We start from the raw sequence: 268,494 nt of genomic DNA, 5'->3' as shown, positions 1-268,494 counted from the left end.
GAATCTGTGCAACAGCAATGCTCACAAGACAATATGTTGGAAATGGGGAAGTTCCAGGAAGATGGTGGAGGAGAAGCTGGAGGCTAAACAAGCTCTCACATAGAAAGCAGTTTTAGTGTTCCAGTGATCAGTCCTAGGCCAGAGAATTACACCAAGGGTGCCATCAAAGTACAGAGAGTTTGGCCAGAGAGGGAAAATCCAGGCAAGGAGACAGATCTGAGCACTTGCCAGTAGTTGTGGCAGCGGCGGCAGCGGCCATAGGCGCCATAGCTACAACACAGAAAGTCCGGAACAAAGGCAACAGACACAGCAGGTGATAGGATTCTACTCAACACCAGCAAGAACTGACAAGGAACAGATATCTTCATACTGCAGATCACAGACCAGAGACGACTCAGGAACCAAGACTCTGGCTTGAGTAGAACCCTGACATCCTCACTCCTTCTCAGGGAACAGAGGAAGGAAGTCTATCCCTCCCCCCCACCCCACTACCAGAGATCTCCATCTTTCATACTGACAAAGGCCAAGCTGACCAGCTAGCTCCAACTCAGGCCTTGGAAGAAAACAAAAGAGTCATTTAGCAAGTCACAGGAACCTAACTTGACCTTCCAGGCTCAGCTGCACCAAGGGAAAAGGCAACCAGCCCAGGCAGGGAAAGCTCCACCCCCAGAGGAGTGACTTTCTTCACTGGGTAAACAGAGCCAGAGGCTCCCCTCCCTACAGCAACCTAGACAATCAATTGAAATTCAGTAAACATAAACCCTGAGAATGGCTCCAGACTGGGCTCTGTGAGTGTCTCAGAAGCTAGCCCCTCAGGGAAAAGCTACTGATTGCTGAAAGGCCTCAACTCTACCCAGAACCTAGCCTCATCACAGCATCTCCAAACTAGAGGAAACATCCATCTCCCTCTTTTGTGATACTCAAAGCATGTCTCCCTCCCATTCAACTAGCCTGGGAGGAGGATAACAAAATCCTGAGTAAAGCAGAGCATTTTTCTGCCTGCTCAAACAAACTGACTTAAGAAACCAACCAAGCCACAGGAAAACCAAACACCACAAACAGACCAGAGACTCCACCAAGAGACTGGTTAGGGACACAAGGGAGATACAGGATCTTCCCATTCCCCCCCCCCCCCCCCGCAAAAAAATCAAAGAACTCTTTTTTTGTATCTTTTTTCAATTTTTAATTTTTTTAAAAAATTGTTTTCCTGAAATAGAGAAAACAGTCCAAAAATTCATGTGGAACAACAAAAGACCTAGAATAGGCAAAGCAATTCTAGGGAATAAAGACAACATGAGAGGGATATCCATGCCGAACTTCAAACTCTACTATAGAGCTATAATAACAAAGACAGCATGGTACTGACACAAAAACAGACCTGAAGACGAATGGAATAGAATAGAAGATCCAGAAATAAATCCACAGGCCTACAGTCAGCTGATATTCAACAAAGGAGCCAAAGACATACAATGGAAGAAACAGCCTCTTCAACCACTGGTGCTGGGAAAACTGGGTGGCCACATGCAGAAGACTAAAAGTGGACCCCAGCCAATCACTATGCACCAACATCAACTCAAAATGGATTAAAGACCTTAACATTAAACCTGAATCTCTGAAACTACTGCAGGACAGAGTAGGAGAGACACTTGAACTTATAGGCACAGGAAGGAACTTCCTGAACAGAGTCCCAGGGTCACAACAAATTGGAGAGAGACTTGACAAATGGGACTACTTTAATATAAAAAGTTTCTGCACAGCTAAAGCTAATGCAACCAAGCTAGAAAGACAACCAACTAATTGGGAAAAAATATTTACCAGCAATATATCAGACAAGGGGTTAATATTCAGTATATATACGGAACACAAGAAACGAATCCCTCCCAAACCTAACAAACCAATTACTAAATGAGCAAGGGAACTAAAGAGAGAATTCTCAGATGAAGAGATTAAAATGGCAAAGAAATACATGAGGAAATGTTCACCATCCCTGGTTGTGAAGGAAATGCAAATAAAGACAACCCTGAGACACCACCTTACCCCAGTCAAAATGTCCCACATCCACAAGTCAGCCAACGACAAATGCTGGAGGGGATGCGGAGAAAGAGGAACCCTATTACACTGCTAGTGGGAATGTACCACTTGGAAAGCAGTCTGGAGTCTGGAGGGTCAAAATAATGACATTTGCAGGGAAATGGATGGAGCTAGAAGAAATCATGTTGAGCGAGGTAAGCCAAGAGCAAAGAGACAAATGGTACATGGTCTCCCTGATAAGTGGATGTTAAATCCAAAATGTTAGGACTTAAGAAACAAAGAACTTCCACTCATCTGGTCGAACCACTACTAAATAACCCCATGCTGCTGATCACAGAAATAGAGGGAATAGAGCGAAATAGAAATAGAAATAGAGGGAATCAGGGAAAAACATACAACAGCGGGACCCATCAGCTGCACTGGACATTGACCAAAATAAACTAAGCAACTTAATAGCAGTGATGGGAGGGAGGGAACAAATGGGAAAGAGGGAACAGCTGATGCTGTGCAAAACAAAAGAAATGTACATACCACCCAATTTGGAAGAAATAACTGTATCGCAAAGCTCATAGAACTCATAAATGTTATAGACTGTGATAGACAATTTGCTCCAGGAAAGTTAGAATGTATTTGTGACTACTTTAACTGAGCATCATTATCCCACAATACTGTGAAATTTGGGAAATTATGTATCACTTAATCACAATTTAAAATATTAAAAAAATAAAGTCAATGGGATAGAAGAAAAATTACAAGACATCAAATGTTAATGATACAGTATGAATAATGCTACAGTAGTGCCAGATTTAGAGAAATTAAACAAACAAGACACGGGGAAATCATAAAATTAAAATTCAAATAAGCCAGATGTTTACTGTTAAAAAAATGTTTTCTATTAATCTTTTTTTCCTCTTATAATTTTTATTTTAGATGTATATGTGTGTGTGTTTTTTTTATCTCTACTGACCTTTTTTCTCATTCTTTTCATTTTTTCATCTCTTTTGTTCTTTTTTGCATGACTTAATTTCTGTTCTGCTCAGCCTCAGATCTACCCAATGTCGATTATTAGACCTTATCCCCCATTGTGTACACACTTAATACAGAAATTTATTACTCAATTCAAAACCTCTTAGGCTTAAATTCCTTAATAGCAGTATTATCTCTATATACCTATATAATTTTTTAAGAATTTTTATTTTTCAGTTTTTCATGTCTCCTTTCTATCCTTCCCTTCCTCTCATCCTATCCCCACTCTTCTCTCAATTTCACATTTAAAATTAGATAATTTTTAAGTTTCACGTTTTAAATTTAAATTTTTGTTTTTCCATTTTTCCGTTTTTTTTTTATTATCTCTGTCCTATCATTCTGTCCAATCCATTTCCCTCTTTGAGATTAGGACTCTTTACCTTTCCACATCCCTCTAATCCTATTTTTCCACACATTTCTCCTAAAAATTTCTGGTTTTCCAAATTCTTCTTTGCTGTTCTTAGCCCATTAATTTATAGTTGTTTGATATTGAATAGATTGTATCTGTTGACCTAGATTGTATCTGCAGCCTTTTGACTGTGCAACTACAGGACTTTGGTTGAGGCTTGCCTTAAAATAGTGTTCTAGCACAAAACTGGTGTTACTTTCATACCAAATGGGCAGAAGAGCTGTAAAACACAAGAAAAATGGCAAGTCCAGGTACCTCAACTCCCACTCATGATAATCAGGTGACAGAACAGATAATGAATAATCCAGAGCAGAGCTCCCAAAAAGCTCTACAAACACTACTGGTAAACATGGTGAAAGAAAAGACTGAAAACCTGCAAAGGACTCAGTGTGAGCATGATAGGGAGAAAGAGGAGGCAAACCAAAGATCAATACAGGAATCTCATGACCATTAGGAAGCTGCTCAAAGATTGATACAGGAATTGCATGAGCAGGTTGAGAACACTCAAAGAGAAAGTCTGGAATTGCCTGAGCAGGCTGAGAACAGTCAAAGAGAAACACAGGAATTGTGGGAGCATGCTGAGAACAGTCAAAGAGAACTACAGGAATTGGGTGAACATGAGAAAGCTAATCAAAGAATAATACAGGAATTTTGAGAGCAGGATGAGAATAGACAAAGATCAATAGAGGCATTCATGGAATACATAGACAGCTGAAAGAATTCAGGGAGACCACAAAGGGAATGCTGAATGGAACCCAACAGAAGGAATGGGAGTCCAAGGAAACCATAAACAATCAACTAAGTGATTTGAGAATAAACACTGAACACCAAATTAAGGAAGTAAAGAAGTTCATACAATATCTAAAACAAAGCTCCAACAAAGAATTTGAAGCCATCAAAGCCGACCAATTAGAAGGAAAAGAAATAAAAAAAGTAGAAACACTTGACAGTAGGTTAGAGCATGCAGAAGATCAAATCTCAGGGATTGAAGGCAGCCTAGATATCATAGAGAAAGAACGTGGAATTATCCAAGGCAAATCCAAGAAATATGACAGATCTATTCAACATTTGGAAGACACCATCAGAAGGCCTAATCTGAGGATAATGGGTGTAGAGGAGCACCTAGACACAGAATTTAATAGTCTAGGAAATTTGTTTAACAGGATCCTAACAGATAACTTCCTAAACATGCAAAAAGTTAGGCCTATTCAGATACAAGAAACTTTTAGAACCTCAAATAGACCATATCAGAACAGGACATCCCACCGTCACAGGATCAATTCAGAGCAAAGAAAAAAGATCCTTAAAGCTGTCAAGGAGAAGAGATCAATCACCTCTAAAGGGAAACCAATTACAATCACCTCAGATTTCTCAGCAGACACAATTAAAGCAAGAAGAGCCTGGAATGATAAATGTCATGCCCTAAAGACAAACAGCTATAAACCAAGAATACTGTACACAGCTAAACTCCCCTTCATAACCAAAGGTCAAATAAAAACCTTCCATGGCAAAGAAAAATGGAAACAAAATATCTCCACCAAACCAGCCCTACAAAAGATACTTAAAGATGTCCTACACATAGAAAACCAACAAGACCACAATAAAGGCCAAGAAACCACACCCAAACTAAGAATCCAAAAACCATAGGAAGAACCCACTTGCCACATCCCCCAAGAAGGTGGATAAAATGGCAGGAGCTCTTAAATATGTCTCAGTCCTATCTCTCAACATTAACTCTCCAATTAAGCGACATAGACTGTCTAGTTGAATTAAAAAGCAAGATCCTTTTATCTGCTTCCTTGAGGAATCATACCTTGCCCATAAAAACAAACATATTTTGAAAATGAAAGGCTGGAACAAAATCTACCAAGCAAATGGCCCCCATAAACAGGCAGGAGTTGCAATCCTAATATCAGATAAAATAGATTTCAAATTAAAATTAGTGAGAAGAGATAAAGAAGGTTGCTACATACTAATTAAGGGATCTGTCCTTCCGGAGGATATTACAATTCTAAATATCTACTTGCTAAACAAAGGAGCACACAAATTTATCCAAGAAACACTACTTTCCCTCAAATCTCACATAGATCCAAAGACATTAATTGTTGGGGACTTTTAACACACCACTATTCCCACTAGATAGATCAACTCAGCCAAAACTCAAGAGAGAAAGAGTAGATCTAAACAACTACGTAGATCAACTAGATTTAACAGATATCTACCAAATATTTCACCCAGCAGCATCAGAATACACATTTTTCTCAGCAGCACATGGAACATTTTCCAAAATAGACCACATTTCAGGTCACAAAGCAAACTTGTCCAAATTCAGAAACATTGAAGTTATACCTTGCATTCTCTCAGACCACAAGGGAAAAAAAACTAGAACTCAACACCAAAAGCTACCAAAGAAAGTCCTGTAACACATGGAGGCTGAATAACACACTGTTGAATCACCAGTGGGTCATGGAAGAGATTAGAAAGGAAATTCAAATGTTCATGATACTTAACAAATATAAACTAAACCAATTTACCAGATCCTCTGGGACACAGCAAAGGCAGTACTCAGAGGCAAGTTTATAGCTCTGAGTTCCTACATCAACAAATTAGAGAGATCTGAAACCAACAATTTAGTGAGACACCTGAGCCTCCTTGAAAACGAGCAGCAAGACAAACCCCAATCCAGTAGATGGGAAGAAATAATTAAAATTGGATCAGAATTAAAAGAATTAGAATTCAAAAAAAAAAAAACATAGAAAGAATCAACAAAACAGAGTTGGTTCTTTGAAAAAATTAACAAAATTGACATAACCTTAGCAAATCTTATCAGAAAAAGAAGAGAACACACTGAAATAAATAAGCACAGAGATGAGAATGGAAACAATCACCACAGAAACAACCAAGATTCAGGAAATTAGAAGGGAATAGTTATAAGTTGATGTTAGTGGAATGAACCCCAAGATAAGTATTCAAATGTTTTTTTTTGTTTTTTCCTTTCTTGCAATTGTTTCTATCATATTTATAAAATGATTTCTATGTTGTTTTGTATGTCCCTCCCCCACAGTATAACCCATACTCTCACTTTATTTGATGTTGGTATAATCTGTGGAGGGGAAGGGAAAAAAACAAATCTTTTAACTAGGGATACAGGTGGACCTATTGCAACAATGAGATAGATGTACAAGTAGATATGTCGAAAAAGGAACTTAACAACTATGGTGGGGGGTGGGAGGAGGATCGGGTGGGGAGAGGGAAGATGTATGGGAAGGGATGAGAAGGGGAAACAACGAGGAGGCAACAATGCTTGATAAGAAATGTACATGTTATCTTGCCCATGTAATTGTAACTCCTCTGTACAGTATTCTCACAATAAAAAAGGAATAATTCTCAAAACTTTATGCTAATAAGTTTGAGAACTTGGCAGGAATGGGCCTTTTCCCAGCAAATCTCGACATGCTGAAACTAAACCAAGATGAGTTAAACCATCTTAACAGGCCCATATCAAGCATTGAAATAGAAACAGCAATAAGAGAACTCCCATCGAAGAAAAGCCAAGGACCAGATGGTTTTACGGGGGAATTCTACAAGGCCTTCAGAGCAGAGCTCACACCAATACTCCTCCAACTCTTCAAAGAAATTGAAAGAGAAAGTTCACTACCGAACTAAATTGAAAGAGAAAGTTCACTACCGAACTCATTCTATGAAGCCATCATAACTCTCATCCCAAAACAAGTCAGGGACTCATAAAAGAAAGAGAACTATAGACCCATTACTTTGATGAACACTAATGTAAAATTTCTCAACAAAATTTTGGAAAATGGACTTCAACAATTCACCCAAAAAATCATACACCACAATCAAACAGGATTCATTTCAGGGGTGCAAAGCTGGTTCTATATACGCAAATCAATTAATATAATTCATCACTTCAACAAGAGCAAGTATAAGAACCACATGGTTATCTCAATAGATGCAGAAAAAGCATTTGACAAGATCCAACACCCCTTTATGATGAAGTTTCTGGAAAAACTAGGAATCCAGGGAACATTCTTCAATACAATAAAGTCAGCATTATACTCAAGGTGAAAAACTAAAGCCATTTCCTCTTAACTCAGCAATGAGACAAGGATGTCCAATCTCTCCACTTCTCTTCAATCTAGTACTAGAATTCCTAGTTACAGCAATAAGACAAGATGCAGACATAAAGGGGATCAAAATAGGGAAAGATGAAGAAAAACTCTCCCTCTTTGCAGATGACCTGATCTTGTATTTAACGTCTCCCACGGACTTCACTCCCAAATTACGCAAGTGAATTCAAAACTTTGGCAAAGTAGCAGGGTATAAAATTAACCTTCAAAAATAATGGCTTGTCTGAATGCCAACAATGAGAAAAATGTGGCTGAAATGAGGAAAGCAACTCCATTAGTCATAGCCCCACAAAACATAAAATACCTAGGAATTAACATAACCAAAGAAGTGCAGGACCTCTATGATGAAAACTTTAAAAACCTGAAAAAGGAAATCAAAACAGTACTTAGTGTTAGGTTTTTAAAAAGAGGTTAAGAACAGCAGCACTCATGTGGTATTCAGATAAGGGGTAGGTTTATTCAGTAGACCTGCTGGGACCAGGCAAGGTTGGCACTCTATGTCAGTGGGAAAGGCCTAGGAAAGAGAGAGAGCTGGGAAAGAGAGAGAGGAAAGAGAGAGAAAAGAGCTTGAGAAGAGCTAGACAAGAGCAGAGAGAGAGGTAGCCAAGTAAGAACAGCAGCATGCACGTGGTATTCAGGTAAGGGGTAGGTTTATTCAGTAGACCTGCTGGGACCAGGCAAGGTTGGCACTCCATGTGGCTGGGAAAGGCCTAGGAATGAGAGAGAGCTGGGAAAGAGTGGAAAGAGAGAGGAAAGAGCTAGAAAAGAGCAGAGAGAGCAGAGAGAGTTAGAAAAGAGCAGCGAGAGAGTGCCTCTGGGCCTGGGCTAGGCCTTATCTAGGGTATGGGTGGAGAAAGGTGTGGCCACATCCAAGTCAGATGTCACCTCAGCAGATGAAGATGTGACCTCTTCCAAGTGTCCCAGTTGCCTAGGTAATGCAGGTAATGGGTGGAGACTTTGCTGCGAGGAGGGTGGAGTCTGCTGGCCATCCAGGAGCAGACCTTACACTTAGAAAGCGGGAAAACCTCCCATGCTCCTGGATTGGAAGGATTAACATCGCGAAAATGGCAATACTTCTGAAGGCTATCTACAAACTCAATGTGATGCCTATCAATATTCCAACCTCATTCTTCAAGGAAATAGAAGACACAATCCAAAAATTCATATAGAATAATAAAAGACCCCAAATAGCAAAACTATTCTTAACAGAATGAACAGTGCTGGAGAAATATCAATACCAAATTTCAAACTCTACTACAAAGCCATAGTAATCAAAACAGCTTGGTAGTGGCACAAGAACAGACATCAGGACCAATGGAATAGAATTGAAAACCCAGAAATGAACCTACAGACCTATAGCCATCTAATCTTCGATAAGGGAGCTAAAAAAATAGAATGGAAGAAAGACAGCCTCTTCAGTAAACTGTTCTGGCAAAATTGGTTAACTACTTGTAGAAAACTAAAGCTAGGTCCTTATATATCACCCTGCAACAAAATCAACTGCAAATGGATCAAAGACCTTGGAGTCAAAACACTCTGAAAACATTACAGGATGGAATAGGAGAAACCCTAGGTCTTCTTTGCACAGGCCAAAAGTTTCTTAATACAGACCCAGAAACACAACAAATCAAAGAAAGGTTAGACAAATGGGATTGCATGAAATTGCAGAGCTTCTGCATGGCAAAGGACATAGCTAGCAAGATCAATAGAAAGGACACGGACTGGGAGAAGATCTTCACTGGCCATACAACGGACAAGGGTCTCATATCTAAAATATACCCGGAACTCAAAAAATTAAATCCCCCAACAACAAATCCTCAAAGAAACAACTGCCCAATAAATAAGTGGGCAAATGACTTAAAGAGAAACTTCTCTGAAGAAGAAAGAAGGATGGCCGATAGACACATGAAGAAATGCTCAACATCCCTAGCCATAAAAGAAATGCAAATCAAAACAACATTGAGATATCACCTCACCCCAGTTAGAATGGCTATAATCAAGAACTCTAATAACAACAGATGCTGGAGGGGATGTGGACAGAAGGGAACCTTACTGCATTGTTGGTGGGACTGTACACTTTTTCAACCACTTTGGGAAGTAGTATGGAGATTCCTCAAAAGACTCCACATAGAGCTCCCCTATGAACCAGCAATCCCACTTTTGGGCATTTACCTGAATGATCACAAACAGGACCATACTAAAGCTACCAGCACAACTATGTTTTTTTTTTTGTTTTTTTTTTTAATTTAATTTTATTTTATTTGAGAACATACTGTACAGAGGGGTTACAATTACATGGGCAGGATAATGCATACATTTCTTTTTTTTAAATTTTATTTTCTTTTATTTGAGAACATACTGTACAGAGGGGTTACAAGCATTGCAGCCTCCTCCTTTGTTTACCCTTCACCTCCCTTCCCAGCCTTCCCCCTCCCCCCCACCCAATCCTTTCCCCCCTCCCCCCGCCCACACCGACATTGTAAAGCTCGTTTTTGACATGACATTTTGTACTTCTCATTGTTGCAACAGGTCCACCTGAATCCTTAAACGGCTTGTTTGTCCCCATCTCCTCCACAAGTTACACTGACATCAAATATAGTGAAAGTGGGGGTTATACTGTGGGGGAGGGACATACAAAGCAACAAAGAAATAATATTATAAATGCGTTAGAAACACATGCATGAAAGAAAAAACATTAAAACACATATCTAAGGGTTCATTTTCCTAACATCACATTATCTGACCTTTTCTGCTTGACTCAGACATATACTAGATATTGCAAATAAGGGAAACCATGGGACCTATGTTTCTTTGGGCTTGGCTTACTTCACTTAATATAATTTTTTCCAAGCCTTTCCATTTCCTAACAAATGGGGAAATGTCATTCTTTCTGATGGAGGCATAGACTTCCATTGTGTATATATACCACATTTTCTTGATCCATTCATCTACTGAGGGGCATCTGGGTTGGTTCCAGATCTTAGCTATGGTAAATAGTGCTGCAATAAACATAGTTGTGCTGGTTGCTTTAGTGTGGTCTTGTTTGTAAACATTTGGGTAAATGCCCAAAAGTGGGATTGCTGGGTCATAGGGGAGCTCTATGTGAAGTCTTTTTAGGAACCTTCATACTGCTTTCCAAAGTGGTTGAACAAGTTTACACTCCCACCAACAATGAAGTAAGGTTCCCTTCTGTCCACATCCCCTCCAGCATCTGTTGTTGTTAGAGTTCTTGATTATAGCCATTCTAACTGGGGTGAGGTGGTATCTCAATGTTGTTTTGATTTGCATTTCTTTTATGGCTAGGGATGTTGAGCATTTCTTCATGTGTCTATTGACCATCCTTCTTTCTTCTTCAGAGAAGTTTTTCTTCAAGTCTTTAGCCCACTTGTTTATTGGGCAGTTGTTTCTTTGAGGATTTGTTGTTGGGGGATTTAATTTTTTGAGTTCAAGGTATATTTTAGATATGAGACCCTTGTCCATTGTATGGCTAGTGAAGAGGTTCTCCCCATCCCTAGGCTTTCTATTGATCTTGCTAGCTATGTCCTTTGCCATGCAGAAGCTCTGCAACCTTATACAATCCCATTTGTCCAACCTTTCTTTGATTTGTTTTGTTTCTGGGTCTCTATTAAGAAAATTTCGGCCTGAGCCAAGGAGACCTAGGGTTTCTCCTATTTCATCCTGTAATGTTTTCAGAGTGTCTGTTTTGACTCCGAGGTCTTTGATCCATTTGGAGTTGATTCTGGTGCAGGGTGATATATAAGGATCTAGCTTTAGTTTTCTACAAGTAGTTAACCAATTTTGCCAGCACCATTTACTGAAGAGGCTGTCTTGCTTCCATTGTATTTAACTCTGATTTAATTTTAATTATTTCTTTGCATCTGGTTGATTGGGGTTTGGCTTGTTGCTCTTTTTCAAAGAGCATCAGGTTCACCATTAAATAGTAGGTTTGAACTTTCTCCAATTTGTTGATATAGGCACTCAAAGCTATATATTTTCCTCTGAGTACTGCCTTTGCAGTGTCCCAGAGGAAATGGTATTTGTGTGCTACTTTCTGTTAAATATCATAAATTTCCAATCTGATCTCTTCTATGATCCTTTGGTGATCCAATCGTGTGATATTCAGTCTCCATGTGTTGTGGGATTTTCTATTGTGGCTTTTGGTGTTAAGCTTTAATTGTATTCTATTGTGCTCTGAGAGAATGCACGGAATAATTTCAGTATTTCTGAATTTGCATAGACTTGCTTTGTGCCCTAAAAATGTGATCTATTTTAGAGAATAATCCATGTGTGCTGAGACCAATGTAGATTCTGGTGTTGCTGGGTGGAATACTCTGAGGATGTCTGTTAAGTCTAATTTTTCTAGGCAATTTTTTTTAGTTTTGAAGTTTCTCTGTTGAGTTTTTGCTGTGAAGATCTATCCAGAGTTAACAGTGGTGTCTTTAACTCACCAACTTGCAGACTTTCACTTTCAGAATATTTTTCCTTTGGGGGGAGCAAGATGAATTTCTTGAAGACAGCAGAAAGATGGATCTTGCTTTTTGATCCAACTGGTCAGTCTATGTCATTTAATTGGAGAGTTAAGTCCATTGATGTTAAGAATTTGGTTTGAAAGGTGTTTGTCAGTTCCTGCCTTTTTATTCATCTTTTTAGGGGCTGTGCCTTGACAATTCTTGCTGGGGTTACTTAGTTCTCTGTTTGGGGGTAAATTCACTGTCAATGTCATGTTCTTGTTGGTTTGCAATGTGTAGAATGTTTTGTAGGGTTTTTTTGTAACGCTGAGTTGGTGTATATATATTGTTTCAGGTTTCCTTTGCTGTGGGAGGTTTTCATTCACTCCTCAGCTATGAGTGAGAGCTTAGCTGTGTAAATTATTCTTGGTTGGTAGTTATTTGTCTTTAGGGAATGGCATAACTCATTCCAGGCCATCCTTGCTTTCATGATCCCCACTGAGAAATCTGTGATTATTCTAATTGGCTTACCTTTATAAGTGATTGTTCTCTTCTCTCTGGCAGCTTTAAGAATCCTTTCCCTAGTTTCTATTGATTCTGTATGGATTATAATGTGGCAGTGGAATGACCTAGTCTGGTCTGGTCTGTTTGGGGTTCTAAAAGCTTCTTGTATCTGAATGGGCCTATCCTTTTGGATATTTGGGAAGTTCTCTGCTGGGATTCTGCTGAATATATTACCAAATCCATTGGCTTCCCTCTATAGGCCCTCCTCAATACCTGTTAGCCTTAAATTAGGCTTTCTGATTGTATCTTGTACCTCCTGCAAATATCTATCAGGCTTATTGGTTTTGTTTTGTTTGTCTGTGTGCTCTTTCTCTATAAAGACTAAACTATCTTCTGTTCCAGAGATTAGATCTTCTGGATCCTCCAATCTGCTTTCAAGGCTTTCTACTTTGCTTTTTAACTCCCTTCATTCTTGTTGATCATTCTTGATGGTTACCAGCTCTTTATTGAGGTTTTCTTTTAGGTGCTCTGTGGACTTCTTTACATCCTTGAGTTGGTTTTCAGTGTTTTCTTTTAATCCCTTTAACTGGGTGGCCACATTTTTCACTGAACTCTTTCTCCTTCTGTTGGAGTTCCTTCATCTTTTTATTTGTGGAGTCCATGAATTCTTCTATTAATTTATGATTAGCCTCATCACATTCTCATATAGCTTTGTACAGGGTTTCCATGTTTTTTTGTTTTTTGGTGGTTTTTTTTTATCAGTCATGGGGCTTGAACTCTAGGCCTTGGAAGTTGTCCCTGGGCTGCAAGCTTTGCCTTCCAATCTGCTTTAGTATTGCTAACTATGATGGCATCCAGTCTGGTATCCCCTGCAGTGAACGACTGCTACCTGTTGGGGAAGGGAAGCTGCTTCTAGAAGCGGAAGTCCCTTTCATGGACAGGAAACCACACTCCTTCCAGAGGGCTGCATGTTAATGGATAATATGATAGGTATATTTTGAGTCTGTATAAATATTAATCCTCTGACCCTTGGGTAGAATTAAGGCCCTAGTTAGAGCTATAAGTTCTGCCTTTTGTGAGGTAGTACCAAGGGGCAGAGGGCTGCTTTCAATAATGGTGCAGTCATTAACAATGGCATAACCTGCAATTTGGCTGCCTGAGGAGGTAGGTGTGGAGCTGCCATCAATGTACCAGGCATCTTCTGGGTCAGGAAGAGGGGTTTCTAAGATACCTGTAAAACAGGATGTGAATTTTTCCAAGGTCTCTGTACAGGAATGGGAAAGAGGGTTAGAATTGGATGGAAGCAAAGTGGATGGATTGAGAGGGGAACAGCTTTCCAGAGAGAAGTCAGGGTTTTCGATAAAATTAACATGAAACAGCTGCAGGCAGGAAGGGGAGAGGGCTTTATGAGACAGAAAGGTCCTTTAGTCTGTGGGGAGATCAAATGGTAGTGGGTTGGCCAAAAGTGAGTTTTATGCTCTCCTGTGCTAAAGTGGCTGCTGCTGCCAAAGCTCGAAGGCAGGCTGGCCAGCCTTTTACCATTGGGTCTAGTTGTTTTCAGAAGTAGGCAACAGGTCTAAAAGAGGGGCCTGACATTTGTCCAAGAACCCCAAGGTCAATTCCCCACTTCTCAGTGACATAGAATATAAAGGGCTCCTTAAGGCTGGGTAGAGTCAGAGCTGGAGCCTGAATAAGCACTTGCTTCAGTACCTTAAATGGGGTGCCAATGCGCTTCGTGGGGTCTAGAGGCTCTAGTAGGGAGCCCTTGGTTGCCTCATAAAAGAGTTTGGCCAAGGTAGAAAAACTGGGTATCTACATATAAAGGAAGCCAGCAAGTCCCAGGAAAGACAGAATGTCCTTCTTGGTCTGTGGGACAGAGAGAGAGAGACTCAATGTAGGCTTTTCTATCAAGAGTAATTCTCTCTGTAGGAGTTATGGACAAACCCAAGTATGTTACCTCTGGCTTTGTTATCTGGGCCTCGGAAGGGGAGACTTTATATCCTTTGGCCAATAGGAAATTGAGGAGGTTAGCTGTATGTTGGCAAGCCAACTCAAAGGAAGGGCTACAAAGCAAGAGATTATCCACATACTGAAGAATGACACTAGGACACACCTGAAGAGAGAGGAAATCCTTTGCTAAAGCTTGTCAAAAAAATGGGGACTGTCTCGGAAACCTTGAGGGAGGACTGTCCAGGTCAGCTGTTGTGCCCTGGAGGTATCTGGGTCCATCCAGGTAAAAGCAAAGAGGTTCTGACAGTCAGGATGCAAGGGGATTGTAAAAAATGCATCTTTGAAGTCCAGCACCAAGAAGTGGGTGGTACCTGGCGGTATCTGTGAAAGGAGAGTATATAGGTTAGGCACAACAGGATGAATGGGAAAGATTGCAGTGCTAACACATAGATCCTGGATTAGGTGATAGGTCCTGGATTAGGTGATAGGTCCCATCAGTTTAAGTACTGGCACAAAAGGGGTGTTAAAGGGGGAATTAGTAGGTCTGAGAAGTCCTTGTTTAAGAAGGTGAAGGATCACAGGTTTTAAACCATGCCTATGTTAAAGGGAAATGAGGTATTGGGGTGTACTGGGAAATGGGTCAGGTTTTTAAGTTTAATGAGGACAGGAGTATGGTGTCTAGCCATAGTGGGTGTGGAAGTATCCCAGATAAGAGGGTTGACAAGATCTGGAGGGAGGGGGAAAAGATCTAGTTGGGAGGTTACAGGTGGAGGTTCATCTAGGGATAAAAGTAGAATAGGTGTTGGCTATTTGGGGATGTGGAATGAGAGGGAAACTTGAAATTTACAGCAAGTCCCTCCCTAGGAGGGGGTAGGACAGTGGGGTAAGATTAGGAAGGAGTGTGAGAATGGAAAGTCTTCTATTTTACATGGTACTGGTCCTGTAGTTGCAGGAAGGTAGGTCAGCCATCAACACCCCATCACTGAGATCTGGGAGGGAAGTTCTTGCCTACATATTGAGATAGCACTGAAAAACTGGTTCCTGTATCCAAGAGGAAGGATACTAGCTTACTGGCTACATAGAAATACCCTGGGTTCCTCCACTGTGATGGTTTTGTTCTTAGGAGCCAGTAGCCCAGGGCACCATCATTCTTTAGCCAAGCAGAAAATCTCCAATGGGTGGGGATCCTCCTGCCTGGGTAGACAGGGAGGGGGAGGGCCTGGTCTACTTTGTGGAGACAAGGAGGGACAGTTAACTCTCTAGTGTCCCTGTTGTCCACACCTGGGGCAGGGTCCAGGTGGTGGTCACGGTGAAGGGCAGAATTTTGCCATGTCCTTCTTGTCCATACTTGTAGCATGATCCAGGTGGCATACATTGGGAGCTTCTTCTCAGAGTAGACCGGATGGTAGCAGCCAGGATTTGATCATTCTCTCTCTTATGGTCAGTCTTATTGGCAATTCCCTGATCTTCCCGATTATTAAAAACCTCAAATGCCATGCTCACCAGATCTCATTGAGGGGTTTGAGGACCATCCTCAGCCTTTTTTAACTTTTTCCTAATATTGGGGACTGACTGGGTGATGAGTATTAAGAACCTTGGCTTCTGATGACTCTGGGTGTAACTTAGCATAGCCCTGGAATGCTACCTGAGGCATTCAAGAAATTCAGCCAGGTTTTCACTGGGCCTTTGAGTAATGTGGTTTAATTTGTCATAATTAACAGGGAGATAGGCTGCCTTTTGAAGGCCAGCCACTAAGCAAGTTATCATCCTATTTCTGTTTTCCCTCTCAGGAGCATTATGTTGATAATTTCAATTGGGCTCTTCCCTAGGCACAGCTGTTACTCCCACTAGAAAGTCAATATCTAATTGGTGGGCTTCATCTGCATGCGCCTGGGTTGCAATCGACACCCTTTCCTTTTCCTCAGCATTAAGGGTAGAGGATAGTATTAGATATATGTCCTGCCAAGTTCAGTCATAGGTCTGAGCCAGGTTTTTAAACTGCTTGATATTAGAATCTTGGGCATAAGAAACCAGCTACTTCTCAATCTGAGTATCGATCATTGAAAATGGAGTGTGCACTAATGATGCCTTCAGGCCCTGCCACCTCTCACAAAGGGTACATGGAGTTTGGTGGAGATTATGTGCCACCAGTGCAAGACCAGGCACAAGCTGCTGGGGGCAGGGAGGGAGCAAGGAAGAGAGGGCGAAGAGGAGGAAGATGAAGGGGAAGAAGGTGGAAAAGGAGCTGAAGGCCCAGCAGGAAGAGGGGCAGAGTCTAAAAGAGGGTCAGACATATCAGGTTCCAAAGGGGGCTTGGAGTTCTCAGAGATGGGTTGTCCATGTGCAAGGAGGGTATAAAGGCAGGCAAGATTGGCAGAGAGCTGGGTTATCCCAGAAAGCAAAGAAAGCCTGAATATAAATGACCTCTAACCATTTACCATTGCAGTGGCAAAAATCATCTAACTTTCCTAGAATGGCCATTTTTGGGCCATTGAGAGCGATTTATCCAATCAATACTGTGACCAGACTTCAGTGCAATAATAAATTAGGTGCTCTCTGTTGATGCAGTCCTTAAGGGACAAGACATTCAAGTAATGCAGAAGGCATTCCAAAGGAGTTTCCTCCCTCCAGCGTGACTTACAGCACCCCATTAAAAGCACAGGAGGGAGCCAGTCTGGTGAGTGAAGGACAGCTGACCAGGCAAAAGCAACATAGAGACAGAGCAACAGAGAATGCTTAGAGTTTCACTCAGCAGAGTAGAGAAGTGATATGGATGTGGATGTGGAGGCCAGCAATGGTATTGGTGAAAAGTCTCACGTGGCATCTCAAGGCAGTTCAGTTTACAGGAAAAGGGTGGTCAGGAAATCCTAATATTCCCAACGCAAAAAGCCTATCCAAGTTATGGCATCATATATGCTAGGTAAATTAAATTGGCAGCTGAGGAAAGAGAGCAGCATGTGGTATTCAGGCAAGGGAAAGGTTTATTTGCAGGTTGCCTCTGGTCAAGTTGGAAGCCCACACAGCAGGAATAAAAAGGACGGAACCACAGCCAGGCCAGACTTATCAAGGCCAGGGGCGGAAAATGGTATGGCCACAACAGATGTGGATGTGACCTCAGGGAGGGGAAAGTGACTGCCTGTCAGTTACCTAGGTGACACAAGTACTGGATGGAGATTTAACCAAGAAGAGGTATGAGTCTGCTCCACCTTCCCAGGGTGGACCTTACATGAGGCGATTTGTGTTTAGCTATTAGGTAATCTGAACCATAAGGATAACAAGATGGGCCACTTGTGCTCAGTCAAAATGGAACCAAATGCAGATTGACTCAGATATAAATAGTTAGGGATCAATGGACTAAAGAAAATGAAGGAGAAGAGAAGGATCAGGAATAAAGGCAAACAAATTTAAATGAACTTAGAAGAAAAATTGGGTATAACGATAATAGAGTGGTAAGAGCAGCTTATATAGAAGAAAGGGAATAGAGGGAAAGGAGGTAAGACCTTGTTTCAGAGGAAAAGAGGTAAAAAAATTTTTAAAAGATTATGTATTTTGTTTTTTTCCTTCCCCTCTCCAAATTAGAAAAGTGTATATGCAAGATGCAGGGCACCAGAATCAAATACAGTGAAAATAGGGGTTATACCGTGGGGGAAGCACATACAAAATAAACAAAAAAATCACATCGCACATTATAAAGACAAAATGCTTAAATAGGAAACAGGTTGACCCATTGTAACAATAGATGTACAAGACACTATGTTTGAAACAAACTTTAGAACTTGTGGGGGGGAAGGAGGGAGGAGTTAGGGAGGTGGGAAGGGAAGGGATGGAGGTAACAATGTTGAATAGGAAATGTACTCATTACCTTACTCATGTACCTGTAACCCCTCTGTACACTATTTTTACAATAAAAATATATCAAAAAAGATTATGTAAGATAAAAGTAAGAAATACGTGTGTATGAGAGTAATACTAATATTAGAAAGACTAAAATTAAGAGAGTAGTGGAAAATTGATCTAAAATAATTACTGCATTAATTATGCTCACAAATTGAGAAAGCCTAGTAGTCACTTTACTTTGTGTCTAGAAGGAAATAGATTAGTTCTGATGGAGTGATAGTGCAATGAAAGGAGAAATGAAAAGGAAAAATAGTAAAAAAATAAAATAAAGAAAAACCTAAATAAAAGTTAAAAATGGGAAATTTAAAGACAATAGAAAAAACAACGAAGAGACAGTTTTTAGTTGGTTTGGGGAAGCTTTGAGTTTCCATGAAGTCCTCTAAACCATTTCTGGATGAAACCCTGTTTGGCTTGCAATAGTCTGCTTTTTTTGTGCTTGGCTAAGTTCAGACACAGTCTTAACAAGGGAATGTGGCTGCTATGTAGAATCCCACTTTCAGGCCTGATGGCAGGAGATTGGGGGATTTGAATTTGTGGTTTGCTAGTGCCAGGGTGGAGCTGTGTCCCTGGGCTTACTCAAGTAGCTGCAGGAGGTTTAGGAACAGAGTTCAGGTCTGTGTTCCCCTCTGATAGGGTTCCTACCTTTTAGGCAGGGGCTTAGATCAGGGGGCTTTGGGAACCCTACAGAGAGCTGGTTTCCCCCAGGGAGTGGGCCCAAATGGGCTACTCACAAGATCTGTAGGTGGTAGTGTGCTGGACAGCAGAGACCTGCAGGAGGGGTCTTTGTGTTTGGCCTGTGTAGCATAGGCAGGTTCTCAGTGGGGGGTGGAGGGTTCTGGGCATTAGTGGGACCAGGTGGAGCACTGTGTCAGCTGTGGCAGTGTTGGTAGTTTCTCAGTGGGGGATCCAGGCATTGGCAGGACCAGGTGGAGTCAGCAGTGGTGCCACCTAAATAGATGGGATGGTGGCATCTCCAGCAGCAGGAGAGCAGTGCTCAGCGGTGGCAGCAGCGGCAGAGAGGTGGTGAAAGCGAGGGACTGGGCGTGTGCAGGGTCGGCGGAGTCTCCAGAATGATGCTGCGATGGTTGTGGGTGCCAGGGGTTGGCACAGAGTGGTGGCAGGAATGGCACGCGTCCAGGAGGAGCATAATGTTAGCAGGGCAGGTTGGTGCGTGGAACAAGGGGATGGCTGCTGCTGTGGCAGACAGGGGGCCTTGTGTAGTGATAGGGTCCATGGGTCCTTCTGGCACTGCAGTCAAGAGTTCTGAGGATAGTGGGAGCAGTGACTTTGGGGCGCTTTTTCCATGGTGCTAATTCCTGGCAGTTCCAGTAGTGATGTTAGTGGGGACCACGGTGCATGCCTCCTCAGTTGCACACTGGTGGGCAGCTTTGAAGCAGGGGTCCGATGGCTGACTCTAGTGTCTTCACTGATTCCCCTCCTTGGTTTCCATGGGTCTGGTGTTGCGAACTTTCTTCAGTTTTTGAATGGCCAGCCCTCTGTTTAAAAACTGCAGAAAACCTCTTCAGATTGTCCAGGGTGGTGCAGACCATAATGCTGTTTGCCAGCAGTGCTGCTAATAAGCAGGGGTCCCGCTGCTGCCACCGCTTAGCACTGCCCTCCTGCTGCTGGAGATGTCACCATCCCATCTATTTATGTGGCACCACTGCTGCCTCTACTGCCACATTGCTCACCTGGTCCTGCCAATGCCTGGGTCCCCCACTGAGAAACTACCAACACTGCCACAGCTGACACAGTGCTCCACCGGGTCCCACTAATGCCCAGAACCCTCTATCCCCCACTGAGAACCTGCCTATGCTACACAGGCCAAACACAAAGACCCCTCCTGCAGGTCTCTGCTGTCCAGCACACTACCACCTACAGATCTTGTGAGTAGCCCATCTGGGCCCACTCCCTGGGGGAAAACAGCTCTCTGTAGGGTCCCCAAAGACCCCTGATCTAAAAAGTTTCACTTTTTACTTTCTTTTTGCTTTTCCTTTAGGATAATTCTTCTGTAGTAGGGAAATATTTATTGTTCGAATGGAGTGTGTCTCCAGGTAAAGTGTGTCCTGTGTCTCTAAATCTCTGTTTGGTCAGGGACTCATAGTTAATTTACATATGCAAATGTCACCATCTTGAATTTTCTCCCAAAATTCTTATATAATTCATATCTGTACATGAACTGTGGAAATATACTGTAGGCCTGATAGCTGTTCTCTCAGTTCATTATGTTTTCTTTTTTTTTTTTTTTTTTGCCATTTCTGGGGCTTGAACTCAGGCCCTGAGCAATGTCTCTGAGCTTCTTTTTGCTCAAGGCTAGCACTCTACCACTTAAGCCACAGCACCACTTCTGGCATTTTCTGTTTCTATAGTACTGAGGAATTGAACCCAGGGCTTCATGCATGCTAGGAAAGCACTCTACCATTAAGCCACATCCCCAGCCGTCTCAGTTCATTCTTAATCACATATGAGAACCAGTCTCAGAGTACATCTACATTTTCCCTGTTTCAGCCATTACCCCTTATTTAGATTCATATTCAGCTGTACTTCTGGCCTGCTGTTTGTTTCTGGCATAGAGCTGTGCAGATGAACCAGGAAAAATGCTGGTGAAAATGTTTCTTTAACTGGTTATGAAGAATAAAAATTAAGGGGTATGAATCCAGAGAAAAGGAGAGACTATTTCAAGGGACCAAAATGTGTGAGCCTCAGTAAATCAGGAAGATTCAAGGTTTATCTGGGAGAAATCACCTGGATCACAGCCTTGGGAAAAGTGGTATGGGCTCAGTAAGAGGCATCACATCAACTCTCAACCTTTCCTGACCCACCCTTCATGGAGACTGTCAATATCTTCACACAGTTATTGCTCTGCTCTTGCCCAAAACAATCCTTTCATCCCTAAACAGGTATTCTTTGTCCTGCTCTATCTTAGCCATTGTCAGCACCATTTTCTCAATTACTCAGGCTAGAAAACTCAGTATTTCTGGAGTCTCCCATCAATGCCTCTTTCTATATCTAACCAATTATTAAGTACTACAGATTTTGCCTTTGCAATGTTCTTGGAAGCAACTGTCCTCTGTTTTCTGCCTGCTATTTTGTTCTAGTTCAATTCCTCATTCTAACACCATAATTTACCATCTCTTCCATCACCACTGTTAAGGCTCAGTAGACCCTGTAGGGTCTTTCAGTCTTTCCCCAATCTCCATCTGTCCCTTATATATACTACTAGAGCTCTCATCTCATCCTTCCCATGAATCTGGCCTGAAGCCTATCCATGGATGGCCTACCTATCTCATACCATCCTCCCTAACTCCATGATCCAGGTGTTCCTTCCCACACAAAGGTGAATCTTCCTGATTCTCTTTTGAAATATTCTTTCCTCAAAAAGGAAGAAGGAAGGGAGGGAGGAAGGAAGAGATGGAGGAAAGGAGGAAAGAGGAAACTTGTGTGACTCAAGTGACAGAGCACAGGTCTAAGTAAAAAAGCCATTGACAATGGGAGTTCCTGAGTTTAAGCCCCAGTACTAGAACAAACAAACATACATACATGTTCTCTCCCTTCTCTTCACGTTAACACTTATTCATTATTTTTCAAGGCACACTTTCACCAGAATATTGTTTAGCTACGCTGGACAATTCTGGACCAGAAATGAACAGTAAGGTAAGAATAGCACATCTGAGCTTGAATTCAAACTCTCCATTTAGAAGTTGTAATATAAAAGTTAGCTCTAAAATGAGCTTCCAGTGCAATGATAGGTGATTATCAGACATAACGAAAATTGTCCTGAGCCGGAAGTCAGAAAGATGTGTTGGAATCTCATTTCTGCCTATTGCTAACTACATGAAAATAGTCAAATTTTCTGAGTTGTAACTCATTTTCCATAGAGACTAAGGGCTCAAATCTAAGTTCAGGTTCTGCATATTAGCTCCTTGAGCCCAGTCCACTCATCCATTAGGCCAAATAAAAATAATATTCCTAACTCTCTAGAGTGCTTGAGAAGTAACCCTGTATGAATTACCAAACATGATCTTCACCTATGAGTAGGCTAACAAGAGGTCCAGAGGTAGAGACAGGGCCTTCCTAATTATAAAAATACTATTTGAGGCATCACACAAATAGGCACATACACAAACACACACACACACACACACACACACACACACACACACACGAACACCCATTCGCATACTGGAACAATCCTCTAAATAATGTCATAATCACTTTTACTCAAGTCTCTGTGCACTGGTGGGGAAATCCAGAGGACTACTTCTGTACATATTTCTAAAAGCCTAAAGTGAGCCAGGAACTCCCACAACAGCAACATTGTTGTCCAAGTTAATGCTGGAAGGAAGCCTCAAATCAAGGCTTCTCTGATGTCAAACCTCATTTTCTCTACCTCATTTTATTCAGCCATGCTGAATAAAAGACAAAGCTCCTGTGAAGCTTGTAGTCTAATCTCAGTCCTTGGAGAATAAATGAATTAATGGACTGAAGCACTCAGAAGGAATAATTATGCAATGCTCTAAATGAACATAAATGGAAACCAAGGAGCTCCCAAATCTCATTTCTCTACCTCATTTTATTCAGCCCATGCTAAATAAAAGACAAAGTTCTTGGAAGCTTCTAGTCTAATCTCAGTCTAGTCTAATCTCAGTCTTTGGAGAATAAATGAAATAATGGGCTGAAGCACTCAGAAGGAATAATTATCCAATATGCTAAATGGACAAAAATGAAAACCAAGGAGCTCCCAAACCTTTTCTGATAAATGGCTTCCTATAGGATAATGAGCCATTTCATCCACTGACCTTTTATCACTTTCTGAAAACAGAGGAAAGAAAAATTACCTGACAAAAAAATCTCCCCCAAGCCCACTGATGTTTTGGGCATCTGTGCTGTTGACAAAGTCAATAAATGAATATTGAAGGGCCCTTATAACTTGTAACTGAGGTTTGGATTAAGTCACTGAAAGCAAGCCAACTGAAGCCAGGGGAATTGCTGTGAGCTTCTAAATCCCATCAAACCCTGTGAAAGGCTGCCTTTCAGTGGGAAAATCTGATGGATAAAGGTTCTGCCACAGAACTGTATGAGCTGAAGTGAGAATCCAGAGTCTCCTACCTTTGGGAGTGATCATGGTTTCTCCTGGTCTGATAGAGCTGAAATGTTGACCGGCATTGACTTCCAGAATTTAAGAAGCTAATTAAGTTCCTCATTGCAGTTACATTTTTACAGGTTTAAGTAGAAGAAACTGGGGCATCAGCTGCCTGGCAGGGCAGCACACAGTATAATACAAGTACTGGAATCATTTTTGAAAATTTGTCTGGCATAATCTTCCTCAATGTCAGGAAAGTATACAAAGGTCCATAAATGTAGGTTCAGATAGCCAGCTCATGGTTAGATGGGGCTGTCTTTTGGCAGTAGTCCAATACTCTCTTGTTCCATTACATTTTTTTTTGCCGGGGGGGGAGGGGGGGGGGGGGGGGGGGGGGGCCGGTCATGGGGCCTGAACTCTGGGCCTGGGCGCTGTCCCTCAGGTCTTCAGCTCAAGGCTAGCTCTCTACCACTTGAGCCACAGCGCCACTTCCGGCTTTTTTCTTTTTGCTTATGTGGTGCTGAGGAATCGAACCCAGGGCCTCAGGCATGCAAAGCAAGCACTCTACCACTGAGCCACCTTCCCAGCCCTCCATTACATTTTCTACAGAAAAGTACAACCAATATGAAAATAAAGAAGCTCTTACCTGAGTCCGAAAGCAGCCATGCAAATATGATTTTATCTAACAATACAATTCTCTTCCCCATTTATTAGCCTATTCTTTCCTAGATTAAGCAATGAGAGTGGCAGATAATCACCCTTGAGAAGAATTGCCATCTTTTGTATACCGTCCTCTCAGCTCCCACTTCTCTTGCATCAAGCACTTATACCATACCTAGTTCAGAAGTAAGTATGAACACAAGGAGCTAGCTAGTCCTAATGAGCCAGTGCTGACTAGACAAATGTAAAGTGGAAAATAGTGATCTTTATATTTTATACTTTATTCTCCTAAATCTACAAAAGTAGATAAAACTTTCTAATTGACCTATACCTGTACTTATTTGTGGGAAAAACTGTAAAAATATGTATACCACAAAAATTATTTCATACATTTTCTATAATTATATATATATTATGCCTTTAAATTGCATGTAATATTTTCAATTATTTTTTCAAAAGAAAGAAGGGCCAAGCAAGTAAAGTGCTCTACCACTTAGCTACACTTGCCAACCTGCATTTACATTTGTAGGCATTATTTCATACATTTAGTTATATTGTTTCTACATCTTTTGGTAATTTATTCTTCAATACATTATATTTGGGGTGGGCTGGGGGGGTTGGGGTGGGCTGGGGAGGTAGGGGAGGGTGGGAGATGGGAAGGGATGGGAAGGGGAAACAAACAAAGGAGGCAACAATGCTTGATAAGTAATGTACCATTACCTTGCCCATGTAATTGTAACCCCTCTCTATGGTATTTTCACACACAAAAAAAACCAATATATTATATTTTTCAAGCTTTTAAAAATATTTTCAAGAGGGGCCAAGATGGCGATGGAACAGCAGTAGGGAAATACCACAGCTCTCTCCAAAAAATACAGAGTTCGGAATTCAATGCTCCATTTCTTCAAAAGACCAACAACAACAAAAAGGCAATTACTCAGAGAGATACAGGAAGTGAAAAAAAGAAAAAGGAAAAACTCCAGGACCTACACAAAGCAGGAAAACCCTTCCCTTACCCCTTGCTGTTGGCAGGGCTCCATGCCAAGCCGCTCAAGCGGCCTGGCTCAGGACCCACCAGGGACACAGAGCCACAAGAATACCAAGGATCCCGGAAGACTCCCAAGAGCCGGTACCAACTCAGAGAATACCAACAGAAAACTGGGAACACAAAACCCACACAAAGACCCCCCACGGCGCAGTGCCTCTGCCCTGTAGGTGTAAACAGCCCAGCCCAGCCCAGCCCGGAGCAGCAGCTGACAGTAGTGACAGCAGCGGCAGTGGCGGCAGTGATGAACCACCCCAGATGCACAGCACACTGCTTCTCCACACCAGCCTGCAGGAACAACCCAGCCCAGCCTGGAGCGGTGGTGGTGGCTAACGACTCCAAGCCTTCATCGGCCAGTGGGAAAAGCCCAGCCCAATCTCTGCACCAGCCCACGGGAGCTGCCCAGCCCAGGCCAGGTGGTGGCAACAGCAGTGGTGCCAGCAAACACCCCCAGGCTCGCAGCAGCGCAGCTCTGCGCCTTTCTGCCCCGGCCCTATAAGCAGCGGGCCCAACCCGGGACTACCCCAGACTCTGTGGGGCATAGCACCACCCTGCACTGGCCTGCATAAGCTGCCTAGCCTAGCCTGACAGCAGCAGCCACAGCAGGTGCCAGTAGCAGCAGAGAATGACCCTAGACTTCTTAGCCCTGCCCCTCTCGCCGCCCACCCCACCCACCGAAGCAATCCAAACCCAACCCAGATCCAGGCTGCAGTGACTGCAGCAGGGTAGCAAATGATCCCAGACTTGCAGACCCCAGACCTTTCTGCACCGGCCCTCGTAAGCAATGGGGCCCAGCCCGGGCAACCCCATACTTGCTGCGGGGCACAGTGCCTCCCTGCTTCGGCCTGCATAAGCAGCCCAACCCAGCCTGGGGTGGTGGCAACAGCAGTGGCAAATGACCCTAGGCCCTTGGCGCCTCTCCTGTCCCTCCCCCCCTCCCCCAGCCTGAGAAAGCAACCCAACCTAGTTCAGGGCAGACTGTGATGGTGGCAGCAAACTACCCCAGACTCACAGTGCCCTGAGGTATCTCTCTACACAGGCCTGTGTAAGCAACCCAGGCCCGGACAGCAGCAGCTGCCAAGGTAGCAGCAACAGTAGTGAAGGGCCCCAGACTCCCAGCGCAACCCTGTGCCTCCCTGCACTGGCCCATGGAAGCAGTCCAGCCCAGAGCCGGGCAGCAGTGGTGAGGAACCCCAGACCTGTGACACCAAACAGGACAATATAAACAGTAGTAAAGGCTGTGAAACAGACCCAGCCTGCACCACCACCCAGCATAGCCCACAATCATCACTACAAACATTGAACATGGTGTTGATCAGCAACCTACAACATACAAAACCAGCCATCTGCCAGCACTGCTGGACAGCTCCCAACCAGTACCAGGGTAAGAGAGTATCCCACAGGGGACACTCCCCTCAGCTAACCCTCCCCCGCCACAGGAGACCAGCACTGGTGGCAACCCAGAGAACTTGACTTGGCCCCCATCACTATCAGGACTACAGGTCCTAAGGAAGCTGGGAGCTGTGCAAGTGCACCAGTGTGCAAGTGGACACATCCAGCTGGCCAGGCTTGATCAAGAGTACAGCTGGGAGGTAACACAAGCAGTCTAGGCAGCTGTTCCTTGACTAAAGGCAGGAACTACTTAGAATATCTAGTAGGCAGTTGAAGGATCCCTGCCTGTGTCCCAGGCAGGAACCCTAGCTATCTAAACTACCTGCCCTGACTGGTCAGGATCTGAGTGCACACCCCAACAGAGGGAGGAGTGTGTCTGCCCACCACAAACTAACAGGAGTAAGACCTATGTGAGTCAGACCAGCAGCTGGAAAGCAGTCCTCCCACAACAGAACCTCAGACCAGGTAAAATGCTCTCAACCATCCCAGTGCTGAGAGCCAGTTAGATCAATTGATCCAGGCACAAATCCAGAACCAAGCAAAGGTAGCCACCAAGTGACCAAAACAATCAGGGTCTGGAATTGGTCTCCAATAATCCCTGAATCCACACGCAAAACTCACATTAGAAAGTTAGAAAATTCATCAATGGCCAAGTTAGTAAACCAGACTCAAAGGCCAGCAACCACACAGGAGAGAACACCAGTGGAAGCAAAAAAGAAATGGAAGACAAACGCTACATCCAAGAGATGATAGAGGGAATGACTCAACAATTAAAATGGGAAATAGATCAGAAATGATCTATCAAAAAAGATCCAGACATTCAAACTAGAAATACACTCAAAAATAGATGCAGTACACACCTCACTAAAAGATGAGATTAGTACTCTAAGGAATGACATGGAAATTATAAATGGCTCAATCTCCTCCATGCAAAATTCAATTTCTTCCATGCAAACAACAATGGAAGCCACAGTTAGTAGAATAAATGGAAAATAGAATAACAGATACTGAAGACAAAAATGCAGGCACTGGGGGAAAAAAGTTACAGATATGGAATAAACACTCAATACATGCTAAAGGGAAGCCCAAGAATAACCAGACAGTGCCAAGAAATTTAATCTTCGTATAATTGGGGTGGACGAAGGGGTAAAGGAGTGCAACACTTATTCAATAAGATCATCACTGGAAATTTCCCCAGTCTTAAAAGAGAAAATCTTACCTACATAACAGAGGCCTACAGAACACCTAACAAGCAAGATCCCAGGAGGAACACTGCTGGGCACATTGTAGTGAAAATGCTAGATTTTAGCAATCAAGAAGCAATCTTGCATGCAGCAAAAGCAAAGAAGGAGCTATACTACAATGGGAAAAAATTAGAATCACACAGATCTCTCCATACAGACACTGAACACAAGGAAAGCCTGGGAAAGTACCATCTGAGCTCTGAGAACCAACAACTGCCAGCCCAGACTGGTATATCCAGCAAAGCTAGCATCCACATTTGAGGGAGAAACTAAAATTTTTAAATTTTTAATAGTAAAGAAAAACTAAATGAATTCACAGCCAATAAGCCAGCATTACAAAGAATATAAAGAGCAGGAATACAATCCGAAGAAAGCATTCAATAACAGGGATCCAAACCAGATAGAAATCATTAGGAGACCAACTTAGTAAACACAGGAGGAAAGGAAAGAAGGAAAACTTAGCAAAATAGAAAATGGCAGGAAATACAATACCCCTCTCTATAGTAACCATAAATAGAAAATCAAAAGAAAAAGAACTGAACATTGGATCAAAAAACAAGATCCATCAATTTCTGTCTTCAAGAAACCCACCTCACAGCCAAAGATAAAAGCAAACTCCTCAAAAGACTCCACATAGAGCTCCCCTGTGACCCAGCAATCTCACTTTTGGGCATTTACCCAAATGATCACAAACAAGGCCACACTAAAGCTACCAGCATGACTATGTTTATTGCAGCATTATTATTACTTTTTTGGGGGGGTCCGGTCGTGGGGCCTGAACTCTGGGCCTGGGCGCTGTCCCTCAGGTCTTCAGCTCAAGGCTAGCACTCTACCACTTGAGCCACAGCACCACTCCCGGCTTTTTCCTTTTTGCTTATGTGGTACTGAGGAATCGAACCCATGGCCTCAGGCATGCAAGGCAAGCACTCCACCACTGAGCCACCTTCCCAGCCCTATTGCAGCATTATTTATCATAGCTGAGATATGGAACCAATCCAGATTCCTCTCAGTAGATGAATGGATCAAGAAAATGTGGTATAATATAAACAATGGAATTCTATGCCTCCATCAGAAAGAATGACATTGCCCCATTTGTTAGGAAATGGAAAGACTTGGAAAAAATTATATTAAGTGAAGTAAGCCAGGCCCAAAGAAACATAGGTCCCATGGTTTCCCTTATTTGCAATAACTAGTATATGTATGAGTCAAGCAGAAAAGGTCAGATAAGTTGATGTTAGGGAAATGAACCCTAAGATATGTATTCAAATGTTTTTTTTTTCTTTCAGGTGATTGTTTCTAACACATTTATAAGATTATTTCTTTGTTGCTTTGTATGTCCCTCCCCTATGGTATAACCCCTGCTTTCACTGTATTTGAGGTTGGTATAATTTGTGGAGGGGAAGGGAAAAACAAATCATTTAAATAGGGATATGGTGGATCCATTGCAACAATGAGATGTACAAGTCATTATGTGGAAAAACAAACTTTACAACTTTGGTGGAGGGGGAGGGTTGGATGGGGGGCGGGGAGAGGATGGGAAGGCATGGGAAGGGGAAACAAAGGAGGAGGCTACAATGCTTGATAAGAAATGTACTCATTATCTTGCCCATGTAATTGTAACCCCTCTGTACAGTATTTTCAAAAAAAAAAAAAAAGTATGTACAGAAAAAAAACTGATTTTATGGAAGAGTAAACTGAAAAAAATCAAACTCCGAGCGAAAGGATGGAGGAAGATCTACCATGCAAATGCCCCCAGCAAGAGAGCAGGAGTTGCAATTATGATATCTGGCAAAATAAACTTTATACTAAAATCACTACGAAAAGACAAAGAAGGTCAGTACATAATAATACAGGGAACAGTCCAAGAAGAGGATGACACCATTGTCAATCTATACATCCCAAACATAGGTGCACCCAAATATGTTAAGCAAATACTCTCAGATTTATAGGAAATGATGGATCCAAATACAATAATACTAGGAGACTTTAATACTCCACTCTCACCAAAGGACAGGTCTACCAACCAAAGAATTGGCAAAGAAGTCTCTGAATTAAATGATGCCATATCTCAAGCAGACTTAACTGAGATATACCAAGTTTTCCACCCAACAACAACTACACATTCTTCTCAGCAGCCCATAAGAACTTTTTCTAAGATAGATCGTATCTTAGTTCATACAAGGAATTTAAGCAAATACAAGAATATCAATATAAGTCCCTGTATTTTATCTGACCATAGTGGAATCAAACTAGTTCTCAATAGCAATGCATACAGTAAAAAAGAAACTCAAACACATGGAAATTAAACAGCACACTGCTGCACAACACATGGGTCGCAGAAGAAATTAGAGAAGAAATTACAAAGTTTCTATAATTCAATGAAAACGAAGACACATCATAAAGAAACCTGTGGGACACAGTGAAAGCAGTCCTGAGGGGCTACTTTATTGCTCTCAGTGCTCACATAAAGAAAACAGAGACAAACCAAATAAACAATGTCATGATGCAACTAAAACTGATAGAGACACAAGAAAAAGATGAGCCTAAAGTTGCTAGACAGAGTGAGATAACCAAAATAAAAGCCAAAATTTACAAGATAGAGTATAAGAAAGCTATAAATAAAATTAATAAAACAAAAAGCTGGTTTTAAAAAAAAAAACACCAGCAAGATTATCTAAAAAAAGACGAGAGGAGACACAAATCAATAAGATCAAAGATGCCACAGGAAAAATTGCAACAAACATCCAAGACATCCAAATAATTATAAAGAAATATTTCCAGACTCTATACTCACAAAGGAAGGAAAACCTAGCAGAAATGGATGAATTAGTAGAGAAATACAAATTGTCTAAACTGAGCCAAGAATAAATAAATCAACTAAATATGCCAATAACCTACAATGATATAGAGGAAGAAATCAGAAGTCTTCCAACAAGGAAAAGCCCAGGACCAGATGGATTCACTACAGAATTCTATAAGAACTTTAAAGAGGAACTAATAACCATTCTCCTCAATCTCTTCAGAGAAATAGAAGCAGAGGGAGTAATCCCAAACTCAATTCTATGAATCCAATATCACACTCATCCCCAAACCAGGCAAAGACCCAACAAAAAAGAGAACTACAAACCAATCTCGTTGATGAACACAGATGCAAAGATCCTTAACAAAATTCTAGCTAACAGAATCCAAAAACATAAAAAATCATATACTACAACCAAATAGGCTTCATCCCAGAGATGCAGGGATGGTTTAACATATGTAAACCAATAAATGTAATCCATCATATCAACAGATCCAAGGTCAAGAACCACCTGATTATCTCCATTGATGCAGAAAAGGCTTTTGATAAAATACAACACTCATTCGTGTTAAAAGCTCTGGAAAAAATAAGAATAGAAGGAACATTCCTTAAAACAATAAAAGCCTTATATGACAGACCAGCAGCCAATATTACACTTAATGGGGAAAAACTACAACCAATTCCCCTAAAAACAGGAACAAGGCAAGGATGCCCACTCTCTCCACTCCTATTCACTATAGTTCTTGAATCTTTAGCCAGAGCAATAACGCAAGAAAAAGACATTAAAAGGATCTGCATAGGGGAGGAAGAAGTGAAACTATCTCTTTTTGCAGATGACATGATTTTATATCTTAGTGATCCCAAAGGCTCCATCCCCAAAGTCTTAGAGCTTACAAACCACTTCAGCAAAGTAGCAGGATTCAAAATTAACACACAAAAATTAGTCGCCTTTCTGTCCACCAAAAATCTACAAACAGAAAGGGAAATCAAGGAAACAACCCCATTCACAATAAACTCAAATAAATAAATAAAGTACCTAGGAATAAACCTAACCAAAGATATAGGGGTCTACTTCATGAAAACTATAAAAGCCTAAAAAAAGGAATCATAGAGGATACCAGGAAATGGAAAGATCTCCCATGTTCCTGGAAAGGCAGAATTAATATAGTGAAAATGGCTACACTGCCAAAATTGATATATACATTCAATGCAATTCCCATTAAAATCCCAATGGTGTGCTTTACTGAAATAGAGAAAACAGTCCAAAAGTTCGTATGGAACAACAAAAGACCTAGAATAGCCAGAGCAATTCTAGGCAAAAGAAACAACGCTAGGGAGATCACAATACAGAATTTCAAGATCTACTATAGAGCCATAATAACAAAGACAGCTTGGTACTGGCATAAAAAGAGACCCAAAGACCAATGGAACAGACTAGAGGACCCAGAAATAAAGCTGCATACATGCAGTCAGTTGATATTTGACAAAGGAACCAAAAATGTACAGTGGAAGAATCATAGCCTCTTCAACTGTTGGTGCTGGGAAAACTGGGTGGCCACATACAGAAAACTGAAAGTGGACCCTAGCCTGTCACCATGCACTAGCATCAACTCAAAATGGATTAAAGACCTTAACATCAAACCTGACACTCTGAAACTACTGCAGGACAGAGTAGGAGACAAACTTGAAGTTATAGGCCCAGGCAAGAACTTCCTGAACAGAGTCCCAGGGTCACAAGAAATTGGAGAGAGACTGGACAAATGAAACTATCTTAAAATAAAAAGTTTCTGCACAGACAAAGAAATAGCAACCAAACTAGAAAATAAGCCAACTAACTGGGGAAAAGTGTTTACCAGCAAAATATCAGACAAGGGTCTAACATCCATTATATACAGGGAACTCAAGAAACTAACCCCTCACAAATCTAACACACCAATCATGAAGTGAGCACGGGAACTAAAGAGAGACTTCTCAAAGGAAGAGATAAAAATGGCAAAGAAACACATGAGGAAATGTTCATCATCCCTGGCTGTAAGAGAAATGCAAATAAAAACAATACTGTGATACCACCTTATCCCAGTCAGAATGCCCCACATCCTAAATTCAGCCAACGACAAATGCTGGAGGGGATGCAGAGAAAGAGGAACCCTACTGCATTGCTGGTTGGAATGTATACTCATACAACCACTTTGGAAAAGTTTGGAGTTACCTCAGAAAGCTAAATATAGACCTCCCCTATGACCCAGCCATACCACTCCTCAGCATCTACCCTGAGCAACAGGAACCAGCATACAAAACACATGCACCTCCATGTTTATTGCAGCACTGTTCACAATAGCTAAGATATGGAAACAACCCAGATACCCCACTACTGATGAGTAAACCCCAAAATTGTGCTACTTATATACAATGAATTTTATGCAGCCATTAGAAAGGACAAAATAATGGCATTTGCAGGGAAATTGATGGAACTGGAGCAGGTTATTTTGAGTGAAGTAAGCCAAGAGCAAAGAGACAAATGGCACATGGTCTCCCTGATATGTGGATGCTAAAGCCAAAATACAAGAAGATATGGCAAAGTAACAGGACTCAAGAAACAAAGGAGAGCCACCCATTTTGTCATATCATTGCTAAATGACTCCATGTTCATGACCATATATGGTAGATATATGCACACAACAGAGGGAAGCCAGGAGGAGAAACAGAATAAATGGGAACAGCCTACACAACGCAAAAGGAAAGAAAAGTAAACATCACCTGATGTAGAAAAATAACTTGTATTGTCAAAGCTCATAGAATTCACAAACTATATATACCATGATAATGACTATTTGCCTTGTGAAGGTTAAAATGTGTTTGTGACTTTAACTAAGTATCACTATTCCACAATCCTGTGAAATATGTGAAATTTATGTAATCACATAATCTTAATTAAAGAAAAAAATTGAGAGATGAGTTAGGAGAGATGGGTGACAATGTTACCAGACACTTTGTATTCATATACTGTTTTGTAGAATGGAAACTTCTTTGTACAACTACTTCAATATAATAATAAAAAAGACACAATAAAAAAAGCACGATAGGGAATTTTACTAGATTGCTCAGTCCCTGGGGCACATGCTTTCCTAGTTCTAAAATATAATATAGTAGTTAATATTAGAAAAAGTCAACTACAATTCCCTCCAAGGGTAGAGAGAAGGCAAGGACTGAGGGATAAACAGTCAGAAGAAGTGCCTTAGAGGTCTCACAGAGAGAGGGGCAAAAGGGAAAGGGGAAAAAGGAAAGGGGATGTGTTTAGAGAGTCTTCTGGTGTGTTTCCCTTTGCCTAAAGCATTCCTCTACCCACTCTTCCTCAGTTACACCTGCTCTTTCCTGGCACCTCAGGGGGTCTTCACTCCCTGACTGCAGTAGTGCCTTCTCATTCCTGATGCATAGACCCATCTTTGTTAACATATTACTTTTATACAATTGTGATTGGTTGACAAGTGTCCCCACTCCATCCTCAGCTCCTTTTTGTTGTTGTTGTTGTTTGGCTCACTGCTGTAATCTCTGGCATCTTCAGCATCCTATGCATTTTTTTTTGGATAAAGCACAGTACCTGGTTCCTTATTACTCTGGGTTGGCTTGGAGAACTCCAGGGGAAGGAGGAGAGCAAAGAATATAAGATAAAGGGGGCCGTAGGGATGGAGGAAAAACTACAAAGCTTTGGCTTAGTACTTTCTTCAACTCAGAAACTTGTCTGGGACAATACAGGGTGGGACAGATACTTGTATTATGGGCCATTCATTTGATACAGATTTTATTTTTTAAACCCAATACCATCACTATACAGTTTATCTGCCCTTTAGAGATGTTTACAATTGCAAGACTGTATGTGTCACATGCTGACTGACAGTCATCCTCCATTTTAGGAAGGACTTTTAGGTTGGCATGTGGTCATATGATAGACATTCCCAAGTTTTGTGGTCTCTTGGAGAGGTGCATTGGTCCCTGCAACTCTTCCCCCTTTCTGTGGCTCAAGAGAAGAGCTGGTTGCCAGATCCCTTTGGCTACATGGGGCTGGTTTTATGGTAGGGATGGCAGAGTTCCAAGTTGGATGTGGCCTGTGCCTGGTGCCTTATTCACTGAGACTGTTGCAATGGGACTATGTAAGAGGTGCATTTCCATTTGGGATTATTATAGCAGCTGAATTAATGTCCTAATTCTGGCTTTGAATCTTCAGCAATCAAAATGAAGGGAATAGAGGCCACCCTGCGGTAGTGACTTAGTGAAAAAAAGTGACCAAAGTGTCATATGTGCAGGACAAGTTAACAGTAGCTCCACTCTTGTGATGAATTCTGTTTGGCAAACTGGAACACTTAAAGGACTTTTCTCTTAGATTTGCTCTTTCCCTATCATTTTACTTACTCATCACCTTACATTACAGACAGGACTTAATAAAAACTATGGACTTGGAGTCAAAAAAATATTTTCAAGCATACACAAAAATAATATAAGGAATACCTGTTCACCCTTCATCCTGCACTTCTTTCTTACAAATCATTTGAAAGTAAGCTACACACATTATATCACAATCTCCCATAAAAATTATATATGTGCTTCTTAACCATGAAGCCATTCTTCTACATAACAGCAATACTACTATCCAAAAAAAATCATATGTTTAAAATGTCATTTAATTTGGAGTAGAATGTGTTTAGCGAAAGACTGACATTCATAGACAAGTTCCAGTGAGTTGCTAGAGAAATTTATCCTTCTGCTGAATTAAAACCTGATAGATTTGAATCAGTGGAGTACTGGTTTTGTGTTAATGCAAGTCTGCAACTCTATGATCCCATCACCTCTTTTCATTGCTTTGCAAGCAGTTAAATATCTCAGGTCTTACCTCACAGAACCTGAGGAAAAAAGCTAGAGGTAGGCTTCCCACTATCTCATTCCTGGACTCTTCATACAATATATGAAATGTTAATATTAGACTGACAAAAAGTTTTCATGCATCAAGAAGCAAGACAATTGCTTCCATATGAAAAAGTACATGCATAGTTTGTTTCATAGAACCTTTGTATTGAGCTCGAACACAAAACAGAGACTCATGCAGATATAATTTCTTTATAAGGGTCATGCACACGTTCATTCTGCTTTCCACAGTGCCGTTTGTAAAGTGAAGCTGATGGTAATGCCATAGTTTCTTGTCAATGCCCACTATGAGCTCCACTTAGCTCACTGGGTGAAACATCAGCTGACTAAAACAGGCAGCATGACAACAAAAAAGGAGAGAAAGAACCAGCAGTCTTCATTTTGAAAGTGCCCAAAACATGCCACAGAGATCATTCATTAAAAGAAAGTGACTACCAACTTTAAAATAAAAATTTCACCAACATAAAGATCTAACTTGCAATCACCTCTACTAAGCATCTCTGAAACATTCCTACCTTTGAACTTCCTTAAGATGAGTGCCACAGTGAATGTGGAGCAAATAATATCCCGCTTTTAAGGCTTGGGATGCCTCATGGGATGCAAAACCATATGAGACATGTAAACAGACAGCTGTGACAGTGCTTGCTGAATCATAGTACCAGATTTTAGTTATTTAAATTTAAAGAGTGGCATGTGGGGAAAGAATGAACTTTCTGAACAGTATACACACTCTATATTTTTGGGAAACTGATAAGAATATAAAGTGTTTTGTAATTCCCAGAGCTGAAAGAGCTACACTACCAAAGGAAGTGAAGAATTTGTGGGTTTGTATGAGTAAGATGACTAATAAAAACAAGAAAGAATGACCAACTCATGTACATTGAAAACTGTGAAGACTTGTCTTTAACTTCCTTACTAAATATTTTTTTTTTACTTTTTATTAAATACTTTCGTGCATCTTGGTGTTTTCTTCAAAGGAAAAAGTATGTCAGTCAACCTGGGACACAGATAGAAGGATTGAGACTTGAGTCCAGCCAGTCAAAAAGGACATCTAGGCATTGTTTCAATACAACTTGGAGTTATGGTTTGTGCTTGTAATTTTAGAACCCAGGGATGAATATTTCAGAAGACTGGACTCTGAGTCCAGCCCAGGCAAAAAGTCCAAGAGGCTATCTGAAAAAAATAACTAAAACAATCCAGGTGCCAGTGGTTATACCTGTAATCCTAGCTACTCAGGAGGCTGAGATCTGAGGATTATAGTTCAAAACCAGCCCAGGTAGAAAAGTTTCCCCAAGACTCCTATCTCCAGCTAACCACTCAAAAACCCAGAAGTGGTACTGTGGCTCCAAGTGGTAGAGTGCTAGCCTTGAGCAAAAGAGCTCAAGGACACCACCCAGGCCCTGAGTTCAAGTCCCATGACTGATAAAAAATAAAGTTCTATGTGGTTTAGATCAAATAGTGGTGGGACCTAGCAAAGTTAAGACCCTGAAACCACTCTAGTGTCATCACAAATAAATGCAAATGAGCTCTAAAGACAGATAGCATGTATACTACTGTCAAGAACATTCTATGATGGCCAAAAAGAAAATACTCAGTTATTAAGTAGGCAAGCATAGTTTAAGAGCTTTTAAAACTAATCACTCTGTTGAGTTCAAACTTAGATAGTTTTAATATCTCAATAATAAAATAGTCATTAGCCATAGAAGTATGCATTTGTGAAGTTCTTTGTGCACATTTTCTAGTTGGAAAACATCACAATGATACATCCAATTATGTGATTTTAAATCTTATTCTTTAATATATCTGTCTATATACCTCACTCTTTATGTCCTTATGTGATGTAGTAATGAAAATACTGGAAGGCCTTATATGAGGGGTCCCCTCCCATCTTACCCCCTACACAGTCAAACATCTACTGCCTGACACCTTAGCTCTAAAAACAGATTACTTTTTGCTTTATACATTTTCTTATAAATTTTCCGATACAATTTGTTCTTGGTGAAAGAGTTCATGAAAGCACATTAGAATTAAGTTGTGTATGCTATTAGTGCATATAGCTAATTTCCTGATTTGTAACTATCATAATTGATATGACTAGGTTTTGCAGCAATGACAATATTTTATGAGAAATGGGGGTTTCATTCTTCTACTTTGTACAATCTCATGCAGAATTAGACACTCATTGCCATGACAAATTTGTTTTTTCTGCTTCAAACATAGACTCTTTCTTAGGTTTACTTTGGTAGTGAGTATTCACCTATGAGTAATTTTGGGCAAAGTCTTTGAACATACATGACTTACATTGGGCTTTCTTGGCCTTTAACTATTTTCTTGTTTTGTCATCATGTCACCATGTCTTGCCTCCATATCTAATGTGTTTGTTGGGGGTCACAGTGACTGCCCATTTTCCTCAGTCTCTAACATGGTACATGTGGGCATGTAGTTCATGTGATGCTGATTTTACAATAATTGCCACCATACTCTATCACTGCTACCCAGGATGTTTAAACACAGGAGATGAGAACCATCAATGGGAATGAAAAGTTCTTAGCTATTAAAAAGAAAACCCTCTCGTGTTTCAGAAATCTCTAAGCCTCTCTCTATTCTGAGAAGCACAGTTATTTTACTTCTTATAAAAACTGAAGACAAAAGACCTTCAGACCTCAGTCCAAAATGCCCATGATAGTAAGACCTGGGACTGTTCCAGCCCAACCAGACATTCCTAATCTCTCAACAAGACCCTGAAGCCCCTCTTCCCTGAGGGCCAGTAGGCATGGCTATCTGGAAGATGGAACCTGTCATATTAGCTAAATCTTTTGCATACTTCCTTCTTGGAATTACATGAAAGTATTTTTTCCTTGGATACTTGCACTGGACAAACACAATGAAGTCAATTCTAGAATAAGGTAGGCAGAAACAAGGCTAGAGAGGAAAAGTACTTAGTAGAAGAATTGTCAGTCTTTCTGTCATAGAGCCCACTCATCCACTCCAATCTGAGGGTAAAGCTGTAACTTGAGCTTAAAGCTATAACACCTTATGTGATGAGAATATCAACTGTTTTCTCTCCTCTGCATGTGTCTTAGCCATGGTGGAGCCTAACAATCACAAACAGCTTGATTTTCTTTGTGGCTATTGAATGCATATATTGGGCTTATTGATTTTTTTCAATCAGAGTCTTGCTGTGTAACTGAGATTGGTTTCAAACTTACCATCCTCCTGCCTCTACATCCTAAATGCTTGGACTACTGTCATTCACTCTCACTCTTGAATGAGTTAATAAATTCTGGTGTTTACATTCTACGACAGACCAATTGAACCTAAAGCCTTGGAGGTGGATTCCAGACATCCCTCTTTTTTTTAGAAGTTTGAAGTAAGATTCTAGTAGCCTACCAATGTTAGCTGGACCAAACCATTCACGGTCATCCCAACTCTTGACAGTGATGGTTTAGGAACATAAATGTAATTTTATCCTAGTCATTGAGACATGAAGCAGCTTTGGAGGGCTTCTGAAGTAAAGTGTATCATTTCTAAGGAGCTTCTAGATCTCCTCTGTCTTATCTAGATGTGATGCCTATCAGACTTGTTACCTAGAAGACACTAGAGCTTCAAAAGTCAAACATGAGACCAGAACCTACTGTGTGATATCAAGAGTTTGCTAAAACTCTGGGCTTCTTGTGGAATGCATTTGCATATTTTTCAAACCTATTGATGCTTGACTGGGAGTAATTTCTAGAAACAAACATTCTTAACAATTCCTGAGGTATTCTTTTGCCTCTCAGGAAAAAGTCTAGGAGCCAGGTTCCTAGTTCAGACACTCACCTCCTCAAAAACATTTATTTCATCTGTACTTCCACATTTAATATGGGAGAAGGACAGCTTCACTGTAATCACGATTCTAGAGGTTTGAAGAGACCTCTTGATGCAGAATCAGGACACCAAAGAGAAGAAAAAATGGCCAGAGGTCAAGCTCCAAATGGTAAGTCCTCTTTGAGAAAACAAGGTGTTTTCCTACATATGCAGCCAACTATTTGATAACCTAATATTGGAGCCAGAAGACTGCCAGGCCTTGATTAGATGCTATGTCCCCCATCGGCTCATTAAATCTCATAATATATGAGATTATCATTCTATTTTCAGAAAAGGAAGACGATGTCTAGTGAGGATGTGTGGTGAAGCAACGGCTTCTGGATAAGGTACTACTTGTAGATCTCTACAAGTGAGTATTAGCTGAGTACCAGTGAAAAATCAATCTATCTTTGACATCAGGCAAAGATCCAATCGCTGCTTCAGAAGTTTCTTTGAGTGAGCTCAGCACAGTTGTTTAACCTGTGAGTTTTGCAGCAATTAGGGACTAAAACATTTATTGTGCAAAACCAATTGTTGCTCAAGAAATGATGTATGTGCTCCATTCACCCTTCTATATCTCTACTCTCTACAACTCAGCTATTTAGACACAAACCTGTTGAGAATGGTGAAAAAGAGCTGTTGATTTGATCACATGCCAACCCACTTTGCATATTGAGGCTGAAAGATAGCTCCACAGTGTTACACACTTAATGGAGCCAACTGGAAGACACCTTGTACCCAAATACCTACAACCAAAAGTTTTGAGTGATTTTCACTTGGCTGCTCTAAAAATATATGCTACAGCTCACAATACTCTGGGAGATTGTCTGCTCCATAGCATAGCACTGGTTGAAAGTACTTTCTAGGAGCTCAGTAGAGCCTGTCATGAGGGATGCACAGTTGTCCGATCATTTTAGAATCTAATTCTGGCATCTGTAAAACTTTTGACAATTCAGAGGAACAGCAACACAAAATAGGGCTGTTTCCAGAAATCACTCATACCCTTCATCTTGGTCTCACATCTGAACATCTTGCAGGGCATTTTGAACAACTGGCTCAGGGAAGGAGGATTGAGTCATACTGATAGCTTGATTCAGTCCTGCCTGTCAAGGCTAGGGGCCCACTGCCTGCCTCAGGTCCTTGAGAGGTGGCAGAGTGGTCACTGTTACCTGGGACTTATCACCAGCTGCCATGATATGGGCTGGAAATAAACTTGTTGTCTGAGGAATATGATATAGAAATTCCCCAGGGCTGCTATACTAGTAGAACTTGGTAGTAGAACTTGCTGAATGATGCAGATTCCCAGTGACTAGAAAACAGCAAAGCATGATGCCTTAAATTGCAGCAGGTTTAGGAAGGACAACATGCTGTTCTGAAGTTCCCAGTTGGGAAGCCCTTTGGTGACCTCCAAAATACTTGAGCTTATAGCCTGTGAGCTGCTCTTGAACATCCTTTCAAAAGTCTTGAATGATGCTCAGTATCATGATTGTCCTATTTATCTCTACACATCGCCCTTCCTTAATATTGTATAAATGTGTGTTTTTCCAAGTTTGTGCAAGATTCTTAATGGCTCTTACTGACAGGTTCTATATCAAAGCTACATAAATATCCATTTTTAGAGGTTAGGAAAATAAGCAGAAGTATAATTTGAAAGGTACTGGATGTGACAGAGAGAACTTCAAATCCAGGACTCTGAAACCAAATAACATTATCTTCTTTTCTGCTTAGCTTTGCTTTCCAAAGTGTCAGTTACCTAAGGTTAGCCATGGTCAAAAATATTAAATGAAGATTTCCAGAAGCAAAAAATTCATACATTTTAAATAACTTTTACTGCAGTATATCATGATATTTGTTCTATTGTTGGTGTTGTTATCTTACTGTGACTAATTTATCAATTTAAACTGGACTATAGATATGTTTCTATGTTGTGGAAAAAGTAACATATACAGAATGCCACAGCTCATCCTAGCATTTAGGTTTCATTGGGAAATTAGAAAAGAATAATGAGAGGAGGTGGGGGAACACCAAGTTTCATAGTCTCTGTGACTCACATTGCTAAGACTCACAAATGGGGCATCATTTTGTCCTTATAGGGTGATAAACTCAAACCTTGTCTCTGGCTGGCTTCAAGTATCAGGCAGCTGTGTGCTCAGAGCAGCAAATTCAGAAGCACAGGTTTCTTCAGTACCCAGGAGCTTGTAACTGGCATCTGAAAAGAAAGCTATCTTGCCAAAGATAGTGCCCTATAAGATCTGTCCCAACTCAGGGAAGAGTGGCCAGAGCTTAGATTCAAACACAGAGCCATGTTTACAGCTAAATTCCTTCAGCAATACTTGACCTTAGCCCTTCATTTTACTACAGCATCCCTTGTAAAATGAGAATAATATATCCCTGAAAGATGGTTACCAAGAACAATTTTTTAAATCACTATTTTTATTACAGCTTTTCAATAGATGATTATTATAGTTGTATTTGACTGTGTTATGTACTCTGAAAAAAAATGGATTTGGGCCTGACACGGCCAGTTGGGTGTCTTGTCAGGTCTCTGGTGACCAAAAGTAAATATTTTTTGAAAAAAGCCTGCAGTCAGTCTGTGGACTTGTGAAGGGAAGCATTTTCCACTTCCTGGACTGGAAAGCTCACTGAACTGTAGTCCTGAACTAGGCTATGATGCATCTCCTGCAGGAAAGCAATGTGTGACACCATTCTCTTGAGTTGGGACAAAATTCACAGGGCACCATTCCTGGCAAGATAGCTCTGTTTTCAGATGCTATCTACCAGCTCCAGGGTCTCCAAACAACCTGTGCTTCTGGTCATTCTGTGACAATTTAGTGGGGATTCTTAGGGCTCTCTCAAGTTTGATACTTCACCATAGTGACTGAGATGGCTCAGGAAACCAAGCATTTATGATGGAAGTTTTATTTTGAAGGGCAGAAAGGACTGGGAATGAAGGATGAAGGACAGAAGACATAATCTGGGAAGCAGGGCTCTGTGTGCTCATGACATGTTACTGACCACTACATCAATGTGTTCACCCATAAGGTAGTTCTACCAAGAATTTGGTGTCCAGACTTTCATTGAGAGTTCTGAGCATGGCTATCCCCCACCCCAATTTTTAATTATCTTTATGTAGCTGTACAAATGAGCTGCTAACTAGCAAAATGGTTTAGTAATAAAATATGTATTGATCATTGAAACCCCTTCAACGTTCTGACTTATCGCTCCCAATGTCATCCCCCTTAAGGCCATCTAGGAGCTTACTTTGACAGTCATCTAATTAGCATAAACTTTTGGGGCTTACAAGAATAAAACAAGGAGAGTCCCACTATGGGAAAATTTTAAGGGAAACTCTTTTCTACTAACAGCCATTATTCTTGGGCTATACAAAAATATTATTATAGCCAGGCATTGCTGAGATCTGGAGGATTGTGAACATGGTTTGAAGCCAGCCTGTGTCTAAAAGTCTTTGAAATTCCATCTTGAATTAACCAGCAAAATGCTTGACTGGAGGTGTGGCTCAAGTAGTAGAGTGCAGCCATGAACAAAAAAGTGCTGATCAAGAGCTTGAGGTCCAGAGTTCAAGAGCTTGAGGTCCCAGTATTGGCATACCCATACTAACAAAAATGATCAATAGAGGCAGACATCAGTAGGAAGCCAACAGAAACATGTAAAAAGCACACATCTGATTTATGTGACAAATGATTTGAGAGCATATATAGCTCCCCAAGCTGACCAATCCTCAATACTGATAGAGGCTCTCATCCAGTCCTCCCTACAACTGTGGCCCAAAGCCAGTGAATTCTTCATTTTATAGAAGTATGAGCATTGTGAGCAGGAACATCTTATACATACAGGTAAATAGGCCCCTTGTTATTGAGAAGGTAAAATTATAGCTCCTGAGTATTTCACATCAAACCTGCCATCACCTTACTTCATGGTACCGTCCCAGAATTTCCTCTTGTGGTAAAAAGGGCAACAGAACACCAGCCCCTTCCAAGACCTCTTGGGCACACATTATACCCCATTTCTTAATCCAAGTCTTCTTCAAGACCAGCATTTTGAGCTTCCTCAAGGAAACTTTCCCCTGCACCTTGAAACAGGGCTGCTGTTCAGTCATTAGACATCTAATCATAATTTCATTGACTTACTGTGATTTTTCTATTGAAAACAATTGATTTTTTCTATTTACTATTTAAGCTGAATATACATTAAATGACTTTCAGCTAGACAGAATAAAAGAATAACCTAGCTTAAAGTGTGGGAGCATTCTAATATACTTAAGAAATTTAGCAGTAACAAGACCCAGATTGGTTCTTTCTATCTTATAAACCTAAGGAGTAGTGCTATCAATAGCATTCATCCTTCATTGTGGAAGACAATAGCTGCAGTGTTGTTTTTCTCCTCTTCTATCCCTTTCCTTAGCAGAGTGGAAAATACTTCTGAGTGAGCTTTAGCAGAATTTCTCTTATATCTCATTGTCCTACATGAGATCATGAGTTTTTCCCTACAACTTCCCCTGGGAAGTTACTAAATTCCTGTATTGTTTCAGACCACCATTCCATAGAGCTACATATATTTTCCCCTGGATATAATAATGTTGCCCTAGGAAGTAAGATGGTGGGATGGTCCAAATATTTGAAGAAAGTAGAGGTAATTTGTTCTCAGCCAAAAAAGACAGTAAAGGATATAAGAATAAGGAAGGGGAAGAGGGAGAAGAAGAAAAGAATAGTCAAAAGAAGGGAGGAGGAGGAGAAAACAAAAAAGCAAGATACAAGTCAAACAAGAATACCAGACTGTAATTTGTATTTTTAATTGAATGTACTTTACAAATAAACCTTATATAAGATTCATGTTTACTTATCGTCATAACCTTTGCCAGATTAAAGGTTTTTGAACTTTTTGACTCAAATAAATTTTACCACAAACTTTTTGGCTCTAATTTATTACCCTTGTTGGCTTTTGGCAGAAATATTCCTCACCTTTCTAGAAAGAAATAATGTAGACCTGGAAACTTAATTGTTTTCGTAGGAGTAATTTAATTTCCTTCAACCCTCACTGGGAGGGAAGTCCTTATTGAAGGTATCTTAGCCACCATGTTCTGAAAGGCTAGGCTTGCATTGTGTTTTGGAAGGAGGTCAGATGAGAGTTCTGTCACAGACACCAACGGACAACGTTACAGGATTCATCCCTACCCTACTGTGAAATCTAACTGTGAACAGGACTCAGTCTATGGGGTGGGATGTGGATCAAAGCCACTTTAAATGGCTTTGACAATGAAACTCATCTGGCTGTGTGTGGTTGGCTTAATCTTTCATCTTTAGAAGCTCCTCAAAGTCAAATCGAAACTCCTTGGTTGGTGTCAATAAAGAAGTCTGACCCTTTAGCACCATATGCTTCAGATCATGGGAACTGAAACCAGGGGACTTCTCACAGTCCAACAGTACCCACTCCATGGAGTGAAGTGTTATGGGGTCCAGTGTTGACCTAGGATGAAGGGGACCTTGAACCCCAAATTAAAGCTTATTCATCTAGACTGTGTCTCCTTAACCTGTTTCCAATATCTACAGGTAAAAATTTCCTCAGGTTTATTTTCAAATAAAATCATTATAAATAAATATGTGTATTGTTTCATAAACAAATGAGTATTTGTATACATATACTTCTATGTACATTCTGAAATGTGTTTTTTTTACTTAATGACATGACTTACAAAACATTGCCATACAACCCCATTATACTTAACTACTGAAAAATATTGATCTAATCTTTCTCTTGTTTTTGGCCTTGAGTATAATGCTGAAGTTAACATACATTCATATCGAAATTCAGACATTTACAGGGTAAACTGCCTGGAAAGGGAGGTATGTTTTATATTTAGCAGAAATTCCTTTACTGTCTTCCTTGAATAATGTACAGATTCACCTCTCACTGGGAAAACAGGACTGTGGTGGCTTCTTACCAACACCAAACTTTATTTGTGATCACTGTTATGGAAACAGCTAGTTATACTGCATTCATATTTTGACTTACACTACCAATTGTGTATACCAATCCTGGGTCTTGAGTTCAGGACCTCAGAGTTTTCCCTTAGGTTTTTGTTCAATGCTGGCATTATACCACTTGAGCCACAGCTCCACTTGTAGATTTTTGGTAATTAATTGCCAATAAAAGTCCCATGGACTTTCCTGCCTGAGCTGACTTCAAAGGGGGCTTTCATTTTGATGTGCCCATATTTGTTTATAATGTGCTCTGATCAGATGCATCCCTTCCATCAATCTCTCCTCCACCTGCCCCTTTCTTGAAACGATTCACCAGGTTTCACTGTTCTTTCACCCTCTCTATTTACCTCCTTGTCTCTTACTAATCACACATACACACACACACACACACACACACACACACACACACACACCATACCCTCCATACAGTACCTAGTTTAGATTTCCGTTATCTCATTTTTAGTGTATGCTTATTGTTCAAATATGTACCATAGTAGTATTCCATAAATGCATCTATTGTCTTAATCAGATTTACTATCGCAATTACTCTGCCCTTCCCTGGTACCTCCTATTATTCCAATTTACAGTGAGTTTCTTAATCCCATCCTGATATACAGATACAACAATTTCATTTTTTTTAATCTTTTAACAGTTTATTTTCCTCTCCCCACTCCCTTTTCTCCTCAAACAGATATACAATTGCAAGCATATATATATATATGTATATGTATACATATATATGTATATACATATATGTATGTATATATGCACATAATACACATATGTATATATGCACATGTATATATGTATATATACATACATATATAATATATAATATATTACATTATATGTTATATATTATATATATTATATTATATATTACATATATTATATATTACATTATATATATTATTATATAATTTTATAAAATACATATATTATATAAATATACATATATGTATTACATACATATATACATATGATCCTTTATGTATGTATGCATATGTTTATTTTTAGATCTACAATGTTTTGTAGCTTTGAACTGGTTGTTGATAGTCTCTATTTTTTTTTTAATTTAATTTTATCTTTTTGTGAACATACTGTACAGAGGGGTTACAATTACATGGGCAGGATAATGCGTACATTTCTTATCAAGCATTGCAGCCTCCTCCTTTGTTTACCCTTCACATCCCTCCCCCCCCAATCCTCCCTTCCCCCCCCCCCCCCCCCCGCACCAACGTTGTAAAGCTCGTTTTCGACCTGACCTTGTACTTCTCATTGTTGCAACAGGTCCACCTATATCCTTAAACGACTTGTTTTTCCCCATCTCCTCCACAAGTTATACTGACATCAAATATAGTGAAAGCAGGGGTTATACTGTGGGGGAGGGACATACAAAGCAACAAAGAAATAATCTTATAAATGCGTTAGAAACAAATGCATGAAATAAAAAAGCATTAAAATACATATCTAAGGGTTCATTTTCCTAACATCACATTATCTGACCTTTTCTGCTTGACTCATACATATACTAGATATTGCAAATAAGGGAAACCATGGGACCTGTGTTTCTTTGGGCCTGGCTTACTTCACTTAATATAATTTTTTCCAAGTTTTTCCATTTCCTAACAAATGGGGCAGTGTTATTCTTTCTGATGGAGGCATAGAATTCCATTGTGTACATATACTACATTTTCTTGATCCATTCATCTACTGAATAGTCTCTATTTTTGATAGAACTATTCAACTTTACTAATATTAATTTTTGTACAAGAAGAAAAGACACATATGGCTGGACATTTGTGCAAAACTTTCCCCAGTGCACAGATTCTGTTTCATTTGTGTTTTTTTTTCAAAATTTGTCTAAATAAATTTATCAACAATTTTCAAAATAAATACATTTAATTTCTTCTGACATTCCTGCTCTTCTCTTTCAGCAGAAAATTTTTATTTATGTATATTTTCATTCACATACATTGTTAAAGTCACCTGTCTTTTCTTGAAAGACACATCTAGCCCATTTCTCTATAGAAGACTGCTTTTAAAGGTGGCAGGTGCTACATTCAAAGTACATATGTGAAAACTGAGCCAATTAAACTGAGGGGATAAGTTGGGTTGGGAGGGATGAAGACGTAAGAAGAAAATGACATTGATCAAGATGCATTGCACTCACAAACTGGCAAGTACAATTAAAACCCCTTTGTATACTTACTTAAATAATACTTTTTAAAAGATAACATGTGCTAATTCATAAAGGTGAATGCTTCTGGTGATGCTCCAGTAACATATTTCGAAGGCACAGATAAACTTAGGTCTGCAGTGCTCTTTATCAGGGTCACAGTCAAATGCTATAAGTGTTCATTCTTCCCAAGGTCACAATAGAATTTGAAAGGATGACTACATAGGGAAGTGGAAAGCTATTTAGATAGTTATGTAAATATTCACGGTAACAAATGTCAGTTCGCCTCATTTTTTTGTGAAAACTCATGGGTTGTCATAGCCCTTCTTAAATATGCAGTTTTCCTTTTCCCTTATGTAGTTATGCTGCCTTTTTGCTGCACTCTCAAGGAGTCTTCTGAAATTTGTTGAGAACATTTCTGTGACAAAGAATATGAATTGAAGAACCTAGCTATTATAATCCAAAATAAAAATTACTAGTATTTTGTTTCGATCTGAAAGAATTTACAATATATTACCTGGGCCCTAATTCCAATCACATGTTTCTGAAGAACTGAAAAGTATCAAGAGAGCTTTCAGCTGTAAGGAACAAAACTCTTCTTGCTACAACTTAAGCAATAAGGCATTTGTATTCATTTGCACAAATATTCACTAAACTTAATTTTCTCCCATTTGCAGAAGTTAATTCATAAGGTCAAAGCACTAACAGGTTGGTGTCCTCTGAGGTTTCTCCTCATGGCTTACAGATAACACCTCTTCACTATATCCTCCCCATAGTCTTTCTTCTGTGTATGTATCCTAATCTTCTTACCAGTCCACTGTGATGGACTCATTTAATTACCATTTTAAAGACCTTATCTCCAGATACAGTAATATTTTAAGGTTTTGGCATTACAACTTCAGCATATGAATTTTGTGAGCCAAAATTCAGGCATAACACTGTTTACTTGTTGAATATAACATACTGCCATAACACTATTTAATTGTTGAATATAATATACAGTATACAACTAAGAAATCCAATGGTTGGTATAGGGGCCGATCAATGCCAAAGCCAACATTTCTATAATTCTCATTATGTTTTCCTCATGGTGGCAAGACAGATGCCTCCTTAGACACTGTAGCTAGGAGAAGAAGAAATATGGAAAGGCAATGCCAGTGTTTTCTCCTTTACTTACATAAAAAGACTGTTGAGTATATTTGTGTATATTCAGTAATATTTATGTATATAGCAACAGTGTGAGATTCAGGTTAGCCAAAGAATCTGTCTCACAGATTCTTTCTGATGCTCAGATCTAAGCTTCCTTTTCTGCTTTTGGTCTGTCATCTGTGGCCTCTTTGTGTCCTTTGAACATGTTCTAGTCATCAGGATTGAGATTTATCTCCTACCCACTAGAAATCATGCTGTGCTACATGACACTTTACATTGTTGTTTTAATTTTTCTATAGTGCAAATCCTTATGTAATTAGCAGGTATTAATCTTGCATTTTTAAAGAACAGTGGGTGTAAAAGAATCAAATAATACTGTGGAAATTCAACTTCTGTTGCATGAACAGAAAAGATCCCGGGGTTTATTTGTTATGGAGCCAATGAAGGGTAGTGAGAAATTGAAAAATACACAGTTCAGAATCAGGCACCAACACAAACCCTGGGAAGATTATGTGCTCTAGAACTTTTTATCTTTTTGAAGGACAAAATATTGCTCAGCGCCACTCAGTATATCAGTGAACAAACCCAAAAGTTCCAAGTCCCTCATTCTGGGAATAGTATTCCATATTTTACTAACTCTTTCCTTTTCAAATATGTTTAAAAACCTGCATTCCACAGCACAACAAATATCCTAGCTAAATATCCACCTCATTAATTATGATGAATGCCTTGAATTATCTCTGGAAAAACTCCTGGACTTGCTCTTGTTTCCTAGCCTTACTATGCTCAGGATCTAATTTGTGCCAATGAGCACAAGTTAGGAGCCCCACAGCACTAAGAGGGCTGCCACCCATTGCATTGTGTACTGGACACTGATATATATTGCTTTTAATCGTCACAAAATCTCTAAATCTAGTTAGGGAAAGTAGCTCAGCCTTTTCTGATATCTATAAGTTGTTCCTATATTCTTCATTCATAATTCATGATGTTATTCAGAAGTCTCTTTCCATTCTCTTCCCTTCCCTCTCATCCACAGTGAACCCAGATCAGCCTGAAAAAAGTCATCAGAGAAAACCCCAGAGACAGGGGACCAAGATGGCGACGGGGCAGTAGGGAAACGCCACAGCTCTCTCCAACCAAAAAGAGAGTTCGAGTTCCAATGCTTAATCTCCCCAAGAGACCGACAACAACAAAAAGACGAACACTCAGAGAAAAACCAGAGGTGGAAAATAACAAAAAAAAGAAAGAGAGGAAAAGAAGAATTTCAGAACAGAGAAGAGCGAAGACCCCTCCCCCAACCTTTACTGGCCGCGCGGCAGTGTGCCAAGCCGCTGGCCAGCCAGCCCGGCAGGGGCTGCCGGAGCCACAGAGACACAGGGGGCTGCTTGCAGATCACCAGGTACCAGATTGCAGAACAGCGGATCGCCAGGAACAGAGAAACCTACCAGCCGGGAGTCTCCACGAGGATCCCACCCCACCCATCACTCTCCACCAGAGCGGAGAGGCTCCATCCCGCCAAAGCCGCCCGGCACCAGCAGCACCACAAAGGGACCTGTCCGCAGACCACCCGCCCAATCGCTATCGCAACGACCCAGCGGGGGGCCACCCAACCCAGCCCGCAACCACCCCAACTGAACTCGGACTGCAACAACAACTGACAGACTGCAACAACAACTGATGACCTACAGGGTGAGTACCCATCAGGGGACAGGGAATCCATCAAGGGAGACCAGAGCTGGAGGGAATCCCCAGACCCTGACCTCGACTCCCTACCCCAACACCCGGACCACAGGACCCACTAAAACTGGGAACTGTTCAAGAGCTCCACCAGCCGGTGGAGCACACTCTGCTGGCCAGGCCAGAGCAAGAGCGCCCCTGGAAGGGAGCTTAAATGCTCAAGCCAGGAACAGTGCCCCTGGGTCAAGACTACCAACAGTAGAAGAAATTTGAACTGTGTCCTCCAGGCTGCATAACCAAGGTGGTATACACATTAGCACAGGCCTAACGAGCGCGCTCCAGGCTGGGGCCGGAACCAGGCCAGGGGACCGGTGCCTGAACAAAGCAAAAAGGGTCAGAAGTGGGGCTGTGGCTCAAATGGTAGGGTGCCAGCCCTGAGCTGAAGAGCTGAGGGACAGCACCCAAACCTAGAGTTCAAGCCCACAACCAGCCCAAAACAAACAAACAAAAACACATCAGGAGCCCATAGCAGACTCCAGTATTTGGGAGAGTGCATCCAGAGCATCTGATCTTCCCAAGAGCACCCGCAGGAGCAAACACAAGCAGTCTAGGCTGCTCAACCCTTCCAAAGGCGGGAATTGCTACAGCAGAGAGCTGAGAATCCTAAGTGAATAGCAGCTGGAAATAGGCTCCCAACAGAACCCAGATCAGGCACAGACTCTCTCTACCAATACAGAATCAGCAACCAAGCAAAGACAGACACACCAAAACAAGATTGAAGAGCAGTCTCCTGAACCCCCATGCGAAAATCACAGAGAAAAATCACAAGGTTTACCACTACCCAGGACAGCAAGCTCACCTCAAAAGCCAGCAGCCACGCAGGGGAGAGCCCCAGTGAGAGCAAAGCAGGAATGGAAGACAAAAACTACATCCAGGGGTTGCTGGAGGCAATGACTCAAGAAATAAAGCGAGAAATGGATCAGAAATTGAAAGAGCACAAGGATGAACTATCAAAAGATATACAGGATATCAAACAAAAACTGGATGCAAAAATAGAAGCTGCACAAACCTCAGTAAGAAGTGAGATAAACACCAAATTAGAGGTAATGCATACTGATCTCACCTCATTGAGAGGTGAGATCAGTACTCTGAGAACCAACATTGAATCCATAAAGGGATCCATTTCCTCCATGCAAACCACAATAGAAGCCACGGTCAACAGAGTGAATGAAATGGAAGGTAGAGTGTCAGATACAGAAGACAGAATACACCAACTGGACCAAAAAGTGACAGATATGGAAAAATCACTCAAATTAAACCAAAGGGAAATTCAAGAGCAAGCAGATAATGCTAAAAAATTTAACCTTCGCATAATCGGAGTGGACGAAGGTGAGGAATTCCAGAGCAAGGGAATGCAACACCTATTTAACAAGATAGTCAATGAAAATTTTCCCCACCTCAAAAACGACCATCTTAACTACATCACAAAAGCTTATCGAACACCCAACAAGCAAGATCCCAGGAGAAACACTTCTAGGCACATAATAGTAACAATGATGGATCTGAATAATAAGGAAACAATCCTGCATGCAGCAAAAATGAAGAAGGAGCTATACTACAACGGGAAAAAAATTAGGATCACTGCAGATCTCTCCACACAAACAATGAATGCAAGAAAAGCCTGGGAAAGCACCATACAAGCCCTGAGAGCCAATAACTGCCAACCCAGACTGATATACCCGGCAAAGCTAGCATTCACATTCGATGGAGAACTGAAAACTTTTAATAGCAAAGAAAAACTAAATGAATACATAAACATTAAGCCAGCATTACAAAGAATTCTAAGAGGGGGGACACAACCTGAAGAAAGCAACCAGGAACTGGGACCTGCCCCAAACAGGCATTACTCAAAGTCTAACTGAGCAAGCACAGGAGGAAAGGAAAGAAGAAAAACTTAGGAAAACGGAATGGCAGGGACAACAATGCATCTCTCTATACTTTCTCTTAATATAAATGGGCTGAATCCGCCAATTAAAAGAAAACGAACTGAGGACTGGATCAGAAAACAAGACCCATCCATCTGTTGCCTTCAGGAGACCCACCTCTCAGCCAAACATACAAACAAACTCAGAGTGAAGGGGTGGAAAAGGATCTACCAATCAAATTCCCCCAATAAGAAAGCAGGTGTAGCTATCCTGATATCTGACAAAATAAACTTTTCATTAAAATCAGTACAGAAAGACAAGGACGGACACTACATATTACTAAAGGGAACAATCCAAGAGGAGGATATAACCATCATCAACTTATATGCCCCAAATATTGGTGCACCCAGATATGTTAAACAAATGCTCTCAAACTTACAGAATAAAATAGATCCCAATACGATAATACTAGGAGACTTTAACACGCCACTCTCACCAAAGGACAGGTCTACCAACCAGAGGATTGGCAAAGAAGCTACCGAATTAAGTGAGGCCATACTTCAAGCGGAATTAACTGACATCTACCGAGTATTTCACCCTAAAACAACACAGTACACATTCTTCTCAGCAGCTCATGGAACTTTCTCCAAAATAGACCATATCATAGTTCATTCAAGGAACTTAAGCAAATACAAAGGGATCGACATAATCCCCTGTATCCTATCTGACCACAGTGGAATCAAGCTAGCTCTCAATAACAAAGCATACCGCAGAAATTTCTCTAATACATGGAAATTGAACAGCACACTCCTTAACAAACCTGGGTAACAGAAGAGATCAGAGAAGAAATAAAGCATTTCCTAGAACTCAATGAAAATGAAAACACCTCACAAAGAAACTTGTGGGACACAGCAAAAGCAGTCCTGAGGGGCAAATTTATTGCCCTCAGTGCCCACATCAAGAGAATGAAGACAGACCAAGTAAATAATCTCATGTTGCAACTAAAACAGCTAGAAAAACAAGAAAAAATGGGACCTAAAGCTACTAGACGAAGCCAGATAACCAAATTGAGAGCAGAGATTAACCAATTAGAAAATCAGAAAACCATAACCAAAATAAACCAAACAAAAAGCTGGTTCTTTGAAAAAATAAACAAAATTGATGGCCCGTTGGCAAGATTAATTAAAAAAAGAAGAGAGGAAACCCATATTAATAGGATTAGGGATGCCACGGGAAACATCACAACACGTACCCAAGATATCCAAACAATTCTAACAGACTACTTTCAAAAGCTATACTCTCTAAAGGAAGAAAATCTGGCGGAAATGGATGCATTTTTAGAGAAATACAAGTTACCCAAACTGAGCAAAGAAGAAGTTAACCAATTAAATAAGCCAATATCCTATAATGAGATACAGGAAGCTATCAAAAGTCTTCCAACAAAAAAAAGCCCAGGACCAGATGGATTCACAGCAGAATTCTATAAGACCTTTAAAGAAGAACTAATACCCATACTCCTCAAGCTCTTCAGAGAAACAGAGAAGGAGGGAGCTATCCCAAACTCATTCTACGAAGCCAATATCACACTCATCCCCGAACCAGGCAAAGACCCAACCAAAAAGGAGAATTACAGGCCAATCTCCTTGATGAACACAGATGCAAAGATCCTTAACAAGATTCTAGCTAACAGAATCCAGAAACACATAAAAAAAATAATACACTATGATCAGGTAGGCTTCATCCCAGAGACACAGGGATGGTTTAACATACGTAAGTCAATAAATGTAATCCAGCATATCAACAGAGCCAAGGTCAAGAATCACATGATTATCGCCACAGATGCAGAAAAGGCCTTTGATAAAATTCAACATTCATTCATGCTAAAAGCTCTGGAGAAAATAGGAATAGAAGGAACATTTCTAAAAACAATAAAAGCCATTTATGACAGACCAATAGCCAATATTATACTTAATGGGGAAAAGCTACAACCAATCCTCCTAAAAACAGGAACAAGGCAAGGATGTCCACTGTCTCCACTCCTCTTCAACATAGTCCTAGAACCCTTAGCCAGGGCAATAAGGCAAGAAAAAGACATTAAAGGGATCCGCATAGGGAAAGAAGAAGTTAAACTATCCCTTTTTGCAGACGACATGATACTATACCTCCACGATCCCAAAAACTCCATCCCCAAACTTTTAGAAATCATGTCACTTCGGCAAAATAGCAGGATACAAAATAAACCCACAAAAATCAGTTGCCTTCCTATACACTGATAACGCACAGGAAGAGAGGGAAGTAAAGGGAGCAACCCCATTCACAATAACCTCCCAAAAAATAAAATATTTAGGAATTAACTTAACCAAAGATTTAAAAGAACTATTTAATGAGAACTATAAAAAGTTAAAGAAAGAAATTGCAGAGGACACTAGGAAATGGAAAGACCTCCCATGCTCCTGGATAGGCCGACTTAATATAGTAAAGATGGCGATACTTCCAAAACTAATATACAAATTCAATGCAATTCCTATTAAAATCCCAATGACGTACATCACTGAAATACAGAAAACAGTCCAAAAATTTATATGGAACAACAAAAGACCTAGAATAGCCAAAACAATTCTAGGGGATAAAGACAATATGGGAGGGCTATCCATGCCGAACTTCAAACTCTACTACAGAGCTATAATCACAAAGACAGCATGGTACTGGCACAAAAACAGACCCGAAGACCAATGGAACAGAATAGAAGATCCAGATATAAATCCACAGGCCTACAGCCAGCTGATATTCGACAAAGGAGCCAAAGACATACAATGGAAGAAACACAGCCTCTTCAACCGCTGGTGCTGGGAAAACTGGGCAGCCACATGCAGAAAACTAAAAGTGGACCCCAGCCTATCACCATGCACCAACATCAACTCAAAATGGATTAAAGACCTTAACATTAAACCTGAATCTCTGAAACTACTGCAGGACAGAGTAGGAGAGACACTTGAACTAATAGGCACAGGAAGGAACTTCCTGAACAGAGTCCCAGGGTCACAACAAGTTGGAGAGAGACTCGACAAATGGGACTACCTTAAAATAAAAAGCTTCTGCACAGCTAAATCTATCGCAACTAAGCTAGAAAGACAACCAACTAATTGGGAAAAAATATTTACCGGCAATATATCAGACAAGGGGTTAACATCCTGTATATACAGGGAACTCAAGAAACTAATCCCTCCCAAACCTAACAAACCAATTACTAAATGGGCAAGGGAACTAAAGAGGGACTTCTCAAATGAAGAAATAAAAATGGCAAAGAAACACATGAGGAAATGTTCATCATCCCTGGTGGTGAAGGAAATGCAAATAAAGACAACCCTGAGATACCACCTTACCCCAGTCAGAATGTCCCACATCCACAAATCAGCCAACGACAAATGCTGGAGGGGATGTGGAGGAAGAGGAACCCTATTACACTGCTGGTGGGAATGTACACTTATACAACCACTTTGGAAAGCAGTCTGGAGGGTCCTTAGAAAGCTAAAGATTGACCTCCCTTACGACCCAGTCATACCACTTCTAGGCATCTACCCTGAACAACAGGAACCAATATACAAGGACACGTGCACCTCCATGTTTATTGCATCACTGTTCGCAATAGCTAGGATATGGAAACAACCTAGGTGCCCCACCACAGATGAATGGATCCAAAAATTGTGGTATCTATACACAATGGAATATTATGCAGCCATTAGAAATGACAAAATAATGGCATTTGCAGGGAAATGGATGGAGCTAGAAGGAATCATGTTGAGCGAGGTAAGCCAAGAACGAAGAGACAAACGGTACATGGTCTCCCTCATAAGTGGATGCTAAATCCAAAAGGTTAGGTGATACGACAAAACTAACAGGACTTAAGAAACAAAGAACTCCCGCTCATCTGGTTGAACCACTACTGAATATCCTCATGCTGCTGATCACAAATATGGTATATAACATGTGAACACTGTTATATATTACAGACTGTGGTAGACAATTTGCTCCAGGGAAGTTAGAATGAACTTGTGACTTTGAAATTATGTAATCATTTAATCACAATCAAAAAAAAAAAAGAACCTCGGGGAAGGGAGGGAGGGAGGGGATGGTAGGGGGAAAACAATGGAGGGGGTAACAATGTTCAAGAGGAAGTGTACTCATAACCTCACTCATGTAACTGTAACCCTCTGTATAGTAGCTTTACAATAAAAAAAAAAAAAAAAACCAAACCCCAAACCAAAACAAAACAAAAAAAAAAAAAGTCATCAGACCATGAACTTTTGACCATGGAAATATCTTCCCATTCAAAGGAAATAATTTGCGAACTTTGTGGGGTGAGTTAATTTCCACTCAATTGTCCTTCTAATTCTTTTTCTTTCTCTCACACATATACACACACAAGCTTCTCACTGTCTTTAATTCTTGCTTTCTCTCATTCTGTCTCTGTTTCTGTCATGCATACTCTCTCTCTGCCTCAGTCTCCAATTTTTCCAACACCAAAGAGAAGAAAAAAAACTTATCTTACATAAAGATTAACAAGGACAGAGACTGGGAAGGTGGCTCAGTGGTAGAGTGCTTGCCTTGCATGCATGAGGCCCTGGGTTCAATTCCTCAGCACCACATAAGCAGAAAAGCTGGAAGTGGCACTGTGGCTCAAGTGGTAGAGCTCTGTCCTTGAGCTGAAGAGCTGAGAGACAGGGCCCAGACCCAGAGTTCAGGCCCCACAACGGACAAAAACAAAACAAAAAAAAAGATTAACAAGGACAATCTGATATTCATACACTGCCAAGTGTGAAATGGGTAACCATTTCACAGAGAAATTTCTCTTAAGGGAGAGCAGGGAGTAAAGAGCAGCAATTATCTGTGCTTGTCCAGAGAAAATTGGAGTCTATTAATCTGGGTAAGAGACAGAAACACTGAAAGAATACCAGAGGAACCCTGTTTAACTTGTGTCATTCTAACCCCAGTTCCCTCTTTTCATGGTCTGTGGAAGCTTGAGTCCTGGGAGAGATTTATCTTAGATGGTGAGGAGAAAAAGCGGGTTCTAGAAAGAACTGTTATAACCAAGTAGGAGTTTTGCTTATCTACCTCAAACCTATGAAGGAATTCTTTGCTGTTTTGTGGCTTTGAGTATCATTTCTCCTGTAGGCAGAAGCTTGCTTTCAGCTAAGTTCAGTTCAATTCATGCCTCACCCCACTCAAACCTGAAGACCATGCTTGCTTTCCACAACCATCATAACCTGTAGAATTTTTCTAATATACAACAAACCCCTAGACTGCTATGCAAGAGGCTTCTCCACTGCTAGATCCATTTGGGTATTTCAAAACTCCTAAGCACTTAACTTTTTTTTAATTTTTTAATTTTTCATGGGCTTTGGAGATTTGGTTTAGAACAAAGTAAAATGTCAATTCTTTTGGCCCCAATACAACATACATACTCATATGTGTGCACAAGTGTGCATGTACACACATACACATACATACACATACACACACACACACATACACACACACACACATGCTAAGGCATGCCAGGAGACCTGGAGTGTTCTTGCCAATCTCCTTTCTAAAGTGAAGAAGTTGAGGTTGATGGCAGCCAGATATTGATGTCTCACACATGTAATCCTAAATACTCAAGAGGCTGAAATATGAATATCATGATTTGAAACCAGCTCAGGTAGAAAAGTCTACAAGACTTTCAATTAACCATTAAAAAGCCAGAAATGGAAGTGTGGATCAAGTGGCAGAATACCAGCATAGAATGAAAAAGTTAATGGAAAACATAAAGAAAAAATAACTGAAAACCTTCTAGTAATTAAAATCAATGAGTAGTTAAATATATTAAAGCACTTCCCCATAATGAAAGAACTATGCAGCCACTAAAGCTTTTCACAAATAAGATTTCAGCACATGAAAACTATTAATATGTTTATAATACAAAATATATTTATTTTACTATTTTTTGAAAAAAAATGCATATAAATAGGGGAGACTTAAATTGATTTTTTTTGTTTTAAAGAAAGCTTTATTTACTACGTACATCCCTAGAATGTATTGTAAATGGAGCAAGATCTAAAAAGCTTTTCCAATACAAAGCAGCTACAGATAACTAAACTACGAACATGTTTGAAAATAAAACTCTAAGACTTTTTTAAAAAAAATTTATATAGTTTGTTCTTAACCCTAAAACTTGAACCCACGGTTCAAGTTATAGACTCACCTCAGTAGTATGTACATGAAGTGGTTTTTCAAATAGGAACAGGTAAGACCACAGACGGCTTTGGGTAACTTAACTGGCTGTCACCAACATTTGTTTTTAAGGTAGGCTGGTGGTTGCCACATTAAGATAACACCTTTTATTTTATTTTTTGCAAATGGTTTATAGGCACATGTAAAATACAGTAGGAACACTGGATCAACATTTTATCCAGTGAATCTCTGTGAACAATCCTTTGCTGGAAGAACAATGCTTGCTTTCTTTAACACAAGTCAAGGGAAGAGGGTCAGATCTGAATGGCATTTTTTGGTTGGGTTTTGCTCACCCATCCACTTGCATTTGCATGCAGCTTTCTGGCTAGAGCATCAGAATCATTGCACGATTACTTCATGTCATACAAGAAGGATAAAAGGAATATTAGGAATGTTTAAAGGCCTTAGCACTCAATAATTTTAAAGAATAGCTAAAAAAATAAATAATTTATATGTATACATATATATGTATATAGAAACTCATCGAGATGAGCAGGGATGGAAGGCATTTGGGAATCTCCTATTTTTTTTAAATAATAAAGACAACAAGCACATACTCTAAAATATTTGCTAAGGGCATGGTCCTCTTATCAATCCACAAGTAAGAATTCCACCATCCACAAAAATCCAGTGAGTTAGAAATATTTCACAGATCACAGGCTGGGAAGGTGGCTCAGTGGTAGAGTGCTTGCCTTACATGCATGAGGCCCTGGGTTCGATTCCTCAGCACCACATAAGCAAAAAGAACAAAGCCGGAAGTAGCGCTGTAGTTCAAGTGGTAGAGCACTAGCCTTGAGCTGAAGAGCTGAGGGACAGTGCCTAGGGCCAGAGTTCAGGCCCCACGATCGGACTCAAAAAAAATAAAAAAGAAAAGAAATATTTCACAGATCTCTACCATGACACAAAACACAATGGTGTACCTATAAACTACTACACACCTCATTTTCTTGATTAAAGCATTTTTATAATAAAAGGTCAACTTTATGTTAATATTAGTGTCTATGTCATAAGCAATTTAAACAATTGTTATTTTTCTAATGAGTTTATAATAATTTTCTTGTCCTTATTGTTCTAAGTAACTAATTAGGATTTTTAGAAGAAATTCATTACTGGCCAGTGGAATTTAGACTCATTTTCAATATTTTTCACTTTCCACCAAAATATTTTCTTCAATAGAAATTTCAATAGAAGACAAAAAAGAGTTCAGTTTATCTCAATGCACTACATGGAAATGAAAAGCCATCTGTGTTTCACACGGCTTTGTAATCTGGTAGAGGTGGATTTTGTCTTCAAACTGGAAGCTAAACAAAATATCTGTCACTCAGAGACAAAGCATTGCCACAATGTTTCTGTAGCGATGGACTGGGACTTCTAATGCAGGACACTTTGAATGTCAGGCTGAAACACTCCCCTGACACCTTACCCCCTACCCCTGCCATGGAAGCCACCAGGGACAACATCAAAGCAAGCCTGAACTATAGGCTGGCACTCTACAATCCACATGATATTGCCAGTGAGGGTGCCCCAATAATCTAACAGCACCAACCCACCCCCAGATCTGCCAAAGTCAGCACCCAGTCTGACCCCACCAGCCCACCTTTGCCTCTCCATGTAGGGAACTTCCAGGGACAGTACCCAGCCAGGCCCAAGCAGCTGGCTTGCACATCACCACCTGCTATGTACATGCCATGGCCAGAGAGGGAACCCACAGTACCACTGCATACTGAGACACATCCCTCTACAGCAGCCATAAGTGACCACAAAAGCAACGATAAATGTGGAAAGAAATTGTGAGCCAGTACCATGCTCTTTCTCAGGACACAGATGGTGGGGGAAGGAGCTATCCCAGGACAGCAGAAAAAAATATATGTTTATTTTTCTGATTTCCATGCAGCTGTGGACCAACCTTCCTGCAGCCCCAGAATGAACAGAAGGGCTGAGAATGTCTGCACTGACCACTGTGACTGCTAGTCCCTGTCCCCCTCAGCCCTATGCTACCAAAAAGATGGAAGACAAAAATATTCCAACTCACCTAAATTGATTCACAGAACAGCTCTCCCACGTACTAATTAGAAAATATCTTTCTTTTCCTTTTCTTTCTTCTTTCCTATTTTTGTATTTTATTTATGCATCTAATTGGTTTTATTTATTGCTTGTTTGTTTTTTCATGTTTTTGCCATTTCTATTGCATCACTTTATTCAAAAGTGAAGGGGTGCTTATGTGTGGGGATATCAACACCCGGCTTTTGCTGTTTAGAGTTGGCTGCACTCATGTTTAGGGGTCGGGACTCAATATATCTTAATTTTATTTACTTCATTGGAGTAGATCATATGGATTCTCTTTCTTTCCTTTGCTTATTATTCTATTCTTATACACTCGTTCCTTGTCCTCTTTTCCTTCTTCATCTTTCCAATATAATCTAGTATTTCCTTTCCCCATTGATATTGCTTGCAAGCTGTTCCTTCTTCACACTTCCCTTGCACTAGAATCCTTACTTTTTCAACTTCACATCACCAACTCCCATCATGAGTGAACTCAAGCTGAATGGGCTGTACAAAGCCTGAATCCAAGTGTGTAAATCACAGTGAAAAATCACACAATTCATGAGCAATCAATAAAACATGTAACTCAAAATCTAACAACTCAGGGGAGGACTTCAGTGAGTGAACGAGAAGAAAAACAAAAGAACCATTAAGGCAATAATGAAAGAATTAGCTGATAAAATTAAACAGCAGTTCCATGAACAACTAAAAGAATACAAAGAGATAAAGGACAAAAGCAACATAAAATGATGAAGAAAATTAAGGATATTCAAGACAATATCAACAAGAAGATAGAAGCTAAAAATTTCAATGAAAGAAATGAAAAATGATATTAACAAGGCAGTAGATGCCATGAAAAGTTCAATAAAGTATATGTGAGATTATATCAGCAAAGATCTTGGGATCATGAAGAGTTATATCTCCCTATTACAAATCACTGTTGAAAGCATAGGCAATAGAATAAACTACATTTCTAAAGACATACCAACTGCCTGAGCTGAACCAAGAAAATATAAACTACTTACACAGACCTGTAATAAGCAGTGAGATCAAGGAATTTATTGAGTCTTCCAGCAAGGAAAATTCAAGATCCCAGTGGATTCATAGCTGTATTCTAGGAGACTTTTAAAGATGAACACTAATACTCCTCCAAGTTTTCCAATAAATAAAAATGGAATAATCACTACCAAATATATTTTATGAACCCAATATTACATTCATCCCAAACCAGGTATAATAAAAGAGAACTATGATAATGATAATGATATAAAAAGAACTATAGACCAATCAATCTGATGAATAGATTCAAATCTCCTTATTAAAATACTTGCCAACAGAACTTACCAGCTAGTCAAATAAGTATACACTATGATCATGTCAGTTTTATCTCAGAGATACAAGGCTGTTTAGCATATGTAAACAATAAACATAACACAACACATGAGCAGAGTCAAAGACAAGAATTACATATCATCTCAATAGATACAGAAAAAGTCCTTGGCAAAATCCAACATTCATTCATGTTACAAGCTCTGGAGAAGCTAGGAATAAAAAGAACATACCTCAACATAATAAAGGCTACATATGACAGACCAACAGCCAACATCACAGTAAATGATGAAAAACTAAAACCATTTCCTCTAAAATCACTAACAAGGCAAAGATGTCCACTCTCTTTTTCAATATAATAGTGGAACTCCTAGCCAGGGTAGTAAGAGAAGAGAAAGACATAAAAGGGAGTCACATAGGGAAAGAACTGAAACTATCTCTATTTGCAGACAACATAATCTTATAGCTAAAGGACCTAAAACACACTACTCAGAAGTTCCTTGAGCTGATCAATAACTATGGCAAACTAACAAAATCTACCCACAAAAATTAGTAGCTTTTCTGCATATTAACAATATATAATCAGAGAGGAAAATCAGGAAAACAATTTTATTTGCAATAGCTTCAAAAAATAAAATATTTGGTAATAAACCTAACCAAGGAGGCAAAAAATAGCTAACTGAAAACTATAAAAAACCTGAAGAAAGGAATAGGAAATAGAAAAGACTTACTATGTTCATGGATATGTAGCATTAATATCATGAATATGATGATATTTCCAAGGTAGTCTACAAATTCAATGCAGTCCCCATCAAAATTCCAATGATGTTCTTCAATGAGACAAACTAAAAAGACCCAAAAACGAACCATATATCTACAGTTATTTGATATTTAACAAGGGCACCAAAAATATATGTTGGAAAAAAGACAGCCTCTTTAATAATTGCTATTGGGAAAACTAGACATACATATGTAGAAAGCTAAATGTGGATCCATATTTGTCCCCATGCACTAATATCAACTCAAAGTAGATCAAAGCCCTCAACATCAGACCTAAAACTTCAAAACTACTGCAACATACAGTTGGAGAAACATTAGAACTTACAGGCATAGGTAGCAACTTTTTGAGAAAAAAAGTCTCAGGGGCAGAGAAAATAGGAGAGAGTCTGGTATTATTTCACAGTAATATGTTTCTGCATGGAAAAGGACATAGTTACCAAACTAGGAAGACAGACAGACATAGACTAAGGGAAAGACCTTTACCAATAATACATCCAACAAACCCTTAATAGCCCAAATATACAACGAGCTCAAGAAATTAACCCCTCTAAAAGTAACAGACCAATAAATAAATGAGCAAAGAGCTAAACAGAGACTTCTCCAAAAAATAGTTAAGACTGACAAATAAACATATGAGGAACTGCTCAACAGCCATGACAATAAAGAAACAGAAATCTAGAGGCTGGGAAGGTGGCTCAGTGGTAGTGTGCTTGCCTTGTATGCATGAGGCCCTGGGTTCAATTCTTCAGCACCACATAAGCAGAAAAAGCCAGAGGTGGTGCTGTGGCTCAAGTGGTAGATCACTAGACTTGAGCTGAAGAGCTGAGGGATAGTGCCCATGCCCAGAGTTCAGGCCCCATCAGTGACAAAAAAAAATCTAGACAACATTGAGATTCTATTATCACCCCAGTTAGATTGTCCAACATCAAGAACTCAAACAATCACAAATGTTAAAAGGGATGTGGGGATAAAAGAATCCTATTGCACTGTTGGTGGAAATATAAATGAGTACAACCACTCTGGATGACAGTTTGGAGAGTCTTAATAAAAACGAAACATAAAACTTCACAAGCCTGTGGCCAAGCACTCTGCCAGCAGAGATAACCTAGGGTCCAAGCAGAGACAAACTCCTGTGACAGTCCACCTCTTCCAAAGCCTCACACCTATACCAGCAGTCTGAAACTAGCCTTCCCAACCCTCAATGCAGACCAGACAGAGCTCCTTTTAGCTATCCCTGGGCCAAGTGCTCACAAGCGTTTGCTGGCCCAGGGGCCAGTATTGGCTGGTCCACCAGTGTGAGCTAACCTGGGCCAAGCACAGGCCGCCACCTGTTAGGCACAAACAGGCTAAGATTGGACCAGGGCCTTGGCAATCCCTGAATGAAAATGCATAAATCACAACAAAAGATTTCAAATTCAGGAACAATCAAGACAACAAACAAAATACAAAGCCAACAACAATCTAGGGAATGACCACAGTAAGAGTGAAGAAGAGAGGGATAACAAAAGAACCATCCAAGAAATGATGGCAGAATTGGCCAATGAAATAAAAGGGGAGATGCAAAAACAATTTAAAGATTACAAAGAAGAAATGACAAGGAAAATTTAGGAAGCCCCAAAAGATATGGAGATAAAAATAGAAACTATATACCTGATTAAAAGTTGAAGCTAACATTATGGCAACTGATCTCAGAAGATTAAGGTTCACTTTCCACAGTGCAAACCACAGTAGATTGCCTAGGTAACAGAATAAGTGAAATGGAAAATAGAATACCAGGAGTCAAGGACAAAAGAAAGGAGTTAGAACATAAAGTCAAAGTTACGGGAAAAACACTCAAAACTAAGGGAATACCAAGAATTGGTAGACTCAGCTAAGAAGTCAAATTTACTCATAATTGGGATTCAAAGGGGGGAAGAATTAACTACCAAAGGCATTGAAAACTTATTTAGTAAAATAATAACAGAGCTTCTTCAATCTTCAAAGAGAATATCTCTTTCATCTAACAGAAGCATATAGAACCTCTAGTAGACAGGATCCAAGAAAAAAACACTTTTTAAAACATCATAGTAAAAACATTAGACTTGAAAAACAATAACTTGATTTTAAATGTACAAAATTAAACAAGGATCCATATTACAATAGAAAGAAAATCAGAATCACTACAGATCTTTTCATACAAACTCTCAATACAAGGAGATCCAGCCCTGAAGATCAACCACCACCAACCCAAACTAGTGTGCCCAGTGAAGCTATCATTTACATTTGATGGTGAAAATAACTTTCTATGGTAAACAAAAATTAAAGGAATTCAGGAATACTAAACATTACAAAGCATTATTAAGCATTACAAAGGGAGATATATATTCTGAAGAAAACAATCAAAATCAGGAAAACACATCAGACAAAAATCACTAGAAGACCAATTTAGTAAGCACAGGAAAAGGAAAGAAAATACAGGAAATCAAGGAAATGGCAGTAAATATGATACTTCATAATAATAAAAATCAGCAGACTTAACTCCCCAAACAAAATTTTAAAAAAACAGCATATTGGATTAAAAAAACAAGATTCATCCATTTGTTGTCTCTAAAAGACAAAGATAAAAACAATCTCCAAGTGCAGGAATGGAAAAAGATCTTTCATGCAAATGCACCCTGAAGGAAGGCAGGAATAGCCATATTGATATCTGATAAAATGGACTGCTCATTAAAATCAGTATGAAGAAACAAGGAAGGTCAGTGCATAGTATTAGAGGGAATGATCCATGAAGACAAAACCAAAATGGTCAATATCTATGCACCAAATACTGCAGCACCTAAATACATTAAGCACTTTTGGATATGCAGAACAGGAGAATCCCAAACACAATAGTGGGTGATTTTAATGCCTCACTCTCACAAAAAGACAGGTTAACCACACTAACTATAAGCACAAAAGCCTCTGAATGAAATGACACCATACCCCAAATGGACTTAACAGATAACAACAGAGTATTCCAAAGCACTCAAACACACGGAGGCTTAAATGAGTAACATTTTTGTCACAGAAGAAATTAAGGAAGTCATTACAAAGCTCTTACAATTCAATAAAAATTAAAACAAAATACAATGGTACCTCTGGGATATAGCTAAAAGCAGTGCTCAGGGGAAAGTTTATAGCTGCAAGCACACACATAAACAAAACAGAAACAACCTGAACAAATAACCTCATGATGCAATTAAAACTACTAGAAAAATGAGAAAAATCAAATCTAAAACTACTACACAAAGAGAGATAACAAAGATTAGGGCAGAAATCAACAAGATAGAAAATTTTTAACTATACATAAATAAGTGAAACAAAAAGCTGATTTCTTTTGAAAAAAGTAATAAAATTGACACACCACTTGCAAAATTAATGAAAAAAAGAGGTGATTCAAATCAATAACATCAGAGATGGCACAAGAAACATTACAACATCCAAGAAACACAAGTGATTTATAAAGGACTACTTTTAAAACCTATATTGACAAAACAATAACAACCTAGCAGAAATGAATGAATCTTTTGCAACTTACAAATTGCCTAAAATGGTCCAAAAAGATAAAAACAAGCTAAACAAGCCAATAACATATAATGAGCTACAGGAAGTAATCAGAAAACTTACAAGGAGGAAAAGTACAGGCTGGGATGTATTCTGAAAGGCTATTAAAGATGAACTAATACTTGTCAAGCTTTTCTATGAAATTGAAACAGAAGGAGCAATTCACTTAGTGACTAAAACAGTCAGAGTATGGAATTGGTCTCCAATAATCCCTGAATCCACATGCAAAAATGACAGCGAAAAGTTACAAGATTCATCAATGGCCAAGACAATGAACCAGAACAAAAGGCCAGCAATTACCCAGGGGAGAACACCAGTGGAAGCAAAAAAGAAATGGAAGACAAATGCTACATTCAAGAGATGATAGAGGCAATGATTCAAGTATTAAAGTAAACTGCTTCGTTTTTGAAAAAATCAATAAAATTGATGGACCTCTGGCAAAACTAACTAAAAAAAGAAGAAAGGAGACCCAAATCAATAAGATCAGGAAAAATTACAACAAACATCCAAGACATCCAAACAATTATAGCTATTTCCAGACTCTACTCAGTAAGGAAGGAAAACCTAGGATAAATGAATGAATTTCTAGAGAAATATAAATTGCCCAAACTGAACCAAGAATAAATAAATCAATTAAATAAGCCAATAACCTACAATGAGATAGAGAAAGCAATCAGAAGTCTTCCAACAAGGAAAAGCCCAGAACCAGATGGATTCACTACGGAATTCTATAAGAACTTTAAAGAGGAACTAATACCCATACTTCCCAAGCTCTTCAGAGAAATAGAAACAGAGGGAGAAATCCCAGACTAATCACAATATCACACTCATCCTGAAATCTAACAAACCAATCATTAAATGAGCTAGGGAGCTAAAGAGAGACTTCTCAGAAGAAGAGATAAAAATGGCAAAGAAACACATAAGGAAATGTTCGTCCCCCCAGGCTGTAAAGGAAATGCAAATAAAAACAACACTGATATACCACCTTACCCCAGTCAGAATGGCCCACACCTAAATTCAGCCAACAATTGCTAGAGGGGACATGAAAAAAGAGGAATCCTAGAGCATTGCTAGTGGAAATGTGTACTAATACAACCACTTTGGAAAGCAGTCTGGAGGTACCTCAGAAAGCTGAATATAGACCTCCCCAATGTCCCAGCCATATCACTCCTAGGCATCTACCCTGAGCAAAAGGAACCAGGATATAAGGACAGATAGACTTCCATGTTCATTGCAGCACTGTTCACGATAGCCAAGATATGGAAACAATCCAGATGCCCCACTACTGATGAGTGGATCCAAACATTGTGGTACCTATATACAATAGAATATTATGCAGCCGTTAGAAAGGACAAAATAATGGTATTTGCGGGGAAATGGATAGAACTAGAGCAAATCATTTTGAGTGAGGTAAGCAAAGAGCAAAGAGACAAACAGCACATGGTCTCCCTGATATGTGAATGCTAAAGCCAAAATGCAAGGAGATATGACAAAATAAACAGGACTCGAGAAACAAAGGACTTCCACTCATTTTGTCATATCATTGCTAAATGACTCCATGTTCTTGACCACATATATGGTATACATATGCGTGCAACTGAGGGAAGCTAGGAGGAGGAGAATCAGAGGGAAACAGAAAAACATACAAAGAGGGGCCCATCAGCTGCACTAGACTTAGATGAAAATGAACTAAGGAACCCAAAGACAATGATGAGAGGGGAAAAATGAGAGGGAAAGAGGCAACAGCTTACACTAAGCAAAAGGAAAGAAATGTAAATAATACATAATGTGAAAGAAATAATTGTATTGTCAAAGCTCATAGAATTCACAAACCTTATAGACCCTGATAATGACAATTTGCCTTGTGAAGGTTAAAATGTATTTGTGATTTTAACTAAGTATCACTATTCCACAACATGGTAAAATATGTAAAATTTATGTAATCATCTAATCTCAATTTAAAAACAAGAAAAAAAAAAACAGTAAAGACTATAATGACAGACCAGCAGTCAACATCATACTAACTGGGGAAAAATTAAAACCATTTCCCCCAAAATCAGGAACAAGGCAAGGATGCCCAGCCTCTGCACTCCTCTTCAGTATAGCTCTGGAATCTTAGCCAGAGCAATAAGACAAGAAATGAACATAAAAGGAATCCACATAAGGAAAGAAGAAGTTAAGCTATCCTTATTTACATAAGACATGATCTTTTTTTTTTTTTTTTTTTAAATTTTATTTTATTTTATTTGAGAACATACTGTACAGAGGGGTTACAATTACATGGGCAGGATAATGCATACATTTCTTACCAAGCATTGCAGCCTCCTCCTTTGTTTACCCTTCACCTCCCTTCCCAGCCTCCCCCCTCCCTCCCAACCAATCATACCCCCCCCCCCACCAACATTGTAAAGCTGGTTTTGACATGACATTTTGTACTTCTCATTGTTGCAACAGGTCCACCTGAATCCTTAAACGACTTGTTTGTCCCCATCTCCTCCACATGTTATACTGACATCAAATATAGTGAAAGCGGGGGTTACACTGTGGGGGAGGGACATACAAAGCAACAAAGAAATAATCTTATAAATGCGTTAGAAACACATGCATGAAAGAAACAAAAACATTAAAATACATATTTGAGGTTTTGTTTTCCTAACATCACATTATCTGACTTTTTCCGCTTGACTCATACCTATACTAGATATTGCAAATAAGGGAAACCATGGGACCTATGTTTCTTTGGGCCTGGCTTACTTCACTTAATATAATTTTTTCCAACCCTTTCCATTTCCTAACAAATGGGGAAATGTCATTCTTTCTGATGGAGGCATAGAATTCCATTGTGTATATATACCACATCTTCTTGATCCATTCATCTACTGAGGGGCATCTGGGTTGGTTCCATGTCTTAGCTATGGTAAATAATGCTGCAATAAACATAGTTGTGCTGGTAGCTTTAGTGTGGCCTTGTTTGTGATCATTTGGGTAAATGCCCAAAAGTGGGATTGCTGGGTCGTTGGGGAGCTCTATGTGGAGTCTTTTGAGGAACCTCCATACTGCTTTCCAAAGTGGTTGAACAAGTTTACATTCCCACCAACAATGAAGTAAGGTTCCTTTCTGTCCACATTCCCTCCAGCATCTGTTGTTGTTAGAGTTCTTGATTTTTGCTGTTCTAACTGGAGTGAGGTGATATCTCAATGTTGTTTTGATTTGCATTTCTTTTATGGCTAGGGATGTTGAACATTTCTTCATGTGTCTATTGGCCATCCTTCTTTCTTCTTCAGAGAAGCTTCTCTTTAAGTCTTTCACCCACTTACTTATTGGGCAGTTGTTTCTTTGAGGATTTGTTGTTGGGTGGTTTAATTTTTTGAGTTCCAAGTATATTTTAGATATGAGACCCTTGTCCGTTGTATGGCTAGTAAAGATCTTCTCCCAGTCCGTGGGCTTTCTATTGATCTTGCTAGCTATGTCATTTGCCCTGCAGAAGCTCTGCAACCTTATACAATCCCATTTGTCCAGCCTTTCTTTGATTTGTTGTGTTTCCGGGTCTCTATTCAGAAAATTTCGGCCTGAGCCAAGGAGACCCAGGGTTTCTCCTATTCCATCCTGTAATGTTTTCAGAGTGGATAAGACATGATCTTATACCTAATGGACCACAAAAAACTCCACCTCAAAACTCCTAGAGCTGATCAAAGTACTGATCAAAGCGCTACTTTGGCAAAGTAACCCAATACAAAATTACCCCACAAAAATCAGCAGCCTTTCCTTATGCCAACAATGTACAGCAGAATGTGAAATCATGAAAACAATCCCATTTGCAATAGCTTCCAAAAATGGCTAACCAAAGATGTAAAAGATCTTTCTAGTGAACGCTATTAAGAAAATCTGAAGAAAGAAATCCAAAAGGATAGCAGGAAATGGGAAGACCATCCATGTTCATGGATAGGCAGAATCAAGTTTGTGAAAATGGTCACACTGCCAAAAATGATAAACAAATTCCCATCAAAATCCAAAAGACATTCTTTATTGGCATAGAGAAAACAATACAAAAATTCATATGGAACAACAAAAGACCTAGAATAGCCAAAACAATTCTAGGCAAAGAAAAGCAATGCTGACCATATCATAATACCATATTCAGACTGTGCCACAGAGTCATATTAACGAAGACAGCTTGGCATAGACCAGAGGATGAATGGAACAGACTAGAAGACCCAGAAATAAGACCACACACTTATAGTCATCTGATATTTGACAAAGGAGTGGAAAAAACAGAGCCTCTTCAACAACTGATGTGAAAACTGGACATCCATATGCAGAAAACTAAAAATGGATCCCTGTTTGCCACCATGCACTAACATCAGTCTGCCTAGACTTGCTTCAAACCATAACCCTGAAGATCTCAGGCTTCTGATACAGGCATGATCCACCAGTATCTGGATCCTATGTGCTTTCAATAAAAACTGTACATTAATACAATGTTTCCCATGCCTCAGCTTCACTGAATGATCTTACCTCAAGGTCATAGCCAGGCCAGAATCTGAGAATCCTTTTATTTTCTTTTGAGAATATCTCACTGTCACTATACCTTTGGAGTCACACCTCTTCTACCTGAGATCACTGACACTTCACAATATCTCAGCTCTGGGGCTTTTTGACTACCTTTGCCCAGCATGAGAAGTGAAGTGTCTATGAGCCACAGGTACTGTACCTCAGACCTGTAGGCAGCTGAAGAATCTCACCGTCATCCTTCCATACTCCAGTTCAGGCATCACTCTCACCGCGGTAAACAGTATTATCAATGACAGATAACTGATAACTATTTGTTGACAAAGTGTTTGGATAGCCATCACCCACAAAAGCATACTGTATTCTTTAGCGTTTACTCCATACTATTTTCTTTTCTTCCTTGGAAACCACTAATTTATTTTATGTGTCTATGGAATTCACTGTTCTAAACATTTCATATACATTGTTTCATAATAATATGTGGCTTTTGTATCTGGCTTCTTTCAGAGCATAAATATGTGTATGTATGTATGTACATATATATGCATATGCATACAAACATGCATGCATACTTTATGTTGTAGCATACAACAGAACTTCATGTTAATGTTTTGTTTTGATAGTGCTTTTTTATGGTAGTGCCTTACTATTTGAGCCATACTCCCAGCCTTTTTGTTTTGGTAATTTTGGAAATGGTGTCTTAATTTTCCCCAGGCCAGCCATGGAATGATTCTCCTGGTCACACTAGGATGGCAGGAACACACTAATATGCCATACTTTTTCTCTTTAGATTGAGTCTCATGACCTTTTTGCCCAGACTATCCCCAGGCCATGCTTCTCCCTGATAGACCTCAGCTTCTTTAGTAGCTAAGATTGCATGTGTGAGCCACTGCACCTATTTTTTTCATTTCCTCTTCATGGTTGAATAATGTTAAATTTTATGAATATACTCCTTTTTTCAAAAGAAATAATTCTCTTTTTAATTTGTTTCCCCTGGCATTCATCACAGTGATGAAAAACTGGATAAAACACCACCTTGTGTAATTGTGAAGGTTGAATGAGTAGCAATGACAGGTAGGAATGAGCTGTCATCCTCAGATGGTCTCCTGGAGCAAGTTTGCTCCTGATTCTAAGGACTGGAGGTGGGTGTGAGATTCATCAACTAATCCTGTCCCTCTGAATTTTCAGTCCTGCCTCTCTCTAAGGTCCTTTTGCATTTGAATAAATCAACAAATAGATAAGCCAACTTGGCAGTAGAGTATTTGCAAAAGGTGGCTCTCAAAACAGACACGTGCAATAATCCATTTGGCATGGATGTACATTTTTTATTCATTTATGAGTTGATGAAAATTTCAGGCATTCTATACTGACTACTGTATAAAATGCCACTGCTCTCAATATAGCCATATGTTTTTATTTCTCTTGAATATAAATCTAGGAATTCATAGGTCATGTGAGAATTCTGCGTAACATTGTGAGGAACTGATAAGCTATTTTCCTAGTGGCTGATACTACTAAAATAAGCTAAAGAGCTTCAAATATTTCTACTTGCTTCCCAATGCTTGTTATGACTGTCTTCTTTATAGCCCTCCTAATGGTTTGGATGTAGTATCTTATGGTGGTTCTGATGTTCATTTCACTTAATAACTAATGGTCTTAAGTATCTTTATGTTGAATAAATGTATGTTTAGATCTTCTTTTTTAAATTTGGGTTATTTTTCCCTTTAATGTTGTTATAGAAATTTTCTGTTAGTTCTAGATACAAGTCCCTTTCAAGGTCTTTGATTTGCATATATGTCTCCCATTTGATGGGTTGTCTTTTCACTTAGTGAGTGGTGTCTTTTGCACACCAAACATTTTCAGTTTTGGTTACTTGTGCTTTGGTGGCATATTTCAGAGGAGTTTTACCTAACTTAAAGATAGAAATATTTACTCCTCTTTTTCTTCTAAGAGTATATAGTTTTAGCTCTTAAATTAAGATTTATTACTATAGCCAATTCATTTTGTATAAGGAAGGAGTCCAGTTTCATTCTTCTGCCTGTTGATACACAGTAGTTTCAACATTTGTTGAGCAGATTTTTCTTCCCCTTTAAAATGTCAAAAATCAATTGGCCATAAATATTAGTGAGTTTGCAATGCTACTCCATTTATCTATATGTCTAAGCATAGACTAGGACTATACTGTCCTGCTGAAATGTATCTTTTTGATGTGAAACTAGATAGTATAAGTCTTCCAGTTTTCTTGTTATTTTTCAAGACTGTCTGGTTATGCTAACTCTCTAGCATTGCCATATGATTTTCAGGTCAGCTTTTCTGCAAAATCCAAACTAGGATTTTTGTTCATTTATTTATGGATGTTAATGTACAGCCTCACACTTGTACTTGCTACACAGACAGCTTACCACTTGAGCCATGCTCCAACTCTTTTTTCTTTAGTTATTTTTAAGTAAGGTCTCATCCCTCCCTAGGGCTGCCAACTTCAGATGGCAATCCTCTTACCTATGCTTCCTGCATAGCTGAGATTACAGGAACACCTCACCATACCCCAGTGTGCCTAGTTTTCAGCTGAGATTTTGTTGGGCGTTATATTGAATCTGTAAGTCAATTAGGCATATGTAACCATCTAAAAATTATTAAATATTCCAATACATGAAAATGATATGTCTTGCCACTAATTTTTTTCTCTAATTATTTTTTTTCTTAGTCATGGGCCTTGAACTCAAAGCCTGGCCTAGGCACTGTCCCTGAGCTTTTATTCTCAAGGCTAGAGCTCTACCACCTTAAGCCACAGCATGCCACTTCTGATTTTCTAATGATTAATTGGAGATAAGATTCTCACAGACTTTCCTGCCTAGGCTGGGTTCAAACCATGATCCTCAGAACTCAGCCTCCTGAGTAGCTACGATTAAGGTGTGAACCACCAGTGCCCAGCTTCTTCTCTAATTCTTTTAGTGATATTTTATGTTGTACTTTTCTACATAAAAGCTTCACATTTCTTTTGTTACATTTTATTTAATAAAACAAGATATTATTCTTTTGATATTATTATAAATTGAATGTCCTTTTTGGGTTTTTTCATGTTGCTCATTGCTAATGGATATCACCAATTCACTTTTGCATATTTTTTGCATTTTAATATTTTATTGATTTTTCATAAACTTGTATATTCCTTTAAACTCATATATATGAGTCTTTCACCTATAAATAGTGTAGTTTTACTTCTCTCTTTTCCATGTAGTGGCTTTTACTTCCCCTTTTGCTTAGTTGCCCTGGTGTAGTCCCCAGCTCAATGCTGAAGAGAAATGGAAAGAGTCAGCATCTCATCTTGTCTTGATCTCGAGGTGAAAATAACCAGTCTTGCACTGGACAGGAGAATGTGGATTATTTTTAGATACTCTTTTTAAGAGTATTTGAGGAATTTCCTTTCTAATTCTTTGTTTGTTGAATGTTATTATTAGAAAAGATGGTTCGATTTTTGCAAAATGCCTCTTCTCCATCTCTCTCTCTTTTTTTTTTTTGGTCGGTCGTGGGGCTTGAACTTAGGTTTGGGCACTGTCCCTGAACTCTTCAGCTCAAGGAGAGCACACTACCGCTTGAGCCACAGCACCACTTCCAGTTTTCTAGTGGTTTGTATTGGAGATAAGAGTCTCACCGAGTTTCTTGCCTAGCTGGCTTTGAACCGTGATCCTCAGATCTCAGCCTCCTGAGTAGCTAGGATTACAGGTGTGAGCCACCAGCGCCCGGCTCTTCTCCATCTCTTGAACTGACCTTGGAGTTTTATTGTTCATTATGTTCAATGTAAAAACAACTTCATATTTTTTGGAAAATCACACTTAGATTAATACTTTTTATGTTAATAAAAAAGGGTTTTTATGTCAATACCCATAATGAATATTGGATTATATTTTCATTTTCTTGTGATGTCTTTGTCTACTTTTGATATCAATATAACACTGGTCTCATAAAATAAGTTGTCACTTTTGAAAGCTTGTGACCGGTTAGAATTTACCAAGAAGTCATGTGAATCTGAGACTTTCTTTGAATGCAGATTTTTATCAGAATTCTTTCTTCTGGCAATTTTGATAGGTGATGTGTAATTCACAGGTTAAATTTGGAATTACTCCTCCTTCCCGTTACATATTTTCTTATAACTTAGATTTATTTTCTTAACAGTGTCTATAGGGAAATCAAAAATAGCATACATTGCTTTACACATTTATATAATTTATATATTGCCTTTTTCTTTAGAAAAACCTACCTGGTCCCCTATATGTTCCTTCTTTTTATTTTTTATAACTTTTCAATTACTAAAAAAAAAAAGGAGGAAGAGGGAGAATGAAGAGGAGCAGGAGATGGGGGAGGAGGAGACAAAGTAGAAGGTAAGGGAAAGAGGAGTGGAGGGTTGGCAGAAGAGAGAGGAGAGAGGAGAGAAAAGAGGGGAGAGGGAGAGAAGAAGGAGAAGAGGAGAGAAGAGGGGAAAGGGAGAGAAGAAGGAAAAGAGGTGAAGAAGAGAGGGAGAGGAAGAAGGAAAAGGAGGGGGAGAAGGAGGAAAGAAAGGAGGAGGAAAGGGAGGGGAAGAGGAAAGGAGAGGGAGGGAATGAAGGGATAGGAGAGGGAGAGGAAGAGAGGTTATGAAATCTGAATCTGAAATCTGAATCTATTTTTCAGGGTTGCATAGATTTAAAACAAACCAAATATCAAATTTCAGCAGTGGGCTTGGCTCATATAAACATCTCTAAGCCCTTGTTGCATGAAATTTTTAGCAAAGGTGTGATGATTCATAACTTCAACAGAATTGAGAACAAAAACTACATTTCCTTCCTCTTAGAATTATTCAGAGAAAGAGAATTGCTATTTCTTTCCTGAAAATTAATTGAAAGTTTCTTTCTTTTCTTTTTGAATCAAATGTCATATATATTGATGTAGTACTACTTTTACATAGAACTACGTAAATACAATTACAATGCTCTTAGTGCCTCCTTATTTGAATAAAGAAAGTCGATATTTCATTTCATTCTAACATTTCAATTCTGGTATTAAGAGGGGATAAATAATTTACCATAATAGGCTTTTTTATTGTCAAGAGGTGTTATAGTTACATAAGTAAGATAATAAGTACATTTCTTGTCAAACTTGTTACCCCTTCCTTCATTTTTCTCCTGCTTTCCCTCCCCCTCATCCACCCCCAAGTTGTATAGATCATTTCCAACATATTGTCTTGTATATGCTGTTGTTGCATTGGCTCCCTCCTTGTCCTTTGTTTTTCCCCTTCCCTTCCCTAATTCAAATAAATGTATATACAACACCAGGGTACCAAAATCAAATACAGGAGATACACCATAGGTGACAACAGGAGATATGCCATTGGTGGAAGAACATATTAAGGAAAGAAAAAATCACATAGTACATAAAAAACAACAACAACAAGAAAAAACTCTTGTGTCCATGTCTTGGAGTTCATTTTGCTTAGCATCATATTATATGGTCATATATCCATAGCTATTCTCCTCATCTGCTAAGATTATCCTAGACCTATACTAATTATTGAAAATAAGGGAAACCATCACTTAATATGATTTTTCCAAGTCTCTCCATTTCCTTACAAATGGGCAGTGTCATTCTTTCTGATGGAAGCATAAAATTCCATATATATAGAGAGAGAGAATTTTATTTTATATATACATATATATCACATTTTCTTGATTCATTCATCTTCTGAGGGGCATCTGGGTTGGTTCCATATCTTAGCTATGGTGAATAATGCTACAATAAACATAGTTGTGCTGGTAGCTTTAGTGTGGCCTTGTTTGTGGTTATTTGGGTAAATGCCCAGAAGTGGGATTGCTGTATCATAAGAGAGCTCTTTGTGTGTATTCCTTTGAGGAACCTCAATACTTCTTTCCAAAATGGTTGAACAAGCATACAATCCCACCAACAGTGTAGTAGTGTTTCCTTTTGGCCATATCCCCTCCAGCATCTGTTGTTATTAGAATTCTTGATTATAGCCATTCTAACTAGGGTGAGGTGGAATCTCAGTGTTGTTTTGATTTTCATTTCTTTTATGGCCAGAGAAGTTGAGCATTTCTTCATGTGTCTATTGGCCATTCTTATTTCCTCTTCAGAGACGTCTTTAGCCCACTTATTAACAGGGAAGTTGTTTCTTTAAGGAATTGTTTTGGGGGATTTAAGTTTTTGATTTCTAAGTATATTTTAGGAATGAAGCCCTTGTCTGTTGTATGGCTATGGGAGAAGATTTTCACTAGCCTTATAATATACTTTTAAAAACATACAAAAATCAACCACCACACCAATAACAAAAAGACCCTTTCAACTAGTATTTGAACTGAGGTGAGAAAAACTATTTTATATTAGAGTTAGTATTTTCCTAGTATTGACCCCAATCCCCTCTCCTGCTGCCCTTGGCTTTTGGGATTTGTTTTCCAATTACCACAAGCAGTACTTCCTTATTTTGAAGGATTCAACAGCATTCCTTGCAAGCTATTTCCTTGAATGATTCCTCATCAACCCTGTACAATCGTATTTCTCATATTCAGAAGTTTCTGTTTCTGCAAGATGAAGGTGGCTTGACTTTAAGGGCATTTGATTGCACAAAAACAATCTAATCCTTGCCCACAGAAAAAGTTCACTGTCCCTAAGTTCATCCCCATGGCTTTTCACTACTGATAATTACTAAGTTGTTCAAGGAGAACAATTTGCTCTGTATTGTGGTTTCACAATTAACTGTCTTTGCTACTATAGAGTTATAATTTAAACTTAATTCTTTTTCTTAGCTTTTTGGCTAAGATCAAGTATAATAAAAGCTGTTATTCTTGCCAAGTGTCAGTGGCTGAGTGGTTTATGTCTGTAATCCTAGCTACTTAGGCCAAGATCTGAGGATCTTGGCTCAAAGCCTGTCCAGGCAGAAAAGTCTGTGAAACATTTATAGTACTTCTAACTGTGAGCAAAAAAGCTAAGTGCTTAGGCCCTGAGTTCAAGCCCCAGAACCAGCACACAATAAAGCTGTTATTCTTGTTTTTTATAAAAATAATTCTTTGTAACTTGAGGGTAAAGATAGGAAGGAAATATGGGAGAGAATGAAGGAAGTGGTAACACTGACTAAGAAGCATTATACTTTGAACCTGACATGGAATTGTAATCCTTTTCCACAACTATATCATCATTATCATCATCATCATCATCATCATCATCATCATCATCATCATCATTATCACAATAATGATGATGGTGGTGGTGGTGGTGGTGGTGGTGGTGGTGGTGGTGGTGGTGGTGGTGAAAAACTTTAATTCTTTGTTACTGATATAAATGTCTCTGGATGAGCAATTTAACTGTTGGTCAATTTGGCATTAAATTGCTTATAATAATTTTTGTCCCATTTTACCTATAAACCTGTTCATTTGAAATAATTTCATGCTTAAAGAAAAGTTGCGGAAATATACAAAAAGTTCTTGTATTTCCTTCACCCCAATTCCCCAAATGTTAATGTTGTAGCAGATTTTCAGTATATAAATTGATGTTTTAACAAAGCCACAATCTCTAAGATTAGATATGTAGGTCCTCAGTATATTAAGTGGCTGACAGGAAACTCTCAAGTACATGGCTTTAACAAGCAATTTTGTTGATTTTGAAAACTCACCTCCAGGTTTTTTGATCAGTTTGTTCTTTTAATCCTTGTTAGTTTTGCTTGTCACTCAAACCCTAGTTTGGAAAATCTCTCTCTCTCTCTCTCTCTCTCCCTCTCTCTCTCTCTCTCTCTCTCTCACACACACACACACACACACATACACTCCAGTTAAAGATATTGAAGGAATTAAAAAGGCCTATTTTTTATTTCATATCTGAAATTAAAGCAAATTTTAGCCTAAGAGTAGCCATGCATAACAAGCCCAAGATCACATATTTTAGAATGGTAAGACCAGGTACTACAGTTTCTACCAGATTAAGATGAACACTCATTTATCTACCCCTATAGTTTAGCTTACATATTAAGCATATTGAAGAAACTTTCTACCTAATAGTGTAATGTGATTATCTCAACAGACAAAAAATCAAAACCCAAAATATTTAGAATTCCATACAATGCTTATTTTCTAGTTTGAGAGAAATTATAATGAAATCATAATTATGCCATAATTGCTTTTCCTTTTTATTTTTTATCCATGGAGCTCAGTTGCATAGGAATTGATTCTCTATAACCTTTGATTAACAACTTACTAGCACCATTGGTCCATATGTGGACTTCTTTTTACCAATTTAGTTTTAATAATGTAAAAAAAGAGGCCCATGAAACCATCATCACAATATAAAATCCAAGACCAAGAAAACAAGTGAATTCTAATTTTCTGGCCCTTTGCTATTTTATATTCTGCCTCTTTTATCCAGTATTTATTCTTATAAGCATTATTCAGTGTCCTTCACACTGTCTCTCTTTTATTGTTTGTCAGATTGACTTTTGTGATGTATCTAGCTCAGGCTGGTCTTAAGCTCTCCGGCCTCCTACTGCTTCAGCCTCTCAAGTGCTAGAGGCACAATGCTACTTTTATTTTTTTTAATTCAGTGTGGGGAACAAACTGAGAGTACATGCTAGACAAGCATTGTACTACTAATTCCACCCTCAAAATATATACATTTTTAATATAGACTTTTGAAATTAATGTCATTTGATTAGCAAGTCAATTGACTGGCACAACTTGGGAGAGTATTATTACTCATCAATTTTGGGGTAAACAATTTTATCTTTATTCATATGCCTGGAAAAGGCAGAGTCCCATCACACTGGATAATAAAACTAAGAAGTCTTTCTGTGGGTTGCCACATTCATGTTGGGTTCTTTTAGGCCATACTAGTCTGGGCAGCTTCTCCTTCACTTGTTAAATAGTGTCTGCACCATCAGTTGCTTTGGGAATTTTTCTAGATAATGACCTAAGTTTAGGACCTGTACTGAGGACGTGTTAGGAAAAGGAGACTTGTTTGGGGGGCATTTTGTTTTTTGGGGTCAGTGGAGGTTGGTTCAACAGGAGGAGTATATCCAAAAACAATGGAAAGAAAACCACAGTTACAGCTCGGAATAGGGAGTGGACTTTCAGTTCTGCTGTCTACTAGCTGTGTGACCCTAGGAAGATGGGTTTTACCTCTCTGGGCCTCAAGTTCCTCCTCTGCAGAATAAACCCTTAAACCAAATTATTTCTAAGTGTTCTTTTATATGAGGAAGCTGAATGAAAAGTAGTTAACAAACTAATCTGAGTCCCATTGTTACTCCTGAATTCACTTGATTGTGGGGTCAACATCCACTTGGTGGAGCTTGTACACTGTGCCAAAGACATAGACATGCCTAGCACACTGTGGCTTCTGGCCTGAGAACCCAGAGTCCTACCACATCATGAACAAGTAACGTAGCTTCTAGTCTTTCTTACCAAGTTACTTTCTTACCAGTTTGGGGACAAGAATACTATATTAAGATTGCTAACACAGTTTAGTTTAGCATTTAGAAGTATTCTGGAGTTAACTTAAGCAATGGTAGGGACTGATGAGAACACAAGGGCATAGAATATTATGTAATGATTATGACCAGGAATACCACTGGGCTTCAATCAAAAGCCAGAGTATAGAGGAGAATCCAGAATGTTGTCTTGCTCATTTTGCTGTATTAGCAAGTGAACACTCTAAGTAAACCAACAAAAAAAAAGTGAACACATTTTCATTAAAACACTGGAGGTATTCTAAGAAAAGAAAAAGAAAGACTTCCTGAAGTAGTTTCCCTTGTAAAATTAATTTATCATCTTTTGACTCACTGGTTTTGGCTGACTAAACATAAGAAATCATATCATGAGGGGATAATTCTAATTCTAATATTGTCACCTTGATGAAAAGAAAACATCCAATTTCCTTTAAGAAGACATCAATACTGAGGGAAGGGGTGACATTGTCCAAAAAAAATGTATTCATTACCTGACTTATATAACTGTAACCCCTCTGTACATCACCTCTATAATAACACTAAAAAATTTTAAAGAGGACATCAAGATATCAGGGCACCTTTTCCAGAAGAATAACATTTCCCAATGAACATAATTGCTTAAATTTAGTCAATTCATTTTTCAGTTGTTTAAAATTCAGAGATATTTCTAGAATTTATAAAGTGGATACAATTTAAAGACCATATTTGTAAGTTAAATCCTGGTATGGAAAGAAAATTTTATGATAATAATAAGGATTGGTGGTGTAAAATAGAAATTTTCCTTTAAAAAATACATCTCTGAACTGGGTGCTGGTGGCTTTACCCTAGCTTCTTGGGAGATTTGGATCTGAGGATAACGGTTCAAATACAGGCTGTGCAGAAAAGTCTATGAGACTCTATGTCCAATAAACCATCAAAAAGCCAGAAATAGAGAGTTCCGGGAAGATGGCGGAGGAGAAGCTGGAATCTGAACAAGCTCTTGCATAGAAAACAGTTTCAGAGTTCCAGTGAACAGTCCCAAGCCAGAGAATCACACCAAGTGTGCCATCACAGGACAGAGAGTTAGTCAAGAGAGGGGAAGCCAAGCAGACACATCTGAGCAGCTGCCGCTGCGGCGGCAGGGTCGCAGCGGCGACCACCGCCGCGGAGGCATACCTGAGACGCAGTCCGGGACAAAGGAGCCAGACGCAGCGGACAAGCGGATTCTACTCAACACCAGCAAGAACCGACAAGGAGCGGACAACTTCATCCTGCACTTTGCAGACCAGAGACGACCCGGGATCCAAGACTCCGCGTGAGTAGAAGACCCGCTTCCTCACTCCTCCTCTGGGAGCAGAGGAGGGAAGGCCACCCCTCCCCCCCCCCCAGCACCGGTGATCTCCATCTTGGATACCGACAAAGCTCGGAGGAGCGGCTAGCTCCAGCTCAGGCCTTGGAATAGAGCTAGTCATTTGGCAGTTCACGGGAACTTGGCGGCGAGGTGACCTCACAGACTCAGTTCCATCCAGGGAGGGGTCGCCCAGCTCAGGCACCAGCTGTTGGAGTGGCTCTCCTCGCTGGGTGGCCAGAGCCAGAGGCTGCCCCTCCCTCTAGCAGCCACCACAATCAATTGAAAAACAGAAACCCTGAGAATGGCTCCAGGCTGGGGGCTGTGAGTTTTTTTTTCACAAAATAGCCCCAGGGAAAAGCTACTGTTCCTTGAAAGACCTCAACTCTACCCAGAACCTAGCCTCATCACTGCATCCCCCTCTTTTGTGATTCTCAAAGCAGATCACCCTCCCAGTAAACTAACCTGGGAGGGGGATCTCAAAATCTTGGGTAAAGCAGAGCATTTTTCTGCCTGTTCCAACAAACTGACTTAAGAAACCAATCAAGCCACAGGACCTCAAGCTGACCAGAGACTCCAACCAGACTCTGGTTACAGACAAAAGGGAGATACAGGACTCTTCCCACCCCTCCCAAAAAAAAAAAAAAAAAAAAAATCAAAGAACTTTTTTTTTTCTTCTTCTTCTTTTCTTTTTTTCTTTTTCTTGTTTTGTTTTTTTTTCGTTTTTTGTTACCTTATATATATATAAAAAAAATTTTTTTTTTTGCTTTTCTAAAACTTTTATTAATCTTTAATTTTTGCCTCTTCTGAAAAAATAATTGTTTTCCATTAATTTTTTTTTCTCCTCTTATAATTTTTATTTTAGGAATACGTGAATGTGTGTTTTCTTTTCTTTTCTTGTCTTCTTTCTCTTTTTCATTCATTCTTAATTATCTTTTTGTTTTTGTTTTTTTTTCTAGCTCTACTGAACTTCTGATCTTTTCTTCTCACTTTCCTATCCTTTCCAACTTTTCCTCTTTGTTCACCTTTATGTGACTTAACTCTTGTCCTGCACATCCTTAGATAAACCCGTAGTTAACCAGTAGACCCTATCCCCCATTGTGTACACACTTAATCCACAAACTTATTACTCAATTCAAAACCTCTGAGACTTAAATTCATTAATAACAGTACTACCTCTTTATACCTATATAATATTTTAAGCATTTTTTAAAAGTTTTTCTCATCTCCTCTATGTCCCTCCCTTTCTCTCAACATATTCATATCCCTCTATAAATAGATGGTCTTTTAATCTCTAAAATAACATTAATTTTTACGTCTCTATTTTTTTTCTGGTCTCTTTTCATTCCCCTTTCCCTTTCTTCCCTTTTCTCTCTCTCTCTACTTACATCCTACCCAACCTATTTCCTGCATTGTGATTAGGACATAGTTAACTCTCCCTGTGCCCTCCCACACCAATCTATTCCTATTTTTTACCCACATCTCTCCCTAACCCTAATAATTTCTGGTTTTCCAAATTCTTCTCTGCGGTTCAAAGTCCTTTAACATATAGTTGTTTGATGTCGAATAGATGTATCTGTTGAACTAGATTGTATCTGTAGACTATTGACTGTACAAATGCAAACTTTGGTTGATGTTTGCCTTAAGATAGTGTTCTAGCACAAAACTGGTGCTATCTTCATCTCAAATGGGCAGAGTAAGCCGGAAAAACACAAGAAAAATGGCAAATTCGGGTATCTCAATTCCCAATCCTGATAATCAGGGGTTAGAACAGATAATGAATAATCCAGAGGAGAGTTCCCAAACAGCTCTACAAACACTGCTGGCAAACATGATAAATGAAAAGTTTGACAACGTACAAAGGACTCTGTATGAGCGTGATAGGGAGAGAGAGGAGGCATCCCAGAAGTTTATACAGGAATATCATAAGCGTGAGGAAGCTACTCAAAAACTGATACAGGATTTGCGTGAACAACTTGAGAATACTCAAAGAGAAAGGGAGGAATGGCGTGAGCAGGCTGAGAACACTCAAAGAGATCTGCAGGAATCCCGCGAACGGGAGGAAGCTAATCAAAGAGTAATACAGGAATTGAGAGACCAGGTAGAGAACACACAAAGATCACTAAAGGCATTCATGGAATCCATTAACAAAGAGATGAAGGAAGTCAGGGAGACCACAAAGGGAATGCTGAATGGAACCCAACAGAAGGAATGGGAGCCCAAAGAAACCATAACCAATCAACTAAGTGATTTGAGGACAAACACTGAACACCAAATTAAGGAAGTAAAGAAATTCATACAAGACCTAAAACAGAGCTTCAACAAAGAACTTGAAGCCATCAAAGCTGACCAACTAGAAGGAAAAGAGATAAAAAACAAAGTAGAGAGTCTTGACAGCAGGTTAGAACATGCAGAAGATCGAATCTCAGGGATTGAAGACAGCCTAGATATTATAGAGAAAGAACATACAACCATCCAAGACAAGTCCAAGAAATATGATAGATCTATCCAACACCTGGAAGACACCATCAGAAGGCCTAATCTAAGGATAATGGGTGTAGAGGAGCACCTAGAAACAGAAGTTAATGGTCTAGGAAATCTGTTTAACAGGATCCTAGCAGAGAACTTCCCAAACATGCAAAAAGATAGGCCTGTCCAGATACAAGAAGCCTTTAGAACCCCAAATAGACCAGACCAGAATAGGACATCCCACCGTCACATAATAATCCACACAGGATCAACTCAGAACAAGGAAAAGATCCTTAAAGCTGTCAGAGAGAAAAGGGTAATCACTTATAAAGGGAAACCAATTAGAATCACCTCAGATTTCTCAGCAGAGACAATCAAAGCAAGAAGAGCCTGGAATGATGTATGCCATGCCCTAAAAACAAACAACTATCAACCAAGAATACTGTACCCAGCTAAACTCTCCTTCATAACTGAAGGCCAAATAAAAACCTTCCATAGCAAAGAAAAATTGAAACAATACATCTCCACCAAACCAGCCCTACAAAAGATTCTTAAAGATGTCCTACACATAGAAAACCAACAAGACCGCAATAAAGGCCAAGAAACTGCACCCAAACTGAGAATCCAAGAACCATAGGAAGAACCCAGTTTTCGGAGCCCCCAAGAAGGTAGATAACATGGCAGGAACTCCCAAATACCTCTCAGTCCTATCTCTTAATGTTAACGGACTGAACTCTCCAATTAAGCGACATAGACTGTCTAGTTGGATTAAAAAACAAGACCCTTCTATCTGCTGCCTGCAGGAGTCACATCTTGCCCGTAAAAACAAACACATTTTCAATGTTAAAGGCTGGAACAAAATCTACCAAGCAAACGGACCCCATAAACAGGCGGGAGTTGCAATCCTAATATCAGATAAAATAGACTTCAAATTAAAATTCGTGAAAAGAGATAAAGAAGGTCGCTACATACTAATTAAAGGATCTCTCCTTCAGGAGGATATTACAATTCTAAATATCTATTCGCCAAACAATGGAGCACCCAAATTTATCAAAGAAACACTACTTTCCCTCAAATCCCATATAGATCCAAAGACATTAATCGTTGGGGATTTTAACACACCACTCTCCCCACTAGATAGATCAACTCGGCAAAAACTCAACAGAGAAACCGCAGATCTAAACAGCTGCATAGATCAACTAGACTTAACAGACATTTACCGAACATTTCACCCAGCAGCATCAGAATACACGTTTTTCTCAGCAGCACATGGAACGTTTTCTAAAATAGACCACATTTTAGGCCACAAAGCAAACTTGTCTAAATTCAGAAACATTGAAGTTATACCTTGCATTCTCTCTGACCACAAGGGAATAAAGTTAGAACTCAACACCAAAAGCCACCAAAGAAAGTCCGGTATCACATGGAGGCTGAACAACACACTGCTGAATCATGAGTGGGTCATGGAAGAGATTAGAAAGGAAATTCAAATGTTCATGCTATTCAACAAAAATGAACACACAAAATACCAGCTCCTCTGGGACACAGCAAAGGCAGTACTCAGAGGCAAGTTTATAGCTCTGAGCTCCTACATCAACAAATTGGAAAGATCTGAAACTAACAATTTAATGACACATCTAAACCTCCTTGAAAAAGAGCAGCAAGATAAACCCCAATCCAGTAGACAGAAAGAAATAATCAAAATTAAATCAGAATTAAATGAATTAGAATCCAAAAAAACTATAGAAAGAATCAACAAAACAAAGAGTTGGTTCTTCGAAAAACTCAACAAAATTGACAGACCCTTAGCAAATCTTATCAGAAAAAGAAGAGAACACACCCAAATTAATAAACTCAGAGATGAGAAAGGAAACATCACCACGGAAACAAGCAAGATTCAGAACATTATAAGGGAATACTTCTCAAAACTTTATGCTAATAAGTTTGAGAACTTGACAGAAATGGACCTCTTCCTAGCAAATATTGACATGCCAAAACTAAACCAAGATGAGGTAAACTATCTTAACAGGCCCATATCAAGCATTGAAATAGAAACAGCAATAAGAGACCTCCCAGCTAAGAAAAGTCCAGGACCAGATGGTTTTACAGCGGAATTTTACAAGGCCTTCAAAGCAGAGCTCACACCAATTCTCCTCCAACTCTTCAATGAAATTGAAAGAGAAAGCTCACTACCGAACACATTCTATGAAGCCATCATAACCCTCATCCCAAAACCAGGCAGGGACTCATCAAAGAAAGAGAACTATAGACCCATTTCTTTGATGAACATTGATGCAAAACTTCTCAACAAAATTTTGGCCAACCGACTTCAACAATTCATCCAAAAAATCATACACCACGATCAAACAGGATTCATTTCAGGGATGCAAAGCTGGTTCAATATACGCAAATCAATTAATATTATTCATCACATCAACAGGAGCAAGAATAAGAACCACATGGTTATCTCAATAGACGCAGAAAAAGCATTCGACAAGATCCAACACCCCTTTATGATGAAGGTTTTGAAAAAATTAGGAATCCATGGAACATTCCTCAATACAATAAAGGCTGTATATGACAAACCTACAGCCAGCATTATACTCAATGGTGAAAAACTAAAGCCATTTCCTCTTAACTCAGGAACAAGACAAGGATGCCCACTCTCTCCACTTCTCTTCAATCTGGTATTAGAATGCCTAGCTACAGCAATAAGACAAGATGCAGACATAAAGGGGATCCAAATAGGGAAAGAAGAAATAAAACTCTCCCTCTTTGCAGATGACATGATCTTGTATTTAAAGAATCCCATAGACTCCACTCCCAAATTACTCAAGCTGATTCAAAACTTTGGCAAAGTAGCAGGTTATAAAATTAACCCCCAAAAATCCATGGCTTTTCTGTATGCCAACAATGAGAAAAGTGTGGCTGAAATTAGGAAAGCAACTCCATTTGTAATAGCCCCACAAAAAATAAAATACCTAGGAATTAACTTAACTAAAGAAGTGAAGGACCTCTATGATGAAAACTTTAAAATCTTGAAAAAGGAAATCAACACAGAACTTAAAAAATGGCAAAACCTCCCATGCTCCTGGATTGGAAAGATTAACATCGTGAAAATGGCAATACTCCCCAAGGCTATCTACAAATTCAACGCAATACCTATCAAAATTCCACCCTCATTCTTCAAGGAAATAGAAGAGGCAATCCAAAAATTCATATGGAACAATAAAAGACCCCGAATAGCAAAAACGCTCCTCAACGGAAAGAACACTGCTGGAGGAATATCAGTACCAAATTTCAAACTCTACTATAAAGCCATAGTAATCAAAACAGCTTGGTATTGGCATAAGAACAGACCTCAGGACCAATGGAATAGAATTGAAAACCCAGAAATGAACCTACAGACCTATAGCCATCTAATCTTCGATAAGGGAGCTAAAACAATAGAATGGAAGACAGACAGCCTCTTCAGTAAATGGTGCTGGCAAAACTGGTTAACTACATGTAGAAAACTAAAGCTAGATCCTTATATATCACCCTGCACCAGAATCAACTCCAAATGGATCAAAGACCTTGAACTCAAAGCAGACACTCTGAAAACATTACAGGATGGAATAGGAGAAACCCTGGGTCTCCTTGGCACAGGCCGAAATTTTCTGAATAAAGACCCGGAAACACAACAAATCAAAGAAAGGCTGGACAAATGGGATTGTATAAGGTTGCAGAGCTTCTGCAGGGCAAATGACATAGCTAGCAAGATCAATAGAAAGCCCACGGACTGGGAGAAGATCTTTACTAGCCATACAACGGACAAGGGTCTCATATCTAAAATATACTTGGAACTCAAAAAATTAAACCACCCAACAACAAATCCTCAAAGAAACAACTGCCCAATAAGTAAGTGGGCGAAAGACTTAAAGAGAAGCTTCTCTGAAGAAGAAAGAAGGATGGCCAATAGACACATGAAGAAATGTTCAACATCCCTAGCCATAAAAGAAATGCAAATCAAAACAACATTGAGATATCACCTCACTCCAGTTAGAACAGCAAAAATCAAGAACTCTAACAACAACAGATGCTGGAGGGGATGTGGACAGAAAGGAACCTTACTTCATTGTTGGTGGGAATGTAAACTTGTTCAACCACTTTGGAAAGCAGTATGGAGGTTCCTCAAAAGACTCCACATAGAGCTCCCCAATGACCCAGCAATCCCACTTTTGGGCATTTACCCAAATGATCACAAACAAGGCCACACTAAAGCTACCAGCACAACTATGTTTATTGCAGCATTATTTACCATAGCTAAGACATGGAACCAACCCAGATGCCCCTCAGTAGATGAATGGATCAAGAAGATGTGGTATATATACACAATGGAATTCTATGCCTCCATCAGAAAGAATGACATTTCCCCATTTGTTAGGAAATGGAAAGGCTTGGAAAAAATTATATTAAGTGAAGTAAGCCAGGCCCAAAGAAACATAGGTCCCATGGTTTCCCTTATTTGCAATATCTAGTATAGGTATGAGTCAAGCGGAAAAAGTCAAATAATGTGATGTTAGGAAAACGAAACCTCAAATATGTATTTTAATGTTTTTGTTTCTTTCATGCATGTGTTTCTAACGCATTTATAATATTATCTCTTTGTTGCTTTGTATGTCCCTCCCCCACAGTGTAACCCCCGCTTTCACTATATTTGATGTCAGTATAACATGTGGAGGAGATGGGGACAAACAAGTCGTTTAAGGATTCAGTTGGACCTGTTGCAACAATGAGAAGTACAAAATGTCATGTCAAAACCAGCTTTACAATGTAGTGGGGGGGGAGGGGGGGGGTATGATTGGGTGGGAGGGAGGGGGGAGGCTGGGAAGGGAGGTGAAGGGTAAACAAAGGAGGAGGCTGCAATGCTTGGTAAGAAATGTATGCATTATCCTGCCCATGTAATTGTAACCCCTCTGTACAGTAAGTTCTCAAATAAAATAAAATTAAATTAAATAAAAAAAAAAAAAAGCCAGAAATAGGGTATTTCTCAAGGAGCAGAACACCAAAAAAGCCAAGAAAAAGTGCAAAATCTTTTGTGCAAGTCTAAGGCTAACAAAACTATACATCTTGGCTTGACTATTGGGTCTGGGAAGGATATCTAAGATGTTCCTTAAAACTGTAGAAATTGTAGCTCAAGTCCTTTAAAAGTTGTCCTGAAAATGCTCTTGAATATGTCTGTATGATTTTAGTGTACATATAAAAATCTGTACCTGTAATCATGCTTTTCTCTCCCATACCTAAGTTATACCTCAACAGAAAAGGCAGAGTGTCATAGAGTGCATACATTTCCCACTGGCACTTAGCCCAAGTTGCACATGCTTTGTGAGGAGAGTTCGTATACCTCTACTTCTGTTATTGAAGTGCTTATTCCTTACTCTTGACACCTTGCCCTATGGGGAAGTTTTTATGGGACCATCTTTTAGTGTCACACTTCCTCACTTAATTAATTTTGGAGAAGTTAAAGATGCCTAGCTGTGCCTCTTCCAGGTTTCACATACTTGTAATAGTAGCTCTCTCCTGAGGGGGTTACTAAAGTTGGGATATAGTGTTGCCCTACCAAAATTCATGTTGAAATTTCATTGAAATCTGGCTGACAATGTGGTGGTTAGGTGAGGGCAAGGACTGTAAATGGTGAAAAATCAGTAGCGAAGAGGGATTCATATCAGCAGTTCTCACAGGAGTGGATTTGCTCTTTAAGAGTGTTTTATTATGAAATAGGTTGCCTTTCTTTCTGATGCACCCACTAGTCCTTCCACTTTCTTCCATGAACCAATAGAGGCCCTCATCAGAAGATAAGTAGGACTACACTCTCAAACTTCCTTATAAATTTCCCAATCTCATGTACTCCATTGTAGCAACAGAAAATGGAATGACGGGGGAAGGGGAGACTGACATCGCCCATTCCTGGATTGGAAAGCCTGCACTTGTCTGAACATGTTATATCTTTATTACTATTTACCAACACTGGTAAGCATATCGCCCTACTTTCACAGAACAAAGCCTGTCATTCTTAATTTTAGTCTCATCAGAGCCTCCAGTGCTCTAGAGAGTACTATGGGAAAATACTAATTTTTATTTGTTCATTTAAAGATGTCTTCTATAGTTAAGGAAAATTAAACCAATTATTGTGTTTAGGCTTTGGGAATCCTAACTGAACATACCCTTTTCCTGTAAAAAGCTTTCTTAGTTTGCTGAAAAACTGATGAAGAAACAAGCTACAAATCAACATATTGGTATGGCTGGCTTGAAACTCTTGTTTGGACCCAAGGTGAAATTATCTTGAGTTGCTCCTATCCACTGGCCAGTCAGGACAACTGTGGGCCTTCCCAAGCAAGGGAAATTCCTGGTTCCTTGAGCTTAACCCATGGAGCCAGGACAGGCGTATCCTGTGACCTCGATGAGATGAGAGAGAAAGCAAACTGCAGAGAGAGCAGAAGTAGTAGTTCTTCCACAGTGACCCAATACTCCAGTGGCCAACAGAATTAATCACCTACACCTGAGGAATTAGAGAAAGGGGAAAAGGAGATGGAAAAAGTCCTTCCAATACTTCTGAAATCAGAAAAATCTTTACTTAGGCTGAAACAGGACCTAGAGTGGGCAAAGTGAATAGATCACTGAGAATGCTATTCAGGGTAAGAATTGCAATTTGACATTGCCTAATGTGGTTTGTACCAAAATTTGAGATCTGAACAAAAAGTTGTGAACAGTCATTTGCAAACTCTGTGAAGGCCATTAAGTCCCAATTTGATAAATGCTCTCTAGCACTGCCTCCTCTTCAGTGGCAACAGGCCCAGCTCTAGACTCAGGCAAGGCTATGTATCAGCAGGACAATAAGGCTGGAGACCTAGTGACCCTCTATGGGAATGGGGTGTAGATACAGCTTCCTCCTCCTCCTCTCTTCTGTCCATTTCCTGTTGCAGACATGGGTGTCTCTTGATTTGAGGTGTTTTTACATGTTCCTTTTCCCTAACATCCAAACAGCTAGGTAAAAAACTAAACACAAAAGGATTTCATTTAAATGATTACTAATTGAACATTTGCTATGTATTGCTTTTGGCATCGGTAGGCAACATTGAACAAAATAGAGTTCACATTCTGATGTAAGAGAAATACGATGACCAAGTAATTAATTGATCTTTAGAGAGAATTGTTTCCATACCCTTCATGTGCTACCATTTAGATAAGGGTGCTAACCAAGCCCATTGCAGCAAATGTGAGGAAACTGATTGAGACAATCCTTCAAAGACGATTATTGTCAAAAAGTATGAGGAAAAACTCATACACTAGCACAGATTTGAATGATCATTTAAACTGAGCTACAGACTTTTGTTTGTTTCTTTGTTCTTAGAGATAGGATTTCTCTGTATCTTGGGCTGGCCTGAAACTCACTATGTAGTAAAGGTTGGCCTCAAACTTTTGGTCTGTCTGCCTCAGCATCCTGAGAGCTGGAATTACAAGTAAGCACATTTGTGCCTGGCTTCAGACACTTTCATTTTAAAGTTTACCATGCCTCAGGAAGCATAGCATCACCACAAACCAATTCCTTCTTAATGATAAATGATAAGCCTTGAACTCATCACTTCATCACTCTGCTTTTATTTTAAGTAGGTAGCCAAAAAGTAATAACATGAGTTTTAAATTTTTTATTTGAATAAAATAAACATGAATTAAAAGTACTATTTTATCTATTTTAAGTGTACAGTTTAGTAGTTAATCACACATAATTATAAAAATGTCACTGTAATCATTGCCAGAACTTTTCACCTTCCTGAACTGAAATGCTCTACCTAACAATGACCTTGGGCTGGGACCATGGCTCCAGTGGTTTTAAAATTTATTGAAGCCAGGTGTCGGTGGCTCACACCTGTAATCCTAGCTACTCAGGAGGCTGAGATCTGAGGATCACAGTTCAAAGCCAGCCTGGGCAGGAAAGTCCGTGAGACTCTTATCTCCAATAAACCACTAGAAAACTGAAAGTGGCGCTGTGGCTCAAACGGTAGAGTGCTCGCCTTGAGCTGAAGAGCTGAGAGACAGTGCCCAAGTCCAGAGTTCAAGCGCCACAACCGACCAAAAAATAAATAAATAAAATAAAATAAAATTTATTGAGACTTCTTAATTGTTCTTATTAAGAGTCAGTAACCCTGCGCTGGTGGCTCATTCCTGTAATCCTAACTACTCAGGAAGCTGAAATCTGAGGATTATGGTTCAAAGCCAGCCCAGGCAAGAACATCTGTGAGACTCTTATCTCCAATGAACCCCCTGAAACCTGGAAGTGGTAGAGCACTAGCCTTGAGCTGAATAACTGAGGGACAGCACCCAGGCCCAGAGTTAAAGCCCCACAACTGACAAAAAAAATCAGTATTTTAATAATCTGTCCTGAAGAATGTTTCATGTGCATTTTGGGATTTTTATTGATGCAGTGACCTTCTCATTCCATGTCTGTTGGATATATTTGGTTTATTGTATTATGCAAGTCCTCTTCCTACATATCTTCTGTCTGATATAGTCCCATATTTAAATAGAATATTGAAGTCTTCAACTCTTATAAACTATTTCTCTCTCCAATGTTTGCCTCACATATTTTTAGATCCTGTTTTTATGTACAAATACATTTATAATGATTACACTTTGCTTAATAATTAACCCCAGCATCTTGCCCACATAGTCTCACTGTCAAATTTTTCCATCTCTACCAATGTTGCTGTATCATTTTTCTTATTATAAATATAATTTAGGTCATAGAGACTGGCCAAAACAAGTATTGGTAAAGATGTAGAACATCTATAACTCTCTGACACTACTAGTGGGAATGTAAGTTAAGACTAGTCAAACATATCAGCAAAAATACATAGCCATTCAAATCTGCTGTGGTTTAGGTCTGCTCCCAAAAATCTGTATGTTGGAAAAAAACAATCCCCCAAATCAATTGTTGACAATATTCCATCTGGCACTGGTAGGCCATGCCTGTAATCCTAAACTACTCAGGAAGCTGAGATCTGAGGATTATGATTCCAAGCCAGACTGGGTGAGAAAGTCTGTGAAATTCATATCTCCAATTAGCTACCAAAAACAGCTGGAAATGGAGGTGTGACTTAATAGGTAGAGCAATAACCTTGAGCAAAAATAAAAAAAAAAATCAGGGATAGTGCTCAGGCCCTGAGTTCAAGTCCCAGGACCAGAAAAACAAAGCTAAACAAACAAAAGAAATCAGTTTGTGGAGTTGGGTCATATAGGAGGTAATTTTCAGAATGTCTGTAAATAGAGTAATTCATTTGAATTTTTGGATAAATGGGATATTGCTTTATTATAAAGTATGACTTATTATCAAAAAAAGCTCTCTCTAGCATGGTTACTCTTTCTCACCATATGGTGGCTTCTGCATATTATGATTCAGTAAAATGCCAAGCAGATATTGTACCATATTCCACTCTCCAACACTCTATGCTAAGTACACCTCTATATTCTGGTACTCTGTTATAACAATAGAAAATTGTACATAATATATATGGTAGCCTAAGGTAAAATAGCCATATATTATAAAACATGTACATGTCTATCAACAGTAGAATGTATAAACAAATTAAATATATCTATTCTATAAAACAGTAGTCATGTCACAAAAAATTCAATTATGAATTTCTGCACAGCATGGCTGAATTTCAAAATACATTGTGTGAAAGCAGAGAGAACAAAAGTCCACCAACTACATATAAAGCTCTAGAAAATACCAATTAATCTGTAGTGGCACAAGACAAGTCAATTGCTGTATGGCAATGTAAGATTACAAAAAGGTTCATGAGGAAACTTTGGAGGAAATTGATATATTTATTAAGCCAATGTGATAGCTTCATGAGTATTTGTGAGTCTATATATATATATATGTATGTATGTATGTATATGTGCACTTAGAAGTACACATAGTGTAGACATATGGCAAATATTTAATTGTACACTTCAGACATGTATAGGCCATTGAATGTCAGTTACTCCTATATCAGTAAAGTTTTTAAAACATACTAAAGAGCAGTCTTTGAAAGAAAGCTTGAGAAGTTTGGGAGATGGTATTTCAGTCTGTATGAACTAGGGAGCTACTGGAAATGCAATTTTAGGGCTCTCTGGAAATAGATACAAACTCATGAAACTAATTTTCTTGGGGGAATAGCTCAAATTGTCATCTCTCTAAACGGCTACTGTGAACTATATGGATAATTATAGAATTATGGAAATATTTCTAGAAATTATTTAGAAGTGTGTGCATGTAGGTTAGTATAAACACATGCATGTCCCAATTCTAACCACTGAGATGTCCTAGATGTAGTGAGATCCCACACATAATGAGTACACACATTGCCAAGGTCCTGATTTCCAGCCATTCTTCAACAAAAGAAAACAGTGTTTCTTGAGAAAACAGCTGAATCTATGAGTGGGACAGGTAAAAAACAGGTGAACTGGGGTATCTTGTAGTATCAGCAAAAGCATAAAAAAGTACTCAAGAAGCAAAATCAAGCTGGGCATGGTGGTTCATGCCTGTAATCCTAACTACCTAGGAGGTAGTAATCAGATCCACAGTCCAAGGCCAATGCAGAAGGAATTGGGAGAATGAATACAGGAACTCTGTAAGATAAATCTGAGATCTTAGTGTTTTCAACTTGATAAATAAAATTCCACAGAGAGGTTTCTTCCAAGTGGGAGGAGGGACCTGAGAAGGAAAATATCAGAAGGTAGGAGGATTAACTACTCTGTCCGTGATAAAAAGCTTAGGGCATAATACTTAGTGCTCCCAGCTGTCATCTTGGAAGTCTCTGTGAAATGTAATTAATTCCTGTATCCTCTCCCTAGGTTAAATTCACTACTCTATATTCAAAGATCTCTAACAATACCATTCTTAAAGTCCTGACTATTTTGTTAACATTTGTTTTTTTCAACCAGGTTATAACCTCTATGAAGGCCACATCCTTACCCATACACTTCTCCCTACCCCATTTCAGCCTGGCACCTTGCACTCAATAGATATTTTCTCTTTGTTCCAATTATTTTCTATCTTAACAAATTATGATACATTTTGTAAATCAACATAACACACACAAACATACATATAAGCTTATAGTTCTATAGGTCACACATCTGACATGGGTCTAGCTAAGCTAAAATCAAAATGTTAGGAATTGCATTTCTTTCTTATGATAGTACTAGAGAATATTTTCTGTCTTGTTTGATCTGTTGGAAGAATTTGTTTCCTTGTGGTCAAACAAGGTAGTCCTATGTTTTCTGGCAGTATGTAAAATGAAGTCATGGGATTATTTTTGGCCCCTGACTTCTTTGAAATGATAATGGCTTGAATCATTTTTTCATTATCTTTCATTTCTTAAGGTCCATGTGTTTAGACTGGGCAGAGAGGACTTGCCAATGTCAAAATTCTTAACTTTATTGCACATGCAAACTCTCTCTAGCCATGTAAGGTAACATGTTCACAGGTACCAAGGACTAAGATATGGACATCTTTGGGGAAGGACATTAGTCTTTCTATTCTTCATTTGTTGAATGAGTGTTGAATGAAATGTAGCTCAAGTAGTAGAGTGCTAGCCTTGAGTAAAAAACTCAAGGCAGTACCCAGGCCCTAAGTTCAAGCCTGAGGGCTGGTACAAAAACAAAATGAAAGACTTTAATGTTTTCCAAGTTCATAAAGTTATCACTGGTAGAGAAGCTGTATTAAAAAGCGGTTCTGATAAAATCCAGAAAAGTATAGGAAAATGAAGTGACTATCTGGCAGAGAAGAGGTTCTTTAGGAAACCCAAGTATTTAGAACTAGTTATCCCAAGGGAGGAAATGAGTGGCATCTGACTGCCCGCTTTATTCAGTTTTCAGACGCTGTGACAAAATACTTGAGATAAATAACTTACAAGGTAGAAAGGTTTACTTGTCTCAAGTTTTCAGAGTTTTCAGTCCTTTGTTGTTGAATTATGCTGCTTGGTTTGGGGGTGAACCAGCACAATACAGGGAGATCATATGACAGAGTATACTGCTCATCTCATGGCTTTCAGGAGGCAGAGAGAGAGAGAGTGAGCCAGCATCTAAATATTCCCATCAAGGGAATGCTCTCTATGATCCAGTTTCTTCCCACCAAGCCCCACTACCCAAGGGTTCTACCCTTCTCCCTAAGTCCCCTCTCTACCATAGTGACAAATTTTCAACACAGACACATGTAGAGGACATGTCCGATCAAAATTGTAGCAGTACAATGGGAAAGAACAAAGAGAGTCCTTATGGCCTGAGTGAGATGAAAAATAAGAACAATTGGGGTGGGGATCAATCTGGGCAGAAAGGGCTGGCTGATCCTGGAAAGGGTGGGTGGAACTCACCTTCACTCCTCTATTGAAATTTGTAGACAAGTACAAGTCACTTCTGTTGTCTTTCAATCTCAGATTTTCCACAACAGATTTGAGATATTATTTACATCTATAGTATTCACTGCCTTAAAATGTACAACTCTGTGGACTTTGGCATATTCACAGAGCTGAATAACCATCCTCTCAACTCATTTTGTAATGTTTTCACTACTTAAAAGTCCCAGCAGCCATTAGCACTCACTTCCCATCCATACTTCCAATTCTCAGCCAGAGGCAGCCACTAAATTACCTTATATCTCTATGGATTTGCCTATGCTGACCATTTATATGAATGGAATTATACAATATTTTTCTTTTGTAATCTGGCTTATTTTATTTAGCATAACTTTCATGAAAATTCAGGTTGCAGAATTACAGTTCAGAGCCAGGCACAGGTGGCTCACATTTGTAATTCTTGATATTCTGAGGCTGAGATCTGAGAATAGAAGTTTGAAGCCAGTCAGGGCCATAAAATCCATGAAACTCTTATCTCCAATTAACTACCAAAATGCTGAACATGTAGTTGTGGCTCAGGTAGTAAGAGTGCAAGCCTTGAATAAAAATACTAAGGTAGGGAGGGGGGACCAAGATGGCGACGGGGCAGTAGGGAAACGCCACAGCTCTCTCCAACCAAAAAGAGAGTTCGAGTTCCAATGCTTAATCTCCCCAAGAGACCGACAACAACAAAAAGACGAACACTCAGAGAAAAACCAGAGGTGGAAAATAACAAAAAGAGAAAGAGAGGAAAAGAAGAATTTCAGAACAGAGAAGAGTGAAGACCCCTCCCCCAACCTTTACTGGCTGCGCAGCAGTGTACCAAGCCACCAGCCAGCCAGCCCGACGGGGGTTGCCGGAGCCCCAGAGACACAGGGGGCCGCTTGCAGATCACCAGGTACCGGATTGCAGAACAGCAGATCGCCAGGAACAGAGAAACCTACCAGCCGGGAGTCTCCACGAGGATCCCACCCCCACCCCTCACTCTCCACCAGAGCGGAGAGGCTCCATCCCGCCAAAGCCGCCCGGCACCAGCAGCGCGACAAAGGGACCTGTCCGCAGACCACCCGCCCAATCGCAATCGCAACGACCCGGCGGGGGCCGCCCAACCCAGCCCGCAACCACCCCAACTGAACTCGGATTGCAACAAAAACTGATGACCTACACCACACAGAAACAACCAGCTCCAGGGTGAGTACCCCACAGGGGACAGTGTATCCCTCAAGGGAGACCAGAGCTGGAGGGAATCCCCAGACCCTGACCTAGACTCCCTAACCCCAACACCCGGACCACAGGACCCACTAAAACTGGGAACTGTTCAAGAGCTCCACCAGCCTGTGGAGCACACTCTGCTGGCCAGGCCAGAGCAAGAGTGCCCCTGGAAGGGAGCTTAAATGCCCAAGCCAGGAACAGCGCCCCTGGGTCAAGACTACCAACAGTAGAAGAAATTTGTACTGTGTCCCCCAGGCTGCATAACCTAGGTGGTATACACATCAGCACAGGCCTAACGAGCACGCCCCAGGCTGGGGCCGGAACCAGGCCCGGGGATCCGGCGCCTGAACAACACAACCAACTCCTCCCAACTGAAGTAAAAAGCTGAGCATACACCTCAACAGAGGGGAGAAAACCAGGAAACAACACTCCCCGGGAAGCACGCCTGTGACAACAAAAGACCTGGAGGCTCAGGACAAGAGAAGCCCAAACCCCACCAAAACTCCACCCATATACCCTAGGCTGGGAATTGGGCAACACAGGCTGCCAGCACCTGATAGTAAGCAGGAGCTCAGGCTGATAAAGCGGCTCAACAATAGAGTGATATCTTGGATGTATGAGGCCCTGGATCTGATTCCTCAGCATCACAAAAGCAAAAAGGGTCAGAAGTGGTGCTGTGGCTCAAATGATAGGGTGCCAGCCTTGAGCTGAAGAGCTGAGGGACAGCACCCAAACCTAGAGTTCAAGCCCACAACCAGCCCAAAACAAACAAACAAAAACACATCAGGAGCCCATAGCAGACTCCAGTATTTGGGAGAGTGCATCCAGAGCATCTGATCTTCCCAAGAGCACCCGTAGGAGCAAACACAAGCAGTCTAGGTTGCTCAACCCTTCCAAAGGTAGGAATTGCCAGCAATCTACAGCAGAGAGCTGAGAATCCTAAGTAAGTCAGAATAGCAGCTGGAAATAGGCTCCCAACAGAACCCAGATCAGGCACAGACTCTCTCTACCAATACAGAATCAGCAACCAAGCAAAGACAGACACACCAAAACAAAATTGAAGAGCAGTCTCCTGAACCCCCATGCGAAAATCGCAGAGAAAAATCACAAGGTTTACCACCACCCAGGACAGCAAGCTCACCTCAAAAGCCAGCAGCTATGCAGGGGAGAGCCCCAGTGGGAGCAAAGCAGGAATGGAAGACAAAAGCTACATCCAAGGGTTGCTGGAGGCAATGACTCAAGAAACAAAGCGAGAAATGGATCAGAAATTGAAAGAGCACAAGGATGAACTATCAAAAGAGATACAGGATATCAAACAAAAGTTGGATGCAAAAATAGAAGCTGCACAAACCTCAGTAAGAAGTGAGATAAACGCCAAATTAGAGGTAATGCATACTGATCTCACCTCATTGAGAGGTGAGATCAGTACTCTGAGAACCAACATTGAATCCATAAAGGGATCCATTTCCTCCATGCAAACCACAATAGAAGCCACGGTCAACAGAGTGAATGAAATGGAAGGTAGAGTGTCAGATAGAGAAGACAGAATACACCAACTGGACCAAAAAGTGACAGATATGGAAAAATCACTCAAATTAAACCAAAGGGAAATTCAAGAGCAAGCAGATAATGCTAAAAAATTTAACCTTCGCATAATCAGAGTGGACGAAGGTGAGGAATTCCAGAGCAAGGGAATGCAACACCTATTTAACAAGATAGTCAATGAAAATTTTCCCCACCTCAAAAACGACCATCTTAACTACATCACAAAAGCTTATTGAACACCCAACAAGCAAGATCCCAGGAGAAACACTTCTAGACACATTATAGTAAAAATGATGGATCTGAATAATAAGGAAACAATCCTGCATGCAGCAAAAATGAAGAAGGAGCTATACTACAACGGGAAAAAAATCAGAATCACTGCCGATCTCTCCACACAAACAATGAATGCAAGAAAAGCCTGGGAAAGCACCATACAAGCCCTGAGAGCCAATAACTGCCAACCCAGACTGATATACCCGGCAAAGCTAGCATTCACATTCGATGGAGAACTGAAAACTTTTAATAGCAAAGAAAAACTAAATGAATACATAAACACTAAGCCAGCATTACAAAGAATTCTAAGAGGGGGGGACACAACCTGAAGAAAGCAACCAGGAACTGGGACCTGCCCCAAACAGGCATTACTCAAAGTCTAACTGAGCAAGCACAGGAGGAAAGGAAAGAAGAAAAACTTAGGAAAACGGAATGGCAGGGACAACAATGCATCTCTCTATACTTTCTCTTAATATAAATGGGCTGAATTCGCCAATTAAAAGAAAACGAACTGAGGACTGGATCAGAAAACAAGACCCATCCATCTGTTGCCTTCAGGAGACCCACCTCTCAGCCAAACATACAAACAAACTCAGAGTGAAGGGGTGGAAAAGGATCTACCAATCAAATGCCCCCAGTAAGAAAGCAGGTGTAGCTATCCTGATATCTGACAAAATAAAATCAGTACAGAAAGACAAGGACGGACACTACATATTAATAAAGGGAACAATCCAAGAGGAGGATATAACCATCATCACCTTATATGCCCCAAATATTGGTGCACCCAGATATGTCAAACAAATGCTCTCAAACTTACAGAATAAAATAGATATCAATACGATAATACTAGGAGACTTTAACACGCCACTCTCACCAAAGGACAGGTCTACCAACCAGAGGACTGGCAAAGAAGCTACCGAATTAAGTGAGGCCATACTTCAAGCGGAATTAACTGACATCTACCGAGTATTTCACCCTAAAACAACACAGTACACATTCTTCTCAGCAGCTCATGGAACTTTCTCCAAAATACACCATATCATAGTTCATGCAAGGAACTTAAGCAAATACAAAGGAATCGACATAATCCCCTGTATCCTATCTGACCACAGTGGAATCAAGCTAGCTCTCAATAACAAAGCATACCGCAGAAATTTCTCTAATACATGGAAATTGAACAGCACACTCCTTAACAATGCCTGGGTAACAGAAGAGATCAGAGAAGAAATAAAGCATTTCCTAGAACTCAAAGAAACTTGTGGGACACAGCAAAAGCAGTCCTGAGGGGCAAATTTATTGCCCTCAGTGCCCACATCAAGAGAATGAAGACAGACCAAGTAAATAATCTCATGTTGCAACTAAAACAGCTAGAAAAACAAGAAAAAATGGGACCTAAAGCTACTAGACGAAGCCAGATAACCAAATTGAGAGCAGAGATTAACCAATTAGAAAATCAGAAAACCATAACCAAAATAAACCAAACAAAAAGCTGGTTCTTTGAAAAAATAAACAAAATTGATGGGCCGTTGGCAAGATTAATTAAAAAAAGAAGAGAGGAAACCCATATTAATAGGATTAGGGATGCCACCGGAAACATCACAACATGTACCCAAGATATCCAAACAATTCTAACAGACTACTTTCAAAAGCTATACTCTCTAAAGGAAGAAAACGTGGCAGAAATGGATGCATTTTTAGAGAAATACAAGTTACCCAAACTGAGCAAAGAAGAAGTTAACCAATTAAATAAGCCAATATCCTATAATGAGATACAGGAAGCTATCAAAAGTCTTCCAACAAGAAAAAACCCAGGACCAGATGGATTCACAGCAGAATTCTATAAGACCTTTAAGCAAGAACTAATACCCATACTCCTCAAGCTCTTCAGAGAAACAGAGAAGGAGGGAGCTATCCCAAACTCATTCTACGAAGCCAATATCACACTCATCCCCAAACCAGGCAAAGACCCAACCAAAAAGGAGAATTACAGGCCAATTTCCTTGATGAACACAGATGCAAAGATCCTTAACAAGATTCTAGCTAACAGAATCCAGAAACACATAAAAAAAAAATACACTATGATCAGGTAGGCTTCATCCCAGAGACACAGGGATGGTTTAACATACGTAAGTCAATAAATGTAATCCAGCATATCAACAGAGCCAAGGTCAAGAATCACATGATTATCGCCACAGATGCAGAAAAGGCCTTTGATAAAATTCAACATTCATTCATGCTAAAAGCTCTGGAGAAAATAGGAATAGAAGGAACATTTCTAAAAACAATAAAAGCCATTTATGACAGAACAATAGCCAATATTATACTTAATGGGGAAAAGCTACAACCAATCCTCCTAAAAACAGGAACAAGGCAAGGATGCCCACTGTCTCCACTCCTCTTCAACATAGTCCTAGAACCCTTAGCCAGGGCAATAAGGCAAGAAAAAGACATTAAAGGGATCCGCATAGGGAAAGAAGAAGTTAAACTATCCCTTTTTGCAGACGATATGATACTATACCTCCACGATCCCAAAAACTCCATCCCCAAACTTTTAGAAATCATAAGTCACTTCGGCAAAATAGCAGGATACAAAATAAACCCACAAAAATCAGTTGCCTTCCTATACACTGATAACGCACAGGAAGAGAGGGAAATAAAGGGAGCAACCCCATTCACAATAACCTCCCAAAAAATAAAATATTTAGGAATTAACCTAACCAAAGATGTAAAAGAACTATTTAATGAGAACTATAAAAAGTTAAAGAAAGAAATTGCAGAAGACACTAGGAAATGGAAAGACCTCCCATGCTCCTGGATAGGCCGACTTAATATAGTAAAGATGGTAATACTTCCAAAACTAATATACAAATTCAATGCAATTCCTATTAAAATCCCAATGACGTACATCACTGAAATACAGAAAACAGTCCAAAAATTTATATGGAACAACAAAAGACCTAGAATAGCCAAAACAATTCTAGGGGATAAAGACAATATGGGAGGGCTATCCATGCCGAACTTCAAACTCTACTACAGAGCTATAATAACAAAGACAGCATGGTACTGGCACAAAAACAGACTCGAAGACCAATGGAACAGAATAGAAGATCCAGAAATAAATCCACAGGCCTACATCCAGCTGATATTTGACAAAGGAGCCAAAGACATACAATGGAAGAAACACAGCCTCTTCAACCGCTGGTGCTGGGAAAACTGGGTGGCCACATGCAGAAAACTAAAAGTGGACCCCAGCCTATCACCATGCACCAACATCAACTCAAAATTGATTAAAGACCTTAACATTAAACCTGAATCTCTGAAACTACTACAGGACAGAGTAGGAGAGACACTTGAACTAATAGGGACAGGAAGGAACTTCCTGAACAGAGTCCCAGGGTCACAACAAGTTGGAGAGAGACTCGACAAATGGGACTACCTTAAAATAAAAAGCTTCTGCACAGCTAAATCTATCGCAACTAAGCTAGAAAGACAACCAACTAATTGGGAAAAAATATTTACCGGCAATATATCAGACAAGGGGTTAACATCCTGTATATACAGGGAACTCAAGAAACTAATCCCTCCCAAACCTAACAAACCAATTACTAAATGGGCAAGGGAACTAAAGAGGGACTTCTCAAATGAAGAAATAAAAATGGCAAAGAAACACATGAGGAAATGTTCATCATCCCTGGTGGTGAAGGAAATGCAAATAAAGACAACCCTGAGATACCACCTTACCCCAGTCAGAATGTCCCACATCCACAAATCAGCCAACGACAAATGCTGTAGGGGATGTGGAGAAAGAGGAACCCTATTACACTCCTGGTGGGAATGTACACTTATACAACCACTTTGGAAAGCAGTCTGGAGGGTCCTTAGAAAGCTAAAGATTGACCTCCCTTACGACCCAGTCATACCACTTCTAGGCATCTACCCTGAACAACAGGAACCAATATACAAGGACACGTGCACCTCCATGTTTATCGCAGCACTGTTCGCAATAGCTAGGCTATGGAAACAACCTAGATGCCCCACCACAGATGAATGGATCCAAAAATTGTGGTATCTATACACAATGGAATATTATGCAGCCATTAGAAATGACAAAATAATGGCATTTGCAGGGAAATGGATGGAGCTAGAAGGAATCATGTTGAGCGAGGTAAGCCAAGAACGAAGAGACAAATGGTACATGGTCTTCCTGATAAGTGGATGCTAAATCCAAAATGTTAGGTGATACGACAAAACTAACAGGACTTAAGAAACAAAGAACTCCCGCTCATCTGGTTGAACCACTACTAAATATCCCCATGCTGCTGATCACAAATATGGTATATAACATGTGAACACTGTTATATATTACAGACCGTGATAGACAATTTGCTCCAGGAAAGTTAGAATGAACTTGTGACTTTGAAATTATGTAATCACTTAATCACAATCAAAAAAAAAAAAAAGAACCTCGGGGAAGGGAGGGAGGGAGGGGATGGTAGGGGGAAAACAATGGAGGGGGTAACAATGTTCAAGAGGAAGTGTACTCATTACCTCACTCATGTAACTGTAACCCTCTGTATAGTATCTTTACAATAAAAAAAAAAGTAAAAAAAAAAATACTAAGGGAATTCAAGCCCAAGTACTGCCCCCCTCACAAAAAGAATTACATACCTGTCATCCTAGCTACTCAGGAGGCTGAGATCTGAGGATCAAGGTTCAATGCCAGCCAGGGCAGTAACTTCTGTGAGTCTCTTATCTCCAATTAACCACCAGAAAACCATAAGTGGTGCTGTGGCTCAAGTGGTAGAGCATTAGCCTTGAGCTGAAATGTTCAGGGACAGCTCCCAGGCCCAGAGTTCAAGAATTAAAAGAATTACATTTCATTTTAAGGCTCAATATATTCCATTGCATGAGTACACTCTATATTGTTTCTGAATTCATCTGTCAAGGGACAGGATATTTTAATTTTCTTTCTTTCATTTTTGAGGTGTTAATTTTAAACAGTGAGTCTATAAATATGAGTATAAAACAATCTGTTTGAGTCATTGAGTCAATTATTTTGTGCAAATGCTGGACCATAGGGCTGTTTTGTTTTGTTTTGTTTTTTAATGTTTAGTTGGGCTGGGAAGGTGGCTCAGTGGTAGAGTGTTTGCTTCACATGAGGTCTTGGGTTTGATTCCTCAGCACCACATAAAGAGAAAAAGCTGGGAGTGGTGCTGTGGCTCAAGTGGTAGAGCACCAGCCTTGAGCTGAAGAGTGCAGGGAGAGTGCCCAAGGCCAGAGTTCAAGCCCCACGACCGATACACACACACAAAAAAAAATGTTTGGCTCCTTTATTGAGGAACTGCCATATTGCTCTCTGCCAATAAGCAGTATACTAGAACTCTTAATATCTCTACCTCTTTGCCAAGACTTGTTCACTATTGTTTCTGTTCTGTTTTTATGTGTTTGATTTTTGGGTTTTTGGCAGTGGCTGGAATTAGAACTTATTGCCTTGCTTCTGCTTGATGGGAGCACTATTACTTAAGTCACAGCTTTAGCTATGTTTCTGATAGAGTCTTGCATTTTTGCCCAAGGGAGTATGGACTACAATCCTCCTATTTAGAATTAGTGTGTTAAGTAATCCTAGAATTATAGATTTACATCACAATGCCCAACTTACTGTTTGAGAAGGGATCTTAATAACTCTCCCTCTTTTTTTGAGGGGTTTGGTATCTGGGCTAGCTTCAAACCACAATCCTCTCAATCTCTGCTCTCAAATAGATAAGGTTATATGTATATACCTTCATATCCAGCTATTATCGTCTTTTTCTTGTTTATAATAACCGTACCAATGGGTGAGAAGTGGTATTGCATCATAGTTTTAATATTAAAGCCCCTATTGATTAGTGATGTTGAACATCTTTTCGTGTATTTATTGCCCACATATTCATATCTGACATTTCTTTGAAGAAATATCAGTTGAAGTCCCTTTCCCATTTTGAATTTGGTGGCCAATTTTTTTACTATGGTTGAGTTTTAGGAATGTATTCCAGATAATAATCTTGTATCAAGATGATAACTACAAATATTTCCACTTACTATATGAGTTACCTTGTTAATTGTGTGATAAGTATTTTTGATGAAAAACTAAGGGATACCAAAACCATACATGTGAGAGTTTATTTCAGAGCTTTACATTTATCTTTTTGCTTCTACCACATTGTTTTGATTACTGTAACTTTGTGGGAAGTTTTGAATTCCATAAGTATGGTACCTCCAATTTTTTTTGCCAGTCCTGGGGCTTGAACTCAGAGCTGGGTGCTGTCCCTGAGCCCAGATCCACTTCTAGCTTTTTTAAATGATAAATTGGAGATAAGGGTTTCATGGACTTCTCAGCTTCCTGAGTAGCTAGAATTAAAGAGAGATATGAGCAACTGGTGCCCAGTTTTATTTCTTTTTATAGAATTTTGTTGTTGTTGTTCTGGGTCATTTATAACTTTTATGAGAATTTTAGGATGGAGTTTTCTATTTCTGAAATCAGTATGGTTAGACTTTTGATAGTGATGGCATTTCATCTATGGATCACTTTGGTAGTAATGGTATCTGTATTACTCATGACTATGATAAAATATATGAGATAAAGGAAAAAGTATTTATTTTGGTCCATGGTTGCAATACATGGTCATTTGGCCTCATCACTGTGGGCCTGAAACAAGGCAGAACAGAACATCATACTGGGCAAAACTCAGCACAGCAAATCTCCTTACCTCAAGGCATCCTGGAAGAATGAAGAATGAAGAAACTTCCTAATTCATTCCTAATTAAGTGCCATCATGATCCAATCACTTCTCAAAAGCATACTAACAGAGGGCCAAGTCTTCAACAACACATTTGAGTAGGAACGCCATATCTAAAGGCAAACAATGAGAAATATTAAGTTATAATTCCTTAAAATGGATGGCTATTTATTTAGAACTTTTAAATCTTCCTTTAATAGCATTTTATAGTTTTTGTCTATAAGTCTATCACCTAACTGTTTAATGATGATTTTATTTCTTAAAATTTTATTGTAAATGGAATCGTTCACTTAATTTCCATTTGAGATTGTTGATTTTAAGTGTATAGCTAAACAAACCATTTTATGTTGATTGCAGATTCTGAAACTTTGCTCAATTTGTATATCAGTTTTTTAAACATTTTCTACATAGAAGACCATGCCATGAATTAATAGAAATTATTCAATTTCTTCCTTCTCAATGTGAATGTCTTTTAGTTCTTTTTCCTGAATAATTGTTCATATTATATTTATTGTCCTCTCAAAATCCACATGTTGAAACCTTATTTCCAAATGTATGGTATATAGAGGGTTTTATTGTCATTGTTGTTAATATCAGAATGTTGAATTATGTCAAATGCTTTTTCTTCATCAACTGAAATGATCATTTCTTGTCTTCAATATGTTAATGAGTATATTGCACAGTTAATTTTTATATTTTGAAGCAACGTTACATTTCAGGACTAACCTTGATTTGGTCATGGTATATAACCTTTTTGATATACTACTGGATTTGATCAGGTAGTATTTTACTGAAAATAGTTGCATTTAGAAGAAATTTTCAACTTTGTTTCTCTTTTCTTGAAGCATTTCTGTGTGGCTTTCACATCAATGAAACGAGTGAGATATGGCTTCTTAACACAAGTTCAAACTCCTCCATAGTTTTTTTTCTAAAATGAAAGCCAGTCACTGGCAGATCATGCCTGTCATCCTACATATAAGAGGCTGATATCTGAGGATTATGGTTTAAAGCCAGCCAGGCAAGCAAGTCTGTGAGATTTTTATTTTCAAATAACTACTCCATAGCTAGAAACAGAGCTGTGACTCATGAGGTAGAGTGCTATCCTTGAGTAAAAACAGTAAGTGACAGTGCCCAGACCCTGTGTTCAAGCCCTGGTACTGATATAAAACAACAACAGAACCCCAAGGATTGGGAAAAGACATGTGTTATTTCTTCTTTAAATATTTGGTAGAATGTAACACTGAAGCTTTCTGCTCCTGGCTTTTCTTTGATGAGTAGCTTTTGATGACTGAGTCAAGTTATAAAGTGTACTAATTCTTTTCTTTTTTCTTCTGTGTTTATCTTTTTTGGGGCAAGGTCTTACCAAATATAACTCACATTGCCCTTATGTTCATGATCCTCCTAATTCAGCCTCCCTAGTGCTGGGGAAATTATTTTTTTCAGGGCAGGTACTGTCCCAAGCCTCTTTGTGATCTAGTCTAGTGCTCTACCACTTGAGCTGAAGCACCATTTCTGGTTTTTGAGTGGTTAATTGGAGATAAGAGTCTCGCCAGTCCTTTACTGCCTGAGCTAGCTTCAAACTGTGATCTCAGCCTTCTGAGTAGCTGGGATTATAGGTATTAGGCACCTGTGCCTGGTGGGAATTTTTTTTATTCATTAGTAATTCATTCATTGGAGGTTTTATTTCTCTAGTATTATGTCCATTTTATATAGATGATCCAATTTGTTGGTGTCCAGTTATTTGTAGTACTCTTATAATCCTTTGTAGTTCTATATACTTGGCAGTAATGTGTTTCTTTACTTTCATTTCTGATTTTGGTAATCTTGGGATTTTTTATCTTACTCTTAGTCAATGCAGTTGAAGTTTTGCTGCACTAGTTATCCAAAGTTATCCAATTTTCATCCCCACAGATTTTCTCTATTGTTTTAATATTCTCTATTTTATTTATTTCTGCTCTAATCTTTATTATTTCCTTCCTTTGAGGTTCACTTGTTCTTCTTTTTCTATTTCTAGAAAGTATAAATTTAGGTTGTTGATTTTTCTTCTTTTTTAAAATAACGATGTTATAAAATTTTCTCTCAACAGTGTTTTTTCACTGAATCTTGTAAATTTTGGTATGTTGCATTCTGACTTTGATTCACCTCCAAGTATATTCTAATTTGTCTGGTGATTTCTGCTCCAGCACTGGTTACATGTGTGGTTTAATTTCCATATATTTGTAAATTTTTCAGTTTTTTTCTTTTCCTTCTCTTTGTTTCTGTCTGACTCTGTCTCTCCCTGTCTCTGTTACCCTCTCTCTCTCTCTCTCTCTCTCTCTCTCTCTCTCTCTCCGTGTGTGTGTCTTTCTCTCTCTCTCTCTCTCTCTCTCTCTCTCTCTCTCTCTCTCTCTCTCTCTCTTTCTCTTTCTCTCTCATTTCCTTCACAATTGGTTGAACCTGGGATCTCATACATGCTAATTAATTGCTGTATTACTGAGCTATACTCTAACCTCTTGCTATTGATTTCTTCAGCTTTTTACTAAAACTTTTGCTCAGAGAAGATATGTTGTATAGATTCAGAGTTGAAAAAGCTAGTTTTGTAGGCAAACATATAGTCTACCCCAAAGAAGTTTCCATATAGCTTTGGGAAGAAACTGTACTCTAATTTCATTGGGTGGAGTACATTGTATGTCTTTTGGATCAAGATTGAATGTGCTGTTCAAGTCTTGCATGTCTTTACTTATCACCTGTCTGGATTTTTATCCATTACTGAAGTCTTCAATGACTACTGTAAAGCTATCAATTTCTTCATTCACAGAAGTCTATTTTTTTCACATAGTTTGGGATTCCATTATTAAATATGTACATGTTTAAAATTGATATATCATCTTATTGTATCAAAAGTCATTGGTCTATAATGTTCTAAAAGACTATGAGACTAAAAGCCCAATTAGACAAAAAGCTGAAGTGTTTAGCTGTTTAGTTTTGTATGAATATATCATTTCTGGCCATATGCTTACTTTTAATGTTTTTGTATCTTTTAGTCTAAAACATCTTCCATAGATAGCACCTACTTGGATCTTTTTTAAAACAAAAATAATTCAATTGTTGTCTATCTTTTAATGCATGTGTGTGCCAGGCTTGAACTCAAGACCTTGAGCTATTGCTCAATGTTTTCATCTTGACTGTTGTAATTCCACTTGAGCCATGCCTCTGGTATGCCATGATTTTTTTTGAGAGTTTAATCCATTTACTTGTAAAGAACTTACTGGTAAGGAGAATTTAACTTCTGCAATTTTCCTCTTTCATTGCTATGGCTAGAATATCTGTATTTATGTATATGCTAGAGCTATTTTCTTTATGTTTACATTTAATTCTTGTTTTTAAATCTCATTTTAAATTAGACTAGTTTAAACTCAGTAGCATAAAAATCTTTGCTGCCATACAATTTTTCTGCATCTTTTAGTGACATTTCACAAATTACAGACTCAAAAACTAGCCAGTAGCCAGTGGCTCATGCCTATAATCTTAGTTACTCAGGAGGCTGAGATATGAGGATGGCAGTTCAAAGCCAGCTTGGGCAGAAAAGTCTGTGAGACTCATGTCTCCAATTAATTATTCAGAAAAAGTCAGAAGTGGAGCTGTGGCTCCAGTGGTAGAGTGCTAGCCTTGAGCACAAAGAGGCTTAGGGACAGTGTTCGGGTCCTTAGTTCAAGCCCCAGGACTGGCAAACAAACCAAAGCAAAACAAATAAACAAACAAAATCAACCAATGACTAATCATTCATTCTTTATCTGTGTACTTCTTTTAGATTGTACAGAAAATAAAAAAGAAAGTAACAAAGTAAATTAAAATTATATTAGCATTTATGACTATCCACATAAATGATTTCTACTGGAAATTTTTATTTTTCATATGGCCTGAAGTTTCATTCTAATAATCTTTCTTTTTAGTCTGAAGAACTCCATTTCAAATTTCTTACAGGACAGGACAAACTTTCTCCACTTTTGTTTCTGGGAGTATAATAATAACATCCTTCTATTTTAAGAACAATTTTTCCAAATGTAGACTTTGTCATCAACAGTTTCTTTCTTTTTCATGGTTTGAATATCTTCTGGTCATCAAGATTCTTAAAAGAAATGTGCTGACATTCTTAATGATAATAGTTTATATGTAATGAGTCATTTCTTTCAATAACTTTAATAATTTTATTTTCTTTTATATATATTATTGTGAAAATACCGTACAGAGGGGTTACACATGAGCAAGGTAATGAGTACATTTCTTATCAAGCATTGTTGTCTCCTCCTTTGTTTCCCTTACCATTCCTTCCCTCCCACCTCCACCCCCCACCCCCACCCTGCCAAAGTTGTGAAGTTCATTTTTTGACATAACGTCTTGTACATCTCATTGTTGCAATGGGTCCACCTATATCCCTATTTAAACAATTTGTTTTTTCCCTTCCCCTCCACAAATTCCTGGTCCCCTCCACCAGACCCCCCCAAAAATTGTTGTAGAGTCTTTTTTGGGGGAGGGAGTCCAGTCGTGGGGCTTGAACTCTGGGCCTGGGCACTGTCCCTCAGCTCTTCAGCCCAAGACTAGCTCTACCACTTGAGCCACAGCACCACTTCCAGCTTTTTTCTTTTTGCTTATGTGGTGCTGAAGAATTGAACCCAGGGCCTCATGCATGCAAGGCAAGTGCTCTACCACTGAGCCACCTGCCCAGCCTTGTTGTAGAGTCTTTAGAGCCTTCACCTATAAACTTAGTCTTCATTTGTATTTCCTGAGCATGCATAATGAATTTCTAAATTTTCCATATAGTTTCTTTTGGATGTCTTAAACCTTAAATTTCATACAAGCCTTTTCTAAAAGTTCCAAAATTATTAAATCAGTCAGATTCTGGTAGTGGAATTATTTTCCAGGCAGGAAAATGTATTCTTGGAACTCTACAGTGAGACTGAGTCCAGTCTAGTCTACATAGAAACACATTGACTTAGAAATAAATAATGCATATATAATTTACTTGCCTTGCCAAGTAAAAAGACTAATGTTGTAGTCCATATATTACTCTGGGTTAATTAATTTTTTAATTTTGTCGTATTATTGCTAAATGACTCCATATTCTTGACCATACATATGCTATATATATATATGTATATGTATGTGTGTACATATATATGTATACACACACACACACACACACACACACACACCTATACATGCAACAGAGGGAAGCCAGGAGGAGGACACAGATTAAGTGGGAAAGGAAACAACATACAACAAAGGGGCCTATCAGCTGCACTGGACATAGAAGAAAAAGAACTAAGCAATCCAAAGATAGCAATGGCAAGGGAGGAATGAGAGGGAAAGAGGGAACAGCTTACACTAAGCAAAAGGAAAGAAATGTGAACATCCCCTGATGTGGAAGAAATAATTGTATTGTCAAAGTTCATAGAATTCACAAACTTTACAGACCATGATAATGACACACATACAAAAATTAAAAATCAAATGAATAATAAAAATGTAAACACCAAAATTATAATTAACACAATATCCCTTCAACCATGAGGACAAGCTGTGATTGTTTCACAAAGTTAAAATTTAGTGTGCTGATGTTCTGTTGCCAACCTATTAACAAGTCCATACTTTAGACCTTCTATCAGAATCTCCACATAGTTTCAGTGGATTAACATATAATAGTAAAATTTACCACTCTTCAAGTACTTTTAGTGGAAAACTTTAGTAACACACTGCACTTCTTGGCAGAGTCATCAGCGGATATTAATTTAGTGAACGTAGTTCAATATTATTTTTAAAAATTGCTACTACTACATTGTATTTGTCATGATTATCTCACAAAAGAACACACATAATATACATGATATGGAGCCACTTACTTAGATTTTTTCCTTTGTTTTTCTAAGATCTTATAGTTACTTGAGATCTCTGATATTTATTTTAATATACACATTCACAGCTAGAGGTTTTCCTCTTAGTATGAACCTTTGCTATGTCCCATGATTTCTGGTAGGTTATGTTTCCATTTTCTTTTATTTTTTTAATTGTCATTGTAAAGGTGATATATCAGAGAGGTTACAGTCACATAATGAGTACATTTCTTTTTGAACAGTGTCAACCCTTCCTTTGTTTTCTCCAAATTTTATCCTCCTGGCACCTTCCACAGACACACAAGTTGTATAGTTTATTTTCAATGTAGGGTCTATTGAGTATCACTACTGCATTTTTCTCCCTTTGTCCCATTTCTGTGCTTCCCTTAACCTCCCCAAAACAGACAAGCTTCCACAGAAGACAAAAGGTACAGAAAAAAAAAAAACAGTGACTAAGGACTAAAAACCAACCCAAAATCTCGTTTCCATTTCTTGTAGTTCAGTTCAATAAATACCATTTATATGATCATATGCATATAGCTATTGAGCCTTGTGATCCTCTCCTAAGAATATCCTCCTTTGGTCTCACTGTAAATGTCTAGAGTCCTGTATAATTTTTCATGTCCATAGTGTATTTTTTTGTCCTTATCATCCAGTGTGTTTACTTGTATATTTATAGGCATATAAAAGCTACAATAAATGAGAGAATCATGCAACCTATTTCTTTGGATCTAGGCTACTTAAGTTAACCTTTTCCAAGTCTTTTCATTTCCTTATGAATGGTACAATATCATTCCTTCTGATGGAGGAGTAGAATTCCATTGTGTATATATACCATATTTTTTGAACCATTTGTTCATTGAGGGGCATGTGATTTGCTTCCATATCTTGAATTAGTAACAATGCTGCAATGAACACATTTGTGCTGGTAGCTTTAGTATGACCTTGTTTGTGGTTCATAGGGAAGCTCTGTGTTTAGTCTTTTGTGGAATTTTCATACTGTTTTCTATAGTGGCTGAAGAAGTTTACACACCCACCAACAGTGTAATAGTGTTCCCTTTTGGCCAGATTTCCACCAGTATCTGTTATTGTTAGTTTTCTTGATAATGGCCATTCTAACTGGGGTGATGTGGGATCTCGATACTGTTTTGATTTGCATTTCTTTCATGGCCAGAGATATTGAACATTTCTTCATATGTCTATTGGCTGTTCTTACTTCTGAGAAGTCTCTCTTTAGCCCATTTATTAATTGAGTAGTTGTTTATTTGAGGGTTTATTTTTGAGGGGGTTAATTTTTTGAGTTCCAAGTATATATTAGATATGAGGCCCTTATCCAATGTATTGCTGATAAAAGAAAAACTACCCATTCTGCATGCTTTTTTTCATCTTGTTAGCTATGTCCTTTGCTATGAAGAAACCCTTCAGTTTGATGCAATTCCATTTATCCAGTCTTTCCTTGATGTGCTATGATTTTGGATCTCTACTTAGGAAGTTTTGATGAGAACTCACTCCAGTACTCCTTAAATTCTTCAAGGAACTAGAAAGTGTATGGTTACTACCAATCTTATTCTATGAAGCCGGCATAACACTCATCACTAAACCAGATAGGGATTCATCAAAGAAAGAGAACCATAGACTTATCTTTTTGAGTAACATCAATGCAAAACTTCTCAATAAATTTCTGGCCAACTGAATTCAACAACTATCCCAAAACATCATACACTATTATCAAACAGGATTCATTACAGGATCAATATACATAACTATGGAATAACAAAAAGAGTCTAAATATCAAAAACAATCCTGAGCAAGAAAAACAATGTCAGAGGAATATCAATACGAAGCTTCAAACTCTTATACAAAGCCATAATAAGCAGCCTGCTATTGGCACAAGGCCTGAGGACCAATGAAACAGAATGGAAGACCCAGAAATTAACCCACAGACCTATAGCCACCTAATATTTGATAAGGGAGCCCAAAATATAGGTTGGAAGAAAGACAGCCTTTTCAACAAATGGTGCTGGCAAAACTGGCTATCTAGAAAACTGAAGCTAGATCCATCCATTCAAAACAGATCAAAGACCTCAATGTAAGGCCAGATACCATAAGACTATTACGGGAAAGAGCAGGCAAAACACTGGGCATGTTCTTACAGAAAGGCAAACAATTGCTTCTGTTTAAAGAAATAAGTATATGACCACTCAATTGGGCATACAACTTCTAATGCCCTTTGGCATTCAGATGCATAGTTCTGGCCATCACAATCAACATATATACATACACAAAGTCCTAGAATCACTACAAGCCAAGAGGAAGCTAAACATACTTGTATAGCAAGAAGAAGCTGCATACCTTAGTTTGAGAACAATACCATCAAAACAGATGGCTTCTGCATATTGTGCTTAGTAGTTGTAGCTATAACCCAAACAATAAAACTTTAAAAGCAAAAAGTTCAGCTCAAATTGTACAAATCTGTACATGCATTAGTGCAAGAATGAGGAGAGATATGCATATCATATTGTCTTACCTAATCTTGTACCCTTGCACACCTGTTGGGCTGTCTTTCAAATCCCCAATAAGCAGGAAGAAGAACTGACACTTAAAAGTTACCAGTTTTTCTATTTTAGAAACACATCTTATATGATCTGTGAGGTCTGATCTTTGCCTCAGCATTCTCTGTCCTTTTAAGGAAAAGACATGTGAGAGGTGAGAAAGAAATGGATTTTGACCTTCTGTGATGTAAACATGCATCCTGCTACATAGCCTTGAGCCTCCAGGTAGTGCTGGTTCTTGCATGTGTCAGTTTGTAGTCTGAGTTGAGGCTGGGTTGAGGCTTAAAGGACACACAGTTATGATAGAGATTTTAAAAAGCACAAGGCAACTGCACTTGAAGGTGGATTATCCTTCTTGAGGAAATATAAGGTTCTGGAGCTAGCTCTGGGTATGGTTGTCTTGTCCAGATGCTCTCCTGTAAATAAGGCATGCCATGTCCTGATGTGGATAATGAAAAAATATGATTCTAGGTCTTCTTTAACCACAGGAGCATTTGATGTGTAGTGATTCCCCCCCCCCAAATTTACTATTATCTGTTTATTTATTTATTGTGCTAGTTAGTACTAGGGCTTAAACTCAAGGCCAAGGTCCTCCTGCTTTGCTTTTTCAGTCAAGGTGGTGACATATACCTTAAAACATATCACTATTTCTGGTTTTTCAATGGAAATATTGGAGGTAAGAGGCACATAGACATTTCTGCCAAGGCTGGTTTTGAATTGCAGTTCTCAGATCTCAGCCTCCTCAGTAGCTATGGTTATAGATATGAGTCATGGGCATCCAGCACATTTACTGAATCTTAATTTTTTAAGCAACAATTAACAAATGTAAAAAAGAGAATGCTTAATGATGACAGTGTTGTGTTAGGTAAAATGAACTTCTCCTAGCATGGTAAGTGAAATTTTTCAAGGGACAGTCCATTCTCTCAGGAAAACCCCTGCTCTCTTCACCCCATCCTCACCCCTTCCAGACATTTTTTAGTGTCTTCAGTTCCAGTTCAATTTTTGTTTTAGACAATTGAACAAAAGAAATTAACAAAACCAATGGCCAAGTTCTTCTCTAAGGAGGAACTCTGAAGTAACAACCAGCAGACAGGTGTTAGGATGACAAAGGAGGGCTTGCTTTGCCCAACATCACTCTGATCACTCTGAGCTGGGGCTTCCCTTCCTGTCTTCACTTCTGGGCTGCCCCCTGCCTTCTCAGGCATTTAAAGAAGCAGAAGTGAATCTTGGAGAGGCAAACATCTGTGCAGGTGCAACAAGTGCCCACAGACAGGGTCCTCTGACTAGGGACACTTAGAATCTATCCCACATTTTTCTAGATTGCAGCACACATTGTCACTTTGATGTTGTTTTTTGGTACTGGAGGTCAAACCCAGGGTCTTATGAATACTCTATGCTCCATAAGTTTTATGCTATTGAGCTATATCTCCAACCACATAGTGTCTTGAATGGGGTTTTGTGAATGTTTGGAGGCATTGATTAGATAGTATAGAGAAGGACAACTGGTACAGGTATTTAAGGATTCCTTGCTATGCCCAGGTGAGCTGGGTGCATAAAGCAAGGCTCATGCTGGATTGTACACCAATCATGTCAGATACCAAGAAAAACATGATTATTCAACTGAAACTAAAAGACATCAGCGCTCCAGATTTTATTGTTTGGGGGTTGGAGCTACTAAGCAAGAAAAAAAATTTTTCTTGTGTTTATTAAAGCCAGGAAAAGTTTCAAAAGACCTAGTTTATCACCTAGGGAACTTGCTTGGCAGGAAACACGACTACACGAGTCAAGTCTAACCATAGCAGACAAGGAAAATAGCCATAGGCGTCACATAAGGTGGATGTGTCTAACTTAGGCAAGGTTTCTTAACAGAATAACATGATGTCAAAGGGGAGGGTCACAGAAAGTTCTGGGCTTTGTAAACTGCAGCTGTGACTTCAGAAAAAGTTTGGATCAAGCAGTGCCCAAAGCCTCTTGCTCTCTCTATGTCTATCTTCTCTTGTTGAATGTGTATTACACCAGTATTTCTTGCCATTCTGGAAGGAAGATTGGGAAGATAGCAATTCATGGTCAGCTTAAGCAAAATGTTAGCAGTTCTCCTCTCTGTTAACAAGGCTTTTATGATGGCATACATCTGTGCTCCCATTTATGCAGGAAGTCATACAAAAGGAGACTCACAGTCCAAGGACAACACTAGGCAGGAAAAAAACCTTTGAGACTCTACCTGAGAAACAACAAAAGCACAAAAGGGCTATGAGTGTGGCTGAAGTGGTAAAACAGCTGCCTAGCAAGTTCAAAAGCCTAAGCTCAAATTCCAGTAGGAACAGAGACAGAGAGGGAGAGAAAGAGACAGATAGACAGATCCATGATAGGAAATAACTTTGCTCTAGAAAAGACCAGGAACTGCAAAGTTGATAAAGATTTGTGATATGAAACTATGAGTTATTTGTGAACCTCATACCTTGACATATTCAACAATTTCCCTGTTGTGTTTCTTTTTTCAAAACAAACATTTACCATAGAAATCCCCCTTCATGATCAGAGTGTTCTACGTGGCTTGAGAAATCACAGGATCAGCAGAGCACTTTCTTTTCTTTTTTAAAAAATTTGTTTTATTGTAAATGTGATATCAGAGGAGTTACAGTTACATAAGGTAATGAATACATTTCTTTTGAACAATGTTACCCCCTCCCTAATTTTCTCCCACTTCCCCATCAACTCTCCCTACTCCCAAGTTGTAAAGTTCATTTCCAACATAGTGTCTAAAAAGTATCACTGTTAAATTGATTCACCTTTGTCCCACCATTTCTGTGATTCTCTTTCCTTTCCCCAAATCAGATATACCTATATACAAAACAAAGGGTACAGAAATTTAAAAAACAAACACACACAGTGACAACAGGGAATAAAACAAAGGGGGGAAAAGAAAGAAGAAAGAAATAATGGCAAAGAGTACAATAAAAAATCTTGTTTTCATTTCTTGGAGTTCGTTTTGATAAAGCATCGTTTTATAGGGTCATAAGCACATAATTATTGAGACATTGTGATCCTCTCCTAAGAATATCTTCCTACGTTCTGTGTGATGCTTAGAGTTCTGTTTAACTAATGATGTCCACATGCTTTCTTTTACTATCCATTGGATTAGCTTGTAGATTTAGACATATTTTAATTATTACAAATGAGAGAAAACATAGAGCCTATGTTTCTTTGGGTCTGGCTTACTTTGCTTGAGATAACTTTTTTTCCACTTCTTTCCATTTCTTTATGAATGAGGCAATGGTATTCTTTCCGATGGAGGCATAGAATCCCATTATGTATGTACCACATTTTCTTGATCCATTTATCTACTGAGGGGCATCTGGGTTGATTCCATATCTTAACTATGGCAAACAATGCTACAACGAACATGATTGTGCTGGTGGCATTGGTTTTGTGGGCTGGTTTGTGGTCATTTGGGTAAATGCCCAGGAATGGGATTGCTGGGTCAGCAGAACATTTTCAATGTAAGATAACTAGCAAGTGTATGTGCTTTTGTTTATGGAGCTCTATATTCTTTTTGTTTCTTTTTCCCAAGATTCACTGGTCTGGCTTTCTTCTACTTACAGTTGTTATTTGGTCAGTATAGTTCCTTGTTTTAACTTTTTTAATACAAGGAATAAATTTAATATTTTCCCTATCAAAAATTACTTTGAATCCAGGTGTTAGTGGCTCACGCTTATAATCCTAGCTACTCAGGAGGCTGAGATCTGAGGATAACAGATCACAGCCAGTCCCGGCAGGAAAGTCTGTGAGACTCTTAAACCACTCAGAAAACTGGAAGTGGCACTGTGGCTCAAGTGGTAGAGCACTCACCTTGAGCTGAAGAGCTGAGGGATAGCACCCAGGCCCAGAGTTCAAGCCCCACAACCAACAAAAAAAAATACTTTGAGGTCAATTGCATAAAATAATATTGCTCACTGGGCGCTGGTGGTTCATGCCTGTAATCCTAGCTATTCAGGAGGCTGAGATCTGAGGATCGAGGTTCAAAGCCAGCCCGGGCAGAAAAGTCTGTGAGACTCTTATCTCCAATAAACCACCAGAAAACCGGAAGTAGTGCTGTGGCTCAAGTGGTAGAGCACTCGCCTTGAGTTGAAGAGCTGAGGGACAGTGCCCAAGCCCAGAATTCAAGCCCCATGACCGACAAAAAAAAGATAATATTGCTAATATTTTATATTAATATAAATTTTAAATTTTGTTAAGAGTAAATTTTAAATATTATGGTCATATAAAGTTTCAAATATCTGAAGTGATTAAATTATATATATATTAGCTTGATTTAATCATTCATATTATTCTCATACTGTTTTAACTTCTTGCTCTTTTCATAATCTTATAATTCATTTTTATTGCATTAGAGAAAATATTATCCATGAAAATCAAAAGAGAATATGGTGTTGAGGGAACTCAACAGCAAATAGTCAATGTGTAGACTTCATCCCATGTCCTAAGCTCAAGATATTGTGAATTTAACTTTGTCCTTGTATGCTAACTGAATATTTTAAATCACTAAAAACTTCAAAATGAAGGTTGTCAGTCTATTAATAAATTGTTATCCGTAAAATTATGAAAAAAATGATCACTAGCAATTTTTGTGCATATAGTCCTGGGGACTAAACTCAGAGCTTCACATGTTAGGCATTTGAGTCACCTACCATCAACCATTAGATATTATGACTATCTACCATAGTCTTCTACCATTTGAGTCATACTTCATCCCTTTTTATTTTTTTTTGTATTCCTGTTTTTAAAACAGGTCTTACTAATTTTACCAAAGCTAGCCTCAAAAGTTTGATCTTTCTGCCTTTGCCTTCCAAGTAGATTTGACCACCAGCATGTACCATCATGCCTAGCTACTACTTAATATTTGTAAACATGCTAGAATGTGTTAAAATACCTGAAATTAAAAGTTGAAAATGGTATATCTTCTCTACTCACTGATCAACAGGATTAAAATTCAAAAATTTAACGATTTATAAATACATGAACTATCCCAATTAATGTAATGTGTTCCTTGTTCTTGTGCATGATCATAGAAGAAATCATATCTTGTGTATTAAATGACCAATCATTAGCTTCTGGTTCTTAATCTGTTTTGCTTTGACAGTGTGATCTAAGAATTATACAGAAATGTATTAGTATAGATTTCACTGGTTATTGAGATAGAGATGCATATTTAAATCATAAGATATCCTATCCTCGTAGCACTATTGTACAAATGACAGAGGCAGAATTTTGCTCTTTAAGGGTTAGAGATATTGCTGATTGTCATAAGGAATGGATGTTGCTAGAATGTATTAAGTAGAATCCAAGGATGTTTCTAAACATCCTACCATGCATAAGATAGCTATTGACAATAAAAATCCATCCAATAGCCAGGCACCAGTGGCTCACACCTGTAATCCTAGCTACTCAGGAGGCGAGATCTGAGGATCATGGTTCAAAACCAGCCCGTAGGAAAGTCTGTGAGACTCTTATCTCCAATAAACCACCAGAAACCTGGAAGTGGTGCTGTGGCTCAAGTGGTAGAGTCCTTGTGCTGAAGAGCTCATGGACAGTGCCCAGGCCCAGAGTTCAAGCCCCATGACCGACAAAAAAATAAATCCATCCAACCCCAAACATCATTGGTACTGAGGTTAGGAAAACCTGGTTTACAGTAAATTCAAGTATGAAGAGAAGACCTTATAACTAATTTTTGGCAGAGATTTATCTCAACTACCTGAAATTAACACCCTTATAATTTGTCTAATCCTAATGACTGAGTTTCTGCTTGTGAGCTTTCACATATCCCAACCTTGAAGTTCAAAGTGGTTGCTTACTAATTACTAATTATGTAAATATGGACTGTTCCATTTGACATGTAGACCACTCTTAACTATATATTCATGAACACTTTGCTCCTTCGGGAGGGATTATAGTAGTTGTGATGCAGGCAACGATAAGAGTGGGTAAATGACAGAAAGGAAAGTGAGAAGTTCACTTTATATGAGGTGGATATCCATTAGGGTTGTAACTGTTAGGTTTAGTTGAAAGGAAACCACCACATGGTTGAAGCACAAAAGAGTTTATTGGGGGTGAGGGGGTACCATATTGCTGGCCTGCACAAGATGTATGCATACAGAGAGGGGAAGGGAATGAAGAAGGGGTGGAGAAGGGAAAAAAGGAACAACTTCTGGCGGGATTGGGGTTCATATAGGGAGAGGGTGGGAAGGAGGTGTGCCCATGGTGAATGTGGATGTGACCCGAGTCTGAGAACCTCCCATGGTCAAAAGGAAGAGTGACAGGGCAGTCAAGAATGTGATCTCAGAGAAAGAAGAGGTAACTGCCCCCAGGTGTGCCAGTCACAAACAAGTGCTGTATGGAGACTTCTGTGGGAGGACATGTGCAGTCCTGAATGGAAAACAAAGGGGTAAGGGGAAAGCTACATGCGGACTGGCATGTAGAAAAGCAGCCCTTTTCCTGGGCAAACCTAACATTCCAGGCTTTTGGTAGTTATAAAGGGGCACTGAATACCTTTGGCTACATCCTGCTGGCAAGGGGCATCGACATTGGGGCAGAAGGCAGAGTTGTTGTCTGGTCCAGGAGAAGGCAGCAAGCAGCAACTGTTTCTTGGTGGTGAACACATGCATGTGTCCTTGGATAAAATCTGAAAGAAATCTTAAAAGGCAGTGGATGAGCAATAAGAAAAAATATTAGAAAGTATACAGATGGCAGAAGGAAGGGTTTAGGGCAGAAAAACTTAAAAAAAAATCTTAGAAAAAAATCTTGAACTTAATTTTGGGGACCTTGTACTTCTCCTATGTCTGCTATCTCTTGATGGAGATTTTGATTTCCTAGAGATGGTCAGTTTTCCTTGTGGTTTAGTTGGTTTCTCAAGTTAGTTGATTGGGAAGTTCTGTCTTACAGAGTTGGAGTCTTTGTGCCTCCCTTCCCAAACTAATTTAGTGGGAAAGCAATCTGATTTGTATGTAATGCAGGAAGGAGGTGGCTAGTTTCTGTAGCTTGGAGTCCCTGCAAGTGAGCTTGGTTGTGGGTGGAGTTGTGGTGTATCTGGAATCAGTGGCTTTTCCCAGAGGGGCTCTTAGGACTCTCTTTTGGTCCAGCCAGGCTTTTGGTCCACTCATGGCTTTTATGGCCTATTCAGTCTTTTATTTTTTCATTTTTTCCAGTGAGATTTTATAAATTTTTGTCTTTTTAATTCCTGCAGCCAGCTATGCTGCAGTTTTAGCTGCTATCTGAATGGAATGTCTTTGTTTGCTGTAGAGGGGTGGAGCCACCTCTTGCTGTGCCTACCCAGTAAAGAAAGTTGTCCCTCTCTAAGAGGATAACCTTCCCCTAGAAGGAGCTGACTCTCACTGGTCATATATCCTTACCCTGTTGAAAATGATGTGTCACAGTCACTGTTTCTCAGGCCTGAGTTTTCTGCTAGCTGCTCTGACAGAGTCTATGAGAGTATCAAAGATAGTGTTTTTCTCAAGTGTGGGGGAAGGGCTATCTTCCAAAAGCTGTTCTATGAGAGGGAGTGAGGTTGACTTTTGTGAGGTACTCACACTTTCCCTTGTTTTTTTTTGGATCGTTCATGATCTGCATCCATCTGTGGCCAGTAGGATGTGGAGTTCCACTTCTAAATCATCCAGTTTGCCCTGGATGTGAGTGGCTATACACATGTAAAATATTGAAGTTAGATCCTTATATATCACCTTGCACCAGAATCAATTCCAGATGAATCCAAGACCTTGGGGTAAAAGCTGATACCCTGAAAATATTACAGGGAGGAATAACGCAAACACTAGGACTCCTTTGCACAGGTCAAATCTTTCTTCAAAAAAACCCAGAACATAACAAATCAAAGGAAGGCTGGAAAAATGGGATTTCATCAAACTGCAGAGCTTCTGCATGGCAAAGGATATAGCTAGCAAGATAAATAGAAAGTCCACAGATTAGGAGATCTTCACTAGCAATAAAACAGACAAGGGCCTCATATTAGAGCTCAAAAAATTAAATTCCCCCAAAGCAAATACTCAAAGAAACAACTGTAAGGTCCGCTCCTGGATGGCAAGAAGACTCCACCCTCCTCACAGCAGTCTCCACCCATTACCTGTGTTACCTAGGCAGCTGGCACACCTGGAAGAGGTCACATCTGCATCCACTGAGGTCACATCTGGATTTGATATGGCCACACCTTTCTCCGCCCATACCTTAGATAAGGCCTAGCCCAGGCCCTGATGTTCTTTCTCAGCTCTTTCCCAGCTCTCTTAGCTCTTTTTCCCAGCTCTCTCTTTCCCTGCTCTCTTTCCCAGCTCTTTCCTGCCTCTTTTCCCAGCTCTCTCTCTTTCCCAGGTCTTTCCCAGGCCTTTCCCAGCCGCGTGGAGTGCCAACCTGCCTAGTCCCAGTAGGTCTACTGAATAAACCTACCCCTTACCTGAATACCATGTGTGTGGTGCTGTTCTTACTTGGCCACCTCTTTTTAAAAACCTAACATAAATGGTGCCGAAACCCGGGAAGGACTTAAAGTCAGGATAGGTGGGATTCCCCTCCATTTTTTTTCTCTTTTTTTCTTTTTTGTTTGTTTTTCCCTTTTTACTCTGAGGAATACCCACAGTTCTGACGGCCTTTTGCGAACTCGTCTGTCTGCTGTGGACACAGCGCATTGATACCATTGCTGGCCTTCACATCCACGTCCACACCACTTCTCTACTCTGGTGAGTGAAACTACTCTCTACGGTTCTCTGTCACTCAGTCTCTGTCCAGACGTGGCGCCACGCCAGAGAGCTCCTACGGCCTTTAGCTGAAAGACCAGTCACCTCTGAAGCCGAGGATGCTTGGCTTTGGGGGCTTGGCCATTTCTCTGTAGAGGGCTCTGGGGGAGTCGGGACGCCGCTTCTGCCTGGTCAGCTCTCCTTCACTCACCAGACTGACTCTCCTACACATTTAATGGAGTGCTGCGAATCACGCCCAAGCGGTGAAACCCCTTTGAAATGCCTCCTGAGATTTCTGGAAAGCCAGAGAGCCTAATTTTTATGCCATTCTCAGATGTAGACAGTTTTTGCCCCTGCAATGATAAATGGTCAGAAGTCTGTTTACTTTCAGGCTCTCTTTGCTCTCTTTCTGCCATTCATGTCCAACATTCCCTACCTCTTCCTTTCTCTTTTCTACAACATTTTGGCTCGTGCCCTGAAGAGTGCAACGCAGGCTGGGTCCTGTGGACCCCCCTCTATGTTCCCTCTGAAAGGCTAGCCAATGTAGGTTTGATCTATTTGTTCAGGGCTTCTTTGCATTTTTTTCAGAAATTCACCATCTTGAGTTTGCCATCTTGGCCACATGGTGGGTTAAGGGTTTGGCCCCATCTGACCCTTAACCTTCCACCAAGCTTACTACTCCATCCATCTATTCTAAGGTGCCTTGCTAACAAGTTGCTCTTTTCACAGGCCCTGGTAAGTGAGGCCCAAACCATCTGATGTGCTTTGTTAGCAAAGCTGTCTACACATTGTTGTCAAAAATTTTAGGTTTTGAGTTTTGCCTTTTTTGTTTCATGTTGTATATTCTACTACTGACTACATGGTTCTAAAATACTGGGCCTATCTGTGCTAAAATTCTCATCACATCTAACAAGTTTTGTCATTGCATAATATTTGTCGGTCAATTCTTGATAAGGACCAGGTAAGCTCTATTCTATTTGATCTCCTTGTTGCTTTAATTGGAAATAAAAAAGGGCTTTTGTGGTAAAGATTGCAGTTCAAAGCCAGCCTGGGCTGAAAAATCCCTAAGACTCCATCTCCCAACTAACCTGCAAAGAGCCAGGCTGGAAGCATGGCTCAAGACTCTTATCTCTAACCAGCCAAACACTGGAAGTGGTACTGTAACTCAACGTGGTAGAGCACTAGCCTTGAGCAGAAGTGCTCAGGGATAGTGCCCAGGTCTTGAGTTCAATCCTCCTTAAATACCCACTGGGACTAGCCATCCCAGCAACACGCACCTAGACTCAGCCAGTCTGGGGTACAAGGAACTATGGAGAGGAGTAAGAGGAGATGATGTCACATCAGCAACTTTGTGCCTGCCCTTTCAAAATTAACCAGAGCCAGAGGTCAATAGAAGTAAGAAGCCTGCCCATCTAGTGTCCATACCTGCCTACCTATTAACTGGACAGGAATTTATATTCTTGCCTTTGTTGCCTGATTTCTCCTCTACCTAGTCACCAGATGTCAGAAGTAGCTAGGGACATTTCTACCAACATTTTTCAGCCCCAAGTCCTTCCTCTTGCCATTCATTTGCTCTCTAGTATTTTTCAGCCCCTCAATGCCTCATGAGACTTCTCCAGACTTCATCTAAGGACTTATGCCACCAAGGGACAGCTGCTGCTCGCTGCCTTCTCTGGGAGGGGACCAAATTCCAGCCTTTTACCCCTAATGTCCATACCCCTTGTCAGCAGGAAGTAGCCAGAGAGAATCTGCACCCTATTTCATGATTATTAAAAGGCTGGAATGTAAGGTCCACTCCTGGATGGTGAGAAGACTCCACCCTCCTCACAGCAGTCTCCACCCAGTACCTGCGTTACCTAGGCAACTGGCACACCTGGAAAAGGTCACATCTGCATCCACTGAGGTCAAATCTGAATTTGATGTGCCACACCTTTCTCCACCCATGCCCTAGATAAAGCCAAGCCCAGGCCCAGATGCTCTTTCTCAGCTCTTCTCTGCTCTTTCCCAGCTCTTTTAGCTCTTTTTCCCAGCTCTCTCTCTTTCCCTGCTCTCTTTCCCAGCTCTCTCTCTTTCCCACCTCTTTCCCAGCTCTCTCTTTCCCACCTCTCTTTCCCAGCTCTCTCTTCTCTTTTCTAGTTCTTTCTCAGCTCTTTCCCACCTCTTTCCCAGGTCTTTCCCAGCACGTGGAGGGCCAATGTGGCCTGGTGCCAGCCAGAATGATGAATAAACCTACTCCTTACCTGAATACCACATGCGTGGTGCTGTTCTTACTCGGCTACCTCTTTTTAAAAACCTAACAACAACCACCCCATTAATAAGTGGGCTTAAGACTTAAAGACAGACTTCTTTGAAGAGGAAAGGAATGGCTAATAGACACATAAAGAAATCCTCAACATACCTGGCCATAAGAGAAATGCAAATCAAAACATTTAGATTCCATCTTGCCCTAGTTAGAATGGCCATTAGCAAGAATTCTAATAAAAACAGATGCTGGCGGGGATGTGGTCAAAAGGGAAAACTACTACACTGTTGGTGAGAATGCAAACTTGTTCAATCACTCTAAAAAGCAGGATGGAGGCTCCTCAAAAGACAAGGGGGAGGGGGTAGTTGTGGAGGTGGGAGAGAAGGGATGGTGGGGGGGAAACAAAGGAGGAGGCAACAATGCTTAATAGGAAATGTACTCATTACCTTGCTCAGATAACTGTAACCCTTCTGTACAGCATTTTTACAATAAAAAACATACAAAAAATACTAAACATAGAGCTCCCCTATGACCCAGCAATTCTACTCCTGGGCATTTACCCAAGTGACCACTAACAAGGCCATATTAAAACTACCAGCACAATCATATTCCTTGCAGTATTATTTTCCATATCTAAGATATGGCACCAACTCAAATGCCCCCCCATAGATGAATGGAAAAAATTATATTAAGTGAAGCAAGCCAGGCCCAAGAAATATAGGTTTCATGGTTTCCCTCATTTTTAATAACTAGAATATGTTTATGATATTTTTAATGGGAGATCACATTAGCTTAATTGCTAACTACATATGACCATATATAATGAAATGTATCAAAATGAACTCCAAAAATTGGAAACAGAGAATAACAAAAACAGCAGGACAAAGGATGAACTAATGCAACAAAGATACTCACTGGACACGATGTTGGAAATGAACTTTATAACTTGGGGAGAGGGTTGTGGGGAGTGGTAAGCAGGAGAAAATGAGGAGGGGAGTAAAGTAACTGTTTAAAAAGAAATACACTCATTACCTTACTTACATAACTGTAACCTCCCTGTTCATCACCTTTACAGTAAATTTAAAAATAAAAAATAAAAAACGACAAAAAATAATGTACAATTACTTTCATAGACAGACATATAGAATGAGATGCTGATTTTTACATCAATGTATTAATCTTGACCTTATTTAAATCACAGCCAACTTAGTTACGTACCAGCATTTCTCATAAGCTCTATATTATTATTATTATTATTATTATTATTGATGGTCACGAGGCTTGAACTCTGGGCCTGGGTGCTATCCCTGAGCTCTTCAACTCAAGGCAAGTGCTTTACCTCTTGAGCCACAGCACCACTTCCAGTTTTCTGGTGGTTAATTGGAGATAAGAGTCTCATAGACTTTCCTGCCTGGCTGGCTTTGACCCGAGATACTCAGATCTTAGCTTCTTGAGTAGCTAGGATTATAGGGGTGAGCCACCGGCACCCAGAATAAGCTCTGTCTTATAAAACTGTCCTTTTTTTCCTTTGACCTGCAGAACCGGTTACCAGACATTTAAAACAATATCAGTAAAGAGATACATTAGCATACAAGTTGACCTTTGATTGCTCACTAGAAGTGTGTGGGGCGGGGGTGGGGAGTGTAGCACGAAAACCCACCATATGGACAAGATGGCAAAAAAGCAAGTCAGGATGATAAGAAAACTTGGTGGAGCTATATTAAGCAAGCAAGCAAGCAGACAAGCAGCAGACAGATAAGCAGAAAGGCACACTGTGAGGGTGCTTTTGAGGAGAGAGAAAGGTAGACTGACAATTTTAGCTGAGAGAATTTAAGCAAGGATGGCTAGCCTTTAAGAGGGAACCTAGACAGGGGTGGGAGGGGAATCCCTGAGACCTTACCTGCATCTTAATTCTCAAGGGCACAAGCAGAGAGACAGAGACAGAGACAGAGGGAGGAGAGGAGAGAGGAGAGAGGAGAGAGGAGATGGTTGAAAAGCTATGAGAGAGGACTGGTCTGAACATACAGGACTTCTGGCCATTTACCTTGTATTAGCAGAAACTGTAAGGTGTTTTGGTTTTATACAATCCTTTAGTGAAAAGGACCTATAGGAGATACACCAAAGGAGTATCCTGGCTTGGAAGGGAACAAGAAATATGGGGAGAGAGTCTAGTGTTGGAAGCATCCCTATCCAGTCTGTCATGCCTCTTTTAGAGGATCTGATGCCTGAATCAGGTGTCTCCAAAATGGGAAGTGACTGGCCAAGGAAATGTAGAACTCCTCTGGCATGGCACCATGTCTAGAGAGAGTCAGAGAGCTTGTAGACACTTGCAAGTAGACAGTGGTGGGAGATTGGTGTCATGGATACAAGGTCAGGAATGGTAATGGTGAGAAGTCCAAGGTGGGGTTCCTCCAGCTTTTTTGGTTCAAGGAAGGGTGCTCAAGGAGGTGGATACCAGACTGACCCTCAGAATGAGAAGAGGAAGGGATCCAGTGGCTCCTGATTCTGTCCCCTCTTGGGTTTTCAGCACCATTATGTAAGCCTTAGCCAAAAGGAAACCACCATATAGTTCAGGCAGAAAAGATTTTATTGGGGAAGAGTATATTGCTGGCTCACATGAGATGGAAGTATGTGGAGGTAGGAAGGGAAGGAAAGGGAAGGAAGGGAAGAATGGGAAGGAAGAAGAAGGAAAAGCACAACTTCTGGTGGGATTGGGGTTGATGTAAGAGGAGGGGAGGAAGGAAGAGTGGCCATGGTGGATGTGGATGTGACTTCAGAGCCTGGGAACCTCCCATAGTCTGAAGGAGGCGTGATAGGGCAGTTCAGGATGTGACCTCAGAGAAAGGAGAGGTAACTGTTTCTGGGTATGCCAGTCATCTAGGCAATGCAAGTGCAAGGACATGTGAGGTCCTGCATGCAAAACAGTAGACGAGAGGGAAGTCTACATGCAGACTGGCATGGAGAAAAGTGAGCCTTTCTCTAGGCAAACCTAATAGTAATCCAAATAAACAGATATGAAAACACAAACAGATGTGAAACATGCTAGGGTTGTTTAGGGGATTGCCTCCCCTTCCCTTCTTTCCATAATCAGGGATCAGAGAGAACAGAAATCATAGAATTATAATAAAAATTAATGATGGAGGGACATGGTATTATGTTCTAGGAATGAAGAGGAGTGAAGAGAGGTAGTCTCTTATGAATAATTGCCCCAAAAATCAGGCAAGCAAGCAAGCAAGAAAGTATCTCACTCTTTCATTCTGGTTGTCATCGTCTCAGGTTTTCCTATTGAACCAAAAAAGTAAAAAGCTGACTGAGAAACGTTGACCTTGCCCAAGATCACATAGAGATTCTCTTAGTAGACCACTGACCATGCTGTGCTATCCCTAAATCAGAAGAACACACGGATTAATGACATAATGACAGTGTGGTACAGAAGGAAGGGGACAGGCTGTCCATGTGTGCCTGGAGGTCAAGATGTGGAAAAGGAAGTAAAGGTGATGGGGAATAAACAGCACGAGAGTAAGGGGCAGAAGGTCTGGGTCTGTCTATGGGAAACTATGTGGTCCACATTTCCTTGGGACTTCCTACACATAGAGATTCTAGTACCTTTGATTGCCCTGAAGATGTGTACAAAGAGAAAAATAACATTAAGCAGAGTCTGCCACCTCTTAGCAAAATATCTGCATTCCCATTCTAAAATTTTCTTTTATTCTGAATCTCATGATTTGTTTTCTCAGTTCTCAAAATTTACTAGTTTGACAAATGTTTTAATAAATCTTATGTTGTGCTAGGTCACAAGGCCATGTCAAAAGTCACACAAGGTCTTTCTCTGTTGGGAGGTTGATGTCTAGTGGGCAGACCAAAAATAAGGAAATATGATAATCTCTAATTTTGAGTGCTCTGAAAATTTTAAATAGATTAATGTGATAGCAACTGGAGTCTCAACTTTATAAGATACTATGTAAAGAGCTGAGGACTTCAGATGTTTGAGGAAGAGAGAGGACATGGCTCAGCACAGGCCTTGCCCAGTAGCAAACCTGACAAATCTAAGGAACACACAGGATTATGAGGTGTAATTTAGCATGTAGGAGCAAATGGATGGGGACAAGAGACACCAGCCACACCACATCAACTGGCTGTATGTCTTTTTTTGTTTTTTTTTTGCTGGTTGTGGGGCCTGAACTCTGGCTCTGGGCACTGTCCCTCAGCTCTTCAGCTCAAGGCCAGTGCTCTATCACTTGAGCCACAGCACCACTTCTGGCTTTTTCTGCTTATGTGGTGGTGCTGAGGAACAGAACCCAGGGCCTCATGCATTCAAGGCAAGCACTCTTTCACTGAGCTACCTTTCCAGCCCCAGTATATCTTTATTCAAAAAAGTACTGTTTAAACACCCGCTATGTGCAGAGCATTCCCAAAGATGCAAAAAAAGAAACTGAGAAACATCTGACCACAAGATTCTGTGTGGAGAGGAATCTAAAAGTTTAGATAGGATGATAGAATAACCAAACCAATCCTGCTACAACTTAGAAAGTACTTCATTTCTCTCATAATAAGGTAAACACTGCTAAGTTTCTAAGTGAGTATGTGGGCTTTCCAGCAGCAGTGAACTTATCAATATACACTGTTGTAAGGTGAATTATCCTAGAAGCCACATTTTGGAAGATGGAATTGTAATCTTTATTAAACACTAGCAGTCTGCAGGCCACCCATTGTAACAAAGGCCTGCAGCTCCAAAATACACATACCATGGTTAGGAAACAGGCCAAATAGGAAAGAAAGAACAAAAACAATTCAACAAACCAATTCAGCTCTGATAGAGAACTGAACTGGGATGCCATGATGACCAGAGACAGTTGTAAGGTGAATTAAGCTTTCTGTGTCTACCTAGAAAATGCTAGCCTTATTTAAAAGAAATCTGGTTAGTAAAAATCTGTCACCCTGGTAAATTACCCAGGGGCCACTGCCTAAATGGTAGTCTTAAAAACTAGTGAGATAACAGCCTACAAAAGCCAGTGTAAACAACCAGGAAAATATTGGGAGATTTCACTAAAGTCAGGCTCTAGGTAAAAGCTTCTTTAACCAGTTTTGCAGAAATTTGTAGACAACCCAACAGGAGATGTGCCAATCCATTGGAGTCCATAGGAGACACCTTTGCTGCTGCTGCTGTCCACTCCTTTGGGTAAAGTTTAAGGACAGCCTGACATCACCTGGAGGAGACTACAGCATCATCCTGACCACCTCCACCTTGGTAAAAGTGGACTGGACTCTTTCCTGACTCGATCACATGCAGCTGACTCTTGGTGAAAGACTGCTTTAGATCTGCCTAACCTAAGGGTTTGGTTGTAGGATTCTTTCTGTAGGACATATATTTTAAAACCTTACCCTGCCTAACCTGGGAAAGAAAGTTCAAAGTCCCCTGACTGTATTGGTACCAACCATATGGAGCCAACTTTAACTGTTGGAGACTCCTTAAGTTACAGGAGTAAACAGCCCAGGCAAAAATTCAGCCCTCTTACAGAGAAACCAATGATTTGATTTCATGTACATTAAGGAAAAAAAGGGGAATGAAGTAAAGAAGTCAGGTCTGGCCAGCGCCATATTGGCCACATGGTGGATAGCAGGGTCTGGCATCTAGTCTTCATGCTGGGGGAAGGTAAGCTACCCCCCTCCCATCACCTGCCTTCCGGGTGATGGGCATGCCTGATACCTGGTGGCAGGGGCAGGCACTTGGCTGATAGTTTACTGAACCTGTCAGTCCAGTGTCTGGGACTAGTAATTTCCCATGGACCTGCCCCCTGCACTTATCCTAGTTAGGCCCAGACCAGCACAGGTACCAGTATGCCATGCCACATGTGTCTCCATGATTGTGTCCTGTGTCTTGTCATGGAGGGGAGGGGTAATCACCTTCCCCCTACCATGAAGACAAGATGCCAGACCTTAAATGGACATACCAGCAAAACTTTTCCATCTAGGGAAGAGAGGCTTTAGCCTTCCATATAGGGTATGTTTAGAGGCTACTCAAAGGTTGGTGAGTCAAGCCATTTAGGGAGCTAATCAGAGCTTTCCTAAGGCCTTTACATCTGCATTTCTTTTTTTTTTTTCTTTTGGTCCGGTCCTGGGTCCTGAACTCTGGGCCTGGCTGCTGTCCCTCAGCTCTTCAGCTCAGGGCTAGCCCTCTACCACTTGAGCCACAGGGCCATTTCCAGTTTTTTTTCTTTTTGCTATGTGGTGCTGAGGAATCGAACCCAGAGCCTCAGGCATGCAAGGCAAGCGCTCTACCACTGAGCCACCTTCCCAGCCCCCGCATTTTCCTCTGAAGCAGAGCCCTTCTAGTTCACCCCCACTGAGCCAGGCATCTGTAGTTCAAAGGCTGGCTTGTCTCACCTCGAGGCCTTGGAGCTGAGTAAATAGCTCCCCATCTCCTGCCTAGGCACCAGGAAGTCTGCAAAAAATTAGGCTCAGCCACCCCAGCACCTAGGCACCTACCAGGGCCAGTTCCCATTTCCATGAAAGGGACACAATTCAGTGATGTTGGAGGTCAAACTGTCGGCATGTATTATATGCTCCTTGAGTAAGGGGGTCAGGCTTCAATAGTGGTGAGTCACCTAGCTCACCTTTCTGCACCAAGAGCCTTCTCGGTCTTAGTGGGAGGGGTAGGGCCACAGGAATCCCCGGTCTAAATCTGTTGTCCTCAGAAAACCCAGACAGGGGAGCCCCAAAGACCAGGGTTCTGATCATCACCGGATTCACAGAGGTAGTCATGGTAGGGAAGAGATTGCTGGTAACAGGCTCCCAAGTGGCCCCTGGGGAAAAGGCCAGCAGTGACTCCCACACACCACAGCGTGTTTCCCCGCCCCTCCAACCCCCAACTGCCTTGCAGCGCCTGCGCTCTGCCTGCCCCTTCCCCCGGGGTGGGGGGAACTAGAGGTACGGAGAGGAGGAGCCTGTGACGCTTGGCGGTGCTCGGGATGCGCACGCGCGTCCCCTCTCTTTTCCACCCCCAACCTCCACCTCCTCCCCCCCCCCCCCCCCAGCGGCCACCCGGAACCGACTACAAACCCCAGGGTGCGTGTCTCAGGCTGCGGGGGAGGGAAGCTCGCACTCCCCGTGCGCGGGGGCGGGGCCCTCAAATCGAGACCATTTCCCGGTAAAGTCGCCGGGAAGTTCCGGGGCGGCTTAGCGGAAAACACTGTCGTCATGCCAGGTCCTGGTAGCCAGCCCAGTCCCCGGGGCCCGCCCGGACGTTGATTAGTGTCCGGGTTGTTTACTGCGGAGCTCCAGCGCCCCGCGACGCTCCTCCCGCGCCCCACCCTCCCTCCTCCGCCGGCGAGCGCGGCGACCGGCGTGCTCGGAGCGCGGCCGCCACCATGGGGAATGGGATGAACAAGGTAACGCGTCTCCGTCCTTCGTGCCCGTTTCCCCTCACTTTTCAGCCTCTCTTGGGGGCCTTTCCTCGGTCCCCTGACCAGGAGGCGGAGGCTGCCCACCTGTCAGTCCTACCCCATTGGATCCTGGGTGCGCTTTCGCGTTCGGGGAGAAGAGCGGGAGAGGGGCGGTGTACTGCGTACAGCGGTGTGATGTCTGTTTTGGGGGTGTTCCCCCTCCCTCCGCGGGTTTCCGGGTAAGCAGCGCCCCTCTCGCCGCCTGCCCCGCCCTCCGGTGCGTTCTGCGGCCGAAAGAGCTGTGCCCTTTAAAACGTTGACACGTTCCACCTAGAGATCTTTCTAGGCCCAGTTCCTAATGATGTGGTTTCTCTCTCTCCCCTCCCTGGCACTCCCAAACTAAGCTCTCAAGCTTCACCACCCACATCGTTATTAAATTGGTGATCGACATCTTCGGTAATTTCCTCTTTCTTCTCCCCAGATTGATGTGCTTTGTGCACATGGCAAAATGGTTAAAATGATTTAAAAAAAAAACAACTGGTGGTGAAGTTGACAGAAAGTAAGAACTGATCTGTTTTTCATTAACAGAATATAAGAATAGATTCAGAATTGATTTGTCCTAGGTTATATGTAGTTTCAGCTACAAGGGAAACCTGTTGCCTAGCTACTTGTGCCTTCTAGAAAATTATTATTACTTTTCTTGCCCTGTTCTGTCCTCCACCTTCTGTCCTATAGTTTCTTCTCCCCTTCTTCCTAGCCTGTAAGAGAATAACTTTTTTGTCTTTTGGGTCAAGGGAAGGTGCTCAGTTCTAGCTCTGGCAGTGGAGATTTTTGTGATTTGGTTCTTCCTGGTTTAAAGAGAATTCTTAGAAGACTTTTTTAAGGTTCTCAACGAACATGGAGACTACAGAAATAGTTTTGGATCAAATTAGTCTCTAGTTTTGGATTCCCATCCTCCACTGTATATTCTGTTCTCTTAACATCTTCACATGCATTCAGTTTCCATATTGAGTGGGTTTATCACTGTGGCTAGTTCACACTCCCCTTTTCTCCCTCTCCTACCTTCCCCCTTTTTTCCTCTTCTTCCAGTCCCTTCCCCTTTTTTCCCCTTCCCTCCTCTCCCTCTTCTACCCTCCCTTTTCCTTGAGTCCCCTCCTTCCCTCCTTCCCTCTCCCTTCCTTCCTTCCTTCTTTCTTCCCTACCTCCCTCCTTTTATTCCTCCCTTTCCTTCTCACTCTTTCTCCCTCTCCTCTTCACTCTTTCTCTCCCTCCTGCCCTGTCCTCTTATCCTCCTCCTTTTCTCTCTTGGGATTTGTCTCAGTAGTGGGATCAGCAGTTGTTTGGTTTTGTTTTTCCCTCTTCATTTAATTTTTTAATTTTTAAACTTTTTTCGGTTTTTAAATTGTCTTTAAGTAATTGTACAAAGGAATTGCTATTTAACAAAGCACTTTATGAATACATCTTGATCAGTGTCACCCCTTTCAACATTCTCACCCCCACCCCACCCCTTCTCTTATTTTTCTTAATTTTGTAGACTACACATTGATTTGTTGACTGCATTCTCTTCCTTTTCTCATCTTCATGTATCCACCCCTCTCCCCTTGGCCTCACCCCTCCTCTTGTAAGTGCTTATTTTGTTGAGCTTTGACTGACTTTGCTTTTCTAAGGAATTACACTATTTGAGTTCCCCCTAGAATCAACCATATTTTAGATAATACATGTGTAACCACTTGTACACCACCCAACATGTTTATTTATTTATAAAATAATTCTAGCTGCCACATAAGAGGGAAACCATAGAATCTTTGTCTCTTTGAGCCTGACTTGACAATATAATTTCTTCCAAGTTTTTCCATTTCCTGACAAATGGTACCATATCATTCTTTGTAATGAATGAGTAAAAGTCCATTGTGTATATATACCATATTTTCTTGGTCTGTTCATCCATTGAGGGGCATCTGGGCTGATTCTATATCTTGAGTATGGTGAATAGTGCTGGAATGAATATGGGTGTGCTGGTGGCTGTATTGTTTGGCTCTTGCTGAAGGGAAATGGAAATGGGAATCCAAAGTGGGAAAAGAAAAGTGTCCTGGGGGAATCCTACATACCTACTAAACTGCACCTTCCTTTATTAAGTCTACTGTGTCCTGGAGACCTGGCTCATAAGTGAAAGAACTGTTGCATATTTTGAGTTGTGAATCACTCATCCAAGTATTTTGGTGACAAGAATTTGTCTTCCTCTCTCTTTTGTTTGTTGCCAGTGATCATGTTTGGAAACAGATGCCTTCTTTCTTGGATAAATACTGGAGTTATGTCCCATGAGCCTTCTGTTTTTATAAATTCTAACACTAAAAATTTTCATCATGAGTGTGAGGGTACTGCCTTGGTACTGATTATCCTCATAGTTCAACTTACCTTTGATAATTTCTACAGTTTTCCTCTTTGAATTGTTTCATTGTCCTCTTTCTTCATTTAATTTGTAGTATTTTAATATGTAATTCAAAGAACAAATTGAAAAATATAAAGGATTGTCTAGGGAATCACAAATAATTTCATACTTTTCAGCAAAAGCAGTATATTCACCTACTTTTTAACCTTTTAATGAACAGATTTCTTGACTACCTTATTACCATAATTTACAAATAGAGACAATCTCTAGTGTATAAATTGCAAATCACATGCACAGAGAGATTGAGACACTGTTAATTCTGTATGTACTACTTGTACACTTAGTAATTACTAGGAGGGAGAGGGAGGGGTTGAGACAGATGAGCAGGCAAAGTGCCTTCCCAGAACCTTCAGTGTAGACCAGTATAGATTATGTGAGCTGTGTCTACAGTTTAAAATTTCCTAATAGCCACATAAAAAAGTAAAACAGATGTCATTTTTCTGAATATATTTTATTCAACTAAATACATAAAAAATAGTGTCATTTCAAGAGTAGCCAATATAATTGTTTATGGACTATCTTATGCTTTTTTTCCTACTACATCTTTAATATCTGGTATGGTATCTATATGAAATATATATTTATATAGATACAGAATGAATATAGACTTACCTAAATTTATATGGAATTACATCTCTTTGAGGATTTGCCACATTTAAGTACTCAGTAGCTACCAGTACTTGCTGGTTTAAAGGAGATTCTTAGAAGGCTTAAAAAAAAAAACCTTAAAAAAGACACATGAGTGTGGAGGGGCAGGGGGAAAGCAAGAGAGAAAGGAAGGGAGGGAGGGAGATGAAGAAAGAGAGAGGAAGAAGAAAGAAAAAAAGGAAGGAAGGAAGAGAAAAGAAAAGGAAGGAAGGAAAGCAAGCAAGGTAAAAGACTAGAGGGCCAAAGTTGAAGATAGGCAGTTTCAGGAGAATGTGGAAGTAGAGGATATGTTTAAAGCCACCTGAAAGGGTTCTCCAATTCAGGCAAAAGATCCTGTTAGATAAACATATGTAACTTGAGATCAGAAGAAATTTCCCCAAATTACAAAGTTGGATAGTGGTAAATTGTTAGAAGCCAGCAACCAAGAGCCACAACTAATGCTTTTTTTTATGTGTTATGCTGTTGTTATTCCCAGCTGTAAAAAGACAAAAGATGGATTGGCTTTCAGAATGAGGGGAAAGAAATGCATTTCTAAGAACATTTATAAATTAAAAGGTAATGTCCTTAGTCCTTAGAAAGACAAAAAATGTAACGGGGGGGGGGGGGGGGGGGTGGGAAAATATGTCAGAATATGTGAGTGAGCTCTCAGGTTCCTGGAATAAAATTCCTTTCTCATTTCATACAAATTGGTCACCCTTGGCCAAAGAAAACTTATGAACTAAGCAATACAGATTCTACTCCAACTGCTTTGGGGATAGCAGTTTTTGTTTGCATTTCACATCACCATGGTAGATCTTCTCATAGGAGTATCCCAATTTTCTGGTTGTTATACAGAGGGTAGGAGAGGAACAGCCTTGTATATCCTGTCCAATTAAAGATGAGAGGAAATTGTGATACCAACATAGTAGTTTAATCTGCTAGTTTTTGAGCTTTATCTCATATATCTGCACTTTATAAAATCCAAGCCTCACCATAGACTCATGAGGTTAGACTGTCTTGTCCTCTTTGTACAGATTGTGCAATGAAGCTTGGAGAGACTAGGTAGAATGACTAAGGTCCTAATGCAAGAAGTGGCAGAACCAGATTGGAATCCCACACAAATTTCTAAGACAGCAGAAGCTGTCTTATTCATTCCAAGTGAATTATGAAGTCCCTGAAAAATATCTTGAAAACAGCCTTAGAGATTCAGATTAATTATAGAACAGGCAGTGGTCCTCTTCCCTTCTTTTATGTTTGTGATTGATAAGGAAATGGTAAAAGGTAGGCAGCTAAAACTGTCTTTTCTTTTTTGTTCTGAGTTGACCAAAACTCCAATTGCTAATGAGCTTATGGTGTATGGGTCCTTGTTTGGAGTATTTCACCACACTCATTCATTTGCTCCTATCCAAACCCTATGAAGTGGGTGCTGCTCATTCTATGACTGTTTTGGAGATAAGATGCACAGAGTTTGGGAGACCCATCTAGGTCATCCAGTGGTGAGTGGAAAAGCCTGGACATGAATGCCAGGTGGTTGGGCTCCTAGTGCTAAGTGCCTCAGTACACTAAGAGCTCAGTTCAGTTTCTGATAAGATTAGGGACAAATGAAACCAGCTATTACATGGAAATGTCATGTTTCTGTGGAGCCTTTGAAAGTTCCTAAGTTTTCTCAAGAGTCTGAATTCTTCACCTCTTTTAGGAGAGGAACTATATGTAAAACCTTTTGTTTTTACTGTCATCTCATGACTCTAAAGTTCTATAGTACCTTATTAAAAAAAAAAAAAAGGCAACTCAGCCATGAGAAAGGCATAAGAAGGAAGACAACTGTTTTAGAATGGCTATTTCCAGCTAGGCACGGTGGCTCATGTCTGTAATCCTAGCTACTCAGAAGTCTGAGATCTGAAGATAATGGTTTGAAGTCAGCCTAGGCAGGAAAGTCCATAAAACCCTTATCTCTAATAAACAACCCAGAAAAAGCTGGAAGTAGAGCTTTGGATCAGTGGTAGAGTGCCAGCCTTGAGCAAAAAGAAGTTCAGGGACAGAGATCTGGCCTGAGTTTGAGCAGGCGAGGTGGGGGGGGAGGGTGGAAGGGACGCCCCACTGGTGGGTGCACATGCGTGCCTTCCTCATCACCCCTAATGGTGCTTTCCTTTGGGAATATAAGGGAGTACAGTTAAGAAAGTTATGGTTCAAGGGAAATATATACTCCAAGGTAGAGAGCAACTGCCTAGGTAACATTTTGAATTGTGTGATTATTTGCTGTGGGGACTATCATGCACATTCTAGGAAGTTTAACAACATCCCAGACCTGTGCTCTATCATTTGCATCCTTCTCCACTAGGCCAACCAAAAATATCTCAGACATTTACAGATATTACCTGGATGGTGACAAATATGTCACCATTTAGAGGACCACTGATCTATCACAGTATCTCCTCAGGCCTGTGAATCTGAATAGAGATCAAGAAGTGAAATAGAGCTTAACAGTTTGGGAAGTACTGTTTCAGTAGAGGAAGGTATTTCTGTGTCACTATATGCTGCTTCTTATGTCTGGCTCCCGTGACTTAGTTGCCTTCCTCTATCCAGTAACCTGTTTATTAAATTGTATTTTGAACAACCACTGTTATCAAGGCATTGTGCTACATCCAGTAGTAGAAAATACATATGACAAATATGATGAATCTGCTGCCCAAATTGGTCTCAGGAATCTTAATTTCAACAAATGGCCATTGTTCAGTGATGATAATGGTGTTCATTGTCTTAAAATGCATCAGTTTAGAAATATTTTCTCTTTTATATTTTTTTGTAGAGAGTAGGGGTACTGGAGATTGAACTCAAGGCTTTGAATTTGCTAAATAAACACTGCCACTAAGATACATCTTTGTCCCATTTTATTTTCTTTAGAGATAGGGTCTTGCTTAATTGCCCATACTGTCCTTAAACTTGTGATTCTCCTGTCTCAAGCCTTCCACCATACTAGATCTCCTTTCAGTCTTAAATTTTCATATTTGACAGAGTAGATGCTCAAGGTAGTGTTTATAAGGGCACACAGGGTATTCTCAGATTCTTCCCTTTGTAAACACAAACTGGTTAAGACTATGGCCAAATGACATTAAGGAAGACTCTGACATTTAACTCTTCAGGGAATCCACCAAAACTTTCCCTATGATCCCTGAATTTGTAACCCAGAAAGTCTTTTCTGACCTAGGAAGAATTAAGATTTCCACCCCCATCCTCCCGCACCCAGCCACCTGGAACATGTGGCATCAAAATAGCTCCTTGACCAGGAATTTATCATTCACATGTCTTTGGCTGGAGTTCTTAAATTCCATGGCATCCTGAAATACTAAGAGAAATATTTCCTGCCTAGAAGCAGGACACTTATTTGAACACTTATTTATTCTGGACACTTATTTGAAGCTAAGTATTTTGTTTTTTATATTTCTGTACAGACAAAATTAATACAGTATATATGTGGTTGGAAAAAATCTGATTGAGGAGTTGTCACTGTGGTATGTCTTTAGTATAAGCTGAAAGTATTTCTGCATAAATACTCTGGCTTTCTTTAACCTGTGCCTAGACAGTCTGTTAACAGAAAACAGGACTCTCTTTGACAAGCAGAATTCCAGAGAACCTCTTCCTATGTGAGTTTACTCATTGGTTACCTCTAGGCTTTGGTGGATATCATCCAGGAACATGGTATGCTGTGGTTTGTATATGCCTAGTCCCCCCCCCAAAAAGCATACTGAAACTTGATTCTTTAAGTATTGGTGCTAAGAGGTGATAGGACCTGTTACAGGCAAATGGAACATGAAGGGATGGATTAATACTTTTCTCACAGGAATACGTTAGCTATGCACCTTATGTTTCTTCTACATGCACCAGAAGGCCCTCACCAGAAGCTGCCACCCTTCCCTGATCTTGTTTAGTAATTCTGTATGGAAGATAAATGGGAATGAACAATTTGTTTTCTATTTCCAGCCTTTGAAATTCTAGCTCACTCTCCTGGTCTGGAATAGAATGTTAAAGTGGACACTGTGTCCTTGCTTCAGAGAGAGAGAGAGAGAGAGAGAGAGAGAGAGAGAGAGAGAGAGAGAGAGAGAGTGTGTGTGTGTGTGTGTGTGTGTGTGTGTGTGTGCGCGTGTGCCTGCACATGTGAGGTTTGGGTTTGAACTCAGTTGCGAGGAACTGTTGCTGAGCTTTTTTACTAAAGGCCAGTGTTCTTCTACTTGAGCCACAGCTCCACTTCTGGCTTTTTAATGATTAATTGGAGATAAGAGTCTGAAGGACTTTCCAGGCTGGCTTTAAACTGTGATCCTTAGCTCAGCCTCCTATATAGCTAGGATAATAGGCGTGAGCCACCAGTGTCCAGTAAAATTAACAGACAGGTAAAATACCCAACCAGATTTTTGTAGTGACTCATCTCTTTATCCAGAGGGTCTTACTTTCCTAGTACTATGCTCCAACAACCATTTAAGCCCCTGTTTTGCTTCCATACTGGTCCCAGAGTGCTGATATTGCCTGTCACTATTTCCTACATGGAAACCCACTCAAGGAAAAGGGGAAGTGTTTGATCTTTCTGGCTTAGCTTTCATTGGGCATTACCAGCCATGTCCCTTCTTTCCTTGCTTTGCCTTCTTCCACTCTTTATGTTGCGCATCCACAAGTTTAAGGAAGTATATTTCAAAAGAAAAACTTCTAAAAAAATGGAAAAAAAAACCTTGGATATGCTATACTAAGTTGAATCCACGTAAATGCAGTCATATGGTAATTCACATCTTGCTCTTGCCTCTTCCATTTCATAGTGTCTGGTCTTTCTGCAGCATTCACCTTAAGTCTCTTTCCTACGCTGTGTAATTAGGCCTATGTTTGTGTCTGTTCTGAGCATGTGCTGACTACTTTTCTAATTATTCCATGTACAGGGAGTAATTGTTGTTGGATAGTTGCAAGGTGACAACTGTTGATATAGCATTTAAATTGTATAAGGATAAGTCACCTAGAGATGACTTAAAATGTACTAGACTCTGGTGTTGGTGGCTGATGCATATAATCTATTACTCCAGATGCTGAGATACAGAGGATGGTGGTTTAAGGGAAGCATGTGCAAAAAGTTTAGTAGATTCTATCTCCAGTGAAAAGGAGATCTGGGGGGTTAGCTTAAGTGGTAGAGTGCCAGTATAACAAGCACAAGGTCGTGAGTTCAGACACCACTATCATTAAAGCAAAAACCAAAAAAGTATACTGGTGAATGAATGTGTGTAGGTTATGTGCAAAGACCACACTGTTTTACCTAAGGGACCATGGATTTTGTTGTCTTTTGAGGGTGCTAGAACCAAATCTTCAGAAATGTCAAATGAGTGTATTTACATGTAAGATTCAAGAAGCAGCTAGATGTCAAAGATTGACTGTTCACAGGCCATAATCAGCACTCAGATGTATTTTGTTGGTTTATATCAATATATGAGCAATTTGATTTAAAATGTATTTTCAAAAATCAGCCTATTTTCCATAAAACCTGAATGCTGACATTTGGGGGCTCCTTTCTGTGTCTCCATATGGCCATGCTAGCCATTGTATCAGGGTTAACTTCTCAAATGTGGATAAGGTTGGAGAAAGCACTTGGGCAGCGGCTGAGAATAAGAACATGAGAGGCTCAATCTGGGTCACTGCCAAGGCACAGATTTATATTTCATGTTGAAAGCTGTTTACAGCCTTGAAAAGAATGAAGCTCAAGAATCACACAGTTAACTTTATATAGGATAGAGACCATTCAAAGGGTTCTTTGGAAGAACAAGACTAGAATAAAGCAGTTCAGTGGTATAGAAATTCAGAGGGGAGATACTAAGAAGCAGAGCAAAGGTAACACACTAAATCTCAAAAACAGTTATTGAGGCATAGATGCAAATATTAATGAGACAGGAATGACCAGAGACTGAAAGAGCCTTTTTGGTCATGGTGATTTCCAATGTGCTAGAGTGCCATCTGAGGTGCTTATTGCAAGGTGGAGAGGCCTTTGTTGACAGAAGTAGAATGAGAATGGGTGTCATACCTGTTACTCACCTCAAGGTCTGGGTAGCTTTGCCACATCTGTGCCTTTTTGTTTCAAGTAGAAAGTCTATACCAGGGATCTTGGTTATAAGCAGGAGAATCTAGATGCAGCTCTTTTAGGTAAACTGGGCAGATGACTAGGAAGCTGGTGAATAAGATTCAGACTACTCTGCCTAGAGCAGATTTCATAAGCTGTAGGATAAGAGAGAATATTTCTGGGGTTGCCTCAAAATGTGGATATCATAGCCAGTTGATGTTGAATGTGCCACCAACTCATTGCCTCTGCTGTTAAAAAAAAAGGATGCTCTAAATATTTCTGGATTATTGTTTGCAGCAAGTGAAGTGATCTGTTACCCTTGAGTTGCACACTTAGGCCAGAACTGAAAAATCTTATGTAAGTAATTGCTTGGTATCTTGCCACCTCTGTAGTAAGAGCGGGGTATATTTCCCACCAAAATTCCTAAGGGAAAATGGGGAACATGGTTCCCCAAACCTAGGAAAGGGCTTCAGAACCTTGGAAACGAATAAACAGAAATATCTATTATAATAATTTTTAAAATTTTTAGACATGCCTAAGTGCTGATGAATTCCAGACAGTGAGAAACTCTTGGGAGCAAGAAAAAGTGATATGGCAAGATTAGACCAGTAAGAGGTATTAGGAAAGTAGGACTTGGCTAGAGATGACATCGAAGAGGGAAATCCTTTAGACATGATTTGGAAAGCCAGGTGCTGGTGACCCATGACTATAATCTTAGCTACTCAGGAGGCTGAGATTTGAGGATTGTGGTTCAAAGTCAGCCCAGGCAGGAAAGTCTGTGATACTCTTATCTCCAATTAACCACCAAAAAAACTGGAAGTGGCACTATTACTTAATGTGGTAGAGCACTACCCTTAACTGAAAAAGCACAGGGACAGCACCCAGGCCCTGAGTTTAAGCAGCCCCGTGACGGACAAAAATAGAGAGATTTGGAAATATCTTGTGTATGTGGCTTAGAATTCAAATGTCTCTTTAAAGGCTTGATCTCCATGTGCTATTGAGAAATTGAAAACTTTTGGAGAAAGTGGTGTTATTGAAGGCATGCCCTTGAAGGCAACATGAGGTCAACAGACCTCTTCCACTATACTTTGATTCCACCATGACATAATATACTCGACAGACCCAACATGATAGGACAAAGTGACCATGAACCAAAACTTCTGAAAACTCTAATCCTCCTTTCAAGTTGTTTATCTCAGCTATTTTGTCACAGCAACAGAAAGCTGTTACACTGTGGAAGCCATGCTCAATATTTGGTGGAAATATTTGGTCTTTATTTTCTTAAGGAAGGGGTTTCCCATTAACATTTTGATCTGGAAATAATGCAGTGGAATATGACTTCAGAACATTTATTTGATGCAACAGAGAATATGTCCAGTGGCTACTAATTGGGGTTCCGGACTCAGCCTGAAGAGAGAGATATGAAATACTTGCCCAATAGGTAAAGGTAGGGAGTTAGAAGTCAGGGACCACTGTGCTTATAGGTTCCAGGTTTTCTATTTGAGGTGATTGGAAGAAGGTACCATAAAGGCTGGAAGACAGTACCATAAAGGCAAGAGAAATTGAAGATAATCGGATGTTTCAAGCTTCCAGAAGAGAGTTGAAGACAGGACTAAAGATGCATTCCCAAGTGTTTTTGTAAGTCATAAAGTCATAGACTGGAGCACTAGGGCTCATAAGTGTTGTGCTCTCATGCCCTAATTTTATTTTTGTCTAAAAATAATGCAACCTATATTAGCTCATGTTTAATAGCAAAGCAGTAGAAATACAGAGAAGAAAAACAAAAAATGAGCTATGATCTTTTCCTCAAATGATCCCTGTTTATTTTTTAAGGCAAACTGAAGTAGAATCTGCACACAGCATCTAAACAAAAATGTCCAATTACCTTTCAAGTCCTCTCCCTTGGTATCCTTCATAGGGGTGGATATGGTAATGGCTATTATATTGGGCAAATAAATGGTCACATTGCCTTTATAACTATCATCTATATGGAGATAAAGTTATTTGCAGTCATTACCAAAAATATACTATTCTAGTACTTGTTAAAGATGACAAGGAAGACTATTGAAGTCTGTGTAATAGGGGGATTGAATTCAGCTGTCAGTATGTCAGGAGTGAGTAAATGAAACATCATTAAAAGGAAGTTTATATTATCAAGGGTGGAGGAAGAGAAGCCAAAAGGTGTGGGGAGAGGTGTAGATTATAACCCAGTTTAGCAGAATTCTTTCTTTACTTGGAACAATGTGCACTACGGACCAGGCCTAGTGGAATATAGTTCCCAGGTACTTGTCTGTTGTTTGATCAGAGAGTCTTTGTCACTATCAGCCAAAAACAATCTCTAGTGTCTTATGTTCTTTAGTAACTAATGTCATAGAGGAGGCCTTGATAAGTGCTCAGCCACATGTGAAAAAGTTTCAGGTGGCCAAGAACTACTAGAGAACAACTGGATCCATCTCTTAAGATGAACTCGCATTGTTTATCTTTTAAAGCAGGAATGATGAATTATCTACCTTTTCTCCTAGGAGACCTTACAAATTGATTATATTTCAAGAAATACGATTTCAAAAAACACCTGCCAAGTGTTTATTAGCAGTGGCTAGTGCTCTTTCTCCCTGAGATATGGTCTCACCTTTTCTTAGCTACAGAGCTAAGAAAGAGACTTTCCTGCTTCCTGCTGCAACTTCATCAAGGCAATAAATGACCTTAATAGCCCATGAGACACCTTCTAGGTACCCCCACATTTTAAGGCAGCTAGGGTGATTATTGTCCCCTGCTCATATCACTTGGGTTTTGCCAGTTGTCCTGGAGTAATTACTAACAGTGTTTCTTTTCACTCCCAGAACTGTTCTGGTTTGATCTATGCATGCTATGACCTCTATATGTCTGTACAGAGTCTAACCCTGCAATTCTGACAGATGACAACAGAGCCTCTGCAGTGATTCAACACATGCTGGCAGTTTGTAGCAAAGCAGCTAGTTGTCAGAAAGATGACTAACAAAGTCAGTGCATGTAAAAACATGACACAGGCTACTTGTCATGACACAGGTTTTCTCAATGGGAGTAGACAAAAATAGGGACATACACAAGCCAGCAGGAAGGTACAGTCAAGACCTCTGTGAAGCCAGTGAGAGGTATGCACTTGGAAATCATGGCAGTGAGGATGTGAGTATATTTTTAACTTCTAGTGTATGTCCATATATGGATTTTACAGTGTCCATACAAAGGATTGGCAAAATAAGGATTACCTCGGGGTGAGAGTTAGCTCAAGTGTCAGAGTGTTTGCCTTGCATGTTCAAGGTTCAGACTCCAAACACCAGTATTACAAAGAGAAGATACCTTGGAACATTGCAAATTATGGGGTCCTTGTGAAAAATACTGTTCTCAGTTTGCATCTCAGTTCTGTTAAACATTCCATGTGGGGAAATTAAGCAAAGTTCCTAGTGGCCAGGCATTTGTTGGTTTATTTTTTGCCAGTACTAGAGCACTATCTCTTAGCTTTTTCACTTAAGGCTGATATTCTACCACTTGAAATATGGCTCCTTTTCAGGCTATTTGATGATTGATTGGGAGACTAGAGTCTCAAGGGCTTTTCTGCCTGGGCTGGCTCCAAACTGTGATGCTCAGATTTCAGTATCTTGAGTAGCTAAGATTACAAGCATAAGCCACTGATGCTCACTTAAAAATCTATTTTTAACAGGATCTGGGGTTCTAGTGGATATCTGGTTTGAGAACCACTGCCATATGTAGATGTTCTGGAGCAAATGTCTATTCTTCATTTGTGTATATTTGTACAATTCATAAATGCAGCAACTCAATGGTCATTTTCTCTGGAGCTAAGGAAGGTGTACCTGCCAAAGTAGCTTTCTAACCCAGCAGAAAGACAGACCTACTTATATCTGGCTACCACACTGCTTAATGGTCTAGATGCTTAGAGCTCAGAAAATACCTCCCCAGGGATGACTTAGCAGTTGGCCCACCTAGAAGCAAACCTAGCATGCCCATCGACCTTCAACAGCAGAGGACAAAGTATAACAAGGCTGAAAGAAGTATATGATGGGTAAGGTGGGTTCTCAGAATGCTCAGGAGCACCATCTCTAGCTTATGCTCAGTAACTTGAAGCACATATTCTGTATCTTTCCAAAGACTCTCTGAGCAAGTTTTCTAGTGGCCAGGTATGGACCGGAGCATATAAATGGGATTCTCTGTCCCCTTCCAGGAAAAGTGCCTACACTTTGCTAAAGTATGCTAGGCTGGGGTTTCTACCTCTGTGCTAACAAAAGCATGGGCTTTGAGAATGTGATACTCATGTCTCTGTTTCTTTCCTAGATTCTGCCTGGTCTGTACATTGGCAACTTCAAAGGTGAGTTCTCTCTCTCTCTCTTTAATTCTAGTGGTAAATATACACAGCATAAAATGTGCTGTTGCTGGGCACCTGTGGCTCACGCCTGTAATTCTAGCTACTCAGGAGGCTGAGATCTGAGGATCATGGTTCAAAGCCAGCCCAGGCAGGAAAGTCCATGAGACTCTTATCTCCAATAAACCACTAGAAAACCGGAAGTGGCACTGTGGCTCAAGTGGTAGAGTGCTCGCCTTGAGCTGAAGAGCTCAGGGATAGTGTTCAGGCCCAGAGTTCAAGCCCCACAACCGACCAAAAAAAAACAAATTGTGTTGTCATAAACATCTTCCTCTTCCCAAATTTAACTTCTGCACCATTAAACACCAACTCCTTACTGCCCTGCCTTGGCATTATGAATCATACAGCATTTGTCCTTTTATGACTGGACTGTTGCACTAAGCATAATGTTTTGACTTCATCCACATTGTAGCAAATGTCAGAATTTCCTTTTTTAAAGCAAACTTAACATGACCACATTTTGCTTTCTATTTCTCTACTGGTGAACACTTGAGTTGTTTCCACAAAGGGTGAATTCATTTTTTAAAGAGTTGACTTCTCCTATGAGATTCACAGGCAGAGTATAGACTCCTGTCTGCACATGTCTCTTCTTCAAATAGCCACCATTTTCACCCATGCCGTGACACTCTTCCCATTGTTAATTGTAAGGATACCTAGGCTCCAACTTTACCTATTAACTCCCTATGCTTGCTGGACTATTATTATCAAAGATGGTGGGTAATAGGCACATTTAGCAAACACATAACATAGTTACTCTCTTTTCCCACTTTTGACTTACTTATTGATGGCAAATTTTCAGAAGCCTACTTTTTTTTAGAAGCCTACCTTTTTTAATAATCAGGAAATATAAGTGGCAGTTTCCACTACAATAGATTATGCTAGTGTTGACTTCTCACCCTATGATTATTCAGTATTTAGTGATTTGAAGTCAGCTATTGACTTTTCCTTATCCACTGAACAAATCAGATGATGATCATAGGCCTTTTGAGTGTATAGAGGCTAGTCCTCCTGCTGTATGGCATTCCAAGTTTGAGAAAACAGTGAAAACAGTGGTTCCTGAACATTGAGATGAGATGCAATTAATAGGATAGCAGACCTAGGAAAATTGTAGTAAACTCTGTCACATTGTGTTGGAAAGAATTAAGCCTTATCCACACACATGTATATTATGTATGTACATGCATCATGCATTTATCTATACCCATGTATACATACATATATTAATGCACATTTATATATGTTATACATATGTATATGTGTACACATGCATATATATATATGGGTATACGTATATGTATATGTTAGAAGTTTAGTCAAGACCATTCCTATCTGTTGTGAGGTTTTTGTTTGAATTTGTGAATTTAGGTTCAGATTGACCTTCCAAATAGTTATCAAGATTTCTCCACATAATATTTGTCTTTTTCCTTTACCCTTTCTATCCATAGATAATTGGTCTCGGAGAATTGAGCATAGAGAGCTAATAGCTCTTATTTGCTTCTACAACATAGTTAAAAGGGTACTGGAATTCCTAAATTAGTAAGCTTTGGGATAGGTAGCTTGAGAGGTGCTAGGATATAATAACAGAACAAATCTCTTAGAGTTAGTGCTTTCATGAAATTTACTGTTTTTGTGGGAGGTATCTTTAGGTTTGAAAACAAAAGTTTAGATAAATTCTTTGACAAAGAATTGCTAGGTAAAGAAAGTTGGAAAGTATTTTAATAAATGTTGACCACATTCAGTACTTTTGCCAATGGTATATGAGTTTTAACTTGACTCAGAGAATGCTACCTTTTTTTAAAGAGCATTGTGTAAGCATGAAGAAAATAGCTGAAACTTAATATTGAAATCCATACCTGTCTTCTAAATATTCAATGTCATAAGAACCCTTCACAGTTCCAGAATTCTTGCTTTGTGGTTTCATCTGTTAGAGTTTCATTGCAAGCAACTGTAACTTGTCCTTGTGCATATGGTCCATGTTTGCTGTTTCTTTCTGATATTAGTATGTAGTCATACAGTCATTGATTCACAAGACATGTATTAAACATCATGTGCAAGGCTTATCTAAAAGAAAAGAATGATCATGCAGTGTACTGACAAGAAGCTGAAAGGAGAGTAAGCATTGCAACTGTTTTGTTGGCATTAACCTGCTCATTCCTTCTACAAGCTTGTTTGGGAGCATGTCATGTAAACAAGTGTCCTCATCCACAGGTGGTCAGAATCCAGGTTAGGTTCTGCACAGGAATACAGCTGAAGAGCAGAGAACATGTTGAATGTCTTGTCTTGAAATCTCAGGAAGATCACAAGGCCATGATATTTTCACAGATAAACAAGTTGAGCCATGGTGTGGACCACCCAACTAGTGAGGTCATGCTCAGTGGTTGGTACCTGGCGAAGGCAGTGCCATTTTAATGTCATGTCTGATCCCCTTGCTGTGGGTTGGGGCTGTCTTGAGAGCAATGTAGATATTCCTGAAGCACCTTGCCAAGTCTATAATAAGTATATGTGAGCAAGGATAGCAACCTCTTCCTTTAGGGAAGTGAATGTCGCTGACATGTACACTTTAACACGGCCTCTCTTTTATTCATCTCCTTTATTTATTTACTTTTCTTCTTTAAGTTGCAACTAAACAATTTTAATACAAGAATCAGCTTAGAAATGCATAAATAAAAATGAACAGTCACTTCTTCTGTCCCATCTTTCTCCTCCCTTCCTATTAATAGTTCTTCTTGTCCTTTCTGCCCTCCTTCCTGTCTTCCCTTCATATATTCTTCCTCTTTCCCTTTTCCCAACTCTCTTTCCTTCTAGTGGGATCCTTTACATGTTGCTTTGCAGCTTCTTAGGACATATTTCCCCAACTTTGTAATTATAGTAGTTTTTTAATATTTGATGATCTTCCCTACCCCCCCCTCCCCCAACAATGGTTTTTGGAACCAAGTCTTCAATAGTTTACTGGAAGCTCCTTAGTTGCATGATTCTGTAGTTAGCTCTGCCCAGAGATTTAATAGGAAGGGGAGGAAGGAGCAGGAAAGAGCCTCTTCCTTCTAGGCTGGAAGGTGGTGTTCTTTGCTTTTTACAATTTGGCACAGGTAAATATGGGTGTCAGCTGTCAGAGGAAGCTCTCATTGTTTGAGGATGTCCACAAAAATCCAGAGGAATGAGAACAAGCTCAAGCACTGTATTTGTAGTGTTGTGCATAGAGAGGATATTCAAGGTCTCAGAGCTTTAGTTCCATATCTGCCAGTGAGACAGAAGTTTGGGTTAATGGGGTCCTGTTGGTTCAGATGGGGTGGAGTCCTTGAATGTGAAGTGGTGCTGTCAGCTTAACCTGGGAGATCTTACATATCGTGGCTGTCAGGTGGAGGAGAGTAGGTTCCAGTACTATTGTAGTAAGTGTGGATTTTGAAACAGCAGTGACACATGTCCATTCCACAACCTTAAGGCTTAGTCTGTTTGGTGTTGCTATATGAAAAGAGCTGAGTCTGGGTATTTTATGAGAAGAAATTTATTCAGCAAGTGATTCTGGAAGACCAATTGCATGGTGCCAGCATCCTGACAATGACCCCTTGCCTGCATCACAACATGATGGAGAAATTGGGAGAAATCTGGAAGAGATATGGCCCTAATATATGAGGGGGCCTCACTATAAAAATTGGCTCTGGAGACCTAACTCACTCCCCCAAGCCAGAACTAATCTTTCCCAAGAGAAGTTTCCTGTGGTCTAATTACCTGCTACTAAGTCATGTCTCTTAAAAGGTTCCCCCATCTTAGCACCACTACACTAGGGAACACGTTTCTAGCACATAAACCCTTGAAAGGCAAGCCACATCCAAACCTTAACAAATGATAACAGTGATTACATATTTACCACATGCCAGGCACTGGGCCATGCTCTTATCATTCAGTTGCTACCATACCTTGGGGATATTCTTACTGTTCTTCTCACTCTACAGCTCAGAAAAATGAGGTACAGCAAAACATGTCGAACCCATAAGCAATGAATTCATAACTAGATGTTATAATGCATAGGAACTATAGTTGTTATTAAATTAATTTATTAATGGGAAGAAGAGCATAACATGATTGAACTCTTTCCTGTCCATCAGCACATTCTCAACTTTAGAGGTAAAGTTATTTGCCTCCAAATGACTTGAAATAGCCTAATGTTCAGAACACATCAGATGGGACGGCTACATAAATACTAGAACTACATATATAATTCTTTCATCCTTCCTTTACCTTGCAGTTTCTTCTCCTTCTATCCTTCCTGGCAACCCCAGGTACCTGAAGCATTGTTGCAGGTGCTTTGAAAGGCACTGCCAAATAGTTCTAATGCTCTAATATGCTTTTTCTTTTTCTGTGCCAGAACTGGGGCTTGAATTCAGGGCTCAGCTACTATCTCTTTGTTTTTCTGCTTAAGGTTCTTTCACTTGATCCACAGCTCTGCTTCTGGCCTTTTAGTGGTTAATTGATGATAAGAATCTTGTCAACTTTTCTGGCTTTGAAACTGTGATCTTCAGATCTCAGCCTCCTGAGTTACTAGGATTACTGCTTCACAACATCAGCATAACCTAGCTACTTTTGTTAATTCTATTTCATCTCTGCTTGGCTTTTGCTGACTTCTGTGGCCACTCCAGCATTCTTACACCTTAGATGTGGTGCTGCCATTCTTCATGGGATCATAAGAAGGAAAGTATTGATTCTCACCCTTAGTAAGCATGTGGTTTTACTTTGCCCTTTAAGAACCACATTTTCCTGCAAAGCCACAGGCTCTACCAGTGAGGTCTCAGTAGTGTTCTTGGGAACTTGTGAGCCAGGAAGGGAATGGATGACCCTGAGGGAATAGACAGATACATTTTGTTGTCCCAGTGCTCAACTTGTGTGAAGGAGACATTTGTTTCACAGGTCCTCCATGGTAAACAAAATAGAAGGCAGGAGGGATCAAGAGTCCAGGGACCAGGGGAAGGATTGGTAGAGAGGAAAATAATATGATTTGAAGTTGCCAATGAAGTATTTATTCACTTATAAATGCATTTGTATTTGAAAGCACTATTGTTTTCCTGATTGTAAAAGTAACATGGGCTGGCTTCTAGTGGCTCATGCCAATAATCCTGACTACTCAGGAGGCTAAGATCTGAGGATCATGGTTCAAAGCCAGCCCTGGACAGGAAAGTATAAGACATTAATCTCCAGTTAACCACCAAAAAGCTGGTAATAGAGCTGTGGCTCAAGTGATAGAGTGTTAGCCTTGGGAAAAAGAGCTGAGAGATAGCGCCCAAGCCCTGCATTTGAGTCTTATTATCAGTGTGTGTGTGTGCATACAAACACAAGCACATAAAACTAACATGAGATGATCAGTAAAACAAAAAAAAAATGTTAAAGAGAATGAAACTTCCTATGATCTTACATTCTGAGGTGATCATGCCAACGTATCAGCACATGTCTCTGTACTAGTTTTATTCATTTAGTCTATGATCTCATGATCACCAAGGACTCAGGATGGTTTTCTGGCAATTAGCATTAGCATTTGAGAAGGAGAACTTTCTTGGGTTCAAGGTTATAGGTCATCCATTTCAGCCCATCCTGGGCTTCATGAGTAGGGTGTAGATAACTTTTAAAAAAACCTTAAAATATGGAGGGGAATTTCATTATTATATTCCAATATGTGTCTTCAGAGATCCTTAATAAAATATAGATTCTAATCATTTAGTAGGTATGAATGGACCTGGAAATTTCCAAAAAGCTAAGTGGTACCAGCTGGAGGAGCCTGTGCAGAGCTAGTTTAATACTCAAGAAACATGGACAAGGAAGCAAGGAAGTGTTGATAATCCTTACACGTTCCAATCTGCACACAAGCCTGTATTTTGTGGGAAAGGGTAATCCCAAATTGCACATCCACACAGATGGGCACTCTGAGGGAACAGAAAGTATGCAGGCGGGAAAGCAGCACTAGCCCAGGGTTTGCTTCCCTTTTCTCAGGAGTCCAACAGTCTGTTAACTCATGTGTGATATCCAGTGGTTGTCTTTACTTTTTAATATATAATTTTAATCCTTAGATTAACTTTTAAGATGTTAATCTGCAAGAAAGTCTGTAAGACTTCTGTCTCCAATAAACTCCTCAAAAAAGACAGAAGTGGAGCTGTGACTCAAGTGGTAGTACACTAGTCTTGTGCAAAATGAAGCTCAGGGACAGCACTCTAGGCCCAAAGTTCAAGGCCCAGGACTGGCAAAAAAAAAAAAAAAAAAAGATGTTAATCTGTTATAAAATTGTATTTCATGGGAGATGAAAATGTTCTAAAATTAGATTGTAATGATGGTCACATAAATGTGCTAAAAGCTATTGAATTGTACACTTCAAAGGGGGGATTTTTATCATATGTGAATTATACTTCACAAACTGTCGTATAAAAACATACAGTAAGTACATTTTCCTTGATATTTGTTGGGAACTGGTTCCAACAGAAAACAAACTGGTTCCCTTACACCACCAAATCTCTTATATAAAATGGTATTTGTATTGAACCTATTGTATATATTCTCTTATATACCTTAAATCATCTGTCGATTACTTGTTAATTAATACCCATGTAAATAGTTTTAATACTATATCATTTAGGGAATTAGTACAAGAAAAAGTCTATACATGTTTTATGGATACAGGACCTGTACACGTGGAGGGCAGATAGTGTATATAGACAACTGTGGATTATTATCATTCAAATCCTGGCAGAATGGGAATCTGGAAGAATCCTGGGGCATCACCATGAATCTGTTCCCCTGAGGTACCCACCTCATCTAAGCTATCTTTCCCCTACTTTACTACCTGTTGAGAGTGGCAATTGGAAAATCACATTTTGGTGAAGGTGATACTGGCTGCCTGTGGTATCTTAATCCTTATTCCTATCAGTGTTGGCTTTCTTTTCTTATAACAAATTCCTGAAATAATCAATGAATCAAAATTTCTTTTTTCTTTTCTTGTATTTAGTTCTGTTCACAGTTTCAGGGGTCTGTGATTGGCTGGCTCAGTGCTTTTAGGCCTGTGATGAGGTCACACCCCCAGTAAACTAAAACCTCCCTCTAGCCCCTATTTCTCAAAGGTTCTCCACCATGTCTTAATTGTATGACGTTGAAGACCATGCCTTTCATAAATAGCCCTTTGAGACATTCTAGATTCATATTATAGGACTGGGTAATTCACAGGTTGCTTGGCTAGTACCCTAAATGTCGTAGTTGTAGGAAACAAGAATTGCCCTGTGCATGATCACTACTACTTATGTTAGCATTTGAAGATCAGTATGATTGGAGCAAGGGAAATAGTCTTAACATAAAGACCAGTATTTAATATTACTTTTAAAGACTTTTTTTCCTGACATTGTTAAATATTTAGAACACCATTTCCTAATTTCAGCTTCATCCTCAGAGCTTCTTAGAAAAAGAAATTTCATTCCACTGTAGACCTGTAGTCCTGGAAATAAATTGAGGCCCAGCAATTGGCCTTTCACACAACCCTTACGGATGGCTTTATTAAACTCTTAGAACCATGTATGTAGGCCATACACACACACACACATGAAGAAAAAGTCACTTGTTACCCCATTCCTTCATAAGTCTAAATACTAGTCCCCTCAATATGTGTGTTTGGCCTGATATGTTTTTACAATTTGAGTTTATATTGTGATTAGATTTAGTATCTACTATATCCCTTTGCATAACATAACCTGAGCATTTTTCCATGTCATTAAATATTCCCTAAAAACATGATAAAATAAGTACATTTTATCATGTTTTTTTGCTTTTTAAAAAAACTCTATAATAATAGTTTGCCCTACATAATTTTGAGGAATTTGGTGTGGCCAGCAACACAGGAAAGGTGATTTCCTTCTTTCTTGCCAGGTTCCCATTTCATAAGTGAGCAAAGGTTTATGACTTAGGGACCACATCACAGATATTCTTTTTACAGGTAGGAACTAGGAAAGGAATATAATTTTGGTATCTCTTTTGCTTCATAATAATGATCATTGATGAGCAATTCTGAAACCACAGTCCTGTCTTAGTCTAGAACTGTGTCTGCTTTTGATAACAGGGTAAGAAGATACTTGTAGGTGTCTCTGTGGGTCTTTGGCATTTAGTTTAAACTTACATTACTTATCCTTGAGAGGAAACTGGGTTTTAAAATATTTTAAACATCTTTATAATCTGCATCTCATGTCTGGTCTATGGGTCAGTTTATAACTTTACAATCTACTAAAAAATAATGTGAGGTTCCTTTTAACAACTTCAATGAATACAATGTTTATTAATATAAGTATATTTAAAGTTTTAAATTCATACTTTGGATAAGAAATGATCCAATAAAATAAATACATAAATACAGTAACATTCAATTTTGAAAATCTAGATTATTATTCTAGATATGATCAATTATGAAGTTCTAAGAAAGAAGTCTAGCAGTCATGCTTTATTGTATCCTGCCTAGAATTTAGGAGCACTTAATTCATAGGAAATATTAAAATGTCCATTTCTTATCTTCAATGACAGATGCCAGAGACATGGAACAATTGAGCAAGAACAAGGTGACACACATTCTCTCTGTCCATGATAGTGCCAGACCCATGTTGGAGGTAAGAAAGAGAGAGGTAATTGTATTGTGAATTATGTAGTGTGTGTGTGTGTGTGTGTGTGTGTGTGTGTGTGTATAATAAGTTCATTTGTATTGTGTGTGCATGGCATTGTGTTCATTCCTGTCGCGGTTGTACATATTATCTGTCATTAAGGCAGTCATATTATCTGACATTAGTATACTCTGTGATTACTGGCAGTATTGATTTTGTTCTCAGTACAAATTTACATTTACGCCCTGTCTGTGGCCTGGCAGAGGGTGTGTTCTTTTTCTGTGTTCCATTGCATTGTTAGCTAAATTCTTTGGCTAAATGGTAAAGAATAAACACATGCTGTGTTCTCCCTAGATTTTAAGGCCACTTAAAACCTAATTTTCAGTCAGGCACTAGTGGATCACTCCTTTAATCCTAGTTATACAGGAGGCTGGGATCTGAAGATCATGATTTGAAGCTAGACTGAGCAAGAAGGTTCATGAGGTTCTTATTTCTGATTACTCATCAAAAGACCAGAAGGGCCTTTTGTGGCTCAAGCTGTTAGAATGCTATCCTTGAGCAAAAAAGCTTAGGAACAGCACTCAGTCCCTGAGGTAAAGACCTAGACCAGCTAAAAAAGCAAAAAAATACCTAGTTTTCAGATCTGAAGGTGTAGTTCAGTGGTAAAGCAATGATGTTCTAAGTTCTGTCCCTAACAACCTAGATCATGAAGCTCTAGGTTCTATCCCCAACAAAACAGATATAAATAAAATCCATTGTCATTCCTTTTAAATTAGTTCTATTTTGGAATTTGTTTTTGTTTTTGTTTTTTGTTTTGCCAGGCCTGGAGCTTGAACTCAGGGCCTGGGCACTGTCCTTGAGCTTCTTTTGCTCAAGGCTAGCAATCTACCACTTGAGCCACAGCACCACTCCAGCTTTTTCTGTTTATGTGGTACTGAGGAATTGAACCCAGGGCTTCATGCATGCTAGGCAAGCACTCCACCACTAAGCCATATTCCCAGCCCCGTATTTTGGAATTTTAAGAATTCAGACTGCTCATTCTTGGTGTTGTTTAAGTTTAAACATCTACTATTTGTTTACAGAATTAAAAGTAATGGGAGGTAAATTGTCCTTGATAATTTTCCAGGGCTGCTCTATGTGGAACACCAGTTAGTGTAGAGCTGTTTTAGGTTTGAGGGTAAATAGGGTGTGTCTACTTGTACACTAATTCCAAAAACATCTTCGATTTTACCCTGATGGACGGTTTGAGGCGTTGACCAGGACTAAAATCTATTTCTGTTCATTAGCCTCAACACAGCCCAAATGGTCTCTTTTTCAAAAATAATATATATGTGGTTGTGATGCATGTGTTTTCTATTTTAGGGTAGGGTATTGGAAAGGGAGGAGTACCTTATTCTGAAAGAAATAATCCTACTTCAAGCTGTCTTCATTGAAATTCATATTATACAACAGCAGTATTGTACTTACTTAGTATTTTATTTTAAAGATTTTTTTTAGCCATTAAGAGCAGAGTTTAGCTAGTATAAATTGTCTAAAACAAGTAGAACTGGAGGATAAATAATTCTATTAAGTAATATTAACCAGAAAATCAAGCAGAGAAGGAACCTAATTTATTCTTCCCTCTTAATTGGGGAGGTCATACTTTCTGTTGTTTAATTCACAGTTTTTCACTAAGGTGCTAGAAATTGTGTTGTAGCATGATTTTATTGGGTATAACAAAACATTTCTTTTGTTTACAGTTACTCTGATTTTCAATCAATTAATGGTAGTTTATGATTAAGATATAGGCTAAATTAAACTGATCAATATTGACTTCCTCTTAACTCGCAAAATGAGGCTTGAGGTTTTCTTCAATATGTTACAGAGAAGTCCTTCCTCCTCTCACTCCTAGAACTACCTTATTGATATTTTCTTTTCTTGTTTTTTTTTTTTGTTACTGGCCGTGGGGCTTGAACCCAGGGCCTGTTGTTTTCTTTGCTCAAGGCTACTACTTAAGTCACAGCTCTACTTCTGGCTTTTTGATAGTTAATTGGAGGTGAGAATTTCATGGGTTTTCCTGCCCAGGTTGGCTTCGAAACATGTTCCTCAGATCTTAGGCTCATAAGTAGTCAGGATTACAAGCTTGAACCATTGGCTTCTGGCTCTACCTTGGAGTGTTAGAAATAAGACAACTCCATCCTTTACCTGTTCCAGACAACCCCCTTCTACACACACACACACACACACACACACACGCACGCACGCACACACACACACACACAGACAACTCCATCCTTTACCTGTTCCAGACAACCCCCTTCTACACACACACACACACACACACACACACACACACACACACACAGGAAACCCCAACTGTCTACTAAGACAGGTGGGCTTGTAACACAAGTAAAAAGAGGCCACTGTTTGCATAAAACCTCAGATCCCTGGGCAAACTGTCCCACTCCACATTGTTAATAATCTATATATTCTTCTTTTTTATTTCCTCTACATCTTATCTATAAAGACAAGATGAAAAGAGAATGTAGAGAAGAAGGGGGAGATAAGAAAATGAAAGAGGGGAAAGGAAAGGAAAGGAAATTGTGTCTCTTTTTAAATGGCTTTTATTATTTTCCCCAAAACATCTTTTGGGGAAAGCCTGTCCTTTTCAAAAGCCTGTCCTTTGAGAATCTTCAATACATCCTGATATGGTCTTTGGATGCTATTATTATCTCAGCTTGATAGTAAATACTGTGTGGTTTTATTTGTTCCAATATTTATACTACAATTTGTAGCCTAACAGTTTGGCACTGTCCCTTTTATTTTACACATTTTTTTCAAAGGTAATTCATGAGCACATTCCTAAACCATAAAACATATAGCTTCTCTGATTGCATGTATGGGAAAATAGGAGGTACCCAAAGGTTGCTTGAACTGATCCAATGGGACCCCAGGAGCTTCTGGACTTTCTTTCACTGTCTTCTATCTAAAATTTCAAGTGAAGTTCCAAAAGCCATGACCTCTTCCAATTTAAATAAATTATTTGTTGGTAGCCAGTAGGTAATTAATGGATGACCCGAGTCTTTCACAGCTCCTCAGGATGCTGGCCCTGATCCCTCGCAGATAGGAGGGATGGAGGTGAGTGGAGAGATTGTGTATAGGGTTAAGCAGATAAGCTGAGCTGATCCACTGCCTGAGGAGCACTCCTACTTGATAATGGAAGAAATTCTGGGCTGGACAGGATATGGAACAGTAGGAACTCCTTTAAATGGAAGGGTTTTAGTCTTGCTACATCAATGCTGGAGCCCTGCTTCCAGGAAGCCATAGATTGAGCACTTCTCTATAGAGATGTCCTGCTCATTTCCAGCAACATCTCAATGTATTTAAAGCACTGGGGTACTTGACATCAATTATCAAAACTTCCAGAATCTAAACATCTGTTTTTATTGCGAGGGAGCTGAGAGAGTGTAGTTATGTTGTGGAATATGGAATTTTGAAGATTCTTAGAGAATAAGCTACTGAATAGTAGGCATAGGATGAGCTGCATTGGTTAAAAAAAAAAAAACAAAAACAAACGAAAAACAAAAAAAAAACAAGTTTGGGGCATTTAGCATAGAGCCCTCTAAAAATTTCATGGTTATGTTTAGGGAATGAAGGTTCAAAAGTTTACAGTGCAGATGCTCATTTGTTAGGGCCAACTTTGTGTGGGTATATGCATACTTATGTGACACACCACTGCCTAAGATTCCATGGCTGTTCCATGGACTACAGGTCCCAGAGAGCTACAAGCAAGACTTTGGTGGGTGCTTGATCAAAGGCAGTTCTTAAATCTACAAAGCTAAGGTGACTTAGTGGAGGACACAGCACCCAGTCTGTTCTTGTTGCCAGCTGAGGCCACTTTTGCATAGATTGCTACCTTTTCATATTGCCATCTTTCTTTTGTTGTGAGAACTTGCCATAAATACATTGGGAGGTTGTATAGGTTTTGTAGTGTCAGACACACACACCCTGTGAACATAATGATCTGTAACTTGCCCCTGACTAATGCCAATCTCTAAAGTATACCCACTACACAAGGTCTAACGAGGATATTTTCAGTCATTATGTTTGTTGACTTTATTTAGTAAGGAAATGCAGAACTTATGTTTGATTTTAGTTGGATTAGATGTGATGCTCTACTAGTTGGGTATTTTCCAAAATAACTTTCTTAGATCTCATTCTCCTCTTAGCAACAGAATGATGGGAGAGAATATAAGGCACTATTCTGAATCCTGAGATCACTGGGCCTCTTCACTGGTCATCACGTAGAGCTTGGTGGTGTCTGGGGCTTCCTTGGTAAATTAAATAAGATGTGGGTTTACTCTGGATCATGGAATGAGCAGGTAGGCCAGAGAAAGAGGAACAACAAGACTGATAACTATCTCTTAGAGGAGTATCTGAGGAGTAAACGTTCCAGAATGAAGACTCTTAAAAACATTGTGAAACCTTGGAGATCTTCACATTCCCTAGGGTCATTAACTTCCACCTGGGATTTAAAAGAGTTGATTTCTTTCTTTCCCTTCCTTTTTTTTCCCTTCCTCTCATTTCTTCCTCTCCTTCCTTCCTCTCCTTCCTTTCTTCCTCTCCTTCCATTCTTCCTCTCCTTCCATTCTTCCTCTCCTTCCTTCCTTCTTTCCTTCCTTCTTCCTTCCTTCCTTCCTTCCTTTTCTTTCTACCTTCCTTCCTTCCTTTTTTCTTCCACTCTCTTTCATTCTTTTTAATTAATTTACTTTATTGTTATTATAAAGATTGTGTACAGTGGGATTATATTACATCAGTCAAGTAATAAACACATTTCCTTTTGTACAGTATCTTCTGTTCCCTCATTCTCTCCCAGTCCCTCCCTCCTGTCTCCACCCACAAGTTATATAGTTCCTTTCATTAGTGTCTAGTGAGCTGCACTACTGCACTACTTTACCCCTTTCTCCTCCAGTTAATTCTTTCTTGCTAGGATTATAAGTGTGAGTTATTGTTACCCAGCTTCAGCTGATTCCATTTCTGTGTTTACTTGTACCTGCTGTCTGTCTGTCTGTCTCCTGCTCCTCCTCTTTTTTATAGTCTTCCTTCTTCCCCTGTTCTCTCTCTACGCTGAGAGTCAAACTCATGGCCTTATGCATGCTAGACAGATGTTCTACCTGTTGCCTTTGTCTCATATGGAAATGTGAGCTGAATAGGGTCCTAGAAATCATCAGTCTTCCTGTTCTAAGCTAGAGGTTTTCCCAGCTTGTCTTGCTGCTTGGTCCCAGAAGAAGCAAGGCCAATGCTTCTATGAAAGAACCTATTTCTCAATACCACTGTTAGCACAGAACTTTGTTCTATTAAATTGTACAAGACAATGAGTTTCATTGTGACATTTTCATATATTCATAAAACATACTTTAACTATATTCTCCTGTTAGCTTCTTTTATCTTTTATTCTTTTACTTAGCAAGTATTTTGTAAATGACTTTTTTTTTGGTTGGTTGTGGGGCTTGAACTCTGGTGTGGGCACTGTTCCTCTGCTCTTCAGCTCAAGGCTACTGCTCTACCACTTGAGCCACAGTGGCATTTCCAGTTTTCTGGTGGCTTATTGGACATAAGAGTCTCACAAACTTTCCTGCCTGGACTGGCTTTGAACCATGATCCTCAGATCTCAGCCTCCTGACTAGCTAGGATTACAAGCACCTGGTTATAAATGACTTTTTAAATGCCTTCTCCCTTTATAATAAAGTTCATCTTGTAAGGCAGATAGTTAATGAGTTACTTGTTTCTTGAACTGCTCTGTGCTAGACTAAGGAGCAGGTGCTAGAGAGCGCAGAAGTGGATTCATTCCACTATGCATTAGCAGTATGTAGTATATACATGAGATATGACTATTTTATAAATATTTGTTGTCATTGCAATCCAGTGAGAGAAGAATTCTGGCTCAAGGAAGAAACAAAGAGGAGTAGAAGTTCTGAGAAAAAAATCCCTTATCTGCCCACAAGCCTGAAGTGGTTTATTGAGCATGCATTTGAGTGGGTCTTTGGTGATGACTTAGGAATTTGGAAAGTCAGTTCATAATGTCAGGGCCAAAGAAAGCGAGGATGGAAGGCTAGGATATGACTTCCTCTGGATAGGCCAAGTTACATACTGTGATTTTGTTGATATCCTCTGAGAATTCCAGCCCCAGCAAGTCAAATTGTATTATCCTCTCTCCTTTGACGTTTTACTAGTCTAAGTGACATATCACCTGTACAGAAGTGGCAGAGGTAGGTCTGGAACCCAAGAACTTCTCACTACAAAAGCAACTCACTATGAAGGCAAGAGTCTTCCTGTCAGTCATACACCTATGGAACTGTACTTCTATATGAAAACATTGGCACATGTGCTACTAATACATTTGAAGGGAATATTTGCTATGAGTTAATTTCACATACAAATTGAGCCCAGACTTTGATCATAATTATTAACAGCACAAAAATCTGTCTTCATCCATTTTCATGCTTTGGACTTGGTGGGGGAATTGGTTGCATTTGTAGAAAAGTTTTTCCTTATTTTGTGGGCTTGAGCCTGAGCAGATGTCTTCAGTATCAACTGATTGCTTCAGGTTAAAGAGAAAGAAAATGGTAAAATTTTCAACAAGAAACCCAATATTGTTTGTAGATGCTATGGAAATAATATTGAGTAATGAATGGTTTCTCCTTCCCCAGAAAAAAAGAAACAAAACTCTGTCTTTCTAGTGTGAAAATTTCAGAGCTTGTTTCATTTTTCATTCTGTGTACCTGACCAGAGCACCTGCAGGAAGCAAATCTATTTTTCACTATTAACAGAAATACTTTTTAAAGCTTTTATGAAGCTGGTAACATGAAGATTTTCATTTTGAAGTGACTCATTGTAGGATTTGATAGAGGAAAAAATAATTTACACATATGTATGCAAATGAAGGTATTACATGTATATGAGGTAGATCTTAAGAGCTAGAATTCAGCTTGGGGATTTTCTATTTCAATTGTGGTATTTATATTTTAAACCTTATGTATGTGTGTGTATGTGGGGGGGTGTGGAGGGTTGCTGTTTAAAGAATAGTATACAGGGACTAGCTATGTAGCTGTCCTCAAACTCAAGATCAACCTGGCTCAGCTTTCCAAGTTCTAGGTTTATAGGTATATACCAACACATCCAGCCAGCCATTTATTCTTACTGATTCTGTTTTATAGTTCCTTGATTATTAGAGAAACTTTTAGCTGTTCTTGTACAACATTAACTACTGTATGTTTATAGTTGCAGCTTGTATTGGTTCTGTTATGTACTGCTATTTATGTCTATACTGCAGTATTTACCAGTTTATTTTGAGAGAATTCTTACCAAGTGATATACCCTATCTGGTGGACAATTCTGTCCTTTCTCCCTGGTTTCTGAGCCCAGTAACTGAGTGACCTGAGACTGAGGGGCCCCTGGGTAAACCTTGGTTCCCTGCCAAATGTCCCTCTGATGATTCTTCCAATTTCTCTTGAACAGTTTTGTTGGCTTCCAAAATATACAATGAGTTTAAGAAAGTGTGCTTCTGTTTCCTCTTCTTCTCCCTACTTTCTCTTTTATTTTTACTTGTAAAGTGCATATATTAATGAATCAGTGTGATATTTCCATATGTCCATACAGTGTACACTGCTCAAATCCAGCCTCCCTTTACCCACCCTCTCCCCTGACTTCAGTAATAATCACTACTCTACTGTCATGTGAGCTTTTTTTAAAAGTACCCTCACTGTGGGAAAACCATGAATTGTTTTTTTCTAGGTATGTCCTCCTATTCCTCTCAGCACAGCCTCAGCTCTTCTCTCTATAAAAAAGGAACACTTTGGTGCCCATCATTTTCATGCTCCTTCCATTTTTCTGTTTCTGCATGTATGCATGCATGCTCCTTGGTTGGGGCATGAATTATGCATGCCTATGATGGCTTCTTTACTATACTGGCCATTATAACCATTTGATGGTACAAATCTTTTTTTTTTTTTGTCGGTTGTGTGGCTTGAACTCTGGGCTTGGGCGCTGTCCCTGTGCTCTTCAGCTCAAGGCCAGCACTCTACCACTTGAGCTACAGCACCACTTCCGGTTTCCTAGTGGTTTATTGGAGATAAGAGTCTCACGGACTTTCCTGCTCAGGCTGGCTTTGAACCACAATCCTCTCAGCCTCCTGGGTAGCTAGGATTACAGTCATGAGCCACCAGCTCCCGGCTGGTACAAGTCTTCTAAACCATTTTAGATCCCTGAGGTTGGTCAGCAAGCCCAAGTTAAGCAGGTGCCACATTTGGATTTTTTTGGTCCTTGTAGCATTCAGTTTGGGTCTGGTATACAAAGTGGGGGTAGGAGGAGGACACTTCTGTGAATGCTTGCAGATGATCAGAGAGCTCTCTGGTCCAGTCCAAAGTGAGAACCAAAGTTCCAAAGTACCAAAGTTCCCAAAGTAACCAAAGTGTCTTTGGTTACTTATGCACATTGGACATGAGAAAGGAGAACTATTTCAGAAATAGTTTATTACTTGTTAGTAATGTATAAAGCTAGAAGCTCTGGTTAATATACAGCCTTCCTTTCATGGACTATTGTTGCAGTTCCTTGCTTGTCCAGAAATACTGGCATATGTGATGCCCAGCTTTATAGAGCTAATGAGGCCTATAGTTCCAAGTGATCACTTACTAAGTTACTATGACTGAGAGTCCCCTGTGAAGTTTCCATGACTCTCTGATTCATCTCTAAAGTATTGTTTCTCTTTGGTTGGCATTTGCACCTTGATCATATGAAAGAATATAGTATATCTAAAACACAGACAGCAAACAATCATGGCTTTGATATACCCAAAGCCATACCTAAGGTAGGGATATGGGTGGTAGAAACATTGTCTCAGACTTCATGGAGCTTATGTTCAACTCAAAAGAAACTGAGAGGGCATGTAGGGCACAGAATAGGTCAGCTCATTACTCATGGTCCTTCTCTGACAGTTATTTAGGCCTTACCTCCCGATCTGATTCTCCTTCTGGTGACCCTATCAGTCCTCAGTTTCATGCCCAACTTATGGAAGAATAGGCCCCATTTCTCCTTAAACAAAGGAAATACTTCCCCCTCCCACCATGCATAAAGAGGCATATAGATATTTGAATACAGAGAAGTTGATGGCACTTCTTTTGCTAATGTTAAAACTGTGGAGCTAGACTTCCTATTCAGCTGAAGATAGTTTTAGCTCATCCATATTAAGAATTACTTGACAGCAGTTCAAAAAGATGAGGAAGTTTGTATATGTTCAAGGGGGAGACTTCAATAAGAAAAAGAAATGTTGTAGAATACTACCAACAATCTAATCTTGTTTATGTTAAATTTAAAATCTATGAAGACTTCTGTTATGTATATGAGTATATATAAGCATAAGCAAAGATGGGGTTTGAAAGGACTATGCCAGAAGACTATGCCATTCCACTTATTGTCTGGAAGAGCAGACTAAGAAAAAAGAGATGTTGAGAAGGAAGGTTTCCATTTTTTTCCTGTATTTTTTCATTCCTTGAATTTATGTATTACATTGATATCTGTGCCCAAGACACACCTCTAATGGTATTTTCAAAATGACATATTCTACTTCTACATAATGATTTCACAGGAAAATGACTGTGTCCTTATAAGGTTCACCAATTCCCCTAGTGAGCAGCTTGAAGTAGCAAGAAAGTTATCCTACTTGCATGGGCCATTGACTCCTCCAATGTGGATGATTTCAGTTCTTACAGCACTGAAACAACACTATGCTAATAAGTTGCTTATAAAGTCCAGGGCCTTTGGAAACAAGTCACTGTTTGACTTGAAATGTTTTTCAGAGTGATAACTGTTTCCAGAAAACCTCAGTTTTTTTTCACTTCTCCAGGAAAATCTTTGATGTAGCCTAAGAACCAACAGTACCTACTCTCCCCAGCCAGGACTTGCGATATCCTTCATGTATCAAGGCAAATTTGTTTGAAGCCATCCCCCGACTTAAATAGTTATGACTCAAATAGAAATGATGATGGTAGGGTATTGAAAACTGTCTAGTAATCATTCTCAAATCGAGTTTTCTTATGTGGGGGCAAGTCAAGTACACAGAGACTAACTCGCATCTACCTGCCTTGTTTTATACCACCAGCACTCTTTTTAGTGGAGAAATAGAATAATTCTGGTATGAATGGACCAGATGGGCTTGAAATCTTCTAGTAGTAGTAAATTGATTCTAAGAAATAAATAATGTTTTTGAAATCTTTTAATAAAGACATCTATGTTTACTTTCTACTAGCCTGGATAGAATTCTAAAGGCATCTCTTCTTGAGCCTCAGCTTTAGTGTTTCTGCTTAGTAAGCAGCGGTTCTGAAAAACCAATGTTTTCTGAAGAGCACTTTACCTAGATTTTTCTCTATTTCCTGAGTATTTCCTGTTTAAGACTCCTTGTCAGTGTTCTTCTGACTCCTATGTGATCAGATACTCAGTACATATGTGTCAGGTACTTCATTCATAGAGTGGACTTGGTTACTGTGCATTGCTCTTAGTCCTCAGTAAGAAATAGCAAGAGATCTACCAGGCTCTACCAGGAGAGATCTACCAGGATCTCTGAGCTAGGGTCTTTGGAGAAGGATAGCTTTGGAAACAAATCTCTGCTTGACTTTAAAGGGCTTTTAGAAATAGGACATGTTGCCTAGTACTTTAAGCTACATCACTTAAGGGATGTAAACATAAACTCATTTTTATATTTTTATTTTATTTTCATTAACTTTAAGTAATTATGCAAAGGGGTTGCCATTGGTCAAGGCAGTTTATGAATACAATATGTTTTGATCCATGTCACCTCTTTCATCATTATCTAGTTAACTAGCAAAATTCTGGACTTAAGGCATAAAGCACCAATAAGAAAACTATTGTAAAAGAGTGCGGCCCTCAGTTCAAACCCTGGTCCCAGCACAAAAAGATAACCAAAATTTTGAAAAAAATTTTAATAAATTTGTTTATTGTGGAAATCCCACACAGAGGGGTTACAATTACATGAGTAAGGTAATGAGTACATTTCTTATCAAACATTGTTGCCTCCTCCTTTGTTTTTCCCCTACCATCCCTGCCCTCCCATCTCCACGACTATATTCCCCATGACCCCACCAAAGCTGTAAAGTTCATTTTTCGACATAGCATCTTGTACATCTCATTGTTGCAGTGGGTCCACTGTATCCCTATTTAAACAATTTGTTTTTCCCTTCCCCTCCCCAATTATACCAACATCAAATACAGTGAAAACAGGGGTTATACCATGGGGGAGGGACATACAAAGTGACAAAAAAATTACCTTATAAATACATTAGAAACAATAGCAAGAAAGAAAAAAACCACTTGTGCCCTTGGGGTTCAGTTCGTCTAACATTATCTTATCTAGAACTTTTCTGCTTGTCTCAGACATATACTAGTTATTGCAAATAAGGGAAACCATGGGACCTATGTTTCTTTGGACCTGGCTTACTTCACTTAATACAATTTTTTAAAACCTCATTTTTATGTCCAATAAATTGAATCAAAGTAGCACATACTAATGTTGAAAATAAACTCTCTGTATCCAGACTGAAGTACACTGTGCATTAACACAGCCACTGTGATTATATGAAGGTGCTTAATTAAGCATGTGGCCCAAATGGTAGAACTTTCAGTTTGTACCCTGTCTGACTATTCATGGGAGTTGGCAAAGAATTTAAGAAGCAGGATGTTGAGGCAGACTCATATAGACTCAGTGAGGAGAGGGAGGGAAAAATGTTTCCAGTAGGAGCAGTCCTTGAGGAAGCAGAGGGCTGGAATGAGCCTTGAATCCATAAGAGATGCCCCAAGGACGTCTATACTGAAGCAAAAGTGGCACTGCCTTCTGTTCTCCTTTTGGTTAAATGGAACTTAACACAAACATTTATGGAACACTGTCATTAAAGCAAGGATATGGAGGATGAAATACAAAGAGCAGAAAAAAAGTGATCCTTGTGTTAAGGAAAAACAGTCATAACAACATAGAGTTGCAGATGTATACCTGATACAATAGTTCATATGGCACGAAGTACCAAAGCAGTGGCAATTTGATGTGGTTTTAAATTATAATAGAAGTTTCTAGGTAGTGAGTGGTAATGAATTGAGACAGTTAGAATTGGGGTAAAGAACAATGTGTTCAACATGGGATATGCAAAGGTATGGGGAAAAACACATGAATGTACTAAGGCATAGGGAGTTGACATAAGTATCCAGGCACTTGTGGATGGCTCAGGAGAACAGGTTTTCAGGCCAGGCTGAAAAAGCAGCCCCAGAAAAGAATAGGGAAAGACTTGTTTGTCAGGCTGAGGATTCTAAGCTTTACCTCTAGGAAGCAAGGACTACCCAAGATTTATGCAATCAACTGACATATTCAGATGGTTTTTTCTATAGTGTTGGCACAAATGGAATGGAATGAGAGAGAAAGATAACCCAGATGCCCTTCAAAACCTCTTTTGACATACTCTTGGTTAGAATTGTGAAGGTTTGAATTTAGATGCTGGTGAGTGAGATTTCTCTTTCCTAGAAGTAAACATTTGAATCAGATTGAATCTGAAAATTGCCCACAAAGTAACAGAGCAATATTGAAAATTAAAGGACAGGAAAAGATTCTACAGCCATTGTAAACCAGAAGAAAGACATGGTAACCATAGTTTTCTCTGTTGTTACTGATTTTGTTGTTTTTTACATGTCTTTCATATATTCAGCAAGTGTTCTACTTGAGCCATTTCCTCCAACCCTTATTTGCATTTTTTTCTAGATAGTCTCATTGACTTTGCCCAGACCAGTCTTGAGAATGCAATCCTTTACCTCTGCCTCCCAAGTGTACCACTATGGCCCTATTGTGGGAAGTGATCTGGCCTCATTTAAAATTATTAGACATAGACACAGTAGAATTAAAAGAAAAAATTGGGAAAAAGAGAGACACTACATAAATGGAAAAAATAATAAAGAAGCTATAACAACCATAAACTTGCAGTCATCTCATAAAATAGCTACAAAATGTAAAAAGTCATTTCTCAGGTGGAATGAAAAGGAATTATGTAGTGCTTAGATCTAGTTGTATACGAGGAAGGTGTCAGGATAGTTGAAGATGGTCTTGACAGATTGATGGACTGACTAGATGGATAGTTGAGCCAATAATGGACAAGTTTCCTGGTAGGTGGAGCTCAGTTTGGGTGAGATGTTCCTTTCATATTCCTGAATGAACAGCTCTGTTAAGGATCAGAAGGGAGGTCTAGGCTGGACATAATAATTTGAGCATCATTAGTGTATATATGCAGCCATGCCATTGGGTTTGAATAAAACCCAAGAAAATGCTAAGACATCATGACCAGGAAACAATGATAGAACTATGATCCCATCTTGCCATTTGTGTGATAGTATGTTACAGTGTTCAAAATGGATTCATTCAGGATCTCATGAATCCTGATATTGAGATAGTTGTATCTTCGTGGTCATATTAACCTGCTCTGCATTCTTATTTATTTCCCCTCTTCTGAATATAGTCATCTAAGATTCCCTGCAGGGTTGTCACTGGGTACCCTTCTGTGTTGGTGAGTTTTTGTTGTTTTGCCCCAAGTGGAGAATACAGTTCCTGGGTTTTCTTAAGTCCTAATATCTCAAGGACGCCCTCATAACTCAAGGATACCCTCATGTGCATAGCTAAAAGGAAGAGAGTAATACAAAAGTCAAATATGGCATGATTTAATCAGAGATGTAATTTTTGTTAAGGAGTTTAAAGGAGAGTAGTGGCTTAGTTTGGTGGAAACAGTGAAAAGTGTATGCAGAGGGAATCTTCCAGGAACCCTAAGCATCATAGTAATAATGTCTACTTCACTTGACTCAGTGAGACACTAGTTTGCCAGATCTTTGAGTTAATAGTGTTAAAGATGGTTAGTTGGTTTGGAGTCAACACAGGGTTAGAGGTCTCTAAAAGCACCCTTGTGGTTTTTATCCAATACTTATAAACTGACATTGAATTGAAACCCCTCTGTACAACTAACTAAAGATAATAAAAAATAAATTTAATTTTAAAAAGAAAAACAAGGATTTAAATGTGGCTTCGTTTACTGAAGATCAGTTTAAGCAAATCTTCTGCTTTCAGGTGCCTTGAATAATTCACTGCTGGGTAAGCAATGCAGGTGGACCTATGTCTGCACACCTGCAAGGGAAGTGTTCTGGTCTCATTTAAAATTCTGAGAGTGAAGCAATAGTGCCTAGCTAATTTCATCACCTCAGAGACGGCCAAGTGAACAAGCTGTGTCCAGACTGCTTTTAAAATATGTTTCCCTTCCTGATCCAGAACTCTGGTGTGGAGACTTGTGTTAGGGCATCCACTGTTGGGTTTGAATGAGAAATGACATCTTTCAATCATTACCACAGCTAGAGCAGATGGGAAGTTTCACCTGATCACAAAGCTGGGACATGTCAGCTATCTCCTTTCCTCTTCTCGGATGAGACCCAAATGAAATATGAGAAAGTTCCAGTGAGCCAAACCATAAGCGTATTCCAGTGCTTACCTAGGGGAGGAAAATAAGTGTTCCTCAAATCTAACTTAAACCCTCTTCCTCTTGGCCCATATTTTTTCCCATCTAAAGAGATGATCCACAAAGCCCTTGTATCCTTTGGCAATGTGTCCACAGGGCGATTTCAGATTGTCATCTGAGAACAACTGCAGAGACAAGCTTCTGGGTCACTGTGCAGTTCTGGAATTAGGCATCCCAGGTGAACAGTGCTATACCAAGAACTTGTCTTGATAACTCCCACTTTTAGAACTTCCTAAGCAGTGTCATTCACAGGGAAATCCTGGTTGCTAGCTAGGGAAAGAGCAAAGCTCAGCAGTAGTGGAGCACTGAATTTGCCTACTTCATGGATGCCTTGTTCAGGAGACCAGCTGCACAGCCAGCAATGGAAGGCAGTTTCAGATCTTCTTTACCAGAAGATCACTTTAACCTGCATTATGGAAATAAGTCTCATAGCCAACTAAACAGGAATAGGAATAGCATTTCCAAGAGTCATATTTTGTATTTTTTAAAAAATCACTTTTTGTGTGTTAGTGTGTGCTGGTACTGGGATTTGAATATAGGGTCTCTCATTCTTAGCTTTTACTTAGCTTTTTTGTACAAAGCAGTTACTCTACCACTTTGCCAGGCCTCTACTTCTGGCTTTTTGCTGGTTAATTCAAGATAACAATCTGTAAAGTTTGTCTGTCTAGGTTGGCTTCAAACTGAATTGCTCAGATCTCAGCCTCATGAGCAGCTAGGATTACAGGCATGAGCCACCTGTGCCTGGTGGTATTTCACTGTATTTTTTGTTTTTGTTGCTGTTTTTAAAAAACTGAAGTTCCCTGCCTTTCCTGAAGAAAACTACTCCTGCATGGTCAGTGGCATTCCTATAGGGTGGCTTTGACTGGTCATTTTGAAGTCCTGCTGACCCTAGGATGGGTCTTCTGGCCTCCTTGATGGCACTTGGCTGTGGTACTTTTCCACATAGCTCTGACCAAGGTGGCCTGAGGCTTCCTCCTGTGCCTCATGCAAGAGGATGCAGCTGTCAGAATAAAAATAGCATCAAATTGCTGGCAAAGGCAAGTATGGGGAAGGATAGTAAAGTGGAACCCTGTTCCTTAAACAGGAGGAACAAACCCTTCTCATCATACCTGTGTGTGAAGAGGTAGTGCCAGAGAACAAGAATACCCACATTGAGGAACGTTGCTGCTTTTCCTGTGGAGAAGTCAGTGGCAGAGTGCCCTTGTCCTATGCCTCACCACTCTCCTGCCTCCCAGCCCCTGGGCTTTGTCCTGAACTCTAATGACCTTTCTGTGTAGCTCAGGTTCTCACTTCACCACATTTGAATCCTGTTTTTGAGAGACTAGCCAACATTTGAGGGCAGTGCCAAGATCTTGGCCAGCATTTTCCTCTTTTACAAAGTCAACATTTCTATGGTCTGAGCCCAAGAGTAGCGTGGTGTTAGGTTAAGACTGAATATAGGGCTGGGAATGTGGCTTAGTGGCTTAGAGTACTTGCCTAGCATGCATGAAGCCCTGGGTTCGATTCCTCCATACCACATAAACAGAAAAAGCCAGAAGTGGTGCTGTGGCTTAAATGGTAGAGTGCTAGCCTTGAGCACAGAGAGGCTCAGGTATAGTATCTGGTCCTGAGTTCAAGATCCAAAACTGGCAAAAAAAAATAGTGAATATAGTTTACAAAGTTTTCTCATTGATGACATCCAAGCTTGAGTGAGGACAATTGGCAGTGTATGTAGCCAATAGTCTAGGTTGTCACTGATTTATCATTCTATAACAGGCAGAGAATGCTGAAACTCATTGATTTGAGTATCTGCATGGGGCATTAATAAGGTCTGACCTGTGCTAAATGTCTCCTGGAATGGTTAGCTGGTTTTAAGGGGAAGTCACATCCTGATGAGAAGGTGAGATTCTTTTGGACAGGTATACTATGATGCTTACAACCTGGTCTGTGTGATGCTGTTCTTGCAAGAAACTGAGCATATAAGTAGAACTGGGCCCCTGGCCACAACCTACCATCAGCCAATTATTGAGCACCTACTATGTACCAGCACTATACTTATAGTTGTTCACACATTGCATCTCATTTCCTCATTAAAAAAAAAAAGCTCTCTATTTAAGAGAATCCTTCTCCTTCTCTGACAGGAAGGAAAGTGAGTACAAGTACTCATGTTGCAGTTCTAAAAAGGTGATATGTTTCACCAGAAACCATTGAAATGGAAGAGTGAGGTGCCAAATAAGCTTCATCAGTATGACAAAAGAAGACTGCTTAAACAGGAGTTAAGCAAACTTTGGTCTTTTAAGTCTTAGAGAATAAGATTTGGAGCTTTAGTTCAGCTACAACTGATCTTCTCTGCTGTAATGAGGGAACCACAGACAGTAATGAATAGACTTGACTTTGCCCCAGTAAACCTAGGTCTACTTTCCTACCCTACTTTCACTGCCAGGTACGTAGGAGGAATCTCTGTGAGCTCTACCTTGGTCTGAAGCTTCAGTCACATATCCCCAGTTGAATGCAGTCCTAAGAATGTCTGCCTCCTTTGCCTTGCATTCACCTGTTAACACTTTTCCACTCATAGTGTGACTGACCATATTAGTAGTAGAGACCTACACCTTCTCAAACCTCTTATAGACCTGTCAATGGGACAGTGATTCTGAAGCCAACTGCAGGTTCCTCAGCCAGCCCAGGAGCTAAAAACTTTCAGGACACTTTGGAGGGAAAGCCATAGGTTTAAAATCCTAAAAGCACTCCTGCCTTCACCTGAAATCATTTGGGATTCAGCTGATAGATGATTAACAGGATAGAGTCTAATGGCAAGACTGCCATTCACAAGCAACCCTAGCCCATTGTGTTAGGCTACAATACCTGTGTACTGGAGCATCATTGGGCATTTATAAGAAAGAGCTGGGGCCATAGGCTGAGGTGATCAGGAGAAGTAGTACAGAGCTGGGGGTTTCCTCTGGGGATTGGGAGCTTCAGCTGAGAAGCCATTGTGGAGAACTCTCAGAAGAAGGGTATCCTTCTTCTGAACTGAGTAGCAGTGGTGGCAAGAAAGTCCAGGACATGTGGGAGAGACTGGAAGTATCCCAGTGTCCCTAGAACTGGGGAGCTGGAATTAGAGAGAACATGGAGCTAGAGGTTAGGAAGGGTTGTGGACAATGGTAGATTTGTAAGGAGGACCTTTATTTTTTCAGATACAGAGGCAATATAGAATATTCTTAGCCACATATATTAGGATAAAGATTTATCTTTTACAGAGATAATGTTTTCCTTAATGATGTTTACCCAATACTCTTAAAGAGTTGACCACTGACTTCTAATTAGTGCTGTCATTAATGGGCATTTTTAAATGTGATCACTTAGCATTAAGCTATTTGAAATGATACTGTAGAATGCCTTGGTTTGAAGCAGCTTCTAAACAGCCCCATTTTCATGAGTCACAAGTGTGTAAATCAGCCAGGCCACACACTGAACCGAAAATGTGGTTGAGGCTTTCAGTGGTGAGATGGAGCTGTCATGATCTCCCCCACTGCCTTCCCATACCCCACCCCATGCTGGCTGAAGGAAATCCGATGTGTCTTTTGTTGAAATACTTTGAACAAAAATAAGCACTTGAGCCCTCATCTGTTGATCCAACGAGTCAAATGTATGTTGTTTTTTGACTAACCTGAAAGAAGCATGCAGGTGTAGGTTTCTCATTTGCATCTTGTCTCATAAAATCAAAACCCAAGGCTAAATCTTGTCTGTCCACTCTGATCTTTCCACCCCATCCCCACCCTGCCAAGGACCACAGAGTTCTTGGAAGTTGTTATTTGTAGAAGTGTTGCCTAAATTTAGTGCACAGAAAGAATCAGTGGTAAATGGGTACTTTAAAAAAATGTTTATTCATTTTTGAATAGTAGCATTAGGTAGCCATAGGACAGAAGCCATACTTATTTTCAGTGGTGATTTTCTACAGTGATTTCTTTGAGATTTTTACTGATACCAACAATTTTAAAAAGTGGCCAAGAATGTCATCCCTATTTATAATTTTCTGACCTCTGGTTCTTAGTCCATAAGCATATGTAAGTTTTTCTTCATGTAATCTTCCCAGAGATAGAATTTTGATTTCTACATTTACCCATTAATATGGCATGATTTCTACAAATGTTATGGACTATATGTAAATTCTTAAATTAACAAGAAATACTGATTAAAAAAATACAGTCCAGGCACAGGGTTTTGGCTTCCACACACAAAAGTGAAATAACAAGCTCCAGATACCTTCTCTGGAATGTGACAGCTCTCACATAGTGTGGAGGAGCATATATCCAAAGGCAGCAATCTAAATCTCTTGGATCTCTAACCTTCAAGAGCATAGACTAAATTTTCCAAGTTTATTTACTTTTAGGTTTATTGAAAAGTGAAGTAGTCAGATTCACTGAGATAGAAAGAAGAAAGTTTGTTGTCAGAAGCTGTGGGCATACAAAAAATGGTACATTTGTGCTTAATGGGTTTTGAGTCCCAGTTTCAGACAGTCAGAAAGTTCCAGAAATGCATAGTCATGATGATAGTACACCATGTGGCTGTTATTAAAGCTACAGAATCATATGCCTGAAAAAGGTCAAGATAGTAGTTGGATATGATGGTACATACCTATATAGTCCCTACTTCTTGGGAAGCAGGAAGATCTTTTAAGCCAAGTTTCAGTGTAGCATGAGCAACATAGTGAGAACCCCATCTCAAAGAAAACCAAAAGAATAATATGATAAATTTGTGTTAGAACTATTTTACCATATTTTTAAGTGCTATATTTTTATCTTCAACAGAAGCTTTTACTATTTTTTTTATTACTGTGAAGGAGCTATGGTCTGGATTTTAATCAGCTGAGGCTGAGGCCAATGCAGATTTAAATTTTGCTTTAAATTTTATGTTTTTTTTTTTTTTTAAGAAAAAGAAAAGGTCACTTTTGGAAGGGACTGTAGTAAAGTTAGCTCTTGATTGGGCCATCAGTTCTGTTCCAAGATGTTTGATGGGTATTTGATGATTAGTGGGAATAAAGACATGTGTAGGGAACTGGAGAGAGGCCATCTCAGCAGACCACTCTGTCATTTCCCAAATGGGCACCTTTATCAAAGAGAAGATGCCATTTCTGTAAGATAAACCCCCTTGGCCTGACCCATGCTGTTTCTTAGGTCAAATGAACTAATCATGACATTTTCATTAGCAGCTAATGTAACTTTTCCATTGCAATGATTTCTAGACTTTTTTGAAACTTACTTTCTTACTTGTGTTTTGAATAGACTGAAATTATATTCGCTTGTTTAGTACATGCATAATAACATTTCTATGAGGTAGAATGTGATATTTCACTTGCATCTATACAGTGTATGATGATGGGTTCTTGGATGACCAAGATTATTTATCTATCACCTCAAATATTTGTTATTTCTTCAAATTAAGAGTTGTCCAAATCCTCTCTACTAGCTATTTTGAAAAATACACTTAATTGTTGCCAGCCATAATCATCCTATTATGCTCTAAAATATTAGAACTTCTTTCTCCTATCCAACTACACCCTGTTACTATTACTATTATCTTCATCTCTCCCCTCCATACCCTTCTCAAGCTCTGCTGTCCATTATTCTACTCTCTACTTATATGGGAACAACTTTTTTGGCTCCTGCATATGTGAACCTGCAGTACTTGTCTTTCTGTCTCTCAACCTATTGTCCTTCTGGTCCATTCATGTTGTTGCCAACAGTGGGACCCAATTCTATTCCATAAGTTCTTTCTTTTAATCTTCTGGAAAGGAGAAGAAAACCTTCTGCAGGACTCGGTCTTTCTTTTGGAAAGTAGAATGTCACCTGGGTTCTTCAGAAGACTTCCTTGCAATGTTTCAGTAAAAAAAAAACAAAACAATAAGTTTTAGAAATTGTACTTGAAACAAGCGAGAGTTTGATCTTTTTCTTAGTCTTGCAATCACAGTCTTAGCCCTGCTTTTCAAGTTTGTGCCTATGTATCATTTTAAGTTCAATCTTTAGTTTCAGGCAAAAACCTGACTTTTAGTGGTTACTAAAATTGTTGAAACAGAAAACTGAATAAATAGAACTGTTGAAAATATGGACTTGAGACAGCTCTGACTTTTGTTCCACTACAGCCTCTGGAATACTTTCAGAACTTTCTTCTCCAGTAGTGACTGTTGTGTCTTTCAAAACCTAAACATGAGGATGTCACTACTAGAAAGTTTGTTGTTCACAGATCCCTCTTAATTCTTTCACTTCTTTCTTTTTTCTATTTTTTTCTAATCTTTACCATATTACTTCATATTAACTGATGTGATGCTTGATACTATGAATGTTTAGTGTATATTCAGTTGCCTTAATGTAGAAAGAAACATTTTCAAAAATTCTTTTCCTTTTTCTTCCCTCTGGTGCCCACCTCATAGAAATGCTACACTTCTATGGATGTAAGGCTATTGAAAATGACAGGTACCGCAAAGAAATTAGCTAAGACATTCTTTCTTTGTCCCCCATAGAAATCTAGTCTTAATAGATGAAGCCCTCCTACTAAGTAAGCTTTTTTTTTTTTTTTGGCCGGTTGTGAGGCCTGAACTCTGGGCCTGGGCGCTGTCCCTCGGCTCTTCAGCTTAAGGTTAGTGCTCTACCACTTGAGCCACAGTGCCACTCCTGGCTTTTTCTGCTTATGTGGTGCTGAGGAATTGAACCCAGGGCCTCATGTATGCTAGGCAATCACTCTACCACTGAGCTACCTTCCCAGCCCTAAGTAAGCTTTCTAAAAAAAGAAATTTCAATGTAATACAAAATAGATTCTGTAGATTATAAAGCCATAACTTGGCAATTAAGAAATCCAGAGTTTATTATTAATTGGCTTTCTATAATACACTTTTTTGAAACATCATGAAAAATATTAAATGTTTTACTTAGTATCTTCTTAGGAAACAACCAATTTTTATGTTTTTGTAAAACATTAGAGGTAATATCAAGAAGTAAATATTGTCTATCAAATGTTATACTACTAGAAGTATTTGTGTTTTTATTACAAATTTTTCAGATTATTCTAAATTTTGGAAAACTTTTTGTAATCTCTAAGACTGCTGTTCTTTTTTTAAAATATACCCAAGTATATTCTGCCCCCCCCTCTTTTTTTTTCCTTCAAATCTTACCATCAGAGACTGGAACTTTGTGTAGGTTTTACTAGAAGACCAGTTTCTTCCACATAGCATGAAAACTTTGTGCTACTGCAGTCATTGCTTCTAGGATACTTATAAGTTGACCCAGCTCTCAAGTGTCTTCATGCTGCTTTCTGAATTAGAAACTAGCTGTTATAGGGGCTGGGAAGGTGGCTCAGTGGTAGAGCACTTGCCTTGCATGCATGAGGCCCTGGGTTCGATTCCTCAGCACCACATAAGCAGAAAAAAAAAACAAAAGCCGGAAGTGGCGCTGTGGCTCAAGTGGTAGAGCACTAGCCTTGAGCTGAAGAGCTGAGGGACAGTGGCCAGGCCCAGAGTTCAGGCCCCACGACCAGACCCAAAAACAAACAAACAAAAAAAAAGAAACTAGCTGTTATGAACTATGCACATGTACAGATATCTGAAGCCATTTTTAGAGAGCTTGAGTTCTGTTGTCTGTGGCCTGAAGAGATCTATGCGTTGTTAATGACTAAGCCACGATAAATAAATGTCTTGATTAGCGGGCAGCTGAACCTTTTTGACAGTTTTGACTCCTTCCCTGACTGAATTTGCATAATTCTTATTTTGATCATAATAGAGTCTTTCCCAATCTGTTTGGGGGCATCAGGAGTGGCTGATACAGTAGAGTATGTGTAGACAGCATGCCCTGTGCATGGTATGTCATAAAATGATGCTCTCCTGCTTCTATAGTCACCAGAATCACTGAAATAAGGGATTGATGTCCAACAATATTTTCTTCCCCTGCACTGTTCACATGGAGTAACCTGTGAGGAAACTGATTTCCTCATTGTCTGTGGAGCTTAGCAGACATTTAGTAAACACCTACTTTGGACATGGCCACTCTAAGAAAATGTATTGTTGTTCTATCTTTGAGATAACATAGTCTTATGTTTTATATTTTTCTGTCCTGCCTGCACATCAGAGAGTCTCCAAACTTGTGATTGAGATCCACTTTGTTCCTCTTTAGAATGTGCACATAAAGGAAGCTGTAGTTACCATTTGCCCACCCCAGCTATGAAAGGGAAGGGCAGGCTCAGCATAGCCAAAGGTTGCAGGATGAGGATGGTGAAGGAATATCCTTCACCTTCTTTCTGTGATTGACAAGTTCTCCTCCTCAACTCTTTTCCTTTTGTGCATCAGACACTTCCAGGAGGAATACAGCCTCATGCAGGGCTTCCTGAGGAAAGCACAGTGCTCCTCACTCACATACTGATACTTATGGTGAATGTTCTTAATAGACGAAGAACCTAACTCTATCTATTCATTTCTTCGGTTTCTTCTTTCTTTTTGATTTAAGATTGCACTTCAATAAAGTAGCCATCCCTCAACATTTGTAAGAGGCAAATGAAATGTTTCCATACTCCCTTAAAGGGCCCACTTCATCAAGGTCCTCACCTAATTGAACTTGTTGAGCTGCTGAATGTAGTGATAGAGGATATGGACTAGAGACTCCTTCTATCCCTCTGGTAGTTGAAAAGCAGGTTGGAGGAAGTATGAGGAAGGAATTTCACAAGCTTCTGGGTCCAATCCAACTGCCAACACAAAAGTAAAAGTCAGTGAGTCCTGTCATTGGCTGCTGTAGGAAGTGATCAATGTCCTTATCTACACCAATGAACTTCTTTGGCCTTAATGGAGGGAAGGACTGAAATGACTTCCCTTTTCAGAGAAGGATTTCCTTTTCAGTTGTCTTGTCCTTTAAATTACAGCATAATGACTAGGGATTTAGCTCAGTGGGAGAGCACTTGCCTGACTGTGCTGTTTAGTCCTCTGGCCTGAGTTCAGTCATCAGCTGTGAAAAAAAGATTACAACATAATATCCTTCTGTATTTGAAAGGGCTTTAGAGTTCTAAACAACTGTTCAACATTTCTTGCAGAGCATATCCCCAGAATCTAGAAACAATGAAGTTGACAGGAATAAAAATGAAAGTCAAGTCAGGAAAAATCTATGGCTTCCCTTTCTTCTACCAGCAGATCCTTGAATTCAACCTCTGATCTCAGGAAAAATATTCCCATTTGGATATACAGAGGTAAAATTTACCCTTATAATACCCCCCAAGGAACCTTGGCTGAATTGATTACATTATTTTTAATTACTTGGGATTTTTTTCCCAAGTAATGATTATTTTGAAACTAAAAAGTATGTGGAAACTTTGCAGAAAGAAATACTTCGTTCTTCCTGATTTCTCATAATTGTGGGAGATGGAAAGGGAATTGTATCACTGGAATCTTTACTTATACACAATAGATTACAAGCTGAGCTAGTTTCTATAGGAAAGGGATTTAAAATATAATGAAAAGATTATAGTTTGCTCAGAAAAGCTGGAGAAACAGGTTGAAGTTCCAAAATAGTCTCCAGGACTCATCATACATTGGCTCCGTCAGCTCTTTAGCTAGCTCTCTTGCCACCTGTACCAGCAAATCATGCAGTGTCCACCTACATACCTTTTCTCCTTCTTACTAGTTCCTAATCTATCTCCTGAATGTGTGTCAAAGTAATGAAACCCAGGCTTGAGTCTGTCCCAAGCGGCAAGGGTGGCTGGAAAGTGACATTCCTCTCCCATTGCAAGAGGCAATCAAAGTGTGGATTTAGATGTTTTCCCCAGGACTATAGTAGCAAATGCAGCACAGAAATTCTCAGTTGTGGGAGTTATCAGGAAGAGTTTAATGAAAAGTTAAAATAGATTAAATGTAACTCTGTAAGATAAATGTTTATATAACTATTCTCCAAGTGTAAGCCAGGCCCAAAGAAACATAAGTCCCATCATTTTCCTTATTTGCAATAACTAGTATATGTCTGAGACAAGCAGAAAAACCCAGATAAGATGATGTTAAGCTAAATGAACCCCAAGATAGGGACAAAAGTGTATTTTTTCTTCCTTGCTATTGTTTCTAACGTATTTATAAGGTGCCATGTGATTTTTTTTTGTCGCTTTTTATGTCCCTCCCCGATGCTATAACCCATTTTCAATGTATTTGATGTTGGTATAATTTGGGGAGGAGAAGGGGGAAAAAAAAGTGTTTAAATAAGGATACAGATTGACCCATTGCAACAATGAGATGTACAAGGCGCTATGTTGAAAAACGAACTTTACAATATAGGCGGGGTTGGGAGGAGGTGGGGGGGTAGGAGGTGGGACGAGATGGTAGGGGAAAAACAAAGGAGGCAACAATGCTGGATAAGAAATGTACTCATTACCTTGCTCTTGTAACTGTAACCTCTCTGTACAGTATTTTCACAATAAAAAAGTTTTAAAAAAAGAAATTAATCACTACTTTACTTATGTAACCCCTCTATATATCAACTTTACAGTAAAATTTAAAAGATTAAAAAAAAACTCTTCTCCAAGTGATTTAGATATGTCTGTATCACTATTCTATGTAATTGGTGAAACCCACCAAACACTGAAAAGGGGAGGGGATAGAAATATAAACATGTTGAAAGTACACTGTATATACCTATAGAATTATCACAATGAAACCCTCTCATAAAAATACTCAGATAAAAATTTAAAAGTGGTTCATCTAATTCTTTTTAATGCGACATTCTCTTGTAAAGGTTTTGTATTTTTCCTTGACATAAAGACCTTTGAACTATAATGTCAATCCATCTCATAAAGAAACAAACCAAGTTTCATTAAGACTTCAATTTAGTTCTAGATTTTGTGGCATTAATTTACATAACCTCTTTTTTAGATTTTTGTAGAAATTTTCCTTATAAAAAATCAAACTATCCTTTTTAAAGAAATAGGCTTATTTCGTGTGCAGACTTTATTCCAGAAAGCAACAAAATACAAGTGGTTTCCTAGTTGTAAAACTCCTGTTAATGGAATTGTAACTCTGGTGATGCTAAAATTGACATAGAAGGATATGATATGACATCAGTTTTCAGTCATTTTTTAAGGTTTGACTAGCAGTGCTTCCTTTTTGAATATTCAAGATTCTAAATGAAATATATAGACATGTAGAATATGAACAGGTAGGTGAAATAGTAGTTTTAAAATCTGTTGACATTGAAAAATGCTCATCTCTTCCATGTTTCCAATTCATTCTTTGGATTTTGCTTAAAACTACAAGCTAATTGCAAACTAGACAAGAATATTTATATACCATGGAAAAGAACCAGGAACCTTAATTAAAAAGAATTTTCCCCAGTTCCTTGGCAACAAAAGATGACTTAAAAACTTCTTCTTTTTACTTTTTAGTTTTTGACCTGAGTAAATAGTTCCTTTAAATACATTGCTTGATTGTGTATCATCTATTTTTATTTATATGTCTTTTTACTGTTCTACAGGGAGTCAAATACCTGTGTATTCCAGCAGCAGACTCACCATCTCAAAATCTGTAAGTTTTTTTCTCTGTATTATTGGAGGTATTAAAATTGAATACAGGAAAAAATTGAATACAGGAGTCTAAAGTTAACTGAGTGAAGGATTATGTGAACCCCTTATGGCGTTGGTGTTACGGCCCAGTCACTGGTCCAGGGAAGAAAACATGATCCCGTGAAGTTGGAGTTGGACAAACTAATGGCTAGAGGCACGTTGTTATTTTCTAGTCCCACTTGTAGAACACTGTCTACTTTTTCAGGAATCAAGCCTTTAGTATGCTCATCTTTTTTCTAGAAACAAACCATTAAAGAAGCTAATTGGAGCCGGGCGCCTGTGGCTCACACTTATAATCCTAGCTACTCAGGAGGCTGAGGTCTGAGGACCACAGTTCAAAGCCAGCCCAGGCAAGAGAGTCTGTGAAACTCTTTATCTCCAATAAACCACTCAGAAAACTAGAAGTAGCGCTGTGTCTCAAGTGGTAGAGCACTACCCTTGAGCTGAAGAGCTGACAGTGCCCAGGCCCAGAGTTCAAGTCCCAGGACCGATGCCCCCCCCCCAAAAAAAGTTAGTTGGATTTTATCCTAAGCAGAAATATCTGATAGAAATAGAATTTGAGCTATAAATACAAGTCATACAAGTAATGTTAATTTTCTAGGAACCACATGTTAGAAAACAAAATGAAATAGACAACATTAATTTTAATAACTTACTTAGCATATCTGAAATGAATATTACAGTATGTAATCTATCAGAAAATTCACAAGATACCTTACATTTGTTTTTTTCAGGCTAAATCTTTGGAATATACTATATATAGTTACACTTCTAGGTCATATCAATTTGGACCAGAGACATTTCCAGTGCTCAGTAGCCATGTGCAGCTCTCAGTCACCATGTAGGATAGCATACTCTTAAAGCTATTTGAGTTGAGTGGCTGGATCTTTCTGGCTGAAGAAAGTCTAGTTTTCTGTTTCTTCACATCTAAATAAATATTTGGTGTCTTCTTATCCTTTGTGTATCTATAAAGAGAGATGCACAGTTGTGAACTGTCCAAACCACCACAGTAATCATGTGAATGGAGATGGATAGGCCAGGACCATGGAGGCCGATGGCAGTTACAACCATAATGTTTGCCTTTACTGTCCAGGAGTAGCCCAGAGAGACTGTGTGGTAAAGAAAAGTTTTGCTAAAGCCTGGATTTGCTTACAGGCTGACAGCCTAAGAGTAGATTAGCTACTATGTATATACTTCACTCATCACAGCTTCAGATTCTCAGACTGGTATGTGCTACACACTTGGGGTAGGGAAAGAGAGGTTAAGACACACTAGCCCTCATACAGTCACATATTCTTGCAGTTTGATAGGAGTTTTGTATCCTGGTATGTTCGGAAATTTGGGAATCGCAGCCTTGTCAGAATTTATCCGTCATGGCTCTCAGATATGGTGCTTACTAATCCTGCAGGTCATTAGTACAGGCTGCATACTTGTGTTTCCTAGCCCAAGTGACCTGCCTCTTTGATGCTGGAGTATAAGTCAAAATTTAGTTTTTACTGCTGAAGAAAAGAAATCACAGGATTTGAAGTAATTTTAAGAGGTCTGCTTGTTTGATAAAATGGGATAGAGTCAGATGGATTGATATGGCCAGAGAGGGGAGAGATGGTATAGAATTAGACTAGACAAGTGGGCAACTGGGACTGATAACTTGTATTGAAGGGTTGTTCTACACTGTCTTTTGAATATCACAGAAACATGAACCTTTAAGATTGAGGAGGGTGGAGTAGAATTCTTACTAGGAAAACAAAGTAGTAGCCTATTCTTGAAGGAAGAGAAGAAGCACTGGAGAACTTCCCTGGTTACTAGTCGTGTCAAGAAACAGAAGTGGTTGGAAGGGCACGGTCTGTACGGAAGGAAGTGAGCCACTGCCTTTCTCTGAAGACCACAGCAATCTTTTGCCCATGTTTTGATAGCTATTTTTGGAGTAGTTGCTTTGCTCTTACTTCCAACCAAGATTCTTCCATGTTACTGAACTTGTTGGCATCATTTACAATTTGATTCTATACAGGAATAAAACTGTAACTCATCCTGAGTGTTTGCTATCTGGGCAGACAGCCACTGAGCTGCCCAACTTTGTTAGGAGCCAAGTGCCATCTCCATTGTCCATAACAATGATCTGACTTAAGCATTGAGTGGTCCTGCATTATAGATAAGTAAGCAGTAGAAGACCTGTCAGAAAATCTCAAATTTAAAAAAAAAAATCTGTATACGTTGAAGTCATTTTAACCCATTACACTTCAATTCTCTCATGTGCCTTGAGAATTTTAGAGGTACGTTATATGAACTTGTCCCATTAATTCTAGGCACTTTCAAAAATAGTGTATTTCTATCAAAATATACATTATGTCTTGAGAGCCATGGAATACGAACTTTAGTTTGTTATTTCAGCTCAAGAAGCCCCAGCATGGGCACCTGAACAAGGTGCTCGTATGGAAGGACGAAGACAGGACATGGCAGCCTCTTTTCTGAGTTTCAGCATCTCATAGGTCAATTCAGATCTTCTGTCAAAATCAGCCCAAACACAGTTCCTCCCAGAGGAAAGAACTCCCCCATAAAGTTTAATTAGGTGTCTTCCATCTCAAATATGTAGCAGTCAATGAAAGTTTTTTGGTTTGCCTTTTAGCCCTTTTCTTGCATCTGGATGACAGTTGGGTAGGATCTCAGGTTGAAAAGGTTCTGATACTTGCAGAAGCATCATGTGCAAAGCTAAAGTGCAAAGAATGTGCTCATGGTGCTGTTTCCACTGAAGTCCTACAGCAGTAAAACTTCCTTTTTAGTTGAAAAAGGAAATCAAGTCTGTAACTCATCAAAATACAGTAACTCCTCTGTACAGCTCTTTACAATAAAAATATAAATTAAGAAAAAAAAAGAAAAGGTAAGCACTTTGAAACTGGGAATCATGCTCATAGGCACATGTATGACTACTCTTTGGGGAATACTGTATTTACTCATTCATTCAAGGAGATACAGTCTCATGTATCCCAGGCTGACATCAAGCCTACTCCCTGCCTCAACCCCCAATTTCTGGGATTACAGTTTACACCATACCTGGTGGAAACTTTTATTTTTAAGCCAGTTATTATGTCAGGCTTGTTTGTAAGGAAAGATCTGGGCACACAAGTGTCCATGGCTTGAAATATCTCTTGAATTTGGAACTTATAATGTATTTTGGTTTGTGAAGAAATAGCAACCATGGTTTCCCTCATTTGTAAAAGTGGTATGCGCTTAGCATAGTCCTAGCAGAGGTTCATAATAGCCCAGTAGCTATGTACATGCACCCATATAAAATGATGCTAATTGAAATTAATTCCATGAGATGGAAACGAGAGTTTTTTATTGTTGTTGTTAGTGTTATGTTTGCAGTTATTTTTTTCTCCACCCCCTCCTCTTGTTTATTCCCTGTAGTCACTGTTTCTGATTTTGGCACCCTTTGTCTTGCATGTGTTTATCTGATTTGGGGAGGGGAAGGGGAGTCACAGAAACAGTGGAACTGTAATGAGCTGGGAGCCAGACCATCCATGGAAGCACAGTTAAAGGTGACAAAAGAATTTTATTTACACTAGAAAGGGGCCTGCGACTGCCTTGTCCTGGGCTATCTACCCAGAACCAAGAGCAGGCAACACCTCCAAAGCTCCAGGACAGCCTCGATCTTTATTCAAAAACCTCCTATTAGTTGGTGTGCAAACCCTCCAAACCTCCAAACAAGCAATCTTGATCTTTATTCCTCCCTTCCTCCTTCTGTGCAGGCCTCTCACCTTCGCTCATGCCCCAGGCCTCTTGCCTTCCTGCAGGCCTCTCTGAAGGCTTCTCCCCTTCCAGCAGACCTCTTGCCACTGCTCTCTCTTTTCTCTTTACCCAAGTCTCTCTTCTGTTCTCCTTTGTCTTCTCCACTACCATACCATACCCCCCTCCTTGGAGCACACAGCCTAAGTATATGCTGTGCCCCTGCTCCAGTCCAGTGGCCATTCTCCCATTGGCCCTGCCCCAAGCCACCCACTGCCAACTGTTCTTCCCATTGATGTAGCCCCAAGCCCAACCCCTCCTAGATGGGGGTGTGGCCTGGCCCACGGGGCAGTGACATGGTGGGGGTGGGGGGGGGGGTGGGGGGGGGGTAGGGGGCTCTGTCCCCTGCTGGTTATTATGGAACAAAGAGTGCAACAGTGATACTCACTAGGCACCATGATGGAAATGAACCTTATTACTTGGGGAGAAGGGGATTTGTGGAGGAAGAAAACTAAAAGAAAACAAAGTAGGGGGTAACATTGTTTGAAAATAAATGTACTCATTACCTTACTTACATAACTGTAACCCCTCTGTATATCACCTTTACAACTAAATTAAAGAAGAAATAGTTTAGCAAACAATGTAAGTTTGATTTTACCTATTTTTTTGTAGTGTCCTTTTGAGAAGGATGGCACTTTTTTTTTTTTTTGGTCAGTCGTGGGGCTTGAACTCTGGGCCTGGGTGCTGTCTCTGAGCTCTTCAGCTCAAGGCTAGCACTCTACCACTTGAGCCACAGAGCCACTTCCAGTTTTCTGAGTGGTTTATTGGAGATAAGAGTCTCATGGACTTTTCCTGCCTGGGCTGGCTATGAACCGCGATCCTCAGATCTCAGCCTCCTGAGTAACTAGGATTACAGGCATGAGCCACCGGCACCCATCAGGATAGCACTTTTTAATGATGAGCATCTTAGTCCCTTTCCTGTTACTATAGCAGAACACCTGAAACAGGGAAATTCATACAATGCTGAAAGTTCAGCTACTGCATCTAGTGCATGATACTTCATGCAATGATAGACAGACATGTGCAGAAGAGAAAGAAGGGGGCCAAACTCTTGAGGCAGCTGACCCATTTCTCTGAGAAAGGCATTAACTTATTCATGGAGGCTCTGCCCATCACCTAATTATCTCCCACCAGGTCTTTCTTCTCAGCTCTGCACTAAGGAGTTAAGGTTCAAACACATGAATTTTTGCAAGACACAGTATCATGCTTTTATATTATAATCAAATGGTAGAAGTTGGCAGGCAGAATGTTTTACTCTATGACATAACTCATTTAAGGTTTTCTGTATTTGTTGCTCACAAAATATTGGGAGCTAACAATGAATCTTCACGTTCTATACCAGCGGATGAATCAATGTGTATGGTCAGGACAAAAATATTCTTAGTGCTTTGGTAAAAAAGCAAGAGAAATTACGTTTGTCAATTTGTAAAGTTTGATCTTGGTAACCCAATTTGCAACGGTATCTCTCTTTTTTTTTTTTTCCGGTGGGTCATGGGGCTTGAAATCTGGGCCTGGGTGCTGTCCCTGAGCTCTTCAGCTCAAGATAAGCGCTATACTGCTTGAGCCATAGCAACACTTCTGGGGGTTTTTTGGTGGTTAATTGGAGATATGAGTCTCATGCCTGGGCTGGATTTGAACTGTAATCCTCAGATCTCAGCCTCCTGAGTAGCTGGGATAACAAGCGTGAGCCACCGACACCCCATAACAATGGTATCTCTTTAGTCTGGTATTATAATTAAATTTCTCATACCTAGAATTCCTCTATTCAATGACAAAATAAACTGTGAGAAACTGTACTGCTTAAGTACCAATTGTAAAAATGTTCCCCAATTTTAAATATAACACTTTATGGCCTAAATTTTTACCTGTTGACCTCTGAACCAACAGGAATTCTGGCTACTTATGCTGAGCAAGAAGTTTGTAACCTTTGAGACTAACTTCTATCACCTGACAGTCAGTTGCTATAAACTATCCAGAAAGGTCAATTCTCCCCATCTGACTTTCCAGGAAATTAAAATGCAGAAACCTGGTTTGAGATAACATTAAAATAAATTTTAGCTCAGTTCCCCCAACCACCTAGCCTGGCCAAGTCAGGAAATGTAAAAGTTCAAGTTCTCAGTGTCCTAATAACCCCAGAGTCCCAATGTGGTATGTTTTGCATGATGTTGTCATAATTAGAGGCATCTCAGAGTGGGTATCAAGGGCACATATTCTGTGTACTGGAAATGGCTGATGCAGAGGTTATTGAACTACCGTTTCTGGAAATACATAAATACATATTTGCTTTCTCTCTGGACTGTTTTTTTTTTTTTTTTTTTGGCCAGTTCTGGGGCTTGAACTCAGAGCCTGGGCACTATTCCTATCTTTTGTGTGCAAGGCTAGCACTCTACCACTTGAGCTACAATGCCAGCTTTTTCTGAGGAGTTTATTGGAGATAAGTCTCACAGACTTTCCCACCTGGGCTGGCTTTGAACAGCAGCAGTCCTCAGATCTCAGCTTCCTGAGTAGCTAGGATTACTGGTATAAGCCACCATCGTTTGGCTCTCTGGACTTTTTTAAGCAAGGTATTTTTTACCTCACTCCCATTGTCTTTTAAATGCTTATCTCAAAGGAATTTTCTAGTATTAAGTGATGATGGAAGTGAGTGTTTTTTTAAATGTATTTGCATACTATTTGTCTAATCAAGCAAGGATTATTAAGATGTTTTGAACTTGAATAATTTAATTCAATTGTATTTGTTGTTCTTTTGTGGTATATATTAATATTAGTATTGTGTAGCTAAATATCACTAAATGCTTCTTCTTTGTCAAGTAAAAGTGTGTTTAAAGGCGAGCCTGTAGCATTGCATCTTTATGGTAGATTCTTTGTGACATTCAATGGTATGAGAATTGAACATATCTCTAAACTTCCTGAGGGTTTTTTGGGGGAGAGAAGCATTAGCAGTACAAATAACTTACATTTAAAACAACAGGAAACTTCCTGCTTTATCCTACTGCCCTATGTTTTGGCCTATCTTTTCTTTACCTGATATTATCCTAACATCCAACTTCCTTTTTCTTTCTCTCTTTTTTGTTTCATGGTGTGTTGTGTTGTGTTGGTTTGAGACAGGGTCTCACTATGTAACTCAGCTGATTCAAACTCATGATTCTTCTGCCTCAGCTTCCCCAGGTACTAGAATTACAGGCTTGCACTACCATACTCAGCTTCGCTTTATTTTTACCTTTTCCTTTGTTTTAAAAAACAGTTTTGCAAGATCAGAACTAAATGAGCCTTGGGACTGTTGTGGTCCTGCTTCCAAATGCCTCCTGAGGACAGTGACACTCTCTTGGTCAAAGAGAACATGAGAGTATTCCAGAGAAGGTGTAGTTATTTATTTCAGATGGCCTCCCTACTTAGTTCAATGACAAATATTTTATTCTTAGGCTATGCCCCCCTTTTTTGGTGATGAGTATTTCTTCTGTGAAATGATGTTGAACTAGGTGGTAGACAGTTGCTTCAGTTGTCTCAATCATTTTGGTTTTCTGAGTTTGCTTCTAAAATGACCTTATCTGGCAAAATAGAAAGTGTGTCAGTGATTCCCTGACACAGATGTGAGTTAGTTCTCGTGTTTAATGCTATGTGCCAATGAGAGTAACACTCTTTGTCCATATGATGAAGAATACTTCTCATCCTCCTTGCTTGGGATATGTGGGAGATTCCTTCACCTTCAGAGTCCCAGCTGGAAAGTAGGAAGTTTAGGGCCTGGAGGTCTAGATTAATTGTATCCCAGGAGGGAAAAGCCCCCATCACAGAATACTGTGTCTAAGTTGCTCTTCTTTGTTTTGTTTTGTCAGTCCTTGGGCTTGAACTCAGGGCCTGGGTGCTGTTCCAAAGCATCTTTTGCTCAAGGCTAACACACTAACACTCTACCACTTGAGCTACAGCTCCAGTGCTGGTGTCCAGCATAACTTGCTCTTTTCATTAAAAAATAAAATAAATAAACAATAAACTCCTTTCTTGGAGTTTTATTTTTTTTTTAATTTTCATACACTACACATGCCACAAGCACATACATTTGGATTCAGTTGAAGAAAAGGGTTTGTGTCTTGCCTTCCTATAGACTTTGCTGTCAACAAAACCTGGTCTGGTGCTACTAGCTTAGGGCTGAGGCTGGCTGCCATTCCTGGTATCTAGATCCCTGAGCAAAGGGGTATCTCAAATCCCTGAATATGGATCACAGCCTCCAAATTACAATTTTAGAACAAGATGTACTTTAAAAATTAATAGGATGGCCTGGCTCTGGTGGCTCATGCCTGTAATCCTAGCTACCTTGAGATCTGAGGATTGTAGTTAGAAGCCAGTCAGCACAGGAAAGTCCATGAGACTCTTACCTTCAATTAACTACCCCAAAAAGCTAGAAATAGAGCTATAAGTCAAATAGTAGTGTACTAGCCTTGAGCACCAAGGTTCAAGGACAGTGCTCAGGTCTTGGGTTTAAGCCTCAGGACCAGCACCAATAATAATAATAATAATAATAACAATAATAATATCAGCCAGGTACCAGTGACTTATTCCTATAGTGCTAGCTACTCAGGAGGCTGAGATCTGAGGATCTTAAAACCAGCCAGGAAATCCATGAGGCTCTCATCTCAGTTAACCACCAATAAGCTGGAATTGTAGCTGTGAATCAAGTGGCAGAGCACCAGCCTGGAGCAAAAAAGCTAAAGGACAGCACCTAGGCCCTGAATTCAAGCTCTAGTAGTGGCAATAAACAAAGCAAAACACCCATGACCACCAAAGCAAAACACATTAACATCATATGGTGTGGTTTAGAAGATTCATTTGCCCTTCTTTCTGGAGATCCTAGCAGGTCTGGAAGGCCTGTCTAGTCACTGGCCCTTAGTTTTTCATGAAGAGAGGGGGAATTGCTGGCTGCCGTCAATGAGGAGGGAAAGTTTGTAATGCACTGTAGTTCCCACTTCCTTCTGGATAAGCTCACCTTATTTTCTGCAGATGAAACTTGAAACACAATTGTTTGTATGAAAGTAAGGGTTAACTGCCAACCAAATGGGAAGCAAAAAATCAGGGAACTGGTGTTCATTGAAACACCTTGTGGTGGAATGGCTTCAGATCTGTGTTTCTGCTTCAAACTGGAGTTGAGCAATAGAAGAAGCCAGGCTGTGGGTATTTCCCATTGTGGAGGAGGGAGTTAATGACCAGAGCTTGAGCTTATATCATTAGCTTCCCTGGAAATAACCCCACACACTCTCTGCAACACAGTTCTAAACCAAAGCAGCCTGGTTTCTTAGCTTTTCTTGGAAAAGGCATTTCTAGGAGTGTTTGGCTTGGCCTGGAGCCTGAGTAGCCTCACCTGAATTGAGTTTCATAAGAGGGGCTCTGAGCAATCTCCCTGTGGCCATCTATTCAGTGATCCTAGATTGGAACAGTAAATAGCCCTGTCACAAATTTGGCCCCCTAGGTGTCTGCAGTCCTTATTCCCAAGTGAATAGGAGCTACAACCCATATGTCTTCCTGAGCTTAACTTGTTATAGACAGTCCCAGTAGCAGGAAGAACCAGAAAGGTTTGGATGGCAGAAATGGAGACTCCCACACCTCCTGAGCTCATCACACACTGCCTTGGGTTTGGATATAATCTAGCTGAGTATACCCTTTTACTTTAAGGTATGGCATAACTGGCTCTTGGATGCTGATTTCCTCAAGCCTATGGTTTGCAATATTCAATGTACATGTGTAAAAACTTACTCTGAGGCTTCAATAGAGGGACCCAACTGTTCTCTTTGTAAGATTTGATGAGTCCTTAGTACTAGCCATGTCCCAAAGATTTTCAAGTCCCGTGTTAACTTAGAAGGGGCTTGCTGACTATTATATCTCTGTGGTCTTCACCATGCATTCTGGGGCCCTTTTGTTCATTCACTTGACAGTTTCATTCATTCTAGATTTGCTTTTGCTTTTCTGACTCCTGCATTCTTCCTTGCTTGCCTATGCTCAGAAACCCAATATCCTCTAGACAGAGATTCACTAGGAGGAGTAAAATGCAGGGGCTGCAATTGGGATCCCCCTGGGCACCCTTGTGGTCCTCAGTGTGGAAGGACTAGAGGACAACAGTGTGATCCTTCTAGCCATCCCTTGAAGCTAGTCAGTCAGGATCCTAGAGTCCTAATAGCCTGTAATGGCCCTGGGATTTACGCCTGGCTCCTTCCTCTTGGCTTGTTTCCTGTGTGCAGTGACTTGCAGAAGGACAAGCTGCCCTGCATATTCATGATACAAATTGCAGGTCAGCAGCCTGTAGTACTTCTGGACTAGATGTGTTGACTCAGGATTTCTAAAATTGTCAAATTAGTTTTTAATATCAGGTAGAGCACATTTGATCATTAGTGTTAGCAGAATGTTTGTTTGATTGTTCTCAGGAAGAGATGTTTACTAGGAAGCCTTGATAAGGGTTTGCTCAGGCCCAGACAGCAGGGCCCTGGCTTCCTCCAGAGTCTGACCTGTCTAGCTTGCTGGTCTTCCTTCCTGGGAAGTCATCTCTGTGGCACAGGCACTGATACAAACCTAGGCATGGTATTTGTAGCTTCCTTGCAAGAAACTAGAGGCAAAAACAGGTCACTTTTCCTTCATCTGGAAGGGCAGGTGTCCCTAATCTAACTCATCCTCATGCCCTTCCAGTGAAAGCCAAGGGTAGAGCTGAAGGCAAGTAGAATATTCCCAGGGCCTGGGCACTTGGCTTCCCCTAACAAAACTAGGGCAGCTGGCCATAGTTTTAATGCTTCCAGGTCAAAAGCTTTCATTGCCAACTACAAACAATTGATTTTGTTTGCAAGATGGGGAGCTTTACCAGCACCAAGCTTGCCCTCTGTCTGCAGCCTTCAGATGGATGATTTGCTCAGGCTGCAGTCTTCCACCTGTCAAGTTCCCCAGTACCCGCCTTACCCTTTCTTACATTCAGCTTCACTTCTGGAGCTTGTATTCTGAAGTCTCAGTATTCACATTTTAAATATAAAGATTATGGCAAAAATGCCTTCTTGCCTACTATTACCAGTCAGTGTTTGGGCAATTCTCCAAGCTACTTTCTATGTTTGCCTCTGGGAAAGTTATCAGAAGTTGATGCTGTAGTATCCTGTTAGCTAGAGAATTTGGAGATTAGTCTGGAGCTCTTGGGATGGGCTGCTTGGCCCTACTACTCATGGCAACACTTGTGCTTGGAACAGTATATTGGTGTATGTTACATATGCATGTATCACACATTTAATTTTTCTTCCACCTCTTCCCTATCTCACTCTCACTGAGCACCTCTAGGAAAGCTATTGATTTTCTTCTACGATCCATCTCTAGGGTGAGTTTTGATGCTATACATGAGCTTCTTGGTCTGAATCCAGGGTATTGGCTATTTGCTAAGCAAGTGCTCTACCACCTGAGCTTTGCCACCATTCTAATTCATTTTCTTTTCCCTCTGCAATCAGAAACTACATGATTGCCTTGAAACATATCTGAATCTCTCATAAATGGCCAGTATTCAATCAGTGTTCAAAGGGAAATGAATTTAGTGTATGACAGCATTTAGTATTTTTAAGCCTTAGAGGCCATCTGTAGGTACAGTTTATGAAAGAAGCAAGTCTTGTATCCCCTCAGTCCCCACATTTAATTCACAAACCACTCCAGAATTCTGTCCAATTGGTATGGGGCATATAGCTGCCTAGGAATTCAACAAAGTAGAGCTTCAATCCTTCTTAGGTCTGTTCTCAAGTGACCAGGCATGTGAACTTGGTCTCTGAAAAATAGCTCCATAAGGAGCAGCCTATGGGTGCAAGTAAGGTTTTATAGGTAGGCTTTCCCTAGATAGCTATGGGCTGAAGAAATGACCAGAGAAAGGGGTGGCCCCCCAAAACAAAGGATCTAAAGAAGAGAAAGGATCATGGCATTCGTGCCATATTCAAGACTTCAGAGTTTGCAAAGCATATTGGCCTCAGATAGCCTAGAAGGTATTATTCCTACTTTCTGAGTTGCCCTTCTTAGGCCATACTTAGTGGCAGAACAGGGATTGGAGCTGAAATTTCCATTGTTCTCTAGTGGCATGCAGAGAAGACCTACAGAGTCCAGGGAGATGATTGTGGGAAAATGCTTGTAGGCTTTTCAGTTAGTCAGAAGTAAACTCAGGAAGCAAGTACACACAGTAAGAACTTCATGGGGTCACTGGCTATGCAGCGTTCACAGCTGATATGAGGGTCCCAGTATGTGCTATTGATCACACTGAACAAGAGTAGGAACCACCATTTCCTAGATAGGGAGAACCATATGCTTCAGGGATGGCTTGCAGAGAAGTTACAAAAAATTCTGGATAATTGGAGATCTTACCAAACTTCAGCATGCTTGTGACCAAGATCAAGGCTGAGGCAATTCCAGACAGACAGAGTGACTGAACATTGAAGGGATGGGACTTTTGTGACCTTAGAAACCTTAGGTAAATTTCTCTTTTTGTTGTTTGCTGAATAAAGGATGACACTTTTTTGTTTTTCTTCCTGTGCTAGAACAAGACATTTCAAAGAAAGTATTAAATTTATTCATGAATGCCGGCTCCAAGGCGAGGGCTGTCTTGTGCACTGGTACGTATGTCTTTTGTTAGTTAGCATGTTGTGGTCAGCTTGAATTCCATCAGTGTCTTTCTATATGGTGGTTCATTATTGTATCTCTTACTCATTTTCTCTGAACTCTGAATCTCAAATATACATTCAACCTGTGCCCTGCTATGTGTTAGTCTTTTTTTGGGGGGGGTGGGGGGGCATTGTTGTTGAAAGTAACTTAGTTGTTTTGCTTTTATTTTGTTTTTTTTTTCCTTCACTCACTTCTAGGATATCTGGAAGGTAGGACAACAGATGCTGTCCTTTGCTGGCTTGTCTCTTAACATTTCATCTGAATAGCATGCCAACCTCAGTGGTTTTCAAAGTTCCCCCCCAACCCTTTCTGGAAAGTTTAGATTGCAATTGTGGGTGTTTAGCAAGGCATTACTGTAACCAAAATAAACATTTCTTGGCCACTTCAGATTGAGGTTTTTCTTTATTCTTGCCTTTTTTGTTTTGACTCACTCTACAAAGATTCTTAGAATTAACATACACATTGTATTCAATATTATAAGTAATCTAGAGTATCATAGGTATCATAGGTATATCAAATAAGTATAGGTATCATATATCATTGGCATATCAAATACTATGCTGTTTTGTATAAGAACTTACTTGAGCATATGTGAATTTTGCTATCTGCAAATGAATGCTGAAATTCATGTCCAGTGGATACCTGTGGACACACACACACACACACACACACACACACACACACACACACACACAGTGAAAAGTTATAGTTAATCCAGGGATAATCTAAAACTCTTGCTTTTTGTATGGTGAATGGTGAACACAGCACATAAGTTCTCATTTGTATTACAGCTAGTAATCATACTAATAAGTTGGCTAATTTGCCTAGGGAATTAGTAGTCAATGTTCTAGATCTGTGGTCTGGTCATTCTCCTCTTCAATGTGGTGTATCATTTATTAACTGAAAATATAAGTCTCTCTTGACTCCCCCAAAGAAGCCATCCCTGCAACAAAGCTGGGATGCTGCTGCTCAGACTGGGGATAGCTCTGCCAGAGAAGCCAGTTAGGAAAGCTTGGCTATGAGATATCTCAATACCTTTAAGACAAGTGTTCTGCAAATTTATATGACTTTGAAAGTAGTTTGTTTTCTTACATTTCACAGTATAAAAGAGTGAGAAATGTAAATACAAATGTGGGTTTTCAGCCTTCATTTAGATTGGGTTTAAAGTTTCTTGGTGATACAGGCAAAGACAGTTGAAATGGAAGGAGCTCTACAATTCTAACCCCTGGTTTTTCCAGGTCCCTGGTGAATTCGCATGTCCAGGGCTTCAGCCTACAGGGGGATGTATTTTTGAAAACTCTCTTGGGGTTTCTCATAAAAAGCCCTGATGAAGAGCCAATACTGCAAGTAAGGTTTTTATTTATTATCATCATTATCAGAATTCATCTCTCATACGGTTGTATATATCTGAAGATAAGGCTTCTCGAAAAATGATACGTTTACTGAACTTCCTCATCTTAAACCATTGCTAGAACAATCCATGTGTGAAGAGCCACAGCCTTTCTGTGACTTTTCTTAATTTGCATATGCATTTAAAACTGGTCTCCTTATTCAGCATGATAGAGATAACTAACGGTTATTATTCTGCATGCATCACCCAGACCCCAGTCTCAGGGCTCATGCAGTAGGCCTGCTCTGCTGCTCTCCACTATTATGTTGAAACACGCACACACACAGAAACACACACACCTCCATTACCACACCCCACATACAAATAAGATTTGGCAAGGACTACTAAGATTTCTCATGGGCTTAAAAATTATAGGTGTAGCCATCATACAAAGTAGCTAAGAGACTCTTTAAATGTGTTAGGATATGAATGAGACTGTTGTTGCATCAATCTTGGAAGCCTCACATCTCATGAGTGTAGCTCAGTTATTGTCTAAGACATGGAATCTTCTCAGAAGGGCTCAGGGGCAATGTAAAGTCAGAAAGCAGAAGTGTCTAGACCCACTCTGTATAAAATGAAAGAAAAATGAGGCTAAAATACCTAAAAGTTGCCTGAGATCCTGTCATCTCAAGTAAAGGGAAATGTTATGTTTCTGAGTGATTTCTTGGTAAGTGCTTGCCTTTGCCCCCACATAATGCAAGGCAGGAAAACTCTAAAATGATATCCTCCAAGTTCCCTTCCCCAAATGAAGTGGGAAAACTAGTGTCAAAACTGTCTTTGTACATGACTGTCTTGGTTCTGCAGCCTGGCTGGAGTCTCCAGGAGTGTGACGCTGGTGATTGCATACATTATGGTTGTCACTGACTTTGGCTGGGAGGATGCCCTACATACTGTGCGTGCAGGGAGGTCCTGTGCCAACCCCAACCTGGGCTTCCAGAGGCAGCTCGAGGAGTTTGAGAAGTGTGAAGTACAACAGGTAAGCAGTCCTCAGTGACCTTTCTGTGCTGGAAGCTGCTCGTTGGTCATGGCCTCAGTTCTTCAAAATCCTGGTGTTTGGGAAAGAAAAGACTCATAGAGGACATTGAGTCTAAGAATACCCACCTATATCTTGAAAGGAATTGCCACCACACCTGTGTGCCCCAACTATAGCCACAAGATCGTACCTTTTGCCGTTTTCCTTTTGCCTAGTACTCCAGATCTACTTGTCCCTCTCCCTTTATGCAAAGTACCATTTTGTTGATTTGGCTTACTTTCTACTTTTTTATCTTTTTGTTTTGCTTTGAGTTCATTTAAACCTAGTCTGATAAAACCTTAATCATGTAACCCAAAATTTTATATTTGGAGGAAGACAAGTTTATTATCTTTGTAAAACTATTTTAAATTGTAGAAGGTTTCTTCATGCTTCCTCCCAGACTCCTCTAATCAATCCTGGTTGCCATAGATGACACATGAACACATTTTCTGGCATCTGTCATGGAAGGAACCCTTAGTATTAGACTGTGACTACTCCACAGCTGCCAGACCAGGTGCATTTTGGGGGCTTATTTTATGTCCTTGGGCCAAAGCCCTGAAATCAGAGCATGTATTTCTCTAAGCTTAATACTGACTAGGCATATACAGAGTTGGCATCACCCATTGCTCTTTTATTTCCATGTGTGGCAACATCTCTACGATTAACTGAATATAGGTATATTATTAACTGAATATAGGTGAATATATATGTGTATAACATTTTGGATTTGTTTCCAACTTCTGCAGTATCGGCAGTGGCTGAAAGAAGAATATGGGGAGAGCCCTTTGCGGGATGCAGAAGAAGCCAGAAATATTCTGGGTAAATATAAAGAGCAAGGGCATATGGAATCCCAGCCTGGTGCCAGGAGGTGGAGCAGCTTTTCCACCCTGCCTTCTATGGCCTACAATAATTACACAACAGAGACCTAACACAGAGGGATCTGGTGTCTGCCTTCCTGCCTACTGCTGGTCTTCCGTGCTACCTAAGAGCCATGTGCTGGTGTGCTGGTTTGCTGGCTGCTGCCTCCAAAGATGGCAAAGGGAGATGGAATGCTCAGGGCTCCTTCCCCCGTGACCTGACTAAATCCTCCATCAGACCCCTTCACTCTGTCCATATTTACCCTGATGGCCTCACCTGAGCTTGCTACACCTGGGATATTACTGGGAAGCTATACACCACCGTGAGTGAGTTTGTGTGTGTGTGTGTGTGTGAGAGAGAGAGAGAGAGTGTGTCTGCATGTGAACACATGCATATGCATGTTTGGGCAACTATGGTTAGCATGTATGAACATGTAAAAAAGTAGACTCATGGGTACATTGTGAGAGAGTAGATTTATTTTGTTGGAAGTCATAAAATCCATGCTGCCAAGATTGGTGTGACCACCTGTTTTATTCAACTCCTCATGGAAGGCATTTGAATTTCACTTCTGGAAAGCTTCTTGCCGAGTAGCAGTTATACCTGTGAGCAGACAGTGAGAAGAACTCAGGGGCAGGAATAGCTGAAAGCAGTGGCCTTTTAGAGAAGGAGGGTAATGTGTAGGGAAAGGAGGCATGAGGCCCTTCCTAAAAGGGGAGTGTTTCCAGGTTCCCTGAGAGGCTGTGAGTATTGGACAGGAGAAGATATTCTAAGCATTCCCTTAGGCTTAATATTAAGTGCACAGGCCTTGGACTTCCTGCTGCCTCAGTCCAGGCCTCTTTTCAACCCAGCATGTCCCTGAGTTCTACTCAATGTCTGTCTCAACTGTATTTGAATTCCATGATGAGCAGAACTTCAGCCAAAATTGGCCTGAACCAGAGGGCCCATCCTGGCTCCTCTATCCAGTTTCTTGCACCCCACCCAGCCCCTGCCCCAGCCTCTTGTTATTCTCACTTGGCAGGGCTTCTTCTTGAGGTTTGCATGTACCTGTAGAAATATGGGGTGGGGTGGGAGAGCATTGATTAAACACTGTAGCAGTTACATTCTAAAATGCCTGACCATGTACTAAGCTCCTCTTTGATGTATGCTATGGATTTGTTCTTTGATCTCAGCTACCTCATTGTTTTTGAAAGGTAGGGTTTGTTATTGTGCTGGTCAACTCTGCCTCATGGCTGATAATATTTGGTCATAACTTTTATTAAAGCCCAAGGGGAAAAGTCATTATCATTGAACTATTTAGTTTCTGATTGGGCTCCCATACATAATGCGTTCTGGTGGGTAAAAATCTACAATTCAGCCATCAGAGCATCTGGTTTGCAGTTTGGAGTAGTAGACATTCTGAGATGCTATGCACATTTCAGTGGTCCAGTCCTTTATAATAATTTAAATTTCTTAAGCACAGAGTACCACATGAAAAAAAAATATTCTCAACTTCTCTGTGAAAAGATGTTGTAACCTGGTTTCTCTGAATTCTACCACTCAAAGAGCTCCTGAGTGAAAAGCAATTTTCCCACACAAAGAGGGCATCAAAGGCACACTCCTTAGAAGACCAGAGAAAATGCAGTTACCAACTCTGCATAAGTGTAAGGCCCTGTATAAATGATGAACAAGAAAGAGAAATGTGGCCTTAAAATTATTGATCTTCAGCAAAAACAGTTTTCTTATAAAGTACATTTTCCTTAATCCAAAAAGAAATTGAAATATGCTAGCTAAAGAATTATTTAGAGGGGCCAACAGTAGTAAACTATTTGCTTAACATACACAAAGTTCCAGGTTCCATCTCCAACACTGCAAAAAATAATGAGAAAAAAACATGTTTGGAATATTAGAATGAATACTTAAATCTACATGTGCATTTATGAACAACTATATGTATTTCTGTAAGTTTTGAAATGTTTTAATTTTTGTTGCCAGAAGTGTTCTTTCTCCACAGCCACCCCAGGAATTCTGAAGTACTGGTCCTTTCTCAGAAGACTGTAATGTACCTGGAGTTTCTGAAATATTGCAAAGTTCAGACTGTGCTGCCAAAAAGAAAATCCACTTAGAGTTTATTTTTAAGTTACCAGTAGTGATTTGTAAACTTTTGTTCATTTCAAACTGAATATATGTATAAATCATGTTGTATTGTATTGAGAATTGACAGCAAGAGCAAATATTTTACCTTAACTCCTCTGCCCTGACAGAGACTCTAGAATAATCTTGAGAGCCCTGCTATACTGTTTAATTTACTGTTTAGCAATCACAGTTGCTTCTCATAAACCCAAGGAATAAGCCAACACTTACAGATTGTGTTGATGTAAAGTCTACTCTCATGGTCTTCAGTCTCCCAGCTCAGGAAATATCTCTTGGTATATTTATTACCATGGTTTACACTCTCCATGGGGAATATACCGGATGCTATGTGTTTTTGTTAATAAAGGGCAACTTCATTAACATTGTGTAGTGTATTCTTCAGTGGGTAAGGTAAGAAGGCTTCATGCATTTCTCTCTATGAAGGACCACAAAGAAATACTTCAACTGCTCCTGGTCTTGGCCTAGAGTCTGTGCTTACCTCCAGAAGACAGTACAAGTACATGCTATGAATGTCACACTAATATTTCCATGATAGAAAAATTATCCTTGGGGCTGAGGATATAGCTCTGTGGAGAGCTTCTGCTTAGCATGCTTCTTCATACTATACACTAAAAGAAATTTGATCTTCAGTATCAGTTAAAAGAAGTTCTGTTATTGAAGTTATGTTTTCTCAAACAAAGTGAACACTAAATATTTGACATCCTTAGAATTGTCTACATTCAATGAGGAATACACAAGGACTGGTGTTCCAAAAACATTTGCCCCATTACTGAAGAGAGTTATTCTAACTCTATATTCAGCTTTTTATATAAGAGAAAAGAAACTGATTTGAATAGCAATTTGATTTGAGACCATTTACTAAATTTTCCTTTTGTAAATATGGTGCAGGATAAGTTTGGCTTGAAGGGAAGATAGGTAGACTCAGGGGCTGATAAACATGGACTCTGACTATAGATAGAAGGCTTAACATGAATTTATTTCTAATTTCTAGGTGTTCCTGGCATTACTCAGGGAAGGTAGAAAAGAACCCTCTGTGCTGGCAGCATTACCAGTGGACATGGGGATGAGTGCATTTTAGGCCACAAAACCACATAGAGCATGAAAGTATGTATTCTGACTGGACAAGTGAACCTGAGTGTGACAGGTACCCCTCTTGTAGTACCTGTGCATTTTCCATGTTTGCTAGACGAGGAGTATTGAGCATATCTCCCAGTCCCATATGTAGGGATATTCTTAAGGAGAGGGTGGTACATCCCCAGTAGTCTCAGGAGGACCTTTCTGTATACACAGGGCAGGCACACAGCAGGTAAAGAGGTCATGTACTCAGTCCCAATGCATCAAGGCCATTCTTCCTCACAGTCCTGCTGTCCTTTCTCATTAACAGGACTACATCTGACACCAGCACTCATGTAATCACTGTGTGGCACTCTACAATATGAACTGTCAGTCAGGTCTCTAAACTGGTGGAGAAGGAACTCTTTCACTCAACTCAGAAGGGCCAAGAAGTATACTTCACATTAAAACTGTCAGTTCTGTCAGAGGCTCACCTGCTGAGTCTCTGAATACTGAATCAGTGGGCAAAGAGGGTTGGGGGCTTCTGTCCGTAGCTAACGGTGCTCAGCCAAGTTGCCCTTTTGTCCTGCCAGGGGAAAGCCAGACCCACAACAACATCAGCATGACAGTTGACATCTAATGGTTAAAAAAATAAAAACAGTCCTGGCCTTTATCTAAAAGGATCCTGTGCATTCTAAGGCAGAAATACTTAGACATTAGGAGCCCCAGTCTTTTTCTGTCCATAACCAGAACAGGTGCTTGTCACTCACACTAGGTGTATACAGTAGAGGACTCCATACCTTCCTTGAGAGTAGGGAGGGCTTGGCTTGATACAATGAGGTGGCAGTTCCTTAAGCTGGTTTCCATTCTAGCCTGAAACTTGACATCTCTGTTCCTAAAGGAGAAAACTCAACTGAGTCACTGTTTCTCTTTTTATCCAGTCACTCACCTGATGGATCTGAACTTCACCACAGCAGAGGCTATGAGAATCTAGCCACTGCTAGTTTCTGATTTTCAAAAAGATGGAAATGGTAAGGCAATTAGGAAAACTGGCCATTACAGAACAGTATGGAAGGACCATTAACAGCTGCCCCTGCTGCCTTTTGAGGAAGTTTAAGGAACAGCATCTTGGTAGCATTTCACTTGAGATTTGAAGCCTAAATCAGAATCTGTGGAGAGGACAGAATAGTCAGCATGGGTTCTGAATGTAGGTGAGGTTGGAAGCATTAGAGAGCTCAGTGTTAGAGGTCACATGTCACTGTGTCAGAGTAGGGTAAGACATGGAGTGTGGGAACAATGGAAAGTGGTGCTGACAAGGCTGCAAACAGCAAAGGCCTAGCCAACAGGTTGTCCTATAGATAACATTGTTTCCCTGAAATTCTTGGGACTAGAAGTGTTTAGGATTTGGGATTGGGGGTAGATGTTTGCATATGTATCATGAGTTATCCTAGTGATGAAACCCAATATATAATTCTAAAATTCTTCATATTCTTCATATACACTTTAAACATACATGTACACTGAGCCTGAACATAATTTTATACAGTATTGTTTTTTAAACAAGTTTTTTATTGTGAAAATACTGTACAGAAGGGTTATAATCACATGAGTAAGGTAATGAGTACGTTTCTTATCAAGCATTGTTGCCTCCTCCTTTGTTTTTCCCCTACCATCCCTTCCTTCTCATCTCCACAACTATGCATCTGTTTCCATTGTCACATGAAGTCAAGTTCACTTGTGAAAATATAAGCATTCAAATTGTTGGATTTTTGAAATACTTTGAATTGCATATTTTGTGTTTAACATACAGTTTCAAACAGTTTTTATTTGCTAAGGTCCTGGTTATACATAAACTAGTGTATTTCTTATACCATCCCAATCAAGCCCAGTGAGATAAGGCCCTTTGCCTTGATTATTGAGCTGAGACCCTTCATGAAGTGCCAGGTGGTGTGTGGGTACTGTGCTGTGGTTACTGCAGGAGTGCATTGAACAGTGCTGAGTAGACTGGTGGGTGTTCTATGTGCCAGAGGGGAAAGGCTTCCTTGGGTGTCCATTGAGAATGGGGGTTCAGGATGGTTGTTGGGAGGCGTCTGTTACCACTGTCAGGTAAGAAAAGGTGGCACTTTGAGTCAGTCATGGAAATAACTGCCAAGCAGGCAAATGGACTTGAAGGAAGGAGACTTGGGATGAACAAGAAGTCATTGATAGTGACTGAGAAAATGTGAGAGAATAAGGGCTTAAGAACCTGTCTGTTCTCTGGGCTCTTGTTGCCATCACCATAGTTCTTTTGTCTCTGTGCCTCCCTGTCCTGTATGGCAGTATATGCCTGAATCATACTAAGGTTAGATTTAAAGGAAATGCTGGAGAAGGATTGGCTGGGTCCCAGATCTCAGGGTACCAAGGAGGCTTATCCCCATTTTGTAACTAGAGTTTGTAACCAGAGTTCAGAATAAATTCCCAAGTTGCCCAGACACCAGAATCATGACATTTCATGTCACATATAAACCTCTAATTTCCTTATTTACTGAAAGGGAGACTATAATAGGATTTCCAAAGACTAACTTATCCCCTGGCCAGGCTATGGATCCTTCTCTCATCAGAACTTTGGGAAAATCTGTTTAGTATGCTGTGAACATGGACAGTCAGCACATGAGTTTAAGGGCTGGGGCCTTTTTCCTGACCAGATGCATCCCCTGGCATGAATACTCTTGTCATGTAAGGCCATGTATTGCCCCCTGTTCTGGCCTTTATCTGGCTGGACAGGGCTGATTGTGCCATAAAACCTCCTTTCCTGGATCCATCCCCATTCCAGCTACACCTGCTTACAAACTCTCCTAGCCCAAGGTGATTCTTTGACTTAAGTCAGAGCACCTTCCTTAAAAGTGGACATGTTTTGCTTTTCCCTAAAGAGGGAATAATGCAAGTAGCTTTTTAAATTTTTGAGTACTGATTCTTTCTATCTAGTTTCTCCCTTATCAGGAGCCCTATTTCAATTCTTGAAGATACCTAGTGTCAGTCATTCACACAGACAACAACTATGAATTCTGGTGATTGAAGGGGTTTTTTTGTTTATTTTTGTTTGTGTGTGTGTGTGTGTGTGTGTGTGTGCATGTGTGTGTGCGCGCGCGTGCATAGACACAATGTTTTGTTTTTAAATTTTTATTTAAAATGATTTCTTAGCTCCCAGGAAGTCATATCACCCATGTCTGGAAGCCTGCCAAGCTCAGACACCTGGACCCTTAGGAAGGTAAAGGCATCTGGTACTTGGCACTAACAGAAGTATCTAAACTTATATCTCATAGCCAGAGGTGGTCACCAAGTGCCACTCTGCATGCAGTCTCTCATGGAAATAGAGAATGTATGGAGACTCTCACCCCTTCCATCCTACATTATATGGCTCCTCCCATCCTGACCCTGAGTTACTAATTTTATTAAGAATGCACTTTCAACACTCTTGTATTTATATATATACTTAACAAGAAGTCACCAAGACTGTGCAGGGTGGTTCCTCTTCCCTTTCCTTTCTATTGCCCAAAGGGGAAAATATAAAGAAAGAAACTTCCTTTGACTTTTCACTTGCAAACTTCATTCCCTCCTCCATGAAATGGAATCTCCTGGCCCCCATATGCACTAGAACATATGACCCATCATGTGTCCTAATAACTAGAACATCATTATTTCAGCATCATTTCTGCCAGTATCATAATTAGTATCCTCTTGCAGCTCAGAGTCACCAGCTGAAATTAACATCTGACAAATGCTTTGCAAGTGCTGAGCCCCAGTCTCTATCCATCATGGGAAAGAGTTGCTGGTGCATGTTTGAACATCTGCAGGTTTGGGTTTATTTTGACTCCACATTGCTATGCAAACGGTTGATCATAAGAGTGAACAGTTTACAGTTATCCTTCCTGAAGCTTCTAGTTCAGTTATTAGACTTTGGTTGTCCAAGAGCTATTTTAGAAGGTACCTGAAAGTACAGGTCCTTTAGTAATGCTAATTGCAGGAGAGGGTACTGATTGTTGAATTAGGAGTCAGTTTAGCAGGAGAGACATTCGGATTGCATCATTCTGGACTTATACTGGGTCTGATTTTTAAAACTAGGTGGTAGGAATTGAAGGGACAGTTGATTTGTCTAATGATTCCTCCAAGGAATCATCCCATGAGGGACATTGTTTGGGAACAGTATTGATCATATAATCTGCCTTATGAAGGAACAACAGCAGTTTACAGTTTACCTGCCAACAGGCATTCAGGATGCACTTTAGTGACATGTGGCATTTGTGTAGAAGACATGCCAGAGATAGGACAATGGCCTAGTCCTCTGAGTCTACTTTCTGGCCCTGACTTCAGCCTCTGCTCCCATCCCTAAGAGCAGCCAAGCAGGCACAAACAGGAACCAGACTTCCTTGTGAGCAGGTTTGCTATGTGTTGGCAGCTCTGGGTTTCCCCCAAAACATTGGTGAGAAGCCTTTTTTGGAAAATAAAAATCAAAAGTCTGTTCCATGTACAACAGAAAAAAATGTCACCTTCTTCTTTGCAAAGGGTGTGCCCTTCATAGGCAGTGATAGACTTCCTTAGATCTCAAGTCTCAAAAGAAACTGTAAGGTGCTAGAAGTCATGTACTAGAGGCTAGGATTCTCCTGGTTTTGTGTTAAGCCACAGTAAAGTGGTGGTAGAAAGAAGATAGGAAAGTATAAGGAAAGAGGAATATTTTTTTTTAATTATATTTTATTTTATTTGAGAACATACTGTACAGAGGGGTTACAATTACATGGGCAGGATAATGCATACATTTCTTACCAAGCATTGCAGCCTCCTCCTTTGTTTACCCTTCACCTCCCTTCCCACCCTCCCCTCTCCCCCCCACCCAATCAAACCCCCCCTCCCCCCCCACTCCGACATTGTAAAGCTGGTTTTGACATGACATTTTGTACTTCTCATTGTTGCAACAGGTCCACCTGAATCCTTAAACGACTTGTTTGTCCCCGTCTCCTCCACATGTTATACTGACATCAGTATAACATGTTATACTGACATCAGTGAAAGCGGGGGTTACACTGTGGGGGAGGGACATACACAGCAACAAAGAAATAATATTATAAATTCGTTAGAAACACAAGCATGAAAGAAACAAAAACATTAAAATACATATTTGAGGGTTCGTTTTCCTAACATCACATTATCTGACTTTTTCCGCTTGACTCATACCTATACTAGATATTGCAAATAAGGGAAACCATGGGACCTATGTTTCTTTGGGCCTGGCTTACTTCACTTAATATAATTTTTTCCAAGCCTTTCCATTTCCTAACAAATGGGGCAATGTCATTCTTTCTGATGGAGGCATAGAATTCCATTGTGTATATATACCACATAGGAAAGAGGAATATTGCTCATTTGTTGGCAGGGGCTTTTGGCAGATTCAACTGTGTCCATGAGGGGTGCTGTGGGATGGGCTAAAAACACTTTACACCTTGATAGTCACTCTCCACAAGAAAAGCCTCCTCCATTCTGGCAGAGCCCTTCCCATCATCCTACTGTTGTCTCTAGGCACAGGAGGTATGGCTCCTGGCAATACATGTCAAAGTAGATGGGGTTCTTTAGCAGATGAGAGTCCCAACATCTTGGTGGTGACCAGGGTAGCCACAAAGCACGCCACTGAGATCTGGTTCAGATGAGAACCACATTTGTGTCAAGTTCTCTGGAATTTTGTCCTGGTTCTCTGGAATACCTTGGGGAAATTCTAGAGGAGGCATACCTTGGGGGAAATTCTAGTGGAATCAACCCACACATGTGGGGAGCTCCTCCAGCCTACCATAAAAAGAAACTTCCTATTATGAAAGGAGCCAGAGTGCACTGTCTAGTGACACAACGATGTGTCCAAAGCCAGCTTTCCAGATAGTGTTTTGAAGTACTTGGCACCTTCTGATCCCAAAAGTCCTACCATCTAGATGTCAGGGCAGTCACTAAAACAAAGCCAACTGTTACAAAATGCTTCATGTAGCATTGGAGCAGATGAAGAACCACAGACATATGAAGAAATCAAATTCTACCTTCTCAGACAGAGACCAAGTCAGGACTAGAATGTAGGCAGTATTGAACTGCTAGCTAGATGTACCTCAAACTCCTCCAGTCTTGAAATGCCCAGACTACCTATATAGAAAGCAGAACTAATGAAATGGTAGCAGTGGAGCTGCTGCAAAAGATGCCTCCAGCAGGAATTCAGAATTGCCTGCAGGTAAAGGGGTGGGGGCTTGACATTCATGACAGATTTATAGATAGCTTTCTGTACCTGGTGCTCCATTGTTAGGCATGGTGAAGAGAAAATCTGGGTTTCCACACAGGACAGGTACTTGCAGATCAGGGGCTTGCTGTACCAGCTCTGAAGGCATATGACCTTCCAACATACATGAGGCAGACTATCTTCCATAACCTACTGCCAAGGTCCTAAGGCAGGAAGCAGATGTCCTCAAGGAACTCAAGGACAGAGCTCAGGGAAGCAATAGTAGATGACAAAGCACCCAAGTCCTGGCAGGAGTTTCTTTTGCCCTACATCCTGAGGAGGAGGGCTAGGGAGGCAATGTTAGCAAAGCCCAGTAAGGCTGTTCACAGGACCTGGCAAAGACAGTCTTTGAGTAGTACAGTGAGAAAGTTGGCAGAAGCTGCATGGAAGTGTTCTCCTGTCTTATATCCTAAGAGAGTCTAATAACTTGGTCCCAGCACAGAGCTGGTAATTGCTTTACTTTAAGACAAGCTTGCCTTGAGCCATGGGTGGGGCTGGGGACTTGGCAACAGAATAGAGGAAATGCCACCAGCTTCCAAGAAACATCTGAGTATTAACCAGTTAATGCTAAAAGCAAGTCTGAGTGGAGATTCTAGTCTCCTACACATTTGCCCCAGAAGCCTGCTCTGTAGAACACTGCCTATGATTCACTGTTTTTATCTTTAAAGAACATTCTAGACAAATTTGAGTCCCACAGGTGCCCCACAAAATAGGCTCTTTGCAATGGCCTGTCTGAAAGGTGATAGCTTCTGAGGGAAAATCATCCATGTTGGTAGGTGCATCTGTTGCAAAATGTACGCTCATGAAAGTGGGGAAGGTAGCAGAATTGGATTTGTAAGCAAACTGCCATAGGGACAGGCACAATTAAACATGGCAGTCCTGATCTCAGAGTTTTTAATAAGGTTGGGAAGAGAAGATGGCCACTCTTAAATATTCCACAAGCAAAAAGTAGCACATATACTCCACAAAGGGCATTCTAGGGAGGAAATGGAAAACTTAGAAGAAGATTTAGGTGTAGAGTAGAGAAGCTTGGCATACCACCTGTGTCTTGGGAAGGTGACTGTAACTCAAAGACAAGATACAGGACAGCTGATAAGATTGGACACTAGCTTCTTGCATCTGGGCTGTGGGCAGCTTTTAATGTACTGAGCTATGATTTGGGCCTATGCAGTATGGACCAAAGATAGGAACATAAGAGATGTTGCAAGAGCCACACACTCTGAACTGGATGCCTCAAGGATCTCTCTAAAGAAGAACTGACATTTCAGAGAGTTATACTACCCTGTTGTAATTGGTGATGGGTTTTACTGGCCAGGGTCCTCAAAAGTAGAAACGGTAGACAACGTAAAATGCTTACTGGTAGTATCACTTCTATGATAGAAGTAGGAAGAAGCCACTAGTGTAGGGTATCATCTGACCACTTCCTCTTACCAGCCCCATGCATGTTCCCACCAAAGGACTGCCCTTCCAAGGAGCCTTGTTCAGGTGTGACCAGACATTGGCCTGAGCTGGTAGGTCATGTGCCCCTAAAGAGGTTAGACTAGAACTCCCATATTGCTCCTAGAGACAAGTAAACCTGAAGAAATAGAGTCCCAAAGGGAACATCTAGTGCCAAATCTAGAAGCATCTAGTGCCAAAGAGAAATATTACAGAGATGAAGCAACAATGAGCCTTACAAGCAGGGCTGCCTAAAATGCCCAGCTCAACTCCAGAGACATCATCACTATCCAATTGTGGTGAACCCACCCAATTGTGGTCCCTTCTTTTTTCTTCCTCCTCCTCCTCCTCCTCCTCCTGCTCCTCTCTCTCTCTCTCTCTCTCTCTCTCTCTCTCTCTCTCTCTCTGACACACTCATACTCAAACACACAAAGACAGTAGAGCAGGGTACAGTAGGAAATTGGGAAATGCTACCAAAAGCCTCCTCATAGTACCTCCAGCCTCAGCATTCCATGGAAGCAGAATGACCCTTCCAACTCCCATATGGAAGACACAGGAGCCATTGGCTGTGGAACAATTATAATAATACTGTGTAATATATGACTAAAAGTTGGTGTGTTTGTTATCATGCTAATAAACGTTCTGAAAGAATACAAGTGTATCTGAAGACAGATTGAAAAACCTGATATATAGAGAACTTCAGTCTTAACCGTTAAAAAAGCACAAAAGCACATTCACTAATTTGCAAACCTTTAAACTCAAAAACAGAAAATGTAATTATTCACTAAGTGAAAAACTACCATTTCTACATATTTTCAAAATACATGATTTAATTTATACATATGACTTTTCCCCCATATAAAAAATTTTGTTTTACAATTTTTTTTATTTTTTGTACATTTTTATTGTAAAAGTACTATACAGAGAGGTTACAGTTACATGTGCAAGGTAATGAATATATTTCTTGTCGAGCATTGTTGCCTCCTCCCTTCCCTACAATTTTTAAATATATTTTTTGTTCTAGAAATAGAACCTAGGGCCTTATTCATGTTAGGCAAGCACTTTACCATTGAGCTACACCTTTAGCCCTATTATGTTTATGTTTATTTTTGTTCTTTATTTTAGTGGCATGATAATAAATAAAAATTCAATAGATCACTTTTACTGTATGTATTTTTTCTGTGTCTTACCATTAGTTTCATTTTTATGATCATTAATGGTTGACTCATGACAGAAAGTCAAACACTCAAGCCATGCTTCTGTGTTCACAGACGCCTTTATGAAACACAAACTTTTATGTGTTTTACTTTTTTGCTATATCAACTCCTTTTGTCCTAATAATATTGCATGCTCTGAAGGTCCATCTGATTTATGATCTTTGTGTTTGCTCCATCTCCCTATTCTAATTTGATTTATCAAAGTTCTCAAACACCTGAGACTAGAGCTGGTCCCATTTCATTGTTTCTATAGAGACAGAAGTGAAAAGATCATGAAAATTCTCTGACTTTTCATATGCCCTTTTAACTTTTTCTGGCTCTTTCTTCAATGTAATTGTTCAGCACAACTGAATATGACTTAGGTTGTTTTCCAGGGTCTTGGATGGGAATGTGCTGTTTTCCCTGTTCTGGGTTCTCTCATGGATAGTCCTACGAAGAGACTGATTATATGGAAGTCTGTTTCCTGTAGAAGGTCAACATAAGCTGGACCTTACCCTTTTTCAAAGAATTCTTATTGGCATGTTTTTAAATACCCATCTCCAATTTGATGCAACTTAGGAAGACTGCCTGCCTCCACTACAAAAACTCAAGGTACTCATCCATCTGGTTATATCACCTAATTGAAGTTATTAGTGATTTTTTTCTTGTTCATAAAACATGCTTTCCTTCTTGTGTCTGGGATTGCCATGCATACTTCTCTGATGTAGAGCCCCAGCCTAGAGAACTCTAACTCCTTGAGAATGAGTCCTTGTCTTTCCCACTTCTTACAAAATCTGGGGCACAAAAGGAGATCAGTTATACAGATGCTCATCAAGCACTGATCCTGAGGATTTCTCTGCTCCTCCCTTGCTTTGCTGTTATCAGATTTCCCCACTCCACACACTGGCTTCATTCAGTCGTCTTGAGCTAGCAAGAATGTGGCAAGGGACCCTCAGAGCCTCATGGCACAAGTCTGCTTCTACTCACAACTTCTCAACAACATTCTTGGAGCCTATGTTCTACAGCTTTTCATACCTGTGGAAATAAGGAAGGGAGGGAGGGAAGGAGGGAGGGACGAAGGGAAGGCAGGAAGGAAGGAAGGGAAGGGAAGGAGGGAATGGAAATTAGGAAGGAAGAAACCACTGTCACTTGGCCCCATTGCCTTTGGGTCTATGATAAAAACAACCCATCATGACAGGGTATACAGAGAAGGAAATTGCTCACCTCATGTTGTCTGGGAAAAAGAGAGAGAGAAGCTGAGATACCTTCAAGACACACTCCCAAATGACCTAACTTCCTCCCACTAAGCCCCATTTCCCTAAAATTCTACCACTTCCAAGTAGGGACTAAGGCTTCTATATATGGGCTTTTGTGGGACATTTAAGATCTGAACTATAGCAGAGCCTGAGGTGTGCCATTTTGTTAGAGTTGTGCTTGCTAGGCACAGGGTTGAGTTGTCTGGTTCTGAGCATTCTACTTTGCTTACCAAGTTCTTCCTCCCAACCTAAACCTATTTGTAGAAATATGTTGGGCACTTTGCCTTCCACACAGTGAGCACATGGAAATTATAGATAATTCAGTACATTGTGGAAGGGTAAAGACATGACTGAGCCCACCCAGTGCTTCATAGGCCTTCTTACATTCTGACATAATTTGTTTCTGAGTCTTTAAAAAGTGTTTTGGATACAGGTTGGGTGTTGGTGGTTCATGCCAGTAATCCTAGCTACTGAAGATTGCCAGTTGAAGCCATCCTGAACAAAGAAAGCCCATAAGATTATTATCTCCAGTTAACCACCAAAAAGCTGGCAGTAAAACTGGCTCAAGCTGTAGAATACTAGTTTGAGCACAAAAACTCAGGGACAGTGCCCAGGCCCTGAGTTCAAGGATTGGCAAGCACACACACTCACACATACACACGCACACACACACACACACACACATTTTGGATGTTACTATAGGGCATTTATGAGATTTTTTAAAAAAAGAATAGAAAGGCAAATGTTGCGTATTTTCACTTATGTGTGGAATTTATGAGTAGAATTGTGACAAACAAAGCTGATCTATCTCATGGAAATTATGAGTAAGAATTGTGACCACTAGAGCCTGGAAGGGAATAAGAGAGGAAAGATAAGCCAGGTGCCAGTGGCTCACGCCTATAATCCTAGCTGCTCATGAGGCTGAGATTTGAGGATCGCAGTTCACTGGCAGCCCAGGAAGCAAAGCCCATAAGACTCTTATCTCCAATTAACCATGAGAAAACTGGAAGTGGCTCTATGGCTCAAAGTTGTAGAGCACTAGCCTTGAACAAAAAAGCTCAGGGACAGCAAAAGCTCAAGGACAGTGCCCAGGACCCGAATTCAAGCCCCACAACCAATGAGAGGGGGGGAGGGAAAGGAAGAGAGAGAGGGAGGGGGGGAAGAGAGAAAGGGGGGAGAATAAGAGGAGTTTAGACAATGGGTACAAAGTACCACTAATAGGAGGAATAAATTCAAATGCTCTAGAGCATAGTGAGATAACTACAGTTTACAAATATTTATTATGTATTTTATAAGGAACTAGAAGAAAGGAGTTGGAAAGTTCAAAACACAAATAGTAATTGTTTGAGGAAATGGAAATTTCTAACAACTGATTTTCTCACTACACATTTCATACTTGTATCAAAATATTACACTATGTCAGATAAATATGTATAATTATAAAAAAATGTTTTTGAAACTGAATCTTAGCTTCCTAAGCTTTCAATCTAATCTTCCCACTAGCATCTTAACTTTGTTATTTTGCTTTCTTAAGCTACAAGAACATATTGACATGTTCATTTTCTTTTTCTGTATCAAAAGTATTGATATCGCCTGCTTATGAACAGTGTACCAGACTCCTATCCAGCTAATATTAGGCACCACCCTCCACTCTCAGGAGGGTCAGTTCTGACTGGTAAGACAAAAGTTAAGCTCCATTGACCTTGTCAAGAGTTGCTTCAGCAGCCCCAACCAGAGCCATCCTCTTTCTTCCCTTTTGTTCCCCTGCTTTGGTTTTTAAACCATTATCTACTTCTTATTCTACCACTGACTTTACTTTGGTCATCTTTCACTCAGATCTAAACACTTACCACTTGTTAGGCTCACTCTTTTTCCTAGATTGCTCAGTGAATGCCTTTCTCATATTTTTATACTCAATCTTCAGAGAGCCTGATGCTGCTTATTTGATGTGAAATTGTGAACAAAGTCTACGGTACTAGCTAACATCATCTCTAAACCAGCTTATTTTTAGAGATATACACCTTCTGATTCAGAGTTTCCATGGTAAAAGAGCTTATACAGAGTCATTTGCACCATTATCCCCAATGGCAACGGAGCAAAAGTCAAGTCCCACACTGACCCTTGATTTGGAACTTGTGCTTTTGTTCACACTGTAATAATGCAATACACAGGGCCTAGGTGAAGAAATCTGCTTCAGTCTGCAATGTATTTTCTCCTACCTTTTTAAAAACTTAAAATAAAAAGGCAGACCCTTTACATGTTCTGTTCAACAACTTCTTTCTGAGATTACAAAAGATGTGATTTTTTTTCACAATAAAAGAAACCCACCTTGGGATTTAGCAAGAAAGTACTTGTATTTTGTCCATTCAAAAATACTTTTCAAATATTTTCCATTTATAGAATATATATATAGATATATATTCTTTTTTCCAACAAGCTTACAGGATAATGAATAACCATGGTTTATACCTATGAGATAGTACCCATGGTTAGCTCTGACTACCAGAACCAGACCTAGAATTTCAATCTGGCCCATAGTCCAGGCCTTTTTGTTCTATACTATGTTTTAACTGATGGACAATAAGATCTTCATATGAACAAAACAAAGACAATTTACCAGAATAGTTTAGAAGCATTGCAAAATCAAGGCAATCATATGACATAGTTGGTTCCAAAAGGTTAATTGATAAATTAATAAACATAAATGAACATTAATGAAACCTATAAGTAAGCAGGAATGTTGTTACCATGTAATACATTGCAAAAGAACTGCTTTCTAAGAAGTGTAAATATCACCTGATGTGGTAGAAATAATTGTATTTTTAAAGCTCATAGAATTGACAAACTTTATAGACTATGATAATGACAATTTGCCTTGTGAAGGTTAAAATGTGTTTGTGCCTTAACTAAGTATCACTATTCCACAATACTGTGAAATTTATGTAATCGCCTAATCTCAATTAAAAAAAAAAAAGAAAAATGAGAGAAGGTGTGGGTGAGGAGCAATGGGTGAAAATGTTATCAGACACTTTGTATTAATATATTGTTTTGTAGAATGGGAACTTCTTTGTACAACCACTTAAAGATAATAAAAAAAAATTTTAAAAACTGCTTTCTGTGTCTTGAGGCTAGAGGACTTTGAATAAGAAAACTTTTTTGATGTCTGTAGTGTTGAATTGGGTGTATCTGATATCCCTCTGAGGAAATGTGGGCAAACTGGCAAGTGACATTTCAGTTTTAAGGGTCTAGAAGATCGTAATGGGGAGTTGGAAAGGTGGCTCAGTGGTAGAGCGCTTGCCTTGAATGCCTGAGGCCCTGGGTTCTATTCCTCAGCACCATATAAGCAAAAAGAAAAAAGCCGGAAGTGGCTTGTGGCTCAAGTGGTAGAGCACTAGCCTTGAGCTGAAGAGCTAAGGGACAGCGCCCAGGCCCAGAGTTCAGGCCCCACGACCAGACCCAAAAAGATAGTAATGGTTCTGCCTGGGAAACAAACTTTGCTAGAATTTCAAGGATGAAACATTCCAAGGGAGGAAGCAAGATACGAACGTGGCAAAAAGAAGCAAGGAGCATTAGCAGAAGCCACAGAGTGATGGGGTTGGTGGCCTGAGAACTGAGCAAACAGGGAGGAGGGAATTTCATCTGGAAAAAACAAGGACCCAAGCAGAATACCCATCGAACTCCTGGGAATCTCTGCCAGGCAGACCAAACTTGCTGCCTCAACCATGATTGGAAAGGTCTAGTGCTTAAATTGGGTCTTCTAAGAGATACCAATAGCTGATCAATCAGACTTATTCAATCTAATGTGAAACCAATAAGTTTAACTAGATCATTTTGTCAAACCATTCAATGTTCTCTAGCCCCCAAAATTATTTTATTCCAAAGATTTTTCTAAACAAAACAAATTTTCAAGTCCAAATTTTCTAGAAGAAAAGTTTGAGTAGGGAAAGAAGTAATAGATTAATTAAAAGCCAGTTAAGACAGCCCTTTAAAGAAAATGATGAAATTAAATGGAGAATATGCCTTTGTTATTCTTAGATGGAAGAGTCTGCTGAATCTACGTACCCCCACCCCTGGTTTTTGTAAATTGACTCTCAGAGACTATAAGTCAGGAAACCTAAAAGTAAAAGGCAATTGATTGCCTTGGAAGTTGGCCTGTTTCTTTTCTTTCTTTTTTTTTTTTGGGGGGGGGGGGGGAGGGAGGTGGGGGGAGGGGTCCGGTCGTGGGGCCTGAACTCTGGGCCTGGGCGCTGTCCCTCAGCTCTTCAGCTCAAGGCTAGCGCTTTACAACTTGAGCCACAGCGCCACTTCTGGCTTTTTTCTTTTTTCTTATGTGGTGCTGAGGAATCGGACCCAGGGCCTCATGCATGCAAGGCAAGCGCTCTACCACTGAGCCACCTTCCCAGCCCCGGAAGTTGCCCTGTTTCTAAGTTGTCATGCACTTTACTCTCTTCCAAACATGCTTCTTGTCTTAAAAATGACACTTAACTGTCCAAATGTGACTAGAAAGCTTTTGCGTGTGTCTCAGTCTTTAGGCTTGAACTCGGGGCCTAGGCACTGTCTCTGAGCTGTTTTGCTCAAGAATAGCACTCTAACATTTGAGCCACTTCCTGGTTGTTGTTTTTGTTTTTGTTTTGTTTTGTTTTGGCAGTTATTTGGAGATAAGAGTCTCATGGACTTTTTACTGTTTGGGCTGGTTTCAAACTATGGTCCTCAGACCATAGCTGAATAGCTAGTATCACAGATGTGAGTAATCCACATCCATCATTAGAAAGCTTTGAAAATGACTTTCTGAAGCTTATTATATATGAATATTCCAAAAATAAGTATATAAAAAAGTGTGTCAATGACACCTTCTCTTATTTCCATATTTTGTGGGATCATTGTTTGTAAAGTGTTTGTTGCCTTAGTTATGCATAATGAGAAACCACTGTGAAATTGAGGTTTGTATACTTTATAGAAGACATGTGGGAGAAAACCAATTGTCCTGGTGATGTCTCAGCATTTTTTAGTTTCAGAAATGAAAGACAAACTGCCTTTATGGTATTTCTAAAAACTGAATTATGGAGATGAGCACCTTCCTGCCCTCAACCTCTAGTTTGTAACTTGGACCTAATCAGAATCCCTTGTTATTGCACTTTCTTTTCCTATTGTGATAACAGGCAATGGATGGATGGTATTCTAAATATCTCTTGTGGCCTCTGCATTTAGAGACCCAGAGTGATTACTCCAGTCCTCAGTTTCCAAGCCTTTGAATGGAAACAACTTTCCTCAGAATTTCAAGACTGAAACCTATCCTCTGTAAAGTTAGTAAAAGAAAACCATACCTTTCTTTGTGTGGTTTTTGGGGGAAATTAGGAATTTTAAAAAATGGTCTCTTCTCTACTGTCCCTTTAGTTTTCAAGTAAATGGAATTTTTAAAATTAAAAAAAAAAAAACATTAGCAGATTGAGGTCTTAAAATAGTTCCTCCTAAAGCTCCAGTTTGTAACTTATTTCTCACTTTGATTAGCATCTTCACTCTGAAGATACTAGAAATGTTAAGTTCCCCTCATTTAGGACTTAGGTGAGTGTTAGTTTTTGTTGTTTGGTTGGATAGTTTAGGTATTTTGACATCAACTAGAAAAGATATTTATTGATTCCTTCCAGCCTCTCCACATACATCACTTGTTCTCCTAGTGTCCACATGTGAGTCTTACAACATTGACAATAAAGTCAGGTTAATGTTTACAACATGCCAGAAAAAGCCCCTTCCCTTCCAGAATAAAATACACACACACACACACACATACACACACACACACACACACACACACACACACACACACACACACTAGCATCCCCAGATAGATCTCATACAGTCACTACATAAAGATTATGTAATTTTGCATGGTAAATTAATAGCAGTTAAACATTCTCCCATTACACTAAGAGAGTCCCTAGAATTTCTCTGAATAATAATAGCAGTTGTCATTTAAAACAAACCAAAGGAAGGAGATAAAAGCATACGTGTGTGTGTGTGTGTGTGTGTGTGTGTGTGTGTGTGTGTGTGTGTGATCGTAGACATTTGAGTGGGCAATGGGGAATTTTGAGTAGTTTCTGGCCTCTTTGTATATCATGTCACACTGGGTTTGTCACATCACTGGTGAGAATTAATTTATATCCTAACAGAAAACATAGACTGTCTATAGAACATGCCCTGGCCAGTTGCCAGCCGCCTTCCTAGCCATGTTGAACATGAGTAGTCATGCATGCACATTATTTTCCGTAGAAAGATTCAGCTCAGAACTAATTAAACAGCCCATTGGGTTGTATCAGGTGTTAACAGACACTGCAGCTGTCTGACCAACAAAAATATTGTGGACTTGTTTCAACAGTCATTTGGGCACATGGAATATGGGGCACCTGCTCTCACTGACTTCAATAACTTTTCCTTAGTGAGGAAATCACTAGGATGGTCTTTATCTCCTGTTTGACAATTTTCTTCCACAATATCTTGTCAATGTCCTAATTTTCTCATGTTTTTAACAAGCAGATTTATCAAGGTATAATAACATTACATAAAATTCACCCACCTAAAGTGTAAAATTCAATTATTTTACTATTTCTTTTGCCAGTCTTGGGGCTTGAACTCAGGGCCTGGGCACTGTCCTTGAGCCTCTTTGTATTAAAGACTAACACTCTACCACTTGAGCCACACAGTGCCACTTCTAGGTTTTTCTGAGTAATTTCTTGGAGAGAAGAGTCTCATGGACTTTTGTGCCCAGGCTGGCTTTTAACCTCAATACTCAGATTTCAGTTTCCTGAGTAGCCAGGATTGCAGGTGTGAGCCACTGGTACCTGGCAAATTTTACCTATTTTTAAAACTATCAAGTTGTGTGGCCTTCATCAGAACCCCATAAAATCATCCCCTCACTTGTAGTTAATCCCCATTCCCACCACCAACACTGATAACCACTCATCTCTTTTCTGTCTGTAAATTTTCCTCCCAAGGACTTTACATAAAAATGGAGTCACAGAGTACTTAATCTTTCCTGTCTAGCTTGCTTCACCTAAAGTTTTTGAGAGTTTCATGCTACTGTTTCTGTTGATGTTTCTTTCCTTTTCCTTGAATAGTATGCCTTGGTTTTCAGTGGAATTAAGGATTGATCCCTAGTGGGTTGGCAGTGCTTCTCCACTGGGAATCCATTGTGTTCCCAAATTCAAAAATATCTGGAGACATTTTGATGTCACACTACAGTGGGGGCTGCCACTAGCATCTAGAAGATGGAGGTCAAGTTGCTGTGAACTTTTTGAAGTACACAGAGAATTATCTGTCCTGAGAATTAACTTGCCCAAAATTCAACAGCACTGAGGTTGAGAATCATGTTAGACCTCCTGAATTTGCACTAACCATTGGGAATACCTAGTTAAAATCATATGTACCTAACAAAACCTTCCCTTTGAATATACTCATATGTCACTATATTAGGATTTTTTCTAAATTTTCATATACTGAAAAAAGCCCTTATTATATTGATCTTTTTAAACCATTTGGATAAGATCTAAAATCTACTAAAATATTCTCTAGTAATATGCACTGTCAACTAGAGAAAAAGATGAGGAAAAAAAAGTTTGGGTCTCTATTAAGAAGATTTCGGCCTGTGCCAAGGAGACCTAGGGTTTCTCCTATTCCATCCTGTAATATTTTCAGAGTGTCTGCTTTGACTCCGAGGTCTTGATCCACTTGGTGTTGATTCTGGTGCAGGGTGATAGATAAGGATCTAGCTTTAGTTTTCTACAAGTAGTTAACCAATTTTGTCAGCACCATTTACTGAAGAGGCTGTCTTTCTTCCATTCTATTTTTTTAGCTCCCTATCGAAGATTAGGTGGCCATAGGTCTTTAGGTTCATTTCTGGGTTTTCAATTCTATTCCACTGGTCCTGGGGTCTGTTCTTGTGCCAGTACCAAGCTGTTTTGATTACTATGGCTTTGTAGTAGAGTTTGAAATTTGGTATTGATATTCCTCCAGCACTGTTCTTTCTGTTAAGGATCGTTTTTGTTATTCGGGGTCTTTTATTGTTCCATATGAATTTTTGGACTGCCTCTTCTATTTTCTTGAAGAATGAGGTTGGAATATTAATAGGTATTGCATTGAGTTTGTAGATAGCCTTGGGAAGTATTGCCATTTTCACGATGTTGATCTTTCCAATCTAGGAGCATGGGAGTTTTTGCCACTTTCTAAGCTCTGATTAATTTCCTTTTTCAAGTTTTTAAAGTTTTCATCATAGAGGTCCTTCACTTCTTTGGTTAAGTTAATTCCTAGGTATTTTATTTTTTGTGGGGCTATTACGAATGGAGTTGCTTTCCTGATTTCAGCCACACTTTCTCATTGTTGGCATACAGAAAAGTCATTGATTTTTGAGGGTTAATTTTATACCCTGCTACTTTGCCAAAGTTTTGAATCGCCTTGAGTAATTTGGGAGCGGAGTCCCTCATTAGATGAATGGATCAAGAAAATGTGGTATATATACACAATGGAATTCTATGCCTCCATCAGAAAGAATGGCATTGCCCCATTTGTTAGGAAATGGAAAGACTTGCAAAAAATTATATTAAGTGAAGTAAGCTAGGCCCAAAGAAACATAGGTCCCATGGTTTCCCTTATTTGCAATACCCAGTATATGTCTGAGTCAAGTAGAAAAAGGTCAGATAAGTTGATGTTAGGGGAATGAACCCCAAGATAAGTATTCAAAAGTTTTTTCATTTTTTGTTTTTTCCTTTCATGCAATTGTTTCTAACATATTTATAAGATGATTTCTTTGTTGCTTTGTATGTCCCTCCCCCACAGTATAACCCATGCTTTCACTGTATTTGATGTTGGTATAATTCGTGGAGGGGAAGGGAAAAAACAAATTGTTTAACTAGGGATACAGGTGGACCCATTGCAACAATGAGATGTACAAGTCGTTATGTCGAAAAACGAACTTTACAACTTTGGTGTGTGTATGGGGGGGGAGAGGATCGGGTTGGGGGAGGGGGTAGTATGGGAAGAGATGGGAAGGGGAAACAAAGAGGAGGCAACAATGCTTGATAAGAAATGAACTCGTTATCTTGCCCATGTAATTGTAACTCCTCTGTACAGTGTTCTCACAATTAAAAGTAAAAAAAATAAAAATAAAAAAGAAAGTTTGGTCTCTTGGTTGAGATCTTAATCTAAAAGAAAAATAGTAAATGATATTAAGCTGGTATAGCTAAGATCCCAAAATGATGCAGGAATAATTGAGAACCTTATAATAAAGGATTTTTTTATTGTGAAAATACTGTACAGATGGGTTACAATTACATGGGCAAGATAATGAGTACATTTCTTAACAAGCATTGTAGCCTGCTCCTTTGTTTCCCCTTCCCATGCCTTCTCATCCTCCCCCCACCCCCTCACCCAATCCTCCCCCCCCACCAAACTTGTAAAGTTCGTTTTCAACATAATGACTTGTACATCTCATTGTTGCAATGGGTCCACCTGTATCCCTATTTAAACGATTTGTTTTTCCCCTTCCCCTCTACAAACTATATCGACATCAAAATTTTTATCAGCCAACAAATGACACCACAATCTTTATGCTATGTAAAGACCAAAGTTCTTCATGCTAATTATATTTTGCTTAGATCAGCATTAAAATTTTTAATCCACTCTTACTCTTTTTATTTTTGTTTTGACAGTACTAGGATTTGAACTCAGGTCCTTATTCTTTCTCAGCTTGCACTCTACAACTTGAGCTATGTTTCCAGCCATGCTTTTTGGCTGATTATTTTGTTTATTTTGGAGATGAAATCTCTGGGGCTTTTCTTCCTGGCCTGGTCTCAAGGAGTAATACTCCAGATATCAGCCTCCTCCTTAGTTAGTATTACTAAAGGATCACTAGCCTTTCCCACTTGGCTGAGTCCACTCTTATTCTTAACATGAAAGAATCAAATTTACACAAGAGTAGAGTTTGAAAAAAGACATGTAAAATATGAATAATTAAAAAATTTCTTACCACCCAGCATTTTGGCACAACATAAAACCTCTCTGGGAGCAAGAAGAAATCAAAATTAAAATGTTTTATCTGAGACCATGGACTTGCTGATTGCTCACTTCTTTCCTCTGGGTGACTGAAATGATAAGAGGTAAAATTCTGCTAGTTTTTGGAACCATTGTGTGATGATGAATTGGCAATGAAATGCTCTGTTTTGGGGCTTATAATGTAAGAGGAGATTGATGTGAGTCAGTAAACTGCACTTGGCAGAAGGACCTTTGGGAATTTGACAAATAAATAGCAGCACTTCATCCGCTGTCCTGGGCAAGTTCTCCTCACTCTGACCCCTCTTTTGCTCCAGTGGGTAGCCCTGCCTTAGTTCTTAAGGCTCAGCAGTGAATAAAAGGTAGCACAGGGGGCCCAGAGGAAAATTCCTGCAAGGAGGAAAGAATGGTGAACCAGGCTCCTGATGGCTCTGTTGCATTGTAGTGTTTTTTGTCATTCCCCTTGCTGTTTACACTAATAGTATAAGTCACATCAGTCAAAATGGTGGAAGGTTGGTATGTCACTCAGCAGCACAAAGGAGGCCCTGGGTTCCATCCTCCAAACCTCAAATTACAAAAGGAAAAGCAACACATAAACATACACTATATATATATATATATGTATGTATGTATTTATGTATGTATGTATGTATAAATGTGCACACGTGCATGTCACATACACACAGCCACACACTTTCCTTGAGATTGTTGTAGGTATGTTATGCACATTGTCTATTTCCAACAGATGAACATGAAATATGTATGTGTTATAGTTTGTAAGACTTATATTCAGAGGATAAGTCATTTGCTTACAGTCTAGATTGAAACCAAGTTTTCTCTAATTGAAAACTCCAAAGTAAAAAAGCAGTAGATGGATTCAGGTGATACTGATGTTAAGAATTGTCCTACAACAGGCTCTATGCATTCAATGCAACAATGTTGGTATTCTTCATCAACATGTCTAGTTCTATGATGTCATTGTAATCATCACATTTATTTATAACCAGGATATACTTGATAGTGTTCTGCTTCAGACCTTGAGATCAGAGGCATTTATTTCAGTACCATTCATTCTTTCAACAAATATCAATGGATTTCAGTTCTATGTTGTGTACTTTTCTGGGTCTCATGAATGCCCCAGTAGATCCTTGTCTTGAGGGAAGACAGAAAAATGCATTAACAAAGACATAAAAAGGTAAGGTTGCTGTAAGGTGCTATATGAGGTAATGTGATCCTCTAGATGCTATATAAATTTTTGTGCAAGTTTGAGTGATTTTATTCTCCAGATAATTCCAAAAAGTATCATAGTGAGTCTAAGAATCTGCACACCTAAATGTCCTGCAGAGATAGGGAATTAGATTGACATTGTTGTCCTATAACAGAACAAAGTCCTCTCTCCCTCCCTCCTTCCTAGCCTCCCTCCTTTCTTTGCCATTGTTGTCCGATAACACAGAGAAGCCCTCCCTCCCTCCTTCTCTCCTTCCCATCTTCCTTCTCTCTCATCTCTCTGAAATACTGAACACCTTTTTCCCCTACTTTCTTCTGTACTTACTCATATTTTAATTTCTAGTGTGATGAAGTAGTAACAATGTCGTTCTCAATACTCATCTTTTCCACATTTGCTGGATGGACAAAGCTCCAAGAATCACAGGAATAACTGTTCTTGGTGTCTGTTACCCGTTTCCCTTCCCCTCAAGAATGCTCCCAGGGGAACAGGTCATCCTGTCCCCCTGGAAATGTTTACTTCAATGGATATGGAACAATCTCTGAGCAAAAGCTTCTTACTTCTGTAGAAGCAGTTACCTTCAGACCTTTGCTCCAAAGCCATGACCCTGTCTCCAAAACTGCTCAGGATTACAAGTATAGCTCTCTGCAGCCTCACATTTTCTAGCCTTTTCCATCTTTCCTTCTGTGAGGCCCTTCCCATTCTCAGGTTTTATTTGGAGATATTTTGTAAGTAATAGTTTCAATTACAACCTCTTTTTTAAATGGAGCTTTAGCACTCAGAAAATATCTATCTCACTTGTAAATAAGGGGAATGACGTCAGCCCTAAATGGCAAAATCCCACCAGGCATCCAGCCCATGGCAGAGGTTAACTTCCCTCTTGGCAAAGGGAGAAAAACCTGCTGTTCTGTCTTTGGACACCATCTTTCTTACAAAAGAATAAAGCACATTTTTTATCTTCTTCAATTTGTTTTCTTTAATTCACAGATAAAAATTATATGCATAGTCAAAACGGTGTTTAAAAATTTTTTGTACTGTGATAAATGCAGGACATCTGTCATACACTAGGGTGACCATAGTTAACATCAATGTATCATTTACTTGAAAATTGATGAGTAGATACTAAATGATGAATCTCGGTAAGTAGCTAATTAGCTTGAGTTAGCCATTGCTCAAAGCATTCTCACAATAGTTTTTCATGTTATTTTTTAAAAATCTTATGTCAGAAACACGAGGAATATCTTTTCACTATAGTATTTAAATCCTCCTTATATTGTCCTTGGGAAATGCTTTTCATGATTCCTGGGAAGAAAGGAGATTATTCCTGTTCACTCCATCAGAGGGAGCAAGGTACTTAGTAGAGAAAGATGTATCAGCCCCTGGTTTCTGGGGCTGTTTCTGGCCTGTTGCTCATTTAGCCTCAGCTTCCATTTGATCTTTCTACCTTCTGAATACTGGGAGTCATGTTTTTAGGGATGGCCAAGCCTGTACTCAATGTGAGTCTTTCTCCCGAGCTTCCATAAGATTCTGCTGGGCAGAAAGCCCAGTCACATTTGATTCACTGCCCTTGATGAGTGCCCACCCATGGTGAGTCTCTCAGAGATGGAGAATCTCTCAACTTTGTGATATTACTTTCAAACCACAAGGTCTATGGACAATTGTCTTGCAGGTAGGAGAGGCTCTCAAATTAGAGAGATAGCTATGAAGTCTTCTCTTGTGGCTTTTCTGTGAGATAGCTGTGAAGCCTTCTCTTATGGCTTTTTGTTGGCTGACATTTATTATGCCCTTTCATGTCCTTGGGATAAGCTGTATGGCTCAGGGCAACAGGATTTGTTGTAGTGTGAGTTAGCAGAGCCTGGAACCTATTCAACTGGCCTCCAAGGGCTCCAGCCTTATGTTTTATGTCTTATGTCTTATATCCCCTCAGAATTGCATACTCATATAGATCCCTTGCTTCCACTGGAACTGGGACCTCTGTCTGGGCTACTGTTTCTTATGAAAAGCTTACCTACCATTCTGAGCCCCAAGACTGAACACCACACTTCTTTTTTTTTATTTAATTTTATATTTTTAGCACTGCACATCTTAATTCTCCTACAGTCATAAGCCTTCTTGTACTCACTGAAGTAATGAAAGCCTTTTTTTCCAGACCATTTATCACATTTTGTGTGCATAGTCTTTGTGTGCATAGTCTTATTCATCTTAACCCCAGCCTCCAACCCCTAAGGGGCCTGGCATAAATGTTGTTGAGTAAATCATCTATTCAATTCATTGGTGTTGGTGTAACTAAGTACGTATACAAAACTTCTACATGACAGAGCTCTGTGGGCAATGGGGAAATTTAAGTTCTCACCTCACATCCCCTAAATAGTTTTAATATTGAGTAAGTGTTTTTGAGTTAAACAAGCGCCTGTTTACAAAGCTCAGTATTGATGCTACTGATGGAAAGCTATAGCTTGGATAGTTAATTTGAGAATTTAAAAGGTGGTAGGTGAGGCTAGATGAATCAGGGAAAATGAGGCATGGGAAATAGGAGCAAGGAATTCAGAGATAAGCACTGTATTAATAAACAGTTTGATAAAAAAAAGCATGTAGACTTTGGAGGAGAGGTTTAAGCCTTACACTCACTTGATAAGCTATAATATTTAGTAAAAAGAGAAAAAAATAATAAAAAAGGGAAAGAGCAGTTCTCTTTCTCAGACCATGCCAACTTGTCCAAATAATGGTGCACTCTGGGAACTGGGTAAGGATATCTTAAAGAAAGATGGTAGAGCTGGGTGCCTGTGGCTCACGTCTATCTATAATCCTAGCTACGCAGGAGGCTGAGATCTGAGAATCATGGTTCAAAGCCAGCCCAGGCAGGAAAGTCTGTGAGACTCTTATCTCCAATAAACTACCAGAAAACTGTAAGTGGTGCTGTGTCTTAGGTGGTAGAGCACTCACCTTGAGCTGAAGAGCTGAGGGACAGTGCCCAGGCCCAGAGTTCAAGCCCCATGACAGAATAAAAGGAAGGAAGGAAGGAAGGAAGGAAGGAAGGAAGGAAGGAAGGAAGGAAGGAAGGAAGGAAGGAAGGAAGGAAGGAAGGGATGGAGGGAGGGAGGGGGAGGGAGGGAGGGAGGGAGGGAGGGAGGGAGGGAGGGAAGAAAATCAATCAATCATTCAATTAATCAATCCTGGCTTGGGAGTAGGGGGCTAGGGATGCAGGGGGGCATGGCAGAGAGAGATCTCTTAGGAAAACTGACTCCTCTGGGCCCAAAACGTTTGTACAAAGGAAAACCTTTATTTCAATGATGGACACTGACTTGAGGGCAACATTCATCAGAACTCATCCTTTGTTTAAAGGGATGCTCAGACATCTAATTGGTAATAACACAAATGAATAACCTACCCTTGAAATCTCTTGGCCCAATTGATAAAATGGTATAATGGTAAAAATGACGCAGAGCTTCACCTTAAATACCTGGGATGTGCCAAGCACTGATATCAGATGTACCCAGACCCATGTCTAGGTTGTGTACTAGCTTTCTATTTTTGTTTAACTTTGCTTTACTGATAAACTTTCTTTGACCCTATCATAATGTGTCCTAAAATTCTGTCTTAGAGATAATATCATGAAATTGGTACCCCAAGCCAGGTGAGGCCTCCTCCCTTTTGGAGATCTCCACCCTGGAGCATCACCAGTCCTGGTAACAGGGGGATGATTTCTCATGAGATCCATGCTACATGTTTAGATTTAGAAAGTAGCTAACAAGGAGCCTAATAGGTAAGTGAAGGTCCAGTTCTGCCATATTCTAACTTTTCTGTGCTTTATAAAATTGTCTTTTATTCCATGTCATTGCTAGTAATTCATTTTGGGGTTATCTTTTTAAAACCAAAAGTGCACTTAAGGGGGACACTGTGGGCTGTGGCAGCCAGAAGGAAAGGCTTCACAGCCCTCTCTAACTTGAGAGCCCCTCCTACCTTTGAGACACACCTGATACCTCGTAGACACCTATGAAGGGGTCACTGTCGTTCTCTAGGTTAAGGATACTCTTATGTGAAAATAAGTGTAGGCTAGGCACTAGTGGCTCATACTTGTAATTCTAGCTACTCAGAAAGCTGAGATCTGAGGGTCTTGGTTTGAAGCCAGCCTAGGCAGGAAAGCCTGTGAAACTCTTATCTCCAATTAAGCATCAAAAAAGCTGGAGGTGGAGATATGGTTCAAGTGGTAGAGCTCTGGCCCTGAGCATAAAAGCCCAAAGACAGTGCCCACGCTCTGAATTCAAGCCCCAGGACCACTCCCCCCTCAAAAAAAAAACCACAAGTGTAAATAGATGTGCTGATAGGTTCTTGTGAAACTTTTCTCATGCTCTTCTTGCTAAAATACAAGATCTGAGAGTCAGGAATTGCCATTACTCTACCCTAGAACAATGCTATGTGATAGGTGTAGGTGCTTAGCACTTGATTGTTGATAAATGCCTTTATTTGGCTGAAGGTATTTAGGCTGAAATCAATAGAATTTCAATTAACCATAAATTGACATGTTAGCAGGTACCATATGGGGTTATGGCATTGTCTGGCTACAAGTTTAAACTTATCTACAAGCCAGAACCTCCTGTAGGAGGACATTAGGCCAGCTGCCAGACCTGGGGCACGCCGCATCTGATGGAACAACTTTTCTATAAATTCACAGTAGGTTATGAGGGCCTGGGATCCCATCTTCAGAGATGCAAAGAGATCACTTGAAAAGACCTCTGATGACAGCTTCCCCAGAAAGGGTTGATTCCAGAGATATAGAAGTGACATAATTGACAGAAGCAGCAGGAAGACCAGCAGTAGCACTACTAATGGTTGTGACAAAATAACAGTTATGGCTGTGGGAACACTGGGAGCAGTGGGAGCAGTGGCAGTATTAGCATTGGCAGGAGATGCAGTAGGAACAGTGGCCGTCAGTGGTGGCAGTAGGAGCAGTGATGATAGTTAATAATAGGAACAGAGCAATTGTGGCAGAAGGAGCAGCAGAAACTGCAAGTAGGTGCAGTAAGAGTGGTGGCAGTGGGAAGAGTAATAATGATGGCAACAGGCACAGTGGCGGCTTGACACCTTTGGTAGAACACCTTCTATACATCCTACAGTGCAGTAGGCATGTTGCTTTTAATCCTAAAGTCAGCCCTGCTAAAATCTCTTTAGGACTAAATTCCCCTTACATGCTCCTTCATTTGTCCTAATCCATTGCAGGAGGGCCTGCTAGGCCCCCTTTGGGCACATGCTCTATCAGTGCAGCTTTCTTTCAGTTCCTCAAAAGTGCTGCCCCCTCTCCTCTTTGATCTTTCTACCCCAAGGCCATGAGTGTCCCTCCACACCCCCCATACCCAGCCACCTTCAAATTCTCTCAAGTGGAGCTTACTTAATACTATATCTCCTCTACCTGTGTGAAGAGCCAGCGGGGATGAGTTTTCTCATGGAAAGTCAAAATCTATCAGAAGGGCTCAGAGCTCCAGAAGGAATTCTCAAGGGCAAGAACTACAGCAAACTAAGCAAAAAAGAAAAGAGAAAAAAGGAAGAGAGAAAGAGAGAGAGAAGGAAGAAAAGAAGGAAGGAAGAAAAATGTTTCTTAGCATTTGCATGCCTAACTGAGATTTCATCCCTAGCAAAGCCAAGTAACAACAATACAAATAATAGGGGCTGGGAAGGTGGCTCAGTGGTAGAGCGCTTGCCTTGCATGCCTGAGGCCCTGGGTTCGATTCCTCAGCACCACATAAGCAAAAAGGGGGAAAAAAAAGCCAGAAGTGGCGCTGTGGCTCAAGTGGTAGAGCACTAGCCTTGAGTTGAAGAGCTGAGGGACAGCGCCCAGGCCCAGAGTTCAGGCCCCACGACCGGACCCAAAAAAAAAAAAAAAAAAAAGAAAGGAACAATTCAAATAATAACATACAAAGCCAGTGAGAGGAAGGAAAGAATTTATTTGTCTTGCTGGCTACTCACTGGTAGTGAGTGAAGGAGCTGCAATAGAATTGTGTTTAACAGGGCTGGGAAGGTGGCTCAGTGGTAGAGTGCTTGCCTTGCATGCATGAGGCCCTGGTTTCGATTTCTCAACACAACATACGCAAAAAGAAAAAAAGCCGGAAGTGGTGCTGTGGCTCAAGTGGTAGAGCACTAGCCTTGAGCTGAAGAGCTGAGGGACAGTGCCCAGGCCCAGAGTTCAGGCCCCACGACCGGACCCCCCTCCGCCCCCAAAAAAAGAATTAGAATTGTGTTTAACAGATGAAGAAAGGAGCCTGAAGGATTAATTGGTTGCCCGAGGAAGTAGACCTGATGGTGGGCAGTGCTGAGGCTGGAGCTCAGTAGTGCTTATCTTTAACCACTGCCTTTTCACTCCAAACTTCCAAAGGTAAGCCAAAATCTCATTTGCCTTCCTAATTCTTGTGTCCCACAATAGCCATGAGCCAGGACAGATAGTTAACAATTTTGTAAGATTCTGAAACTTCTACTTTTCTTGTAAAATATAAAGGAATATTGTTTAAAGCTAATTATAACACAGTGTATAAATCTTTGTGAATCCTAGCAGTGAATCTCCTCTTTTTAACTATTCAATAATGTTAAGTATAGCCATTGCTCAGGCCAATCTACATCATTCAGACTTTAGCTCTGAAGATTTACCAGTGACAAAAATAACTAAACACTTTTTTTCAAGTACTTAGATTAGTGGAGAAGCAACTCTAATGCTTTTCATACTACCATTCAGAATAAACCCTCTTCCAAATGATCATGTCCTTGACAGCTCTGAAGAGCAGTTCAACACCTAGTCTCAATTGTTTGCATATAAATTTGGCAAATGCATGCCAATTAATTCTTCAAGATTTCTGTCAGAATTGCATTTTAAAAGCCAAACTTAATGATGAAACTTTTACTAAGATGCCTCATAGGATGTCCCATTTGTTTCCTGGCTGCTTGTAAAAACATTTAGCGCTGTGTGCAGTGACTTATGCTCTTCTGAAATCTAGTTCCTCAAGACTTATTTTTAGAAAAATGAGGACAGAGGTTTCATTCCTGGTTTCAAGCTCCCCTGGCTGGCAAAGCTGGAATTGCTGCAAAGCTGCCAATTTTTTGGCTATTTTCTAGAACTCTTCCTGATTAGTGACACAGGACTCAACCACTCTGCTCATTCTACTGAGAGCATCTCTGAGCTCCTACACTGGCCTCATGGTATTTTGGGTACTTTTGGCAGTAGAGATGTGGCTCAAGGGGTAGAATGCTAGCCTTGAGCAAAAAAGAGTCTTCTTCCATACATAGCATCCAGACTCTGAGATTAGGCCCAGAACCAGCACACAAAAAAATCTTATTTTGAAAATTATCAGGACTTTCTTTTTCATTATGTCTGTCAGGTAGCTAACTTTGTACAGAGCACTATTTAAGTCAGGTGAAAATAAGGAAAAAGAAAATATGATAATACCTGACCATGGAACTTATTAGGGGGAAATAAGATGTGACAAGGTTAACATGCAAATCAAACATTAAGAAGCAGTCTTCTTAATGAGAAAATAAGACCCTAGTACACCATTAGGGTGAACACAAATCAGTCCAGCCATTATAGAAAACAGTGTGGATGGAAACATCAGAAAAAATGAAAAACTACTGTATGATCCAGTCTCTGTCATTGGGCAGACATCCAAGGAAATGAAATACACATGCCAAACAGCTATCTCAACTCCCTTGTTCATTTCAGCATTATTCACAATATATAGTCAAGATGTACCCATCAATGGATGAGTTGATGAAGAAAATACCCTTTAAATAGAATAGAATAATACCCACTCTCCCAAAGAAAGAAATACTGCAATTTGTGGTTGGATTTGTGTGTGTTTGTGTGTGAGAGAGAGTGAGAGAGAGAGAGACAGAGACAGAGACACAGAGAGACAGACACAGAGAAATAGAGAGACAGAAAGATACAGAGAGACAGACAGTGTATATACTGGTGTCTGAACTCAGGGCCTCACATGTTCCCTCAGCTTTTTTTCTCATGAATAAACGCTCTGCCATTTAAACCTCCACTTTATGTTGAAAGAAATTAACCAAGCAGAGAAAAGTAAATGCTGCATGATCTACTTATAAACAGTCAAACTTATGGTGGTTATCCGAGATGAAGGAGCAAGGAGCTGTGAAGATACAAAGTTTCAGTTAGATAGGGGGAATAGGCTGCTGGTCCTATTGCACAGTATAGTAAATACAGTTCGTATTTCACAAATCATCTGTTTAAAGCATGCCCACAAGAGAGTGAAACCTTGTCATCTGCAACCAAATGGGTGACCACTAAGGACACTGTGAGGTGAAAGCAGTCACACATAGAAAGACAAGTACTACACAATTTCATACATATGTGGAATCCAAAAGCATTCAGCTAGAAACTGGGCAGAGATAGGGCTCAAAGTTATTAGGAGTTTGGATACAAAATTTCAATAAATTCATGAAATCTATTGTATAACACAGTGACTAGTTAATAACTATGTATTTTATGTTTGACAAATGCTAAAGAAAATGTTCTCCATCTATAAATACATATATATTTGAGGTATTATGTGTGCTAATCAGCTTGATTTTGCCATTCTACAATGTATATGTACATCAAAACACCATACATGCTACTGTTTGGAATGTCCTCAAAAGGCCCAGGTGTCAAAAACTTGGCACTGCTGGGAGTTGATGCGATTTCTTTCAAGGATGTTAGGTAATAGTGGGTGAATATTTGAAGGAGTTATTGGGACTCTAGTATCTACGTTTTGTCTCCCTCCTTTTCTCATAGTGAGCCAGACCGCTTCTGCTGTGTGCTTCTGCCGTGCTATGACTATGGAATGAAGCTTCTGAAACTATGAGACTAATCTTTTCCTCTTTTTGTTTAGTTTGGTCTTGGTTTGGTGCTGGTATTGGGCTTGAACTTAGGGCCTGGATTTGCTCTCTTAACTCTTTTGCTCAAGAATAGCACTCTATCACTTGAGCCATACATCCACTTCTGGATTTTTGATAGTTACAGACTTCCCTGGCAGAGCTGGTTTTGAACTGAGTCCTCAGATCTCAGCCTCCTGAGTAGCTAGGATTAGAGGAATGAGTCATCAGTACCTTTTAGATTAGATCAAATATTTGGTCATAACAAAGTTGACTTAATACCATGAACATTGGTAATTTCTTGTGCTCATTTTTTTGGGGGAGAGGGTTCAGTCGTGGGGCCTGAACTCTGGGCCTGGGCGCTGTCCCTCAGCTCTTCAGCTCAAGGCTAGCACTCTACCACTTGAGCCACAGTGCCACTTCCGGCTTTTTTCTTTTTGCTTATGTGGTACTGAGGAATCTAACCCAGGGCCTCAGGCATGCAAGGCAAGCGCTCTACCACTGAGCCACCTTCCCAGCCCTAACATTGGTAATTTCTTATTTGTTGATTTAAATAAATATTCAAGAAAGACTATCTGACTAAAGTAACTAGCATATTATGCTGTTTGTAGATATTATCTTACAGAAAACAATTTCAGGTTAGTTTAAAAGTATCTTTTTCAAGCATCCATAGAAACTACATGTACTATAAACTATAACCCTGAGACAGTCTATGAATGATGTATGGGTCAGACAAGACCTATCCAGAAAGAGGAAGCTGTGGTTCTCAGGACTGAGATGGAGACAAGACACCTTTTGCTGCTGAAGAGAACACTAGAGTCTTCAGACAAAAGGACCTGGGGAAGAGACAAAAATGAGGTTTGGGTGTAGAGGTTAAAAGGGCCACTGGGACCAAGGTTACAAGGGCATTATCATGAAGATAAAGAACAATAAATATTGGTTCTCATCATTGGGTTTGATTCAACTGCATGGGGAAGCCTAGAGATTCTGAGAAGAAGGAAGAGAGTTCAGTTACATGTTCAACGGACTGTGAACACTCTGACTGTGGGTTTAGTGCATCCTCAAAGACCACATTAGAGGGATGTCACGAGGGTCTGGCCACTTCTATCAGCAGAGGTGCTGGGAGGCCCAGAGGTTCAGAAAATGAATGAGGTCATTGGGTTTTTGCCAGGAGAATGTCACTGGTAATTTTGGTAAAAGCAGTTCCTCTAAGGTAAAGACCAGAGAAAATGTATTGAAGACAAAAACCAAGTCCTAACATAGCCTTGTATTTCCCCCCCAAACCTCACCCAAATTGACAGCTTTGAATCTGACAATGGTATTTGTGTTGTCCTGCTGGCAGCTTTGTCAAAGCTAGATTTTAAGTAATTCAGCCAAAGGCATTAATGTGAACATAGAAGTGACCAACATCAAAGACATGCTTAAGGAAGTCATTCTACAACTGAAAGAAAGGGAACCAGGGGCTGGCATAGATGGAGTGTTGAGTGTAAGCAAAAGTCAGGAGGGATTCATTGTCCTTGAATTTGATATAAATTAGTATGATTTGTGAATCCTCCTGGGCATTAATTTTTTCTTCTTAAGAAAGTATTTGATGTTGGTATAATTTGGGGAGGAGAAGGGAAAAAAACAAATTGTTTAAATAGGGATACAGGTGGACCCATTGGAACAATGAGATGTACAAGACGTTATGTGGAAAAACGAACTTTACAACTTTGGCGCAGGGAGAGAGGTGGGGGGCAAGGGAGTAAGGGGGGGGGAGACGGGAAGGGATGGTAAGGGAAAACAAAGGAGGAGGCAACAATGCTTGATAAGAAATGTACTCATTACCTTGCTCATGTAATTGTAACCCCTCTGTACTGTATTTTCACAATAATAAAAAAAGAAAATACCTTTATAAGTTTGATAACAAGGCATTTTTTTATCCCCCATGAGTGCTAACCTCAAGAAAAAATAGAGAGAAGAACCATTTATATATGCTGTGTGACCCCACCACACATGTTGGTAACACAGGGGGATCCCCTAACTCTTGTACCTTTGTCCCAGAGCTAAGATCATATCATGCATGAAAGTTTGCATCTGTGCTGTTCTTTTAGCCTCTGAGCATAGGCATTTTCCACCATTAATGAAAATTCTCATGAATATAATTACCCGACTATGAAGATGTACCCAGCATTTAGGTGTTCTCTCCATGAGTACTTAAATTACCATTCGTGATAAAGGGGATCTAACTAAAGGACTGCAGTGCTCTACCACTTGAGCCATACCACAGCTCTTTGAGTTTTTTTTTCGAGATAAGGTCTCGTACTTTTATTCTACCCAACCTCAGACAGAGTTCCTTCTACCTCAATTCTCCAGATTTTTTCACTACACTCCACCCAGCTTGTTTTTTTAAATATATCTTTTTATTATTAAGATACTGTACAAAGGGGTTACAGTTACATGAGTAAGGTAATGAGTACATTTCTTATCAAGCATTGTTGCCTCCTCCTTTGTTTTTCCCCTACCATCCCTTTCCTCTCCACCTCCCCAACCTTTCCCCTTCCCACCGCTTCCCCCCACCCCCAAAGCTGTAAAGTTCATTTTCAACATAGTGTCTTGTACATCTCCTTGTTACAATGGATCAACCTCTATCCTTATTTCAGCATTTTGTTATTTTCCTTCCCCTCCCCAAGTTAGAAAAATGTACATACCAACAATGCTCGATAGGTAATATACTCATTACCTTACTCATACAACTAACTGTAACCCTTCTGTAGAGTATTTTTACAATAAAAACATATTTTAAAAAAGAAAAATGTATATACAAGATGCAGGGCACCAGAATCAAACACAATGAAAACAGGGGTTATACCATGGGGTATACAAAAAATACAAAAAAATCACACAGTACGTTATAAGTACATTAAAAACAACAGCAAGAAAGATAAAACCTCTTGTGTCCCTATCTTGGGGTTCATTTTGCTTAGCATCATCTTATATGGTCATATGTACATATCTTTTGACCTTTTCTGCTTGTCCTAGACATATACTAGTTATTGCAAATAAGGGAAACCATGGGACCTATGTTTCTTTGAGCCTGGCTTACTTCACTTAATATAATTTTTTCCAAGTCTTTCCATTCCTAACAAATGGAGTGGTGTCATTCTTTCTGATGGAGGCATAGAATTCCATTGTATATATACCACATTTTCTTGATCCATTCATCTACTGAGGGGCATTTGGGTTGATTCCATCCATAACTTAGCTATGGTGAATAATGCTGCAATAAACATAGTTGTGCTGGTAGCTTTAGTATGGCCTTGTTTGTGATTGTTTGGACAAATGCCCCAAAGTGGGATTGCTGCCACCCAGCTTGTTTTTGTTGTAGAGTTTCTATAACTTTTGCCCCAACTGTCCTCAAAAAGTAATCTTTCTACCTCAGTCTCTCAAGTAGTTGGGATTACAGGCATGCACTACCACCCCAAATGTGTACATCTGGGAGTTTCCACTTGTTCTTTGGAAGAGATCTGTTCAGTTCAGCCATGTGATTGCTGTTGCTATTGTTGTTGTTTGCCACTGCCAGGGGTTGAACTCAGGACCTTATGCTTTCTCATCTTGCTTGCTTGAGCCATATCTCCAGTTTACCATGTGAATCATGCCTCTAGCCCAGCCTTTTTTGGTTATTTGGAAAATAGAATCTCTCAGACATAAATCATGGGTACTTGATTTATGCTCTCATTTACATGAATATGGATTTGTTTTCTCTTTTAATGACATTTTTCCAAATCATATGTTAACTCTACAGTCAACACTACCATTCTAGTGTTGACAATGTTAGAAAAATAATGGAAGTAACTGTTAATGACAACCAGGATATTCCATAATGATCACGTCAGGTTCATTTCTAAGGAGGTTTGTAGTAGCTACACTGTCTTTCTAAAGTGATTGCCTTCCTAATGTGACTGGCTTCCTAGGGAAGTCAGTCCCCAGTACCATGTCCTTTTCAAGTGCAAGCCTAGTCCCTGATTGTTTCCCCTATCTTGGGACAGCTTTACTCTTGCTCTTGCTAGACAATCCAGGTCGGTGCAGCATTTCCTTCCTGCAGGCAGGTGCCTGCTTCAGGGTTCTAAAGAAAGTTATCTTGTTCCCACCCAGGATAACTCCAAAGCTAAACTGAATAGACCTTCTAGGAGAGAAACGATCAGTGTCTACAGTCAGAAGAGACCTGGTTCCCTCTGATCTCCCCTTGGCCCCAATCTGACAAGTAAGGGAAATAGAGGAGCCTGATGCTCACCACAATATTTACTGTTTGGGAGACTTCATGCTGTGTTCCCTTGGCATTAATGCACAGGTGTCTCCATGTCCAGCCTAAACCCACCTACTTATCCTACTTGGGAAGTGAACTTTGCTTTTGATAAAACAATTTGCCCAGTATGTATCTGGCCCTGAGCCTATATTCCCCTTCAGACTTCAAACCTCATTCCTAAACCTTATCCTTGGTTATGGTTTTTGCAGCCTTTGGAGTTGACACCACAATGCCTGGGACTCAGCATTCTTGAAGTGCTGCCAACCCATGCCATGCCCTACATGATCTTTGGGACTGCCTCCCACACTCAGCAGGTTCTGTCTTCCCACATCTTGCATCTCTATTCAGTCTAGAATTTTACAAAGCTCTCTTCCTGAACCTCAGCTTGAGTTGTGTCACTTCTAACTGCAAGGCTTTTGTATGTGTCCTGTATTCTCTTCAAAGTGTGTGGTCCTCAGATGCCCTGAATCAAACCCATCCCTATGGAAGTACATACTCCAAGGTCTACTGGCTGAATCCTAATCTCTGGGTTGGGACACAATGTCTTGCCCAACAACTACAAGTTCCTTAGTTGATCTAGATACTCTATACTCTGCATGGTCTTCCCTGAAGAATTTCAGACCTTCTTCCAGCCCCTTATTTAGACTCATCCCCTCCTCCACCACAGACTGCTTGTTCTTCTACTAACATTCCCCCATCATACTTCAAGACTTTGGGCCATGCTAGTCTCAACCTAGAAAGATTATTTTCCTTCTTCTGCTGCAGTGAAGTCCTGTGACTTCAAGGTTCAATCCAAAGGTCATGTTCTTAGTGCTTTCTTTAGTTCTTTCAATTGTCACTTCCCTTTTCCATCTTGTCATTATTTTCATTTTACTTGACACTTCCCTGTTAGATGATACCTCTTGAGGATGAGTTGGGTATGTGCAGCACCAGGTTGGGTAATTGCTAGCACTCTCTTTGTAACATCTTCTAGTCATGGCCATTCCTTCCTATCTCATTCTGTGCTTCTCAAAATGTACAAAGTTATTCAGGAGTCCATAGCTCATGCTTGTAATCTCAGCTACTTAGGTGAGATTCAGAGGATGGTGGTTCAGAGCCTAGTCAAAAAAATTCATGAGATTCTATCTCCAAAATAGCCAGCAAAAAGGATTAGAGTCATGGCTCAAAGGAAAAAGTGCCATCTGAGCAAGCAAACCAACTGAACAAGCACAAGACTATATAGTAATGAGTCTATAGCAGAATGTCATATTGTCCTAGTGAAAGAATGTAAGAGCCCTCACCAGTCTAGGAACTACCACATTACAAGGACTTGGGTGAAATACACAGAAATACTCACTGAAATGGAGAAAGGACAGCGCCTGGCTCCATAAAAAGAGGATGAGTAAGCCAGGCACACTGGTGGCTTAGCTGGTGGCTCATGCCTGTAATCCTTAGCTACTCAGGAAGCTGAGATTTGAGGATAGAGGTTCAGAACCAGCACAGGCAGGAAAGTCCCAATTACTCAGAAAATGCCACAAGTGGAGCTGTGGCTCCAGTGGTAGAGTGCTAGCCTTGAACACAAAGAAGCTCAGGAACAGTGTCCAGGCCCTGAGTTCAAGCCCTGGGACCAGCACCAAACAAACAAAAGGAGGAAGAGTATAGTGAGTGAGCAAGATGAACTGTGTCCCCGAAAGTGGGTACCTTTATGTCCTTGATAGGAGGGCTGCTCACAGCTTGAAAAGTTGAGTTTTATTGTGGTGTGCTGGGACTTCTTGTTCCACTAGGTGAATAGAAAGCCAATAGAAATACTCTTAGCCAGAATGAGGCATTTGAGGGCAATTCTGAAGTTACCAGCTACCAAACAGCCTCAGGCTCCTGGGTTCTGAGAATGCAGCTCCAGGGAGACCTCAGCCAGGCTAATTGGCCTCATCCCAAAAGATTGAGGGAATACTCATGCTGAGGACAGTATGTCATCATCACTGATGTCTATTCATAACAATTCAATATTTCAAGAGTAGACTTTGTTCTGAAAATTACTCAGTAGGCTTATGCAATAGCACCTGTAAATATCCACTCATTGACTAGATGTTTATAACAAGTATCCTGGAATTTCACTTCATGATAGAATTTAAACTTGGTTTTCAAAAGGATTAAAAACATTAGAGGGCTTGGGAGTTTCTTATAAAGATTGAGGTAACCTTTTATTTAAACAGTATTTTAAAAAAACCAGGAGGACCCAGGTATCATAGCTAATACCAGCTACTCCACAAGCAAAGGTCAGGAGATTCAATGTTCTAAGCCAGCCCAGGCAAAAATTAGCAAGATCACATCTCAGTAAAACAAATCTGGGTGTAGTAGCACACAACTGTGTTAAGGAACAAGGTAATGACAGAAGATGCCATAAGTAAGATCAAAGTAAAAGCCAGGAGAATTCAAGCTTGCCAACACATGAGAGCATAAAACATATTAAAAAGTTCATAAATTGGTAAAACAACATTAAAACTTCTTTAAAATTCTATGCAGTTCATTCTTACTAAACTGTGAACAATTAATTTATGAAACTGTATCCTCAGAGGCTACAGTGACACACTGATTATATAAGATAAAGCAAAGTCTATCTGTCAAAAAAAGCTAAATAAAAATGTTCATAACCCCTTTGAGGGGTTCACTTTGAGATATTACCTTCTGTATAAAGTTGTTTCTTTTATATTTGGTGAGTGCTATTTAATAAAAACAGAATGGATTTGGTGCACCGAAATGAATGACTGAGCCCATGTGTTTGATAATGATTTTGAAGAATTGAAGGAAAAAGCATAACAGTTGGAAAGGAAAGAATTTCTGGAGGAATCTTTATAACAGGAATTTCAGTTTGAGCTGAAGAAGTGACACAGTAATTACTGAGGAATGCCAGTGCCATAGTGCTTCAGCAAACAGAGCTGGAATCAACATTTCCCAGGTCAATAAGGGATTGTCTCACAACACAAAGTGATTTTGCAGGGATTGGGGGAGAAGGACAGACAATGTACTTAGAAGTTCAACAGGCTAGAGGGGGCCATCCTACTGAAAGACTTATGACATTTTTGAGTTGCACGGGGCTCTAAATACCCTTTGCTGCTGTTATATGAACCTACCTAATATACCTTATGAAAAATGACTTATAATAATATATGCCTTTGAGCATGCCAAAATGCTATGGTAGTATCCAAACTGTCCCTGGAAATTGACTTCAACATGATAGGTATCCATACCCACAGGGCCATGAGTTCCATTGCTGTCTATACCGTTTCCAGAAATGGCTCCATATATACAAATCTTGCTGGGAAACTCCTTAGTGTCCTCCATGAACCCTCTCTAGGCAGCTGAAGTAGTTATTCCAGAACTCAGAGTGGCCCTGAAAACCAGACCCTGGTCATTGGGCCTGCTTGTCATTACCTGGCATTTTCCTCTACACTTCCCTGCCTAGAGAAGTTTAGCTCTCTGATCAAAGTTCTGCAAAGTGGCATTTCTCAGCTGATATTTTTAACAAAACTCTCCTTGGCCTCATGCTTGGTTCTGCCCTTGTCTCACATATGACCTCACATGAGTCTGCCACTCATTTTGTATCTGCCCAGAAAGCACTGACTGAAAAGATCATGGTTTAAAGAGACAAGTGCACAATGTGCACGTGAATTAAGACATCACATGGTACTTTATAATACTGTCATTTTTATGTCTATATGTGTCAGCTAAAAAAGATAAATTTGAAAAAAATTAAATCCTCTAAATATGGGAAATAACTTTCAGTCTGTTCCAATAATACATAAGCAACCACTTCTTTGGAGTGCTAAAAAAAAAGTATTTGCCTCTCTGCATCAGCAGGGCCAAAGACAATTCAAGAATACTATTTCCTCCCTGTGCATTCATGAAGATCAGGGATTTCATTTTTTAATATGCCTTTTTTCCTTTCACCAATTTCCTTTTCTGTCCCTTGCTATGCAGGACTCTGCATTAATAAATTGTACTTTCATGCTAGCTAAAGAAGAGAAAAAACAAGCATGCAGTGAAGACACTGGACACAAGAGACATTTCCTATACAAGCCCTGTGCATTTGCTAGAAGGGGCTTCCCAGTTGGCCTTTGGGAAGGAAGGATTTCTTCCCTCTGGTTCTGGGACCACTGGAGTCCCCATGGCCCTTCCAAAGAACTCTCCCTCATGTTCAGAAATGATGCAGAAACTTTACTCCTGTGAGTCACCATGTGTTCACCCAATATTTGCCCCCTCCATCCTCTTGACTCCCTATGGACCAACAACCAGGTCAATTGCAAGAAAACTTTTCTGGGGATGCTGTGCATGCTAAGGAGTAAGGGGCTGTGTCCCACAGGAACCACAATAGATATAATCCCCGGTGTGGGATAGTTTGACTTACTATTTTTTATAATTCTGGATAGCAGAGTAAACACAGCTCTAGAAGGCCCACAATCACAAAGAGAGACAATTTTACAGTGTGTGCTATACTGTTAAGTGAAAGTGTTTTGTGGCTTACATGTATCTGTGTATTTGAATTTCTTTTACTTTCAATTTGTGATGAGTTTATCCAAATGTAATTCCATTAAAGCCAAGGAGACTCTATCCATACCTAGGAAGTACCAACAGGATCCCAGAGAGTCCTACTAAGGCTAGGTGCTGAGGATAATGGCAGGGAGACCAGACTCAGGGGACAGGATCACTATGTGGTCACTCTCTTTTTATACAGCATTACATACCTTGGTGCAGGTCTGTAGAGTCTGGAAACAACACGTTTTTATGGCTCTCAGAAGTGTGAGAAAGCAATAGTCCCACACTAACAAGGGCAGAAGTGGGACAGACCAGTTTGTGCTGGGAAAAGAGATTGCATGCAGCACATAATTACAGTAATCAAAAACAGTGGAATCTGTAACTTAGTGAGCCAGTGGAGAAATGCTGCATGGCTCCAATTAGTGTAATTGCCAGTGACCAGGGAACTGGGGAACTGATAAGTTCTCATTTCTATAAATTTGGGCTCTGGTGGTTAAATATACATATTTCAGGAGATGTAGAGTCCAGGAGCTGCATTGGGCTCAAAGCTGAGGCAAGCATCTGGGATGCTCTTTAGGTGAGAGCTGTCAGGGAGAAGGTGCTATCAAAATCCTGGTCACTAGGAGATGTAAGGCTGTTGTACAATAATACAGCGAGACCATGTAACCCACTTGAACACTCTTTGGACTGCCCTTGTCAGAGATGATAGAAAATGATAAGTGGGAGAACAGTCCAGGAGAAGATTGGTGACCAGTTCAAGCCTCTTGTGGATGAAAGTTAAGGTCTTGCCACTGGTCTCAGAGACAGATGCTTCTATACCAGTTCATTTTCCATTGTAACTAAAAAATGCCTGATGCTCTTTCAAAAAAATTAGTCTTATAAAATGCTGAAACAAGGATATAGGCTGACCCATTGTAACAATGAGATATACAAGACATTATGTTAAAAACGAACTCTACAACTTTGGGGTTGGGGAAAGGGAGGAGTTGGGAAGGTGAGGAGGGAAAGGATGGCTGGGGAAAAACAAAGGAAGGGGTAACAATGCTCCAGAGGAAATGTACTTATTACGTTACTCATGTAACTGTAACCCCTCTGTACAGTATCTTTACAATTAAAAAAAAAACAAAAAAAATGCCTGATGATAGCTACTTCATAAAAAAAAGAGGTTTATTTGGTATATAGTTTGAAAGATTCAAGGATATGGCAAAAGCTCTAGTGAGGACCTCATAGCAGATGGCTTTGCAATGGCAGGGGTACCTGAAAGAGGAAGAGATCCCATAACAATCAAAGAAGACAGAAACCAAATCATGCAGAATGACTCTTGCTTTTTTTTTTTTTAATCATCCCAGGGAGAAGACTCTATGAGAATTATCTCCAGTTAACACTCCAAAAGCCTTAAGTGGAGATGTGGCACAAGTGGTAGAGTGTCAGTATTGAGTGAAAAAGCCAAGTGAGAGTGTAAGGCCTTGAGTTCAAGTCCCAATATTGGCACAATAAAACAAAAAAAGAAATAGAGGATTACCCAGCTCTCAGTCCTGGAGGCTGGCACTGACATCTGATGAGGTACTTCATGATGTTCCACAGCATATCCAGGGCACAACACCATGAGATACAGTGAGAAGCTAGCTCAGGACTACCTTCTTGTTTTGGGAATGCCCCAATGCCATCAGGAGGGTCCTAAACTTATAGCTTTATATAATTCTAATTACCACAAATAGGCTTCACCTCCAAATACATTTTAATTGAGACATAAAGTTCAAATCACTTCCTAATAATACAGGCTGAGCTTCCCTAATTCAAGTCTCCAAAACTCTTGGTGCTGATATGATGCAACAAATACTTGCTATCATGCACAAAATCATTTAAAATATTACTTTCTGTCTATGTGTATATGATATGAAATGTATATGTATATGATATGAAATAAATGTCCTTGTTTATATTTAGGGTTAAGCACTAGCTGCAAGATAACTCAATATATACATATATAAATATATGTACATATATTGTGTGTATATACATATATGTAGATATATGTATGTCTGTCTATCTATCTATCTATCTATCTATCTATCTATCTATCTATCTATCTATCTATCTATCTTCTTGGTGATACCATTCCCCAATCTTTGAGCCTCACCACACTTGTCCATACAGCCTAATATATCTTCTCACTCCTTCTCCTGTGTATTTTGCCTATTTGCTCTGTCTAGTAGCTCATTGTCTCTCAGGAGTCCCCTGTGAACTCTTGGTCATTGCCCTCCTTCCTGTCATATGTATAACATGGCCAAACAACATTTTCTCTACTATGGTTCCTACCTATAAAGGGAAATTTGAGGCATTGTTATGTGATCCACTGCCCAGCTCAAACTTGAAGAGCTAGCACATAAATCTTCCTGAATCCTTTCTCTGTGCCAAGTAATCAGCAATGCTTTCTACTGATGCTCTTTGGTCAGCCTGGATTCTTAGAGTAGTGATGACTGGTCATGAATATTTTATATGAGCAAGGAGGAACTTCCCCCATCCCACCTTACCTCCCAAATTTCATATAACTTCTCCTGAAAGGTACACTGACCATGCCAAATGTCCCTGTCTCAGGAGTAACACATGTGACAAGTAATGGTACACAGACTTGTTCTTTTAGCTGAAAGAACAGTTGATGAGGTTAGACTAAGATAGCATTGCTACAAATGAGTGAAATGAAACAATGGCATTTACCTTTCACCTATTGCTTTAGTTTTCACAAAATTGTCCAAGTGACTGTAAACCATTTGTTTTTGTGTTGCCTTGGGGAAGGGAGTTGGCAGTATCAAGTGGTTCTTTGTATAAAGCTAAGTCCCTACTTACATAGTGAGGGTAACATGTCGAAGAGAAAGGAGTGGTACAAGGAAAGAATGCTGGCAATAAGAGGAGGCAAAAAGGGAAAGCTAGTTGTTTATAAACACAGGGAAAGTAGATGATGTTGCCCTAGAGTCTTTGACTTTATGATTTCTTATTACATAAGGGATTAAAAAGACAAGTCCCATTTCCTAGCAGCCTGAACATGGGTTTTACTCTGCCTAGGGAAAAGTAGTACACATTAACTCTGTACAAAGGTGATCACATGCTGCTTCTCAATAGCCTGTGTTCTAGAATTTTAATGCTAGAGTTCTGAAAATTCTTTCATCAGAGAAAGAGCATTTTGTAAATTAAATTAGAAAAGTGGATAGAGCTTTACATGAATAAAATCCTATTCGAATTACCAAAGATGTATCCCTTCGTAAAAATGTGAGTGAGATAAGCCAAGAGCAAAGAGGCAAATGGCACATGGTATCCCTTATAAGTGGATGTTAAATCCAAAACTTAAGGTGATACAACAAAGTAAACAAGACTTGAGAAACAAAAGACCTCTAGTCATCTGGTCGAATCATTACTGAATGACCCCATGCTGCTCACCACATATATGGTATATATGTGCACATCTGAAGGAAACTAGGAGGAGGACACAGAAACAGAGGGAAACATATAATAGCGGGACCCATCAGCTGCACATGGACATTGATTAAAATGAACTAAGCAATTCAATTGCAGTGATGGGAGGGAGGGAATGAGTTGGAAAGAGGAACAGCTGATACTAAGCAAAAGGAAAGGAATGTACATGTCACTCCACATGGAAGAAATAATTGTATTGCCAAAGCTCATAGAACTCATAAACTTTATAGACCATGACAGAGACAATTTGCCCCAATGAAGGTTAGAATGTGTTTGTGACTTTAAGTATCACTATCCCACAATACTGTCAAAATTTATGTAATCACTTAATCCCAATAAAAAAATTGCAAAAAAATGTTCAATTCTTTTAGACTGTGTGGGTGGTAAAATTATGTAGTTCATATATAATTTCCTTTCCAGAATGTTCCATTCTAACTTCTCTCTTATAAAGGTAGCAGAAGAAGTTAGATATTTTTTATTTGATTGATTATCCAAGGGTAAGAATATTGATTTCCTCCAATTTCCTCAAGGTGAATTTAGGTCTTTGTAGAATGAAATGAAGAACAATGGTCAGGCCAGTGACTTTAAAAGAAATGCAGCTTTTCTGACTCTAAAGTTATCATAAACATAAATGGCCAATGGGGCGCTACTAATGGTCATGAGTTAGAGGAGGAAGAAAAAAATTAGGGGTAGGTCACAGGCCTGATGGCTACCTACTGCCAACTTCATTTCACAGGCCAAGAGAAGTTCTGACCCCAGGTTAAACAGTGAATATCAGGATTGAAATGAAAGCACCACCTCCTAAAGGGTAGCCTTCACTCAGGGTGATTTGCAAACATTAACTCTCTAGACAGCCAGTCATCCAAACAGTACATGGGGGGGGGGTGGGGGGGAAAGAACTGTGTTCTTGGGTAAAAGACCATTCTGGCTCTCTTTCCTCATCCTTACAACTATAGATTGACTACTGGCTGCCTGCTCACAGGGCAGATATAACTGGAGAATCAGATGAAATAGTGTTGAAGTAGGATATAAATGCTAATAGCCTTGAGTAGTTGGACATTTATAATGTGCCAGGCATTGTGCTAAGCATCACTTTATTAACACAGTACCACTAGAAGGCAGACATACTATCACTCTAAATGAACATGTAAAGCTGTAGAGTTAGTTCATCAAAGCTCTCATTAGTGTGAAACAGGGCTGGCTGACCCCCTCAAACCCAAGCTTATAATCACTAATGTCATCATGGTCAATGGTAATAGCATTGCATACACATAATAGCCAAAAGGCAGTAAAGGAGATTTACCCCACAAGAACAGCATCAAAACAAAAGAATTTATTTTTCCTAGTTAATAAATAATTTTAAATGACCACCCTCTACATTTTGCAAGAATAGTTGCACTGTAGAGAATAAAATAGTGATAAAATCAGTAATGTATATATGTTTATCTGAATTAGGGAAGGAAAGGGGAACAAAAAAAGTGGTGAGACAAAGGACAAAGGAGGAACCAATGCAACAATGATACTGACAAAACAATATATTGGAAATGATCTGTACAATTCAGGGGAGGGGTTGTGTGGGGGGAAGTGGGAGAAAAATGAAGGGAGGGCTAACAAGTTCGATAAGATATGTATTCACTACCTTACGTATGTAACTGTAAACCCTCTGAACATCATCTTGACAATAAAATAAATTAGTGATAAAATAATGTTAGGTAAACAAAGTTTTAATCTCATTTTCTATTATTTCTATTTTTGCTATTATTTTTTTCTGGTTATTTTGTTTTGTGATGCTGAGATGAGCCATAGGGCCAAACAAGCTCCCACTGAGCTGCACCCTTAGCTGGTTGTTGTATGTATATGTGGATGTTTCTAAAACATTTTCCTTACATATGAACACATTATTTTTAAAAGATCCCTTCTTAAAATGCGAACTTTAGGTATTTTCAGCTTTCTTGCACTCTCTTTCTGGTAAATATGAATAAACAGTGGACTCCATTCCCAACAACACAGAACCTGGTGTGAATGGTCATGGTAACAGTCTCCTTATGGAATATGATATGCCCTTGTTTGGGGTAAACATTCTAATTAACCTACTTCTTATTTGTTTTATCTGTAAATGAGTTGTGATGTTTGAAGATAAATGTCTAGTGTTTTAGTGCAAAACATGATTTTATCAGGTTAGGTTAAAAGTAAGCTCCAACTTGAAAAACTGTCATTTTTTTGTTTCAATTATGACTAAGATGTAAAAGTCATTGATGAATGACTGGCAGCACTCATTTGGTCATTTATTCCTCATTGCTAGGGATGGAGACATCAAGACTTTTGGTAATCCACAGTGGAATTTTTTTGACCATAAAGAAAACAAAATTATTGTTATTGGCTTTTTAAAAGAAGAAAATGGATGAAACTGCAGATCATTATGTTAAATGAAGTAAGACAGTCTCACAGACAAGTATCACAGATCGTGGCTAATTATGTGGAACTGAAGAGAGGAGCAAGAATATGAAGGTAAAAGGAGGAATATCATGGGCATGGAAGAAAAGGGAAATCAGGGAAGGAAATAACAAAGGGTAAGAGAAGGGGCGATAGGATTAAAGTATATTACATACACATGTGGAAACATCATAATTAAACCCATGATTTTGTGCAATTAACATATTAATCAAATGCATTTTAAAAGGTTTTGTGATTCAAAATTTTATTCTTTGTATTCATCTTGTCCATTTAAAACATCACATTTAGTGAATCACTGACCAACAAGTAAACCAGAAGATGGCGTTGAAGGTTAGCAATCAATTTCAAAACAAGATAACTGTGAAAAGTCTCTGAAAGTTTCATATGATGACTGTTTTTGAACTTCAGAAAACAGAGGATGTGAATGAGTGAAGCAAATGCTGAAACTGACTTACAGGGTTCAGAGGACCTGTGGACAAAAGAGCAAAAGCTCTAGCTTGCAACTGTGTGTCTTTGGTCTCCTTTTGTCTAATGTGTGTGCACATTTTGAAAAGAAAGTAATACACTGCTGCCAACAGAAGTCTTTCTTAAGGCAGCAATCTGTGATCTGGTCACATTGTGCCTGAAGTGTTTATAACTCCTGACAAAGTAGCATATGCTCAAAAATATCTATTGAATGAATGAATCTATGAAAGAAGTAGAAAGGAAGAAAAACAAGTTGTAACAACAATTTTCTTCCAAGGAAACTGTTGTTTTTTTACCATGGAAAATTTACTTGGGTGAAATACAGGGCATCCTGTTAATTTCTGAGAAAGTCCTTTAGTAGTAGGGAAAACATACCTAAACTGTGCTTCACTGCACCTTTTTTTTTTTTTTTCTCCAGCCTCAATTTAGTTGTTTCCTCAATTAGGAGACATTGACTCAATATGTAAGATGAAAAGAAAACTGAGAAGTAAGTGAAATCAAAAGTTTTTCAAAAATTGCCTGTTGAGCTGGGGTTGTGAACTGAAATCATATAGAAACTGAAGATCTGATAATTTACCTGAAAAAACTAAGTAAATAAACAGGACCAGAGCATTCAAGATGATCTGGTCAAAGGTCAGAAGGCACAAGCCTGTGGGAGTTCATTTTGTAGGCTTACACCCTGGAAAATGAAGTAAAAATTTTAAGTACACTCAAATATGATTTCTGCTTCGGACGCTGATGCCTCACCAGAATGAGGTTAATACTATTATCATTTTCAGATGAACTGATATCCCAAAGTAATCAAGTATATAAACACCCCCCCCGCGCTTTTATGTTGCTAGAATTGGAACTGCTATGCATTTTCTGAGTCGTCTCATCAGTTTAATAGATGCAAAAGTATTTACGCATCTTAAACATGTAGACCCAATATTTGAACAATGATTAGAGGTGTTCACTTTTTAATAAGGACGGTTTTCTCTAAATTCTACCGAAGACAGGCTTCTCTTTGTACATTGGCCAGGCAAAGCGTGCTCCCCAACTCTTCACCTATGCTTGTCAATAAGCTTTGCAAAGGAAGTCCTTCAGGCTCCTGCTACTACTAGCCTCCCACTTCCCGCCCTAGCCACATAGCGGTCTCGTAGCTGTTACTCATTTCTACAAGACTTGGGGCAGGTCCTGCCAGAGAGGATCTTCATTTCGCGCCTTGCGCTTCCTAGGAAGCAGCGTTGAAGTGACTGGCCCAGGGGTCGCGCACGCTGGGGTCAACGCGCCAAGGGTCAGGCTCCAACCCTGCCACAGTTGGCCGTCTTCACCCAGGCTCTCCGGCTCACCCCTTGGGCCCCTGGTCTGGGCTAGCAACCCCAGCCACCCACCCCGCAGGCGGAGCCGCCCCGCCCCGCCCCGCCGCGCGCCCCGCCCCCACCGCGGCTTTCAACCTCTATAAAGTTCCTCTTTCTCACCTCACTCTTAGTTTCACCACTTGAACTTGGGACACACCGCTGTTCTCAACTCCGAGTGCCGGCTGAGGTAAGGCCAGAAATCAGACCGGGGGAGTTGGGTGAGGATGGCGTGACAGGGAGGACAGAGTCTGCTTTCCATTTCAGAGCAGCGCCTGGGACCCTAGCTTCAGTGGGAGTTCCTACCCGTCTGTGCCGGGCCGGGGCGCAGGTGCAGGCTCCTGGGCGCGGCTGGAGCATCCCGCCGCTCTACTCTGCTCCCCAGCCTGCGCCAGGGAGGCCCCCCGCGTGGAGGCCTGGGCCAACGGAACCATCAAGACTCCTGGCGTGGCTGAGGCGGGCAGTCAAGGGAATCTACCCGGGAAAGGCGGGGGAGGGGGAGCGTCCAGCGATGTCGCCAGAGGACAGCCCCTAAATCCCTTGGCTCCAATTAGAGGCTCCCTCCTTCGCTCCTTGTTATTAAGGGGCCAAACTCACCCCAGGCTCTGGTGTGCTACCTGGTTGATGAGGGAGGAGAAGCTCCACATTTGGGCGATTCTGAGCCCTGCGCAGTGCTCTCAACCCATCCAGGTGATCTCGTTTGTCTCCAGGCCTGGGAACTGAAGTCGCCCTCGCAGCACCCTCTCTGCCCCCCAGCCCTCCCTCCCTACCCCGCTCCTGACGCTCCACACGCAGAAATTCCAGCTACACTCTACCACTTGTTGCTTCCAGGGCTCACTTAACCTAGCTAGCTCGAGAGCGAGAGCGCTAAGAATATTCTGAGGATCAAACGAGGTTAAAGAAGAAAGATAAGGGGAGGGCCCGCTAGGTACTTCACATCTGGAAAGCCTGCATTCAGAGCTTGGAGGCAGGCCAGCCTCCACGTGTGAGGTCGCGTCTTTGTGGGAGCCAAGGAATGCGAAGTGAGGCATGGGTAAGGGAGAGCCCCCGAGAGTGGAAAGGGACTGGGGGTGAGCAAAGAGGAACCCGAACAAGTGAGTGTGCAAACCGAATACCACAGTAGGACGGCTGGATTGGGCAGTGTGTGGAAAGTGCGTGTGTCCCAGAACTCTTGGGTTGTGGGGTGCGTTAAAATAACGCGGAGTGTGAGAAAAGGGGGAAAAGGAGGAAAGCCTCCATGGAGGGCTCGGAAAGCGGCAGAAGTGTGAGCGTCCAGGGGATTCTCCCATGGTCTGTTTCAGTGCCTTCTCCTGCAGGGGATTCTGGCACTGCCTGCTCAGGCTTCCATGCCTCAGACTCCAGGGCTGGCCCCGGGGGCCACTGCGGGAAGGGTTTGAGACAGGGTGACCCCGAGAGTGGTGCAAGTCCTGAAGGGCAGCTCTCTACCCTTGCAGCCGGAGAGTGTGAAGTCAGATTCTAGGCGTGCGCAAGGGCGGCAGGCGGCACACTGGGCATGAACTTGGAGGGCAGCAGCCGAGGCGGAGAGTTCGGCATGAGCGCGGTGAGCTGCGGTAATGGGAAACTCCGCCAGTGGCTGATCGACCAAATTGACAGCGGCAAGTACCCTGGGCTGGTGTGGGAAAACGAGGAGAAGAGCATCTTCCGCATCCCGTGGAAGCACGCAGGAAAACAGGACTACAACCGTGAAGAGGACGCCGCCCTCTTCAAGGTCACTAGCCCAAGGCGGGAGGGGATGAGATGAGAGGCAAGGAGTCCGGGACAGACCTTAGCCCCACTGCCCCTCCCCCTCATCCCCAGCCAGCCAGTTGTTGTGCCCCCGTGTGGGACGGGTTGAGCCCTTAGTGACAGTGGCCAAGAGCATTAGGTGGCACTTGGCCAACGCCAAGGAAGAAGGCAAGGAGGATCACCCAAAGGAGAACCCTTCTCAATCTTTAGCAAGTACTTCCAGGAAGTCAGAGGGCTCAGGAAACAGAATATCCCTGGAGTATTGTCCAGGAGGAGGTCAAAGGCCTGAGGGCACGTGGTTGCTGCTCTGTGGGTTCCTGAGTTCCCAGCCAAGCCTTGAGCCCTCTGGATCCCTCTCTGCCTCATTTGGCTCCTGTGTGCTTCTGTCCCTCTTGGCACTAGTCAGAGCTCTTATCTGTCTACTTGGTTTTCTTTCTCATTGTGCCTGTTTTTCTAATTACTCTTTGAGTTTTTCTCTTTGGTTTTTTTTCTGCTTAGATTCAGTTTGCAAAATCTGGTTCCATCTCTGTATATTTCCTCTCTTTCCTTCCCTCTCCTTCCCTCCTTCTCTCTCTTTCCCTTTTCCCTCTCTTCCTCTCCTTTTCTTTCCCTTCCTTTCCCCCATCCTCTTCCTGACTACTCCCCCCCCCCCCCAGCACTGGCACCTATGAATTATGAAGCCCAGCACCCTCATGCAGGCAGAGAAAGGCAGGGGGAGGGAACTTCCTCTGGGAATTTGCTCTCAGACTACCTAAGACTATGTGACCATCCAGGTATGTTCTGTGGGGACCTTTTCTGACCACAGCTCTTGGTCACTGTCTAGGCCACACTTAATTCAGGTACTGGATGGGTAGAGTCTATTTCAGGAGTCTCCAAAGCTCAACCTGCATTTTATAAATATAAAGTGATGGAGGCTTAAGTTAGAAATGCTTTACCTAGTGAACCCCTCATGTCTTTCTGACCCTCATTTTAAGTAACAGTGTAAATTTGAAGAACTGTTCTTTCTTTAAGGAATATGGTCCCCTGATTCTTTTTGTTTTTAAGACTTGAGTTTTGACTTTTCACGCTCTTCATCCTTTCCCACTAGGCTTGGGCATTATTTAAAGGAAAATTCCGAGAAGGCATCGATAAGCCAGACCCTCCTACCTGGAAGACACGATTACGGTGTGCTTTGAACAAGAGCAATGACTTTGAGGAACTAGTTGAGAGGAGCCAGCTGGATATTTCTGACCCATACAAGGTGTACCGGATTGTTCCAGAGGGAGCCAAGAAAGGTAGGGCTTTTCTGGATGTGGATCACAGAATAGAGGCAGACTCACACTTATAGTGCCTTAATTTCATTCTCAGGCTATTTTTGCTCTTCTGTAGCCTGCTGCCTCTTGCTCTATGTTCAAGGCCAGCAGCCTCCTTGCCCACATACTCTAGGTCATAAATAGAAAATCCTATGATAGTTAGTTGAACAGCGTAATTTGTGTGTCTCTCTGTAGATATTTGCATTGTATATATTTTCAGTTAGGCTATTCAATTACATATGAGCCAAATTTCCAGTCAAAAACTAGAAGACTCATTAGATTTAACTACCTAATAGCCTTTAATGAATAACCATTTTCTACAAGGGGAAGCATAATATACACCCATAAGTCGATACATTTATAGTAATAAAGATGCCAACTTCAGAGTAAAAAATATGGTCAGCTGGATGCCTTATTAAAATCTGATCCCTAGGCCCTTCTTTCTGACCAGTGCATCCAAGAGTAGCTATGAATTTTCATTTTAAATAAATCGTACAAGTGACCTCATCTGGGCAGCATCTGTTTGGTAGAACAGAATATTTGATCATAAAACACATTTGAACATGGTTTTCCTTTTTTTTTTTTTTTTTACCTATTATACAAAAGTAAGAGCTTGTATAACCAGCTGAATGGCATGAGAAATAAGCACTCAAGGGAGGTGTTAAAAATGCTTTATTTCTCCACACAGCACTACACATTCTAAGAATCCAGCCCTTAGGTATTTTTCCAAGATTTTATATCTAGTTCAGTTAGCTCCTTTTTTCACGCAGTGTCATTTCCCTTCTCCTCAAACACAGGAGCAAAGCAGCTTACTCTGGAAGACCCACAGATGACCATGGGCCACCCATATACCATGACACCTTACACCTCACTCCCTGCCCAGGTATAGAAGAGGGTGCTGGGCTTCAGGATTCTATGGGCTGGGTCTACAATAAGGGGAAAAACCCAAGCAAAACTAGCAGGGCTTAAGTGTATGCTATGACTGGTCCAATAGCTGAATAAAACCAACCCCTGGTCATTGAATACATGTTTCACTTTCCAAGTGATCATCATTCCCTGTTGGTTGAATAGGGGAGTTTGAGTGTGTCCTGCCTGTCAGATATGCTTCTTCTATGGATTCTCAAATTTCCTGGGAAGCATATCTTTTGTAGAAGTCAAAGGTTTTGGAAGTAGTGCTCTATCATGTGAAACCACAAGGCAGCTGATCTCTCCAGGCTTCCTGATGTGAATTACAGCTCTGTTTTATTTGCTTTGGTGGGTAAAAGAAGGCAAATTTCCCTGCAGTATTTTTGGTGCAGGACTGAACCATATGATGAAACTTTACACAGATTTGTTACTTTACAACAATGTCTCCATTGTGCTTTTTGACCTTCAATGGCTACTTTCTACCTAGTTTTATGAACACTTTTTCCCAGACTTTGGCGTTGATAAAATGATTTGGCTTTAAGCCAAAGAGGAAATTCCTTGAAGAGTTTGGGGATAGGTATGCACCTTCATTCCAATACTTTCATCTCAGCAATTCTTGTGTTTCTTTAGCAGGTTCATAACTACATGGTACCACCCCATGACAGAAGCTGGAGAGATTATGTCCCTGAACAGCCACACCCAGAAATCCCATATCAATGTCCTGTGACATTTGGTGCTCGTGGCCACCATTGGCAAGGCCCAACTTGTGAAAATGGTAAGGAGTGTGCCAGTCATGAGGCAGTAGAACAAACTTTGGCTAGGGAAATCCCAAGCAGTCCTACTAAACAGCACCACTGGCTTTCCCCTTCCCAGAGGCTTCCAGAAAGATCTTTATAGCTAATGGGGGTGGTGAATATTTTGTCCTGTTGGCTACTAAAGTCCTCAGAGACTAATAGGATCTCAGAAACCATATTGGTCCCTATGTAAGACTTTAATTAAAACCCCAGAGATCATTCTAAACAGGTAAAATGTAAAAATTTTAAATAGAGATCACGGAAGTTCACAGAATGTAAGTTATGTGCCCAGCACATCCAGTAAGACAGAAAAAAGAATCAATTCTAGATTTTTTAAGACAAAGCCCACCTTCCACATAAGACCAGGGATGTCAGATGACAACCTGTCAACCTAGCTATAACTCTATCTCTATATGCATCTATATCTCTAATAATAATATATACAGTATTACATACATTTACATATGTATCTATGTCCTTAGACAGATACATGTATATATATATGTATTATATACATACATATATCTAAGGATATAGATACATATGTAGATATATGTATAAGTATCTAGAGATATAGATACATATATAGATATATGTAATGCTATATAAGTTATTATATTAAAATATATATTTTAATAAATTTATATATTATATATATTTTATATACATATGTATACATATATATGCTTATATATACACATACTATATGTAACATATGTTATATATATGTCTACATATGTATGTATATATATATATGTATATAAAACAATCTGGTTAATAGGTTAGTATTTTTTCATCCTCCCTGAATGATTTTAAGCTCTAATTGTGATCCTAGGGAAAAGGGAAGAGATTGGGACAGTCCTTTCTCTTCGTTTGTCCCTTAATGCTGACAAAGGGTCATATAATCTCACTAATCTATTTCTTTCTTCCCATTTGGAAAATGTGTGTACATCAGCTTTAGGGGAATATAGGAAGATTATTGAGTCAGTATACATCTCTTTTGCAGTGATATGTGCATTGTAATTGTTTTTTTTTTAGCATTAAAGGCAGTAACTATTAAAGGTGAAGGGAGTGGACAACCACCATGAAAAATAAAAATACAAATATCTCTATAGGAGCTTAGCTAGTATTGGGTACCCAAGGACTTACTCTGGATTATATCTGGTCTCATGCCCACAAGAGTCCTACAAACATAAAACTGAGACCATGTAGCAGAAATAGTTTTCTAGGAACAAAAGACTTTTCTCGATGTGTGTCCAATGGATAATAACAAGCCTTTTAGGACTTTAGAGTTAGTTATGCAAATAGGAGTCCAGAGATGGGTCCACACTGATACTTCCATGTGTTCTTGGAATGTTTGGTCCTCCACAATTCCTTGTTGTCACTTCCTTTTCCTTTCATTCCCCGTCATTCTTGACTTCTGGCATTGAACAAGTATATCATTATTTAATGTTTATATTTAGTACCATGTCTAATTGAAATTAAATTTTATTCAGGTTTAAAGAGTGATTTGAAGCAAAGGGTGTTTTTCTAGTTTGCAGTAGAAGAATCAACTCACATCAAACTAGTATTTGAAATTTTAGGCTTTGGCCAAATGCACAAAACTATATTAAAATAATAGCAATAGGAAAGGAGCAATCAAATTTTAGATTGCATGTAAATAGAATGGATGGATGTGCTTCAATGCATGGATAACATTAAGTGAAGTGCCAGCAAAATTAGCTTCATATTCAGTGGCAGGGATCAGACCCAGGGCCTCACATATGCTAGAGAAGTTCTGTACCACTAACTTATATTCCAGCCATGTCTGTTTATATCTAATGTAGTGTATACATACTAGGATGCAGGAAGCATGGTTCTGTTTTCTCCTGAGTCCAGAAGTAGTAAACAAAATTAAATTGTGGACTAAACAACTTGTTACTTTTTAATCAACCTTTTTGATTAGAGAAAGGGAGAGAGCTCTGAGTTTCCTTTCGAAGCTGAATTATGATTCCTTCCTCTTTCATACTTGGTTTTTCCTACTAGATATGAACTGCTTTTGCTTCACAACCAGGTGCCCTCTGTTTTTAGGTGCTTAGAGCTGGGCTTTCGTTGGAAGGCAGTGGGACCCACGTCCTCCTTCCCAAGCCCAGTGCAGTCAAACAACTCAGACACTGCTTAGACATCATCTGATTTTTATTTGCAAATGCAGGTTGCCAGGTGACAGGAACCTTTTATGCTTGTGCCCCACCTGAATCTCAGGCTCCTGGAATCCCAATAGAGCCAAGCATAAGGTCTGCTGAAGCCCTGGCGCTCTCAGGTGAGTGCTGCACTTGCTTCTGGAGTCACCCATGGGAGACCAGCCTCTGCTTGGCCATACTCACCTGGGGTAGTTGTGGCATGGATTTAAATACTCACGTTGCACCCTTGGGGTCAGGAGTGGATATAGATATATCCTGGCACCCAGGGTGTGTAATCACCACAGTCAATAAAGAGCATGCTGGAAAATCTAGAAGTTAAAAAAAAGAAAATCTAGAAGTAAAGCCAGCTAGCCTGTGATTCTGATAATAGTTCCAAACACTGATAGAGTCGTTCTAATTTCTCTATTGACACTTCTCTGAATTTCTAGGAATGTTCAAACACTCATTTAAAAACTCCCTTTAGTCAACATTCGCATAATAGGATAGCTTTTTAGAAAAGCATAAAGTATTCTCATTGCAGAAAGCTGTCCGTCTGTCCAAGGCTAAGCCTCAAACAGGTGGTCCTACATAGATTTTCTCAGGACATGAATCTTAGGCACTAGTTCTCTATGACATTTGCGTGCGTGCGTGCGTGCGTGCGTGCGTGCGTGCGTGTGTGTGTGTGTAGGCTGGCCCTGCAGCTTGGCCTGGACACTGCTCCTGGGCCTTTTCTGCTCAAAGCTAGTCCACTATCACTTAAGCCACTGCTCCACTTCTGTCTTTTTGGTGGTTAACTAGAGATAAGAGTCTCACAGACTTTCCTGCCTAAGCTGCCTTCACATCACAATCCTGTGTAACTAGGATTTCAGATGTAGGCCACCATTGTGCCCCAAAAGAGTATACATTTTAATTATCTATACAAGTATGGATCTGTTCTTAATTGTAAATTTCCATTTTTAGAAGAATCCATGTACCAGGAAAAGCTTATCTATTTTAAGAAAGGCTATCACAGATTGCACAGCATGTATTTCTATCACTCTATCTATGCTTTTGAGGATAATTTTAATTGTTTTAAGAAGAATGTGAATTTATATTAAAAATGAATAACTTAAACTTCAGAAATCACATCTTGCCACTGGCTCTGTGATAAAAATACTAAGTTCTAAAGGTTTCAAGGAGAAGAGAGTTGGAACTTTCCTGGTTCCCAGAGCAGTCTACCTTTCAATTCCATCTATATACTCCTAGATATGAAGTTCTGAGAGGCTTAGCCTTTTTCTGAGATGCTTAGAATAGAATAACTGTGGGTATCCTCTAGGAGAAGGCATTTCTGAGGAGCAAGCCTTGCCTTGATCATGTAAGACTTGTGTGGGTATTTGAAGAATAGGAAACCAACAGCTATTTATAGGTCTTCAATTTCATGATTTCTGATGACATTAAATGAAATGAAACCTACCCTGAAAGTCACATCTGATGGTCAACACCCACTATCATCAGTGAACTACCTGACTAGCTGTTTACGGTGGCAGAAATTGAAAAGACAGTGATATGGGCTACATCTCAAAACCTGTCATTGAGGAATAAGAGGCTTTTGTGGTTTTCTTTTCTGGTATGCATAAGAGAAATTAGTTATGAACCTGAGTGCATCTCTTACAGAACTCTGCTTCCCAGTGACCCTTCAATCCAGGAACTCAGTTAAGGGGTCCTTTGCAAATCTAGCTTGGGACGTTCTGTCTATGGTTGATATTTTAATGAGATTTATGAACTCAGCAAAACTATTGTAAATGAATTTAATTTGTCTTAAAGTTTTAGAAAACCCATTTTTAGAGATATATTCAAAATTAAAACACAAAACAGTGAGATTTCAACCTTAACCATTGACTCTTAGAGCATTTTTCTCACTGATTTCTCCCCATAAGAATCATATCTATATCTATATATCCATTAGATAAGTACATACACATGCACATATATGTACATACATATATGTATATAGTAGAAAATTAATTTAAAATTGGGAAAAACAAAAGTGGAAAATAAAAATACCATTTACCATCACCCTATCACTACTCTTAAAGCCTAGGTCCTATCCTTAAACTTACGTGTATAATTTTTACCTGACCACATCATATTAATATTATAGGAAGTTGGAGGTATGTTGACATATTATCTATTCATATATTATATATGTAGATATATGATGTGTATGCATATATGTATATATAGTGTGTGTGTGTGTGTGTGTGTGTGTGTATGAATGTGAATATGCCAATGCTAGGGCTTGAACTCAGAGCCTCAAGCTTGCTTGGCTTTTACTCAGAGCTGACACTGACACTTAAGCCATGCTTCAGCCTGGGTTCTTGCTGATTAATTGGAGATGGAATCTCTCAGTTTTTCTGATTTTCTGTGTTAAACGCATGATCCTCCAACTCTCAGCCTCCTGTAGGCAGCTAGGATGAAAGGTGTGAGCCACTGGTGCTTTCATCATTATAATTATTTTTGCTAGTAGAAATTAAAATCTACTTGCAAGCTCAATTCATTTAAATAATTCTCACCCAGTGACACATGACAGAATTTTACATACAAATATTATTACTCTTTTCATCATCATCATTCAAAAGTAATGTTATTAACCAAGGTTCTTCCTGCTTTGCATAAAATTGGTGAAAGATATGCTCCCCTCACAAGAAAATAGAATACATGGTCATATACATGTGGAAACTGCTGAGTTAGACAAGTAAGTTTCTGTGTGGGCTTCTTTAAGTATTGAATGCACTAACCTCCTGGAATCCTCAATGGTGAAAACAAGGCATACAGCATCTCTAAGACTTCTTTTTTTATTTATTTTTATTTATTTATTTATTTATTTATTTATTTATTTATTTATTTATTTTGCCGGTCATGAGGCCTGAACTCTGGGTCTGGGCACTGTTCCTCAGCTTTCAGCTCAAGTCTAGCACTCTACCACTGGAGCCACAGCACCACTTCCGGCTTTTTCTGTTTATGTGGTGCTGAGGAATTGAACCCAGGGCCTCATGCTTGCAAGGCATGCACTCTACTGCTGAGCTACCTTTCCAGCCGACTTCTTTTTTTAATTTTTAAAAACTATCTGTAAGTAGTTATACAATGGGTTTTCAATTCAACATAATTTTTATGAGTATAATGTTCTCCCAGACTTCTTTGACACTGAAACTTTTTGCTTGGTCCTGGTGCATCTTGAGATTTAATATTCTGTCCTTCACTCTGGTTGAGTCTTTGGGCATGGTGGTGGTTGGCCCAGACCCAACAGCATTGACTCCAGAGCTCTGTGTTTTCAGACTGTCGGCTGCACATCTGCCTGTACTACCGAGAAATCTTGGTGAAAGAACTAACCACATCCAGCCCCGAAGGTTGCCGAATTTCCCATGGACATACCTATGATGCTAGCAACCTGGACCAGGTCCTATTCCCTTACCCAGAAGACAGTGGGCAGAGGAAGAACATTGAAAAGCTGCTGAGTCACCTTGAGAGGGGTGTGGTCCTGTGGATGGCCCCAGATGGGCTTTATGCCAAAAGATTGTGCCAGAGCAGAATCTACTGGGATGGACCTCTGGCGCTGTGCAGTGATCGACCTAACAAGTTGGAGAGAGACCAGACCTGCAAGCTCTTTGACACACAGCAGTTTCTGTCAGGTAACACATACACATCTTTTGGATTAGAGAGTAATTATCAATTTTGGCTGTTTTTATCAGAGAAGTAGGATTCCTATTGATCCTTCAATCGAAAGATGTCACTGTAGGTATACTTTCTTGCCTGATTGCCCTCTTGCATTCCATAGCACCAACCATGGGAGTCCAAACATGACAGGGTCCCTCTTTTCCCAAATAGTGCTCTAACTCCTATTAAGTGCCTGGTGGACTTCATACCAAAATAGACTTCCTTTTGGGTTCCTATCTTACCTCTGCCTGCCTGCCATTTGCTCCCCATATCAGCAAAGAGGCACAAAGAAGAGTCTGGATGAAATAGCCATGGTAGTTGTGATACTAAGTTGATACCTTTCAATTTTGGTTTTCAGAGGTAGTTTTCTTCATAAGGTTCAGGTTTTATTTGTAGTGTGCTCTCCACAAGCTTATCTCCTGAGAGTTCAGCTCTTTTCTGGTTTCAAAAAAAAAATCATGAAGGTTAGAAGTACATTCTTGGTTATGAGATGTGTTGTCTATGCAGATAATTACCAACAGATGGACCAAGTCTAAGCATGTACTGAACTGATTGAGCTAGAGAGAAATGATGACAAGTCTTTATGTTCTCTATCATATACAATTGTGTCTCATCATACTTTCCAACACTTTTTATTGCCCTAGTTTTCATATTGTAAAGTTGAATTAGCCCTGGACTGGCTTTTGTGAAATCTTTGACCAGATCTGGTTTAGCTTCATCCAGAGGGAACACTTAGCCATATAGATGTGGGAAGCTTGGGTGGAAAAAGCTGTCCTACCTACCTAATATGGCTAGTTTGGGCCCTTTTATTCTAAACCTATTGTTTCACACATTTCCTTCTTGAAATACCCCATGGCTTTGGTTTTTCATGCACCTTCCCTTTTCTAAGCACGTACCTCCCCTCACCTGTGTACAGCATATTGTTCTGAAATATGTACATAGCATAGAATGGCCAAATTGGGCTAAGCTAGTTAACAAACACATTACCTCACACACACACACACACACACACACACACACACATCTTTTATAAGGGAGGTAATAAAAACACTAGTTGAGGTTTGAAGTCTGCTCTTAGCAATTTTCAAATATACAATGCATTGTTAATGTCTCAAGGATGTATACAGATCTCTTGAACTTATTCTCTTGTATAACTGAAATTATTTGATCTATAGCCACTCTCATCTCCCTCCCCCACCTCTGATGACCACCATTCCACCCTGCTTTCATGATTTCAACTATTTTAGATTCTACATGTGAAATCTAGCCCTAGTTGTCTTTCTATGCGAGCCTAATTCATTTAGCAAAATTCCCTTCATGTTTAGCTACGCTGTTACAAATTACAGTTTTACCTTCTCTTTACAGATATACACATGTCTTAGTGATACACACATACCACATCACATTCTCTGTATCCATTTATCTCTTTCTAGGCCCTTGGGTACGTTCCTTATCTTGGCTTCTTTGAATGAGGTTATTATGAAAAATGCTTCAGTATGTGCAGATAGTCCTTTAACATGCTTACTTTATCTCCATCCTTTGGATATAAACCCAGGAGTAGGAAGCTAGTTCTTGAAGGTGCTTATATATTCTATTCATTTTCAATAAAAATATGAAGCACCTATCAGCTCAGTGCCAGTTTCTGACCCAAATTTCCTTGTTTATTTAAGTTCTTTTAGTGCCCCCAAATAAATGTGTCTCTAGATAAAAGCTCTTGACACAGAGGTGGGACACTAGAAAGTAGAAGGTGAATTAGCTCTGACTCCCCCAAGGCAGCTGCATGGTTAAAGTACTTTAGGCCAAGGTCTTACTCCTAAGCAACAGATCACCTCCAAGTTTTGGTCATACTGCATTTTATGTATTGGTGTCAGGACAAGGGTTTATGCCAAGGAACATCTGAAATGTTCATAACTCTGTCCTGGAAGGTAGTACTACTTCTCCAGTTTGAGTTTCCTCAGAGGATTCAAACACACACCATGGGTGGGGAGAGGGCTTTAAGATTAAAGAATCCAAGGAATATATCACTGTTTCTCTGAGTTTCTCTTACCAAGCATGTTTAAAGGAAGTAGAATCCTACATTGTGATTGATCTGTAAGGTACGCTTTGAGTCACAGATTCACAAGTAATGTGGGTGCAGGAGAGAAGCAGGTGTGACAGAAGGACATCATCCTCAGGCTGCAGATTGATTCGTGTAGAGTTTAATAGTTACCTACAAGAAAGAGTTGTTCCTCTTTTCTTTTTCTCCCTATGTAACCAGGGCCGGTGTTTTTTTGTTTGGTTTTTTTTTTTTTTTTTGCCTAGAATCTCTGAGGTTTACTTATGTTCAAGGAGGACATTGAGACACAACAGGTGGGCAGGCCAGCCTCCACATAGTTAAAAGTTCCCATGGAGCATTTTTGTGTTAGCAAGCATTTGAAGCAGGGCTTTTTAGAGAATTGGACCAACTCACCACTCTTATTAGCTTCTATAGGTATGCTTTCTGGCCACAACAGTGTTAATGTGTTTTACATATTCTAAGTCTGTTGTGTTTAATTTGAATTCTGGAAGAAGAAGGAAAAGAGAAAGCAGGAAGTCAAATGGTGTTGTAAGTTAGCTAGAAATACTTCAGCTGCAGAGAGCAGTGGAATCTTTGATATCTACCAATTGAGAACTTGCATCCTGCCAGGGACAGTCCCCAAAAGCATAGCTGAGGGTGCACATCTGATGACGACCAACCACAGTTGCAGTGCTACTCTGTATAAGTATCAACCGTATAAATTCTATTCTTTTGCACATAAAACCATAGCATCTAGATCCAGGCCTAAGAACTCTCTTGAATCTGTTAACAGGGCTGAACACCAGAAGTTGGACACATGCATTTTTTCTTTTCCTTTCTTTTATATTATTACTATTACTATTGTTATTGTTGTTATTATTTTGCAAGGCTGCAGCTTGAACTCAGATCTATTCATCTATTTCTAGTTTTTGCCATTTAATTGGAGATAAGAGTCTCAGGATTTGTCTGTAATCAGCTGGATTGTTACTGAGATCCTCACATCTCAGGCTCCTGATTAGTTAAGATTAGAAGCATGAATCATCAGTGTTTAGCACATGTATTTCTTCTTCTCCTCCTCCTTTATTGGCATGCTAACTAGGGAACCCAAGGCACTGAGGATGTGAAGCCAGTGCTTTACCACTGAACTACGTATACCCCTAGGCCTTGGGTATATATTTTTCTAACAATGTCCCTGTTGTTTTGTATATTTAGATAAGAACAGTGGCTTCAGCATATCCATATCCACCAGAACAAGGGCCAGTGAGACTTTATCATTACCTCTTCTGATTGTTTTTCTGTTCCTGTCTACTCAGTTCTACAGTTTGGAGTCTAGATGTTAGTACTGAGATGCAGCAGCTGCTAGCTGGTGCATGAGATCTAGATGCTCTGGGAGCAGTTACTGGATAGTGTGGCCTCCGTAGTTATGCAACGGTGTTTTTAAATAACTCTGTGATGTAAAAAAAACTCTCAATTTTAAAAACCAAAAGTGTATTCCCTCTTTTTCCTGACTTTTTTTTTCTTTCCTGCCTCCACGCCTTTTGGCAACCTTTTGCTTCCTTGTGGGTCCAATGCTGCAGAGCAGTGTTCATAATTTCAGGTCATATTCTCTGATAGAACTATCATTATATGTTTCCTTATCAGGAAATGCATACATATACATGTGATTTTTGTACTTGGGGTCTGCTCTTTCCTTCAGGGACCTATTTAGAGGAACAGTACCACCCAATGCTTCTCACAGTGAAGAATCACAGGCAGCTCTTGCTTCCTGTTTAGCTACTTTACTGGGTTTCTAAGTAGGGTTTTTTTTTTCTTGTGGGTTCACAGAGCTGCAGCCATTTGCTCACCATGGCCGGCCCCTGCCAAGATTCCAGGTGACTCTGTGCTTTGGGGAGGAGTTTCCAGACCCCCAGAGGCAGAGGAAGCTCATCACAGCCCACGTGAGTATTGCATTACATTTTCATTGAATTGCACACCAGTGAGTTTTCCTATTCTTTACCAAGAATAAAGTCCAATTTAGAGAAGTCTCAAGTGAAAAGCAAATGTCAAGTGACCTGGGAAAATAAATCTAACCTCAAAATAGAACAGGAGGAAGTGAGGTCCAGTGATCAGCACAACACAGGTTCCACATGCTATTCACCTAAGACCTGGTCATCACAATACTAGGGCTTTCATCCCATCTTTCTTTATTTTTCAAATTGTTACATTTTGGTACTACAGGGATTAAAAGGATGAATACTAGAAGTTGTTCTTTAACATTCTCTTGTGTCTAGCTGTTTGTGGGACATGGATAAGCACAAGGCCCTGAGCTCAAACTTTAGTACTATACCCTCTCCTAAAGGAGAGATAGAGATTGGAAAGATTATGATTCATGGCCAGCCCAGATAAAAGAAATTAGCCAGAGTCTACTTCCCTAAGTTTATGCTTGTCGCCAAATTTTAAGTGTGGATTGCCTTTTGAAGCTGACCTCTAGGCAAAATCAGAAAACCCTATCTGAAAAATAACTTAAGAAAAACAAAGATGTGGGGATATGGCTCAAGCATAGAGTACTTGCTTACCAAGTGGAAGGTCACTTCAAACCTCAGTACCACTGAGAACGAATGCTGTCTTGTGAACATTGTTTTCCTTTAAAAAGCAAGTATTTTTCTAACTGGGAAGATGCCTGTTTATGCATGTGTTTCTGCCCCAAATTTTTAGGTATTATTTAGTTCTTGGACATGTTGATTGAGGAAGCTGAATCTTTCAAGAAATCCAAATGATTAGTCCTTCGTCTAACACTGTTTAAGATGCTGCAGCTATGATGAGTAAACAACATTTTTATAAAAAGGAAAACAGGCTCTCATCCCATCCCCATTATTAGAAACCAAACACTCTTAAACCTGATGTTGACCATACAACCCCACTTCTTGATTATAAAAACAAAAACAAAAAACAAACCAACATAATCCCGGAATTTAGCCTTTTCTCATGAATTATATCCAGTGATTGATATAATAATTCATATAACTATTGGCAACAAAGATTGTTTTAAAAACTTGAATTAATAAATAACACTTAAGAAGTAGATGATAAAGTGAAGCCTTGTTGTGATTTTACAGGGATTCAATAGCTTTCCTTAAGGGTAGCCAAATAAGGTACCCCTCAAAAAGAAATTAAATATGATCTACACATGAGTTGACTTTTTTAAAATGGCTTTGTAAAAGTACTAGTGGTTCTTATAATCTGAGTACTCCAGAGAATAAGTTCAGAGGGTCACAGGTTGAAGCCAGCCAAGGCAGAAAATTCTGTGAGACTCTTATCTCTAATTAACTTGCAAAATGCAGGAAGTAGAGGTATGGCTAAAGTAGTTGAGCATCATCTTTTAGTAAAAAACCCATGCAAGAGCATGAGGCCTGAGTTCAAGCTCCAGAACTGGCATAATAAAAAGCAATTAATTAAACTTAAAAATTTAATTTTAAAATGGGTTTAATTAATTCCAGGTACTTACAAAGGATTTATGCTGGTCATCATGTATCAAAAACAAAAGGACTCAGTTTAATAGCATGATTGCCTTATCAAGAATATTCAGCTTGTCTCTGATGCCATAAAAAAAAGCTCATATAAATAGCTTTTAATATTCATTTATCATAAGAACAGTCTTAAATAACAGTCTTAAAAACCAAATGTTGATTTTTGTTTTGATGAATGTCACCCACACTCATAACTAACAACTTGTGTCTACGTTGAATTTTGTTGCTTTTTATTTTACCTTTGATTTAAAATTATGAACCTTACCTATGATCATAAGTTATTTTGGGTGAGCCCTGCAGCCTGTCAAACTGCGGTCACAATTAGACTTACTCTGAAATTTACTTGGTCTTTAATTTGCCCATTCATCTGATAATGTTCAATCTTAATTAAAAGTAAAATGAAAGATAGAGTTGGTTAAGCGTATCATCTTTAATTGTAGTCTCAATTGAAACTCAGAACTAAATAGATTCTATTTACAGGTTGTTTTGTATAAGGGCTAACCAAAACTGGCTTTTCCAATGGTTCCAAATATGAAATGTTTTAATGTGTTACAGCATGCAACTTTATACTTCACTTAAACTTTAACCTTTAGAATTTGAGGGTTATTTCATAATGAGCCAACTTCAGGATGTTAAAAGAATATCTCAGTAACATCTTTCTTAAATGTCTTATTAAAGGTGGAACCTCTGCTAGCCAGACAACTATATTATTTTGCTCAACAAAACAGTGGACATTTCCTGAGAGGCTATGATTTACCTGAGCACATTAGCAGTCCTGAGGACTACCACAGATCAATCCGCCATTCCTCCATTCAGGAATGAACATTGTCAAATAATTTGTTTCACTGTAAATATTTGGCTCTGCTGACAGTTCTCAGTTTCTTCTGAGGAATTCAGAAGCAGAGGGGTCTCACTTCCACAGTGGAGGAAAATGCAGCAAGAAGATGTGCAGCAGCATCTACATCTGACTGAAAATCAAGCTTCTTCCAGAATAAATGATAGTTTCCCAGCATGACAAGTAGATTATTCCAATGTCTTAGTGAGTGCCATCACAAATAACTGTGAAAATTGACCTACTAATGTGTTTACATTGACTTAAGTGCTTTTTTCAATCTTGTGTAGATTAGTTCTTTCTTAAAACAGAGAAACCTTGCTTTTCAGTATTGATCTTTGAATCTGATCATGAGAACAGTTAAATGTTCCATTTCTCAGGGAAGTAAGGTCTGAATAGGAGACTACTCTGTTCCCTGCCCCCCAAATATACTCATAGATATAAGGGCCATAGTTTTTGTCAGAAAGTTCATTAAGTGAAAGGACCTCAGACTAAGGTCCTTAGCCTGAGGCTGGACTATAGTGCCCAGGAGTGAGCCTGGGTATTTTCAGGGTAGTCTCTGCCCCTAATACCACTGCTTCCTCTGTGGGTTTTTCTGGAAGACCGTAGATGGAGTGTTACAATTTTCTTGAGCCAAAAATTATTAGGGCTACTCTTGCATGGCCTATTTTATCTGTCATACAATCTAATAATAACTAGTTAAGAGGATTTCTTCTGTTACTTTGTGGGGCTTTTTTTGTCTCTGTCACATTCTTTTGAATTATTGGTAAGACTTTTTCTTAAAGAACAACAACCTAACTACTAATGGATATATTTTTAAAGATCTGTGACATTTCCCCTCTTTTTGTTTGTTTTGTTGGGCTATTGGTAGTACCATGGCAACACTAAAGGGGAGGAGTCAGCAACTCAGGTTGATGAGCTTTGTTAGGACACCCTGGCAGGCCTCAGCTGACTATGCAGCTGCCACTCAGAGGGAGATTTCTGCTTATTTTGTATATTAGATGCTTCCTCATGCCAATAATAGTTTGATCAGGCCTTAAAATTACTGTGCTTTTTCCAAATACATTCTCTTATAGCATCCCAAAGATAGCCAATTGTTTCTGTAAACTTGACCTCTTGTTTTATTAGCTGTTTTGTTTAGATTGTTGGCTCTAAGTTCAAGTACTTTTCTCCAACTACAAAACAATCACTATTACTTCCAGTCACAGCAAGAGGCAATAGTTCTCAATTACATGCCACTCTTGTTCTATCTTCATTCTTTAATTCATCCCACAAGCACATACTGAATGCCTGCTATATCCCTTGTATTATTTAGGGCAAAACATTTATCAAGTTCCTTAAGTATGAAGCATTCAAATGTTGTTGTGTTTTTTTACTCTTAAGAAAGGTTTTTTTTTTTCTTAAGACTAAAATAACACATTTCAGAAAAATGTAAGGAATCTAGAAGAGGAAAAATAAATGAAAAGCATCACTTCTATTTTTCCTATCTTTAAATCTTCTTCCCTAAAAGTCTCTACAAGAATAAATCAGCTTATTCCTTCAACACATTTGTTTTCTATAAATACATATAAACTTTAAAAAACTTTGAGTTCATCCATTTTTATTGTAAAAATACTGTACAGAGGGGTTACAGTTACATGAGTAAGGTAATGAGTACGTTTCCTATCAAGCATTGTGACATTCTCCTTTGTTTTTCGCCTACCATCCCTTCCCTCCCCACCTCCCCAACTCCACCCTTCTCCCTACCAAGTTGTAAAGTTTGTTTTCAACAGTGTCTTGTACATCTCAATGTTACAATGGGTCAACCTGTATCCTTATTTCAGCATTTTGTTATTTACCTTCCCCTCCCCAAATTACAAAAATGTATATACAAAATACAGGGCATTGACATTAAATATAGTAAAAACAGGGGTTATACCATGGGGGAAGGAGTTCATACATTTTTATGCCATGTTCTGTGTACCTAACAGTAAATACTTACCTCCTTCTTGTAGAGGCATTGAATTCTGCTGCAATGTGCCCAGTAGGGTTTAAGGTTTCTCGTTAACTTAACACTCTGCATGGAAATGTTTGTCAGCAGATTGTGTCTCATGAGCTGCAGTAATTTATACATCTTATAGATGTAAGGTATTTGGGGGTATATTATCCCTATCCTAAAACAAGATGAAGATAAAACTAGAGCTTGTTACTTTCTGGGGCCTCCAACATGGTTCCAAACTCACTGGAGAATATTTCATTCCACTCTAGCAGTTCACCTAAGTTCTCTTCAGGATTTCCGCAGAACCCATAGATCCTCATTCTTGAAGCAGATATCTGTTGTACATATATTTTCTAGTTTTCTTTAATATTGTGCTGCTTTAACAGTGGAGCTGTATTTTCAGGAAAATGTCTGTTGGCTTGAGCTGTGCCTCCTGTCTCTCTCTACAGCTATGTATACTAACTTTCAATCTTGAGGGATCTATGGGGAGTGATCTATGATATGGTCAGATGAGGAACCTGACAGCTGTCTCAGGCCTCTGGAAAGGAATGGCTCTCTCATTCCTTGTGATATATTGAGATGCATACAGTCAAATTTAATTTGTCCTCACTAGAAGATGATGTTGAAAGAGTTTAGGTACTCATGCTAAAGAGCCTTGGATCACAGAGAAAATGGAGCCATCTCATATAGTTTTTGACTTATTTCTTTTTGAGATTTCATGTTTAGCAAAACTGGGTAGCAATTAATGTCTGGAACACCGTAGAAAACCAGATGATCAATTCTAGACTGAAACTTAGATACTCCCCACCCCTACCCCAACATACATATGTATACACACACCTTGGGAGAGAGGGAGATGAGTAGAACAGGATATCTTGAACAATGATTTGAACTAGAAAGACACTGCTTCATTTTGAGACTGCCTCAACCTGCTGAGGACTGAGTGGCACTGATGGTATGGCTGAGACCCAGCAAGGAAGCCTATAGCCTGATTGGAAAGAATCACTTGGCATCTGAAGCCTGCTTGGGCATCTGAGAGACTTCCTGGCCCTGTTTTACTATTGCTTTCCTTCTCTGGAAGACATAGAAAGTTGTAAGCACTCACGCACCCTATGTTGGCTGCTCTGTTGCACCAGGAAGGCTTATTATCATTTTATCTTTTCCCTACTGATGACTTTTAAAGTGAAAATATACACAAAAGCCAAATCCCTTTTAGTCCTCTCTAATAACAGCCTGTTTTTCTCCATTAGTGAATGTTTCTCGCAAAGCTTAAGGTCTCTATTTTTATTACCTATCTTCTAAATCGTTTGCAACTGTCTACATCCATGTACAGGTACCATAATGGCTACCTTACCACCTTCATCATTTTACATACCTCATCTGTGAGACTGAGCAGTGTGGATGTATACAGACCTTATTTATCCTTTGTTAGTGTGACATGAATGTGGTGAAGGTTCATTTTACTGGGATTTGTTTTCACTGCTTTGAGGAACATGAAATGAGGCTGAAGTGGAGGAGAAAAAAGAAAAAGACCAATGGGCCAACCCTACTAAATGTTCCTATATGATCTAGATTCTGAGGTAGAAGAGACCTTATAAGTAATGAGGTCACCTTTCCCCTCTTTTCTTATCCTATGCTGGTAGATAAGACCAGGAGATCTCTGGCTTTAACCTATTACTGCTGGTTCTGCTGTGTTTTAAGTCTGACAGGCAAGAAAATCTCCAGAAACAGGCAGAATATCCTGTGAATAGTTAGTATATATTACAAATTTTTATGTAAATTTGCCTTTGTAGCAGACTGATATGCATAATAATGTTTTAGGTAATTGATAAGTACAGATGTTTTGAGAACATTAGGGGAGGGAAATGAGAAGGTACTAGGAGGATGAAGAAGACTGAAGTAAGTTACATACTTGTACATGAAGATAGTATAATAAAACCCATCAAATACTCCTTGAAAAGGGGAGAGGAGAGAGAGGGTTAAGAGAACATAATAGAGGGAGTGAAAGTGTTTAAAAAGCATACTGCACACACCTGTGGAATTCTCCTAATGAAACCCCTGTGTGTTATGTGTTTGTTAATAAAATGAAAATAAAATATGTCATGAAGCATGTGTGTTATTAAGGTCTCGTCTTCGCATCACTTTAGTTACTTCCTCCTTCTGTTGGGTTCTAGTGAGGCTGCTTCCTTCCTTGTTGCCTGTGTGTCCCTGAACTCAAATCTTAAAGTGCTCAGCTTGTTCAAGAAAAAGAAGAGAAAGAAAGAAAACTTTAAATGTCCCAACACTGGGTATTACTCTGATCAGATGTGGTTAAGGGTTATCATTAGATAATATTTAATCTTCATCCACACACACACCTTGGTACCTGTGTCTTGAAAGACTTAGAAGACCTGAGAAAGTTTCTAATATTTCCTTCTATATGTAAAGC

General features: G+C 39.9%; 2 protein-coding genes across 7 annotated transcripts; both read left to right on the top strand.

The window, feature by feature from the left end:
* Positions 1 to 132,800: 132,800 nt before the first annotated feature.
* Dusp22 (dual specificity phosphatase 22) lies at positions 132,801 to 230,580 on the top strand. Of its 4 annotated transcripts, none has more exons than XM_042680330.1 (8): positions 132,801 to 133,131; positions 146,610 to 146,643; positions 155,233 to 155,315; positions 181,348 to 181,397; positions 193,744 to 193,818; positions 196,062 to 196,233; positions 197,016 to 197,088; positions 230,522 to 230,580. In XM_042680330.1, the coding sequence occupies exons 1-8, from the start codon at positions 133,111 to 133,113 to the stop codon at positions 230,572 to 230,574; spliced, it is 561 nt and encodes a 186-aa protein (XP_042536264.1). In that variant the 5' UTR covers positions 132,801 to 133,110; the 3' UTR covers positions 230,575 to 230,580. The 4 variants fall into 4 exon arrangements, with proteins under 4 accessions (XP_042536264.1, XP_042536262.1, XP_042536266.1 ...); XM_042680331.1 differs by lacking the exon at positions 230,522 to 230,580 and adding an exon at positions 199,118 to 199,617 and having other exon boundaries at positions 132,802 to 133,131; XM_042680328.1 differs by lacking the exon at positions 230,522 to 230,580 and having other exon boundaries at positions 197,016 to 199,617.
* A 16,687-nt stretch (positions 230,581 to 247,267) lies between these two features.
* On the top strand, positions 247,268 to 265,681 carry Irf4 (interferon regulatory factor 4). 3 transcript variants are annotated; one of them, XM_042680322.1, is made up of 9 exons: positions 247,268 to 247,315; positions 248,580 to 248,854; positions 249,959 to 250,145; positions 250,961 to 251,046; positions 251,703 to 251,844; positions 254,055 to 254,162; positions 257,337 to 257,690; positions 261,575 to 261,687; positions 263,935 to 265,681. In XM_042680322.1, exons 2-9 carry the CDS (start codon positions 248,639 to 248,641, stop codon positions 264,076 to 264,078), a joined length of 1,350 nt encoding a protein of 449 aa, XP_042536256.1. In that variant the 5' UTR covers positions 247,268 to 247,315; positions 248,580 to 248,638; the 3' UTR covers positions 264,079 to 265,681. The 3 variants fall into 3 exon arrangements, with proteins under 3 accessions (XP_042536256.1, XP_042536255.1, XP_042536257.1); XM_042680321.1 differs by having other exon boundaries at positions 251,700 to 251,844; XM_042680323.1 differs by lacking the exon at positions 254,055 to 254,162 and having other exon boundaries at positions 251,700 to 251,844.
* Positions 265,682 to 268,494: the final 2,813 nt, after the last annotated feature.

Source organism: Dipodomys spectabilis, unplaced genomic scaffold (assembly GCF_019054845.1).
Source record: "Dipodomys spectabilis isolate Male_0828 unplaced genomic scaffold, ASM1905484v1 ptg000059l, whole genome shotgun sequence".
In the NCBI taxonomy this organism is placed as follows: domain Eukaryota; kingdom Metazoa; phylum Chordata; class Mammalia; order Rodentia; family Heteromyidae; genus Dipodomys; species Dipodomys spectabilis.
This window is presented reverse-complemented; position numbering and strand designations above follow the sequence as displayed.

Coding starts and splice junctions, on each gene's coding strand:
- Irf4 (XM_042680321.1), top strand. CDS start 248,639: ATGAACTTGGAGGGCAGCAGCCGAGGCGGAGAGTTCGGCATGAGCGCG. Junction 248,855..249,958: donor AGGACGCCGCCCTCTTCAAG/GTCACTAGCCCA, acceptor CTTTCCCACTAG/GCTTGGGCATTATTTAAAGG. Junction 257,691..261,574: donor CACACAGCAGTTTCTGTCAG/GTAACACATACA, acceptor GTGGGTTCACAG/AGCTGCAGCCATTTGCTCAC.
- Dusp22 (XM_042680328.1), top strand. CDS start 133,111: ATGGGGAATGGGATGAACAAG. Junction 155,316..181,347: donor GTGCCAGACCCATGTTGGAG/GTAAGAAAGAGA, acceptor ACTGTTCTACAG/GGAGTCAAATACCTGTGTAT. Junction 181,398..193,743: donor GACTCACCATCTCAAAATCT/GTAAGTTTTTTT, acceptor TTCCTGTGCTAG/AACAAGACATTTCAAAGAAA.